At 38.1% G+C, this 288,358-nt stretch overlaps 1 protein-coding gene across 6 annotated transcripts; it reads right to left on the bottom strand.

Moving 5' to 3' along the window:
- Nucleotides 1-88,834: 88,834 nt before the first annotated feature.
- SNCA (synuclein alpha) lies at nucleotides 88,835-236,102 on the bottom strand. 6 transcript variants are annotated; one of them, XM_027544073.1, is made up of 6 exons: nucleotides 236,017-236,102; nucleotides 234,110-234,255; nucleotides 226,158-226,199; nucleotides 219,374-219,516; nucleotides 91,628-91,711; nucleotides 88,835-89,433 (listed from the first exon to the last, which is right to left on the bottom strand). In XM_027544073.1, exons 2-6 carry the CDS (start codon nucleotides 234,228-234,230, stop codon nucleotides 89,401-89,403), a joined length of 423 nt encoding a protein of 140 aa, XP_027399874.1. In that variant the 5' UTR covers nucleotides 234,231-234,255; nucleotides 236,017-236,102; the 3' UTR covers nucleotides 88,835-89,400. The 6 variants fall into 6 exon arrangements, with proteins under 6 accessions (XP_027399874.1, XP_027399870.1, XP_027399872.1 ...); XM_027544069.1 differs by lacking the exon at nucleotides 236,017-236,102 and adding an exon at nucleotides 235,382-235,770; XM_027544071.1 differs by lacking the exon at nucleotides 236,017-236,102 and adding an exon at nucleotides 235,601-235,751.
- Nucleotides 236,103-288,358: the final 52,256 nt, after the last annotated feature.

Genomic DNA, 288,358 nt, shown 5'->3' with positions numbered 1-288,358 from the left:
TGTTTCCCCATCTATTTCCCATGAATTGATGGGACCAGATGCCGTGATCTTCATTTTCTGAATGTTGAGCTTTAAGCCAACTTTTTCACTCTCCACTTTCACTTTCATCAATAGGCTTTTTAGTTCCTCTTCACTTTCTGCCATAAGGGTGGTGTCGTCTGCATATCTGAGGTTACTGATATTTCTCCCGGCAATCTTGATTCCAGCTTGTGCTTCTTCTGGCCCAGCATTTCTCATGATGTACTCTTCATATAAGTTAAATAAGCAGGGTGACAGTATAGAGCCGTGACGTACTCCTTTTCCTATTTGGAACCAGTCTGTTGTTCCATGTCCAGTTCTAACTGTTGCTTCCTGACCTGAGATATCTTTAAGGTCCTTGCTTATTCCAACACAATCATAAAATCATTCAGAATGAACAGGAATAATAAGACAATGGGAAGAAAAGATCCAAAAGTAAATGAAAAAAGATTACCTAAAGGGATATCTGAAAATTAATTGTTATATCAGAAAGATGTTCATTATCACTAGAGTCTGTTCTAGAACTGATCTTTCTCCCATCCTACCCCTCCCCCCAAAAAAGCACAACAGCTCTTATATTCCAGTTACTGTTTTTCGTTTTTAGCTGTGAATGTATGACCATTCAGTTCAGTTCAGTTCAGTGTGATTATTGATTTTCCTTTTTATGCCCTGCTGTAATAATTGCAGTATTTTTGCCTGGAGAATCCCCATGGACAGAGGAGCCAGATGGCTACAGTCCATGCAGTTGCAAAGAGTTGGACATGACTTGGTGACTAAACACAGCACAGTGATAGAATAAGTAATTAATAGCTTAATAGAATTAAACAGATCCCAGAAATGAATTCAAGAAAATAATATGTAATTTGAAATAAAATATTTTTCAATATTTTTTAAAGCCTATCATTATATATTTACAAAATACTTGTGAGACAACTTTTTTTCAAATGGCAGTTTTGACACAAGAATGACTACATATTCAAAAATAAAGTGATTAGCCAATTAAGAGATTAAATATTCTTTCAGAAATATAACTGGTTCATATTTGGGATTTCAACTTATATTGTTAAAAACAAACAGTTGGATGTATTTCTGGTAAGATGTCATCATGTAAAACATTAAAACTAATAGGTATCATACCTCTGCACTTGAACCCATTAATGGGTTCAAGGTAAAGTTGCTAAAGTTGCTAAAGTAAGCTCTGATAAACCACACAAATTTGGATATGGTGTGGGCAAAATTTGCTCCTGAGACATAATAGAACAATGAAGAGGCCGCAAGTTCTGGGAAAAGTCTAAATGTGTAGATTTCCAATTCTTTGAAATACTAAGTTTATAACCTTGGATGACTTGTTCTTATATTTTTTACATGGGAGTATAGTTCCCTTACAATGTTGTGTTAGTTTCTGTTGAGCAGCAAAGTGAATCAGCTATGTGTATATATACATACCCTCTTTTTTGGATTTCCTTCCCATTTAGGTCACCATACAGCACTAAGCAGAGTTCCCTATGCTACAGATTTGGTTCTCATTAGTTGTCTGCTTTATACATTCGTTTACAGGTATCAATCTCAATCTCCTAAGCCATCCCACCTCCCCCTTCCCTCTTGGTATCCATATGTTCGTTCTCTATGTCTGTGTCTCTATTTCTGCTTTGCAAAGAAGTTCATCTATACTGTTTTTCTAGATTCCACATATATAGGTTAATGTATATTTGGTTTTCTTGTTCTTACATTTAAATAGACATGTAATGACAGCTCAGAATTAGATTAAAATATATCATGAATAAACCTAGAATGATATATGGTTACAAAAATGTTTTGCATACTCATTTAGACATCCAAGTACTAAGTACATGTTGGGGGTGGGGAGAGTTAATGTGACAATTATTAAGTACTCTATCATCAGTTCAATTCAGTCACTCAATCGTGTCCGACTCTTGGTGACCCCATAGACTGCAGCACACCAGGCTTCCCTGTCCTTTAGTAACTCCTGGACCTTGCTCAAGGTCATGTCCATTGAGTCAGTGATGTCATCCAACCATCTCATCCTCTGTCGTCCCCTTCTCCTGCCATCGTCAATCTTTCCCAGCATCAGGGTCTTTTCCAATGAGTTGGTTCTTCACATCAGGTGGCCAAAGTATTGGAGTTTTGGCTTCAGGATCAGTCCTTCCAATGAATATTCAGGACTGATTTCCTTTAGGATGGACTGGTTGGGTCTCCTTGCAGTCCAAGGGACTCTCAAGAGTCTTCTCCAATACCACAGTTCAAAAGCATCAATTCTTCAGGGCTCAGCTTTCTTTATAATCCAGCTCTCACATCCATATATACTGCTGCTGCTAAGTCCCTTCAGTCGTGTCCGACTCTGTGCAACCCTATAGACGGCAGCCCACCAGGCTCCCCCACCCCTGAGATTTTCCAGGCAAGAGTACTGGAGTGGGGTGCCATTGCCTTCTCCGATCCATACACGACTAGTGCAAAAACCATAGCCTTGACTAGACAGACCTTTGTTGGGAAAGTAATGTCTCTGCTTTTTAATATACTGCTTAGGTTGGTCATAACTTTCCTTCCAAGGAGTAAGTATCTTTTAATTTCATGGCTGCAGTCACCATCTGAAGTCATTTTGGAGCCCCCCCCCCAAAAAAAAAGTCTGCCACTGTTTCCCCATCTATTTGCCATGAAGTGATGGGACCAGATGCCATGATCTTAGTTTTCTGAATGTTAAGCTTTAAGCCAATTTTTCCACTCTCCTCTTTAACTTTCATCACTTTCATTTTAGTTCTTTACTCTCTGCTATAAGGGTGATATCATCTGCCTATTTGAGGTTATTGATATTTCTCCCAGCAATCTTGATTCCAGCTTGTGCTTCCAGCCAGCGTTTCTCATGATGTACTCTGCATATAATTTAAATAAGCAGGGTGACAGTATACAGCCTTGACATACTCCTTTCCCTATTTGGAACCAGTCTGTTGTTCCATGTCCAGTTCTAACTGTTGCTTCCTGACCTGCATACAGATTTCTCAAGAGGCAGGTTAGGTGGTCTGGTATTCCCTCTCTTTTAGAATTTTCCACAGTTTGTTGTGATCCACACAGTCAAAGGCTTTGGCATAGTCAATAAAGCAGAAGTAGATGTTTTTCTGGAACTCTGTTGCTTTTTCGATGATCCAGCGGATGATGGCAATTTGATCCCTCATTCCTCTGCCTTTTCTAAAACCAGCTTGAACATCTGGAATTTCATGGTTCACGCATTGGTGAAGCCTGGCTTGGAGAATTTTGAGCATTACTTTACTAGTGTGTGAGATGAATGCAATTGTGCGGTAGTTTGAGCATTCTTTGGCATTGCCTTTATTTGGGATTGGAATGAAAACTGACCTTTTCCAGTCCTGTGGCTGCTGCTGACTTTTCCAAATTTGCTGGCATATTGAGTGCAGCACTTTCACAGCATCATCTTTTAGGATTTGAAACAGCTCAACTGAAATTCCATCACCTCCATTAGCTTTGTTCGTAGTGATGCTTCCTAAGGCCCAGTTGACTTCACATTCCAGGATGTCTGGCTCTAGGTGAGTGATCACACCATTGTGATCATCTGGGTCATGAAGCTCTTTTTTGTACAGTTCTTCTGTGTATTCTTGCCCACCTCTTCTTAGTATCTTCTTCTTCTGTTAGGTCCATGCCATTTCTGTCCTTTATTGAGCCCATCTTTGCATAAAATGTTCCCTTGGTATCTCTAATTTTCTTGAAGGGATCTCTAGTCTTTCCCATTCTATTGTTTTCCTCTATTTCTTTGCACTGATTGCTGAGGAGGGCTTTCTTATCTCTCCTTGCTATTCTTTGGAACTCTGCATCATACTGACAATAATAATGATAACAATAACAATAAAGATGATGGAAAAAGGAGAAGGAACGGGAATGGGGAAGGAAGAATAGAAGGAGGAAGAGGAAAGAGTAAGAGTAAGCAGAAATATTCAGATAGTCACTTATTTGAATAGTTTTTAATTTCTCTTGATTTTCATTGAATACTTTAACTTTTGTAATATTTAGGCATAATTGTATTAACATGGGTTCTGAACGTTGTGTTAATTTGATTGGGCTGCTGTGGCAATATACCAACATTTAAATGGCTTACCCAACAGACAATTTTTTGTTTATTTTCTCAAACATTGGGAACTGAAAGTATAAGACTGGAGTACCTGCAGTATTGCTTCCTGAAGAGACAGACCTCTCATTCTGGCTTCCAGACCACCGCCTTCTGTCTACCGTTACATGGCCTTTCCTTGGTGCACATACGGGGAAAAAGAGAGAATGAGCTCTGATGTCTCTTCTTCTGTAAGGAAGTCAGTCCTGTTGGATTAGCCCTACCCTTGGGACCTCATTTAACCTCAATTATCTTGAAGTTCAATGTCAAAATATAGTCAGATTGAGGGGGTTAGGGCTTCAATATACAAGTTTTGGGGACACACAATTCAATCCAGAATGGAGGTGGAGAACAGAAAGGGGGTTGTGAGTTACAGTGAGTATTTAGTTGCTCCTGAATCAAGGAAACTAGTTAGAAACCAAAAGAATACAGTTTCTCTAATTCACAGTATCATTTGCCAACTCCCCATTCTGATTCTGACAATAATATTATTTAAAGGCTTGTCCCATGTTATTTTGTCTCATTTGTATCATTTTGCAAACACTGAACCCTTAAATACAATTTTATTTTTAATTTTACATGTTGAAGGAAATTGTAATGTCATCAAGTAAGGGTTTCTTACTGACTTCCACAGTGGACATGAATATTTACATGTACTACTTGAGAAAAGGCATTTTTGTCTCCCGATTTACAATTTTAATTAGTGTTTATGACTGTTCCATTTATCTCCAAAAGCTGTCGTGCTACTACCCTGTCAGCCAACACTCTCATCACCATACGGAGAATGTTTGATATTAATGAAAAACCTGGAAAATCATTATGCTGATTGATTTGCTTGACTCCTGACATCAGCAGCTCTGTACACTTGAATTAATGTTTTTTGGACCAACTTTTAATTCCAAGCTGTCTGTGGGGGCTCCTTAGCCCAGGTAGCAAATATCTGTGCATGAATTGTGAACTTCAGCCAAATGGGTCCCCTTGTGATACTCAGTGTTGACAGCCTGGCTCAGTCTCTACTCCTCGGATGAAAAAAATGAATCTAATGGTTCTGACCCTCAGTTTCTATTCCTCCAGGCAACTAATAACATTTTTCTTTAATATTTAATGAAGATATAGTTATTAGTACTCTTTAATTTTATAATTAGATGTAGTTATTCTTAAAGTATTTCTCCTGTTGTTTATTCTTGTTTGCCTCATATTTTACTCAACTTTAACAATACAGCAAACTGGGCTTTATCATCATCTTAAATCCAAAATTATGAAATAATTTTCTTCTTAAATATAAGTCTATGCATTTAATGGATGTTAAGTGATCAGAATCATCAAAGGTTCAGCTCCGAATGCAGCTGACATTTTTACTGTTTTATTTACCACATAGATATATGATTCTCAGCCCTAATTATTATGGATTAAGGGAAGAGCTTTTGAGTTCATATTTAAAATTAATACATAATTTTGTTGCCTTAAATAATTTAAAAAATAAAGTTAGGATTTGCATTAAAAGAAAGTTGATATTTAAAACATCTCCCTTAAAAGTCACATTCATCTTCAAGATTCCTTAATCTTAGATGTGTTTGATTATTGTTAATCAGTCTTACAGTTATGGTTCTAGGTAGCCGTAGTTAATTATATCTGCAGCTTGTGATGAGGGATATATTGCCTAGGAATCATATTATTGATGAACTGAAATATTAAGGTCTCCTATAATCTGATGGTTCAGTGAACAATGAAAGTGCCTTTAGGGCCTGTGGTCCCAAGGAAGGCAATTATTAAGGGGTGAGATTTGGGGCAGCTGACTGAAATCAAATCCAGAGACATAAAGATCCTGTCTTGTGGATAGATACTTACTGACTTGAGTTTTATAGGAAAAATAGTATTCTAAAGCTCTAATACATTTACTTATAAACTGAACTTTTATTTGGGATATGTCATTGCCATAAAATTTAGTGTTGTTTTTGCATTAGTATGTATCAGTTCATGGTTTGAGCCATGCTACCTGCTGCCTTCTTCTCAATACTGAGCCTCAAGTGACAAAGATGCCAGGAAGCTGCAATGCCAGACTTCTGGAAGAGGCAGGTCATTATTGGTGGATGTCCTAAACATGCGGGTCATTCTCCTGCTGCCTTATTCCAGAGGCTAAAATATTTCTTCTTATGTTACAGTGATTCTGAAAACTACTCAGTGCCATCAATTTATTACGTTGCAATATAAAATTTTTCCGGTGAAGGAAATAATTTTTTAAAAAATTAGAAAATGCTAATGTGCTATGAATAAATTCTTTTTTATCAACTTGAATATGGCTGGTTCTAAGACCCTGTGTTCTTGGTCGCTCACAAAGATGGTACCGTTATTAAATTGAAACAGCTGTATGTTTTAGATCAAGGTTCTACTTCTAGCTCTTCACTGAGCCATTATATATGGTTCAGAGTAGAGAATCAGTTTAGATGTAAAGTGAGTTTTCCCACCAAGTCTTTTTACTCAATTCTGTCTCTTTATAACAAAGATTCAACCAGCAGATGGCACTATTTATTTCAGTGAGACATTTGCTGCAGAAATAAGCAATTAACTGCTAAAAGGGAAAATGAGTGGAATCCTCCACATTTTATTGTGAGTCTCCCCTTCAGTTTATTTGTATTCAAATACCATGAAAAGATGAAAATCAACACAGATTTCCTTGTTTAAGGATGGAGAGATACTTGTTTCTGGGAATTTGTGTTTTTCAAATAATGATATAAGGAAAGACATGATAAATTTAAAAATATTAATTTGAGGACTTTGCTATCAGCCTTTAAAATGTAAAATGCATATATATATATATAGACATATAAATTTATAAAATTTAAAATATAATTCAGTCATATGATACAATGTGAAAATTGTTTCCTCAATGCTTTGATCAAACACAGTAAGTGTACATTCTGAAGATCTCTTCTCCCAACATAGCAGTAGATTTAACATAAAAAGTAAAAGTTATAAAGATTTAGCTACATTTAGAAACAAGACAGTGTTCATTGTGGACCATAAATGGAACCGAAACACAAAATGATAAATGAGGTAGAACCTACAGCCCTGCCAGGCTTTGGGGCCTGAAACAAGCTGACACTGCCAGGAAGCTTTGATCCTTTTGGTTAATGGAAACCAAATGTACCTCTTGTGGGATAAGCACAGAACCCTGTTCTCTTCCTGAAACCGAAGACTCCTATTCAAGTGGAAAAGAGCTCAAAAAAAAAAAAAAAAAAAGCAAGCTGTGACTTGCCCCTGCAGCTATGGTCTGAGGAATAAGAAGGAAAAAGCCGCTTAGTCAATATCTGAGGCCACCTGTCTACGGGCTGAGTGATTGGTCTAAGATATTGTCAACATCACTGTGCACATGAGTTCAGAATCACCAATATTGTACTGGTTGCCAGGTAGAGGTAATTTTAATACCTCCAGGCTGGAAGGTTGTGGTTAAAATGGAAACTTTAGTCAACATTAGCCTGAAAATCAGTGTTCTTGATGATGTCAGGAGAAATTGTGAAAGAAAGCCAACACACTCAACAATGTAAAATAATGAAACATTCTATTTTAGTTTTGGAAGAAAAGTAGGGATCAAAATTTTATAATTGTTTCCAAATTTTAATAAAATGAGCCTTAATCTTGGCAATTAACTTTGAGGGCTAATCAGGATAACTAAAAGTATATCCACAGGGAAACACAGCCTAGAGAAATATCAGAATGTCAAAAATAAGGGAAAAAACCTTGAAATCTACCAAAGAAGACAGATCCCCATGAAAGAAGAACAGTTATACTTCATAAGAGCAACAAAGATGCCAGAAGACAATGATAATTGACCTTTAAAGTACTGAGAAAAGCTAATTGTCCACCTAGGATATATTGAATGGAGAATAAATGTATTTTCACACAGACAGAATGTAAAATTTACTATCCATATTTTTCTAGAAGGAATTACTCAAATGTATACTGTAGCAAGAAGATTAAATTCAAAGAAAAAGAATAGGATGTTTGAAAACAACAGCAATCCTGAAAATTGGTAAAATACATTAGCAAATTCAACTGTTAATCATGAAACAGAAGAATAGCCAATCTAAGAGCTAAAAAAAAGATGAAACTAAAATACTTGTCAATAATAACAGATTGGTTGGGTGGGAGACAGAAGGTAAAGCCGAGATCCTTGTTTGATTTAGGAGGAAGATAAGAAATAATTTTGTATATCAAAGGAAAAATACTTACAGTCAGGAAATAAAGAAAAACCAGAACACAGGAAGTGAACAAAGGGCTTCAAGTTATATCTTAACCTTTTACACATTAAAAGACAAAATATATGAATTAAATATGCTAGAATATTAATATTTATTAAATGTGGGTGGTAGGTACCTAGGTACAGTATTCTTTATATTATTCTCTGTACTTTTCTGAATGACAGAAATATTGCAAAATGTAAAATACCAAGGGAAAATAGAAAGAAGGAAATGTTTCATTACACCATAAATTCATTAATTCTTCCCCTTCTCAGACCCAGCTACTGAAGATTGAGAAATGAAGAATTTTCCTAATGCTAATATATTAGAGATCCCTGGAAAATAAGTTTCCGGAAAGAAATCAAGAAAAAGAAATAAAAATGAAAGACAAAATCTGCTCAGTTTATGTAGTATACTGTCTGCTTCTTTTCAGTTTTGAAATCCTTAGTCTTCTGTTCATTTTGCATTTGTTTTAATTGATTTCTGCTAATTAAGCAGATCATCATTGGGACACTTTGTGTCACACATAAAATTATCTGCCTGCATAAGTGCAAATTAATAATCTTTTTCTAAGCACTAAATTTGCCTTAGGAAATAATACTGCAAGTATTATAACTGTGCATTGTGTGTGTGTGTGTGTGTATGTATGTGTGTGCGTATTTGTGTGTTTTCCTATGAACCAGAAAATCTTGACTACTGTGGCATTTTGAAAACATCTAAATCGGCAGTTTTATTATAAGCCTTCTCCCAAATTTAGGGGCTTACATGGATACATATGACTAGTTTGGAACATAAATACATTTAAACCTGGGCATACTAAAGGTTATTTAAGGATTATTCTTGGTAGGGGGTATTATCCAATACCATACAACCTCTATTTCTAATATAAATGAGATTATTAAAATTTCAGCTTGTGTAAAACAAATTAATTATTTTCTTATAGAGGGAAAAATATTTTTGGAGGCAGTCACAAATTATGCTTGGATCCTAGACAAAGTAAAAAAGTAAAAAGAAAACTACAGAAAAGCTTGGAATACCAATATGGTTTGAAGGCCTGATGGGAAAATACATATCTGGGTAAATAAATAGATTAAAAACTGTCAATGACTTGACTCAAAATGATAGACTGAGCACACTTACTCCCCATCCTACTGACAAATCTATTCATGCAACAAAAAGGAAATAAACTTATGAAATGTAAACCTGTAAAACAAGAATGGATTTTGATACTAGGCCATAAGTTGTGAAAGAAACTTAGAAGACAGGAAACCAGTGGAATCAGCTGTTAGAACAAGGACAGAGAAAATGATGACCATAACATATGCAAATATGTAGTTTTGGATGGGAAAACGCAGTTTATCCCACAGGCTCAGAGAAATTCCATGTTCAAAGTAAACACAAACACAAAACAAAGGACCTCTAGAACAGTAGTCAGAATCATTCAGTAAAGGCTGTGTTCAAACAGATTCTGCAAGCAGGCCTTTTTTCTGCTTATGAATGTGGCGTGACTAACAGTCAGTGCAGTCAGGATAGTTTCCCTTCATGAGACAGTGTGTTCCAGAAGGAGAGAACATAGAGAGTGGAGGGAAGACATTGAAGATCAACATTTTCAGAAGAAAAGATCTCTTTAGATGTACATTCAGATGGGTATATCTTTCCTTTTCTCTGCTGCCTTTCACTTCTCTTCTTTTCTCAGCTATTTATAGGATCTACCTAGTGTTAAATAGGATCAATAAAAGAAGTCATAAATATACATAACATAGAGAAATTTACAGAGAAGGCAATGGCACTCCACTCCAGTACTCTTGCCTGGAAAATCCCATGGGTGGAGGAGCCTGGTAGGCTGCAGTCCATGGGGTTGCTAAGAGTTGGACACTACTGAGCGACTTTACTTTCACTTTTCACTTTGATGCATTGGAGAAGGAAATGGCAACCCACTCCAGTGTTCTTGCCTGGAGAATCCCAGGGACAGGGGAGCCTGGTGGGCTGCCATCTATGGGGTCACACAGAATCGGACATGACTGAAGCGACTTAGCAGCAGCAGCAGCAGAGAAATTTTAGAACCATGATGTATCAGCTTCCTAAGGCTTTCATAACAAAGAACAGTGAGTCTTAAAGCAGTGTGTCTTTTTTTTTTCTAGATTAACAATTCTTTATTAGGAGTCAGGTTCCGAACAAGGTAGAAAACAGCAGCAAGAGGAGTCCAGGTAGGGGGACGAAGAGGGGGACAGCAGGCCTGGCTAGTTGGACCACTGCCAGGGGTCAAATAGGAGCCCTGGGATGGAATGGATCTGGAGAAGGGGGCTGGGGTCAGTCTACAGGAGAGGCCACGGATCAGCAGATGGTGTATTGTACATAGGGAACCTCAACATCCTCACTGCTCTCATCCTTATGGCACAGCTCAAGTACCAGTGCTGTGGTACACATGGCGGCCAAGCTTTCGTTTCCACACACAGCTTACAATCTGGGTCATCAGCTGATCCAATCATTCCTGGAGGCTGGTGACTGGCATGAAGACAGAGAAGAGCATAGACACGCCCTGGGACAGCTTAGTGCTCTGGAGCTTATGCTCTATCTTGAAGTAGTCAAGGACTGTTTGAGGGTCATCTCCTCGCCGTTAGGCTGCAAACCCTGTACCTCTAAGCGATCCCACAGTGTCCACTCTTGGTTATAGTAACAAGTCTATTCTCTCACAGATTTGAAGGCTGGAAGTCTTAAATAAGTTTGACCAGGCCATGTTCTGTTTGAAGGCTCTAGAAGAGAATTTTTCCTTATTTCTGCTGGTTGCTTGGTTGCTGTCAATGCTTGGTGTTCCTTAGTTGTAGATACATCACTCCAATCTCTGCCCCTATTACCATATGGCATTCTTCATATGTGTGTTTTGCTTAAATTTCTTCTTATAAATAAATCAGTCATCAAACTAATACTCACCCTAGACTAGTATGACCTTATTTTAACTTGGTAAGATATGCAGAGACCCTATTTCCAAAGATGGTCACATTCACAAATACCAGGGGTTAAGAACTGAATACATCTTTTGGGGGAACACAATTCAACCCATAACACATCAAAATAATTTTTTAAAAGAAAGAAAATCCTCCAGAATTATCATTATCACCAAGAAAAAGAGAGGTTACTTATACAGGAATAAAAATAAAATTTACAATGATCTACATCATCAACTATACTGCATGGGAGAATAAAATGAAGTAATATCTTCAAAATACTGAAGATATATAGTTTGTACTTAGAATACTATATCCCCAAGAAATATCTTCCAAGTTGAGGACAAAATAAAGAGTTTTTCAGTCATGTAAGCCTTCTAAAATTTAGCCCCTTGGCAAATTGCTGTTTATTGGACCCAACTACCATTCCCATCCTCATTTCCCATAGCCTTGTCACAGCCAAGGTTGCCCACATTATATATTTCTGACCAATAATAAGTAAAATCGTTTCATGGAGTACCTGGGAAAGTTTTTTTTTCCTTAATACAGATTCTACTCTCTTGTTTTCCTCATCTTTCCTACTATAAGGCTTGCATGAGACCTGTATCAGTAGCTATCTGTAACTATGAAGAAAGGAAAAATTGCAGAAATGTTGACCTAATATTATGTATATCTGAACCAACATCTTGTAGTTACAAGACACAAATAACTCTCTATTTGTCTAAACTACTATTATATGGGTGTTTTACTTGCAGACAGGGCATTCCCAATTAATACATTACCATTAGATCCTTTGAAATAATTATTTGAAAATTTAATCTAGCAAAAGAAAAAGAGTCTAAGAGGGAATATGATGCAAGAGGAAAACAGTGATGATCAAAAGAATTATTAAATTTATAGTTAAATATATACAAATGTTGGTGGAATTATGAACAAATTAGTAACATTTAAAAATTTAAATCCAAGAAGATTTCAGGTGATACTTTGGGAGAGTAGTAAAGGAGAGTGCAAATGGGATAATGCTTTTGATATATTTGGAGAATCAATATTAACTGTACACATGTAGAATTAAACATAGAATTAAGATGGTCACAAGAAGAATAAAAAGTCAATTTTTAAACTTCTAAACCAACAAACACCCAATCAATGAAACAGACAACAATACTTTGCCTAAGGTTTGTGTTGCTTGTGGTCACCTGGGTGGAGATGAAGCAATGCTGTATTTAAAGAAACTTTGTCATGTTCAGCTGTGAGTGTAAGCAACTCTGCCTTGAATAAGACTTGATTATAAAGGCAGTATTTTAAAGACTTGATTATAAAATAAATAAATAAATAAAGACTTGATTATAAAGGCCACTGCTTGAGAACAGTATATTAAGTATTATGGGATGGTCAGGGTGATCTAAAGAGGGACTTCCTATAGGGCAGAGAAGGGGAGACCCCTGTAGAGGAAGCAGGGGACAGAATGAGAAGTGCTGGCAGGACAGGTCTGTGGGGTTTCCCTCTCCCTATGTACCTTGGTACATCAGCAGATCACTTGGTCAGAAATAAAAGTTGCTTGGAACATCACTGAATTTAAGCGGAAGGCCTATATGCAAAAGAGGGATTCTTGCCTCTAGTAAAACTGGAGTCTTCATCTAAAAGTATGTCTGCTCTGAGATCAGATTTGAAATACTAATAAATCCGTTTCTCCTGAGATCCTTATATCTCTGTTATGTAACCTAATTTTTAGATAGTTTTCTTCTTTCAGACAAAAGCCAGCTACAGTGGTGAGATGGGAAAACTTTGGTTTGGGCTCCTCTTCCTCAATTCATGTAACTTTCTTTCTCAGCCCCATTCCTCCAGGTGCATAGAACACTCATGCTGTCACTCCCAAGTTTGCTTTGCCTCCTGCCATCACAATTGCTTGTCCTTTGTTCATTCTCTTACGAATCCCACTGGAAGAAACCCTAACCTGTGCTGGAAGATGATAAAGGTGAATGTATGCTATCTAGAAGGGATGCTTGTGTTTTTAACTAAAGATACCTAAATGCCTGAGATCCTTGTGATGTGCCAATAAATATTTAATAAGGGAATTTCAGGTACCCAGGTAGGCTATGGCAAGGAGATTTGTAAAGTTGATTTTGTGTGTGTGTGTGATTTTTTTTAATCTACAAAAACTGAGAGAAATAGACCAAAATTTCTTTATAGTTCCTGTGGGAACTAACACTTTTGATCTGCATGATCCACAATGCATTCCCTCTAGATACACCCCTAATTCTAATGCAAAGGAGCAGGACAAAGCTGCACACCTCACCTTACATAAAGCAAGCTCTAGCTACTGCTATCAGATACATGATGCAAATAGTGCCAACAGCTAAGTTTACTACCTTTTTATCTACAGGTCAAAGAAGCCACATGAACTGCCATTACAGTTTTCAGGAGACACATGAGAATACGATTCAACAGAATGCATAGCTTTCCTGCGTTACATTGGAATAGCTTTTCTTTATTTTGGGAGGGAGTCCAGAAAGGTGATAGCTGTGACAGCTCACCTGAAAAAATAGCCATCTGTTTAAAAAAAAAAAAAAAAAAACAGTTTTCAAAGGATCAGGTAGAAACATGACAAGCATGGTTAGGATTGGTATTTTTAGTAATTGTCATTCTTCTTGGAATAACTCCTTTCTGTCATTCTTCAAAGCACAGTGGATTCCATTCTTTTTATATATATAAGCACATACATTCTTATTGGGCTTTTTATAAACCATGACACATTTCTATCCAACTGCCTCCTTTTCCCATTTTCAGACTAACCTTTGATGACTTCATGATTGCTAGCAATTTAAAGTAATTCCCTGATTGACATTCTCCCTACCAAAATGGTAATTTCTCAATGACAGATGGTATCTAGCCTAAGCTCAATTATTAATTGGGGAATTCTTTTTCTTGTAACAAAAATTTGGCCCAGTCAACTGGTTATTGAGCTTCTACCATGTGTTCACATTTGGATGACAAAATAGAAAAGACTCTAATCATTCCTGAGTGTCTACTATGGCTTCAGAACTTAAAAATTAATGACTTTGCTTAAAATTCAGAGAAATGTAGCCAGCTTCCCAGTTCTAGAGATATATAGTTTTGAAGTAATGGATTCAAGGTCAGCTTCAAATCTATATAATTTGAAGACTGAGAAAAGACACAACAACACATGCTACCTGCAGGCATAGAGAGACCCAGGTACAGAAAGCCAGGGGTGAGACTACAGAACAAAGAGAATGCCTGGCAATCCAAAAGACATCGGAAACGCAGGCAAGAGGACGAGGGTATCCCAACTGCCGGTAATTCTGTGACAGAAAATGTGGTGTACCCGGCTTTTCTAGAAGCACAGAGAAGAAAAAGGGACTTCATGGAGATTTAGATCCTGGGGCTGGAAGTAGGAGTTTATGGCTGGAAGAATGGTTTCATTGTTGGGTATGAGGTGCTCTGGACATCAAAGAAAAGCCAGGACTGAACAATACTGTCACTGAGTCTCTGGGATGCCCTCTCTCAATCTCCTCATCCCATGATAACAACCCTAGGCTCAGATTGTGTATTAACTTCCCAGCATCACAGAGTGAGCAGTGAGATTGAGTCTTTGGAGGCTAGAAAAGCAGTGTTCTCTCCCTTAGGCTGTAGGAGAGGGATGTTTCTGAAAGTTTAATTTCTTCTTTCCTAATTTGAATATCTTTTCTTTTTTTCTGTCCTCCTCTCCCCAACCAACCCCACACCTCCCCTCCCCTTTCCTTGTCATATTGCCTTAACCAGTATATTCAGTAACATGTTAGAAAGCAGTGGTAAGAGGGGACATTTCAGCTTTATCCCCGGTCTTTGTGGGAAAGCTTCAAATTTTTCACCATTAAGTGTGTGCATGTGCTCAGTTGTGTCTGACTCTTTACAGTCCCATGGACTGTAGCCCTCCAGGGTCCTTTGTTCATGGGATTTTTGCAGGCAAGAATACTAGAGCAGGTTGCCATTTCCTACTCCAAGGGATCTTCCAGACCCAGGGATCAAACCTGCTTCTCCAGCATTGACAGACTGATTCTTTACCACTGTGCCAACTGGGAAATCCAAACTCACTCTTTGGAAACCCCATGGGCTGTAGCCCACCAGGCTTCTCTGTCCATGAGATTTCCCATGTAAGAATACTAGAGTGGGTCTCAAATTTTTCACCATTAAGTGTAATGTTAGCTATTGGGGTTTTTGATAGATACTCCTTTTCAAATTGAGGATGCTTTCTTCTGTTCTTTTATTGAGGTTTCTTAAAATCATGAATGGGTGTTGATATTGTCAAATATTTTTCCACATCTATAAATCCTCTGGAGAAGGAAACTACAACTCTAATCTTTTTGCCTGAGAAATCCCATGGACAGAGGAGCCTGGCAGGCTATAGTCGATGGGATCCCAAAAGAATCAGACTGTACTTAGCCACTGAAAAACAACAACAGTTGATACGATAATTTGGTTTTTCTTTTTGGCTCATTGATATAATTTGTTCAGTTGCTAAGGCATGTCCAGTTCTTTGCAACCCCATGGACTACAGCACGCTAGGCTTCCCTGTCCTTCACTCTCTCCCGGAGTTTGCTCAAACTCATGTCCATTGAGTCGGTGATGCTATCTAACCATCTTATCCTCTGTATCCCCCTTCTCCTTTTGCCTCAAATCTTTGCAGGGTCTTTTCCAATAAGTGGGCTCTTTGCATCAGCTGGCCAAAGTATTGGAGTTTTGGCTTTAGCATCAGTCCTTCCAATAAATACTGAGAGTTGATCTTCTTTAGGATGGACCGGTTGGATCTCCTTGCTGTCCAAGGGACTTTGTACAGTCTTTTCCAGCACCACAATTCAAAAGCATCAATTCTTCAGCACTCAGTCTTCTTTATGGTCCACTCTCACATCTGTACATGCCTACTGGAAAAACCATAGCTTTAACTATATGTACCTTTGTCAGCAAAGTAATATAGCTGCCTTTTAATATGCTGTCTAGATTTGTCATAGCTTTTCTTCCAAGGAGCAACTGTCTTTTAATTTCGTAGCTGCAGTCACTGTCCACAGTGATTCTGGAGCCCAAGAAAATAAAATCTCTCACTACTTCCACTTATTTCCCCTTCTATTTGTCATGAAGTGATGGGACCAGATGCCATGATCTTAGTTTTTTTGAATATTGTTTCAAGCCAGCTTTTTTACTCTCCTCTTTCACCTGCATCAAGAGGCTTTTTAGTTCCTCATTGCTTTATGCTATTAGAGTAGTGTTGTCTGCATATCTGAGATTCTTGATATTTCTCCTGGCAATCTTGATTCCAGTTTGTGAGTCATTCAGCTTGGCATCTTGATGTACTCCTTATAAGTTAAATAAGCAGGGTGACAGCATACAGCCTTTTCATATTCCTGTCGCAACTTTGAACCAATTCATTGTTCCATATCCCATTTTAACTGTTGCTTCTTGATTGGTATACAGGTTTCTCAGGAGACAGGTAAGGTGGCCTGGCATTCCCATCTCTTTAAGAATTTGCCAGTTTGTTGTGATCCACACATTCAAAGGTCACATAGCCAATTAGGCAGAAGTAGATGTTTTTCTGGAATTCCCTTGCTTTCTCTATGATCCAATGGATTTTGGCAATCTGATCTCTGGTTCTTCTGCCTTTTTTAATGCAGCTTGTACATCTGAAAGTTCTCAGTTCAAATACTGCTGAAGGCTGCCTTGAAGGATTTTGAGTGTTACCTTGCTAGCATGTGAAATGAGCACAATTATACAGTAATTTGAACATTCTTTGGCATTGAAATGAAAACTGACCTGAGGAATTTGTCTGAGGAAGCTTTACAAATAGCTGAGAAGAGAAGTGAAAGACAAGGGAGAAAGGTAAAGATGTACCCTACTCAATGCAGAGTTCCAGAGAATAGTAAGGAAATATAAGAGGGCCTTCTTAAGTGAACAAAGCAAAGAAATAGAGGAAAACAGTAGAATAGGAAAAATTAGAGATCTCTTGAAGAAAATTAGATATATCAAGGGGACATTTCATGCAAGGATGTGCACAATAAAGGACAGAAATGGTATGGACCTAACAGAAGCAGGAGATATTAAGAAGAGGTGGCAAGAATACATAGAAGAACTATACCAAAAAAAAAAAAAAAAGATCTTAATGAGCCAGATAACCACGATGCTGTGATCACTCACCTAGACCCAGACATCCTGGAGTATGAAATCAAGTGGGCCTTAGGAAGCATCAGGCTTTCCTCGTGGCTCAGCTGGTAAAGAATCTGCCTGCAATGTGAGAGACCTGGGTTTGATCCCTGGGTTGGGAAGATCCTCTGGAGAAGGGAACGGCTACCTACTCCAGTATTCTGGCCTGGAGAATTCCATGGACTGTATAGTCCATGGGGTCACTAAGAGTTGGACAGGACTGAATGACTTTCACTTACGAAGCATCATTATGAGCAAAGCTAGTGGAGGTGATTGAATCTCAGCTGAGCTATTTAAAATCCATTAATATAATGAATTATATTAGTTGATTTTTAAATTACTTTTTCTTAGAGTAAAGTTCCAATGTTGTGTTTGTTTCTACTGTACAGCAAAATAAAACAGCCATATGTATATACATGTATCCCCTCCCTTTTGGACTTCCTTCCCATTCAAGTCAGCACAGTTCATTATGTAGAGTTCCCGGTGCTATGGAGTATGCTATAGAGTATGCTCTCGTGCATGTGTTTGGTTGTGTCCTGACTTCTTGCTACCCCATGGACTATAGCCTGCCAGGCTCTTCTGTACATGAAATTTTCCAGGCAAGAATATCAGAATGGGTTGCCATTTCCCACTCCAGGGGATCTTCCTGAACCAGGGATCAAACCTATGTCTCTTGCCTCTTTTGCATTGGCTGGTGGATTCTTTACCACTTAGCCCCTGGAAAGGCCCCGTGTTCTCTTTAGTTATCTATATTATGCATATTATCAGTAGTGTATAAGTGTCAGTCCCCCAACTCCTCCTACCCCCAATTCCCCTTTGTGTCCATATATTTGACGTCTGTGTCTCTAGTTCTGCCTTGCAAATAAGATCATCTGTACTGTTTCTCTATTTTCCACTTATACACGGCTGAGTAATTTTCCAACACACACACCATCTTCTTTACGGATTCCTCTGTTGATGGACATTTAGGTGGCTTCCATGTCCTGGCTATTGTAAATAGTGCTACAGTGAACGTTGGAGTACAGGTACCTTTTTGAATTATGGTTTTCTTTGGGTACATTTAGGTTATTTCCATGTTTTGGCTATTGTAAACAGTTGCTGTGAATATAGGGGTGAATGTTTCTTTCTGAATTATGGTTTGGTCTGGATATATGCCCAGGAGTGGCATTGCTGTGTCATATGGTAGTTCCATGTTTATTTTTTTAAGGAACCTCCATAGTGTTTTCCATAGTGGCTCTTTCAATTTGCACTCCCACCAACAGTACATGAGGGTTCCCTTTACTCCACATCATCTCCAGTATGTATGATTTGTAGATTTGGGGGATCACTTTCAAATGTTGAACCAGACGTATATACCTGAAATAAATTCCACTTGGTCATGATGTATACATTTTTGTCTATATTGTTGGACCCAATCTGCTAATATTTTGTTGAGGACTTTTGCTTGTATTAGTCTGTAGTTTTCCTTTTCTTGTAATCTCTCTGTCTGTTTTTGGTATTAGGGTAATACTGGTTTCATAGAATGAGTTAAAAAGTACTCCGTTTTATTCGCTTCTATTTTCTGAAAGAGATTGTAGAGAATTGATTAGATTTATTCCTTAAATGTTTGGTAGTATTCACCAGTGAATTCTGGGCCTGGTGCTTTCTGTTTCATCATTTATGGTTGATTTAATTTCTTTAATAGATATAGGTCTATTCATATTGTCTTGTCTTGTGTGTGTAAGCTGGTCAGATTGTGTCTTTCAAGAAACTGGTCCATTTCCTCTAGGTTATCAAATGTTGTGTATAGAATTGTTCGTTATATTTTTTAACTTTTAATGTCCATGGGATCTGTAGTGAAGTCCCCTTTTTCATTTCTGATATTAGTAATTCGTATTCTTTCTCTCTTTTTTCCTAATTAGCTCAGTTAGAAGTTTATTAGTATTATTGATCTTTTCTAAGAACCCGCGTTTGATTTAATTAAATTTCTCCTTGATTTCCTATTTTCAATTTTGTTGATTTCTGCTCTAATTTTTATTATTTCCTTTTTGATGTTTACTTTGGATTAAATTTGTTATTTTCTCCTAAGGTAGAAGCTTATGGTTGATTTTAGGTCTTTTTTTTTTTTTCCTTAACATTTTCATTCAATGCTATGAATATTTTCTTTCTGTGTACACTTTCTTTCTGTGACTACTTTTGCTTCATCCCACAAAATTTGATGTTATGTTATTTTCATTTAGTTTAAGACAATTTTTAATTTCTCTTCAAAGTTCTCTTTGCCTCATGTGTTATTTAGAAGTGTGTTCTTAATATGTAGGTATTTGGTGATTTCCCAGCTATATTTCTGTTAATATTTTGTAGTTGAATTCCATTGTGATTTGAGAAAAGACTTTTTATGACTTCTATAATTTACATTTGTTAACATTGTTTTTGGAGGAGGGAATGGCAACCCATTCCAGTATTCTTGCCCAGAGAATTCCATGGACAGAGGAGCCTGGCAGACTACAGTCCATGGGGTCACAAAGCATTGGAGACAACCGAGGGACTAACACTAACCTTGTTTTATCACATAGAATGCTTTTCTGCCTTCTGCACCTGTCCATTTCTAATAGGGGAATGCTGCACTTGTCAACTATAATAGTTGATTTATGTATTTCTCCTTGCAGTTATATCAGGTTTTGCCTCATGTGTTTTGAAGCTCTATTGTTGAATGTGTACATATTAAGAATTGTAATGTTTTCTTGAGAATTGGCCTCTTTTTATCCCTGACAACTTGTTAATAAGTCTTAGCATGGTTTATTTTTGTATGTAGTGTGAAAAATGTTCTACCTTCATTCTTTTGCATGTAGCTGCTAGTGTTCCCAGTATCACTTATTGAACAGACTATCTTTGTCCATTGTATATTCTTGTCTTCTTTATTGTAGATTGAAGTGAAAGTCATTTAGTTGTATCTGACTCTTTGTGACCCTATGGACTATACAGTCCATGGAATTCTCCAGGCCTGAATACTGGAGTGGATAGCCATTCCCTTCTCCAGGGTATTTTCCCAACCCAGGGATCAAACCCAGGTCTCCTGCACTGCAGGTGGATTCTTTACCAGCTGAGCCACCAGGGAAGCCCAAGAATACTGGATTGGGTAGCCTATTCCTTCTCCAGTGGATCTTCCTGGCCCAGGAATCTAACTAGGGTCTCCTACATTGCAGGCAGATTCTTTACCACTTGGGCTACTAGGGAAGCCCTTATTGTAAATTAATCGACCGGAAGTTCATGGGTTTCTCTGGGCTCTCTGTTATGTTCCATTGATCTACATGTTCTACATGATCCACCAGAACCATGTTCTTCTTATTATTGTAGCTTTATAGTATAGTCTGAATACAGATAGAATAACAACTTCGTATTTGTTTTATAGGAAAGGAAAAATTCCACTCTTAGTTTTTGCAGAAAAATCAGCTGTTAGACCCATGGGTGTTCCCTCCTAATGAACACTTTATTTTCTCTTGCTCTCTTTAGAATCTTCTCTGTAACTTTTGCCATTTTAATATCTCTGTTCTCCCTATACGTGGATATCTGTTTCCTTCTTAAGGTTTGGAAATTTTTCAGCTTTAATTTAATTGGATGCATTTTTCACAGCTTTTCCCCTCTCTTTTCTTTCTGGGATCCCTATAATGTGAATGATGGTACACCTGATACTATTTCAGACATCCCTTTAACTGTTCTCATTTCTAATATTTGTTTTTCTTTTTGCTTCTTATTTTGCTTAACTTTCTCTTTCTCTATGAGATTACATGAAACAGTTACCTATTCTGGTCTTGAAAGGCTGACCTTATGGGGAGCATCTCTGCATTTCATGTGTGCCCAGTATCTTCTGTGGAAGAGTTGGATTGAAGTGAGCATGAGCCATGTCTTCCCCGTGTGTGTGATGGGAGCTATCATCATGGTAGGAGGTGGGGCTGGAGGAGGAGAGTTAGAGCCAGAGCCTTGGAGAGCTGGGGCTTTTGCTCTGCTCACTGGCCAACACTTCCTTATTGATTTGGGATCTGATCCCACATTTCCAGAGCAGAAGCCCTGATGTTTGGGACCTAGCTGGCTCCATTCCCTCCAACTGTGTGCTCTCCTCTGTCTCATCCCTGCCACATTTAACTCATAGAGGAGTACAGTTAGAGCAAGAAGAATTGAATGGATACTCAGCGTGGGTCAGCGCATGGACTGAGTTGGACTTGGTCCCAGTCAGTGTTCCAAGCCTCTCCCAGTGTGTTGCCTCCAGAACAGCCAGCAATGGCTGCCCTTGCTGAGTTCAGATTCTGTTTTGAGTCTGAGCTGGCTCCATCCATATGTACTGTGTAGTCTCCTCAGTTGCTGCAGCTGTCACCCTAGTGTGGAAGTATGACATGGAGCAGGAGAGGCTGGAATGAGTGTGCCTCTCAACTTAGGTTGCACACATGGATGGTCACAGGTTCAGGTCAGTTCAGTCACTCAGTCGTGTCCGACTCTTTGCAACCACATGAATCACAGCACGCCAGGCATCCCTATCCATCACCAAGTCCTGCAGTTCACTCAGACTCAAGTCCATTGAGTCAGTGATGCCATCCAGCCATCTCTTCCTCTGTCGTCCCCTTCTCCTCCTGCCCCCAATCCCTCCCAGCATCAGAGTCTGTTCCAATGAGTCAACTCTTCACATGAGGTGGCCAAAGTACTGGAGTTTCAGCTTTAGCATCATTCCTTATGAAGAAATCCCAGGGCTGATCTCCTTCAGAATGGACTGGTTGGATCTCCTTGCAGTCCAAGGGACTCTCAAGAGTCTTCTCCAACACCACAGTTCAAAAGCATCAATTCTTCAGCACTCAGCTTTCTTCACAGTCCAACTCTCACATCCATACATGACCACTGGAAAAACTATAGCCTTGACTAGACAGACCTTTGTTGGCAAAGTAATGTCTCTGCTTTTCAGTATGCTATCTAGATTGGTCATAACTTTTCTTCCAAGGAGTAAGCGTCTTTTAATTTCATGGCTGCAGTCACCATCTGCAGTGATTTTGGAGCCCCCAGAAATAAAGTCTGACACTGTTTCCACTGTTTCCCCATCTATTTCCCATGAAGTGATGGGACCAGATGCCATGATCTTCGTCTTCTGAATGTTGAGCTTAGAGCCAACTTTTTCACTCTCCTCTTTCACTTTCATCAAGAGGCTTTTTAGGTCCTCTTCACCGTCTGCCATATCTGAGGTTATTGATATTTCTCCTGGGAGTCTTGATTCCAGCTTGTGCTTCTTGCAGCCCAGTGTTTCTCATGATGTACTCTGCATATAAGTTAAATAAGCAGGGTGACAATATACAGCCTTGACGTACTCCTTTTCCTATTTGGAACCAGTCTGTTGTTCCATGTCCAGTTTGAACTGTTGCTTCCTGACCTGCATACAAATTTCTCAAGAGGCAGGTCAGGTGGTCTGGTATTCCCATCTCTTTCAGAATTTTCCGCAGTTTATTGTGATCCACACAGTCAAAGGCTTTGGCATAGTCAAGAAAGCAGAAATAGATGTTTTTCTGGAACTCTCTTGCTTTTTCCATGATCCAGTGGATATTGGCAATTTGATCTCTGGTTCCTCTGCCTTTGCTAAAACCAGCTTGAACATTTGGAAGTTCATGGTTCACGTATTGCTAAAGCCTGGCTTGCAGAATTTTGAGCATTACTTTACTAGTGTGTGAGATGAGTGCAATTGTGTGGTAGTTTGAGCATTCTTTGGCATTGCCTTTCTTTGGGATTGGAATGAAAACTGACATTTTCCACTCCTGTGGCCACTGCTGGGTTGTCCAAATTTGCTGGCATATTGAGTGCAGCACTTTCACAGCATCATTTTTCAGGATTTGAAATAGCTCAACTGGAATTCCATCACCTCCACTAGCTTTGTTCATAGTGATGCTTTCTAAGGCCCACTTGACTTCACATTTCAGGATGTCTGGCTCTAGGTGAATGATCACACAATCATGATTATCTTGGTTGTGAAGATCTTTTCTGTACAGTTCTTCTGTGTATTCTTGCCACCACTTCTTAATGTCTTCTGCTTCTGTTAGGTCCATACCATTTCTGTCCTTTGTCGAACCCATCTTTGCATGAAATGTTCCCTTGGTATCTCTAATTTTCTTGAAGAGATCTCTAGTCTTTCCTATTCTGTTGTTTTCCTCTATTTCTTTGCATTGATCGCTGAGGAAGGCTTTCTTATCTCTCCTTGCTATTCTTTGGAACTCTGCATTCAGATGGTTATATCTTTCCTTTTCTCCTTTCCTTTTCACCTCTCTTCTTTTCACAGCTATTTATAAGGCCTCCTCAGACAGCCATTTTGCTTTTTTGCATTTCTTTTCCATGGGGATGGTCTTGATCCCTGTCTCCTATACAATGTCACAAACCTCTGTCCATAGTTCATCAGGCACTCTATCTATCAGATCTAGGCCCTTAAATCTATTTCCCTTAAATCTATTTCTCACTTCCACTGTGTAATCATAAGGGATTTGATTTAGGTCATACCTGAATGGTCTAGTGGTTTTCCCTACTTTCTTCAATTTCAGTCTGAATTTGGCAATAAGGAGTTCATGATCTGAGCCACAGTCAGCTCCTGGTCTTGTTTTTGCTTACTGTATAGAGCTTCTCCATCTTTGGCTGCAAAGAATATAATCAATCTGATTTCAGTGTTGACCATCCAGTGATGTCCGTGTGTAGAGTCTTCTCTTGTGTTGTTGGAAGAGGGTGTTTGCTATGACCAGTGTATTTTCTCAGCAAAACTCTGTTAGTCTTTGGGCCTAGAGGAGCTATTCCATGTTCAAGGTCAGGAGGGGAGGCGGTGAGGAGCTACCCCTCATCCAAGGTAAGGAGCAGTGGCTGTGCTTTGCTGGAGCAGCCATGAAGAGATAACCCACGTCCAAGGTAAGAGAAACCCAAGTAAGATGGTAGGTGTTGCAAGACGGCATCAGAGGGAAGACACACTGAAATCATAATCACAGAAAACCAGTCAATCTAATCACACTAGGACCACAGCCTTGTCTAACTCAATGAAACTAAGCCATGCCTGTGGGGCCACCCAAGACGGGCGGGTCATGGTGGAGAGGTCTGACAGAATGTGGTCCACTGGAGAAGGGAATGGCAAACCACTTCAGTATTCTTGCCTTGAGAACCCCATGAAGAGTATGAAAAGGCAAAATGATAGGATACTGAAAGAGGAACTCCCCAGGTCAGTAGGTCCCCAATATGCTACTGGAGATCAGTGGAGAAATAACTCCAGAAAGAATGAAGGGATGGAGCCAAAGCAAAAACAATACCCAATTGTGGATGTGACTGGTGATAGAAGCAAAGTCTGATGCTGTAAAGAGCAATATTGCATAGGAACCTGGAATGTCAGGTCCATGAATCAAGGCAAATTGGAAGTAATCAAACAGGAGATGGCAAGAGTAAATGTCGACATTCTAGGAATCAGAGAACTAAAATGGACTGGAATGGGTGAATTTAACTGAGATGACCATTATATCTACTACTGCAGGAAGGAATCCCTTAGAAGAAATGGAGTAGCCATCATGGTCAACAAAAGAGTCTGAAATGCAGTACTTGGATGCAATCTCAAAAACGACAGAATGATCTCTGTTCATTTCCAAGGCAAACCATTCAAAATCACAGTAATCCAAGTCTATGCCCCAATCAGTAATGCTGAAGAAGCTGAAGTTGAACAGTTCTATGAAGACCTCCAAGACGTTTTAGAACTAACACCCAAAAAAGATGTCCTTTTCATTACAGGGGACTGGAATGCAAAAGTAGGAAGTCAAGAAACACCTGGAGTGACAGGCAAATTTGGTCACAAGTTAGGCCCTGATAAAACCCCAGCAGTTTAAGCTCTGTTTAAACAGTGTCTCCTGAGGGTAGACCATGTTAAGGAGATCAGAATGCTCTGGTATATTTCAGGTTAAATCCTTGTTTCTCTTACTTCTGGAAGCATGAGGATAATTTTTTTTTCTTTGATATTTACTATGAGAACCTAGTAGAGCTCTAAGAGGTAAAAACTCATGAAAGTGTGGACACATTTCTCCCATCCACCAATGACTTGGTCTCCTTGGAGGTTTTATTTCTCAGACTTATTCACACTGAGACTCCAACAGTTCATAATTACAGTTCAGAATTTCCTGTCTAGTCTTGGTACTGGTTCCCAAGGAGGATGCTGCTCATGGGTTTCTGTTCCAGCAAGTTCTAATTCTTTGTATTTGCCTGTCAGTCTCTCCAATTTGGCAGTTGTTTTACCTGTGTTCTCAGTTCTGTTACAGTTCTAAGTTGTTGACTTTTCAGTTTATTCGGCTTTTATCCTTACTAGGTTAAAAATTAAGGAGTGTTGTTAGGAAGGAGTGGTGCCATCCAAGCTTCTTACCTGTTGGACTGGAAATTGGAGCTCTACAATTGCCTTTGAAATGTGTTTTTCTGTTCCTTCCAATGTTAATTTTTTGCTAAGCTTTTCAAAATTTAAATATTTGGTTTCAATTTGTCATTTGAATACTTTTGGATACTCAAATATCTTTGGATGCATTTGGAGATTTTTTGCAGTTAGCCCTATTTTTCTGTTTTACAAAATTCTGCTGACATCTTTTCCAGGCTTCTATCAATAGCCACATGTTGGGAATCCTCACTAAAGCTTCCCTGCTTCTGTTTTAGTTTTGGACATTTCATAAAACCCAAACAATAAACATTTACGCTTATCAAGAGTTATTCATAACTTAAGTCTCTCAGATCACATAGATATTTCTCTTCCTCTGATTTGACATTAATATAATTCATTTGGTGACTGCTGCTTTGTTACTATTCACAAATATTTATTTAATATTTGTCATTTAACATTGTATATGCCAATGGTACTAATATTCCAAGTATATTTCAAAATTATTACTAAAAAGAATTGGCCTAATACCATTCAGTAAACATTTTTAGAGACTTTAAAAATGATTATATTTTGTTTTACATTTATTTATTTTAAAATTAATCTATAGTTTATAAATATTTAAAATTATTTGTTCTATTTTTATTCCTTATAATGGATTAAAATTTATAATAGATGTGTAATTTTTAAGTTGTTCACCTTTAACAATGTGCACACCACCCAAAACAAGAAATAGAACATTTATTTCCCACAGAAAGTTCTCTTGTGTTCTTTCCAGTCAAATGTTTTTCTTCCCAAAGCAACCACTTTAAGATTTCTGTGTTAAGAACTATAAAAAGTCTGTGATTTTACTCTTCTTGAAACCTAGTAAGTCATCCTGCCAATCTTACAGATTCTTGCAGAAGACATGATTTATAATATTAGTGAAACCATTTTGGATTCTAAGCAAAGAAGCTGTGAAAAATGATTATAGCCTTTAAAGCAAGGTTGAGGATGAAAACTCATAAGAGACAGTGAACAATAATAGAAGCCTTAAGTGAAATGTCATGGATTTTATTATAGACAAAATATCTGTGTACTCCTCTCTCCCAAATTCATTTCTTGAAATCCTAAGCCCTCAATGTGATGATGCTAGGAGACTGGGGCCTCAGGAGGTAATTGGGTCATGAGGGTAGAGTCCTCATGAATAAGATTAGTGCCCTTATAAATGAGACTCAAGAGCTTGCTCGAGTTCTCCGGTTTCTGCCCTGTGAGGAAGAAAAAGCAGGTCAACAGGTTGCAACCCACGAAAAGGAATCCATCATGCTCAACCGTGCTGATCTCAGACCTCAAGCCAATACATATTGGATCCTAGGCTTCATTCTATACATTCAATACTTCTAAGATCCTAGGCTTCATTCTTTGATTCTAATTCTTATTTTGAGCTACATTATTTGAAAGGCAAGTGTCCAATTTAGCATATTACAAAATGAGAAAGACATATGTGAGATGATATTATGGGTTTATATGGAAAGTTTTTCCCTTTTTCACATTAGTGTAAAAGTGGTCTCTAAGTGCCTAAGGTTGACAACTGATGATGAAATCTAAGCTGAGGTGATTGTCATCTTAGAAGAACTAGTAGAGCTTGAGATTAAAGTGATCCAATTGAGTGAATCTATAATTATACTTTGCAAAAGTGCATCTCTTTCTTGACAATTGGCTTTGCAATAAATTTTCTCTAAATTTGGATTATTTTCTTTTAACCATGTTTTTAAAAAAGTAAATGTGATGTACAGAATGATACATTACAAAGCCAAGGATAAGTCTATTTCTGGAAATTGAACATAATTTTTGAATAAAAATACTTTAAGACAGCGTGAAAGAGCTAGCCTCCAAATTTTTATTGCTTTAATTCTACTCAGCACATTTTTGACCATTGAGGCAAGGGAAATGTTCTGTGTCTTTCTTATTAAGCTCAAGGCCTTTTTTAGTTTGTTTGGTAACTGTTGATCAGCATAAAGGATACTAAACACTGAGAACTTAGAGGATGGATAATTTTTACCCTAAAAATAGAGAATGTTAGGTAGGAAGAGGGCATCTGGGCAGCTCTAAAGCAATGGAGAGATGAATAGGCCACATTTGTGGTGGTTAGGTTTGTACAGCTGATTAAGAGATTGTTTTAAAATTATACTATTTTAAATATGACATACCATGTTCATGAATGTAATTACTTTCCTCTCCTAGAAAAATTTTTTTCAAGAAACCAATCATATTTCTAGTCAATTCCTGTCAGTTTGATATTTTTTGATCACAGAGAGACTACAGGGTGCCCAAATTTGATGGAGAAGAGCTATACACACATATTTGTATTTATTTGCTCATTTATTTTATTTTTCTGTAGTTTAATGATCAATTTTGCTGTCTTCATAGTACAAAATGGGTTTCTACCACTTTGGTAAAGAATTTCAATTGTCTTTTAAGCTAAGAGTAGTCAGGTGACACAGCTCTGACCAATGATACACAAGTGGAAGTCAGTGGATGGGGCTTTCAGGAAGCTTTTTAAAGGGATATGATTTAACTGGTTTGTTCAAATGAAATAGTTATCAGAGAAATAATTTTACCATCAGAAATTCATTACCAAAGGCCAGAGGCTCTTCTTAAGAAAAAAATCAGCATTTTAAATAAAAAATCTAACAGCAAATTGGAAAGAAGAATGAAAGAGACCGGGTTGGGGTAGGGGTGGAATATCAAGTAATGGTACATACTAAGGCAGAGGATAATCCATCAGGCTTGAGGAAGTTTATGGCAAAAATGTTCTTCACTCAGAAATTCTTTCAGATAAAGAATTTTTTTTTTTATCTGAAAGATAAAAGTCTTTTTTTAAGTCTTTTTTTTTTTAAATCTTACTCCATTATTAATTTTTCTGTGATTTATACTGTCTTTTCCTACTGTGGTTGGAATTTGCATAGTTCAGTTGTTTTCAGAATGTATCAAAAGAATATCCTACCCTTCCCAAAGTTGTAACCACAGTAACAATTATATTCTAGTCTGAGACTCTGTTGAATAAATGTATCTCCTTATTCAATATTGCCAAAATAGCTGAGTCCTAGCTCCAGTGTTTGATTTATGAGTTCTTTCTTCAGTTTGCATGGTCATCTGGAGAAATTTAGCCTCCTTATTCACAAAAGAGGTTATTCAATTAAGTGAAAGTTAGACATTTGTGTGACAATGATTAAATTTGGAGTTTTCCCACTGGAATACCTTTGACAGAGCCAGTTCTGCTCTAACAGCAACTGTACACTAAGGGGAATGACTCCCTGTGCTGCCACTTGGTCCTTCCATGCCAGCCACCTGCATCTAGAGTTACAGTCTGTGAGGAGATGCTGGCGGAAGCAAGCAAGTCATTTCTTTTCTCTAATCTGTAAATACTGAAAGAGAACTGCTGCTTCTTCCGGTGAGTATCCAACCTGTAATTTAAGATGAGATCAGGAACTTCTTTTTTTTTTTTTAATTAAATTTTTTTTTCATTTGCTGCTTTTTTTTTTTTTTTTCATTTGTTCATTCAAACCACAACTCTTTATTTAACTCATCTATCTCCAAATTAGTGATTTGGTCTGTGCTCAGCTGAGTGGCTTTTCTGGGCTTATCCTGTGTGAGTGATCTGCTACTGGGTTGGTTGTGGGCTGGTTGATCCAGGGTTGCCGGAGCTGAGATAGCCCCTCTCTTCATCTGAGATTCTCTCATTTCTCATATCTCCAGAAGACCAGCCTATCCTTGTCCACATAGTGGCAGGAGTCTGAAAGACAGGGTTACATGCAGGACCTCTTGAGATCTAGGCTTAAAAATGGGACACTGTCATTCCATCAAATTCTCTTCACCAGGCCATCCCAGATTTAGAGATGAGGAAAAAGCCTCCACCTTTTGTTGAGAGGAGCTAAAAATTATATTGAAAAGGACATGGATACAGAAAGTAGTGGGGATTTTATGTCACTTTTGCAAACTACCCAACTTGCCATTGGCCAAGAAGATGGTTTTCAGATCAATACTGAAAAAATTGATCTTAGTTGAAGGCAGCAACTTAGCTGACATCACATTCAAGTAAGAGATTGCTTACATGGTGTGGGGTGTAAGCACAGAGGCAGAGAAGTGCCTACATATTGATTTCTGCTTTGTCAATGGACTTTACTTTAAGTCATGTTATTTTGTTGTTACTCTTTTATTAAGAGAAACTAAGAAATACCTTTAAAATGTGGCACATGCAACTCTATGGTTCAATCAGTTTAATTCAGTAAAAGAATTTCCTTGAAACAAGGTAAAAAACAAGAGAGAGATTCATAGACAATCAAGATTGTTTTACTACATTAGCTTCTTCGTGTTGAAAATCTGTCAAGTCTATGATTTGTTCAGATAACACTTGTTTTTGGTATAATAATGAAATTGTTGCCTTAGCCTACTGTATTCTCCTCTGTATATTATTTTGTTCAAGCAGGAGACTGTGTTGAACTGAACCATGAAATGAATTGTATTGAACATCAACAGCAAAATTGTCCTGGATGTCATCTGAATTTTCATTTCTGTTTGTTCACTTCTTTTTAGAGTTATAGCTTTGATAAGAATATAATGTTTTTCATTAGATATTAACTCATAGAGAAGACAACAAAGCTGAGTTAAATTGGCATAGTTTAATATAATAAAGGAATCATCAGCATCAGTAAAGTTATTCAGCACTAAACACAGATCTCCCAGTTCCATTCTTTCACAATGCAATATTTGTTAACTGTTCTCCTCACATTGTTATGATGCCCAAGAGTTATTCTTTAGCCCCAAAACATTTGAGCATGTCTGAAGTGGGTAAAGGATTTGGCCAAGAGAATACCAGGGGAAGAAATTTCCAGCAGCTGGAAAGATAGAATTAGGCAAGTTCTTTGTGTTCTCTAGGAACAACAAGCTGATCACTATAGCTGGAGAAAATTGAGCTGGGAAAAAAAGAGAGGATATTAGATCAAAGAGGCAAAGTGGGGGCAAATCATGTAAGTTTAATGAGTTTGACTTTTACTCTGAGATATGGGAAGACAGTAGGATTTTGAGCAGAATCCTGGAGTGATTTGTTGTTTTTTTTCCCAGTTTATTTTTATTGAAGTATAGTTGATTTATAATATATTAATTTCTGCTAAATAGAGTGATTCTGTTACACATATACATATATTCTTTTTCATGATAATTTATCACTTAATATTGAGTATCCCCTGTGCTGTAGGATCTTGGATCTTGTTGTTTATCCATTCTGTATGTCTTTATTTATAAAATGATCACTTTGCCTACTCTGTCAGAATAGAACATGTGTGTGTTGAGGACTGGTAGTGGATAGACAGTTATATAATAGAAGCTGGGGACACATCAAGAAGTATGTTCTCTTCTCTTAAATCCATTCTGTTTCCTTCTTCTCATCAGATCAATATATTAGAGGTATAATCTTTGCAAAGTACAATTCCAAGCCTTCTTTGCTAAAAGGTTTCAAGCTGAATTTGATCAAAAATAAACACTGTCATGAATTTAAAGGCAGGAAGAAGGGAGAACCAACCTCCCTCTTTCTGTTTGCTTTGAGTTTCGAGTGGCTGCCCCACATGTTCTGTGGTTAGTCCATGCTGGACAGACCACTCTGGTTGCTACTTGGGTTGGGTGATCTTAGCTCTTGGGTTCTAGTAACACTACCTCGAAGGTTAGGGTAGCAACTGCTTGTAGTAAGTAATGGCCAGATTGTTTTAACTCTTCTGCTTGTTTCTTCAGATATTCTAACTTTTAAAAATAATTACCTGATTTCTATTAATTCCCCAAAGTAGTTTCTGTTATTCCGTTGGATCTTGACTAATAGAGTGGGCTATTATAATAGGCTGAAGATAATGGTGGCTCAGAAATTGGCAGTGGAAATGATGAGAAGGCATTAGAGCAAATATATATTTTGTAGGTTGATTCAGCAAGATTTCTGATAGGTTCTATGAGTTTTATAGGAGAAATGAAGAATTAAAAATAACTCTAGTGGGTTTGTCTAAGACATTAAAAATAGCATTTCTGCTTTACGCTTTCCATCCCGAACAAAAGAACTGCCATCTGTAAATATTTCCATGTCAGGATTGTCTAATGGGGTATCCTTTAGATCCTCCCGAGCTGCATAGTTCAAAGTTAGGAATTGAGAACAATCGTGATCAGGTGTTTCATTTTCCTTCTCAGGAAGGAAAGTGGCAGGATTTAAATTTCCACAAACTTTAAGCTTAGTTACTGGTCCTTCTAACAACAATGACTGATACTTAAGAAGCCTACTGTCTGTCATCCAAATATTAACCTTAGAATTTAAGATTCCACTCACATCATGAGAAGTCAGTACAGTAAGGTTTCTTCCATTAATTATTTCTAAAGCTTCAGGTGCTAATAAAGCCGCTGCCCCAATTACTCTTAGGCAGTGGGGCAGGTTATGCTGTGGTGACTGCTGAACAGGTTTTGGAAGCAAAATCTCTCCCCCAGGGAACCAGTGCTCAGTTAGTGGAGCTTGTGGCTCTGACCCGAGCTCTAGAGTTAAGCAAAGGGCAGCGGATGGGCCTGATAATCTATGTGAGTCTACTTCTGCTGACTCCAAAAATCCTGAGTCTGCCGTTGGATCCTCAAGACAATGTCTTCCTGTCCTGGGCTCACTCCTATGCTACATTCCACAATCGGTCTAACTGCTGGGTCTGCGGAGCTCTCCCCTCTTCATCAGTGGAAGGCTTCCCATGGTGGACATCCCCACTTCAAGGAAAATACTTTCTCCAAGTCTGTGAATACCTTCGACAACAATCACATGCGATGCCTCTTCTTCATCTGATGATATCTACCAACCCTAAAATGGACTGGTGCAACACTTTGTACTTTAACTATGGACATAATGTGACTTTTAATTTCGATTTTAACTTGTTTTAATGACTATGTTGCCTGCATCTGTAATTGTATAACTGGATTTGTTTCTAGCCGCAGAAAGCTTTTAAGTTACAAATGGTTGCTCAAACTCCTGCTACTGCTGTAGCTTCCTCCAACAACTATTTGGGGCCCCTGGATCAGATATCCTCAATATGAGGATTAGGGGAATATGTTGCCTCACCAATTTAGGGACAATGCCCCTTGTCAGCTCAGAAGCAGTTATGGAATGAGAACGACGCCCCTTTTCCCTAGGCAACATAATTCCCCTAAAAGAAAAGGGGGGAATGAGAGAGTCAGTTCCTAGGCAGATTGATAGGGAGTCTAGGGGTCCCCAAGGAGAGAGGGGTCTGGAATTCTCAAGGAGGAAGAAAGGACAAACTTTTTTTCTTTCTCCACATTCCTTAGGATTATATAACAATAATGTATCCTGCCTAAGGACAGACTTTGGATTCAACCTTCTGTTATCTTAAAATGTAAATTAAGGGAGTAGGTCTAATGAGGTCTTTACAACCTCCAGACATTCTTTGGATTATATATCCTCATTGTTAACACTCGCAAGCGGGTACTCTTTCTGCCCCCTTCTGATGCCTATGTCAGAAGCTTTCTCTATCTCCTTTATACTTTAATAAAACTTTATTACACAAAAGCTCTGAGCGATCAAGCCTCGTCTCTGGCCCCGGATTGAATTCTTCTCCTCCGGGGGCCAAGAATCCCGGTGTATTCGCGTGATTCAACAACAACCTTTCAAAAGGAGAAGAAAGAAAATGGTCTTTGTTCAGATGCTATGATTATATTCTGAGAAAATTCAAAAAAAATTTTTTTTTTTTAGATACCCTTTAACAGGTTTGGGCTTCTCTGGTGGCTCAGAGGGTAAAGAATCTGCCTGCAATGCAGGAGGCACAGGTTCAATCCCTAGGTTGGGAAGATCCCCTGGGGAAGGCAATGGCTACCCACTCCAGTATTCTTGCCTGGAGAATCCCATGGACAGAGGAGCGTGGCAGGCTAGAGTCCATGGGGTCACAAAGAGTTGGACACGATTGAGCGACTAATTTTTCTTTTTAAAAACAGGTTAGAGATGTTTTCTTCTATTCCTGATTTCCTAATACCATTGTGAAATAAAATTAATATTTTATGACAAGACAAGAAAAATTTAAACATGAAAAATTCTTGTCTGCCCTTTGGCCCCCTCTTCCCACATACTGTGCATTGTGTATCTGTGTTATACACGGACCAGCCTTCCCCTTCATGGAATACCACTTCAACCATAAACAGCAGCATTCTCCCAGCACCAACAAGATAACTCCTTAAAAGATAACATTCTTTCTTGATCTTGTATAGGGCCACATGACCTGCCATGATGACACTTAGATCTGGTTACCATGTAAATTGTCAATAATATGTCCTTGATGAACATCCCTCTGTCTCAAAAAATTTATATAACTCTTTCTTGACTTCTAACAGTTCTCAGAGTTTTCTGAGATGCTCTTCCTGGGCTATAATCCTCAAATTGACTTGAATAAAGTTTTTCATTTCTTTCTCAGGTCAATTGATTTATTCTTTGTCAACATCATCAATGTGTAGTGAATTTTATTAACTGGCTTTTTTTTTCTGCATCCCTTAAGGTGATTATGTGGTTTTTCTTCTTTAATCTTTTAAAGCAGTAAATGCCATTAACTTTCTAAAAAAATAAAAATAAAAAAAAATAAAAAAATAAAAATAGCATTTCTATTAACTGAGATGAGAAATAAAAAGTAAGAGTAAAATGGGGGAAATCAGGAATTTAGTTTTGGACAGGCTATGTTTGAGATGTCTATTACACACCTCATAGGCAATGTCAAATTTTCAGTTGGACACACATACACATACATATATGTGTATATGTATATGCTTCTGGTGTTCAAAAGAGGGGACCAAACTGGAGATATAAATTTAAAAATCAACAGCTTTTATAATTACATATGCAAAATTATGAGATTAGAAGAGATCATCCAAAAATGAGCATATATAAAGAAAAGAAGACTGTGAAAAGTGAATGAGAGCTACATTTACCACACCTTCAATTATTTTAAAATCTTATATATTCAGTTCAGTCACACAGTCATGTCTGACTCTGACAAAAGATGGTCCACTGAAGAAGAGAGTGGCAAGCTGCTTCTGTATTCTTGCCTTGGGAACCCCATAAACAGTGTGAAAAGGCAAAAAGACACTGAAAGATGAACTCCCCAGGTCAGTAGGTGCCCAGTATGCTACTGGAGAAGAGTGGAGAAATAACTCCAGAAAGAATGAAGAGATGGAGCCAAAGTGAAAACAGTGCCCGGTTGTGGATGTGGCTGGTAATAAAATATTTAGGAATATATCTACCTAAAGAAACTAAAGACCTATATATAGAAAACTATAAAACACTGGTGAAAGAAATCAAAGAGGACACTAATGGAGAAATATACCATGTTCATGGACTGGAAGAATCTATATAGTGAAAATGAGTATACTACCCAAAGCAATTTATAGATTCAATGCAATCCCCATCAAGCTACCAACGGTATTCTTCACAGAGCTAGAACAAATAATTTCACAATTTGTATGGAAATACAAAAAACCCCGAATAGCCAAAGCTATCTTGAGAAAGAAGAATGGAACTGGAGGAATCAACCTACCTGATTTCAGGCTCTATTACAAAGCCACAGTTATCAAGACAGTATGGTACTGGCACAAAGACAGAAATATTGATCAATGGAACAAAATAGAAAGCCCAGAGATAAATCCACGCACATATGGACACCTTATCTTTGACAAAGGAGGCAAGAATATACAATGGATTAAAGACAATCTCTTTAACACGTGGTGCTGGGAAAACTGGTCAACCGCTTGTAAAAGAATGAAACTAGAACACTTTCTAACACCATACACAAAAATAAACTCAAAATGGATTAAAGATCTAAACGTAAGACCAGAAACTATAAAACTCCTAGAGGAGAACATAGGCAAAACACTCTCCGACATACATCACAGCAGGATCCTCTATGACCCACCTCCCAGAATATTGGAAATAAAAGCAAAAATAAACAAATGGGACCTAATTAAACTTAAAAGCTTCTGCACAACAAAGGAAACTATTAGCAAGGTGAAAAGGCAGCCTTCAGAATGGGAGAAAATAATAGCAAATGAAGCAACTGACAAACAACTAATCTCAAAAATATACAAGCAACTCCTACAGCTCAACTCCAGAAAAACAAATGACCCAATCAAAAAATGGGCCAAAGAACTAAATAGTCATTTCTCCAAAGAAGATATACAGATGGCTAACAAACACATGAAAAGATGCTCAACATCACTCATTATCAGAGAAATGCAAATCAAAACCACTATGAGGTACCATTTCACGCCAGTCAGAATGGCTGCGATCCAAAAGTCTACAAGCCATAAATGCTGGAGAGGGTGTGGAGAAAAGGGAAGCCTCTTACACTGTTGGTGGGAATGCAAACTAGTACAGCCACTATGGAGAACAGTGTGGAGATTCCTTAAAAAACTGGAAATAGAACTGCCTTATGATCCAGCAATCCCACTGCTGGGCATACACACTGAGGAAACCAGAAGGGAAAGAGACACGTGTACCCTAATGTTCATCGCAGCACTGTTTATAATAGCCAGGACATGGAAGCAACCTAGATGCCCATCAGCAGACGAATGGATAAGAAAGCTGTGGTACATATACACAATGGAGTATTACTCTGCCATTAAAAAAAATACATTGGAATTAGTTCTAATGAGATGGATGAAACTGGAGCCTATTATACAGAGTGAAGTAAGCCAGAAAGAAAAACACCAATACAGTATACTAACACATATATATGGAATTTAGAAAGATGGTAACAATAACCCTGTGTACGAGACAGCAAAAGAGACACTGATGTATAGATCAGTCTTATGGACTCTGTGGGAGAGGGAGAGGGTGGGGAGATTTGGGAGAATGGCATTGAAACATGTATAATATCATGTATGAAATGAGTCACCAGTCCTAGTTTGATGCACTATACTGGATGCTTGGGGCTGGTGCACTGGGACGACCCAGAGGGAGGGTATGGGGAGGGAGGAGGGAGGAGGGTTCAGGATGGGGAACACAGGTATACCTGTGGCGGATTCATTTCAATGTTTGGCAAAACTAATACAATATTGTAAAGTTTAAAAGTAAAATAAAATTAAAAAAAAAAAAAACAAAAAACAATATTGGACAGGAACCTGGAATGTTGGGTCCATGAATTAAGGTAAATTGGAAGTGGTCAAACAGGAAATGGCAAGAGTCAACATCAACATTTTAGAAATCAGTGAACTAAAATGGACTAGAATGGGTGAATTTAATTCAGATGACCATTACATCTACTACTGTGGGCAAGAATCCCTTAGAAGAAATGGAGTAGCCCTCACAGTCAACAAAAGAGTCCAAAATGTAATACTTCAGTAAAATATCAAAAATGACAGAATGATCTCTGTTCATTTCCAAGGCAAACCATTCGATATCACAGTAATCCAAGTCTATGCCCCAACCACCAATGCCAAAGAAGCTGAAGCTGAACTGTTCTATGAAGATCTACAAGACCTTCTAGAACTAACACCAAAAAAAGATGTCCTTTTCATCATAGGAGACTGGAACACAAAAGTAGGAAGTCACGAGATACCTGGATTAACAGGCAAGTTTGGTCTTGGAATACAAAATGAAGCAGGGCAAAGGCTAATGGAGTTTTGTCAAGAGAGTGCACTGGTCATAGAAAATATCCTCTTCCAACAATACAAGAAACGACTCTACACATGGACATCACCAGATGGTCTTACATATTAGTACTTCCCAGTATAATTTCCTACAATGATGTTAGAAATACTGTACATCTGCACTGATATCTGATATAGTAGCCGTATTAGTTATATATTTCTAGCATAACAAGTTATCCTACACTTGGTGTTTTAAACACTATAAAACATCCTGCAGTTTCATAGGTCAATAGTCCAAAATGGTGTCAGTGGTCAAAAATCGAAGTGTTGGCAGAGTTACATTCCTTTCTGGAGGCTCTAATGGAGAATCTACCTGTTTTGGCTTCAATGAAGCACCTGCATCCCTGGACTCAGTTCCTCCTTGCAACTTTAAAGGCAGTATGGCTTGCTGAATACTTCTCATATCATACTACTATAATCTTTTCTTCTGCCTCCTGCTTATACTTTTAAGGACCCTTGTGACTACAATAAGCCTACCTAGATATTTCAGGCTAATATCCCTATCTCAATGTCTTTAACCTTAATTACATCTGCAAAGCCCCATTCACCTTGTAAGGTAACATATTCACAGATTCTGGGGATTAGGATGTGGACATAGCTTTGGGGGCGAGTATTCATCCTAGCAGTGTGACCACTATTTTTATGGTGATTAGGCACTTGAAGTAAGACTAGTGCTTCTGAGAACAAGATATTTTTAAATTAAAATTTAAAGACCTAAATATGGTTAGTAGCTGTCTTTTTGGATAGCACAGATCAAGAGGACTCAGAGAGTGACTAGAATAGGGAAATGTATTGTGATCACAGATGAGAATTGAGAGCCACATATGGTTCATAGTCATTAATTTTAAATAAGACTTTAGCATGGCTGTGCATATTTCTACAACCCTTGTTTAGTGATGGCACCCTTACACTTGACTTGAGGAAACAGTATCAGAAAAATAACTATAAACCAATGAAGAGGAAAGTTTTGGATTCAAGAAGCAGTGATGAACAAAGGTGCCAGAAAAATGTTCATTTACCTAATAATTATTGAGGCTTCCACTCCAAATTTTAATATAATTCTTAAATGAGGATTCACAAAACTTACCTAAACAATTTCTCAAATAAATAATTATAATAATTTATCAAAATTCAAAGGGTTAATTCTTGACATTGATGGAAAAATGGATTGAAATATTTTGCTCCACATTTAAGGATAACTAATAGAATAACCAAAGAATGCTCAAACTACTGCACAATTGCACTCATCTCACATGCTAGTAAAGTAATGCTCAAAATTCTCCAAGCCAGGCTTCAGCAATACGTGAACCGTGAACGCCCTGATGTTCAAGCTGGTTTTAGAAAAGGCAGAGGAACCAGAGATCAAGTTGCCAACATCCGCTGGATCATGGAAAAATGAAGAGAGTTCCAGGAAAACATCTATTTCTGCTTTATTGACTATGCCAAAGCCTTTGATTGTGTGGATCACAATAAACTGTAGAAAATTCTGAAAGAGATGGGAATACCAGACCACCTGACCTGTCTCTTGAGAAATCTGTATGCAGGTCAGGAAGCCACAGTTAGAACTGGACGTGGAACAACAGACTGGTTCCAAATAGGAAAAGGAGTACATCAAGGCTGTAAATTGTCACCCTGCTTATTTAACTTATGTGCAGAGTACATCATGAGAAACGCTAGACTGGAAGAAACACAAGCTGGATTCAAGATTGCCGCGAGAAATATCAATAACCTCAGATATGCAGATGACACCACCCTTATGGCAGAAAGTGAAGAGGAACTAAAAAGCCTCTTGATGAAAGTGAAAGTGGAGAGTGAAAAAGCTGGCTTAAAGCTCAACATTCAGAAAATGAAGATCATAGCATCCAGTCCCATCACTTCATGGGAAATAGATGGGGAAACAGTGTCAGACTTTATTTTTGGCGGGTCCAAAATCACTGCAGACGGTGACTGCAGCCATGAAATTAAAAGACGCTTACTCCTTGGAAGGAAAGTTATGACCAACCGAGACAGCATATTAAAAAGCAGAGATATTACTTTGCCAACAAAGGTCCGTCTAGTCAAGGCTATGGTTTTTCCTATGGTCATGTATGGATGTAAGTGTTGGACTGTGAAGAAGGCTGAGCGCCGAAGAATTGATGCTTTTGAACTGTGGTGTTGGAGAAGACTCTTGAGAGTCCCTTGGACTGCAAGGAGATCCAACCAGTCCATTCTGAAGGAGATCAGCCCTGGGATTTCTTTGGAAGGAATGATGCTAAAGCTGAAACTCCAGTACTTTGGCCACCTCATGCGAAGAGTTGACTCATTGGAAAAGACTCTGATGCTGGGAGGGAATTGGGGCAGGAGGAGAAGGGGACGACAGAGGATGAGATGGCTGGATGGTATCGCTGACTCGATGGATGTAAGTCTGAGTGAACTCCGGGAGTTGGTGATGGACAGGGAGGCCTGGTGTGCTGCATTTCATGGGGTCGCAAAGAGTTGGACTTTTGCGACTGAACTGAACTGCATAGAATAACCCTTTGTGACCCTATGGACTATAGTCTCCCAGGCTTCTCTGTCCATGAAATTTTCAAAGCAAAAATACTGGAGTGGGTCGCCATGCCCTCTTCCAGGGGATCTTCATGATCCAGGGATCGAACCTGTTTCTGTCTGCTGCATTGGCAGGCAAATTCTTTGCCACTAGCACCACCTGGGAAGCCGAATAGAATAATAGAAATAAGACATAGCATTTGTAATTCATTAAGAAGAACTGGGTCAGGGATACCCACTGGAGAAGGGATAAGGTGCCACTCCAGTATTCTTGGACTTCCCTGGTGGCTCAGCTGGTAAAGAATCCATCTGCAATGTGGGAGACCTGGGTTTGATCCCTGGGTTGGGAAGATCCCCTGGTGAAGGGAACAGCTAACCACTCTAGTATTCTGGCCTGGAGAATTCCAAGGACTGTACAGTCCAGGGGGTCACAAAGAGTCAGACACGACTGAGGGACTTTCACTCAGTCAAGGAGAAAGAAGTAGCATAGTTAGATTAAATACAAATAATAATAATAATAATTTTTAAATGACAGTAAAAACATACATGGAAAATATAACACAAGATGGCAACAAAAAGTTTAAACATATTAATTAGATAAATTCCTCATTAAAGACAAAGAACATAGTTGTTTTTAAGAGCCACATTTAAAGGACACACATTGATAAAAACTAGGTGGAGGAGTTAGAAGCCAGGCAATAGATGGAGATTTCAACAGATGTGGGAGACATTCTTCCCAGTACAGGTTTGAATTCACAACGCCTTTGGGACTCTTAACAGCCCAAATACAGGTTTAATTTAAATCACCAATTAGTAGTTCCCTGAAGGCAATGGCACCCCACTCCAGTACTCTTGCCTGGAAAATCCCATGGACAGAGGAGCCTGGTAGGCTGCAGTCCATAGAGTTGCTAGAGTCAGATACGACTGAGCGACTACACTTTCACTTTTCACTTTCATGCATTGGAGAAGGAAATGGCAACCCACTCCAGTGTTCTTGCCTGGAGAATCCCAGGGACAGGGGAGCCTGGTGGGCTGCCGTCTATGGGGTCACACAGAGTCAGACACGACTGAGAAACTTCACTTTCACTTTTCACTTTCATGCATTGGAGAAGGAAATGGCAACCCACTCCAGTATTCTTGCCTGGAGAATCCCAGGGACGGCAGGGCCTGGTGGGCTGCCGTCTATGGGGTCGCACAGAGTTGGACACGACTGAAGCGACTTAGCAGCAGCAGTAGTAGCAAGATGGCAAAAGCAAAATAAACAAATCAATATTTTTGAGGTGGGGGACAGTGTTCCTAGCTGCTACCTGCCCATGAGTCTTCTAAAACAAAGCTTAAAAATTGATATGCCTTTCTATGAACCCAGATATTGCTTTTTTTTCTTTCAAGACAGAAAATACTTTGAGAAACAAATATACATAAAGATAATAGAACCCTGTGCCAGTGCCAATATTAATCAAATTAGTTTTCCCTTTCCCTTTTTTTTTTTTTTAATTTAATTTTATTGATTGATTTTTGGTTGTGCTGGGTCTTCTTTCCTGCACAGGCTTTTTCTCTAGTTGCAGTGCAAGGTCCCTTATGTACAATACGCCATCTGCTGATCCGTGTCCTCTCCTGTAGACTGACCCCAGCTCCTCTCTCCAGATCCCTTCCATCCCAGGGCTCCTATTTGACCTCTGATGGTGGCCCAACTAGCCAGGCCTGGTGTCCCCCTCTTCATGGTGGCTTCTTGTTACAGAGCACAGGCTTAGGCTCGTGGACTTCAGTAGTTGCAACGCATGGGCTCAGTAGTTGTGACCCCTGGGTTCTAGAGCACAGGCTTAGCAGTTGTGGTGCTAGGGCTTAGTTGCTCCTCGGCATGCAGGAGTGTCCCATCTTCCCAGACCAGGGATTGAACCCATGTCTATCGCATTGGCAGGCAGACTGTCTACTACGGAGTCACCAGGGAGGCCCAGTTTCCCCTTTCTAATGAAGAGAAAAAATGACTGTCAGGCATTTGCACAAAATCAGTAGGATTAACAATTTTAGACATTATCACTTCCTACCTTTGAAAGATCAGAATTTGCTCACACTCCTGTCTCTTCTTGCCTTTGTCATTTTTACGCTTGATATTTTTAACTCTCTGTGGTTGCCTTAGTTACTTTAAATAATATTCCTTTGCTGATCTTTCTTATGACAATAACTTTAGACAAGGATCTGAACTACTTTCCATGTTACAAGAAGACATTATTGAACCTACCATTTAATTTTCTTCTCATCTCAAGCTCTCATGTAGACACCTTCATTATTTTAATTTCAAAGGACAATAACATTACAGTTAATATATCTGCACTTAGTCAAAATTTCAGCAAAACATCCAAATTCAACAAGCTGTGATTTCATTATTATGTCTTTGTTCACTCCTGAGTCAAGTAGTATACTAGAATTTACCTTTCCTTCTCAATAGGTCTGATGCCATAATCCCTGTGACTCTAAAAACATCAAGCTCAAATGAATTTTTGATTCTCATGTTCCTTTGACAAGCCAAAATCAGGCCATATTTTACACTCTGCTTATTATCAGGACCATGTCTAGCTTCTTCTTATCAGCATCCCCACCAAATAGGTACGTCTATTACAATTGATGAACCTACATTGACACATCATAGTCATCCTAAGGCCATGGTTTACCATCATTGTTCATTCTTCGTGTTGTACTTTCTATGGGTTTGAACAACTGTATAATGACATATATATCACTGTAGTATCTTATAGAGTATTTTTACTTCCCTAAAAATCCTTTGTGTTCCTCCTGTTCATCCCTTCTTTTCCGCAGCCTCTGGCAACCCTGATGATCCTCTTGCCTCCACAGTCTTGTCTTTTCTAGAATGTCATGTAGTTAAGAGTCCAAAATCTGTAGCCTTTTCAGATTGGCCTCTTTCACTTAGAAATATGCATTTCAGATGTCCTTTTGTGGCTCAATAGCTCATTTCTTTTTAGTACCAAATGGCATTCCATTGTCTGGATGTAACATAGTTTATCCATTTGCCTCCTAAAGGACATTTTGGTTGCTTCCAGGTTTTGGCAGTTGTGAATAAAGTGGCAGGTTCTTGTGAGAAAATAAATTTTCAACTCTTTGAGTAAATACCAAAGAGCAGGATTGCTGGATTGCATAGTACAAGTATGTTTAGTTTTGTAAGAAATGGCCAAACTATCTTCCAAAGTGGCTGTATTATTTTGCATGCCTGCCAGAAGTGAATGAGAATTCCTGTTGCTTCACATCTTTTCAGCATTTGATGTTGTCCATGTTCCATATGCAGATTTTGGCCATTCTAATAGGTATATAGTGGTATCTTGTCTTAATTTGCATTTCCTTTATGATATATAATGTGGAACATCTTTTCATGTGCTTATTTGCCATCTGTATATCATCTTTGATGAAGTGTCTGTTAAGGTTTTTGGCCTATTTTTAAATCAGATTTCTGTTTCTTTATTGTTGAGTTTTAAGTATTCTTTGTATATTGTGGATTTAAGTCCTTTTTCAGATGTCTTTTTCAAATACTTTTTCAGTCTGTGGCTTATCTTCTCATTCTTTTGACATTATCTTTCACAGAGCAAAAATTTTAAATTTTAATCAATTCTAGTTTTATCAATGATTTCTATCAAGGATCAATGCTTCGATGTTACATCTAAATGCCATTACCATACCCCAAATCATCAAGATTTTCTCCTATATTATCTTTTAGAAATGTTAGAGTTTTGTATTTTACATTTAGGTCCATGATCCCTTTTAAGTTAATTTTTATAAAGCATGTGAGGTCTGTGTCTAGATTTATTTTTATGTAGATGCCCAGCTGTTGCCATTAATGTTTTCCCTTGGCATTTTATTTTTTTAATATAAAGGATGTCAATTATACATTCTTTGGTCCAGTTCAGTCACTCAGTTGTGTCCAACTCTGCAACCCCATGGACTTCAGCACCCCAGGCTTCCCTGTCCATCACCAACTCTTGGAATTTGCTCAAACTCAGGTACATAGAGTTGGTGATACCATCCAACCATCTCATCCTCTGTTGTCCCCTTCTCCTCCACCTTCAATCTTTGCCAGCATCAGGGTCTTTTCCAATGAGTCAGATCTTCATATCAGGTGGCCAGAGTATTGGAGTTTCAGCTTCACCATCAGTCCTTCCAGTGAATATTCAGGACTGATTTCCTTTGACTGTACAAACAAAGCCTTTGACTGTGTGGATCACAATAAACTGTGGAAAATTCTGAAAGAGATGGGAATACCAGACCACCTGACCTGCCTCTTGAGAAACCTATATGCAGGTCAGGAAGCAACAGTTAGACCTGAACATGGAACAACATACTGCTTCCAAATAGGAAAAGGAGTACATCAAGCCTGTATATTGTCACTCTGCTTATTTAACTTCTGTGCAGAGTACATCATGAGAAATGCTGGGCTGGAAGAAGCACAAGCTGGAATCAAGATTGCTGGGAGAAATATCAATAACCTCAGATATGCAGATGACACCACCCTTATGGCAGAGGGTGAAGAGGACCTAAAAAGCCTCTTGATGAAAGTGAAAGATGAGAGTGAAAGAGTTGGCTTAAAGCTCAACATTCACAAAACTAAGATCATGGCATCTGGTCCCATCACTTCATGGGAAATAGATGGGGAAACAGTGGAAACAGTCTCAGACTTTATTTTGGGGGGCCTCAAAAATCACTGCAGATGGTGATTGCAGCCATGAAATTAAAAGATGCTTACTCTTTGGAAGGAAAGTTATGACCAACCTAGATAGCATATTCAAAAGCAGAAATACTACTTTGCCAACAAAGGTCCATCTAGTCAAGGCTATGGTTTTTCCAGTGGTCATGTATGGGTGTGAGAGTTGGACTGTGAAGAAAGCTGAGCACTGAAGAATTTATGTTTTTGAACTGTAGTGTTGGAGAAGACTCTTGAGAGTCCCTTGGACTTCAAGGAGAGCCAACCAGTCCATTCTAAAGGAGATCAGCCCTGGGTGTTCTTTGGAAGGAATGATGCTGAAACTGAAACTCCAATACTTTGGCCACCTTGTGCGAAGAGTTGACTCATTGAAAAAGACTCTGATGCTGGGAGGGATTGGGGGCAGGAGAAGAAGGGGATGACAGAGGATGAGATGGCTGGATGGCATCACCGACTTGATGGACATGAGTTTGAGTGAACTCCAGGAGTTGGTGTTGTACAGGGAGGCCTTGTGTGCTGCGATTCATGGGGTCGCAAAGAGTTGGACATGACTGAGCAACCGAACGGAACAGAACGGATTTCCTTTAGGATGGACTGGTTGAACCTCCTTGCAGTCCAAGAGACTCTCAAGAGTCTTCTCCAACACCACAATTCAAAAACATCAATTCTTCAGTGTTCAGCTTTCTTCACAGTCCAACTCTCACATACATACATGACTACTGGAAAAACCGTAGCTTTGACTAGATGGGCCTTTGTTGCCAAAGTAATGTCTCTGCTTTTTAATATGCTGTCTAGGTTGGTCATAGCTTTTCTCTCAAGGATCAAGTGTCTTTTAATTTCATGGCTGCAGTCACCATTTGCAGTGATTTTGGAGCCCCAAAACATAAAGTCTCTCACTGTTTCCATTGTTTCCCCATCTATTGCCATGAAGTGGTGGGACCAGATGCCATGATCTTTGTTTTCTGATTGTTGAGTTCTAAGCCAACTTTTTCACTCTCCTCTTTCACTTTCACCAAGAGGCTCTTTAGTTCTTTTTCACTTTCTGCCATAAAGGTGATGTCATCTGCATATCTGAGGTTATTAATATTTCTCCTGGCAGTCTTGATTTCCAGCTTGTGCTTCAGCCAGCCTAGCATTTATCATGATGTCCTCTGCATATAAGTTAAATAAGCAGGATGACAATATATAGCCTTGACGTACTCCTTTCCCGATTTGGAATCAGTTTGTTTTTCCATGTCCAGTTCTAACTATTGCTCTTGACCTGCATATACATTTCTCAGGAGGCAGGTTAGGTGGTCCTGTATTCCCATCTCTTTAATAATTTTCCACAGTTTGCTGTGATCCACACAGTCAAAGGCTTTGGTGTAATCAATAAAGCAGAAGTAGATGTTTTTCTGAAGGTCTCTTATTGTATATTGCTAGATATATTTTCGTAATCATCTATAATTATTTTAAAATGAAAGAAAGAGAGAGAAGCACCTACAGAATAGTGGAGTTAAGAGGAGACACTAGCAAAACTGTCAAAATCGGCCTTTTTAGAACTCTGGAAACAACTGTGCTGCTGCTGCTAAGTCACCTCAGTAGTGTCCGACCCTGTGCTAACAACAATCAGAAAAAAATTTATTTTAGAAAAATCACTGAATCTTGGCAAGAACTGTGAGCTTTATGGTGTTTCAGATGCCTCATTCCCATTTATTTTCATCTAACAAGCTCTGTGGTAGCCTTGCAAAGCAACAGATTCACAACTACAGTCATCGTAGCTGTGAAAACCACCAGCATACAAGCCGGCAGATCAGGAAGAGAAGGCTTGGAACTTCCCCCAAATCTCATCCCATTTTGTTGTCATCATTTGATCTTTATGGAAGTTATCTGAAAAGCTAACTCTCAGGACTAATTTTTTTTTTAATTAAATGCTACATCTCTAATCTCCAGTTAAGTCAGTAAGCCTTACTGCTTCTCTTAGTGAGAGTCCTCCTAGAACTCTGTTTTTATCATGTATCCTTTACTTGATTAAGAATCTTATGCAGTCTTGGACATTGTTTCTTTTCTATATCTTCTCTCTTTCCTTTTGTTACTTTTTATTTTTTTAATTGAAGCATAGTTGATTTGCAAAGTAGTGTTAATTACTGCTGTAAAGCAAAATTATTCAGTTACACATACATTCATTTTTATATTCTTTTCCATTATGGTTTATCTCAGGATATTATATATAGTTCTCTGTGCTATACAGTAGGACCTTGTTGTTTATCCATTCTGTCTAAAATATTTTGCACCTGGGGCTTATCTTTATTTGGCCTGATTTAGAATTTGCGCTATGAGAATAATCATATCCCCAGGATATGTGTCTAAAACAATCATGGACAGTTGTTTAAAATCATAGCCGCCTGAGGTGAAAATACCACTTGGGGTTAATAAAAAGCTGGTAAAGAAATTTAAAAGGAAAACGAGAACAAGAGGACTTTAGAGGACTTTTTAAAGCTCCTTGTGTTCCTAGTTATCTAAAAGGCCACAAGTGTGAGCATGTCTACCAAATGCATGCCTAGGAAGCACGTGAAAAGGACTGAATCTCCACAGTGTCCACAACAGGAATTGAAGGTTAAGAGAGTTATAAAATGTATACTTCATGATAGTACCTAGTGGGTAAAATATCTATGAATAAATAAGAGCCTGGAACAAAATATTTGCAGTCTATATGATGTAGTAGTTGTTAATAAACATCCTATAGAAATAAACATATGAGAGAAATATTACTTATAAATCAATAAGATGAAGACATATAATACAATAGAAAAATGGCAAAGCTTGCAAACAAAATTTAGCAGCTAAAATGACAAACTAGAAGCATAAAAAAGGATCAACTTTGTGAATAAACAGGAAAAGACAAATTAAACCAGATCCTATTCTGTGTATCACTGTGCTATTCAATATGGTAGACACCAGTCACGTTGATGCTGCTGCTAAGTCGCTTCAGTCGTATCCGACTCTGTGCGACCCCAGAGACGGCAGCCCACCAGGCTCCCCGTCCCTGGGATTCTCCAGGCAAGAACACTGGAGTGGGTTACTATTTCCTTCTCCAATGCATGAAAGTGAAAAGTGAAAGTGAAGTTGCTCAGTCGTGTCCGACTCTTCGAGACCCCATGGACTGCAGCCTACCAGGTCCCTCCATCCATGGATTTTCCAGGCAAGAGTACTGGAGTAGGTTGCCATTGCCTTCTCCCCAGTCATGTATAGCTACTTAAATTTAAAATAATTTAAATTAAAATTTAAGATTTGATGCCTTAATTGTGCTAGCTAGATTTTAAGTGTTAGATAGCATGGAGATATTTCAGCAATTGCAGAAAATTCTACTGGGAAGAACTAGAATGTGAAATGTAAAATGAGGTGGTGGGAAAGGGGTCATGCTTTACTGCTGGGGAGAGTATGAATGTGTCTAGTCTTTTGGGATAGAGATGTGTCAATACTTATCAAAATAAAAAATGCATTAAGTACATTATTTTACCATTATGTTTATAATATCAAATAATTAGAAATACCTGAAATATCACTGATAAAAACTTAATTTATATAACACATTAGGTGTAGAAAACAAGTCATAAAAAAATACATGATATAATACAGTGTGTGTGCTTCTATGTTCCTGTCTGTAAAAGATCTCTAGGTATTTGTAACTGGATAGAAATTGGCTTTTGAGGATACAGAGTGAACTTTTATAATGATACAATGAGCTTCCCAGGTGGTACTAGTAGTAAAGAACCCACCTGCCAATGCAGGAGACATAAGAGATGCAGGTTCGATCCCTGAGTCAGGAAGATCCCCTGGAGAAGGGCATGGCAACCAACTCCAGTACTCTTGCCTAGAGAATCCCATGGACAGAGAAGCCCGGCAGGCTATGTCCATAGGGTCACAGACAGTCTGACATGACTGAAGCAACTTAGAAAGCATGCAATAGTCAGCCTGAAATCAAGTTAAAGTTTCAAAGAGATTATCGCATTTGGCTGTTTTTCTGAAGTGTTTTTTTTCTTTCTTTTATGATTTAAAGAAAAGATGGTGTAAAGAAGCAAGGTAGTGGTGGAAACAATGTCCCAAGTATTTTTTCCACTATTGTAGAAATTTCATTCATATCAGGAGAACAGTGTTTGGTAAACGTTGCCATGTATGCTAAGAAATTATGAGTGTCATGTATCCATTGTCCAAAAACATTATTGTATTTAGGTGTGGAATTCTCAGTAATAAAGAATTGCACATACGTGAGAAAAAGCATCAAAGAACGCTTTCATATTTTCTAATGCAGTTCTAAGCACAGTGAATTTGAATAGAATTCAATCAGTGGCTTGATTGTAGCTATACCAAAATAGCCACAGAATGAACTGCTATGCAGTTCATCTCTAACTGCTGTGTCATGCTGTTAGCGTCAAGCCTCATTCATTTCTTGAGGGCTCAGGGTGACATATCCACTTATGCAAAGCTATCCTTGTACACAACTGAAAGAATGGAAGAGAAATTTGAATAATTGTTTTTGTAGAAGTGACGAATATACATAAATTATTCTAGCGGGATCTTTTAGTCTACTAGTGGAAGAAGAGGTTTTACTTTAACATCAGAACTTACAGTTAAGGCATTGTAAATATGTCCAGTTCTCCTTTACTATATGCAAATGATTTCTGGTGGGAAAACGTTTATATCTTATACCTCCTCATCATTTGCATGTTAATTTTAAAAATTTTAGTATGTTTTTGAGGAGTCATACTTAACATTTGTCAAGACATTTATTTTCTTATATGCATGATACTTTTAAAATAATTTTTATTGGGGTACAGTTGAATTACAGTGTTGCATTTCAGATGTATAGCAAAGTGAATCTGTTATACCGATACATATATCCACTTTTTATAGATTCTTTTCCCATATAGGCCATTACAGAGGACTGAGTAGAGTTCCCTGTGCTATATAGTAGGTTCTTACCAGTTATCTATTCTGTATATGGTAGTGTGTGCTTTTACATTTCTTAATTAAATTCCCTTTGATACTCTTTAGGAAAATACTGTGTGCATATTTTTAATACTATTATGTTAGTGATAAATACTTACCTTGAATAAAACAATCAAATAGTAGAATGTATTTCTAAATCATCCTTCTCTTAAACCCTTTTAGTATTTCTCTCCCAATTTTGATGAACTGCTTCCCCCACGTACATACCCTTCACTCAGATATGCTGCTGCATTAAGGTTCCCATCACCTCAGCCCATGAAGACCAGCCCTTCCTTATTAGGGTTTAATGTTTCTTCCAATAAAATTTAATTATCTTATGTCTTATATCCCCAAGATGTTAGTTTCAGCAGGTTTTCTGTTGGAAAGGAATGTAAAACATTGGTACTAACAACAACTGAGATGCAACATTTCTGAGATGCTGCTATCTAAGATGTAACCAATAAGAAAAGAGAAAGCAATTGCAACCCACTCCAGTACTCTTGCCTGGAAAATCCATGGATGGAGGGACCTGGTAGGCTGCAGTCCATGGGGTCTCTGGGAGTCAGACACGACTGAGCAACTTCACTTTCACTTTTCACTTTCATGCATTGGAGAAGGAAATGGCAACCCACTCCAGTGTTCGTGCCTGGAGAATCCCAGGGACAGGGGAGCCTGGTGGGCTGCCGTCTCTGTGGTCGCAGAGTTGGACACGACTGAAGCGACTTAGCAGCAGCAGCAGCAGAGTTACAGATAGAGAAGCAGTAACAGATATAGAGGCCTTTGAGAGGGGGATCTCTGGTGTTCTCTAAGACATATTACACAAAAGCCCTTGTTGGCCCTGAATGATGTTTCAATAAAGTATTAAAGTTAATGCATCCAATTTGTTTTATTTGTAAATGTTAAATGTTTCTCATTTATCATATTCCAACAGAAGAAGGGATGGATATTCCTAGCCACAGCATCGTTTTTGTTGTTTCCAAGTTATGTCTGACTCTTTGTGACCCCTTGGACTGCAGCACCAGGCCTCCCTGTCCCTCACCATCTCCTGGAGTTTGCCCAGGTTCATGTCCATCGCATTGGTGACGCCGTCCAGCCATCTCATCCTCTGATGCCCTCTTCTCCTTCTGCCCTCAGTCTCTCCCAGCTTCAGTGTCTTTTCCAGTGAATTGGCTTTTCACATCAGGTGACTAAATACTGGAGCTTCAACTTCAGCATTTCCAATGAATATCCAGGGTTGATTTCCTTTAGGATTGAATGGTTGGATCACCTTGCTGTCTAAGGGACTCTCAAGAGTCTTCTCCAGCACCACAATTCAAAAGCATCAGTTCTTCAGCACTCAGCCTTCTTAATGGTCCTACTTTATGGTCTTTCACATCTGTACGTGACTACTCAAAAAAACATAGCTTCGACTGTATAGACCTTTGTCGACAAAGTGATGTCTCTGATTTTTTAGTACACTGTCTAGGTTTGTCATAGCTTTTCTTCCAAGGAGCAAGCGTCTTTTAATTTCATGGCTCCAGTCACCATCTGCAGTGATTTTGGAGCCCAAGAAAATAAAATTGATCACTCTTGACACTTTGTTACCATCTATTTGCCATGAAGTGATGGGACCGAATGCCATGCTCTTAGTTTTTTGAATGTTTTTTAAGCCAGTTTTTTTCACTCTCCTCTTTCACCATCATCAAGAAGCTATTTAGTTCCTCTTCAATTTCTGCCATTAGGATGCTATCATGTGCGTATCTGAGGTTGTTGATATTTCTCCCAGCAATCTTGATTCCATCTTGTGCTTCATCCAGCCCTGCATTTTCATTATGTACTCTACATATAAGTTAAATAAGCAGGATGACAATGTACAGCCTTGACGTACTCCTTTCCCAGTTTGGAACCAGTCCATTGTTCCATGTCTGGTTCTAACTGTTGCTTCTTGACTTGCATACAGGTTTCTCAGGAGGCAGGTAACTGCTGCTGCTAAGTCGCTTCAGTTGTGTCTGACTCTGTGTGACCCCAGAGACGGCAGCCCACCAGGCTCCCCTGTCCCTGGGATTCTACAGGCAAGAACACTGGAGTGGGTTGCCATTTCCTTCTCCAATGCATGAAAGTGAAAAGTGAAAGGGAAGTCGCTCAGTCGTGTCTGACTCCCAGTGACCCCATGGACTGCAGCCTACCAGGCTTCTCCGTCCATGGGATTTTCCAGGCAAGAGTACTGGAGTGGGGTGCCATTGCCTTCTCTGGGAGGCAAGTAAGGTGATATGTAACTCCCATCTCTTTAAGAATTTTCCACAGTTTGTTGTGATCCACACCGTCAAAGGCGTTAGTGTAGTCAATGAAGCAGATATAGATTTGGGGGAGATTTTCCTTGCTTTCTCTGATCCAGTGGATGTTGATAATTTGATCTCTTGTTCCTCTGCCTTTTCTAAATCCATCTTGAATGTCTGGAAGTTCTTAGGTCACCTACTAATGAAGCCTAGCTCAAAAGATTTTGATCATGACCTTGATAGCATGTGAAATGAGTGCAGTTGTGCAGTAGTTAGAGCATTTTTTGGGACTGGAATGAAAACTGACCTTTTCCAGTCCTGTGACTGGAACTGCTGAGTTTTCCAAATTTGCTGGCATGTTGAGTGCAGCACTTCAACAGCATATTCTTTTAGGATCTGCAATAGCTCACCTGGAATTCTATTACCTCCACTAGCTTTGTGGAGCTTTCTAATGCCCACATAGAAACGGTTCCTAAGGCCCACCTGACCTCACTCTCTAGAATGTCTGGCTCTAGGTGAGTGATCACACCATCATGGTTATCTGGTCATTATGACCTTTTTTGTACAGTTCACCTGTGTATTCTTGCCACCTCTTCTTTTTTTTTAATTAATTCATTTATTTTAATCAGAGGCTAATAACTTTATAATATTGTAGTGTTTTTTGCCATACATTGACATGAATCAGCCATGGGTGTACATGTGTTCCCCATCCTGATCCCTCCTCTCACCTCCCTCCCTATCCCACCCCTCAGGGTCATCCCAGTGAACCAGCCCCGAGCACCCTGTCTCATGCATCAAACCTGGACTGGCGGTCTATTTCATATATGATAATATACATGATTCAATGCTATTCTCTCAAATCATCCCACCCTTGCTGTCTCCCACAGAGTCCAAAAGTCTGTTCTTTACATCTGTGTCTCTTTTGCTGTCTTGCATATAGGGTCATCATTACCATCTTTCTAAATTTCATATATATGTTAATATACTGTATTCATGTTTTTTTTTTCTGACTTACTTCACTCTGTATAATAGGCTCCAGTTTCATCCACCTCATTAGAACTGATTCAAATGCATTCTTTTTAATAGCTGAGTAATATTCCATTTTGTAAATGTACTACAGCTTTCTTATCCATTCGTCTGCTGATGGACATCTAGGTTGCTTCCGTGCCCTGGCTATTATGAACAGTGCTGCAATGAACGTTGGGGTACACGTGTCTCTTTCAATTCTGGTTTCCTCAGTGTGTATGCCCAGCAGTGGGATTGCTGGGTCGTAGGGCAGTTCTATTTCCAGTTTTTTAAGGAATCTCCACACTGTTCTCCATAGAGCTTGCCATCTCTTCTTAATACCTTCTGATTCTTTTAGGTCCTTGCCGATTCTGTCCTTTATTGAGCCCATCTTTGCATGAAATGTTCCCTTGGAATCTCCAATTTTGCTGAAGGGATCTTTAGTCTTTGTCATTTTATTGTTTTCCTCTATTTATCTGCATTGTTCATTGAAGAAAGCCTTCTTATTTCTTCTTGCTATTCTTTGGAACTCTGCATTCAGTTCAGTATATCTTTCCTTTTCTCCTTTGCCTTTCACTTCTCTTCATTTCTCAGCTATTTGTAAGGCCTCCTCACACAACCACTTTGCATTCTTAAATTTCTTTTTCTTGGGGATGATTTTGGTTACCACCTCCTGTACATTGTTAGGGATCTCCGTCCATAGTTCTTCAGGCACTCTGTCTATCAGATCTAATCCCTTGAATCTATTCATCATTTCCACTGTATAATCATAAGGGATTTGATTTAGGTCATACCTGAGTGGCCTAGTAGCTTTACCTACTCTCTTCACTGATTCCTAAGAAGTCAATATTCACTCTTGCCATCTCCTGCTTGACTGCATCCAATTTGCCTTGATTCATGGACAAAATTCCAGGTTCTTAGGCAATATTGCTCCTTACAGCATTGGGCTTTAAAAGTAACATCTTGTAAACATATAGTACAATACTACCACCAGAATCCTTACATTGATTCAAGTAAAATATAGAACAGCTCATCATAACTTTGATTCCTTAATATTTATTGAGTAAATGGATTAAAATTAGTGAGAGTTTACTATGCAGTGTGTTTTATATTCTTTCTTTTATTAATTCTAAGCATAGGGCTGCCCTATGGCTCAGCTTGTAAGGAATCTGCCTGCAGTGCAGAAGATCTGGGTTTGATCCCTGGGATGGGAAGATCCCCCTGGAGAAGGGAAAGGCTACCCACTGCAGTATTCTGGCCTGGAGAATTCCAGGAAATGTACAGCCCATGGGGTCACAGATTCAGACACAACTGAGTGACTTTCCCTAAGTATAGGCCACTTTTGATGAGGCCAGTTGAAAGTAGAAGAGTAAGGTTCAAGGTCTAGCTGACATTACAGCAGTCATTCTTTCTGATATAGCATGCTGCCCCTGAAAAAAAATCTCCGCAGTGTGTCTCTGCTTTGTATGCCATCAAGTTGCATTGCACATATAACTGGGAATATATGGGCATCTGTTTCCATTAGGAAAACTTTGCTTATGCAGCTTTGTGGAGCCTCAGATATAGGAAGATTTAAAACATGTCCAGGTCACCCAGCCCATCAATTGTTGAGTCAGGATTAAATTTGCAGTGTTTGTCTTCTGGATGTCCTCCTTTCTGTTTCACCTTTTGTATCACAGTCTCATCCGCTGAATGATCAATGTTAGAGCAATGCAGAGAAAGAAGCAAGGACGTTATCGAAGGAGTCATTTGTATGTTCCAAAGGAAGAAAAGTATTTTTATAGTAAAATCTGTGCAGATGAGTTATTTATGTTAAAACACATGCAGTTTATTACAAAATAATAAATGCAAAACTGAAAACTAGGTTATTTCAACAGTCTTCTACCATCACGCTTCCAGTCTTTTGGGGTGTCAAAAACCAACGTCTTTCTGAGCCTCTAGGAACTCAGACCCTTACCAGTACAAGGCTGCAGTAACAATTAATTTATAGAGCAAATATGCATTGAATATCTACTAAATGTCAGACTTAGAATACTGGGGACAAAAGCCCCTAATACCTTTCTAAAGGGGGGGCACAGAATTTTAATGAATATGAAACAGGTGGATACATTTCATATGCTTTGTGGAGGGAATCAATAAGGCTTTCAGTTCAGTTCAGTCGCTCAGTCATGTCCGACTCTTTGCGACCCCATGAACCGCAGCTCGCCAGGCCTCCCTGTCCATTACCAACTCCCGGAGTTCACCCAAACCCATGTCCATTGAGTCAGTGATGCCATCCAACCATCTTATCCTTTCTCCTCCCCTTCTCCTCCTGCCCCCAATCCCTCCCAGCATTAGGGTCTTTTCCAGTGAGTCAGCTCTTCGCATCAGGTGGCCAAAGTACTGGAATTTCAGCTTCAACATCAGTCCTTCCAATGAACACCCAGGATTGGTCTCCTTTAGGATGGACTGATTGGATCTCCTTGCAGTCCAAGGGACTCTCAAGAGTCTTCTCCAACACCACAGTTCAAAAGCATCAATTCTTCAGTGCTCAGCTTTCTTCATAGTCCAACTCTCGCATCCATACATGAACACTTGAAAAACCATAGCCTTGACTAGATGGACCTTTGTTGGCAAAGCAGTGTCTCTGCTTATGAATATGCTATCTAGGTTGGTCATAACTTTCCTTCCAAGGAGTAAGCATCTTTTAATTTCCTGGCTGCAATCACCATCTGCAGTGATTTTGGAGCCCCCAAAAATAAGGTCTGACACTGTTTCCCATCTATTTCCCATCACTTCATGGGAAACCAGATGCCATGATTCTAGTTTTCTGAATGTTGAGCCTTAAGCCAACTTTTTCACTCTCCTCTTTCACTTTCATCAAGAGGCTCTTTAGTTCCTCTTTGCTTTCTGCCATAAGGGTGGTGTCATCTGCATATCTGAGGTTATTGATGTTTCTCCCAGCAATGATTCCAGCTTGTGCTTCTTCCAGCCCAGTGTTTTTCATGATGTACTCTGCATATAAGTTAAATAAGCGGGGTGACAATTTACAGCCTTGACATATTCCTTTTCCTATTTGGAACCAGTCTGTTGTTCCATGTCCAGTTCTAACTTACTTCCTGACCTGCATATAGGTTTCTCAAGAGGCAGGTCAGGTGGTCTGGTATTCCCATCTTTTTCAGAATTTTCCACAGTTGATTGTGATCCACACAGTCAAAGGCTTTGGCATAGTCAATAAAGCAGAAATAGATGTTTTTCTGGAACTCTCTTGCTTTTTCAATGATCCAACAGATGTTGGCAATTTGATCTCTGGTTCCTCTGCCTTTTCTAAAACCAGCTTAAACATCTGAAAGTTCACGGTTCACATATTGCTGAAGCCTGGCTTGGAGAATTTTAAGTATCACTTTACTAGCATGTGAGATGAGTGCAATTGTGCAGTAGTTTGAGCATTCTTTGGCATTGCCTTTCTTTGGGATTGGAATGAAAACTGACCTTTTCCAGTCCTTTGGCCACTGCTGAGTTTTCCAGATTTGCTGGCATTATGATGATGCATAAAAGAGCAATTTCATCAAATGTGAGAGCTCAGAGAAAACTCTTTAAGGAAGTAACATTTAATATGAGGATACAATGTTGAAAAGATAGGTTCTTTTTGCTCAGAAAGAAGTCTTGTGGCCCAGGAACTAGTTTTGTCTAAGTGCTTGCCTATTCATTTACCAGTCAATTCTGCTGTCCACTGAGTCCTAATTGGAATTATCAGTGGCAACACTTACATATGGCCTCTCCTTGTGCCCTAAGCTTCTTCACAACATGGTGGCTGAATTTCAAGGATCAGGAAGAAGAGGGAGAGGGAGCTAAAGCATGATAAAATTTTTAGTAAATGTATCCCTTATTTAGGTAATTCTGAGAGATATTTATGATTGATAGTTGATACACAGTTAAATGATCAAATAGACATTAATACATCTAAAATTAAATGTGTGATAAATATTCAATTTTTTACTAAAGAAAAAGTCTGAAATTAAAATTTATATCTATGGTACCAAAATAGACTTGCAACTTTTTACAGGTTGGCTAAAAGGGTTAAGGTGGCAGCTAAACCATACTGTATATTGTAGGTTTGAACCATAATAGTTAATATTCCTCCACTGTCTGCTCCTTTGAACAAAAAATTACTTGCTTTCTAAGTGAATTTCCTCCAATCACATTAACCCATGTCCACTTCTTTCTCTTTAGCTACCTCTATCCTGCCATTTTATTTATTCCTGGGTGAGCAAACCTAATGTTCTGACTTCAACAAATAGCTGCAGCTGTGTGTGCTAACAGAGAGATTCTCAAGGGAAAAATGGGACTAAGCAGAGAGAAAGGAGAAACACAGACCAGTGTTGTTAGTGCTTAAGTGCACAGGCTTTCAATTCTGAGTTTGAAATTCCACAGTTTACCATTTGTGTGACTTGTTTACTTAACGTCTTTGTACAATGGTTTTCTTTCTATGACATAAGGTTTAAAATATAGTGCATGTTTAGTTGGTCAGTAGTGTCTGATCTTTGCAATCCTTTGGACTGTAGCCTGCCAGACTCCTCTGTCCATGGGATTTTTTTCAGGCAAGAATACTGGAATGCGTTGCCATTTCCTACTCTAGGGGATCTTCCCAAGCCAGGTATCAAACCTGTGCCTCCTGTGTCTCCTGCATTGTCGGTGGATTCTTCCCCCCATGAGCCATCAGTGGAGCTCTTAGAAATAGTACCAGAGAGAATGGCCATAGTAAAAAAAAAAAAATCCAAAAATAACAACTGCTGGAGGAGGTTTGAAGAAAAGGGAACCCTCCTACTCTGCTGGTGGGAATGTAAATTGATACAGCCACCATGGAGGACAATATGGAGATTCCTTAAAAAATTAGGAATAAAACCACCATCTGACCCAGCCATACCACTTGTAGGCATATTCCCTGAAGAAACCAAAACTGAAAAAGACACACGTACCCCTATGTTCATTGCAGCACTATTTACAATAGGCAAGACATGGGAGCAACCTAGATGTCCATCAACAGATGAATGGATAAAGAGCTGTGGTACATATACACAAGGGAATCCTACTCAGCCGTAAAAAGGAATGTATTTGAGTCAGTTCTAATGAGGTGGATGAACCTAGAGCCTATTATACCGAGTGAAGTAAGTCAGAAAGAGAAAAGCAAATACCGTATAATAACACATATATATGGAATCTAGAAGGATGGTACTGAAAAATCTATTTGCAGAGCAGCAGTGGAGACACAGACATAGAGAACAGACTTACGGATAAGGGTAGGGAGAAGAGGGAGCGGGTGAGATGAATGGAGAGAGTAGCACGGGTGCATATACACTAACATACGGGGAGAAGAGGGAGCGGGTGAGGTGAATGGAGAGAGTAGCACGGATGCATATACACTAACATACGGGGAGAAGAGGGAGCGGGTGAGATGAATGGAGAGAGTAGCACGGGTGCATATACACTAACATACGGGGAGAAGAGGGAGCGGGTGAGGTGAATGGAGAGAGTAGCACGGATGCATATACACTAACATACGGGGAGAAGAGGGAGCGGGTGAGATGAATGGAGAGAGTAGCACGGATGCATATACACTAACATACGGGGAGAAGAGGGAGCGGGTGAGATGAATGGAGAGAGTAGCACGGATGCATATACACTAACATACGTAAATAGGTGCCCAATGGGAATTTGCTGTGTGACTCAGGGAACCCAAATGGGGGCTCTGTAATAACCTAGAGGGGTGGGAAAGGGCAGGTGGTGGGAGGGAGATTCAAGAAGAACGGGACATATGTACACCTATGGTAAATTCATGTTGATGTATGACAGAAATCAAACCACTCTTGTAAACCAATCATCAATCAATTAAAAATAAATATTTAAAAAATAGTAGCAATCAAGTTGTTTAAGTATAAAGCAATATAAAGTTTATGAAGCACAGCTCAGTACTTAGCATATTTTAAGTCCTCAGGAAATGTGAACTCTTAGGCCATAATTTTTTTTTATTAATAAGAAGAATGGCACCAGTGAGGATGAGCACATGGAGAATTAGGGTGATGTGAGTGTCTACCATGGCATACCCTCCAGGGTCTAGTCTTGCAGTCCAGTAGACTGCAGGGAGACCCAGGAGAGTAGCTTAGTATCACCGCGAGCTAGCATGAGTGCAAGTAACACTGGCTTCTCTGTGTATCTGGACCTCTCATGCATCCTCAGCAATCTGAGTATGTTAGCTCCATTATCATCCACAATGGCTCTTGCATTTTCACCTAGACATAGTTTCTTTAGCTCTGTAGGTCAAATCAGGTGAGGTTTGTTTGCTTCTCTCACTGGGGCTCACAACAGGTTTATTTGTGCTTAAAAGGGAAATATGGGCCAGGCAGATTCTAGAGTTTGATAAATTCTCTCTGAAAATAGGCATGCTTGGACAAAAAAAAAAAAACAAACACACAGCGGAGTTCCTATCCATCCCAGATAGATGAGGAATTCCTCTCTCTGATGCTTTTGTCATGTTGCATATCATGTTGTCGCATGATGTTGCTGTCATTACGGGCCGTTTAAAGTTGCCCCCACTCTCTTGTGTAGTGGCAGTTACTTAGCTTTCCATCCTGATGACAGTTAAGTCCCAAGTTGACTGTGTTACTCAGGGCTTTGCAAAGAAACAGAAGCAATAGGATATATAGAGATAATAAAAGAGGAGATATATTATAGAAACTTGGCTCATTTGTTTATGGAGGGTGGAAATCCCATAGTCTGTCATCTGTAAGCTGGAGGACCAGAAAAGCCAGTGGTATAATTCAGTCTGAACCCAAAGACCTGAGAATCAGGAGACCAATGGTGTAATTCCCAGGCCAGAGGCCTGAGAGCCAGGGGGCACTGGTATAAAGAGTCCCAGATTCTGAAGGCCCAAGAACCAGAAGCTCCAGTGTCTGGGGCAGGAAAAGATAGACATCCTAGGTGAAAAAGAGAAAGCAAGAATTCACCTTTCCGTTGCCTTTTTTTTTTTTTCCATTTGGGCCCTCAAAAGATTGAATGATGCCGGCTCACTTTTGTGAGAGTGGATCTTCTTTACTCAGTCTATTGATTTAAATGCTAATCTCTTCTGGAAAGACTCTGTCACAACCAGGAGTAATGTTTTCCTAGTGTTTGGGCATTCTTAGGTCAGTCAAGAGGACACAAAACCACCCATCATGTTGACCAATTGGCTGTCATTCACCTTCATGGTCTTATCATTAGGACCCAAGGTCAACCTGTTCCATGTCCTTATTTTTTTCACCTGTTACCCAAACACAGACTCCTGGGATTAAGTAGTGCTTTGACTTACTCTCGTGTCAGTACAACTTTATGTTTCTGTTTCCTGACCCCATCCTCTCCTCGGTTCTCCCTAAACTACTTTCCTAGGTCTACTACTCCATTGTTAATAAACTTCAGAGATCCTAAAACTCTTTTTTTTTTTTATTTTATTTTATTTTTAAACTTTACATAATTGTATTAGTTTTGCCAAACATCAAAATGAATCCATCACAGGTATACATGTGCTCCCCATCCTGAACCCTCCTCCCTCCTCCCTCCCCATACCATCCCTCCAGGTCGTCCCAGTGCACCAGCCCCAAGCATCCAATATCGTGCATCGAACCTGGACTGGCATCTCGTTTCATACATGATATTTTACATGTTTCAATGCCATTCTCCCAAATCTTCCCACCCTCTCCCTCTCCCACAGAGTCCATAAGACTGTTCCATACATCAGCGTCACTTATGAAACTAGAACACTTTCTAACACCATACACAAAAATAAACTCAAAATGGATTAAAGATCTAAACGTAAGACCAGAAACTATAAAACTCCTAGAGGAGAACATAGGCAAAACACTCTCTGACATACATAACAGCAGGATCTTCTATGACCCACCTCCCAGAATATCGGAAATAAAAGCAAAAATAAACAAATGGGACCTAATTAACCTTAAAAGCTTCTGCACATCAAAGGAAACTATCAGCAAGGTGAAAAGACAGCCTTCAGAATGGGAGAAAATAATAGCAAATGAAGCAACTGACAAACAACTAATCTCAAAAATATACAAGCAACTCCTACAGCTCAACTCCAGAAAAATAAATGACCCAATCAAAAAATGGGCCAAAGAACTAAATAGACATTTCTCCAAAGAAGACATACAGATGGCTAACAAACACATGAAAAGATGCTCAACATCACTCATTATCAGAGAAATGCAAATCAAGACCACTGTGAGGTACCATTTCACACCAGTCAGAATGGCTGCGATCCAAAAGTCTACAAATAATAAATGTTGGATAGGGTGTGGAGGAAAGGGAACCCTCTTACACTGTTGGTGGGAATGCAAACTAGTACAGCCACTATGGAGAACAGTGTGGAGATTCCTTAAAAAACTGGAAATAGAACTGCCTTATGATCCAGCAATCCCACTGCTGGGCATACACACTGAAGAAACCAGAAGGGAAAGAGACACGTGTACCCCAATGTTCATCGCAGCACTGTTTATAATAGCCAGGACATGGAAGCAACCTAGATGTCCATCAGCAGATGAATGGATAAGAAAGCAGTGGTACATATACACAATGGAGTATTACTCAGCCATTAAAAAGAATACATTTGAATCAGTTCTAATGAGGTGGATGAAACTGGAGCCTATTATACAGAGTGAAGTAAGCCAGAAGGAAAAACACCAATACAGTATACTAAAACTCTTCACTAAATATTTTGCCCTTGGTGTTAGATGGAATCTCGTTTTTCCTAGAAGACCTTGACTAACCTTTTCTTCTTCCCAGCAAATCTGCATATCCTCTCTCTTGTCTCTCAGAGCACAGGAACAGCATCTGAGCATCTTTGCACACCACTGTCACTGAGCACACACACACTCCTTGGCCTTCTTAAAAAAACTGCATGCTCTTTCATGGTTCATGCCAATCACCCATACGACCTCCATCTCTCTTAGGTCTAAAGAGCAACCCATAAGCTGTTTTTTTTTTTTTTTTAATGGTGTTTAATTCTCTGCTGTAGATGACACCATCTACCTGCAAAATCCTTGGTTTTTATGCTGTGAAATTCCTACTAGGGCTTTCAAATGTCCATACAACATGGGTTTTTTTTCCACCTCAAGTGATAGTTCACATTTTTAAGTTTGAAAGTGTAAAAGACACGAGACATTATTCCACCTACAAGTTAATGAATTAGCTGGCCTTTCTTCTTCTATCTACCTACCTACCTCAGTTCAGTTCAGTTCAGTCACTCAGTCGTGTCCGACTCTTTGCGACCCCATGAATCACAGCATGCTAGGCTTCCCTGTCCATTACCAACTCCTGGAGTTCACTCAAACTCGTGTCCATCAAGTCAGTGATGCCATCCAGCTGTCTCATCCTCTGTCGTCCCCTTCTTCTCCTGCCCCGAATCCCTCCCAGCATCAGAGTCTTTTCCAATGAGTCAACTCTTCTCATGAGGTGGCCAAAGTACTGGAGTTTCAGCTTCAGCATCAGTCCTTCCAATGAACACCCAGGACTGATCTCCTTTAGGATGGACTGGATGGATCTCCTTGCAGTCCAAGGGACTCTCAAGAGTCTTCTCTAACACCATAGTTCAAAAGCATCAATTCCTTAGCGCTCAGCTTTCTTCACAGTCCAACTCTCACATCCATACATGACCACTGGAAAAACCATAGCCTTGAATAGACGGACCTTTGTTGGCAAAGTAATGTCTCTGCTTTTGAATATGCTATCTAGGTTGGTCATAACTTTCCTTCCAAGGAGTAGATGTCTTTTAATTTCATAGCTGCAATCACCATCTGCAGTGATTTTGGAGCCCCCCCCAAAATAAAGTCTCTCACTGTTTCCACTGTTTCCCCATCTATTTCCCATGAAGTGATGGGACCAGATGCCATGATCTTTGTTTTCTGACTGTTGAGCTTTAAGCCAACTTTTTCACTCTCGTCTTTCACTTTGATAAAGAGGCTCTTTAGTTCCTCTTCAATTTCTGCCATTAGGATGCTGTCATCTGCATATCTGAGGTTATTGATGTTTCTCCCAGCAATCTTGATTCCAGCTTGTGCTTTCTCCAGCCCAGCATTTCTCATAATGTACTCTGCATATAAGTTAAATAAACAGGGTGACAATATACAGCCTTGACGTACTCCTTTTCTTATTTGGAAGCAGTCTGTTGTTCCATGTCCAGTTCTAACTGTTGCTTCCTGACCTGCATATAGGTTTCTCAAGAGGCAGGTCACCAACCATCTATTTATCTACTAACAGAGACCGCAAACTAATGTATGAGAAAACAGATGGCTTACCTACAGAGCATTTCAGCAGTGCCCTAACTCCTCTTGGGCGAGCACAGTGAGGGCCAGGTATCAGTTCTGCATGCAGAGGTTGCACTGTAGAATAGGAACCCTGAAATTAGGATAACTAGAATTTATAGGGCAGCTGGCACATCTGCCTGCCTCCTCTCCAGAGAGAGACTTTTGCTCCAAAATATAAACAAATTTTCTCCAGGGAGGAGAAGAAAGCATTTCTAGCTTTTATGCAGCACTTTGGTATATAAACACATGGCCTCAGGGGAGATCTATATTTGGGGTTGCTGTTCAGCCATCCTTTTTTTTTTTTTTTTTCGAAAAGCCAGGACCATCCAGGAACATGAAGACAATAGTAGTTTCACAGGACTCTGGGCCAAGTGGTCAAACTGCTTTCACAGCAGCCCAGACCCACTGCAGGTCCCTTTCCTGCCCTGGATCCCACTCACACATGGCAGTCTTCCATGGCATCCACTGCAAGTCAGAGTACTATTCTTACCAATGCAGTGTTCTGCTGTGGACCCAAAGATACTTCTTTCTTAGCTTTCTACATACTAAAGTCCTTTTAGGTGTAATGTGCATTTATTTGTAGGGGACATACCGTCATGGCCTAGGCCATTGGGCTCCTCAAAACTTTACCAATATAGTTGGTCCTGATTAATTCTTCATAGGGTTTATCTCCTAGTTTCCAGAGTTCATGCATTTAACCAAAACCTCTAACATATTTGCAACTTTTTGCTCAGCTGGTTCTATCAATGTGATGTTATCCATAGAGCATACTAATGTGGTATTCTGTAAATGTTCAGATGGCCCACAAGTCTTCTAAGTATGTTACGAAAGATGGCAGGAGAGCTAATGTAGCCCTAAAGTAAGACCATAAAAGTATACTGCTGTCTGTTCCAAATAACCACAACATTTTCTTAAACCTTCCTTCGTAATAGGAACAGAAATGAAAACATTTGTTTGATCAGTGGCCATGCACCATGTATCTGAGCCCATATCCACATCCTACACAGCAAACAGAATTTATATGTTTGATTAGAAACTAATTTGGGATATAGTAATAATCCAAATAATTTGCATTCTCTGAGAATTTAATTTCTGCCATTCTCTCTAAGATACATTACTGTTTTTGATTTGCTAACTTGGCCAGTGGGAGTAGGATGGGATGATGACAGTTCAGATGTTTCCAAGTGGCCTTTGCCACTACAGTATAATCTATTATTGCATCTTCCCCTACACAGAAAAGCACTAAATGCATTAACTTTAGATTCTTGGCTTTCTTTAACAGTAATCTTTTGATAGTCTGACTACCTGGTTTATGTTTCATAAGCTCCTATGAATCCTCATTCCTCTCTTACCTCTTTGGAGTAGTCCCTCAGACAATTTGAAGCTGTCTTCTAGGCTTAAGTCCTCAGAAAATCCACCAAATAAAATATATTTCTCAACTTTTAGGTTGCCCATTTTTTTTTTCAGTTGGCACAGTTTCTTTAGATAGATTATACTGTCTATCAATCAGGAAAAGAAACTGTGCCAACTGAAAAAAAAAAATGGGCAACCTAAAAGTTGAGAAATATATTTTATTTGGTGGATTTTCTGAGGACTTAAGCCTAGAAGACAGCTTCAAATTGTCTGAGGGACTACTCCAAAGAGGTAAGAGAGGAATGAGGATTCATAGGAGCTTATGAAACATAAACCAGGTAGTCAGACTATCAAAAGATTACTGTTAAAGAAAGCCAAGAATCTAAAGTTAATGCATTTAGTGCTTTTCTGTGTAGGGGAAGATGCAATAGTCTGGGCTCACTGAAATCACTTCTTTGATATACACCATAAGTGTCTAGGGTCAACTTTCCTGTTTTTATTCTCTTGGATCCCCTTAGGGTGCATAGTTGGGAGTGGCTGCTGGCTTGATGACTGCAACATCCTTTGTTTACTGATATGGCAAGAAACATTTTTCACCCACAAAACTTATTTTGTTGTTGTTGTCTCTTAATCGTGTCCAACTCCTTGTGACCCCATGAATGCCAGCACGCTGGGCTTCCCTGTCCTTCACTATCTCCCAGGTTTTGTTCAAATCCATGTCCATTGAGTCAGTGATGCCATCCAACCATCTCATCCTCTGTCGTCCCCTCCTCCTGCCCTCAATCTTTCCCAGCATCAGGGTCTTTTCCATTGAGTTGCTTCTTTGCATCAAGTGGCCAAAGTATTCAGCTTCAGTATTAGTCCTTCCAATGAATATTCAAGGTTGACTTCCTTTTGGATTGACTGGTTGGATCTCCTTGCAGTCCAAGGCACTCTCAAGAGTCTTCTCCAGAAGCACGGTTCAAAAGCATCAATTCTTCACTGCTAAGCCTTCTTAATGGTCCAACTCTCACATCTGTACATGACAGAATTCTAAAGACAACCAAGAATATCTATACCAATGGTACTATTTAGGACCAGGTACTGGAGAAATGCCCATTGAGTGCTTCTGGGGACCCAGGAAACTCCCCGTGACCCAACCTGCAACAATATTGTACTTATAAGTTTCACATTCTTGAACATCAAGTTAGCTCAGGATCAGTGTCTAACTTTCTTGGAAATATTTCATACCCCCATCCTGTGAGTATGTGGTTACTTGAGTGAATGGCTGTAAATCTCTTTGAGGAAAGACTGGGAATCATTTTTCTACATGCTTGGCCACTTGCATGGTTTTGTGGGGTCTTTCCTCCTGAAGACTTTAGTCAATATGTTTCAGATCCGCAAAAGGCTCAGGTCAAGAAACTGGGCAAGAATTGGAAATATTTTGTCGGCAGAGGCCCTCAGCCTTCTTTATTAAATTCTTTTGATTTTATGGATTGAGTGGTGCCCTTGTTGGTTACCACCTCGGTGTGTGCAGGGCAGCTGTATTTTACTAATCATTTCCATGGTGCCCCTTGCTTCAAGTCCCCATCTGCCACTCCAAGCTTGCAGCTCATTGACTTCATTGCAACTTCTGATGGTTAAGTGCCATTTCCTAGCTTGTATTATTTTGAAATTCTGACATTCCTAATTCTGTTTTTTGAACCCACTTGTAATAGAATCTCCTTCTGTTCTCCCTTGCTTACAGATGAGAAGTCATTAGGTGTCTTAATGATGCTAGTGGCACTCTCACTGGAGTATAATTTATTAATTTCATAGATAAAAGTATCCTCTAACTCGATGCATAGAACATGGTCAACTGGTAGATTTTCTAACTTTATGTTGATGTCCATCTAGATGCCTACTTCTACTACCTGCAGTTATTCCATTTCTGTCTCATTTACTCTGGGCCAATGGTCTCTCCAAACTTCTAAATGTCATCCAAATTAGAACTATCTGATTAGCATATTAGCACCATCTTCTGGCGTCCTTGCAGATTATTAGATTTTGTATTATGGAAGAATACACTTATGTTAATAGACTTTCCAATATCCAGCCTTCTGTTCATCTACATGCTCCTTGTCCAACTTCACAGGATAGCACTCTCAGCATCCAGTTCCTTATATCATGTCCAGGCTCCTGCTGGGACATGTTGGCTAAATCATGCAGTTTTTCAGGATATAGTCCATTTCCTTTCTTTCAGTTACAGCCCTTCACTGGCCATGCTTTGTTGCAGCTTGATGCTACTTTTTGGTCTGGGGGCTAGGAAAGAATGCAGGGCTAGGTTCTTATGATTGGGTAGGAGTATGATCTAGAGGCTGCTGCCTTATCTTCAAGCAAGAGAAAACTGGGACCTTCTGATTCCCCCTGTAACAGGGAGGTGTGGAAACTTCCTGTAGATCCAGAGGGCTCAAGGGGATCTGAAGCTTAATTATTCTCTATCAACATGGCCTCACCTCATGTCTCAGAGTCTCACTACTTTTTAGCTGGAGCTTTGGCTTGATGGCATCACGAACTCAATGGACATGAGTTTGAGTAAACTCCAGGAGTTGGTGATGAATAGGGAGGCCTGGCATGCTGCAGTCCACGTAGACTTTTTGTTAAAAAGTCAGACATGACTGAGCGAATAAACTGAACTAAGACTTCAGTATTCTTTAGATATGAGCTACTGGCCCAGACCCTTTGCTTTATCTGTCTTAGACTGTAGAAAACATGCTAAAGAGTTACTTTATATGTGGCCTAGGAGGACCTCTAACTTTCACATTTTGCTTTTAATTTGTGAAAGTACCCTTGACTTTTCAGTGTCTTTCTCCATATATCAGTTACACTTAGCAAGAGCAATCAGATTCCATTGTCCTTATAATTAGTGCTTCTACTGAACCTTCCAAAAGCCTGATGTGTTGAGCCAGCCCGTGCAGTTCCCTTTTTTGGTGTTTCATCCATTTCATCTGGGGAAAATGTAATAATGATCAGTTGCATCAAACTTCATTCTATTTTGCTTGATACCTTTCTTTTCCATTAAAAATTCAAACTGAGTTGCAAGCCCCTACTTCAGTGTTGGGCACAACATAATTGTTTATTAAGTATGTAAATATTAGATTTCTTTTAGGGACTGTGTGATGATTTTCACTAATTCCAATAATTTATTCCTTTTTAATATAGTACAACTAGAACCATCTAATTTTCATAGCTTACATACTGGAATTGGATTCTTTCTATTGGAAACAGATTGCAGTGGTTATCACTGATCAAAAATCTGCCTGATCAGGCCAGTGTGATGTGTTAGGGTCTGATCAGATGGCTCCAGGCCATAGCTTTTGCTCAAGCTTTTTGGAAGCAGACATTATTATTCTTGACAGAAGCCTCTCTGCATGTAGTGAAATAAGCTTCAGTTATGGTTCTAGATTAAAATTAGAACCAATTGTGTCAACATTAGTTGCATCAACCATATTACTTACATGGAGAAGTCATCACCTTTATATACATATATACACATTTCCTATATAAAATTTTAAAACTGAATTATAACTCACTATGGATACCAACAAAATTCTGGTAATGTTGCCTTAACCTGTGGAACATAATGGATCAGTTTTCATAGCCTCGTTTGTCTATACTCACAGAAACCTCTGCCTTTCCTTCCTAGTTCAAGGGAGAATAGCATGCTCTCATAGAGGGGGTGCCATTTTGGCTAGTTTTTGTCCTTGAGGGTGGAGAGGGTCCAAGAGGAGCAGGAGAAGGGGATGACAGAGGATGAGACGGTTGGTTGGCATCACTGACTCGGTGGACATGAGTTTGAGCAAGCTCCTGCAATTGGTGATGGACAGGGAAGCCTGGCTTGCTGCAGTCCATGGGGTTGCAAAGAGACATGACTGAGTGACTGAACTGAACTGAGGGTGAAGGTCAAGATATTCAAGTGTAACTGATTTCCCTCTCCCAAAGAGAGAGAGGATGAGAAGGATGGAGCTTTGTGGAAAATTCCTGGTGTTTGCCTGGATGTCATTTGCCAGTGTGCGAAACAGCAAGGCTTTCATCTCCTCACAGACATCCATGCTTGGCTCTTGCCACCTGTGCACTGCTGGTATCTGGCCCTGAATCTAACACACCACTGAATGTACAAAGGGATCTGTTTTTTTTTTTTTTTTTGTAATTTCTGTTCTTGCTTGAGCCCCACTGATGTTGCTCCAGCTAGGCAGTCAGCTGCTCAGACAATGAGAGCCTGTCTCTTCATCTTGCAATTTCCTGCTTCCCATTCTCCACTCCTATGATCCAACAAAAGGAATTCATTAAAGGAGTTAAGTGCTTGGTTATTATCAGAGGAGGGAAAACAGATTGAGCTATTTTTGCCCACAGAGGTCTTTCACAACAGCCACTGAAGTCAGCTCTTTCCTCACTTACAATAATCATAAAGAATCAGCAACAGTTTCTACCGATCACTGCTTATGCCAATATAGAATAGGCAGAAAAGTAACTGATTTGTGTTGCTAAAAAACAAGTACAAACTATGCAATTATTTAAAGAACTCATCATTTTCTTTTGTTCTTTGCTTATTTATGTGCCTCTTGTATCATCGCTGTATTTATTGATAAGTTCTGAATGTAAAGCAAGTAAGACTGATACATGATTATTAATTTTCCTGAAGAGCAAATAAAAAACCTTCTTTACTGACTCCAAAAGCAGTCAGTAAACAGAGTAAAACTCTTTAAAAGTCAGAGTCTCTAATATCTTGTAAGGTATTTACAAAAAGAACTGCTAGCTTATTTCTAAAAAGAAATAATCCATTTAATTTTGATATATACATTATTATATAAAAAAGTTGTTATTCTTTTATCATACCACTGTTTTCCAATTTCTATAAAATTTAATAGAGTTGAATGATTGCACTTCACATTCAAAAAGCAAAGAGAAAAAAATGAACATTAAGGTCTATTGAGCTGAGTCTTTTGGTTATTCAAGTATGCCTGTGTGCATGTCAAGTTGCTTCGATCACGTCCGACTCTTTGTGACCCCATGAACTGTAGCCCGTCAGGCTCCTCTGTCTGTGGGATTCTATAGGCAAGAATACTGGAGTGTGTTGCCATGCCCTCCTCCTGGGGATCTTCCTGACCCAGGGATCAAATCCACATCTCTTATGTATCTTGCATCGGCTGGCAGGTTCTTTACCACTAGCATCACCAAGGAAGCCGTGTGTGCTAAGTTGTGGCCAACCTTGTGACCCCATGGACTGTAGACTGCCAGGCTCCTCTGTCCATGGGATCTTCCAGGCAGAATACTGGAGTGTGTTGCCATTTCCTTTTCCAGGGGATCTTCCAGACCCAGGGATTGAACCCATGTCCCTTACATCTCCTGCATTGGCAGGCGGCTTCTTTACCATGAGCACCACCTGGGAAGCCCTATTTAAGTATTTACTTATATTAAATAATTTGGATGTATTTTGTCACGCTTCTCTCTGTTTTACAAAGGAAGGCTGAGCACATGTTTTAGTTGTATCACCTAAATGGGAAATAACCTGCTCATAACTGGTGAACAAATATTTTTAAATGTACAATCATCAACTTTGATAATCATTAAAATTTAACTAGGTCAGTGATCACTCTCTTTTTCTCTTTGGCTGTAGGAAATAGCTTTTTGGTTAGTATCTAGCTGGCAACCATTCTCCTCCTTTGGAAACTGTCCCTGATACAGAAGGGATGGGTCTCCACCAGTTCTGGCTGTGCTGTGTGACCTGCTTCATCTGCTGTGGCTGACTGGGTCAGAGGTGGACACCTCACCAGTGGCCATTACATGATCCCAGGAATTTAGAAAGGTAAACTGAGAGACACAGAGGTTGGGAGCTTCTGGTAGTTGAGTTTTATTAGTGGCAGTTCCCCAGAGCCCTGTGAACCCCAGCGGCTGGTACCTGCTCTGATATTTACCTGAGATCCAGTTATTCAGCTCTAGCTGAGCTTCTGTGAGATGTGCCAGTATCTTCCAAAGACTGTGTTTACCTGTTTAGATCCACTTGTCATCTGTTACTTGCAACCAGATGCAATTCAACCATATATTGTCCTTATCACACATATATATTTGTTTTCACATTGTAAGTATTAATCCCATTTTACATTTCTCCTGCCTATTAACAAATGTATGATAAACATTTTTCTCTGAAAATCTGTACTCAAGTTAGAACATTTGCATTAACCATAATGAAACAAAATTTCAAGGATATATATTAGAAAATCTATCTTTAATATTGTAGTTCTCTGAATATTGTTGAAAAAAGTCCTTAATCTAAATATGCAGAAGGTAATCAGTCAAAATTGATTAATTTTTAAAAATTCAGTTATTGTATTTTTGGATAACTATGTTCCTAGAGAGCATATTTCTAGTGCTCAGTACATTGCCTTAATTTTTTGATAATTCAGTATTCTAATGATAGCAGTGTAAAGGGTAGTTTTAAAGGACACAGTGTAATAAAAATTATCTTAGCATTTTAAATAATGTTACAGGTCTAACAGAGCATTTTTTAGTAACACAGATTCTCTAAAAATATTTGTAATTCTTTTTAAAATGTGCACTTCTTGCCATTTTACAAATAAGTAATATCAGCATCCAAAGCAACCTTTTTGTAATATCAGAATGTCATTCCCTAATGAGGAATCAAATAAGTGATCCCCTATCTCATTTACTACACACACACACAAAAGCCACTTATCAAAAATTCAGCTTATTCTTGGCAGATAAAGTAGCAACTATTTTTGTCCTTTGTTCCCTTGTGTGATTATCAGCGTCTCTCAATTGTGAAACACGTCTTCCCAAATGCATATATTCGGTCTCATGCTCATCATGGATGCTCCATCAATATTATTGAGTGAAGATATACCTCTCTGGGAAGCTAATGAAGAACAGAGGCAGGGAAAGCCAAGATGGTGCACCTAGAGGAGAACCCAGAAGCTATGAAACAGTAGTGCGAACAGAGGGAATGAAAGAAAAATACCAGTTGTCAGCTTAAATGGAGACAGTGGAGATAATTGAACAGCTGATATAGTAGATAGGAAGGGAGAGGATGACCCACAGCATTATTTTCTTTCTTTAGGCCACAGCTGTGATTCTGGTGCAAATAAAATGTGTTTCTGATTCACTCATAAGGAACATCAATCCATATGGTCTCTGCAACAGGAGAAGCAGATACAAAGAATGAGGCTTAGGAAGTATGACAACTAGATTCACTGCTGCTGTTGCTGCTAAGTCACTTCAGTCATGTCTGACTCTGTGCGACCCTATAGACGACAGCCCACCAGGCTCCCCCGTCCCTGGGATTCTCCAGGCAAGAACACTGGAGTGGGTTGCCATTTCCTTCTCCAATGCAATGAAAGTGAAAAGTGAAAGTGAAAGTGAAGTTGCTCAGTCGTGTCCGACTCTTAGAGACCCCATGGACTGCAGCCTACCAGGCTCCTCCGCCCATGGGATTCTCCTATACTCGTTTAATTGTGGGAATGTTTGATTCTTTCTTTTTGGTTTTTATTAGTTTGTTTTGACATAGATTTATAATGAATTCTATTTCAAATCCTGGTAATCATACAAATAAAATATTGTTCTTCGCTTTACTTTATACATTTTACAGAATTTCACCAGTGACTATAATTCCATGAGCTTTAGCTAAGACATTTTCTCTTTTTTTCTTTTCTTCCCTGTCTTTTATGGTTCTTATGTTTTTGTTTGTTTTTTCAATATACCTGCTGACTAGCTAGAGAGGAAGTAGTAAGGATCCTGGGGCAGCAGAGCCCGGCATTACATTTTTTGAAGATAATTTGCCCACATGATTGAAGAATATGCAAAGAATTATTCATCCAGTTGAGACCTACCAGTAAACTTACCCAGTTGTGCATAACTCTTGTTATTATTCACTAGAGAGTAGTGAAGCCCATGTAACTGACTAAAATTAGTTGATTTGAATTAAATTCTAACATCCTCACTTGGGTATCTATCACTGAATATTTGGTCAGGAAGTGAGCTCTTAAATCATCATTCCCCCAAGTGTTTTCCTTAAAACAGTGGAGCTGGAAATGCTTCCACTAGAAGTTTCACTGAGTTTTGGAAACACTGCCTATAATGTTACACTCATAGAAATGAAAAAAAAAATAATATTGATAAATTGAAAATATTAGATAAAATGCTAAAATTTTAATGACTCTGAAAAGTACTGCTGTAGAGAAGTTTATCTATCACATTTTTTTATATCTATTTAACTTACTAGAAACTAGTCTTTCCTGGAATACATTTGATGGAAATAAGATTTTTGTGAGTTTGAGATGTCTAGTAATTATAGAGTATTATTCTTTAGTTTATTTAACCTCTTCTGAGTCATACTCAGTTTAGAAATGGATGAAGGCTATAAATGTTTTTAGCCAAAGAAAGATATATAGACATATGGACATTAAATTTTACATAATGTTCAAAATTTTGCATATTATTTAAGGGTGATTGCTAAAAGTCACCACTGGGACCATGTTAAGGAAATGTGAACCTTCTGCTTCACTCACAAATTAAGCTCCTCTTTGGGTACTGCTACCATGAAGAGGGCATGGCAACCCACTCCAGTGTTCCTGCCTGGAGAATCTCACGGACAGAGGAGCCTGGTGGACTACGGTCCATAGAGTCACAAGGAGCTGAACACGACTGAAAAGACTTTGCGCTCACACATGCACCATGAAGCATTCTTCATGGTATGTGTTCAAAACTTTTACTACTGACATTTACTCAGTGCGATATGTGCCTTTTGTCCTTGTCATGACCCTCTTAAATCACCTTCAAGAGGAAAGATATAGACATTATCAGAGAACCTGGAGCAAGGAAGTCAAGGTTGATATTTTTGTCCCCTTTTTATATATTCTGAAATACAGCATTTACAATATAAAATTGTAAATGCTTTCCTTTAGTGGATTAAGTTCAGAGATACAATTTCCTTACTCCATTTGTATTATGCATATTCAGAAGCATAATATTCAGAAGTTCAAGTCTGTAAAACATTCTGAGCTTTATTATAGTCCGAGTACACAATGCATAATGTATTTGGTTAGTGTGAAGTCTATGCCAGATATATTTTTAATAATTTTTTCTATTATTTTCTTTTTTTTCTATGCAAGTTAGGATTGTGTAGGTAAATAAGTAGATTTTCATTTGCAATTTAAGTTTCTTTGCTTATGTATATTTTTATTAAATCAGAAGCCTTTTTGGAATTTTCAGATCTCCAAAATACAAGAAGTTATTTTTTTAAAAATATATTTATTTTTTAATTGAAGAATAATTGCTTTACAGAAGTTTGTTGTTTTCTGTCAAACATAAACAGGAAAAGTTATTTCTTTATTAATAAACTCGAAAACTTTATTTCAGATGTTTTTCCTTTGGTTTATTTTGTCCTAAGTTTTTATGGGTCAAGGTTTTGTTTGCTTGTTTGCTTTTTTTTTCCTCCTCTTTTTATAGTATTCCTCATAGTAGAATAAGGAATTACTACATTTAATCCCAAATGTATATTTATTGGATTGTATATTTATTCAAATAATATTTATATTGTTTTAATTCTATTACACCTTACTCCTAAAAACTTGACTTTTTCTTACAACATTGAAGAGAAGAAATGAAGAAATACTATATGTAATAAAGAGTGATTTAGTTAGAGTTCATTTGATCTTTTTAATGAAGTATACTAAATACCATTATTTCTAATTTACATCTAATTTTCAGAGATACAAAGCTATTTCCTAGGGTCACATAGCTAGAAAGTGGTTGACCTGAAACTTTAAACTGACAGATTCTGATTTCAAAAGTCAGTATGTTTTTATTCAGGATTGGGAACACGTGTATACCCGTGGCGGATGCATGTTGATGTATGGCAAAACCAATACAATATTGTAAAGTAAAAAAAAAAAAATAATAATAATAATAATAAATAAATAAATTTAAAAAACATAAACTGATGGAATCTTTGACCATTAAAAAAAATAAAAATAATTTCAAAGAAACTGGCAAAACAAGTTTTTGGGTTGAGGTTGTTGAAATAAAAAAGAATTTGCCTTTAGAGAAGCATATTGCTATGGCTAAAAGCACAATAAATATTGCGTTAGTTGTACAATAGACAGAGATACCTTTCTTCTTTATGTTTTTGTGTCTCTTACCTTTGTTTTCCCTTGTTTTTTTCCCTGTTTTAGGATTTATATCTATGGCATGTCATATAGAAAAACACTCATAATTTTTAATGCATTACACATACACACACAATTTTGTATTTTTTCTGAAGTATATCCATTCCCTAACCCCGAATGTGAAAGGCCTTAAGTAGCTGGCCTAGTTTGGAATCTTGTCTCTGGTGTATTTGCTGAGTTCACACCTGCTGCTTCTCCATCTGCTACAAATTTAGATCTGTATAGGACCTTCTTGAAATATGTGGAAAATGTCAAACATACTCCCAAAAAAGCACTGTCTTTTTTTAAAGCTGATTGTGTCCTTAGATGACTGAGGTTTTTCTTTCCCTAAAGATTCAGTTCAGTTCAGTTGCTCAGTCATGTCCAACTCTTTGCAACACTATGGACTGCAACATGCCAGGCTTCCTGTCCGTCACCAACTCCCAGAACTGGCTCACACTCATGTCCATCAAGTTGGTGATGCTGTCCAACCATCTCATCCTCTGTTGTCCCCTTCTCCTCCTGCCCTCAGTCTTTATCAGGATCTTTTCCAATGAGTCAGTTCTTCACATCAGGTGGCTAAAGTATTGGAGCTTCAGCATCAGTCCTTGCAATGAATATTCAGGATTGATTTCCTTTAGGATGAACTGGCTTGATCTCCTTGTTGTCCAAGAGACGCTTGACTCTTCTTCAACACCACAGTTCAGAAGCATCAATTCTTCAGTGCTCAGCTTTCTTTATGGTCCAACTCTCACATCCCTGCATGACTACTGGAAAAACCATAGCTTTGATTATATGGACCTTTGTCAGCAAAGTAACATCTCTGCGTTTTAATATGCTATCTAGGTTGGTCATAGCTTTTTTCCAAGGAGCAAGTGTCTTTTAATTTCATGGCTGCAGTCACCATCTGCAGTGATTTTGGAGCCCAAGAAAATAAAGTCTGTCATTGTTTCCATTGTTTCCTCATCTATTTGCCATGAAGTTATGGGATCAGATTCCATGATCTTCATTTTTTGAATGTTGCGTTTTAACAGCTTTTCCACTCTTCCTCTTCCACGTTCATCAAGAGGCTCTTTTTAGTTCCTCTTCACTTTCTGCCATAAGGGTGGTGTCATCTGCATATCCGAGGTTATTGATATTTCTCCTGGCAAACTTGATTCCAAATTGCGCTACATCCAGTCCAGCATTTAACATGATGTGCTCTGCATATAAGTTAAATAAACAGGGTAACAATATATAGCCTTGAAGTACTCTTTTCCCAACTTGGAACCAGTCCATTGTTCCATGTCTAATTCTAACTGTTGCTTCCTGACCTACATAGAGATGTTTCTCAGGAGGCAGGTAAGATGGTCTGGTATTCCCATCTCTTTAAGAATTTTCCACAGTTTGTTGTGATCTGCACAGTCAAAGGGGCTTCACTTGTGGCTCAGCTGGTAAAGAATCTGCCTGCAATGTGGGAGACCTGGGTTTGATCCCTGGGTTGAGAAGATCCCCTGGAGAGGGAAAAGGCTACCCACTCCAGTATTCTGGCCTGGAGAATTTCATGGACTGTATAGTACATGGGGTCGCAAACAGTTGGACACGACTGAGCAACTTTCACCCATCACTCACATAGTCAAAGCTTTAGCGTAGTCAGTGAAGCAGACTAGATTTTTTCTGGAATTCTCTTGCTTTTTCTATGATCCAATGGATGTTGACAATTTGATCTCTGGTTCCTCTGCCTTTGCTAAATCCAGCTTATACATCTGGAAGTTCTTGGTTCATGTACTGTTGAAGCCTAGCTTGGAGAATTTTGAGCATTGCTTTGCTAGTGTGTGAGATTAGTGTAATTGTGCGGTAGTTTGAGCATTCTTTGGCATTGCCTTTCTTTGGTATGGAATGAAAACTGACCTTTTCCAGTCGTGATGCCACTGCTGAGTTTTCCAAATTTGCTGGCATATTGAGTGCAGCACTTTCACAGCAGCATCTTTTAGGATCTGAAATGGTTTGGCTGGAATTCCATCACCTCCACTACCTTTATCCCTAGTGATGCTTCCTAAGGCCCACTTGACTTCACACTCCAGGATGTCTGGCTCTATGGAGTGATCACACAATCGTGGTTATCTAGGTTATTAAGATCTTTTTTGTATAGTTCTTCTGTATTCTTACCACTTCTTCTTAATAACTTCTGCTTCTGTTAGGTCCATACCATTTATGTCCTTTATTGTGCCCATCTTTGCAACAAATGTTCCCTTGGTATCTCTAATTTTCTTGAAGAGATCCCTAATCTTTCTCATTCTATTGCTTTCCTCTATTTCTTTGCATTGATCACTTAGGAAGGCTTTCTTATCTCTCCTTGCTTGTCTTTGGAACCCTGCATTCAGATGGATTTATCTTTCCTTTTCTCTTTTGCCTTTCACTTCTCTTCTTTTGTCAGCTGTTTGTAATGCCTCATTAGACAAACATTCTAACTTTTTGCATCACTTCTTCTTGGGGATGGTTTTGATCATTGTCTCTTGTACAGTGCTATGAACCTCCGTCCATAGTTCTGCAAGCACTCTGTCGATCAAATCTAATCCCTTGAATCTGTTTGTCACTTTCACTGTGTAATCTTAAGGGATTTGATTGAGATCATATCTTAATGGTCTAGTGATTTTCCCTACTTTCTTCACCTTAAGTCTGAATTTGGCAATGAAGAGTTTATGATCTGAGCCACAGTCAGTTCCTGATCTTTTTGCTGGCTGTATAGAGCTTCTGTATCTTCGGCTGCAAAGAATATAATCAATATGATTTTGGTATTGGCCATCTGGTGGTATCCATGTGTAGAGTAGTCTCTTGTGTTTGGAAGAGGTGTTTGCTATGACCAGTGCATTCTCTCAGCAAAACTCTGTTAGCCTTTGACCTATTTCGTTTTGTACTCCAAGGCCAAACTTGCCTGTTACTCCAGGTATCTCTTGACTTCCTACTTTTGCATCTCAGTCCGCTATGATGAAAAGGACATCTTTTTTTTTTTTTTTTTTTGGTGTTAGTTCTGAAAGGTCTTGTAGGTCTTCATAGAGCCATTGAACTTCAGCTTCTTTGGCATTAGTGTTTGGGGCATAGACTTGGATTACTGTGATATTGAATGGTTTGCCTTGGAAATGAACAGAGATGTTTCTGTCGTTTTTTGAGACTGCACCCAAGTACTGCATTTTGGACTCTTTTGTTGATGATGAGGGCTAATTCTTCTAAGGGATTCTTGCCCACAGTAGTAGACATAATGGTCATCTGAATTAAATTCTCCCATTCCGGTCCATTTTAGTTCACTCATTCATAAAATGTTGATGTTCACTCTTGCCATCTCCTGTTTGACCTCTTCCAATTTACCTTGATCATAGACCTAACATTCCAGGTTCATGTGCAATATTGTAATGTTGTTCTTTACAGCATCAGACTTTACTTCCATCACCAGTCACATACACACTTGGGCATTGTTTTCACTTTGGCTCAGCCTCTTCATTCTTTCTAGAGCTATTTCTCCACTCTTCTCCAGTAGCATATTGGGCATATCCAGTAGCATATTCCCTAAAGATTAGCACTCCCTCCTTTGTTTTCAGTGGTTTAGAGTTTATTTAAAGGATGAAGTCAACTTGATTGTGGTTTAAAGAACACAGAATTATCATTTCAAAAATAAATGTCACTTACTTGATGGTAGGCACTTAAAAGATGTTATCTATGCTATACTTATATTAGTTATACACCTGAAGGGATTCCCTGGTGGCTCAGTGGTTAAGAATCAACCTGCAGTGCAGGAGTGGCAGGGGATGCAGGTTTGATCCCTGGGTCAGGAAGACCCCCTGGAGGAGGAAATGGCAACCCACTCCAGTATTCTTGCCTGGAGAATTCCATGGAATGAGGAGCCTGGTGGGTTATGGTCCATAGGTTTGCAAAGAGTCAGACATGACTGAAGCAACTGAGCACGCACACATACACCTGAATTGTATAACAAGTTCTAGTCATGAGTTTATTTTTAGCAATTGTACAAATGAGTTTCTTTCCATCTTACTCTTAATACATCCAGTGAAAGATATTTGATATTTAGAAATGACATCTAATAGATTGAGTTATTCATTCAAATATTTACTCTGAGCAAGTTTCTACCTGAAACTGTACTATGAAAGTTCAAGAACGTGTTCAGTAAGGAACTTTATTAAATTATATTTGTGTGGGTATATGGGTCATTCTTAAATACTAAGTTCCTATTTTTTGTGCTTAAAATTTAGACATTTAATTTTGTGTTTTATTTTCTTGGACACTTGTATGTAAATTTATTATACTTAAATTAATTACTTAAGAATTATATATTCATTTGCCAACAAGCAATAAAGAAGTTATTAGGTTAAGAGTGGATATAGTGGTTTGGAGAAAGATAATGAATCCTAAGTCTGTTGTATATGAGAACTTTCAAGGATTGGAAGCATGATTATGCTTCCAGGCTATGTTGGATTTTACTGTTAATAACTTTTATCCCTTCTAGAGACATATACTAGAATATTGCCATGAGTTCAGGTGAATTTGCTTGGAATAGTTTTTGCAGCAATTAAGTGTTATTGGTTGAAAGTCTATTTTAATCTAGCCAAGATGACAAGATCATACAATCTTAGGTGTTTGCTTATTTATAAAATGAAGGCATTGGACAATTATAAAGTGATGGTCTAATGCTCAGAAAGTTCTAGGCTATCAGGCAGCTTTTTTCTGTTAGTTTACCCCTGGGAAGGGTTGACTGGGGAGGATCACTCCCCAGGATCACTCTTTTGTAAGAGCTGTGGCCACGAATTTGTTTTCTAGACTCTGATATACAGAACTGCTAAGGTTGTTTAGTCTTCCTACATTTGCATCAGATCCTAAATCTTGACTTTGCCTCACTCCTATTTTTTTTTTTCCTACCTTTTCGCAATCTAGACTGTCTTGAATTATTATTGCTTTACTTGGGGGGGAAATTCACTATAGCAATCCCACTCTCAGCTTCTGTCTGAACTTAACAGAATGAAAGCATCCACCAAAAAGAAAACTTAACTAGATAACCACAGGCAACATAAATTCAGTCAAGAATACACCTAGGAAATTTGGCCTTTTACAAATGTGTGCTTTGAGGATTTTCCTAAAGCATGATGTCAATCAATCAGATTCTTGGAATTCATATGTTAGGAGGCTTTTTTTTCCCTGAAATAAAACAGTGAACTTCTACAAGGTGAATATTGTATCTCAGAGATTGTGAGGCCCAAATACATGAAAATACACCTTTTTTATATTTTTGTTTCACCTCTGCCCAAGATATGTATGAAATCACTTGGTTTAGAACAAAATTCTCAGCATAATCTTTCTTTAAAATTCTAAATTTCTTGAAGTGTCAAGATTACAATAAAAGCTTGATTATTTTGCCAAATGCCATGAGTTAAAGTAGACATTTTGGGCTACCCAATGGATATAGTGATAAGGCATTTTAAGTGGTTTATTTTTATTCTCTTCAGTACTCACCTTTTTGGTCTGGAGCCTGACCTTGGTCTTGCCAACTCACAGGGGACTCCAGAATCTCAATGGTAACCCCTGGCTTTGATGGAAACCACGTTGCTGTGCTGTCAGGATTCCCTGATGCTGCCTGGATGAAGAGTACTGGTTCCTCTGTCCCTAGAGCCACATCTCACCCACATGCCCCTGGCCATTTCTTTCTGGACTGTTAGTGGGTTATCATTTCGGGGATTTTTTCCCCTATTACCTGTATATCTAAAGTTTACCCCAGTATTTCCTTCTTCCCACAGATGAGTAAATTTCAGAGTATTTTTTATCCCAATATGTTCTGTACTACAAAGCATCCAAGCCTCCCTAACTAAATGTTGTGAGGTACCTTCACAATTTGTGCCAATCACTCCATCGTGTCTTTTCCTTAAGGAAAAGAAATGCTTTTAATTCTATTGCTCGGTGGACAGCAACTGGGACTTCTGGTTAGAGCTTCTAGACACCTAGAAGAAGCGGCAAGTCAGAACATCCATCTCCATCTATTCTGGACATAATGTGGGCCTGCAATAAGGAGGAAGTCAGTGCAATTTGCCCAGCCACCCATCCTTAGGATGGTCTGGGACTTCTTTCTTTCTTAAGAAAGAACCTGATTATGAATGGCCTTGACTATGGGGAGTTATGATTTAGAAGGATTCCATTTGACTGTGTTATGTTTTTAAAAGAGCTGTTTGGTCATACGTTTCTACTAGACATAAAAATAGAAGAAAAATGGTTCTTCTGCCTCTCTGCAAAATTATAACAATGAAAATAACCAGAAACAACAGCAATAACAAAGTATCTTCTTCCTGAAGACATTGAAAATTATACAGTCTGTGTTTCCCGTTCAGATTTTGGTTATTAAGAAACTTAGATTTCTAGGGTTTAAATGTATTGTTCCACACCATATTCTGAAGACATTTTTCTCCACTCTCTATAAATGAGGTCTCACATTTTAAAACATTTCAGATTTATTTTACAGTGCAGAGTGGTTTTTTGGCTTGTTCATTATTACTGTAAATCAGGTCTGAATATTTCTTATGTAGATTGGATAAGAACAAAAAATGCATTCAGAAATCAGAAACATTATACAGATATTAAGTGGTAAAGATTAAAATGTGAACAACTTCATGCTGAATGCATTCCATAGTTAAATATGCAAGATTACAAGATTGGTTTATTTTAAGCTAGTGATGGGTGTGTGTGGCAATAGGGATGGATAGGTTTATCTGTAAAGAAATTGCTCTAAGAATTCAAGTCAATTACAGACTGTCAATATGAATTATCATCTATAGGAAGGTGACTATTAGTGGAAATTATTGTTACTCCAAAAAGAATTACTTTGAGCAACCTGTTCCTAGTGCATCCAGGAATTTTTGGCATGAAAACAATGACTAAAAGCTGTGTCTAATGGCCTGGAACTACATAGGACAGTGACAAAACAGTGAGAGCAAAACTCCTCGATATTGATTTGCAGAGCTGTTCTTAAACATGACTGACATAGCTTTGAGTTGGACTAGAATCTTTTTCAGAATGACATCAATGTTCAACAATATTTCATCTCCAAACATTGCTCTCATATTCAGAACTCAGTATCGGTTATTAACCATATATAATATACAAATGTTTTAAAACATGCTTTTATTTTTGGTTTAGAGGACATGAAGAAAATTGTGAAAAAGGTTTTTGTCTTAGTTTTACCCTTTTGCTCACCATTCTCTGGCAGATGGCCTAACTAAAAGCGTAGTACAGGTTGCTAGGCGAGCTCACAGCTGATTGCTGGGGAAGCATGTCAAGAAGGCATGCCAGATTTCTCATCATTCAACATGGCAGTCCATTTTCAACAGCAGGAGTGTGTCCTGCAGAACTCCAATTGCTTAGCAGCTTCTCAAGACTTGCCTTGATCATTGCTATAAAGATCTGGGTGAGGCCTTATATGACAAATAATATGTGCTAGATGTTCATCTATCTGGATTTAGTCTTTGGTTATTTTTACCCCAAGAATTGATCACTGTCAAAAACTGTAGTATTGGATGATAATTTTCTGCCACTCTAACTTAGTTCCCAGAATAATCTGTTTCAGATAGTTCATGTAGCACAGGATCCTGGCAAGCATCTTACCAGCTCACTTGCTTTTTTGGCAGTGATCCTAGGGACTCACTAAAGAGGAAACAATATTTTCCTTTGTGACTACTGGCATTTCTGTTGCATTTTGTGTAATGCAAACAGTTTTGTGTAAAATGTTGCCTCCTTTGGGGTAAAAAATGAGAGTAGTATTGGGAAAGATAATGGGAAATGAATGAGATTTGTGAAATGAATGGAAATTCAAGTGCCTGTTTTTCTCCTTTCACTTTGTGGTTAGTACAAAATCTATTTTAGACCATATATATATATATATATATATATATATATATATATATATATATTTATACATAAAGAAGTGAAGTGAAACTTGCTCAGTTGTGTCCAACTCTTTGTGAACCCACGGACTATACAGTCCATGGAATTCTCCAGGCCAGAATACTGGAGTAGGTAGCTTTTGCCTTCTCCAGGGGATCTTCCCACCCAGGGATCAAACCCAGGTCTCCTACATTGCAGGCAGATTCTTTACCAGCTGAGCTATAAGGGAAGCCCAAGAATACTGGAGTGGGTAGGCTATCACTTCTCCAGTGGATCTTTTCTACCCAGGAATTGAACTGGGGTCTCCTACATTTCAGGTGGTTCTTTACCAACTGAGATATCAGGGAACCCTATATATATATATATGGAACTCTCTCTCTCTATATATACACACACACACACACACACACACATACATACATATACTTGTCTTTTTTTTCCTGTGACCAGAACCAAAATTACTGAATATATGATTATACATATACATATAAAAAACATATCACTTGAATTTGAAGATGTATGACTTGATGAGTATAGCTGTGTCTAAAGACTGATGTGTTCCATGAATGCAATGTTTGGATTTGGTACATATTTATGTCTTAGTAAGTTATGATTTCTCAACTTTCTTTGATGCTAAGTGATATTCTACAAATATCCATACTGGTTATTCAACCATTAAAATCCTCCTGTAACTCTTAGTAAATAGTCTCTGCTCAAGTCTCCAGATGGCTCTGTGTCCAGCCATGACTCTACCATCATCCTAATCTTGATCACTGTTTTATTTATTGAGATATAATTGACACATAGCATTACATTATTTTCAGGTGTACAATATAAGGATAAATATTTGTGTATGTTTTGAAATGATCATAATAAGTCTTAACATCCATTACCACCATATTTTTTGTTGTGATGAGAACTTATGTTTTAATACTCCTTATTTTATTTGGTTGTGTTGGGTCTTAGTTGCAACATACAGGATCTTCACTGCAGTGCATAGACTCTTTAGTTATGGCACACGGGCTTGGTTGCTTTGCAGCATTTAGGATCTTAATTCCCTGACCAGGGATCAAACCTGTGTCCTCTGTATTGCAAGGTGAATTTCGAACCACTGGACCACCAGGGAAGTCTCAACCTCTTGTCTTTTTGACAATAGCCATTCCAAGTGTGAGGTGATATCCTGGTGATTTTGATGTACATTTCCCTGATTATTAGTGATGATTCACCTTTTCATAACCATGTTGGCCATCTTTATGTCTTCTTTGGAAAAATGCCTGTTCGGATTTCCTGCCGATTTTTTATTTGAATTATTTGCTATTGAGCTCTGTGTGTCTTTGTATATTTTGGACCATATTAACCTCTTAACAGATATATGATTTGCAAATGTTTTCTCCAGTTCAGTAGGTTGCTTTTTCATTTAGTTGATGATTTCCTTTGCTTGCAGCTTTTTATTTTGATATGGTCCCACTTTTTTTTTCCTTGCTTTTATTACTTTTATTATTTTCTTTCAAATCCAAAATATAATTGCCAAGACTGATGTCAAGACCTTACTGCTCATGCTTTTTATTCTAGGAATTTTATGGTTTCAGGTCTCACATTCAAGTCTTTCAACCATTTTGAGTTAGTTTTGGTTTACAGTGTAAGATTGTAGTCCAGTTTCATTCTTCTCCATGTGTCTGTCCAGTTTTTCCAACATCATTAATTGAAGAGACTGTCCTTTCACCATTGTACATTCCTGGCTTCTTTGTTGTAGATTAACTGACCTTATATGCAGAGATTTATTTTAGGGATCTCTATTCTATTTCATTGAGCTATCTGTTTTTATACCAGTACCATATTGTTCTGACCATTACAGTCAAGGAGTATGGTGCCTCCAGCTTATTTTCAAGTTATTTCAAGTTCTTTTTCAAGATTGTGTTGGCTATTATAACTTTTATATTAGGATATATATTAGGAATATAGCTAAACATTTAAAAATATTTATTTCTTATTTACCTTTAAAAATAGTGTCCCCTACTACTACCACCACCACTCCACCACCACCACTTGTACTACTACTACGAGTAGCATCACTGATTCGTTGATCACTTATCATAGGTAAGTCATGGTCCTCAGCATTCTACTTATATCAACTCATGTAATCCACACAACACTGCTTTGAGGTACTATTACTGTCTTCTGCATTTTTACAGACAATAAAACAGAAACATCAAGAGCTACGTAACTTGTGCAAAGTAACACAGGTAGTAAATAACATACCTGGGAGTTAAACCTGCATAGTCTAGTTTTCGAATCCAGCATCCTCACCACTACTGCTCCCAAGCTAATTAAGCAAGCACTCCTGATTATTTTCGGTAAAGAATATTGTATTCTTTTCTAAATTAAACACACAGACTTGCCACTATATTTGTTTAGGTTTGACTTTACTGGAGCCCAGCTTTGCTTTGACATTTACAGATGGTCTAGCTTTCATCTCACTGCAAGACATAAAGCAACCTGGTATTTAGTTCACCTGCAAAAGGCAGTTAGGAAACCCTAGAGGAACCTAATTAAAATGCAGCACATTTCCAAGGCACCATATCTTGCTGTGTTGCCATAGAAACAGTGGGGATTTTTGGTCACTGACCTTTAAGGGAATCTGAGGATACATTTTCATAAGGTTCATAAAAAGAGCTACTCAAGAATATTAACTGTATTTGCAGGATCAACTTTCAAAATCCCTATGCAATCCTATCTGATTTTAGAAGTATATTCTATCAGCAAAACCTACTAGAGGCTCAAACTAGACTTTTTGAAGGAATGTTTTTTAACTGCTTCCAATATGCCATCTGTGCCACTGGCTTTAAAATAATCAAAGGCAGTAGAAAAGAAACATAAAAGAAAATCTTAGATAATTAAATGGGAGACACTGAAGCTAAAATAAAATTTAGAAATAGTTTTGGTATTATAGCTATTCTATTGCATTTTGATTTTTGAAAGTTATCTTACTCAAAGAATAAAATATAGCATTACTATATCACAAAATACACTTAGAAAATCAAGGCTTATATAATTTGAAAATATGTTATTAATTCACGTACTTTCATTTGTTCATTTATAAATTCATCCATTAATAAATATGTATAATTGAAAACATTTTATTTATACTTTATATATGTACTTTAGCCATTTGATAGAAGCTAAGTACCCATGATGCAATAGGAAGATGAAAAAACCTGCCTTACTATAATCTACTGTTACTATGTTAATATTTTTCTCTTCTACTGAAAATAAATAACTTAGTTTTAATGACATGATCTGCATAATTTAGTTATAAGGAAAGATTGATCAGGGTATTAGGAGCTAATTTTCCTAGAATTAGAAATAAATCTCCATATGTATGAGTATCACTTATTTTAGACATAGACACCTGAAGAAGACTAGCAATATAGTAATAATTATATGTAGAAAAGCAAGGCTACTACCCCATTCTCTGGACTTCAGTGAGATACTGACATACTTGTGTGTCCTCACTCTGAGAAACGGTGTGGCACTGGCCCCATATTGATTGGACTTCTGCTTTGGCCATTTCCCAGCTCTGTGGCTATGAGAACGTTACTTAGCCTGCAGGTACTCCTGTTTGCTCATATATAGTGAGGACAGGAATGGAACTTAGAGCTGTTTTGAGAATAAATCAAGTTACTATTGATCAATCACATCTATATTTGATATATGGTAATTAAACAAGTATCTCCAATTCAAATTCCAGGGACAGAGCAAACAGGGAGGTACCAGCCTGGTTGTACTCTTTCCCAAGACAGAACACAGTAGGATGAATTCATGCCAGATAAAAAGACATGCAGTAGACAAGGAGTCTGTCAAGTTTTCAGTTCGAATTTTTCTTCCTCAATATGGATGTGGGAAGCACTATGATTGTCCTTGAAGTGTGTGTATGTGTCTGTGTATGCATGCCATGAGTGCTGATCCAATAGTTACCCACTGGATGAGCCAGGATAGGGAATATTAATATCTCATGCTGGTGGGGAGCTTTTGAAAAAGATCTGACTTGGAATGTTCAAACCACATATTCGATTGTTGTACTGCCAATTGTGGCCAAAGCCCATCCTAACCTGTTTTGCTAAAGTGCATGGAGCATATGAGGCTAAATAACTCAAATTTGGGGGCATGAGTTCTGCAAAATAAACCTGAAAGCAAGCTAACCATCAGGCCACTTGTCAGGCAGTTGTCTCAGGAGTGGCTATGAGACAAGATTCCTGACAAGGCTTATGTGCCTTGCACTACTTTTTAAGTGCTTTGTTCAAAATAACCACTTCTGGTGTATGTCTTCCCATGGTATTTTCTAGGCACATATTAGTGCTAGAATAGAAGGCTTCTTGTACAAAAAGATCTCATTTTCCATGTGGTTTCTTCATTAATGTATCTAATAAAACAAGAGTTACCACTTTTTTCCAGTTACAGCAGTTTAACATTCTCTCTAGTCTGTTTCCAGTTATGCAAAAAGGAAAGTTTCTGTGGTGATCAGGCTTATAATCATTATATTCATCCTAACTTGCTTCCTTGCCAATGCCTAATATACATCAAATTACTCATGATTGCATATAAGCTGCCTAGCACTTCTAGAATTGTTCCTTAAAATTCTATTTTCTACTGGTGACTTTTTAAAAGGACTATGCTATTTTTCTCCTGAATAATTAAAAAGATAAATCAAAAGATTGATTTGTATAGGTCTTTTGACATGCAAATTTATTGTCAGTACTCATGTGGAGTTAACAGATCTTCCCTAATTAAAAAAAAATAAGGAAATAAACTTTTTTAGAGATATATCCTGGAATTCATATGTTTAGCAGAATTCAAAGGCATGCAGGAAATTTTCATAAATCTAGAGATCTTAAGGCAATTCTTTGGTAGTTCCCAGAGATGTTTAAAAGGTATTTCCTAAAAGGAAAAGCATTTTTTTTTTTTTTTAAAGAAAATGCTAGGTTAAAGTTAAGTTCTCTCAGAGCCTTTAATGTGCTAATATGCCTTATGAGTATCCAAAGAAGACATCATCAAAATTATCTTATACTTCACTATTCTATAGAACTCAGTTTTTGTTTTTATTTATTTATTGAAGTATATAGTTGATTTACAATATGTTGGTTTCTGCTGTACAGCAAAGTGATTCAGGTGTGTGTGTGTGTATTCTTTTCCATTATGGTTTATCCTGGGACACTGAATATAGTTCCCTGTGCTATACAGTAGGATATTGTTTATCCATTCTATAAATACTAGCTTGTATCTGATAACCCCAGACTCCCGATCCTACCCTCCCCCTGGCAACCATAAGACTGTTCTCTACATATGAACACGTTAGTCTGTTGCATAGATAACAGTAGTTTCCTTTGTGTCATATTTTAGATTCCACATATGGCTGATATCATACCGCATTTGTCTTTCTCTGACTTACTTCACTTAGTATGATAATCTCTAGGTCCATCTATGTTGTTGCAAATGGCATTATTTCATTCTTTTTTTGGCTGAGTAGTATTTCATTATGCATATGTGCCACATCCTCATCTCTCGTCAATGAACATTTAGGCTGTTTCCATGTTTTGGCTATTGTGAACGGTTGCTATGAATATAGGGGTGTATGTATCTTTTAGAATTATAGTTTGGTCTGGATATATGTCCAGGAGTGCAATTGCTGGCTTATATGATAATTCTATTTTTGTTTTTCTGAAGAATCTCCATACTGTTTTCCATAGTGGCTGCACCAGCTTACATCCCCACCAACAGTGTAGGAGGGGAACCCACTTTTTTAGTATAGCCTCTTAAGGTACTAGTGCATATCAAAACAAACTTTGGACAGTGTTGCTTCAGGAAATTTCCTCAGTAAAGGGTTAATATTTCACCTCTTCTTTTTTAAACACCTCTAAAATTCCTCCTCCTTCACATGACTGTTAAGAACTTTTAGTTGCGTTACTTCTCGTTTCATGTTGTTTATAAGCATGGTTTTATCATTAAAGTGAGAGGGGATGAAATTTTTGTAATGAGATACATTTTATTTTAATTTTCACCATTTATATACAAACACAAGTTAATAAAACATACCACAAAACAGTAAAATTTTATAGTTAATATTTATAGGTGCATAGTTTCATGCTCACATATTTATTATATATATTAACAAATTTCACAATACATCATTATTCTTTAGAATCATTAAAAGACACCATAGAATCTTATAATCTATGATAGTAAATCACTCACAATTTTTCAACAGCAACAAAAAAATAGTGAAGATTTAGAAATAAGTGGTAGTCACTTAGGTGTTTTTAATTTGTTTTAACATTTTATATTTGAAGCCACAATATCCACAGCACACAAAGACCCTGCTACCATTTATTCAGTGAGAGGGAAGCACTGAAATGCTGAGTTGGTGGGGCAGGTACAGATAATCCAATCACTGCTGATGGAAGACTTCAAAACACACTGTGAAAACTTTGAGAAAAATGTCATGACTGGGCATGTTGGAACCGAGCACTTATACAGGGTGGAACATCTGTCAGCAGGTCTCAGGAAATTGGGAGCAAAGATTTCTCTTAGGCTTCGGGTTCGTAGTCCTGATACCCTTCCTAGTATAAGGAAAATCAGAAAGGCAACATGAAGTTGAGTATAAGTGACCAGTAACCAAGGGCTTCAGGGAAAATGGGACAGGACATGGCTTGCCATTTTGAAAAAAGGATATAGTCCTACAGTTCTAGAACTATTCTCCTACATCCAGTACAATTTTCTTTTTAATAGTTTCATCTGCCTGTCAAATAAAAAAGTGAATTAATTAGGGTGGTAGTCAGATATCCGAATTCTACTTCCAGATGTGCTGTTTAACAATCTGTGACCTGCTCCTGTAGGACAAAGTAGCTAGTCTGTCTTAATCTGACTCTCATTTTCTTCAATTAAAGTGTGAGAACCAAATCAGGTAATTTTTCAGAAAGAAATTAAGACACTTAAAGACAAGTCACATTTTCCCTCCTTTTACTTTCCCAATTGAAAATTTCATCTTCATCTGCAGCTTTAATTATTCCTATTTCAAAGCTCCTCCTTTCCCCTCCAATATTTGAATAACATGTACAATAAAAATACTAGTGGTCTTAACCAAAGAGGCCAAATTAGTCCTCCTAAAGAACAACTCTAATAATATCAGAATCCTGCTTAAAAACAAACATGTTTTCAATACTCAAGCTGCTTTCTGAATAAAGTACAAACTTAAGTGGCTAGGTTCTTCTAGTAGTTCCCAAGTCATCTTGGACCAATCTCTGCAGCCTTCATCTGTCACTATTCTCAGAGCTTGAATCACATTTAATTACTCACTTTGCCTCAGACATATCCACCTGGATTCCACCTGGATTCCCAGGCATGTGTGCCTTGGAGATTTTCCTGTGCTAGAATGTCCTTCCTTCATTTTGACCTGTCACATCCCCCACCCCTTCCCACCCACCTCTTCTATAAAACTTACCCTGATTGAGCTAAAAAAAAATCTTGTAAAATACTAACTTTGTGCATGGTGTATATTTTTGCCCCTGTGATACCTCGTGCATAAAAGGCAGTAATGTTTGTCAAGGGTACCATGATAAATAAATGAAGGGATACATTTGTATTTTTTTTTTTTTATCAAACATACTAAAGTGTAAACTCCTTGTGTTCTTATACTAGCAAATACTCTCTTATTCTCTATAGTGTTTAGCACTGTGCCATGCATTGGGAGCCCAAAAAGTTTGTTTGGGATTTTCCATAAGATCATACAGAAAAATCCCAAATGAACTTTTTGGCCAATCCAGTATTAAAAAAAACCCAGAATATTGGTAAAATTAGGAAAATAAACAATTTAGTCTGTTTCTACAGGTGAGAGATTATCAATATACTTTAAAAAATGCCATGAAGAAGAACAACCCTACTATAACACACTTTAACTCAGGTTTTAATGGTGATGTCTCATTTTGATATCAAGGTAATATTGTTCTCACAGAATTAGTGCTGCCTCTTCTACTTTTTTGATAAGTTAATTGACATTAATTGTAATTAGTTGATATTTTTTTAAATGTTTGGCAAAATTTACCAGTGAAGCCATCTATCTAGTCCTGGAATTCTCTTCATGGCTAGGTTTTTATTTTTTTAATCATTCAATATTTTTGTTAGAAATCTATTCAGATTTTCTATTTATTCCTGAGTCAGTCATTCATCTAAAGGTATTTTCTAATTTCCCTTCTGAAACATTTTCTATTGAAGAAACTTTATGCTGTTTAGAATGATAGACTGAAATATATCCATTATTAAAAACCATGCATTTATCATATTTCTACTCTATAATTTTGATTTACTTTTATTATGCACACATCCAGCTGGAAATGTATGGTCAATAATAATTACGTTCTCTTGGTATTTAGTTGATTTCTCTAACTTCCCATTTTGGGATTTGTTTTAGAAGGTAACGTTTCTAGTAAAATAATTCTTTAATGTAGGGATCAGCAAACTCTTTCTGTAAAGGGCCAGGCTGAAAATATTTTAGGCTATGTGGTGCACATATGGTCTCTGTCACTGCTTCTGCCTTTTTTAAAAATAACTCTTTACAAATGTAAAAACGATTCACAGCTTGCAAGTTGTCCACACGCTAGACGTCCTGGATCTGGCCAACTTGTGCATCTAGAGAGTAAGTCATTCTCTTTAAGAACAAAGGTAAGGGAGATCTGAAGGTACTTGGGGTACTGATTATTAGACCCAATTTGAACTTCTAAGCTTTCTGTTTGGAGTTTTATGTGTATAAATTCTTACCTCAGAAGGCATTTCATAAGCCTCATTGTCAGGATCCACAGGCATATCTTCCAGAATTCCTTCCTGGGAGGCTCCTTCTTCACCCTAATATTTAAATGAAAAGCAAACAAAGATTATGAAGAGGTACTGTTATTTACTTCTAAAAATCACAATCATATTTTGAAAAAAATCTTATACACAGTATGGCAGGGATGTGGTAAAAAATGACACTCTTTAATATTACTGTTAATATTCTAAATTATACAGTGCCTTTGGTAAAACATTGAGGCTACATGTGTTATTTACCCTAAAAATGTATGAATTTTTTTTTTTTGCCAAGTAATTTACCATTCAGAAAACAGTCCAAAGCTAGAAAACAAAGGTGTTCTTAATAGGATCAGTGACAGAATAAAAAATTATTAACCTAAATATTCTAATAGATGATGAAAAGATAGAAAAATTATCATTCAGCCATTCAATAGATAATTATGAAAGCATCTATACTATGACATCAGTTATATGAAAATAACCTCTTTTATGATGTTTAGCAGTATGTAAAGTATTGTATATATTATAGATATAATAGGTAGAATTCAGATACAAAGGTGAAACAGACTGGAGGAAGGCACAACAAAATATTAAGGGTACTATTTGTTGGGCAGTTATGCATATATTTTTGTAAGCTTTTAACTTATGTATACTTTTATATTATAAATGGTTATATATTTTATACTTTATGTCTAAATATGGCAAAGAAACAAAAAAACTGAAATTCCAAGATTGAAACTGTACATATTTGGAGGAACAAAAATCAAATATTTGGTCAGAAAAGGGATATCACAAATTCAACCTGAAATGGCCATGGTTTTATTATTGTTCTTCATTAAGTACCTTTTGTTGCTTTGCATTTATTCCAGAAAAGGAATTATATAAAGGAGTCATTGAAATTGAAAAATCAAGGAAGCAACATGAGCCTATATAGAATTACTCAAACATATCAAATAGTCCTTCAGTCAATGTGGCTTCTATTTAAAACTATGCTTGATGTGGGGCGCTTCCCAGGTGGTACTAAAGAACCTGCCTGCCAATGCAGGAGCATAAGAGATGCAGGTTCGATCCCTAGGTCAAGAAGATCCTCTGGAGGAGGTCATGGCAATCCAATTGAGTATTCTTGCCTAGAGAATCCCATGAACAGAGGAGCCTGGCAGGCTACAGTCCATAGGGTCACACAGGGTCAGACATGACTGAAGCAGTTTTGCATGCACACGTCTGATGTAAATAACATCTCCCCATGTCTTCATCATGTGAATGACTGATAGGTAGGGAGAGGGATAAGGAAATGTCTGACTGCAAGAAAAGGTCAAATTAAAGCCCATTCTTAAATTAGCTGGGCAGAGAATTTTATAGGTCATCCTCCTCTGCCCAACTCCTGTTTAATTGATCTACAAAGTCCTAGTTGTTTACAAATGAAATAAGGTAATATAAACCTTCCCTAAAATACTTCTAAACATGGAGTAAAAGTGGTGTTTTCAGTGTTTTGCCTTAGGTAATGTCAAGAATACAAGTTCTGCTGATTGGTGGTTAGATATAAGGACTGTAATATCACACTTGAGTTCAAATCCTAGCTGCTAAAGATTCCAGACCTTTCGTGATATTGGGCATGTTTCTTAAGCTTTCTCTAAGCACCAAATAGCCTTGGTGATAAAATGGGGCAACAATTCCATTTTTTCATTGGGAAGAGCCAGTGACATCATTAGCCCTCTCAGAAGTATTTAGATTAACTTTTAGTGATAGTCAAGTATGAAAATAGTAAGGTAAATTTCCTGTTACTGTCATTTTAAGCTCTTAGAGCTTTATTTCTCTAACCTAATTTGTTTAAAGATTCTGATACAGACTGGACAAGTCAATATGCAGAACTGACTTGCTTTCTATCACAAATAAGGTGTTAACTGTACAACTAAGACTGGTGAATGTTATTGGATATGTGTGTCTATGTGTACTTGGGTGTGTCTTTTGCACCTTTCAAAGTTCATCCAAGTAATGAATTCTTTGGCTAGACTGATCATGTATTGGGTTCAAGCAAAAACTACCTCTATTAATTTTAATGATTTACTTAGGTTGCAAGTATTTAATAATCGCTTATTTTTAAAAGTACATGCTTTTCTGACCATGTATTTACCTAATCCTTAAAATTACACTTCAAATATCCAGTTTTTGAAGTAAAATATGTCACCTGTGGGTCAGGGCTTGAGAAACCATAGATATACTATTAAAGAGGCCAAGTGATGAGGCAGAAATGAAGATACTTAGATAAATGGGGAAAAGTGGAAACAAGTGAAACAAATACCATGATGGTCAGTAAGTATTAACATGGCATAAGAGGCCTATATTTTCAGATGATCGTTATTCTCTAAAGGAATATATGTTGATTTCACAAGTCTGACTGCTGACTTTAAATGTTGTTCTTTAGAGAATAAGACTATTGATTTCATTAAAATAAAAACACATTAATATTAATAAGCTATCATTAAGATATTTACCTGTATTATATTACATGAAGTAGAAATAGCTCATAGACCTCCCATGAGGCAGAATATCCTTAACCACATCTTCCCAAGAAAATTTGGATTTAAAGAGGTTTAGTAATTTGTTCAAACTAGCACAGGTGACTCTAGACTCTGTGCCCTTAACAACTATCCTGAACTACTTCCCCAAAAGAATTTTGGGATTCAAAATGTTTTATCTACAGATTGTAGAAACACCAATAGGAAATTCTGTCATATCCCTGACTATGCCTTGACTGTTTATTTAGGACCCAGTTAACAGTGTATTTCTTGTAAACAAAATTGTCTTATAACTTGATTGCTGAAATCCATCAAAGAAGTTTATTCACAAGCATTATATGTTCTCTGGGCCTGTTGTACCCTTCATACTATAAAAGTTTACCCAGAAGGAAAAAAAGAACAAAAAGTATTAGTCAAAACACAACTGAGAATTGCCTTTATCAAAACACTGATAAATTCTCTAGTGTGTTAAAAAAAAAAAAAGAGAGAGAAACTAGTGAGGGTTAAGGAAATAGTGGGGATGAAGTGGCAGTATAAAAGATAATTACTCAAAATTCTTTAAAAATAGGGGTTATGATGCTCAATTGCCTATTTTCTGTCCAGTCTTGTGCTGCAGTATACTTTCACCATCCTACCATATCCTTCACACATAGCCTATTGGCTCTAAATATTCATTAAAGTGCTACCCAGGGGTCAGAATAGGATGGGGCAGTATGAGGAAAGCACAGCAGAGGTAGGAGATGGACTGCAGAATTGGAAGCAAGGAATTGGAATCAGCATTGACCAGGAAAAATGTGTCACAGGAAAATCATCAAACATGTATCTTGCCTTTCCGGTAAAAACTGTACCCCAGGGTAAACAAATAGTTGGCCACAGGTTTTCTTTATACAGATACAGTCTTTTCTTCTATGAAAGGATCATTAACGGCTTGCCAATGTGACATGAAGAGAGAGAACCGCATACATGTGCCCTGATGGCAGACATATCAACACCTATAAAAATATCTTTGCCAAACATTAGAATTTCACTGAAACCTAAATATCACTAGAACTGACAGTTTACAGCAAATATAAGAGACTGAAAAACAAGTTCACATCATTGGATGCAATCAGCAAATTTTGGACTGTGGGAAACGATACAGGACAAATAATTAAGTAAATTTTGCAAGAAAAACAAGTTTTGGGAAACCTATAAACTGGACTTGAGAGAGCATTAGAAAATTACAATTTAAGAATCTTATTTCAGTCTTATTTGGAATCCTAGTTTAAGAAAATGAGAAACAACCATGAGGGGAGAATTTCAACATTGCTTTGGATATTTAATTAAGGAGTTACTGTTTATTTTTAAAATGTAATATTGGGGTTTTACTTAAAGAAATTCCTTAAATTAAAAAAATAATCAAAAGTTTTTAGATCAAAGAAGATATCTGGGTATTTGCTTGGAAATTATGTGGTGTGGATGGACAGAAATGAGTAGGCTGTATGAGACACAGGAGTCTATGTGGTGGTGATTGGCTGCATTTGAAGGGAAGCAGGATATATACACTAAAATGTGACACTTTGGCAGGTGGATTACTTGAAGTGAAGGCAATCAAGGCCCAGCAGACTCTGGAGTAGCTTTTTACCTCCTCCATAACTGCCAAAAAGAGCATGGATTAGAGGCCTGTACCAGAAAGAGCTCTTACCAGAGATAACTTTATTATTATTTTTTTAATCTGAAAGCTTCATCTGCATGGCAGGGCAAACATCTGATTACCAGACATCTGTTCTTCTCATCTTCCTGTGAATTGCCCTCCTCCCCTTTGAAACTCAGGCCCCTATCCTATTCTTTAGCTCAGGGTAGTATATAAGCCTCAATTGCCTGACTGCCTTTGAGTTTCATGTCTTTGTGGGGCTCCATATGTATAAAATCAAATTTGTATTTCTCCTGTTAATCTGTCTTATGTCAAAATTTAGTTACGAGACCAACCAAAGAACCTATAATGAATGAAAGGAAAATTTGTCCTCCCCAATAGTCTGGCACCCAATGTGGGGCTCTCCTTTGGCCGGACATATTTTGTTCCATGGCTGCTATAGCTGAGAGATCCTGGAAGCTCTGGTAGAAGGTAAGAGTTCTTACCACATCAGTTTCCTGGGTCTCTGCCTGCAGGATGTGGTGGAAACAAGAGTAGGGAGAGTTCTTTCTTTTTCTACATTTAGATTAGCAGGAGAAAATATTTGTGTGAACCACTGTCTTTGGTATAGTGACTCTGGTAAAGATTTGTTATGAATATTCTTATTTTCTTTTGTCTTTTGTGTGGTTTGCCATAAACAGGAAAATAATAGGGTTGAATATAGGCACAGATTTCATAAGCTTGTTGTTTAAACTGGTCTCACAGACTGGTGAATTCATTGTTCTCACCAGGCTGGTGTCTCTTTAGACAAGTTTTGCTGTGTTTCCCCTATATTAAAAAACAACAACAAATGAAGTATTCTTTTTGTCTTGCTCAGCCACATCTGCCTGTTTCAATTTCCCTTTCCTATTAAGATTTGCAGAGAATAACTCTGTCCAGATCACTAGGCCCAGAGTACAAAGAATACTTGTATAAATCTTGAAAGTCAAGAAGTGAATTTAGCACAATCACTTGGGCTGGCTTCACTGCTCCTTACAACAACTCCTACTTTTTCCAGGGGCCTGTAATTGGGTTGGGTTCTGCTGGCTTCAGGCTTTCCTATGCAATGCAAATATATTCTGGTCCCCCAAGGTAAAGGGGGACCATACTCTGGTAGTTCGAGTAAATTACCAAGTCCTTTTACCTCCACTTTCACAGATTTAGAGAGGCATTAAAAAGATTAGTTGCACACTCTCAGTCCCACTTACAGGGACTCTGATTTGCTGCTAAGGTGTATTCTCCCGACCATAAACATTATTTTGGATATAATGTAGTTAACAGAGAAAACAGAAAGTTCCCTGTGGGGAGAAGGGGCATTCTTAAAGAAGAAACAGATGGCCCAGGCCCTCCTAAATAATCAGGGAAAGGATCAGGTTGAGGCCAGTATCCAGGGGCTAAGAGAAGCAATAGTAGGTTTTTCCTCCTGAGGTGAGTTGGTTGAAGATTGAATTGTACAGTCAGGGGAAAAAAAAAGAAAAACATTAAAAACTTTATCCAGAAGTTTAAAACACATATAGCGTTAAACCCTGAACTCCAGAACATAGAAATCTTTTGATGTCCATCTTCTTTGGAAATCTCCTTGATATAAGGGGGCAAATTAAGATAATGTATTTGAATGGGTGAACCAGCCATTTGATATCACTCAGACTGCAACCCAACTCTTTGAGGAATTAAAATCAACAGTCCTTGTCTAATAAACCTTCACAAAACCAGAAATGCACCTCTAGAAAACAATGCAAAATACACCTATCTTTTACCAACCTCCAAACTTCCCCTTTTGATCTCAAAGTGCTTGCACACACTGTAAAAGATCAAGACGTTGAGACAAGTGTTCTAAAAAGAAGGAAAGTAGTAATTATTCTAGACCTTGGATAATAAACACACTCCAAAACTCCTTGGAGACATCATGCATTCTTTGTCCCTTGAAAAAGTAAATCTTCCATATCTTTCAAATGTAAACACCCCAGGGAGGTAACTAATACACAGCCCACAATCATCTGAGACAGAAGTAAACAAGGGGGCATGGAGAAAAGGTTTTTGAAAATACAAACTGCTATAAGTTTTCCCTCCCTCAAAATTTAATCCACAGCTCCCATAAGATTAAAGTCTTCTCCACAAAAATTAGTAAAATGCTTTAGCCATTTGAGTAGGTGAACTTCACTTGTTCCACCTTCCAGACACACAATTTGGATTCAGCTGTTACTTATGAACTAGTGAGCTCTGTTCTGTTGTATCTGATTCTTGGCTACAATTTTGGGACGGAAGCTATATGTTGACTACAAATTGGCACTTGCCATCTACCTCTACAAGGATTAAATCACATGCTGCAGCAGCTGCTGATTTTCAACACACCCTGAAAGGAGTTCAGGGTGGAGAGCTGAGATGAGGCATCTGTGCTCTGGGAAAACTCGCAGGACAGGTCTTTAGATATTTTCAGGAGCCGATTTTTATTAAGCCCAATTCTTGTATCTCCTTATGCCTAGAAAAAGCACTAAAATATTTCATGGTGATGACTGTTCCTTGTGACTAGCAGAAAGCTTCTGAAAAATATGTGTCTGATTGTATGTCTCTCTCCCTTTACCAAAATCACATATATACTGACCATTCCCCTGCTTCTTTACAGCAGTTTCTCAAAGCTATCTGAGGTGCTGTCTCTCAGACTTGCAGGACTCATTCTGCCCCCAAATAAAACTTAACTCGCAGCTCAGATTGTACATTTTTTAGAAGCTGACATATAGGATCTCTGGCTGTGTATTTATATACATCTATAGATGTATGTTGGGAGAAGGCGATGGCACCCCACTCCAGTACTGTTCCCGGAAAATCCCATGGGTGGAAGAGCCTGGTAGGCTGCAGTCCATGGGGTTGCTAAGAGTCAGACAGGACTGAGTGACTTCACTTTCACTTTCCACTTTCATGCATTGGAGAAGGAAATGGCAACCCACTCCAGTGGTCTTGCCTGGAGAATCCCATGGACGGAGAAGCCTGGTAGGCTGCAGTCCATGGGGTCGCACAGGGTCGGACACGACTGAAGCGACTTAGCAGCAGCAGCAGCAGCATAGATGTATGTTATGCATATGTGATATTTTTCTACCTCTGGAAGGTATAGCCACAATTACTTTGTTAAAAAACAAAACAAAACTGACTTTAACTGGCTTAAAGAAAAATATGCACTTATTAATTTATATATTTTTAAACCCTCAGAAATAAGACACTAATCCAAATGCTTTCCAAGTTCATGTGGTCTGTGGTAATCTTTGATAAATAAAACTAGTTAAAAAAAAACTAGTTTAAATTTGTTAGTTTAATTAAAATATCTTCAGAGCTTTCTACCTAGGTTTACTAAAAGTCAAATAAGCTCATATTATCTCTGTTACAGAATTTGTCAGAAGGAAAAATAACCTAAGATGATGGCTTGCTGCTTTAATGTCTCATTTTATGAGTATTCTAAACATGGTTATTAAAAACAAGTGAAATAAATAATTGTAACAGAGATACAAATTTTAAGTGAACTTTTCAAAAATAATTATGTTTTACTGTATGTCCTAAATCTCTTTGGTAATTTAGAGTTTTGCTATATTGAGTTAAATGATGGAAATTCATTGAGGTCATTTCCAAATAAGATAAAAGACAGAAAGATCAATTATTGGTTTTCACTTCTTCTTATAGAGAAATTGAAGATATCTGCACCTGTAAGTAACATGTCTTGTGCCATATTAAAAAAAAATTGTACTATGAGAAAGTGTACGCTTCTAGAAATTATGCAATATACTCCTAAAACCGCTAATCTATGGAATATTAGTCTGACAGTTCACAATTTCTTACTTAGTTTTCATTAGATATTAAGATTTCCAAGACTTAAGAATTATAATTAATGTATGTAATTAAAACTCTGCAAGAAGGTAAGATGTGTTTGAGAAAAGGTATAAAGTATAGAGATATGATTTATTAAGGGAAAAAGACTAATTTTGTCCTAAAGTAACAATTATTTCTCTTATTTTCTGCTTTTTCATTTTGAAACTAAATGGATGTACAAAGTTGAGGAGGAAAATGGGGATGGAAGAAGAAAAGAGAATATTGCCTTGTGTAGTTAAGTTGGGTAAAATTGAATAAATTTATAAATCTTTTCAAGAATAAGCTTTAATAATAGTTAGTATATTCATATTTGTATAAAATTTTCTTTCATCTGTTAAAACAACAAGATTTCCTTAGCCTCCTGGTGTGCCCTCTGTAAGACTGTGAAAGGATCTCATCACCCTTTGAAGTAATCCAACTAGAACAAAGATTCCATATTTTATCAAAATCATTTCTTGTGCTTCATGTTATATTTACAAGTATTTGATTACTTAAGAAAACTGAGTCTTATATATTAAAAGAGCTATTTTTTTTAACAACTATATAACTTTCTGTGTCTGCCTGCAAAGTATTTTGTTGTCACTTTGGTTATGTGGCTAACTAAATATATCACAATGACCTATGATCCTATTTGAATTCCCCATATCATACTCTAAATGAAATATTTTTGCCCTTGAAATAATTGGCATTTTCAAGAGTGTCCCTGAAACAGCTCTAAAGATTTATTCTCTCATATATATATATATAAAGGATGTAAAACATTGTTTATTTGATGTTAAATTACATGGTAAGCATTGTCAGGCAGGAAGTAATACTAAATCTTTAAGTTATATTTCTCTAGATATATGTTATTAATGTGTACTACAGAAATTGTGTACAATTCCTAAAAACATTATATGTAACATTTTCAGTCATAATTCCAGTTATTACCTAAAAATGTCACAAAAAATAATCAAATTTCCTTATCAACTGCATTCTAATGAATTCGCATCAAATCTTTAACTATGACTTTTTTCTCTTTTGTGATTAACAAACACCTTGTGTTTTACTCTAGTGCTTTGGGAAAAGTGTACCTGCAAAAGTGCTTCACCTTTAAGAGGACTCCTGGAAAGAAATATAACAAGTACTGATCTCTGATACTTTCCAATCATACCATGCAACAGACACAAGACTTCGAAAATAAACTATGGTACCAATGGGAAAAGGTGGGAGGGAAGGGATAAACTGGGAGTTTGGATTACCATGTACATATCACTATCGATAAAATAATCAACAAAGACCTACTGTATAGCCCAGGGAATTATACTCAATATTCTGTAATAACCTATATGGGAAAAGCATCTGAAAAAGAATAGATACATGTATAACTAAACAAGTTTGCAGTATACCTGAAACTAACACAATATTGTAAATCTACTATACTGCAGTATAAAACTGGACATGGAACAACAGACTGGTTCCCAATAGGGAAAGAAGTACATCAAGGCTGTATATTGTCACCCTGCTTATTTAACTTATATGCAGAGTACATCATGAGAAATGCTGGGCTGGAGGAAGCCCAACCTGGAATCAAGATTGCCAGGAGAAATATCAATAACCTCAGCTATGCAGATGACACCACCCTTATGGCAGAAACTGAAGAACTAAAGAGCCTCTTAATAAAACTGAAAGAGGAGAGTGAAAAGTTGGCTTAAAACTCAACATTTAGAAAACGAAGATCATGGCATCTGGTCCCATCACTTCATGGCAAATAAATGAAGAAACAGTGGGGGGCGGGGAAAAAGGATTTAGATAGGGCCTTGTACCAGAAAGACAGCTTTAACCAGAGGTAACTTTCAGATAAATTTTATTTTATCTGAGAGGCAAAGCAAACATCTGATTATCAAACATCTGCTCTTTGCCTCTTTCAGTGAATCTCTTCCTCCCCTTTGAAGCTATAGTCCCTATTCTTTAGCTTAGGATGGTGTATGAATTTCAATTTCCTGGCTGCCTTTGAATCCTGTATCTTTGTGGAGATCCCACATGTACAAAATTAAATGTCTTTCTCCTGGCAATATGTTTTATGTCAATTTATTTATTAGACCAGCCAAAGAATCTAGAGGGGAAGAAGGAAAAATTTTTCTGCCCATTTTCCATCTTTAATTTTTGTAAGTTTTTAAAAGTATGTGTTCATTTCAATAGCTTTTATGTTTTCTGAATATGATTATTCTAAATTTCTCAACTCCATAGTATTAATATATATTTAAACATAGTGAAATATTTGGTAACTATTCCAAGAAAATATAACAAGAAACATTTCAGAGAGTCACTAGTTATAACTTTACCCAGATACCTGTATATTTACTGTTGTATAAACCTACCTCTAAAAAACTGAGTGTTATTTAGAAAGATCTCAACATAGTTCAACTCATTTAGAACTGTACCTAAGTATGCATTGAATGCTATAAAAGGAACCTTGAAATTTTGTATTTTATGGATATTAAAGACTTGTTTTTAAAACAATCATATTTGATGATGTGAAATGCAGCTTCTATTCATTTTTACCACAAAAGAAAAAAAATAACAATATAACAAATGTTGAACATCTTTGAAAAAACATTCTGTTCCCATTTTTACATTAATGATGTATAAACTCAGAACATGTTAGGGTAATAAAATACAGGATAAAAATATATGGATTATGATATATGCCTGCATGTTTAGGAAGAGAATCTGTGTTCTATAGGTTCTATAGGGTAGTATATATAGATGTGGTAAAATAATACCTTTATTCTCTCTAATAATACCATTTCCAGAATATCTCTGGCCTCCTTTTAAAAATGGGATTGCTTTAAGGATGCCAACATATTGTACATGTAGTATCTCACCTCTGCCCACAAACCCTGGAAATAAAAATGGTTATCAACAATATTACAGTGGTACAGCCCTCCATTGCTAATGAGCAAAGACACAGACTTACGAGAAGCTGCATGGAGCAGAAATGGTTGTGACTGACCTTTCCCACTATAGGACACAAACTCATGTTATTTTTAAAATGGAGCTCTTCTGTCAAATAGCTGATATATAACCAATTACCAACTGATATCTGTCTAGCTGAATTCTCTATAAAACAAGTCATAAAATGAGACTTAACTCATAATACTTTATAGGAAACCAGCCAAGGAAGACAGAAAGCATATCAGCTTAGAGAAACAAGACACAGCAGATCACTCAGACCATTCAACTAGTCTATTCCTTTCAACTCAGTTACATACAGAGAGGGCTAAGAACTGCATTATTTGTGCAGTGAGTTAGATGTAAGAGAGAATGAGTAAGTGGAAGGGCAAGGCATTGACAAGAATTAAAGAGTGATAGACCTGGTATAGTCATAAAGACAAAGCTACAATTACAGCATTTTGAATGTTTTTGCCCTGTTATTTCAATAGAGCAGTATTTTTTTTCTTTTTTTAAAATTTTATTTTATTTTTAAACTTTACAATATTGTATTAGTTTTGCCAAATATGGAAATGAATCCGCCACAGGTATACCTGTGTTCCCCATCCTGAACCCTCCTCCCTCCTCCCTCCCCATACCCTCCCTCTGGGTCGTCCCAGTGCACCAGCCCCAAGCATCCAGTATAGTGCATCGAACTAGGACTGGTGACTCGTTTCATACATGATATTATACATGTTTCAATGCCATTCTCCCAAATCTCCCCACCCTCTCCCTCTCCCACAGAGTCCGTAAGACTGATCTATACATCAGTGTCTCTTTTGCTGTCTCGTACACAGGGTTATTGTTACCATCTTTCTAAATTCCATATATATGCGTTAGTATACTGTATTGGTGTTTTTCTTTCTGGCTTACTTCACTCTGTATAATAGGTTCCAGTATTTTAGATTTTGTTGAACTTTTCGAGAAGAAAACTATTTCAAGTTTTTATAACATACTGCCATGTTATGCTTTAGATCTCCTAGTCCATAATCTTTCCATGAGCATTTACTACTAATTCGTATAAGATATGGTCTAAGATAAAAGAAAGCACACACACACACACACACACACGCACGCACAACTCTAGATCACTGATTATCTCTGGGGTTATCTCCTGAGACCATCTTAAATCTCCTAATTAAAAAGTGTAGCTGCAGCACATCATTTTCATCACAAATTGCACATGTTACCAACAAGCAAAATTAGCAACAGGCTGAGTGAAGATGAGGCTTCTGGTCATCTGTTAGGCTTTCTTATTAGCAAAATGACCTACACCCCTCATTAGCTGTGTTAGATACCTATTGAAGATTGTCTCAGCAAATTTACAAATTACTGCATTGCTTGGGGTTAGTCAAACTGATGACCACCATTAAATCATGTAGTAAGCACAATATATTATATACACCTACAAAGAAAATTCACACCTACAAAGAAATGTTTTCAGATTAAAAATGTAATTCTAACTCTCCACAGAAAAACTACTAGAACTGATAAATGAATTTGGCAAGGTAGCCACATACAAGATTAACATACAGAAATTGGTTACATTTCTTTACCCTAACAATGAAATAGCAGAAAGGAAATGTAAAAAAAAAACCTATAAAAACTGCACCCCCCTCAAAAAAAAAAAAATACTTAGAATAAACCTGACCAAGGAACTGAAGGAACAAAGGAAATCAAAGATTATTCAAAGAAATGGGAAGATATCCCATGCTCTTCAATAGGAAGAATTAATATTGTTAAAATAGTAATATTACCCAAAGCAATCTATAGATTTAGTGCAAATCCTATCAAATTATCCATGGCATTTTTCACAGACCTAGAATAATCCTAAAACTCATATGGAACCATAAAAGACCCAGAATCTAAGAAATCCTGAGGAAAAAAGGAAAAGCAGGAGGTATAACTCTCTCAGACTTCAGACAATACTACAGAGATACAATAATCAAAGCAGCATGCTATTGGCACAGAAACAGACATATGGATCAATGGAACAGAATAGAGAGCCCAGAAATAAACCTACACTCCCACAGTCAATTAAAATTAGATAAAAGAGGCAAGAATATAAAATGGGAAAAAGACATTCTCTTCAAGTGGTGCTGGCTAAGTTAGACAGCTGTATGTAAATCAGTGAAGTTAGTACCCACTGTCACACATGCACAGAAATAAACTCAAAGTGACTTAGACTTAAATATGAGACAAGACACGATAAAACTCCTAGAAGAGATCACAGGCAAAACATTCTCTAACATAAACTGAACCAATATTTTCTTGGGTCAATCTCCCAAGAAAACAGAAATAATAACAAAAACAAATGGGACCTGATCAGACTTAAAGTTTTTGCGTAGCAGAGGAAATCATAAAAAAATGAAAAGGCAACCTGCAGAATGGGAGAAAATATTTGCAAATGATGTGACAAACAGGGCTTAATTTCCAAAACACACAAACAGCTCATACAACTCAACAACAACAAAAACCCAATTAAAAAAATGGGCAGAAGTCCTAAATAGACATTTCTCCAAAGAACTAGTACAGCTTACCAACAGGAACATGAAAAGATGCTCAACACAGCTAATTATTAGAGAAATGCAAATCAAAACTACAACAAGGTGCCTCACACCGGTCAGAATGGCCATCATTAAAAAGTCTCCAAATAACAAATCCTACAGAGGATGCAGAGGAAAGGGAACCCTCTCAGCATTATTGGTGAGAATGGAAGTTGGTGTAGCCACTATGGAAAACAGTAAGGAGGTTCCTCAGAAAATTAAAAACAGAATATATGATCCAGCAATCCCACTCCAGGGCATATATCCAGACACAAATATAATTCAAAAAGATATATGTGCCCCTATGTTCATAGAGAACTATTCACAACAGCTAACACACGGAAACAGCCTAAATGTCCATCAACAGATGAATGGATAAAGAAGATGTGGTTCATGTACATAATGGAATACTACTGAGCTATAAAAAGAATGAAATAATGCCATTTGCAGCAACATGGATGCAACTAGAGATTATCATATCAACTGAATTAAGGCAGAAGGAGAAATACAAATGCCACATGATATCACTTATATATGGAATCTGAAACATGGCCCAAATGAAGCTATTGATGAAACAGAAACAGACTCACAGACATAGAGAAAGGACTTGTGGGTGCCAAGGGAAGGTGGGGAGGGATGGACCGTGATTTGGGGGTTGGTGGATGCAAACTGTTATGTATAGAATAGATAAACAACAAGGTCCTATTGTATAGCACAGAAAACTATATTCAGTATTCTAGGATAAACCATAATGGAAAATAAAATTTTAAAAAGTATATATGTATGTAACTGAATCACTTTGCTGTACAGAAGAAATTAACACAACATAGTAAATCAGTAATACTTCAATTGAAAAATAAAATGAAAAATGCAAATCTATTATAAATAATAGTTTTAGAGAAACCAATCTGATTTTGAAATAAGTACTTAAAAATTGGTCATGCTCTATTTTGGATTATATATTATCATATTACTCATTTTCTTGTCTTTTGCTTTTCTAATTCTTTCTTTAGTCTTGGCACTCCTTTCACAAAGAAAGAGAAAGGGAACAGATGAAATGAAAACTAGTTTGTTTTTAAAAGGTTTGGGAGAGAGGAGAGAGTAAAGCTAACATATTAAATCTATTTTAGTGCTATTCTTTGGGTGTTCTTTATCAGTAATCCTGAATCCAGCTTTAAATATATTCAGCCATAAACTATAAAATAATTAGTCTGTTAATTGGTCTATAAATCAGGAATCAGTGTGAAACCATTTTTGAGAAGAAATTTTCTTTCTATAGCAAAGAGGTAGTATTCTATCTTAAATCTTCATCCTTGGTAAGCATAACAAGTAGCTTAGTAAAACTGCCATATTTATGAAAGTGGCATGTAATTAGCTGACTCACCTAATACGACTTCACAGCAGAGCAACAATTGCCAGCTTTTCTCATGTTATGTGGATATAGAGCTAGCTGCAAATACTAATACACAATAGAGAGTCTGGGAATAATGTAGTTTCAGTTTTCAGGTCCAAAGATTAATCCTCGTCTTCCATTAATAAAATATTTTATGTCTAAATATATATTTATATTTGCTTATTACTTAAATCTGCATGGATAGAGTTCTTGAAGAGCTTCCACTTGGGAAGTGCTTGAATAAGACATCAACATGAAAGTGGGTCAGCCTTAGGAAGATCAACTCCTCTACTTAGCTAAGAAAGAACCAGTCCTTTCACCTTTGAAAATGCATTGATATTTGGCAGCAAGTCTTAAAACTAGTGGGAAGATCCCCTGGAGAAGGAAACAGCAACACACTCCAGTCTTCTTGCCTAGAAAATTACATGGAAAGAGAAGCCTGGTGGGCTACAGTCCATAGGGTCGCAAAGAGTTGGACACGACTGAGCAGCATATATTCATGCACTTAAAACTAGAAACTAGAAGAGGAATCAGTGGAGAGGGTAGATTTTGGCCTTAAGAAGCCTCACTACAAACAAAGCTAGTGGAGGTGATGGAATTCCAGCTGAGCTATTTCAAATCCTAAAAGATGATGCTGTGAAAGTGCTGCACTAAATATGCCAGCAAATTTGGAAAACTCAGCAGTGGCCACAGGACTGGAAAAGGTCAGTTTTCATTCCAATCCCAAAGAAAGGCAATGCCAAATGTTTAAACAGCCGCACGATTGCACTCATCTCACGTGCTAGCAAAGTCATGCTCAAAATTCTTCAAGATAGGCTTCAATAGTACTTCATCTGAGAGCTTCCAGATGATCGAGCTGGATTTAGAAAAGGCAAAGGAACCAGAGATCAAATGGCCAACATCCATTGGATCATAGAAAAAAGCAAGAGAATTCCAGAAAAACATCTACTGCTTTACTGACTATGCCAATGCCTTTGGCTGTGTGGATCACAGCAAACTGTGGAAAATTCTTCAAGTGATGGAAATATCAGACCACCTTACCACTCTTGAGAAACCTCTCCATGCAGGTCAAGAAGCAACAGTTAGAACTGGACATGGAACAACAGAGTGGTTCCAAATTGGGAAAGGAGTATGTCAAGGCTGTATATTGTCACCCTGCTTATTTATCTTACATGCAAAGTACATCATGTGAAATGCTGGACCTGGATGAAGTACAAGCTGGAATCAAGATTGCCGGGAGAAATATCAATAACCTCAGATATGCAGATGACAGCATCCTTATGGTAGAAAGCAAAGAGGAACTAAAGAGGCTCTTGATGAAAGTGAAAGAGGATATTGAAAAAGCTGGCTGAAAACTCAACGTTCAAAAAATTAAGATCATTGCATCTGGCCCCATCACTTCATGGCAAATAGATGAGGAAACAATGGAGACAAAGACAGACTTTACTTTCTTGGGCTCCAAAATCACTGCAGATGATGAGTGCAGCCAAGAAATTAATATATGCTTGTTCCTTGGAAGAAAAGCTATGACCAAACTAGAAAGCATATTAAAAATCAGAAACATTACTTTACCGACAAACAGCCATATAGTCAAAGCTATGGTCTTTCCAGTAGTCATGTATGGATGTGAGAGTTGGACCAAAAAGAAAGCTGAGCACCGAAGAATTGATGCTTTTGAACTATGGTGTTGGAGAAGACTCTTGAGAGTCCCTTGGTCTGCAATGAGATCAAACCAGTCCATCCTAAACGAAATTAGTCCTGAATATTCATTGGAAAGTGAAAGTGAAAGTTACTCAGTCATGTCTGACTGTTTGCAACCCCATGGATTTAGTCCATGGAATTCTCCAGGCCAGAATACTGGAGTGGGTAGCCTTTCCCTTCTCCAGAGGATCTTCCCAACCCAGGAATCGAACAGGGGTCTCCTGCCTTGCAGGTGGATTCTTCACCAACTGAGCTATGAGGGACTGATGCTAAAGCTGAAGCTCCAGCTCTTTGGCCACCTGATGCAAAGAACTGACTCTTTGGAAATGACCCTGATGTTTGAAAAGATTGAAAGCAGGAGTAGAGGGGGATGACAGAGAATGAGATAGTTGGATGGCATCACCAACTCAATGCACATGAGTTTGAGCAAGCTTCGGGAGTTGGTGATGGACAGGGAAGCCTGGCATACTGCAGTCCATGGGGTCGCAAAGAGTCAGACATGACTGAGTGACTGAACTGAACTGAACTGAGATTCGGAGTGTGCTTTTGTATCTTAGGGATCCTAGGGAATGCTGAAAGGCCCCTCAGAAAGAGGGAATTTCTATCAAAAACCAAGGCTCAAGTGTTTGCTTTCAAAAACAAGTGGAAAACTCGTCTTAATACCTGAAGGGGAGAAAATACTTCAGGCAAAACAAACTGCTCAGACACATAAGGGTGCATAGGACCTCTAAGGCTCTGAGGCAGAAAGAAAAGCCAAGATCTTCAAGATCAGGGCATGTGAAACCCAGGAAGAGAATCTTAAAGAATGAGTAAACATCTGTCTTCTTCATCTAAGAGAGAAGACACTAGGAAAAGATGTAAAATAAATGGCTGAGCAGGAATGCAATACAGCCATGTGCAGGTGACAGCCTGAGGTTTCACGATTCTCCATGATGCTGGGAAGAGATCGCTGTCAGATGTGAAGGGTTTTCAAGATCTGGAAGGAAAATTCTTCAAGAGAACCTCAGCTTTCAAGTTGGAATATTTTTGTCTAGCATATAAGACAGGGGATGTGGAGGGAACAAATCCCACAAAACACAGTGGTCAATTGCAGTAGGTACTGAAGTTACTCTACTGTGTAAATTCTACCCTTGTTAAGATTTGTCATATCAGGTGTGGTTGTTTCTTTTGGATACTGAGAAAAACCTTCCTCTATCCATGTCTCAACAAATATGAGATAAAACAGAAGATTATCAAGACTTAGAAGACTTGGAAGATTATCAATAAAGATAATGGGTTGTGTACATCCTCAGTTCAGTTGCTCAGTCATGTCTGACTCTTTGCAACCCCGTGAATCCCAGCACGCCAGGCCACCCTGTCCATCACCAACTCCGGGAGTTTACCCAAACTAATGTCCATTGAGTTGGTGATGCCATCCAGCCATCTCATCCTCTGTCATCCCCTTCTCGTCCTGCATCAGAGTCTTTTCTAATGAGTCAGCTCTTCGCATCAGGTGGCCAAAGTATTTGAGTTTCAGCTTCTGCATCAGTCCTTCCAATGAACACCCAGGACTGATCTCCTTTAGGATGGACTGGGTAGATCTCCTTGCAGTCCAAGGGACTCTCAAGAGTCTTCTCTAACACCACAGTTCAAAAGCATCAATTCTTCAATGCTCAGCTTTCTTCACAGTCTAAGTCTCACATCCATACATGACCACAGGAAAAACCATAGCCTTGACTAGACAGACCTTTGTTGGCAAAGTAATGTCTCTGCTTTTAAATATGTTAGCTAGGTTGGTCATAACTTTCCTTCCAAGGAGTAAGCGTCTTTTAATTTCATGGCTGCAGTCACCATCTGCTGTGATTTTGGAGCCCAGAAAAATAAAGTCTGACACTGTTTCCACTGTTTCCCCATCTATTTCCCATGAAGTGATGGGACCGGATGCCATGATCTTAGTTTTCTGAATGTTGAGCTTTAAGCCAACTTTTTCACTCTCCTCTTTCACTTTCATCAGGAGGCTTTTTAGTTCCTCTTCACTTTTTGCCATAAAGGTGGTGTCATCTGCATATCTGACGTTATTGATATTTCTCCTGGCAATCTTGATTCTAGCTTGTGCTTCTTCCAGCCCAGCGTTTCTCATGATGTACTCTGCATATAAGTTAAATAAGCAGGGTGACAATGTACAGCCTTGATGTACTCCTTTTCCTATTTGGAACCAGTCTGTTGTTCCATGTCCAGTTCTCACTGTTGCTTCCTGACCTGCATATAGGTTTCTCAAGAGGCAGGTCCGGTGGTCTGGTATTCCCATCTCTTTCAGAATTTTCCACAGTTGATTGTGATCCACACAGTCAAAGGCTTTGGCATAGTCAATAAAGCAGAAATAGATGTTTTGAAGGTCATTCAAATGAAGTATCCTTAAATGCTTAATTATCCATTGTACTCTTACATGAAATAACAGCTAAGGTGTATTTAGTGTTTACTCTATATTAGTTGTGTTTCAAGTGTTTCACATGCATTATTTCATTTTAAAAACCAACTCCAGGTGGTTACTACAATTATTTATTTTTTCAGTGAATGAACAGAGACTCGTAATGTAGCTCCAAGCCCCAAGCTCAGCTACAAGGCAATTTCTTGACAAAAGCATCTTACTAAAACATTAAGTTAGGCAGAATGTTAAACAAAAGATAAGTTAAACAGAAGATAAAATTCAGTTTAAAAAAATTAATACTCTCAAGATGCAGTGTAAAATATGCTATGAACAAATATCTGAGCTATCTCTATTGCTTAAACATTTGTCACTATTAGGAAAAAAAGTTTAGAGGCTCAAAGAACTGTTGATATATATCTGAGTGGTATATTTACACAGACAAAAATCAGAACAGCATTTTAATCACAGGGTTGTTAAATCTGCAAACACTAAGTTGATTAACTTTCTGTTACAGGGTAAAATAGCTTATTATGAATTCAATACATAACATTTTTCAAGTTTAGTCCTTTTCATTACACTGGTTCTTATAGACTATATCATCAGAAAAAAACTGTTCATTTTTTCCCCTAAATATGTGGCACAGAAATTACAGTTTTCAAAATGGTTTGAAACATCACCTGAGTTTCTTTCTTCACTCCTTTGACCAACAATAAAGCTTTTGCCTGGGTCACAGAGCTTCTCCTCCTTAGTTCTGCACTGGAAATGGTCATCTCTACCAATAGCAGCAACATAATTTATCATTCTCATAATAAAAAGTAATGATCCAATAAGTCCCTGGGCAGATGTTACACTTAGTCATGATGTTAATTGATTGATTGATTCTGTATTATTCCAAAGAGAATTGAGAAAATTAAGATTTATTCATCACAGCCAATGAATAACCTTTATTTTGTCTAATATTATCTTTTTTCTACCTTTAATTAAGCACTAAATGCTTATTTGTGTTCTTTTAATTACTTTTAAAGCATCTTTTATTTCTGGATAACATTACTGAACTCTCAGTAACTCAATAGAGTTCTATATTTTTTTTCAAACATTCTTGCTCAATTTGGTTCATTTATATCTCCCTTTTGTTTTGGGTTTTTTTTTTTTTTTTTTTAGTAGAAACTCACGATTAGTATATATCAGAGGGAGGAAAAAACAAAGAACATGCAGAATATTCTGTATTTAAGGTACTGCAACTGTTTCGATGGCCTTAAGGAGTAGGTGGGGTGGGTAGAAGCATGTGTGTGAGTGTTGCAAAGACTATCTACTGAGGATGATTCCTAATTCTAATTAATTGCTGAGAAACAGAAACTGTATATACTATTTGTAATGTGGAAGCACAAGAAAGAAAATATGCGTTAAAGAGCACCGGATGTGGTGGCAGACTGACCTAGTGGCAAATTCTATCTGTGAGATTTTGAGCAATGTAGATGTCTCAACTAGAAGATGGTAACATAACAACTTTCTCTCAGAGGACAAGATGGTGGAGGAGTAGGTGGATGTGGAGTACGTCTCTCTCCACGGATACATCAGGAATACACCTCAGACACAGAAGTACAGGCAGAACATCAGCTGAGAGTGGACAGGAGAAAAGAATATATAGACCCATGCAAAACTCGAGATGAAGCCCTGAGCCTTTGTAGTGGGAGCACTGACTCCAAGACCCTAGACTACCAGAGAACTAACCCTAGTGGGTATCGAATAGTGAGAACTCACACAAAGGAAACCACTGGATTACAAGACCCAGTATCACCCAACCACCAGTAGCACCCTGTGCAGGACGCCTCGTCTAAACAATAAACAAAACAAAAATAGAAACCCAATCATCAGCAGACAGGATTACCACCTCACTAGGCCTTGCCAATAAGAGAAAAAACAAACAAACAAAAACTCAGCACAAATCTCACCCTATAAAAAGCTTACACGAACCAGTGGACCAAACTTAAGAGGATGGAAACCAAAAGGAAGAAAGAATTCCTTGAAGCCTGGGAAAAGGAGACCTCAAATACAGTTTAAAAAAAAAAAAAAAAGAAAGAAAAGAAAAGGCAGAGAAATACTACACAAATGAAGGAACAAACTAGAAACACAGAAGTCCAAATAAATGAAGAGGAAATAGGCAAACTACTTGAAAAAGAATTCAGAATAATGACAGTAAAGATGATAAAAAACCTTGAAAACAAAGTGGAGAAAATGCAAGAATCAATTAACAAAGACCTAGAAGAATTAAAGAATAAACATGCAGAGAAAAACAGCACAATTACTGAAATTAAAAATATTCTAGAAGGAATCAATAGCAGAATATCTGAAGCAGAAGAATGAATCAGTGAGGTGGAAATAACTTCTGAAGAGCAGAATAAAGTAAAAAGAATGAAAAGAACTGAGGATAGTCTTAAAGACTTCTGGGACAATATCAAACACATTGACATTTGAATTATAGGGGTCCCAGAAAAAAAGAGAAAAAGAAAGGGTATGAGAAAATTTTTGAAGAGATTATAGTTGAAAATTTCCCCAACATGGAAAAAGAAATAATCAAGTCCAAGAGGCACAAAGAGTCCCATACAGAATAAACCCAAGGAGAAACACACCAAGACACAAACTAATCAAACTAACAAAGACTAAACACAAATCAAGAATATTAAAAACAGCAAGGGAGAAGCAACAAGTAACATATTGGGAAACCTCATACGCTTAACAGCTGATCTTTCAGCAGAAACTCTGCAGGCCAGAAGGGAATGGCAGGATATATTTAAAGTACTGAAAGAGAAAAATCTGCAACCAAGATTACTGTATCTGGCAAGGATCTCATTCAAAATTGATGGAGAAATAAAAAGCTTTTCAGACAAGCAAAAGTTAAGAGAAACCAGAACCACCAAATCAGCCTTACAACAAATGTTAAACAGCCTTCTTATATTTTGAAGAAATACAAAAGAAGAAAAAAGATCTACAAAATCAACCCCAAACATAAGAAAATGGCAATAGGAACATATATATCAATAATTACTTTAAATGTAAATGGATTAAATGCTATAGCCAAAAGACACAGACTGGCTGAATGGGTGTGAAAACAAAACCCATATATATATATATGCTGTTTTCAAGAAACCCAATTCAGACCTCAAGACACATATAGACAAAGTGAGAGGATGGAAAAATATATTCCATGCAAATGGGAAGCAAAAGAAAGCTGGAGTAGCAATCCTCATATCAGACGAAATAGACCTTAAAGATTACAAGAGGTAGGAAGGACACTACATAATGATCAAGGGATCAATCCAAGAGGAAGACATAACAATTGTAAATACCTATTCATCCAACATAGGAGCACCTCAATACAAAAGACAAACACTAACAGACTTAAAAGAAGAAATTGACAGTAACACAATAATAATAGGAGACTTTAACACCCCACTCACACCAATGGACAGATCATCAAAACAGAAAATAAGGAAACACAAGTCTTAAATGATATGTTGGATGAGATGGATCTCACTGATTGAAAGATAAAAAGCACATGATAATCTCAATAGATGCAGAAAAAGCCTTTGACAAAATTCAGCACCCATTTATGATTAAAACTCTTCAAAAAATGGGCATAGAAAGAACCTACCTCAACATAGTAAAGGCCATATATGATAAGCCTACAGTAAACATTATTTTCAATGGTGAATAACTGAAAGCATTCCCCCTAAGATCAGGAACAAGACAAGGGTGTCCACTTTCCCTACTATTATCCAACATAGTTCTGGAAGTCCTAACTACAGCAATCAGAGAAGAAAAGGAATAAAAGGAATCCAGATCAGAAAAGAAGTAAAGCTCTCACTATCTGCAGATGACATAATACTATACACAGAAAACCCTAAAGATAGTATCAGAAAATTACTAGAGCTAATCAGTGAATTTCACAAAGTTTCAGGATACAAAATCAGTACACAGAAATCACTTGCATTTCTATATACTAACAATGAAAAATCAGAAAGGGAAATAAAGGAATCAATCCCATTCACCATGGCAACAAAAAGAATTAAATATCTAGGAATAAACTTACCTAAGGAGATGAAAGAACTGTACACAGAAAATTATAAGACACTGATGAAAGAAATCAAAGATAAAACAAACAGATGGAGAGATATTCCATGTTCCTGGGTAGGAAGAATCAATATTGTGAAAATGACTATACTACCAAATGCAATCTACAGACTCAATGCAATCCCTATCAAATTACCAGTGGCATTTTCCACAGAACTAGAACAAAAAATTTCACAATTCATATGGAAACACAAAAGACCCTAAATAACCAAAACAGTCTTGAGAAAGATGAATGGAGCTGGAGGAATCAACCTTCCTGACTTCAGATTATACTACAAAGCTACTGTCATCAAGACAGTATGGTACTGGCACAAAAACAGAAATATAGAGCAATGCAACAAGACAGAAAGCCCAGAAATAAACCCATGCACCTACGGGTATCTTATTTTTGACAAAGGAGGCAAGAATATACAATGGGGCAAAGACAGCCTCTTTAATAAATATATCCTCTTTTACATGGAGAGCTTCATGTAAAAGAATGAAATTAGAACACTTCCTAACACCATACACAAAGATAAACTCAAAATGGATTAAAGATCTAAATGTAAGACCAGAAACTATAAAACTCTTAGAGGAAAACATAGGCAGAACACCCAATGACATAAATCAAAGCAAGATCCTCTATGACCCAGCTCCTAGAGTAACAGAAATAAAAATAAAAGTAAACAAGTAGAACCTGATTAAACTTAAAAGCTTTTGCACAGCAAAGGAAACTATAAGCAAGGTGAAAAGACAACCCTCAGAATGGGAGAAAATAATAACAAATGAAACAACTGACAAAGGATTAATTTCCAAAATATACAAGCAGCTCAAACAACTCAATGCTAGAAAAACAAACAACCCAATCAAAAAGTGGGAAAAAGACCTAAAGAGACATTTCTCCAAAGAAGACATACAGATGGCTAACAAACACATGAAAAGATGCTAAACACTGCTCATTATTAGAGCAATGCAAATCAAAACCACAATGAAATATCACCTCACACAGGTTAGAATGGCCCTCATCAAAAAGTCTACAAACAATAAATGCTGGAGAGGGTGTGGAGAAAAGGTTACACTCTTGCACTGCTGGTGGGAATGTAAATTGATACAGCCACTATGGCAGACAGTGGAGATTCCATAAAAAACTGGGAATAAAACCACCATATGACCCAGCAATCCCACTCCTATCCACAGACCCTGAGGAAACAAAACTGAAAAAGATGCATGTATCCCATTGTTCATTGCAGCACTATTTACAATAGCTAGAACATGGAAGCAACCTAGATGTCCATTGACAGATGAATGGATAAAGAATATGTGGTACATATATACAAAGGAATTATCTTATCCATAAAAAGGAATGTATCTGAGTCAGTTCTAATGATGTAGATGAACCTAGAACCTATTATACAGACTGAAGTAAGTCTGAAAGAGAAAAACAAATATCATATATTAACACATATGTATGGAATCCAAGATAGTATTGATGAACCTATCTGCAGGGCTGCAATGGATATGCAGTTATAGAGCACAAACTTGTGGACACAGTGGGGGAAGGAGACGATGGGAAGAATTGACAGAGTAACATGGAAACTTATATATTACCATATGTGAAATAGATGGCCAGAAGAAATTTGCTGTATGACGCAGGAAGCTCAAACTGGTGCTCTGGGACCACCTAGAGGGGTGGGATGGGGTGGGAGGTTCACAAGAGAGGGGACATGCGTATACCTATGGCTGATTCATATTGATGTATGGCAGAACAAAACACTCTAAAGCAATTATCCTCCAATTAAAAAAAATGACAGCTTTTGCCTTATCTTACTGACTAGTTGGCTTTGACTCTCCAATGAACTGCAGTGTTTTATTTGCTCAAACTGGTGCACAGGGTCTCCTCTTTGTTTTCCTTTTGGCTGCCTATGATACAGCTGAAAGCTTTTGTACTAAATGATAGATAGACCTGTTACATCATGGGTACATCTTAGAACTTAGATGAGAAGCAAAACTACAGAGCTATCAGTGTAGATGCTACAAATACAATGTTCTAATTGTTTTTAACTGAAGACTTTTAAGCAGAAGCAGTGTTATATTTAGACAATATCAAGGATGAGAAATTCACAGAACTTGTACTTGAAGATAAATATACTTTTCTTGATATTTATAACGTTGTTAAAGAAGCACCTCTTATCGTTGCAATAATTAGCTTTTCATAATTGAAGCAGAACACATTATATTTTAAAAGCCCTGACTTTTCCTTTGCAGACTCTTGGGTCAACCTCACAAAAGGGGCAGTACTGTACTTGTGAAACTCTAAAGTGCTAGATCAGTCAATTATAACCTCATCATAAGAACACAACACAGGAGGAAATACACAGCACTGAGATCTTAGAAATGGAAAATACCAATAGTGTAACATGACTACAGATCTTCCTTGACTTAAAATGTATTTACATCCCAATACCCTATGTAAGTTGAAAACCTAAGTTTAAAATGCATTTAATACAAGTAACCTACCTAACATCATAACTTAGCGTCAGTTCAGTTCAGTTCAGTCGCTCAGTCATGTCCGATTCTTTGCGATTATATGAATTGCAGCATGACAGGCCTCCCTGTCCATCACCAACTCCCAGAATTCACTCAAACTAACATCCATCAAGTCAGTGATGCCATCCAGCCATCTCATCCTCTGTCGACCCCTTCTCCTCCTGCCCCCAATCCCTCCCAGCATCAGAGTCTGTTACAATGAGTCAACTCTTCACATGAGGTGGCCAAAGTACTGGAGTTTCAGCTTTAGCATCATTCCTTCCAAAGAAATCCCAGGGCTGATCTCCTTCAGAATGGACTGGTTGGATCTCCTTGCAGTCCAAGGGACTCTCAAGAGTCTTCTCCAACACCACAGTTCAAAAGCATCAATTCTTCGGCGCTCAGCTTTCTTCACAGTCCAAGTCTCACATCCATACATGACCACTGGAAAAACCATAGACTTGACTAGACAGACCTTTGTTGGCAAAGTAATGTCTCTGCTTTTCAATATGCCATCTAGGTTGGTCATAACTTTCCTTCTAAGGAGTAAGCGTCTTTTAATTTCATGGCTGCAATCACTATCTGCAGTGATTTTGGAGCCCAAAACAATAAAGTCTGACACTGTTTCCACTGTTTCCCCATCTATTTCCCATGAAGTGATGGGACCCGATGTCATGATCTTCATTTTCTGAATGTTGAGTTTAAGCCAACTTTTTCACTCTTCTCTTTCACTTTCAACAAGAGGCTTTTTAGTTCCTCTTCACTTTCTGCCATAAGGGTGGTGTCATCTGCATATTTGAGGTTAATGATATTTCGCCTGGCAATCTTGATTCCAGCCTGTGCTTCTTCCAGACCAGCGTTTCTCATGATGTACTCTGCATGTAAGTTAAATCAGCAGGGTGACAATATACAGCCTTGACGTACTCCTTTTCCAATTTGGAACCAGTCTGTTGTTCCATGTCCAGTTCTAACTCTTGCTTCCTGACCTGCATATAGGTTTCTCAAGAGGCAGGTCAGGTGGTCTGGTATTCCCATCTCTTTCAGAATTGTCCACAGTTTATTGTGATCCACACAGTCAAAGGCTTTGGCATAGTCAAGAAAGCAGAAATAGATGTTTTTCTGGAACTCTCCTGCTTTTTTGATGATCCACCGGACGTTGGCAATTTGATCTCTGGTTCCTCTGCCTTTTCTAAAACCAGCTTGAACATCTGGAAGTTCACGGTTCATGTATTGCTGAAGCCTGGCTTGGAGATTTTTGAGCATTACTTTACTAGTGTGTGAGATGAGTGCAACTGTGCGGTAGTTTGAGCATTCTTTGGCATTGCCTTTCTTTGGGATTGGAATGAAAACTGACCTTTTCCAGTCCTGTGGCCACTGCTGAGTTTTCCAAATTTGCTGGCATATTGAGTGCAGCACTTTAACAGCATCATCTTTCAGGATTTGAAATAGCTCAACTGGAATTCTATCACCTCCACTAGCTTTGTTCGTAGTGATGCTTTCTAAGGCCCACTTGACTTCACATTCCAGGATGTCTGGCTCTAGGTAAGTGATCATACCATTGTGATTATCTTGGTTGTGAAGATCTTTTCTGTACAGTTCTTCTGTGTATTCTAGCCAGCTCTTCTTAATATCTTCTGCTTCTGTTAGATCCATACCATTTCTTTCCTTTATCAAGCCCATCTTTGCATGAAATGTTCCCTTGGTATCTCTAATTTTCTTGAAGAGATCTCTAGTCTTTCCCATTCTGTTGTTTTCCTCTATTTCTTTGCATTGATTGCTGAGGAAGGCTTTCTTATCTTTCCTTGCTATTCTTTGGAACTCTGCATTCAGATGCTTATATGTGCTCAGACCAATTACTTTAGCCTATAGCTAAATCAGCCTATAGCCTATGGCAAAATCATCTAACACAAAGCCTATTTTATAATAAAGTATAGAATATCTCATGTAATTTATTGATGTTCTCATGAAAGTAAGAAGCTGAATGGGTGTATGGCTATAGAGTGGTGGTGGATTGTTTGTTCACCCTCCTGACTGCATGGCTGACTGACAACTGTCACTGCCCAGTATCATGAGGGTGTATTGTACCACATATTGTTAGTCTTAGAAAACATTAAAATTCAAAGTATGGTTTTTACTGAATGAGTATCACTGTCACACCATCAGAGAGTCAAAACAATCCTAAGCTGAATCCTCACAAGTCAGGGACTGTATTTATGACAGTCCCTGTATAATCACAATGACTTGGGAACAGTGTGACTTGCTTCCAAAAATGTGCCATACATTTTTAAAATGTCTAACATTTTGGAAGGCAAGTTTAGAATTAAACTTGTTCTGTATTGAGATCTGACCTAATAATGATGATTTTTATCTTATTATTTATCAATGAGCACCTCCAAATTTGATAAAAACTATGATACAGAAAATGTTTCTCTACAGCTTAATTCAGATAGAAGTTCTATGTTTTGTGTTATATTACCAAATATCAAACATGCAATCATATTGCCAATATTAACCTATTCAATTAATCAAAAGGAAATAATTAGCAGTATAAATCTAATAAACATAATTTTGCATAGTACATATATCAGGAATCATAGAATGTACAATGGTTTACCTCAAGCAACCTCAAGTCTAGATAAATAACTAAAAGATACATAAAAGCTGGTAAAACACAAGGTAGTAAATGTGATAAAAGGGCAGAAGAAAGGTAACAATGAAATGTTCAGAATGAGTTGTGATGACTTCTGGTTAAATGAAACATCATTAGAACTGGATCTGAATGTTTTTGTCAGACTAGCAACTTCAGGAAGAGGACACATCACGGAAAAAACACAGTGACAGAGAAGTGGTTTTGGCTGCCTGGAGCACGGGTATGGAGGTGGAGGAGTACTATGATGGTTACTCATGGGGTTTAAACAGAGAAGAATACTTCTGTGTGGACTTTCCTGGTGCTCCAGTGGTAAAGAATCTGCCTGCCAATGCAGGCAACATGGGTTCAATCCCTGGTCCAGGGAGATTCCACATGCTGTGGGACAACTAAGCCCGAGCAACACAACTATTGAGCCCACCACCCAGCTACCTGCACCCTAAAGCCTGTGCTCCACAAGAGAAGCCACCACAGTGAGAAGCCTGCTGACCACAATGAACAGTAGCCCCGACTTGTGGGAACCAGAGAAAGCTCACAAGCAGCAACAAAGACCCAGGACAGCAAATAAATAAATAAATGAATATCTACTAAAAACAAACATAGAAAAAGCCCGAAGAACTGTTCTGTGTATCACCTAGAAAAGTTGTATGGTATGCATTTTGTTTGAGGAGAAATGTACTGGCAATGATGCACAGAACAGTTTGGAAGGAAGGGGACCAGAAATGGATGGATCATTTGTAGGGGAGCACTCACAGCAATAATCCAGAGGAGGGGATGATATGACTAGCAGAAGGGAGTGAAAACAGAGCAAAGGGATTGCTGTTGTGAGCTACTGTAGAAGTTGATTGGACATAATTTAGCAATTGTTATTTACTAACTGTGATAACTCATTTTATCCTACCTGCAAGCCAACAAGTTATCCTGCCATAGCTCTATGAATGCTGGCCAAAGACACAAGAGTCCTGAGTCAGAGACAAATGACTTCATTCCTCATAATAAAAGCAGTAGCCAGAGAAACATCATTTTCTTCTAAACAAACTTTTATTGTTTTGCTTACCCTCATCCTAGATTCCTGTAGACTTTGATTAATTTGATAGCTCTGAATTATAAGTCTAGGGAACTATTTCTCTTTCACTCTAACCTTTTAAAGTGCTGGGAGTCTTTTTTGATGTGACTCTTCTATCCCTTTTTTTCACATCTCAAACCTAATCTGGTGTAGAGTACCATGCATCCCATCCCTGTGGAAACCAAGACAGGCAGTACAAAGATGGTTTTATCGGAAAGTCCACTGCAGCAGAAGAGCCAGTGCCCACAGTTTACTTTCCTAACAGACTCAGCAAATCTTCCCTGGAAAAGAATATCTGCCTCTTTTGAATTTTTTCCTAGGCAAAAGGAATATTTGAAAGCCATTGGATGTTCCAAATAAAACAAAAGTAGACCTGTATTGGTGTTGTCATGTGCTTATGCTCAGAAAACAGCAGGTTGGAGCTCCTCTGAGACTAATGGTTATCACAGCAGAAAAATTCCTGCCCAGAACTGACAATCTAATCATTTTAAACCTTTTTATCATCATCATATAGTAATTACTATAAAGTATAAAATAACTATTTTTATAAAAAAAAAAACTTTAAAAAGGTCTCTGCGTAAACAGATAAAAGTGGCTCCTGCCCACCATTCCCACTGCCCTTGGGACAGGGGACATAGGCACATCAAAGGAATTGACAGAAATCCTTGAAGCAGGTGTGAAAACCAGAAGGATCAACTATTGACACATCAATGTTTCTCACAAAAGATAGATACAAGCATTTTACTTCAGGGAAAATACAGACTGATATAATACAATTGTCACTAGTTAAGAAACTTCTCGAAGCCATTTTCAATGTACAGCTGATAAGGTATTTTGACAGATTATCTAATCTGTATTTCACCTGCACACCTGTAAAATAAGACCTCCAAAACCCACATACCCACTAGTTACACAGAAGTGATATAAAACAAGTTTTTACCAAGTATCTAAACGTGAAAGCTTAGTCCTTCAATTTTACGTTCTTCATGGCCAAGCACAATACGTACTGAATGGATTAATTATCAGTCCAGAGTGACGTGGGTTACTTTGAATGACGTTCAGAACAGAAATTATTTCCATAAATTATTTAACGATGAACCTGTATATGCATTACCCCTAAATCGCTCCATAACTAACATCCCACTTTTACTCTCAGCTATTCAACCTCAGGTGTTAAGTACACCTCTCTCCTCTGGGCCTCTTTTTAATTTCACAGCTATTTCTGGCAGGTGAGACAACCGCCTTGGTGCCTGTGAACACACAACACCATGGAGTGCAAGGCATCTGGAAAAAAAAAGGATCTCACAACAGGGAAATAATTCAGGGAACAAAGACATGTTGGAAATATAGCATCTATGCACTTTTCTACTTATAATCTAATTTATATCTCAGTCATTTTAAAAAGAACAGAAGGTGTTAGAAAATTCAGTGCTGCCTGCCTGTGCTTCATACTGTGGCCACTTAATACAAAGCAGTGTCCTTGGCTGGTATCACAAAGGACAATTTAGAATTGAGAGCTCAATCTCTAAGGACAGTTTATACACTCTATCTTGAGGCAAACCAAGGAGAGAGAGTTTATCATTTTCAGAAAACACTGTCATTATTCAAGTTAGAGAGAGGACTGATGAGAGATTTTTTTTAAGATTTAGAAAGATCATGAAGGCAAACTGGCTTTTAACAAGAAATAATTTTATGCATTTCCTGGCTGACTGAAATTATAAAGTCCAGAAACTCAACTGATGGCTTAAGTTTTTTTTTTTTTTTTTTAATTACAATGGAGGAAAACTGAGTATTATTTGGACTATCAGTTGTGAAATTAAGCAAAAGGGAAGTGTGGCTAATGGGTTGTTTTAATATTCATGAATGTGATGGTTCAGCATTTTCTCCAGTGTTTCCTCCAGCAAGACCACTAATTAACGATCATCTTTACAAATGGAACATATCATTGTCTGAGACTATTTTTTTCTTTGCCAGGAGTTAATACTTCTTATTTTGAATATATTTTATTATGCTACTCCATATTTCTCTGTTTATTTCTACTTAAAAATGTCTTGATTTTTTTTCATTCAGTCCTCTTACTCTCACTATAGGATTTTTAAAAGGCTGGTTTACTATATCGAAATCCTCCAACTGTGAAGTCAGCAACATTTTGATTTCCTAGGATCCATCTGACATTAGGCTGACTTTGTGAAGCTTAGACATCAGCATAAAAGAAAATATTATTTTTAAATAAAATGTATGAATCAAAATGAGAGGTCAAATTTTTACAGAATGTTTTGTGTCTTTAAAATCTCCCTGCTGTAATTACCTGAAGTTCTTGGCTAGATAATTATTAAGGGACTCTTGTGATTGTCCCTTTTCTCTACATAGATCCCCACATTAATTAAGAGAGTATCACTGGAGACACATTGCTGTTCGGTACCTTTAAGTATTTTGAGTTCTTCATTATCAAAAGAGAAAAAAAAATGTATTGAGAAACACGTTACTTCTCAGCCAAATTTTCCGATATACAGATATACTCAAAAAGGTCTCCAGAATGGGCTTAATCTTATTTCTGCACTTTTTTATAAGAGGTCATTATGAATTTTACACCTATTTCATAACCGGTAATGCACTTTTCTGATTTCAGCTGAGCTAGTAAAGAAATAGGAATCAGTTGCTTGTTGCAATCAAAATGTTAAAGTTATATTTACACTGTATCACTCTCTAAGGTGTGAAAGCTTAGGGAGACAAGATGCAAACTGATAACTGATCAGTCACCAAGGGATTCAAATCTACCTAGAGGGGCTTTCCTCACTTAGTGCAGTGATGCAAGATCCTGGCTGCTGGCTATAGGGATGCAAAGCAGAGCATAACCATTCCTACACTTTGGAGAATGTCTTATTACATTGTGCTGCATTAAAATAAAAACACAAGCAAAAGCATGCAAATTGAGTGTTAAAAACTGCTTCACTTTCCTCACCAATTTTCTTAATTTTTTCAAAGGCCAGGTCACATGCCCACCAGAAGAGAAGGGATCTGAGAGAAGTAACCTATAAGTATTCCTTATACATCCCGGAACAGTCTAGGCACCCAGTACTTGCTTTGTAAGTATTCATCGAATGAGCAATCATACCTCTTATATGAATTCTTCCATGATATCCTCTCTCAGAGCTAATCTCTCTCCTGTGTGTACCCCTAAACATTTTCCCCACAGAGGTAGCTCAGTAGAGACTGCCTGTTTCAAAATTATTGGTATAGGCTGATGTCCTCTGTTGGGCTGTAGGTTTCCGAGAGGAGGCATAACATTATACTCAACGTTACCTTCTACAGTTGCCAGGTGGCGATAAAGGTAAAGAACCCACCTGCCAATGCAGGAGATGCAGGAGACCAGGGTTTGATCCTAGGTCGGGAAGATCCCTGGGAGGAGGGCATGGCAACCCACTCCACTATTCTTGCCTGGAGAATTCCATGGACAGAGGAGCCTGGCGGGCTACCGTCCATGGGGTCACAAAGAGTCGGACACAACTGAAGTGACTCAGCACACACGCATGCACCTTATACAGTTAGTTCTTTGCCCAGTGCCCAGCAAATAATGCCAAGTCAGTTTTAAAATAAAGAATAAATTAATGTGTATAAAACACCAGCAGAGGAAACAGAAAATCTGAGTTACTGAAAAATTAACTCAATTTAATTGTTTTAAAATAGGAATCCCTCGGGGATTTGTAACAGAAATTAGGATTCAGATCCAAGTAAGAAGAGATACAACCACCCCAAAAAGATAACATAATTTGTTATATGTTAAATACATACTGTGTGACATTATGGTTTTACACATTTTTATTTACCTTTTATGTACAGCTAGATATAGAACATTAACATCACTACAAATGGGCAACATTTGAAGTCCTTATTATAAATACAGAGCCCCAGGCTTTGTCCTTTAACTACTGAATCAGAATTTTTGAGGAAGAACCAACAGAAATTTGAATTTAAAAAATAAGCTCTTCAGGTAATATGCAGAGATTAAGACTAACATTTTCTTAATCCATTGTTGCAAAATTTTACCTATGCATTGTCTGGTAAGACTCCTTTGAGAAAGGAATTTTTTCCTCGGGAGAAGGAAAAAGGATTTTCCCAAAGCATACACTTCTAGAAAAGCCTTAATCCTTGGTACTCCATATCCCAAGGCAGTGAGAACCACCTCACTCCTTAGCCTTACTCCTTGCTGAAGAAGCTCCCAAATCTCATTACAGATGGTGCATTTTATATTCCTGGTGTTATCTATGGGACTCTCACAGCAGTTTAGTGTTCTGGATAAAGAAAGAAACTACCTACCCATCTTAAAGTACATAATAATACAGTGGCCTTTCAGAATTACAAAACATAAAGGAGTATAAACAAAGTTTAAACCAAGAGTGTCTTGACAATAGAATGAAATTGTAGACTAGGTATTAATAGTAGCTAATATATATTTCTAAAGATTTGTTGTTGTTCAGCCATTCAGTCGTGTCTGACTCTTTGCAACCACATGGACTGCAGCATGACTGGTTAACCACTTGCTAATACTTATTAGGGACTTTACTATACGAGGTAGGTGCTAGGATGAAGTCCACTCTACAGACGTAACAAACGTATCCCAATTCTCTCAATGTGTAGAGTGTGGAACCAGGAAGCTTAGCTCCAGAAACTGTGCTCTGAAGTAACAGGCCACACTGCCCCGCAAAGCAAGCCTGGAAGTGTGCGGATGCACATTTAAGCATACTGCATACTAGGGAGTTATTTGTGTTAAAACTCTCAGCCAGTGCTTACTTTCATGGTTGGAATTCAAGCAAATGGAAAAATATTTGTACCTTCTAAACCATTAAAACTTTAGCAGAATTCATAAACAGTTTTATCCCTGTGTATCTCAGCAGAACATTGAAGACAGAACAGTTGGGTAGGAACTTACAGAACTATAATTCAAATACAAGTTCAAGAAATGTTGAAGGGAAAAAAAAAACAAAAAACAAACCTCTCTATTACTGGCTACTCCTAAGTCTCTCCTTCCCTCTGGATTTAACTTTAAATCCTGCCACATTTCTCAGAAACTAATATCTTCTAACAGACTTCTACAAAGGTGTTTGCAAAAAGAAAAAACACTGAACACAAAGCATAGTGTTTACTTCTCCTATTAACTCCTTTTAAAGCATACCATATCAAGAAGCAGTGACAAGAACACACAGAAGAATCATACAAAAAAGATCTTAATGACCCTGAAAACCATATGGTGTGATCACTCACCTAGAGCCAGACATCCTGGAATGTGAAGTCAAATGGGCCTTAGGAAGCATCACTACGAACAAAGCTAGTGGAGGTGATGGAATTCCAGCTGAGCTATTTCAAATCCTAAAAGATAATCCTGTGAAAATGCTTCACTCAATATGCCAGCAAATTTGGAAAACTCAGCAGTGGCCACAGGACTGGAAAAGGTCAATTTTCATTCCAATCCCAAATAAAGGCAATGTCAAAGAATATTCAAATTACCACACAATTGCATTCATCTCACACACTAGCAAAATAACGCTCAAAATTCTTCAAGCTAGGCTACAACAGTACATGAACTGAGAACTTCCAAATGTTCAAGCTAGATTTAGAAAAGGCAGCAGAACCAGAGATCAAATTGCCAGTGTTCATTGGATCATAGAAAAGCAAGAGAATTCTAGAAAAAAACATCTATTTCTGCTTCATTGACTATGCTAAAGCCCTTGACTGTGTGGATCACAACAAACTGTGGAAAATTCTGAAAGAGATGGGAATACCAGACCACCTTACCTGCCACATGAGAAACCTGTAAGCAGACCAAGAAGCAAAAGTTAGAAACAGACATAGAACAAAGGACTGGTTCCAAACTGGGAAAAGAGTACTTCGAGGCTGTATATTGTCACCCTGCTTATTTAATGTATATGCAGAGGACATCATGCAAAATGCCAAGCTGGATGAAGCACAAGCTGGAATCAAGACTGCTGGAGAAATATCAATAACCTCAGATATTGCAGATGACACCACACTTATGACAGAAAACAAAGAGGAATTAAGAGCCTCTTGATGAAAATGAAAGAGGAGAGTGAAAAAGTTGGCTTAAAATTCAAAATTTGATAAACAAAGATCATGGCATCTAGTCCCATCACTTCATGGCAAATATATGGAGAAACAATGTTGAGAGGCCCTTGGACTGCCAGAAGATCAAGCCAGTCAATCCTAAAGGAAATCAATCCTGAATATTCACTGGAAGAACTGATGCTGAAGTTCCAATACTTAGGCCACCTGATGCAAAGGGCTGACTTATTAGAAAAGACCCTGATGGTTGGAAAGATTGATGGCAGGAGGTGAAGGGGATGACAGAGGACAAGATGGTTAGATGGTATCACTGATTCAATGGACATGACTTTGAGCCAGCTCCAGGATATGGTGAAGGACAGGGAAGCCTTGTGTGCTGCAGCCCATGGGATTGCAAAGAGTCAGACATGACTGAGCACCTGAACAAACCGACAAGAGCATACCACCTGCTATAAAATTAATTACAGTTTCTTATCATGTTTAGTTTTGTTAATATAAGCTAAGCTAAGTCACTTTAGTCGTGTCTGACTCTGTGCGACCCCATAGATGGCAGCCCACCAGGCTCCCCCGTCCCTGGGATTCTCCAGGCAGGAACACTGGAGTGGGTTGCCATTTCCTTCTCCAGTGCATGAAAGTGAAGTCGCTCAGTCACGACTGACTCCTAGCGACCCCATGGACTGCAGTCCACCAGGCTCCTCTGCCCATGGGATTCTCCAGGCAAGAGTACTGGAGTGGGGTGCCATTACACAAATACATGTGTAAACACACACACACACAAGCAAGCATGTATACATATCGTAGACTAGAATGCTTTTTTTTTCCATAAATTTTATAAATAGAACCCTTTCTTAGAGCATTTCTTGACCTAAATGATGTCAATTGTTAAGTTTTAATAGTACTTGCACACATGAGAAAATTAAAAACAGGAATAAAGAAAGGATTATTACTATGTGTCCTTTAAATGTTATTTTTAACAAGCTCACCAATGATTACTAAAATATCTAAAAGAAAATATCTGTATTAGATTGGGATGAACTATTTGATTCAAGCTCAAATAACTTGAGTTGTAAAATGTAGATTTTTGTACTGTAGAAAACATAATCTAAAAGAAAGGCAATGTCAAAGAATGTTCAAACTACCATACAATTGCACTCATTTCACATGCTAGCAAGGTAATGCTCAAAATCCTTCAAGCTAGACTTCAACAGTACATGAACTGAGAACTTCCAGATGTACAAGCTGTATTTAGAAAACCAGAGGAACCAGAGATCAAATTGCCGACATCCATTGGATCATAGAAAAAGCAAGAGAATTCCAGAAAAATATCTACTTCTGCTTCAGTGACTATGCTAAAGCGTTCAACTAGGTGGATCACAACAAACTGTGGAAAATTCTTCAAGAGATAGGAATACCGGACTACCTTACGTGCCTGCTGAGAAACCTATATGCAGGTCAAGAATCAACAGTTAGAAGCGGACATGGAACAATGAACTGGTTCAAAACTGGGAAAGCAGTACGTCAAGGTTGTATATTGTCACCCTGCTTATACATAATGTGAAATGCCAGGTTGGATGAATCACAAACTGGAATCAAGATTGCTAGGAGAAATATCAACCTAAGATATGCATATGATACCACCCTAATGGCAGAAAGCAAAGAGTAACTAAAGAGCCTCTTAATGAAGCTGACAGAGGAGAGTGAAAAAGCTGGCTTAAAGCTCAACATTCAAAAAACTAAGATCAAGACATCTGGCCCCATTAGTTTATAGCAAATGAATGGGGAAAAAATGGAAACAGTGACACTTTATTTTCTTGGGTTCTAAAATCACTGTGGATTGCAACTGCAGTCATGAAATTAAAAGATGCTTGCTCCTTGGAAGAAAAGCTATGACAAACCTAGACAACGTATTAAAAAGCAGAAGACATCACTTTTCTGTCAAAGGACCATATAGTCATGGTCATATAGTCCAGCAGTCATGTTCAGATGTGAGAGCTGGACAGAGAGAAGGCCGAGAGCCAAATTGATGCTTTTGAACTGTGGTGCTGGAGAAGACTCTTGAGAGTCCCTTTGACAGCAAGGAGGTCAACCAGTCAATCCTAAAGGAAATCACCCCTGAATATTCATTGGAAGGACTGATGCTGAAGCTCCAATACTTTGGCTACCTGATGCACAGATTCAACTCATTTGAAAAGATCCTGATGCTGGGAAAGACTGAGGGCAGGAGGCGAAGCGGGCAACAGAGGATAAGATGGTTGGATGACATCTCCAACTCAATGGACATGAGTCTGAGCAAACTCCAAGATAGTAAGGGACAGAGAAGCCTGGCATGTTGCAGTCCATGGGGTCACAAAGAGTCGGACACAACTTAGCCACTGAACAACAAAGAAAACATAATTCCAAAGGTTACAGTTTCTTGACTAGTAAAATATTAACTGGTTTTGTGTCTATTAGCCAATTCATTTCATTAGTCCTATGACTTCTATATATTCAGAAGTCCTGAGACTTCTAACAGTCCTGTGACTGTTTCTATAAATCTTTATCCCTCAAATTCTCCTTTGAACCAGTCTTACCAGCTTAGTGATTCTCATTTTTATGATATTATTAATAATAATAATAAAACCTTCAACATATATTTATTTTGGTGAAACATATTTTTTTATTTTCATATTTTTTTTTTACTTTTTGAAAACTATAGCTTATCACACTGTATAAAGACAAAATGGTATATTTACCTATGCTTAGTCACTCAGTCATGTCCAACTCTTTGCGACCCTGTGGACTGTAGCCCATCAGGCTCCTGTGTCCATAGGGATTCTCCAGGCAAGAATATTGGAGTGGGTTGCCATGCCCTTCTGCAGATATTTACCTGGGGCATTGCTAAACAATTTTTCCTCTTTAAGTGTTAACATTCTGTATAATTCCATGTTATTTAAAAACTCACAAAATGTTTTGTGATAATATTTATAGTCTTCCTAAGTAGTATAATCTACTATCTAAATGACATAAGTAAACTTCCTTAGAACCTTTCATTCTTTAAAGGTAAAAAAAACACAAAAAACTATGTTCCAAATCTCAAGGCCATACTCAACATACTGACTCCTTAATTAGGATCTAAGCAAGAAAGTGGATTTTTAAAAAACATACATCCTATGCGTGTTTCTGTAAATTATTTTTATAAGTTATATTGTCTCATTCATTTCCCTTTTTATTTGGAATGTATAACATACTCTCATGGTTTCAGAGAAAGCATGTGTCTCCTTCCAAGCATCTTTTCTGGAGAGTATATGTATGACAAAATCTGAACAAGAACAATGGCTACTCAACTCATCAAGTGGCCTTGGCAGGACAAAACCCAGATGATCTAAAGCCATGAAGGGGTCTGACTATTGAGAAAGCCCCAGCGAAGTGGCCGCTCCATTTCCTCTTTGAAAGGTTTTCATATAGAGCATCTATCTGCTCTCCTACAGAGATGAGGGTAACTCCCTAGACAATGACTCCTCCTTCCCTCCATGTTCCTCAGTTTACATATACACCCAAGGAGATTAATTAACACTTGTTCCAGGAAGAAACACAGACAATAGCATCCGATACTGATATAGTCCTTAGTGAATAAGCATAAAACTTACCGATGGAGAGGGAGATATTTTGAGAGAGGAAACAAGCACTGGATTTTATTGTTTTAAAAAATTGGTATTTGTGGTAAAGGTATGAACAAAACATACTTTTTTTCCTGAAAAAACAGATTTTTTGAAAAACACAACACTGAAATTCTGCACCAAGTATCTGATGCTTTTGTGACAACAGTCTGTCGCTTTAAGAGGCTTACATAAAATGAGCCATTGGACCTAAAAGATCTATTATTATAGCATGTTCTGAAGATCTGACAACCTTCAACAAATGGATGGTTGTGATCCTACAGGTGGATACATAATTATAAAAGCACAAGTAGAATGCTATCCCTTTTAGGTATAAATCAGTTTATATAATATAAATACAGATTGTTTTTCCAAAACAAAGGCAGTCAGTTTTTAAATATCTCTACTCTGAAATGGACACTTCATCATTAAAATTCAAGAGTCCTTGTTTTTTGAAGGAAACTATGGAACTAAATGCTTTTGAGAACTTGGCTACATCTGAGTCATTTCAATAATTAAATTCCAAATTCACTTTTGAGTGATGACTTTGGAAGCTGTCAGAACCAACCAGTCATAATTTTTCTATTTATAAGAGTTACTTTCTTCAAAGAAACTTAAGTGTTTTATGTATACTACCTAACAATTTCTTTTCATAGCATTTCAGGAGGATAAAAAATGTGCATGCATTAACTCTGAGGTGAGGTGATACTGAGGTGTTTCTCAGCTGTTTAATTTAATGCAATAAATCCCATGTTTACACAATAATGCTTAATATTTACAAGCATATCCAAATTTATATTAGAAGATTTTTACATTTTGGAAATGGATATATAGCATTTTGTGACCAAAAGCATTACCACAGTTCCATTGCTGTTATTTCTTCTTTTGGTTTATTTCTTGCATATTTTTAGCTCATAAATCAGAGACTACATAAATAGGGTAATGAGAGAGGAATAAAACTTCAATGCCTTCCCATAATCTATGCATAAATCCAAACTTTTTCATTGAAAAATCTGAAATAGCTACAGCCTCTGTATCTTCCTTCTTCTCTCATATCCCCTATGTTCTATCTATGCAGGTCATTTCATGACTTAAAAACCCCCAGATTCTCCCATCCACAGGGCCTTCACAGGTCAGCTCATTCTGCCTTGGATTTTTCTGACCCACATTCTAATTACCCCACCCTAAGCATTCTCTGATCACACGGCTGGCCCCTTCTCACCTTTCTGATCTCAATCTAAATGTGACCTTCCTGTATGAACTTTTCATAAACTGAACTGGCTGAATCCAAATGGGTTTCCATTCTCATCCCTCTGTGCATCTATTTTATAATGGTTTGTTTGTGGGGAGAAAAAATGAGAGGGAAATGGTCTCAGGAGAGCAGAAGTACTGATGCAGAGGTGTAAAAGGGGAAACAGTATCTGTTCCCTGAATGGCTCTAGGGATCTTAAGGAGGGGAAGAGAGAGAGAGAAAAAAAACACTACAGCAAACCCTGAAGGTGCCTGTTCTGATTGACGTAATTGAAGTACTCAGGGCACCAGAAGCAAGGTCATCACTAAGGGTGGCAGCGGCATGATTCCTCCCTTAGTAACTCGAAGACAGTAGATTCCAAAAAGGAAAGGAAGGCAGATGAAAGCAAGCAGATTTGTTCTTGAGCACATGTGAGATACCCTTGGGGATGGCAATAAATCACTGGGAGACTGCGAGGGGTGGCTGAAGCCCTGCAGATGGAGGGGATTGTAGGGGAATAATGTTTATCCTCAGGCTGTCAGGTCCAAAGATACTTGGGTCAAGTAAATGACCCCTGGGATGATAACAGTCAGTGATTATCTGCAGTTACAGATCTGTCTCTGTACGAAACCAGATAACACCATCCTGAAATTATCAAAAGCCACAAATCAATCCCAGTGCCTTGTCATGCACTCACATAGTGTTTTCCCTTTTCCTCCTTGCCACCTAATGGATACTGGCAAGCTGTCAAATAAACACAGAAGTGAGAACAAATGATGCTCTCTAAATATATAAGGTGAGTCATCAGTCAGACTTGGTATGGTCAGGGAATTGAGCTGTTTTCTGACTAGCTTTATTTTAGTACAGCCATAAATCTAGCTGTAATTAATCTCTAACTTCAATGACTCAATACATTTAAGCATTTCATTTGACTCTCAACCGTGAAAAATTGCAACTGATTTGACAGTAGAAATGTGCTCTCACTTGCATGCATATGATACTGCCAGTTCAACATATGCTTTCAGTTTTTTTCCTTGTGATATTGATGGATATTATGAAACATCTTCTATCTCTCCTAGTTCCCTCTGGCCTAATATGATGATGCATTTTAGGGGCAAGGGAACATCATAGAACTTGTGGCCAATGGTTAGATTTTTCTCCCAATATGAAATAAGTCAACTTGTACAGAAACTCAACAAAGCATGGAAATAACTTTTTATTATTTTTTAATAAATTTACCTGAGGCAGATTCATTTTGATATTTGGCAAGACTAATACAATTATGTAAAGTTTAAAAATAAAATAAAATTAGGAAAAAAAAATAAATTTACCTACTTTAAATATCATTCCGGTCAATGAAGAAACTCTGTCTTCTATAACTGATAGTAAAGATTATTTTTAACTGAGATATGGCAGGAAAAATTGCTGTTTTAATCACTGGGGTCACCATTTAAAATAGATAAGCATTTACTTTTTAATCTGAAAACGAGTTAAAGCAAATAGTATTTTATATCTAAATCACATTTAACATGTTTTAAAATTGACAGTAATTGTTTTTAAATTTTAAAAATGTATTTGAACATAGAAGCACCTCAATACATAAGACAAACACTAATAGACATAAAAGGAGAAACTAACAATAACACAATGATAGTAGGAGACTTTAACAGCCCAATCACACCAATGGACAGATCATCAAAACAGAATATTAATAAGGAAACACAAGTCAAATGATACATTAGATGAGATGGATCTCATTGGTATCTTCAGAACATTCCATCCAAATGCAGAAGAATACGCCTTCAAGTGCACATGGAATATGGAGAAGGCAATGGCACCCCACTCCAGTACTCTTGCCTGGGAAATCCCATGGACGCAGGAGCTTGGTAGGCTATAGTCCACGGGGTCACAAAGAGTTGGATACGACTGAGCGCCTTCACTTTCACTTTTCACTTTCATGCATTGGAGAAGGAAATGGCAACCCACTCCAGTGTTCTTGCCTGGAGAATCCCAGGGACGGGGAAGCCTGGTGGGCTGCCATCTATGGGGTCACACAGAGTCGGACATGACTGACGTGACTTAGTAGTAGCAGCACATGGAATATTCTCCAGGATAGACCACATCTTGGGCCACAAATCAAACTTCAGTAAATTTAAGAAAACTGAAGTCATATCATGTATCTTCCCCAACCACAATGCTATCAGACTAGATATCAATTACAAGAAAAAAAACTGAAAGAAACACAAACACATGGAGATTAAACAACACATTTCTAAAAAACCAACAGGGTACTGGAGAAATCAAAAGAGAAATAAAAAAATTTCTAGAAACAAATGACAATGAAAACAAAATAACTCAAAACCTATGGGAGGTAGCAAAAGCAGTTCTAAGAGGGAAGTTTACTGCAATGCAATCCTACCTCAAGAAACAAGAAAAACATCAAATAGACAACATAATTTACACCTAAAGCAACTGGAAAAAGAAGAACAAAACCCCCAAAAAATTAGAAGGAAAGAAATCATAAATATCTCAGCAGAAATAAATGAAAAAGAAATGAAAGAAACAATAGTAAGGTTTAATAAAACTAAAAGCTGGTTCTTTGAGAAGATAAACAAAATAGGCAAACCCTTAGCTAGCCTCATCAAGAAAAAAAGAGAGAAGAATCAAATCAACATAATTAGAAATGAAAAAGGAGAGGTTACAACAGACAATGCAGAAATGCAAAGGATTAAAAGAGACTATTACGAACAACTATATGGCAATAAAATAGGTAACCTGGAAGAAATGGATAGATTCTTAGAAAAGTTCAATCTTCCAAGACTGAACCAGAAAGAAATAGAAATTATGAAGAACCCAATAACAAGCACTGATATTGGAGCTGTGATCAAAAATCTCCCAAAAAACAAAAGCTGATGGCTTCACAGGAGAATTTTATCAAACATTTAGAAAGGAGCTAATGCCTGTCCTTTTAAAACTCTTTCAAAAAATTGCAGAGGAAGGAAGACTTCCAAATTCATTCTACAAGGCCACCATCACCCTGGTACCAAAACCAGACAAAGACAACACAAAAAAAGAAAACTACAGGCCAATATCACTGATAAGCATAGATGTAAAATCCTCAACAAAATTTTAGCAAACAGCATTCAGCGACACATCGAAAAGCTCTTACACTGTGAGCAAGTTGGGTTTATTCCAGGGATGCAAGGATTCTTCAATATATGGAAATCAATCAATGTGATACACCATATTAACAAATTTAAAGATTAAAAACCATATGATCATCTCAATAGATGCAGAAAAAGCCTTTGATAAAATCCAGCACCCATTTATAATTAAAACTCTTCATGGGCATAGCAGGAACCTACCACAACATAGTAAAGGCCATATATGACAAACCTACAGCAAACATTATTCTCAATGGTAAAAAACTGAAAGCATTCCCCCTAAGATCAGGAACAAGACAAGAGTTTCCACTTTTGCCACTATTATTCACATAGTTTTGGAAGTCCTAGCTACAGCAATTAGAGAAGAAAAGGAAATAAAAGGAATCCAAATCAGAAAAGAAGAATTAAAGCTCTCAGTGTTTGCAGATGACACGATACTATACACAGAAAACCCTAAAGATAGTATCAGAAAATTACTAGAGCTCATCAGTGAATTTCACAAAAGTTTCAGGATACAAAATCAATACACAGAAATAATTTGCATTTCTATATACTAAGAATGAAAAATCAGAGCAATTAAGGAATCAATCCCATTAACCATGGCAACAAAAAGAATTAAGTATCTAGGAATAAACTCACATACAGAAAATTATAAGACACTAATGAAACAAATCAAAGATGACATAAACAGATGGAGAGATATTCTATGTTCCTGGGTAGGAAGAATCAATATTGTGAAAATGACTATACTACCAAATGCAATCTACAGATTCAATGTGATCCCTATCAAATTACCAAAGGCATTATTCACAGAACTAGAACAAAAAATTTCACAATTCATATGGAAACACAAAAGACCCCAAATAGCCAAAACAGTCTTGAGAAAGATGAATGCAGCTGGAGGAATCAACCTTCCTGACTTCAGATTATACAAAGCTAAAGTCATTAAGACAATATGGTACTGGCACAAAAACAGAAATACAGATCAGTGCAACAAGATAGAAAGCCCTGAAATAAAACCATGCACCTATAGGTATCTTATTTTTGACAAAGGAGGCAAGAATATACAATGGGGCAAAGACAGCCTCTTCAATAAATGGTGCTGGGAAAAGTGGACAGCTTCATGTAAAAGAATGAAATTAGAACACTTCCTGACACCATACACAAAGATAAAATAAAAAAGGATTAAAGACCTGAATGTAAGACCAGAAACTATAAAACTCTCAGAGGAAAACATAGGCAGAACACCCAATGACATAAATCAAAGCAAGATCCTCTATGACCCAGCTCCTAGAGTAACAGAAATAAAAACAAAAGTAAACAAGTGGGACCTGACCAAACTTAAAAGCTTTTGCACATCAAAGGAAACTATAAGCAGGTAAAAAGACAACCCTCAGAATGGGAGAAAATAATAACAAATGAAACAACTGACAAAGGATTAATTTCCAAAATATACAAGCAGCTCATACAACTCAATGCTAGAAAAACAAACAACCCAATCAAAAAGTGGGAAAAAGACCTAAAGAGACATTTCTCCAAAGAAGACATACAGATGGCTAACAAACACATGAAAAGATGCTAAACACTGCTCATTATTAGAGCAATGCAAATCAAAACCACAATGAAATATCACCTCACACAGGTCAGAATGGCCCTCATCAAAAAGTCTACAAACAATAAATGCTGGAGAGGGCGTGGAGAAAAGGTTACACTCTTGCACTGCTGGTGGAAATGTAAATTGATACAGCCACTATGGAAGACAGTATGGAGATTCCATAAAAAACTAGGAATAAAACCACCACATGACCCAGCAATCCCACTCCTCAGCATATACTCTGAGGAAACCAAAATTGAAAGAGACACATGTATCCCATTGTTCATTGCAGCACTATTTACAATAGCTAGAACATGGAAGCAACCTAGATGTCCATCTACAGAGGAAAGGACATAGAAGTTGGGGTATATATACAGAATGGAATAGTACTCAGTCATAAAAAGGAACACATTTGAGTCAGGTCTCATGAGATGGATGAACCTAGAATCTATTATACAGAGTGAAGTGAGTCAGAAAGAGAAAGATAAATACCGTATTCTAACACATATATACGGAATGTAGAAAAGTGATACTGAAGTATTTACTTACAGGGCAACAATGGAGAAATAGACATAGAGAATAGACTTACGGACATGGGGAGAGGGGAGGAGAGGGTGAGATGTATGGAAAGAGTAACATGGAAACTTACATTACCATATGTAAAATAGATAGCCAAGGGGAATTTGCTGTATGGCTCAGGAAACTCAAACAGGGGCTGTGTATCAAACTAGAGGGGTGGGATGCGGAGGGAGATGGAAGGGAGTTTCAAAGGGAGGGTATATATGTATACTTATGGCTGATTTTTGTTGAGGTTTGACAGAGAACAGCAAAATTCTGTAAAGCAATTATCCTTCAATAAAAAATAATTTAAAAATATATTTGATATGTGTGGTTATTCCTGCACCTTTATCAAGATTTTAATTTCTCCAAGGATTTTTATTCATCCACAGAATCATAATAGCAAGGCTATGTAAAATCTCATCAAGCGCTAATTTAACACCTAAGTTTTTATTAATTGATTTGTAAAGAAGACAAGATTCAAATGAAGAGGGATCATCTGTGGACAACTCCATTTCCAGATTCCAAGAAAACTATTAAAACATTTATAGTACTGAGCATGAGTCAGACGGTTGTGTGCTTGCCTGTATGGCCATATTGCACAGCAGTGGGGGGTTTAGTGTAAGAAGGTTCAGCCATTCATTTAGTCTCCAATTGGAGCTCAGGCAACTGTAATTTGTGGTTATAATGATAAAGTTCCACAAAATGATGCACTATTTGTAGACCTATGTTAAAAATTATTCAGTGGAAAGAAAAAATTACCTATTTTGAAGATAAAAATGCACAAATGCAGCAAGAGAAACTGGAAGATTTAAAAGGTTTGTTTTAAATAGAATTATCACAAAATTTGCAGATGGTGACTGTATCCATGAAATTAAAAGACGCTTGCTCCTTGGAAGGAAAACTGTGGCAAACCTAGACAGCATATTAAAAAGCAGAGACATTACTTTGTCAACAAAGGTCTGGCTAGTCAAAGCTATGGTTTTTCCAGTAGTCATGTAGGGATGTGAGAGTTGGACCATAAAGAAGGCTGAGCGCCAGAGTGGATGCTTTTGAACTGTGGTGTTGGAGAAGACTCTTGAGAGTCCTCGGACTGCAAGGAGATCAAACCAGTCAATCCTAAAGGAAATCAACCCTGAATATTCATTGTAAGGACTGATGCTGAAGCTGAAGCTCCAATACTTAGGCCACCTGATGCGAAGAGCTGACTCATTAAAAAAGACCCTGATGCTCGGAAAGATTGAAGGCAGGAGGAGAAGGGGATGACAGAGGATGAGACGGTTGGATGGTATTACTGATTTCATGGACATGAGTTTAAGCAAGCTCCAGGTGATGGTGAAGGACAGAGAAGCCTGGCATGCTGTAGTCCATGGGGTCACAAAGAGCTGGACACAACTGAGTGACTGAACAACAACAACTCAGCATATGTTTGTTAATATACTATTTTCATTTCATTGGTTCAGATATATGACTTGTCTGTATACAAAAAAAAAAAAAAATCTCACACTCAGTATACTCTATATGACCATAAACCACAAAGTAAAACTTTTTATGATTATTAGCATAAGAAAGGTGTAAACAGCTAGATACCTTTCACAAAGGTGTTCTGGGATGACCCAGAGGGATGGTATGGGGAGGGAGGTGGGAGGGGGGTTCAGGATTGGGAACACGTGTACACCCATGGCGGATTCATGTTGATATATGGCAAAACCAATAAATATTGTAAAGTAATTAACCTCTAATTAAAATAAATTTAAATTTAAAAAAATAAATTATTAAATATATTTAACAGAAAGAATTATTTCACCAATGACTTGAAATCTTAAATACATATGTGATTTCAAAACACACAATGTTAATTTGTCCTGAAAGTAACAGCTCTAAAAGAATTTAAGCAGAAATATTCTCCTAAATGCTTTGTGATACTTAAGATAAAGCACAGTCCCTCAGAACTCTTGACAAAACGCAACAGAAAGCAGCAAAGATTTCAGAGAAAGTTGAAAGAGTTCAGGCAAAGTCGAAAAATGGCCTGGCCTGTTTCACCTATTCCTTACATTTTTAAACAGTAAATGGTAGATAGTTTTCTAGAGAGCCTACAAAATTGTTAAAGTTCATTGTTTGGACATAAATGAGGAATGCAGTTAGCTACCCTATTTTTATTTTAGTATTTTCAAAGGCAAATTTTAAGCAACACTATATACTTTTAAAGTACTCAAATATATACTTTTAAAGTATTATATATACAATATATTTACAAATAATGCTTTATTTTAAATGTAATTGACTAAAATTTTCTATACTCTCCCTCCTTTGGCCTAGGATTTTTAACATTCAGCAAATGGACAAGCAAAAAATTCAGTGGAATAACTGGAAAGAACCAGAAAGTAAATCAATATCTGATAGCAGTAATGTGAAGAATTTTATGCATTATTTGGGCCTATAAATTATCTAATGTCCTAATAATAAACATAATGGTTTATCCAACTAATTGTAGCTGTCATCCTTAGAGGCTACTAGCAACTCAACATAGTGAATTACACCCTAATAAAGAGGTCCTTTGTATAGAAATTTGCTGTTATTCTAGTCTCCAAATACTTTTTATTCTCCAAATTCTTTTTAGGCTCTAACTACAAAGATGGCCAGAAACAAAAATTCTTCGTATACAATAAAGGAAGTCAGGTATTCATTTATTCTCTTCTTGCCTTCAATCTTTCCCAGCATCAGGGTTTTTTCCAATGAGTTGGCTTTTTGCATCAGGTGGCCAACTTATTGCCGCATCAGCTTTAGCATTAGTCCTTCCAATGAATATTCAGAGTTGATATCCTTTAAGTTTGACTGGTTTGATCTCCTTGCTGTCCAAGGGACTCTCAAGAGTCTTCTTCAGCACCACAGCTCGAAAGCATTAATTCTTTGGCACAACATCACTGTAATCCAAGTTTATACCCCAACCACTAATGCCAAAGAAGCTGAAGTTGAACAGTTCTGTGAAGGCCTACAAGATCTTTGAGAACCAACACCAAAAACAGATGTCCTTTTCATCACAGGGGATTGGAATGCAAAAGTAGGAAGTTAAGAGATACCTGGAGTAACAGGCAAGTTTGGCCTTGGAGTACATAATTAAGTAGGGCAAAGGCTAACAGAGTTAGGTAATAAAAAGACTACAACAAAACTTATTTCAGAAAACTGCTATTTTCCTAATATATGCACAGTTTTCAGTGTCTTTGAAACTGTAAACTCTGCCAGTGTGATGAACAGATGATGAGCAGGTGGCTGTGTGGTATGATCAATTAGAGTCAGAAATTAAAGTTTTTCTGTTTTACTTTATAAGCTGTTTGGGGGTGGGGTAGGGGGGAGAGAGAGTAATGTGTATAATGGGTGCAGGAGGAGATTAAATGGTAAGCCATTATCTGATGCTGAAACCAACATTTATTAAGTCATCCATGACGAGACAGTTCGATAAGAGTTGAGCACTCATATAAATCTTCAAGGGCCAGAATCTCTGAAGTATGACAGAACACTCAACTGCAAGCACTCCTAATTTAAAATACCACATTAGGCAAATGTCTCTGGTGCTTTGAGCTCTACTCAGTGACAGGTTTGATTTCAATATGATTAACATTATCTGAGGACAATAAAATGATCTCAAATTAAAACCCCTTTAAAATTCTCTACGCAAGTCCCACATAGAACATCCCATGAGTATTATTTTTCAGAATGGTCTTTAACATTAAAGATAATTATAGATTTATTGGAAGCTAAAAAAAAATAGCCATCATTCAATGCTGGTCTGTGCACCACTTGGAATATTATTATGAGAGGACAAAAATTTATTCCAGAGAAAGGATATTATTATCTAGCCACCAAAATCCAACTGGATTCAGTATAAGTGAGCAATGCATTAAACAGACTTGTGGTTTAAAACAGTGATGGTCAAGTGCATGGTCTAAGGTTCTCACACAAACACTTTCATTATCTAATTTTTGGACACTTAATCTTTTCATAATATTGTGTATGGGAAAAAGTCCTTATTACAGAATTCTAGATGCACATTACCACTTCTCTAACTGTGCTTGTATAATCACAGACAAGTGGGTAAACCCCTTGCTGGACTACATCATCATCTCTGCCTACACTGCCACACTGATTTTGTGAATTTGGGAGTTATTTATATTGGGAATGCTTCCCCATATAAGGCCTTTGGGAATAAATGGTGCTGAATTAACTGAGACACTTTTCATATACTTGTGGAATAAGAAAATGTAACCAGTAATCCTTCTATTGAGACATTCATACAGAAATGCTTATAGAAAAAAATTATGTTGTTTTCCTTGGCATTCTTTCATGAGAGGAAAAATAAAGGTTATATCCACACAGATGGAACAGTCTAACTCACAGACACATTTATTCATGTTTCAGGCCTGTGACTGAACTCATTTTAAAAATATTTTCATTTATAATACAGACCTTCTCTTCTATAACTGGATATTTTTATACAAGTACACCATTGTCATTCTCTTATTTATAGTTATATCATCCATTTAATTTAACCCTTTAATCGTATTTATTTGCTGATGCTTTGATATATTATATTTAATAAAACATATAAATGTAATGTACCAGCATTAGTCAGGAACTATTTAGCAACTCCAAACTCTTTTATGTCAAGAAAGATAGTAGTTTTCCAAGAAACAAGCTTTTTAAACTTAGCATTGATCTGTGCCAGCTGCAGCCTCAGGAGAGGGCTGTGTGAAGTGCAGAGAGGGCAAATGAATGGGTCAGTCAAACGCCTGGTGGGCTATTATTATAGTAATCTTTCCTATGGTACTTTACCAAGAATTCTTGCCTTTCCTCATAAAACCATGTGTGTGCTCAGTCACTCAGTCATATCTGCTCTTTTGTGACCTCATGGACCGTAGCTCGCCAAGTACCTCTGTCCACGGAATTTCCAGGCTAGAATACCAGAGTCATTGTCATTTCCTTCTCCAAGGGATGTTCCCAATCCAGGGATCAAACCCCCATCTCTTGCATTTCCTACATTGGCAGGCAGATTCTTTACCACTGAGCTGAAGCCCCATAAAATCATAATGATAGACAAACAGCATTAATCTGGGTAGGCACAGCCATCACTACTCTAAAGTCTAGCTGGTACGTGTCATATGAACAGAGAACTAGAAGTGTTATCTGAATAGCAAGTATGGCCACAGTGGATAGAAATGACAGTGGACTGGATATGTATCTAGATATGGCTTGGAGCCAAAGGACGTTCCTAAAATGGCATCTACTATTTAGAAACTGGGTCGAGAAGGCCTATAATTACATATCTACTCTATCTACGCAGCACTCATTCATCAGAGAGCTCTTCCAAGAAAACAGAGGACAATGCATAAAATATAAATTTCATTTCTTTCTCAACCCCAATGTACATAAAACTAGGCATGAGATATTTTCTAGCTAAAAAAGCAGTCATATGTTCTAGCATCAGCTTTATGTCTCCCACATCCATTTTCTGCAACAATAAATGGATGAAGCCATTTATATTTTATGCACATTTGTTCCATCTAATTCTTTGTTTTTCATTTAGACAAATAGGCCTTTATACCCTAGGTACTACAGGAAATCCCAAAGCTCAGAAAATCGGTAATGAGAATGGAAGGAATTAACCATCATGAAAGCTGAGCACGCAGCTACTATGCAATACTGCTCAGAGTTCATTTAACAGTGTCACCAGTGGAACAGCTGTTCAATCAGCTTTATTGGAACTCAAGTCTCACGTCCTAAATCTGAAATATCTCATTTTAATAAAGATGGTAACTTTATGCCTTGCAAAACAAGCAAACAAACAAGAAAGAAAAGTCCTCAAACTGTTTTTTTTTAATGAATTAACCCTTTGTCTTTTCTCAGATCCTTTCTCTTCGTCTTCAGATCTTTGATAATACTTCAAGGACAAGCCTATGTAACAGTATAAACTCTAGATTAGGTACAAAATCTTATACATTCAGATCAGATCAGATCAGTCGCTCATTCATGTCCGACTATTTGTGACCCCATGAATCGCAGCACGCCAGGCCTCCCTGTCCATCACCAACTCCCGGAGTTCACTGAGACTCACGTCCATCGAGTCAGTAATGCCATCCAGCCATCTCATCCTCTGTTGTCCCCTTCTCCTCTTGCCCCCAATCCCTCCCAGCATCAGAGTCTTTTCCAATGAGTCAACTCTTCGCATGAGGTGGCCAAAGTACTAGAGTTTCAGCTTTAGCATCATTCCTTCCAAAGAAATACCAGGGCTGATCTCCTTTAGAATGGACTGGCTGGATCTCCTTGCAGTCCAAGGGACTCTCAAGAGTCTTCTCTAACACCACAGTTCAAAAGCATCAATTCTTCGGCACTCAGCCTTCTTCACAGTCCAACTCTCACATCCATACATGACCACAGGAAAAACCATAGCCTTGACTAGATGAACCTTTGTTGGCAAAGTAATGTCTCTGCTTTTCAATATGCTATCTAGGTTGGTCATAACTTTCCTTCCAAGGAGTAAGCGTCTTTTAATTTCATGGCTGCAGTCACCATCTTTAGTAATTTTGGAGCCCAGAAAAATAAAGTCTGACACTGTTTCCTCTGTTTCCCCATCTACTTCCGATGAAGTGATGGGACCAGATGCCATGATCTTCGTTTTCTGAATGTTGAGCTTTAAGCCAACTTTTTCACTCTCCACTTTCACTTTCATCAAGAGGCTTTTTAGTTCCTCTTCACTTTCTGCCATAAGGGTGGTGTCATCTGCATATCTGAGGTTATTGATATTTCTCCCGGCAATCTTGATTCCAGCTTGTATTTCTTCCAGTCCAGCGCTTCTCATGATGTACTCTGCATATAAGTTAAATAAACAGGGTGACAATATACAGCCTTGATGTACTCCTTTTCCTATTTGGAACCAGTCTGTTGTTCCATGTCCAGGTCTAACTGTTGCTTCCTGACCTGCATACAAATTTCTCAAGAGGTAGATCAGGTGGTCTGGTATTCCCATCTCTTTCAGAATTTTCCACAGTTTATTGTGATCCACACAGTCAAAGGCTTTGGCATAGTCAATAAAGCAGAAATAGATGCTTTTCTGGAACTCTCTTGCTTTTTCCATGATCCAGCGGATGTTGGCAATTTAAGAACTCAAATACTTTTTCAATAAATGAATAAGTGAAGTCTGAACAGGAAATTACTGTAAATTGTAAACCGACTTTAAAATAGGTGTAGAGTTAATGTCTGCTGCTGCTAAGTCACTTCAGTCGTGTCCAACTCTGTGCGACCCCATAGACGGCAGCCCACAGGCTCCCCCGTCCCTGGGATTCTCCAGGAAAGAACACTGGAGTGGGTTGCCATTTCCTTCTCCAATGCATGAAAGTGAAAAGTGAAAGTGAAAGTGAAGTCGTGTCCTACTCTTTGTGACCCCATGGAATGCAGCCCACCAGGCTCCTCCATCCATGGGATTTTCCAGGCAAGAATACAAGTTAATGTCTAAATTAGCTAAATTACATAGTGTTAAGTCACTAATTTTTCACCACTAAATTTCACTTTATTCATTAAGGAAAGATGGATGGATTATCTACAGATTCTAATATATCCAGAGGACATGAGTTTTCCTAATATGTAACTGTTAAAATATAAATTCAGAACATTTAAAGAAAAATATAAAGTCAGAACTTAAGTCTTTTAATTAACTTCAGATCACTGTTTGCTTTCCATAAGGAAAAGACTATTAATATGAACAACAGAAAATTTACAAATTATATGTACTATTGCAAGAAGTCTGAAGAGTGAAATTATGACCATAAAAATCAGCAGACCCAAACAAATGAACACATTTTTCAATAAAGCTTATAGGTACCAAAGGATATTCAACTTTAAAAATTCTACCTTGGAAAATAAAATGGGAAATGACAAAAGGATTAAAGCTATAATTAGTGATATAATTGCTGTCATCTACAAACTAATTTCTTTTAATATCTATACTGGAACCAACAAGTTATCTTTTTTTAACCTTAAAGAATATTTATATGACCTTGCTATGCAGAGCTATCTTAAGCAAGATCATACTCTTGAAGAAAAAGGAAATGAGGAGATATGAAAGTTCTCATTTTCTAATCCCAACAGATATAATTTCACTGATACTCCATTTCATTACAAATTTACGTGTGTGTGTGTGTGTGTGTGTGTGTGTGACTAAGTCATGTCTGACTCTGCGACCCCATGGACTGTAGACCACCAGGTTCCTCTGTAGTGTGTCTCCAGGAAAGAATTCTGGAGTGGGTTGCCACTTCTTCCTCCAGGGATCTTCCAGACCCAGGGGCCGAAATTGTGTCTCCTGAGTCTCCTGCATTGGCAGGCGGATTTCTTACCACTGAGCCACGTGGGAAGCCCCTATAAATTAGAGCATGAATATTTCTTGTAGACCAATTTTACTGACAATCAAATTGCACAAATAATTTTAGGACTATGTGGTATTCAGAGATATTGTACTGCTAATTGGCATCAATAAGTAACATTCTGAAATTAGTACAACTAGTTGAAGGTTTGTTTGGATATTGATAAATCATGTGCTTGATTTCTAAAAAGATGGAATTCATATTTTAATAGGCTTTATCCTTATGTTATCTGTCACAAATTTGGAACCCATTTCTTTTAATTTGCAATTTATATTAGAAAATTAAAATATAACTTTAATAATTAAGAGATGACTTTGAAATTTAATGCTCCCCATCGCATATCTTCTGGGATTCTTACACTTCCTTTTGCTTCCCTGGAGTCGCAGTGGTAAAGAATCTGCCTGCCAGCACAGGAGATGTAAGTTTGATCTCCAGGTTGGTAATATCCCCTGGAGAAGGAAATGGGAACCCGCTCCAGTGTTCTTGCCTGAAAAATCCCATAGACAGAGGAGCATGGTGGGCTACAGTTCATGAGGTCGCAAAAGAGTCAGACACAACTTAGCAACTAAACAAAAACAGATTCTTTTTAGGGGTAAGAATTCTGTGGAAACCAAATTCTGTGACTGCCCTAACTTTTAAATCCCAAATTTCTAATTTGCATTTTGGCAAAGAGGCCAAAACCCTATGAATAGTCTTTTTTATCTGTCTTTCCCTTCTCCCAGATCCTGCAAAACCTAGGGCTTCTCTTTACCATCATCTTTTATTCTTTCATCACTGCCTTTAATCATCCTATAGCCAATTCTTTCCAGGCCATTCTCTAACCTCTATTTTATAGCGATACCTCTCTATCAGAACGCTTTTAAACATGGATATAAATACACTTCCCTTTAGAGTAATAACCACCACTCACTTTGCAACTGCTATCCTACAAACTTATCTGGGACTCAGCAAGTATACTGTGTCAAACACTTAAGTCCTATGAAGTAGAGGTATTTTTATCCTTACCTCACATGTAAAGAAACTGTCGCACATAAAGATTAAGGCATCTTGCCCAAAATCTCATAGCTGGAAAATGGTCTGACTATAAAAATGCAGCTTTCAATCATTGTATTGTAAAACTTCCTATGTATCACTATAAACCTTTCATTGCATGGTCTTTACATTTAGGATCTTCAGTTTTAAATATATTCATCACACACTCATCACACTAGGTTTTCACTGACATTGGAAGTCAATTGCAAAAAAAAGTTAGTCTGCTGAGAAAATAAAGGTAGGCCTAGAGTACGTGACTGTGTTAACAAAAAGTCTGAACTTTATTTTGCATGGGGTAGAATGTCACTGAGGGATTCTACTGGGGATGTGCAGAATCGCACTGTGAAGAGCTCTAACTGAGGTCACAATGGGAGAGGAGAGAAGGCTCTAAACTATGTTAATATTGATAAATTTGGGAGGAGGGAGAGAATCAGAAAATACTTGAAAAGTGACATTTCCAGGCCCCTGTGAATGGCTGGATGAAGGGTTAGAGGGAGGTTGGCTGCTACATCTCAAACACTGAGGACTATCGTGACCACAGCATTAAAAAAGTGGTATGTTTTCTGCCCTGCTCTCAGTACCACTCTCAGCCTAGACTGAGCAACCCCCTCCCACCCCACCCCGTGGCTGCTTCCCCATGCAATCAAATTTCCCAGACCCAATGGATCTGGATCATAGAAACAGGAAAGATCACGATAAAGCCTGAGGCAGCTGGGCTGTGAGTGATCAGGTAGTTTGGCTCTGTATTTGCTTATATATCTTAGTCTCTGACAGACTTGTTTTGAATAATGTTTTTTTTGTTTTTCTTAAACAACAAAAATCTAGTCAAAAACAGGATTTAAGTGGTTCCTTATATCTGGAGGTAAAACTCCTCTTTGCACCAAAGCAGTATTCAGAACACCATGGATGCTGACCAAATTTAGATAACTAATTCTCATAGTCATGCTTCTATAACTTAAGGGGATCCATAAATTATACACACACAAATATTATATAATTAAAGTCATGTGACTTGCAAGACACTTGCCCAGTTGCAAAAGTAAAACAGGTGTCATACTTCTCTACCTCTACTACTTCAGCAGAAAAGCTGACCTTAAAATGAATTTTTCTTAGCTCTACTTGTGAAAGAGCCATGCTTCATACCAGATAGGTCAGCACAGCTTAGGAGTCCAAAGTCACGTAAGGTAATGCTTAACTAGCTCAAGAAAGTATCAAGAGATAAAATAAGGGGCTTCCCTGGCAGTCCAGTGGTTAAGAATCTGCCTTCCAGCACAAGCGAAGCAAGTCTGATTACTGGTGGGGGAAGTACGATCTCACATGCGTGGGGCAACTAAGCCTTGTGCTGCCACTGGAAAGAGCCTGCATGCTGCAATGAAGACTCAGCATAAGTCTATATACATAAATATATTTGTCCATGTGCACACACAGAAAAATCTCTAAAATGGTACACCCCAAATTTATGGTAGTAGTTTTATTAGAATAATGTATGTATTGTGAGTGAAAATATAGCTGATGGCACCCCACTCCAGTACTCTTGCCTGGAAAATCCCATGGATGGAGGAGCCTGGAAGGCTGCAGTCCATGGGGTCCCTGAGGGTTGGACACGACTGAGCGACTTCACTTTCACTTTTCACTTTCAAGCATTGGGGAAGGAAATGGCACCCACTCCAGTGTTCTTGCTTGGAGAATCCCAGGGACGGGGGAGCCTGGTGGGCTGCTGTCTATGGGGTTGCACAGAGTCGGACACGACTGAAGTGACTTAGCAGTAGCATAGCTGTATTAAAAAATGGCTCACTTCATAAGTTCATAGTTTAGGGAGTATGGAGAGCAGATGATGACAATATAAGAAAAAGCACATCAAGGCAGGGATGAGCACAGAATAGGTGCTTCATGAATAGCTGGAGAGTGACAGTCATGGTGGCAGCAATTAGGACTTTAATGCAATTGACATATAAGTTCATTTGGCAAGATGCTGCATCTAAGCAGTGGCTTTCACTATGGTGCTGACTTTGAATATTCCCAAGAGGTGCAGGTCTGAGTAATAAAAACCTACTGCACATTGGATTCCTTGGACTTAATTCTCTCCAAGTGATAAGAATTTAGACTGCTTAGAGGGGAAAATGGCTTTCACTTAGCTAGGGCTGGATCCACTGACTCTAAAAGCTGGGGCTAGAGGGTGTCTATAAATACATCCTTCAAGAAACTCTTTGCAGCCAAAGACTCTACCTCTTTTCCATCATGTTTCTTTATCTCAAGATGGAGGCAAGAAGCCTGAACCCAGAAATCAAAAAACTCAGAGATGCTCTCTCATTTGAAGCTGGAGTGAAACTGTCCTGTCCTGAAAGCATCTGCCAAGACCAGAAATGCTCTCTTAACCAGATTGGGAAGTTTTCCATTTCTGTCACTTATGAGAGTTTTAGGGATATAATGCTGATAATTCAACTCTTTTATCTCCAGAGAGTTGAGAAAAATCCAGCCTTAATGAGTGCTCACTACCTGCCAGGTGCTTTTCTAAACACTTCATGTTATAGCTTGTTTATATGGAATATTCCTATTGTTCTGTCCTTGGGAGATTTGGGAGAGAAGCAAACTGACTTGCCCCGGATGGCAGGGTCTTTAAATGGGAAAGCAGAACTCTTAACGCCAGTAATGCAACTCAGAGACCACCGTCAACATTTCTACTGTAAGCCTCCTAAGAAGTCAGGGCAAATTAAAAGTATGCCGTATCCTATTAACTTAGGCAGAAAAAAATCTAAGAAAAAATCTTATATTCAACAGAAATATTTTAAGTATAAAAAACATAGTTTGTTTAAACAAAGTGGTCTTTTATGAACTTTGCGTGAAAAATTTATGTTTTGGTTGTTTTTTGTAATCTTTGACTGAGTGGCCTTTGTTCACAGGGATACTTCACATGCTTTCTCCCTCTGTTTTAGGAGAATTTATTTCTACTTAGACACCACAGGCCTATGGGTATCTGCAAATTGATTCATTTATTTTTCTCATTGCATTTCACCACTGTGAAAAAGCACAGGAAATACACCTATCTGTGATCATGCCCATCTACATCTATAAATAAGATTTTGTTATATAACATAAAAATATGAAAGACCACCATACTCGTTAATCTATAAGATAAAACCACTATTTGAAAATAAAGCTTAGTAAGTAGATATATGGGTAACACTAAGCTTATGACTTTCCTTTTTAATGTGTGGATTGTAAGTAAATTTGGGAGCTAATGGAGGAAGTATAACAGTCAAAATCATGGGCTTTGAGCTGGACATGTCTGTGAATTCTAAACACTGGGTCTGAGCAAATACAAGTGTTTTTAACTTCTCAAAATGCCTACATCCTAGGCTACTGTGAAGATTAAATGAAAGAATACATGTAAAGGCCATAATTCAGTGGCTGGTATATATTAAATGCTCAATAAGTCAATGATAATAATGATTTGCCACCAAGTCATACCAAACTGAGCAGCTTAAAATATGGTGTTCCTCTGGTTCAATGACATAGTTATCTATATTTTTTTCTTTTGGTTACTGATATTGGGATACATTTTTAAAATTAATGTTATAGTCCCCTGTCTGTCTCCTTAAACTCTTACAGTATTATTAAGTTCATAGCATATGTTATTAGACTCAAGAACATATAGAATTAGTATTATGCTGTATGTTTGGTTCAACGGCATAAGTCTAAGAGCAATTAACCAAGACAAAAAGAGATATTCTTGGTCACTCTGAAGATTTACTCTTCAAAGATACTATATACTGATATTCTGTTAAATTGCTCCCAAGAAAGCTAATTCTGTTCCTTGTACATATTTTCACTCAACTCTTTAGCAAGCATCTGCTCTGTTACCAACACAGCAAAGGGGTTGGAAATTCCAGGAAGAATAAGATGCTACCCCTGGCCTTCAGGATCTCAAAGTCAGTAGAGGAAACACATGCACAAGACAGTCTTACAACAAAGTCCCTGTCTGCAGCAATAGATGGATATCCAAAGGATAAAATTATTTGGAGAAGTAAGGGGTTTCATTAGGAATTCTCACTACATGTTTGAGTAAAAAGTGCCTACCCATTGGTAGATGACAAATTTATGATTTTGGAAGTCCTGTGATCCCCTTAGTCTTAAAAGATATTGAGGGTTTTTCTCATTGAAATGTGGTGATATAGTTAATCCTTATATGAAAGGAACACTGCTCCCAATCAGAAATTTCCTGCCTCCTAGAATCTCTTTGTAGAGAAGGCAATGGCACCCCACTCCAGTACTCTTGCCTGGAAAATCCCATGGACGGAGGACCCTGGAAGGCTGAAGTCCATGAGGTCACTAAGAGTCAGACACGACTGAGCGACTTCACTTTGACTTTTCACTTTCATGCATTGGAGAAGGAAATGGCAACCCACTCCAGTATTCTTGCTTGGAGAATCCCAGGGACGGGGGAGCCTGGTGGGCTGCTGTCTATGGGGTCGCACAGAGTCGGACACGACTGAAGTGACTTAGCAGCAGCAGAATCTCTTTGAGCCTCAGATGAGCATGTGGAGGGAAGGACCTGCTGAACTAAGAATACCTTCAGTGTCAGATAGGTGAGCATAGACCAAGAGGTGAAATCTTGATGTTTGAAATGTTCACAGAACTAAATTTCTTGCTGCATATTCCTCCCACAAAATCTGGGGAATAGAACAATGAGTGTGGAAAGTGAAATCTCTCAGTCGTGTCCGACTCCTTGCGACCCCATGGACTGTAGCCTACCAGGCGCCTCCATCCATAGAGTTTTCCAGGCAAGAGAATTGGAGTGGGTTGCCATTTCCTTCTCCAGAGGATCTTCCTGACCCAGGGATCGAACCAGGGTTTCCCAAATTGCAGGCAGACGCTTTACCATCTGAGCTACCAGGGAGTTATGTTTAAAAGTGATGAGAATTCACTGCAATTCATTTAATTCTTTGTAACTATCCTCTTTTAAGTCATCATTGCTTCTGTATTAATTATCCATAGGGTTCTTTATCCAAGGCTATTAATTATCCATAGGCTTACAACTGATTAAGCAAGAGCAGATTTGAAAATACAGAACAAAAGAAGTAGTTTTCATTTCAGAATTACATTCTTCTCCTCCATGAACAACTGGCATCTTTTTCTTTCAGCTTAGGCTGAAACCACATTTTTCTCATTTGATTTCACAAGCATTTTAATGTTTGCTAAAACATTTAAACAAAAATATTGGGCAGTGAAATTGAGAAACAAAGTAAATAGCTGACTACAAAAAAGACCTTATAAGTTTCTAAATCTACTGAAAATATACCTAATATTTAAATAGAGAAGCAATTGCTTTATAAAGTTATCTAAATTTAGAATATGAATGTATATCTATGCATGCACAATCACTTTAGTCATGTCCTGCCAGGCTCCCTGTCCATGGGATTCTCCAGGCAAGAATTCTGGAGTGGGTTGCCATACTGTCCTCCAGGGGATCTTTCCAACCCAGGGATCAAACCTATGTCTCCTGCATTGCATGTGGATTCTTTACCCAGTGAGTCACCTGGGAAGCCCATAAATGTATAGCTATAAATTGGTTAAAAAAAAAAACAAAAACAAGTTTAGCTATGCTTAATGCTTATCTTGTTCTATATAGGTATTATGTATATATTATACATAAATGGACCTTAGGAAGCATCACAACAAACAAAGTTAGTTGAGGTGATGGAAATCCAGCAGAGCTATTTCAAATCCTAAAAGATACTGTGGCTAAAATCAATATGCTAGCAAATTTGGAAAACTCAGCAATGGCCACAGGACTGGAAAAGGTAAATTTTCATTCCAATCCCAAAGAAAGGCAATGTCACACAATGTTCAAACTACTGCACAATTGCAATCATCTCACACACTAGCAAAGTAATGCTCAAAATCCTCCAAGCAAGACTTCAACCATACCTTAATCAAGAACTTCCAGATGTTCAAGCTGCATTCAGAAAAGGCAGAGGAACCAGAGATCAAATTGTCAACATCTGATGGATCATAGAAAAAAAGCAAGAGAATTCCAGAAAATCATCTACTTTTGCTTCATTGATTACACTAAAGCCTTTGACTGTGTGGATCACAACAAACTATGGGAAATTCTTAAAAAGACTGGAATACCAGACTACCTTACTGGCCTCATAAGAAACCTGTATGAAGGTCAAGAAGCAACAGTTAGAACTGGACATGGAAAAATGGACTGGTTCCAAATTGGGAAAAGAGTACATCAAGGCTGTAAATTGTCACCCTGCTTGTTTAACTTATATGCAGAGTACATCATGCAAAATGCTGGGCTGGATGAAGCACAAACCAGAATCAAAATTTCTGAGAGAAATATAAATAACCTCAGATATGCAGATGACACCACCCTAATGGCAGAAAGCAAAAAGGAACTAAGGAGCCTCTTGACGAAAGTGAAGGGGAAGAGTAAAAATGCTGCCTTAAAACTCAACATTCAGAAAATGAAAATCATGGCATCTGGTTCCATCACTTTGTGGCAAATAGATGGAGAAACAATGGAAACAGTGATAGACTTCATTTTCTTGGGCTCCAAAATCACTGCAGATAGTGACTGCAGCCATAAAATTAAAAGATGTCTGTTCCTTGGAAGAAAAGCTATGACAAACCTAGACAGAATATTAAAAAGCAGAGACATTACTTTGCTGACAAAGGTCCACATAGTCAAAGCTATGGTTTTTCCAGTAGTCATGTAAAGATGTGACAGTTGGACCATAAAGAAGGTTGAGCACCAAAGAGTTGATCCTTTTGAACTGTGGTATTGGAGAAGACTCTTGAGAGTCCCTTGGACTGCAAGGACATCAAACCACTCAATCCTAAAGAAAATCAGTCCTGAATATTCATTGGAAGGACTGATGCTGAAGCTCCAATACTTTGACCACCTGATGCGAAGAGCTGGTTCATTAGAAAAGACCCTGATGCTGGGAAAGATTGAAGGCAGGAGGAGAAGGGGACGACAGAGGATGAGATGGTTGGATGGCATCACTGACTCAATGGACATGAGTTTGAGCAAGCTCCAGCAGACAGTGAAGTACAGGGAAGCCTGGTGTGCTGCAGTCCATGGGGTCGCAAAGAGTCGGACACAACTGAGTGACTGAACAACAACCACCACCATTACAACCCTTATCTTGTTCTATATATAGGTATTATGCATATATTATATGCTTCTGTTTTCAAATCTGCTCTTGCTTAATCAATTATAAACATCATGAATCTATACTCAGAGGCATAGAAACGTATCTTTTTATTTTTCAGACTTGAGGTTTATTCTTGAGTTGCATGAGGTCTGTAGGCAACAAAACCAAAAGGATTATCTTCTTCAGCTACAAAACAATTCATTAAAATTCAACATTTATATTCATATTAAGCCCCCTAGCAAATTAGGAAATGGGCCAAACATTCACCAGATAAAAGGAATACATAAAAACATTTAAGCACATCATATTTACGAGGTTGACAATGAAAGGATTTTCTTTCAAATCAGGATGCCTGCTCTCACCACTGTACAATTCAATATTCCACTGGACGTCTTAACTAGTTCAGTGGATAAGAACCCTCTGTCCATTCTCTAAAAGTGCTCAAAAAGAAAGCCTAATAATTTAAAAAAAAGCAAAGGTGAACATATTTCTAAAAAGAAAAGGTGGAGGAATTGACCATACTAAAAATGAAGGCCTTAAGAAAAATCTATAATTATTAAAACACTATGGAATAGACATAGAGATAAGTAAACCAAAAGTGATGGAGTTAAATGGAAAGCTCAGAAAAAAGAGCCATGCATAGTGGGAACTTGATCTATATCAGAGCTGTCACAGCAATCAGTGGGGTAAAGAATGACCATTAAGTAAAATGATTGCTTCCATTCACAAGAATATACCCTAAAATCAGCATATCTTTCAGATTCAAAATTTATGTTTATCTGGGTAGAGTAACAGAGTTGCCTTAGGTAAAGCTGCTGCTGCTAAGTCGCTTCAATCGTGTCCGACTCTGTATGACCCGATAGACGGCAGCCCACCAGGCTCCTCTGTCCCTGGGATTCTCCAGGCAAGAATACTGGAGTGGCTTGCCATTTCCTTCTCCAATGCATGCATGCATGCAAAGTCACTTCAGCTGTGTCCGACTTTGTGCGACCCTATGGACAGCAGCCCTCCAGGCTCCTCTGTCCAAGGATTCTCCAGGCAAGAGTACTGGAGTGGGTTGCCATTTCCTTCTCCCTAGGTAAAGCTACTTTCATCATATAGAGAGTCAACAATGAAAAATTTTTTAAATGAAGATGCCAAAGTAGGGCAGTGTAGGCAAAGAATGATTTAAGGTCCCTTTTCCTTACATCCATTTGACATTACGAAAAAAAAAGAAAATTGTAATGTTTAAAATATATACTTACATTAAGTCCTCTACATATGAACAAGCATGTTCGTAAGTTCAACTTGTCTGTAAATAGCCTAGGCACCCAACTAACACAGTCAGCTATATAGTACTATATTATAATAGGTTTATAAAGTTTTCACACAAATAATCCATAAAAAACATACACAAAAAATAAAGGAAATGTTTTTAATATTACAGTACAGTATCTTGAAAAGTACAATAGCACAGTACAATAGCTGGTATACAGGGGCTGGCATCATGTGAACAAGCAAGAAGAGACGCTGACTGAAGGAGGGAGAGGAGGTGGGGGATTGTAGAGTTGAAGGATCATCCTCAATAGGAGATGGAGGACAAGCTGCAATTTCACCCACATGTGACACTGATGGTCCATGTTCTGGTCCCTTGTTGGATTCAATTATATCTACCCTTTTGAGAAAATGATCCAGTAATGTCCAGGTGCATGCATGCTCAATTAATACTAAGTTGTGTCTGACGCTTTGTGACCCTATAGACTGCAGCCGGCCAAGCTCCCTTCCCGTGGGATTTCCCAGGCAAGAATCCTGGAGTGAGTTACCATTTCCTTCTCCAGGGACTTTCCTGACCAAGAAATCAAACCCAGGTTTCCTGCACTGGCGGGCAGACTCCTTTACCACTAAGCCTCCAGGGAAGCCCCAATGTCGGGGTGGTAGCTCTTTTTTTTCCTGTCAAAGATGACACGGTAGCACTGGATTGCATTCTGAACAGCTGATGCAACCTTTCTGCACCATTCTATGTTTGGGTCTTATGCCTCAAAAACTAATAGTGCTTCCTCAAATAAAGAAAATCCCCTTGCCATTTTCTGCAATATGAATCTCTTAGGCTCTTCAGTTACTTTTTCCTCCTCTGGTCTCTATTCCTTCTTTCTCTGGGCACGTTTGAAATTTTGAAAGTTTGCAACTTGAAGTTCTGGATGAAGCACAAGCTGGAATCAAGAGAAATATCAATAATCTCAGATATGCAGATGACACCACCCTAATGGCAGAAAGCAAAGAGAACTAAAGAGCCTCTTGATGAAGGTGAAAGAGGAGAGTGAAAAAGCTGGCTTGAAACTCAACATTCAAAAAATGAAGATAATGGCATCCAGTCCCTCACTTCATGGCAAATAGACAGGGAAACAATGGGAATAGCAACAGACTTATTTTCTTGGGCTCCAAAATCACTGTGGACAGTAACTGCAGCCAAGAAATTAAAAGATGCTTGCTCCTTGGAAGGAAAGCTATGAAAAATGTATGCAGCATATTGAAAAGCAGAGACATTACTTTGCCAACAAAGGTCCCTATACCCAAAGGTATGGTTTTTCCAATAACCATGTATGATGTGAGAGCTGGACCATAAAGAAGGCTGAGTGCCAAAGAATTGATGATTTCAAACTGTGGTGTTAGAGAAGACTCTTGACAGTCCCTTGGACAGCAAGGAGATCAAACCAGTCAATCTTAAAAGAAATCTACCCTGACTATTCATTGGAAGGACTGGTGCTGAAGCTCCAAAACTTTGGCCGCCTGATGTGAAGAGCTGACTCACTGGAAAAGACCCTGATGCTGGGAAAGATTGAGGGCAGGAGGAGAAGGGGGAAACACAAGATGAGATGGTTGGATGGTATCATGGACTCAATGGATGTGAGTCTGGGCAAACTCCAGGAGATAGTGAAGGTCAGGGAAGCCTGGCATGCTGCAGTCCATGGGGTCATAAAGAGTCAGCCACAACTGAATGGCTGAACAACAAAACTTAAAGGTCACAAGAATGGCAAAATGTTTCAGTAAAGTAATCTCCTTGAAACTAAGACATGTAAAAAAAAAATGAAAAAAATAGAATGGTATATGACCAAAAAAAGCAAAGGATCCTTAATCTGAAAAACAGGAGGGGCCATGGAGAATCACGATACTGCTTCGTACTTTCTATCACTGGTGAATATTAATAGAACTCTGTAGCCAGAACCAGAACAGTTATGGCGTTTGCTCTAGAATCATTTTGAAGGGGAAGCCTTGAGCCGTGATACTAAGCTCAGACAATTTGGCATTTGGCTCCAAAAATATGCTCAGTTTGTTTCATCTTCCCTCAGCAACAGGCTCTCAGCCAAATAATTTTTAACCAAATCTCAGGGCCCAATTTTGCTTCAACTACTGAGATTCTATTTCAAGTTGCTGTCAAGATAAGAAGAGAGTGAAATACTAACACTTGTGAGATCCCAAGACTAAAGCCATCCAATTCTTGTTTCTGCATGAAAAATAAAAAGATATTGAGGAAAGAAAGTGTGATATTACTCATCCACTTAATTGGTTTCCTCCACCTTAAAGTCCAAGTGGGTAAATTTTTGTGGTTTCTTGGTTTTCTAAATCTAGATTTGGTAGAAGACAAAGTATAGACTTTTTAAACAAAATATTACACTTCCAGAATAATGAGTCATTTAATATCTAAGTCTTAGACTTTCCTTAGACTGAGTCTTCAGTTTATTTTTACAAAAAGTAAAATATGAATTTGATTTCTGAAAGGTGCAGAAATGAATAAAAACACTTTACCTGTTTCATACTTCGATATTCAATTCTTTTAACACTATATAAAATTTCTGCTTTTTCTTTCCAAATGACAATACAATGAAGCATTTTCTTTTAACATACTGATATAATTGATAAAATTTAGAATTACAAGGTATCTTTCACCTCCTGGTATAACTGTGAAGCTGAATTTAAGCTTTTTTTCCCTTCAAATATGAAATAATTGTTACACATCATAGCTATGTCTTAAGTTAGAAGTCAAGATCTAGCACCAACTTTTATCTCTCCTAAAATTTTAAATATAATAAATATGGCTTGATGTTCCAAACATGTCACATTTGCTGGCTGATAACATTTGTATTGTTTCCATTGAATAAAACATATTTTTTCCTTAATGTTTTTGCTTTTTAATCATATCTCATAACCCACCTCTGAATTCATGAATATAAGAATAGATAGATAACATAAGGTCCATTACAAAGACTTTCAGTGTAGTGTATGCTCTTTCTGTTTCTTTCTCAATGGCATTAACTTAGATTTTAAAATTGTTATAATTCATTCTGCTTTTCACAATTCATCAAATAATAGTCTATCTACAAAATGAAAAGGGATCTTTACATCATTCAAAGGACTACATTTTAGAAGTAATAACAGATATTAAATTCCTATTTTGGTAACAAAACTCTTATGATCATTTCTAAATTCTTTTGGCATTATGCCCACTTAATTTTCCTTCATGATCTTTAGTTAATTATAGTTTTTCATTGCTGCTACAACAAAATACCAAATATGTAGTGGCGAAGACAATATAAAGGTATATCTTACAGTTCTAGATGTCAGAAGTCTGAAATGGCTCTCCCTGGGTTAATGTGGAGGTGTCAATAGGACTGTGCTTGTAGAGGTTTTAGAGCAGAAACCATTTCATGTGTGTTTCAGCTTCCTGAGTGTCCCCATTCCCCTTGGCATGTACTTCTTTTGGCATATGGCTTTTCTTGGAAAACCAGAAACAGTTGTTCAAGCCTTTCTCAAGCATGATCTCTCTAACACTGACTCTTCTGTATCCCTCTCTCGTTTTCAAGAATCCCAATGATTAAACTGTGTGGCTCAGTGGTAGAGAACCCACCAGCCAATGCAGGAGACACAGGAGACTCGGGTTCAATCACTGGGTGGGGACGATCCCTTGGAGGAGGAAATGGCAACCACTCCAGTAATCTTGCCTAGAGACTTTCATGACAGAGGAGCCTGGCAGGGTCAGAGAGAATCAGACATGACAGCACACATGCATGTCATTAAACTGGCCCCATTGGATAAACCTGGTACCCTCCCCATCGCCAGGTTAGCTGACTAGCAAAGGTAATTCCATCTGCAACCTTATTTCCCTTTTTCTGGACATAATACTTTTACAGGCTCTAAGGATTAGGACATGGACAACTTTAGAAGTTGGAGGAGGAAACATTAGTCTGCCCACAACACAAACATTAACAGAGGATAAGATGGTTGGATGGCATCACTGACACAACGGACATGAGTCTGAGTAGGCTCCGGGAGTTGGTGATGGAGGGTGTGCTGCAGTCCATGGGGTCGCAAAGAGTCGGACACAACTGAGCGACCAAACTGAACTGAACATTAACCTATCATTCTTAAAGGGAAGACAAAGTTTGTTTTGTAAATAATATTTTTCCTCAGTATTATGCCTTCCTTTCATTCAGGAATTTAGTTAGAAATAAGATGTATAAATATGAATTAAATACTAAAATGTACCAGTACTACCAATAAGACATATAAACTAATCCTAGTATTTCAATAATACTCAATAATGGTACTTGTGTTGCATCTGACACTAATTTACTATAGTTCTTACCTATCAGAAGATGATTTATATCTGGTTATATTTCCTTAATTCCAGGTCTTTCCCATAAGTATAGAAAAGACTCTACTGTGACACAAATTAAAAGGCTATCATCTCAGCATTTCTCTGTATTCCTTTCTCTTCAACGGGCTCCATGATTAGAACTATTATACTAACTAAAAAAATCACTGGGCCACCTTCTTTTAGAATCCTTTAGGCAATTACTTTTTGTTTTTAATTAATATATAGTATACATTTATTTTTTTTTCATATCTCCAAGTGACCAGTATTCTACATAAAGTGGTTAGGGATTTATTTATCCTCCAAATTATAAGTGTTCCAAGATTTCATCAAAGACTAATCACTGGAGACAGAAGTCTGTCTGTGTTTCCTCTCTCTTACATTCTGCTACGACAAACACACACACATCCACACACAAGGTTCCACTAATGATTATTTCTTTGGTTCCACATCAGCTCCCAATCCTAAATCACTGTATCCACGCGGATCTCATTTGCCTGCCAGTCCCTCCTCAAGTTCCCTCCATCAGAAGTACCTCCATTTAGGATGCCCTGCCTTTCTGATACATGGCAACAGATGAGGTGCTGAGACTAAGGAGAGAAAGGGCATAACTCTCATCTTCCTAGAGCAAACGACCAGCAAACTGTCCCCTATTTAAGGGAAAGTGGCTTCACTTCAATATATTTTCAAGATATTTGAAAACTGGAACAGATCCTTTTCAGTTACTTTGCTTTCATCCATTACAGAAAAGACCAATTTTTAGACTGAGGCAATGAAAACTGAGAAATTTTTACTAGGATGGCCTTCGTGTTGAAGAGCTGACTGCAGCTTCAACTACACTTCAGCTAGAACTCTTCCTCTGTATTCATTTAGGGAACTTTGATTCCAAGACACATCAACAGTTGTGCTTCTCCTGAGCTACCACTGCATTTATAGGTGGATAAATCAGAGATTATTTCCATAAATTTGATCACATTTTCTTCTTTGTGCCACTACACACTGGGACTGAAGACAGCATGTTTCAAACGTTTTTTTTTTTTTTTAATTGTCACAGAGAATTATTGGATCAATCACTGATTTCTGATTGCAGAAAAGTAAATAGTAAAGCATGCAACAACAGTAACACTAATTTGAAAGAGAAACCATTTCCAACAAGCAGCATTTGAGTCTAGATATAGAGATCATGGACAAAATTCACAAAGAACACTGCCAGCAAAGAATTGAATCAAGTCTTTCCCTCCCAAAGAAATTTGCTTAATACTTTTAAAAAATGTTTACTCCCAATATTTACACTTGTTTATATACTTTCAAATATATAAAAGTTTATTTGTTTCATCTAAGAGACAAGTTTGGGGAGCACACAGAATTTTTTGATTTAAGTGTTTAAAAAGTTCATCCGGGTGGGGGCCTGGCGGAGTGGAGGGGTAACAAGATGGCGACTGAGACGGTGGAGCTTCATAAGCTGAAGCTTGCTGAACTAAAGCAGGAGTGTCTTGCTTGTGGTTTGGAGACCAAGGGTTTTTATTATGATTAAAAAAATAAATAAATAAAAAATAAAAAGTTCATCCACACTCGGAGGGGCTGAGTAAAAAAAAAAAAAAGAATAAACAATAAATGACTTATTTTTTTCTCCCTCTCACTTCATATCAAACCTGTTACATTCTCTTGATTACTCATCATAAACATCATACATTGGTTGAAGATGACATTTTTATCACAACTACATCATGGCAAATAGACGGGGAAAGTGCAAAAAGTGTCAGATGTTATTTTCTTGGCCCCCTGAAGCAAAGAGCTGACTCATTAGAAAAGACCCTGATGCTGGGAAAGATTGAAGGCAGGAGGAGAAGGGGACAACAGAGGATGAGATGGTTGTATGGCATCAACAACTCAATGGACATGAGTTTGAGAAAGCTCCAGGAGATGGTAAGGACAGGGAAGCCTGGCATGCTGCAGTCCATGGGTCCAAATATTCGGACATGACTGAGCAATTGAACAACAACAATTATTTTCCTGGGTTCCAAAATTACTGTAGACTCCGACTACAGTCATAAAGTTAAAAGACCCTTGCTCCTTGGAAGAAAAGCTTTGACAAACCTAGACAGCATATTAAAAAACAGAGACATCACTTTGCTGACAAAGGTCCACATAGTTAAAGCTCTGATTTTTCCAGCAGTCATGTATGGATGTGAGAGTTGGACCATAAAGAAGGCTGAGTGCCAAAGAACTGATGCTTTGAACTGTGGTGTTGGAAAAGACTCTTGAGAATCCCTTGGACTGCAAAGAGATCAAACCAATCAATCCTAAAGGAGATCAATCCTGAATATTCATTGCAAAGACTGATGCTAAAGCTGAAGCCCCAGTAGTTTGGCCACCTGATGCAAAGAGCCAACGCATTGGAAAGGACCCTAATGCTGGGAAAGATTGCAGGCAGGAGGAGAAGGGGGTGACAGAGGATGAGATGGTTGGATGGCATCACTGACTCAATGGACGTGACTTTCAGCAAACTCTGGGAGATAGTGGCCAAGGAAGCTTGGCATCTTATAGTCCTTTGAGTCACAAAGAATTGGACACGATTTAGTGACTGAGCAACAACAAAATCATTACTCATCAAAATGGCCCTTCTGATTTTAGTTTTGCTGCCTTCAAGTCAGACCTCAACATTGGTGAGAAGTCATTCTAAAACACTAATCTTAAGGTCCTCCAGGAGCTTCTCACCATCTGTGGAATAAAGTCAACTCTCTCTAGCAAGAGATCTAGCCCCACCTAACTTTCTTATCTCAACTCCTGCCTCTCTTCCACATGCCTCCCTGTTCCGACTGACTCACAGTCAGTAAAGACACAATATGTCTTGCCTTTTCCTGAATTTAATTTGTGCTCTTTGCTGCCTATGTTTTTGCATGTTAATCCATTGGTCCAGTATGCCTTTACTAACCTGTATACAGGGGGAACTGTGGTTCAGAATAAAAGGAACATCAAAAATGCCACCCCTCATAGTCCCTTCCCAATCTTCTGATGTCAGCCGCTGCTGGTTGCACAATTTCTTATGGGCTTTGATTTTGTGCCATGATTGCCTTAAGTATGCTGTGCCTTCTTGCTTTCTGCCTAGCATTTTCTCCAGTGCCAGAGATAAGATGGAACCCTGGCAGAATTGCAGAGCTAATATTCTGGTGGCAGCTGTCAAACAATGGAGCACAGGAGCTAATGGGTAAATGTTTCTTCTTCTTGTCCTTCAGGCAGATAATTCAGGGAAGCTGTCTACATGGTTCTCAAGAGGCTGCAGAGACTTAAAGGCTCCGTTGCATCCAAAAGCATGCCTTTGTATTGGCTTTTTCTCCATACCTGCCACACTCTTTCTTGTTCCTTGGGATTACCATCAAAGTCAACTACTTGCATTCTCCACTGTGTATCAGACTCTGCTTTGGACGACTCTGACAAAGCTAAGACGAGGCCCACAACACAACCTGTTTCTGTGCTCCCAGGTCCCTGAACCTACTTCTATTACAGAACTTAGCGCAGAAATTTCTTTTTTTTTAATTTAATTTTATTTTTTAACTTTACAATATTGTATTGGTTTTGCCATATATCGAAATGGATCTGCCACAGGTTTACATGTGTTCCCCATCCTGAACCCTCCTCCCTCCTCCCTCCTCATACCATCCCTCTGGGTTGTCCAAGTGCACCAGCCCCAAGCATCCAGTATCGTAGTGTGAGGTTTTCTTTATTTATCCTGAAACTCTAGTTTAATACAGTCCCTGACAAACTACAGATGTTCAGTCAATGATGTTTAAATAAATAAATAGTTCTCATTTATGGACTTTTTGTTAAACTGCAAATTTTAGGAAACAGACCTGTAAAACACACCTATAAGTGTTATAGAACCTAGTACTGAATGTCAGCTCAAAAATGTGTGTGGAATGAAATAAAATGAAGGAAGCTGATTCACCAAAAGAAGAGACATTGGCCAAAGTCTGGAAATTAGATATACTGCCCCAGTGTAACTTCTGATAAGTTGTGAGAGAGAAAGAAAAACAAGACAGGTAAATTTTCTCAGCATTCACATCTACAGATATTAACCTAGGGAGAGGAAAAATGTGTAGTCTGAAGAAAAAAGGGAAGCAAGTGTGACTTTCACCTCCCTCAGACAGAGTCAGCCTTGCTGCGAAGCAGGCTCAAGACAGCCCTGCCTGGACATATCACTAGCACTCTAACCACTGACACCTTTATTTTTCAAGATCCATCAGTTCAGGTCAGTCGCTCGTTTGTGTCCGACTCTTTGCGACGCCATGAACCGCAGCACGCCAGGCCTCCCTGTCCATCACCAACTGCAGGAGTCTACCCAAACCCATGTCCATTGAGTCGGTGATGCCATCCAACCATCTCATCCTCTGACATCCCCTTCTCCTGTCCTCAATCAAGATCCATAGCTATAAATAAATGGTGCTTCCCAAGTTTTCTTCTCTTTTAAAGTTTTAAGAAAACATTACAGGAGAGCACAGATACTGATGTTTTGCTGGGTCATGCATTTCCTTTGACCCTCTGACTGCGACAGCTAGTGTGATGGTCACTCATGGTCTCCTTGTACAATATTCACCAATCCACCAATGAAAGGTTATGAGATTTGCAATAATCAGCCCAGAGTCTCCTGACCATCCCTCTACTGGCATTCTGAAGGTCTGAAAGTGAATTCTGTTTGTGTGATTACATATAAAACACAAGAAAACTTTTTATTTGAAGGTAAAACTCATGCATATTCTTACAGTTATGTCAGCAATATCTTTAAGCTAATATTGCTTTTCAGATGTAAATGTTGATTCCAGTATCGTGGTTAGTGTGCACAGAAGTATACCTTATCAAGGTTTGGAGAAAATATTACTAGTAATTGTATAAAAATGTGAAATTATGTGAACAGCATCATTACAAACATAGAAGACAAAGTTGAAGTATTTTTATAATCATGTTATACTTCAAATGACCTGAAATATTGTGTATAATATTTCAAAATTATTTAATTAGTTAATTCCCAAAATATTTATTGTAGCATTTCTTTTTTTTAGGGAAAAATAATTTATCCAGTTGTAAATTTGTCAGGGGGCTTCCCTGATGGCTCAGTGGTCAAGAATCCACCTGCCCATGCATGAGATGTGGGTTGGACCCCTGGTCTGTGGCGTCCCCCTGGAAAAGGAAATGGCAACCCACTCTAGTATTCTTGCCTGGGAACTCTCATGGACAGAGGAGCCTGGAGGGCTACAGTCCACGGGGTCACAAAGAATCAGACACGAGTGAGTGACTGAAAAACAAATTTTTCAGGTTAGGGAAATAATTTATTTACCTTAAATATTTATGAAGATAAATGGTTATGATAAAAATTATTAAGATACAAAGCAAAAGCTCTACCCACACTTAATACACATGACTAGAGAAAAAGGACAATAAACATTTCATCTAGAATTCTGGGAGTAAGTAGAACTCTCTTGATTTCCTGCCCTAGGTTTTCAATGGAGTTTAGAGGCAAGGGAAAAGGCTAGACTCTTTTGTCAAACTGGGTCTACGAAAAAGGTTGTGAAGATTTATATTTCTTAAAGTCCTTGGCTGAAATGATAAATCGCTAACATTTTTTCATCGAAAAGCAAGTATTAGCCCTTATTAGCTCAAATACTCAAATTTCCATTCACTCCTAAGAAACGGTTCCACACTTAGTCATTCTTCACACACACACCCTCTTTCTCTCAACCTTCTCACACCGAAATTGTTAACTTTTTTCTCTATTATTACATTTGCAATCTGGTTCAGGCCTTCAGTGATCTCTCACCTACACTTGTGCTTAAATTTCTTAATTGGAATTCCCATCTCTAATCTATTTCCATATGTGTCATGAGAGTTTTCTTACTAAAATCAAATGTGATTTCACCACACCTCTGTTGAAAAATGGTCAATATGTCCATATTGCTACCAAGCAGAGTTCAAATTCACATCATACAAAGAGTCATCCACCACATGGTGCATGCCACTTCCCAGCTTCACTTCTTAGTATCTATCCCTTGCTGGTTTCTCAGCAAGGTGCTAAAGACACAAAAGTGACTGCAATAGCCATTGCTCTCACAGTCTGATTGGGGAGATGGACAATCAGATCACTATAAAAACAGCCTGGCTAGGGCAAGGCCAGGAATGTACACATGGGAGCAGAGAGAAAGGATATCTAATAAGCCAGAATGGGAGGAGGAGAGGGTTCAGGAGGACTTCCTGGAGGAGGCAGTGCCTGTGTGAAATAGTGAAGCAAAGAGAAGACTAGGTAAGGGGAGAAAAAGACACAGGAGCAGCACAACGGCACCAAGGCAGGAAAAACCTGGTTACACACAGTTTGGTGCTGCTGATGTTCGAATAACCCTTCTCTGAAGCTTTTCACTATCTTCTCATTCAGAGTTCAATCCTTGACTCCCAGTGTTTTCACTTCACTTTATACTAACATCCATTGCTGTGTCTATCACATTCTTTCTAATACTTCGACTGACGTGCCATGACCATTGTTTGTCTTTGTCTCTCAAACCCACAGTGTGACCCACACAAGTTTTCTGTGCATATAGAGGCTGCATAAGACTGGGTGGTTTGGTGGGGCTGGAAATATAAAATCTCCTATTGTGGACTTGCAGAGAAACTGGGAGAAAAAGTCCCTGTTGTTAAGAAGGGACTCATGCTCATAAATTATCCCTTTTGAATATTATGTTAAATCTTGAAAATTTTAGAAATTAGAGCCTAAAAAAGACTAAATTCAAGAAACATATACCCAAGAACTTAATATTTGGGGTCTCAAACTATTGTGAGATTGGTTATAATAAAAAAACAGATGACCCTTCCCTATTTTTTTGAAACTGCTGTAATTTCTGAACCCACTGATTTCCCAGGAGGTTCATCTATGTCTCAGTTTCCAGAGCCAGCCTGACTTAAAGCTCTAGACACTTAAGCAACTTCAAATGCCTATCTACATCTCTATAATGGACTTCTGACCTATTTCCATGTCCATAACGTGTCCTTAATTCCCTTCTCTTTGGAGTCAGACCTGAAAAACATTAGACACCACGTCACCTTCCTGTGAGGCTCATCATGGAAGTGCTTGGGAACTATCACTAGGTATCTACCTTTTGATCTAAGTCTCCCATAAGATTTGTCTGTTAACGAGCTGATGGTATCCATCTGGCTCAGAGAATCATCTCCCTGTCTTATGTGCTCCAAAGTACACATATAAACCGATAACCCCCTGCATGACATATATGGCTCTGTCCCAAGAGGGTGCTTTCAAGCCTATATTCCAGAGATGCAGTTTCCCTGCCTGAGGTGCCTCAACTTGTATACCTAGGATCCTGCCTTGAATTCTGCTTCTTGGTGCCAAGTACCTGTGCCCGCTCATTAGGTTGGGCCCTATCATGTTCCTGTGGAAACAGAAACCCACTCCTTAATGGTCACCCAGGATGCCTGTCAGTACTATCATGGCCCTCTCTCCCTGGCTCACCCACACACTCCCTGTGTGTGGTGGAGGTGGTGGTGGTTTCCACTGGGTTCCTGAGGAAAATCTCTCATGGATCTCATCTACCTGGTTACCTGCCTTTTGGTAAAACCCCAGTGTAGACCTCTGGTGCCACTGAGCTTTTTCACCAGTGCTACACATCTTAGATTTCTTTTTCCTGCCTGTTAAGAGATGTATATCCTTAGCCCATATCTGAATACAAAGATAGTGAATAAGGAGTGAAAGTCGCTCAGTCGTGTCTGACTCTGCTACCCTATGGACTGTAGCCTGCCAGCCTCCTCTACCAGTGGAATTCTTCAGGCAAGAATGCTGGAGTGGGTAGCTGTTCCCTTCTCCAAGGGATTTTCCTGACCCAAGAATTGAACTGGAGTCTCCTGCATTGCAGGAAGATTCAAAGATCACAAAGGTTAAATATGACACAAACTCTAAAGAGTTTTTAGAAAACATGTGATGTACAGAATATATATGGTCATGACCTCAACCCATAAGCAAAAATTTCACTTATATTTATAATGAGGACCTTAAGAAACACTACATCAGCTTATCATTTTATAAAAGTCTATCAATAAGTGACATGCAAATCATTTTTCAGAAGTCTACATCCATATTAGAAAATAGGAAAAATAATTTTCAAAAATTATTATAATGGGCCATTGTTAGCAATCTTTTTATCTTAAAGAAACTATCTTTTAAGCATTTGACGGCCAGTTAGAAATATAAATAAGCACTCCAAAATCTTGAGATTCCAGATGACTCTATTAGGGCTTTCAAATTATCATTCCTACCTGTAACTTCTCCCTTCAGTACATTCTGTGCCTTGCCATGAGTTTTATTATTTGAAAGCTTCAATTTTATCATGTTATTTCTTTCATCAAAAGTTTTCAAGGACTTCCCTGGTGGTACAGTGGATAAGAAACCCCCTGCCAATGCAGGGAACATGGGTTAGATCCCAGGTCTGGGAAGATTCCACATGCTGCAGAGCAATGAAGCCTATGTGTCACGACTACTGAGCCCACATGCCTAAAGCCTTTGTCCTAAAACAAGAGAAACCACTGCAGTGAGAAGCCTGTGCACCACAATGAACAGCAGCCCTCCCACACGCCAACTAGAGAAAGTCTGTGTGCAGCAACCAAGACCCAGTGCAGCCAAAAATAAATAAATACATTATTTAAAAAATTTCAAGGATCTGATTAAATTTCCCTATTGTATGTAGATCCCAGACAATCAACTCCTAGCTGTAACTATTTCTTCTTCTCCAGAATAATTGTTTATAATACTCATACAACTCTTTATTTATGAGTTTTACTCATAATATTTTTACATAATAGTTTTACTATTAGTCATAGTAAGTGATTTTAAAAATTCATTCATTTACCTCTCCTTATCAATTAGTCTATAAACTGAAGGGCTGTTGAGTAGAGGCCCAAATGACTGCAGAATTCAATTATATTTCTTTATATAGAGCCTCACATAGAGGGCCTCTTTTATGCACTTATATGTCAAACAAAATCAATAGCAAATCAGTTGATTGCCTCAACTGGCTAAAATTTGTAACAAGACCTGCGTGAACAATATATTGTAAGAAAAAGTGTGAAATATGTTTCACTAACTTGAAAAAAGGCAACTGAAAGTCATGAAGTTCCCTAGTTTATACTCTCCTCATAAAGTCAAAGCCTGTTTAGACTCATAGCTTCATACCAGGTATCGCTCTTTGACACAAGGGGAGAGCATCTCTAAGCCCGACTGGCTGCATTGCCACACAAACTGTAGTCACAAGAGAGGCAGACATCTCAGTACCATTCAGCATCATTCATTAAAAAGCAAGTTGTGTCCCAGTGAGTGCAGAATCCTCTTTATAGCTCACATTTAATGTTAAACAAGAGGCCAGCTTCTTTTACTCTTAGTTAAATGGCTCTACAGTAAGATAATAGGGGCTTCTCTGGTGACTCAGTGTTAAAGAGAACCCACCTGCCAATGCTGAGACTGGGTTTGACCCCTGGGTCAGGAAGATCCCCTGGAGAAGGAAGGGGCAACCTACTCCAGTATTCTTGCCTGGGAAATTCCACGAACAGAGATGCCTGATAGGCTCACAGTCTATGGGATTCCAGAGTTAGACATGAATTAGTGACTAAACAACAAAATAGTAAGAAGATGGTGCAGCATTTTACCTAATGCTGTTAGCATCCCACTTTCTTTTACAATTATACACTGGCCTTAGATTTTTTTTTTAAATCCTTCATACTTTGTTGCTAAACAAGCCCATAAAAGGGAAAAAAAATTCCTAACATTTATTTTATAAACTTAATTCTCAAAGGCGAGATAGCCAAATACCTAACTTTTGCTAGCTTTCTTTCAGATACACGTCTTTTACAAACACTGAGAACTAGTCAACTTGAGTAGTAAAAATGTTATTTGGTTCCTTTCTCAATCTCAGAGGGAGTATTTAATTTGAAATTTGTCATTAAAAAATAATGATGTGGAAGGTATTACCTTTACAGTTTTCTTTAAATATGGTGAAATTATTTAAGTAATGTGAGAATGAGTACAATCTAGAAAAAAAAGTCTTTAGATTTGAGACTAGATGGTTAATAATCATGACAGCAAAAAACATCTCCAAGGTGAATGACCTATATGCTGAACTTGTTTTAATTTTTAAAAGCCACTACCAATTGAAAATATTCTGCTTTAGTTGAATCTGTTTTAGCTGAACCAACAGAAGCCTGTTTAAAACATTTCTTTAAATCTTTAAAAAGTACCCTCGCTGCTGGCCTCTCTGGAACAAGAGCAGGATTCTGTGTGGCTGGTCCTTTGTGAATACAAGGTGCATGCATATGGCCATAGTGGTTTCTGCATGCTAGGAAGACATGTTCTGACATACTAACATCTTAAGTACAAAGTTTTCTAGAATTATTTCATTTCTTAGAACTCCAAGCCTAATTCCAATCACCCTTGGACGAACTGGTCCCTCCAGCAATGGTTAAATTATTATTTATCTGCTAACCAAAGGCCACATTAAGGTCCATTCATATGATATTGGAAGACTCAGGTAAGACAAAAAATTAAGCTTATTCCAGTTGTCAACAGAACGATAAGAAAGATTTTTAAGAATAAAAATAGTAGTTCCAGGTTTCAGTTATTTGATAAATTTCACGAGGGAACAGGAAAGAAAAAAAGACTGTATCTACAATGTAATTTAAAGGTCTGCTGCTGCTGCTGCTAAGTCGCTTCAGTCGTGTCCGACTCTGTGCGACCCCATAGATGCCAGCGCACCAGGCTCCCCCGTCCCTGGGATTCTCCAGGCAAGAACACTGGAGTGGGTTGCCATTTCCTTCTCCAATGCATGAAGTGAAAAGTGTCTACTCTCCTACTTATATATATATTTTTTCCATGATGCCTTGAGAAAATATACATTTCCTCCTGATCTTTATGTACATACTTTCAGTGTATCAAACACTTTTACTTGAGATATGCAATCTCATATCACTACCTGCAGCTATTGTTCTTATGATCAAGTGAATGGGCCACTGGCAATAGAACCAAAAAAATCTGTTTCATATCCAGTTTTAGGATCTATAAGTATGGCTTCTGAATGGAATAAAAGATATCTTCTTGAGTCTACATTTAAGCATAGTTAAAGTTACATTATGAGAAAAGCTTATTATTTTTCATTCACATATGGTACAAAAATAAGGTTTAAACATTTTGTTATCTCTAGCTTTAATATCTACCTTTACAAAAATTTTAAAATATTTGTTTTGAAGACGAATTATATATTTGCATTCAAATTTAAAAGTCTAATAAGTAAATGGAAGTTTAGGAAACATACTTTTAACTGTGGGTTTATAAACTATATGAAGAGATCTTTATTTATAATGATAGGCTTTTTTCCAGGATAAATGTCTTAACATAGCTTTCCCCCCTTTTTTTTTAATGTTAACTTTCAGTATGAGGTTGGGATAATAAAAACTAATTTATATGAGGTTTGTATTTTTCAATGTTTGTGTTTGAAACACTTTGTAAATTTGACATAGACAGTACTATAGTTTATGGTCTATGTTCTTTTATAATCTTTCAGGTCAGAGTTACTTTCATAAGTGAAGAAACAAAATTCCCAAGAGAATAATTTGTGGTAGAGAAATAACTTTAAACCATAAGCAATTTGAAGTGCAACAAAGAGACCAGGGTCAAGGCTAGATAAGATAGAGGAAAATATACTGAAAAAGGAAGAAAAAGAAAAGAATATGTGATGGCTTCACTCTAAATTCCTTCATGACTCAATGATAAAACTAAATCTAAGGGCAACTTAATAGTAGTCAGTAATTATAAGCTGAAATAACAAATGAATAGGTGAGAGATGGATGGATGTCTGGTGACCCTTGGCCATCTTGCATGAGTAGTCCAAACCTGTTAGACAAATTCCATGTGATATACTTCTTCCACCTGTGAATAAATGGACTCAATCATAGGCATTAGGAGAACACAGGATGGAAAACTTAGATTGCTATAATAAGGGGAGGGAAAGGCTTGAAAGTTCTTGTTGATGAAAAATTTTGTACACTTGACAATGTGTAACATTTCTAACAATCAACATAGAAGTCCTGCCTTGGAGAGAAACATTTACATTGGATGTTGTCACTATCAATCATCTTTCAGTAAAAGGAGAGAAAAAGTGAAAGTGAAGTTGCTCAGTCATGTCTGACTCTTTGCAAACCCATGGAATGTAGCCTGCAAGGCTCCTCTATCCATGGAATTCTCCAGGTAAGAATACTGGAATGGGTAGCCATTCCCTTCTCCAGGAAATCTTTCCAACCCAGGGATCAAACCCAGGTCTCCTAGACTGCAGGCAGATTCTTTACTGTCTGAGCCACCAAGGAAGCCCATAAAAGGAGAGAGGATGATGATAATTTTTTTAAAGTTCTTTCTAAGATGTGTTGGAAATGGGGAACAGAGGAATTGTATCTCCACTGCTTGAAAACATGAAACATCAAGGAAAGGACATCAACAGCAAGAAGGGTCTTCGTAACTTTTGAAACAAAGAAGCCTTAGTAATAAAACTATAGCACTAGGGAAAGCAATAGTAATTTAGTGCCCATTCTACTACCTTCCATTTTTATGACCTTGGCCAAGTCACTTGATTAGACTGGGTCTAAAAATGAATCTGAAGATGAGGGCCTATAATGGTCCATTCCAATGCTAAATCTGGTGATCCTGAGTCCACAGTTACATCTCAAAATTTCCCTGGCATTTCAGAAGCTTCCCAAGGCTATCAAATTTAGTATATGTTTATAAAATATTCATGGTAGTAGTTTTTAAACATAACACTACCACATGTGTAAAGAGATGTTTTCATTAAAATTTCTCTTACGTGGTTCCTTCCCAAGGTAGTGGGCTGCCCCGGTGGCTCAGTAGTAAAGAATCCACCTGACTAAAAAGGAGACACAGTTTGATCCCTGGGTCAGGAAGATCCCCTGGAGAAGGGAATGCAACCCACTCCAGTATTCTTGCCTGGAGAATCCCATGGACAGAGGAGCTTGGCAGGCTACAGTCTTCAGGGTCGCAGAGTCAGACACAACTATACAACTAACTGCTCCCAAGGTAATGGAATCTGAAAAAATCTTAGAAACTCATTTAGAATTGTTGATCATTCTACCTGACTACTAAATTTAAGAATCCAACAATTTTCCTTTTAAAATAACAAAATATTTTACTTTAAATATCTGAAGTATTAAATCATTTTCATCTACATGCATAAATTCACCTTAAAGTAACTCTTTTTTTAAGAAATACAGAATTAACCAATATTTATCAAGCAATGTTTACTCTTCTAAGAGTGTGGGAAGAGAATGTGAAGGTCTAGCAACATGAAAGAGATTGATCGCACATATTATGTAATACAGATTTGGAAGACAGGGTGGCACAATTTTATTATTACAGAAACAAGCTGTTCTTTAGGAGCAAGAACATTGAATTTTCTGGTTTTCTCCTTCCAGTCCCACTATGCCTCTGGCATCACATAACTTCTGCCAATCAATTTTATCCAGAAGGTGGGATAAAATGCCAAATTATATTTTTGGCAATATTTCAGGGATTCTGATTTTTTTCCCCTCTTTAAAACTGTATCACATGAGCTAGATTTATTTTGAAATCTCCATGAAAAACAAGTCAGGTTTTATGAAATTGGCCCCTTTTAGAGTTAAATGTTTTTGAAGATGCTTCATATAATTCAATTTGTTCATTTTATTATTTTTAATCTTGTGTATAAATCTGTACTCTAAAAAGAGCTTCAAAATTTCACCATGCTCTGACATTACTATAGAATATTATATTTATTGAAAGATAGAGGTTAATATATTAATTAAATGTCTTATTAATCATAAGAAATGTTAGAGAAAAAATATAACCTAAAATTGATATTAAAGATCACTCAATGAAGTTGACCATTTTATTTATCAAAAGTGAATGATAATAAAAATATATAGCATTTTACCACTTGTTAAATACATAAGCATAAACACATATGTTTTCATTTATTCTCACAACTACTGTTATAGACAAGTAATATTATCCTCCTATAAAACATAAAATTTAGGGATGATAAATGACACAAATTAAGTCAGAGAGCTCTCAAACTATGTGATGATTATCATTCCTGAATTATTTCTAGAGGATCAGCTACTTCAATTGATATCGAAAGATATATTCAGTTATATAACTATGTAAAGTTCTAATTCTTTAGTGATTTCATATGCGTTTGTTCAGGAAATCACTGCAAAACCAACATGAATACATTAAAAATAAAAATGTTTATTAAATATAACACAATTATTGTACATCAGAGATTTTCAATAGTTTTAGCAGCACATATGCATCTTCAACATTTACTTCTCCAATCCTTCCTAAGGAATTGGTGACAATATAAACAAAAGTTTAAACTTAAGGATATTCATCATAACATTATTTATAATACATAAAATTAAACTAAATTGTGTTATTTTATTCACAAATAAGTTGAGACATGTGATTTGCCCAGAGACATAGACGTAGTTAGGGACCAATTTGGGACTCAGCTGCATGTTAACTATCTCTTGATACAGAACTCTAACAGGACATTATACTGCAGAATCTATGGTTTTCCTAGTTGTTTGTTGGATATGGGTATGGATTTATGTATAATTGTTATTAAAATTATTAGTCTTTTAAAAGAAAGGGGAGGAAAAATAGATTATAGCTAGTAAGTTATTATGCTGCCACATGTATCAAATGCTAGATAATACACTTCATATTAAATATATTGTCAAGGTAGAAAAAAAAAATACGTAACACAATCAAGCTTATATACGACAAGCCTACAGCTAACATCATACTCAGTGGTGAAAAGCTGAGGCTTTTCCACTAAGGTTGGGAGAAAGACATGTATGCTCATTCTCATCACTTCTATTCAACACAGTATAGAAATCCTAGCCAGAGTGAGAATAGCATATGTATTTGTTATAAAAGGTGATGACCTAGCTGAAAGGGTGTCTGACCTCCAAAATACATCCAGTAATAAAAATATAAGGAGCATTATAATAAGAGTGTATAAGGCTATCTGAGAGTGGAAAAGGACTGACTCATTGGAAAAGATCCTGAAGCTGGCAAAGATTGAAGGCAGGAGGAGAAGGGGACAACAGAGGATAAGATGGTTGGATAGGATCACCAACTCGATCGGCATGAGTTTGAGCAAGCTCTGGGAGTTTGGGAGGGACAGGGAAGCCTGGTGTGCTGCAGTCCGTGGAGTTGCAAAGAGTCGGACACAATAGAGAGACTAGACTGAACTGAACTGAAGCATATCTACAACACAGATGGGTTCATGGCATTTTGCCCACATCTGCACTCCTAGCTGGATTAATCTTAATAGTCATTACAGTTCAAAATGGTCAACATGATTAGTTGATTGCATAAAATGTAGAACTCGTGTTACTAACATGTTCTATTCTGGTCATGGCTATAAAAAACAGTCTCTACTCCCTGAATGGTAGCATGTATAAACATGTTTAAATATAGAATTTTGAGACTAAAAAAATTAAGAACTGATATTTACTATAATTATTAACTCCCAAATCCAAAACATCATCTGCCTCTTCTTGACATAATATTCAGGATGACTTTTAACCATCCAATAGAAATTAATTATTAAAATGGTACTCATGAATATTAATTTTTATTAAGTGACACAAGCCCTATGTATGATATTGCACATATTCATCCTTTGTGAGCTCGTTGACACAAATGATTATGTCCCTTCAAAAATTTATAAATCTTCATTACTTAGATCAGTTTCAACCAAAGAGAAGGTGTACAATATATGTTTGTTGAAGTGAAAAGAAATCTCCTTCTAGTTAGCATGTATCTACAAACAATGCTTAAAAATAGGTTATATCAGAGTTTTCTAGCTATCCACCAAAATCTGTTTTCTCTCGTTGTCAGCACAGGTGGACTATATTCCATTGATACATTTTCCAGTCTACCTTGAATTAGTAGTGGTCAGCATCCAGTTAAGGGAGAGGGGAAATAATGCATGCTAATTCAAACTGGGAATGGATATGTCCCTTAGACAATGATGAGACTGCAAAATGGGAGGAGTCTGAATCCCTTAATCACTCTTTGGAGGAAACTCATTTAGCAGCCCAAAATATCCATGTGAAAGACAAATAGCCATTTATTATCTTTGAGTAATTTTATAGAAATGCAGTCTGTGGTATTAAATACATATATGTTTAGTTGATATTTACTGAATAAATTAATTCATTTTTGCAGTTTGATTTTTTAAAAACAACTCAAAATACACTCAAACAAATCAATCCAAGTCTGTGTCCCAACCACTAATGCCAAAGAAGCTGAAGTTGAACCGTTCTTTGAAGACCTACAAGACCTTCTAGAACTAACACCCAAAAAAGATGTCCTTTTCATCATAGGGGACTGGAATGCAAAAGTAGGAAGTCAACAGATAACTGGAGTAACAAGCAAATTTGGCCTTGTAGTACAAAATGAAGAAAGCACTCGTCATGGCAAACACCCTCTTCCAATAACACAAGAGAAGACTCTACACATGGACATCACCAGATGATCAATACTGAAATCAGACTGATTATATTCTTTGCAGCTGAAGATGGAGAAACTCTATACAGTCAGCAAAAACAACACTGGGAGCTGACTGTGGCTCAGATCATGAACTTATTACCAAATTCAGACTTAAACTGAAGAAAGTAGGGAAAACCACTACACCATTCAGGTATGACTTAAATCAAATCCCTTACAATTATACAGTGGAAGTGAGAAATAGATTCAAGGGACTAGATCTGATAGAGTACCTAAAAAACTATGGACGGAGGTTCATAACATTGTACAGGAGGCAGTGATCAAAACCATCCCCAAGAAAAAGAAATGGAAAAAGGCAAAATGGTTATCTGAGGAGGCCTTACAAATAGCTGAGAAAAGAAGAGAAGGAAAAGGTAAACGACAAAAGGAAAGATATATCCATCTGAATGCAGAGTTCCAGAGAATAGCAGGAGAGGTAAGAAACCCTTCCTAACTGAGCAATGCAAAGAAATAGAGGAAAACAATAGAATGAGAAAGACTAGAGATCTCTTCAAGAAAATTACAGATACCAAGGGATTGCAAAGATGGGCACAATAAAGGACAGAAATGGTATGGACCTAGCAGAAGACATTACTTCTCCAGGGGAACTGTCCAACCCAGGAATTGAACCCAGGTCTCCCACATTGCAGGCAGATGCTTCACCAACTGAGCTATGTGGGAAGCTCCAAGAATACACAGAAGTATACAGAAAAGATCTTCACAACCCAGATAACCACGATGGTGTGATTGCTCACCTAGAGCCAGACATCCAGAAGTTAAGTCCAGTGGGCATTAGGAAGCATCACTATGAACAAAATTAGTGGAGGTGATGGAATTCCAGCTGAGCTACTTCAAATTCTAAAAGATGATGCTGTTAAAGTGTTGTACTCAATATGCCACCAAGATTAGAAAACACAGCAGCGGCCATAGGATTGGAAAAGGTCACTTTCATTCCAATCATGAAGAATGGCAATACTAAAGAATGTTCAAACTACCACACAATTGCACTCATTTCACATGCTAGCAAAGCAATGCTCAAAATCCTCCAAGCTGGGCTTCAACAGTATGTGAGCCCAGAACTTTCAGATAGACAAGCTGGATTCAGAAAAGGCAGACGAACCAGAGATCAAATTGTCATAAACTACTGGATCATGGAAAAAACAGGAGAATTCCAAAAAAAAATCTACCTCTGCTTCACTGAGTATGATAAAGTCTTTGACTGTATAGATCACAGTTAAAGAGATGGGAATACCAGACCACCTTACCTTCCTCCTATGAAATGTATATACAGGTCAAGAAGCAACAGGTAGACCTAGTCATGGAACAACAGACTGGTTCCAAACTGGGAAAGGAATATGTCAAGACTGTATATTGTCACCCTGCTTATTTATCTTATATGCAGAGTACATCATGTGAAATGCCAGGCTGGATGAAGCACAAGCTGGAATCAAGATTGCCAGGAGAAATACAATAACCTCAGATATACAGATGACACCACCCTTGTGGAAGAAAATGAAGAGGAACTAACAATTCTCTTGATGAAGGTTCACTTTCATTAGAGGAGAGTGAAAGAGCTCACTTAAAACTCAACATTCAAAAAACAAATATCATGGCGTCTGGTTTCATCATTTCATGGCATCCAGTTCCATCACTTCATGGCATATAGATGGGGAAACAATGGAAACAGTGACAGAGTTTATTTTCTGGTGGACAGTGTCCAAAATCAGTGGATGGTGACTGCAGCCATGAAATTAAAACATGCTTGCTCCTTCGAAGAAAAGCAATGACAAACCTAGATAGCATATTAAAAATGCAGAGACATTATTTTGCTGACAAAGGTCCATATTGTCAAAGCTATGGTTTTTCCAGTAGTCCTATATGGATGTGTGAGCTGGACAATAAAAAAGGTTGATCTCCAAAGAATAGATGCCTTCAAACTGTGGTGTTGGAGAAGACTCTTGAGAGTCCCTTGGACAGCAAGATCAAATTTGTCAATTCTAAAGGAAATCAACCCTAAATATTCATTGGAAGGACTGATGCTGAAGCTCCAATATGTTGGCCACCTGACGCAAAGAGCTGACTCATTAGAAAAGACCCTGACAAAGATTGAGGGCAGGAGGAGAAGGGGACAATACAAGATGAGATGGTTTGATGTCATCAATGATTCAATGGAGATGAGTTTGAGCAAGCTCCAGGAGATGGTGAAGGACTTGGAAGCCTGGCGTGCTGCAGTCCATGGGGTTGCAAAGAGTTGTACAGGACTGAGTGACTGAACTGACTGAAACCTACAGAAAAGTGTTAATAACTGTACTAGAAATCCCAATACCCCTATTATCCAGAACCCCTAATTACTAGCATTTTGCCCTCAGTTGCTCTCTCTGCCCACATGTTTGAGTGTGTGTAATTTTTTCCCTGGCCTGGCGGTACATTAACCTTAACAATACTCCAATGTGTACCTCCCCAAAACAAAATGATTCTCCTATACTGACACAATACAATTCAGAATCAGGAAGTTAACTGTGATATGACACTAACAACCAAAGCAAAATACATGAATTTATTATATATTTATTGTCCATTCAATCATTTGTTCAGTATGAGAAATATAATCATTCTGGCTACGTGTTTCACCCACCATCTTAGGACCTGTCTGTTCCTCTCCCACTTTCTTTGTGGGCACATTGCATTTAACCTCTGTTGGGCAACCCCTTCCCACAGACTTGCTCAGACATCTGGCACCAAAGTTAGCATGTCTCCATGCCAAAAGGGAAGGGAATTGAGGAAAGAAAAGACAAATGAGAAGAGCAAGAAAAAAATGTCTAATTAAAGCTACCTGAAAGGAAATGTTAGCAAATGACATTTTTGAAAGTCAGTAGCAAAAATTTCTGGGGACTGCTTAATGTGGACATTTATATTTCTCTTGAAACTCTATCTGAATTGAAAGGAAGAGTTGAAAGGGCTGAGAAATCAGAGTTGGCTGCCTGGACTTATAATTCTCTTTAATGAACAGCATCTTTTTGCTGCCTCTCTAAATAACAGGGTTTGGCAAACAAAGATGAACGTTTCACTCAGCTTGAAATCTCAATCTTTCTTCTCTTGTTTCCTTAATTGTGAAATATCTTTCTGGGCATGAGACAGTTTAAAAGCAGCATGAGAACACTGAACATTCTATTCAATGGTCCAGTAGCATAACTCGGATGACCAACGAGACCCTAATTACATGGGCCCAATTTTTTTTACCTTTTCATTGTCTTTATTACAAATCAGAATGCTATTTACCTTTAAAATCTATGTGTAAGCCAGCATGATTTTTTTAGTCAAAACAAAACTCTTTTCTGAAATCTAGCTACAGAACAAAAGAGGTTTATAGGAGGTGTATAGTTCACATTCAGAAACATTTTGCCTCATAGATGTTTTAGTAAATGCTTCATTTCTGTGTAGGATGTATAAGATTCATGCTAAAAATACACTCCCTTCCTTGATTATTCACAATAGATGCAAAAAAATTCCCACAAATGAAAAAAGACAGAGGTGACAGGGCAGTATCTTATTCAAGATGCAACAATAATTTCGATTCTATATAATAATTTCATATGTATTCGTTATACTGAATAATCCTGTAAAAATCTCCTAATATGCTACATTTAGAATTTTATCAAGTACTTTGACACAGTAACAAAAAAGCAAAAGTTGTCTTCAGTATCTGTAATATTATTGCCAAACTGGGCTTAAAAGAATCCATGTATGTAAGGATAAATAAGTCATAAAACAAATTATGACTTAACGATTTCAACAGGAAAAGAACACTGTTACCCAGGGCACTATCTCCTCAATTATGAATGTGTTTCTTCCAAAAATGTGTTTGCAAATTATTTTCTGGAGCAAAGACCTTATTTCCAACACCGGAATCACATGAAGGGTGTTTTAGTTCCCAAGGCAAATCCAAAACAGTGTCTCTTATTCATGATGTCATGAGACTATAAAACAGTATTATTGGTACTACTATGTAACCAAGAAAACCAAAAGTTTATTTTCAAGGCCCATGTTTCTCTGTTAGCTCCAGTTGTTCTAGTTCTCAGTAGTAAGTTTTTCTAGTTTTCAAAAGTAAGAGAAATCCCAACATTCCAGGCAGTAGTGGAGTCTAAGCAGCAGAGGGTAAAAGAAGAGATGCTGCAGAAAGGGACTGAGTCTGCATGAGCAACCATTATCAGTACCTGTGATCTAGTTCTTTGCTGCCTAAATCTCTGTGCCCTAGGTCTTCAGCAGCAACTAGCAGAGAGAGGCAGGCCCACATTTTTGGTAACAAGTGATGGTCAAAGAAAAGTGAGAAGAAGCACAGGCAATGAATAAGGTCACTGAAAAGGTGGAAGGATAATGCCAGCAGTAGCCTCTGTGGGTAACTGAATCCCCACCTCAGGAAAATCACCCCATTCATGAATACATGAACACACACACACATATAAATACACAATCAGCAGGTATCAATTTAATATCCTAAATGGAACCCTGCAAGCTAGTTCAAAATACTAGTTACTATTCAATATTTTTAACTGCCCTAATTCAGCATTTTCTGCCATGCTCTCTGCTATTAGTGAGAATGACTTACATTCTACATATTTAATTGATGTGTTGGTATATAACCCCAATTAAAGACTTTGTGCTAAGAAATATTTGTGGTCTTGTCTCACCTTTCTCAGGGGACATACAGACATAATTGAGACAGCTCAGTAAGTCATATGGAAAAATCTCTTAGAAAATAAAGGTCAAAGATTAAGCAGGATAGTCATTGAATTAATTTGTCTTCCTAACAGGAGTTACTCCACAGGTCAACACTAAAGTCATTGATGGATAGGTTTCTCGTTCTGTTCTCCGTGTGTGAGAAGAACAAGTTGCTGATTTCCTCTGGTGGCCATTTTCTTGTCTCAGAAGAATATATTCATAAATTCTGCACAGCTGTGATTTAGTAGTATGACAAAAATGAAGAATGTGTTTCCCTTTCCACAAAGAAACCAAAGTACAAATCTTATCCTTTGATCACCCTCCCCCATCATCATCACTCAGCCAGGTGAAGGGTTTTTTATAACCCAACAATTTGCAAAGGTAATGACATATTGCTGCCTCAAAGTCATGCTGACTAAAATTTTCAAGCTTTGTGTAAACATACCTACTACTGAACTGCTGGCTTTTTTGTTATATGGCAATGATTCCTACAGATAAAAGTGTCTTGCAAACAAGTAATTTTGACCTGCATGCTAAGTGCTCTTTGATCGTAACCGACTCTTTGCAACCCTGAGGACTGTCATCCGCCAGGCTCCTCTCTCCATGGAATTCTCCAGGCAAGAATATCAGAGTGGGTTGCCATGCCCTCTTCCAGGAGATCTTCCCGACCGACCCAGGGATCAAATCTGTGTCTCTTACATCTCCTGTATTGGCAGGTGGGTTCTTTACCACTAGCACCACCTGGGAGCCCAAATTTTGACCTATCCTCAGATATAAATAATGATCCCTCCAAATTGTTTTAGAGAATTAAAAAGAGCTCAAAATAGAAAAGGGCTTTCCAACTTAAGGAAATCAAATCTTTCAACTTGTACTAATATCACAAAAATTTTTCATCTTTGGATGGTTTGTATTGTATTGTTGACACATTTTGAAGAGAAATAAAGAAACAGAATCTAATCATTATGTTTTACTTATAGAATGCTTTTTTTAAAAAATGTTTTTTAAATGAGTACTTCTGATCCCATCCATTTAGAGTATTTTAATATAACAGCAAATTTCCACTGTGGAAACAAGGAAGAGTTAAACAATTTTATAGCTAGAAAGAATCTTAGAGATCCTACAACACATATCCTCACACTTACAAATGAAACAGGGTATGTGTGTCTGAGAGACCTGCCTAAGCCATAAGTTAGTGGTGGAACTGGCTTATTAGGCCTATTGTGCTCAATTTCTCCCTAGGGAAACACAGCGATGCAGGTCATACCAAATTCCTTCACAACAGCCCAACATCTGGCCAGAGAATCATTCTGTGGACACCATTCAATATTAACACCATTATTTATTCATTCCCATTGCTAATTTCCTGGTAAAGACTGTCACCAGTATATAAAGTATGTCAACTTATTCTCTTGACATTTTCATCATCTCATTATTCTTAAACACAGACTAATCAGAGTCTACTCTATCCTTTAGCTTGCATTTTTCCTCTTAAAAGCCTACCATGGAGCTTGCATTGCCTTGTAAATTAGATTTAACCTGACAAAACATACAGTTTTCCCTAATTTGATAGCTGTTATCTATCCTTATATCCTCTATTCCAACCTCTACCTCAGCAAGGGTATCTTTTTTATACCTCTTTATGTGCATGTCATTTGTCTTAGTGCCTAAATTTTGATAATCATGATAATATTAAAGCACCTATTACTTATGTCAGATTCTGTTCTCAGTGCTTTAAATCCATTTATTTCTTTAGCATTTACAATAATTCCACAGCTATAATTTGTCACATTCACATTTTATTGTTCCATGATTTAAGTGTTTTGATACAGTTTTTTTTTTAATTTTATTTTATTTTTAAATTATTCTACTGTGGCTGCAATGAATTATCATACATTCAGAGGCTTAAAACCACACACTTATTAGCTTAGTATCTTGTACAAACCTGACAGGGGTCTCATTGAGTTAAAATTTAAGTGGTGATAGGGTTTGTTCTGGGGGTCTTAGGGGAGAATCTTCTTCTTTGGCTTTTCTACCTGCTTAATTAGCTCTTAATTCATTCTTAGCTCTTATCATGATCCAGTATCCTGTATATCATACTTGTGTGTGTGTGTGTTTGCTTAACCACTGTGAAAACGTAATTGCCCTGATGGCAAGACTTTTCATTTTCTATTTTTTGTAGTTATGTGCTAGTGTCTTAGAACAATGCCTGATACATCATGGGCACTCAGTCCAGTTACGAATGAATGAGTCAAAATTTTGCTCTGCCACTTAATAACATGCTATTTGGGAAAGGATAGACTTTTAAAGCCTAATTTTTTCATACGTAAACTGGCATTATTAATACCAAGAGATTGTTTTTAAGGAGACATTGAGGTTATATCTGGGAATACCAGAGCACAAGACCTGGCATGTGGTATGAACAAATAGTATTATTATTAATTAAAATAGAACTCTGTTCTATTTTCTTCACAGAACCTATCCAAATTACCCTATTTCTTTACTCATATATTAATTGTCCCATGAAATTAAAATCTTATATACTTTGCCTCTGTATCTCTAGTACCCAGCCTAGGAACTGGTACAAAGTAGGAACTGAAGAATGTTTGCTGAATTAACGCTACTTGTACAGGTAAGAACTTTAGGGGCCTTTTATTCTACCACATGGAACAACAGACTGGTTCCAAATAGGAAAAGGAGTACATCAAGGCTGTATATTGTCACCCTGTTTATTTAACTTATATGCAGAGTACATCATGAGAAACGCTGGGATGGAAGAAACACAAGCTGGAATCAAGATTGCCGGGAGAAATATCAATCACCTCAGATATGCAGATGACACCACCCTTATGGCAGAAAGTGAAGAGGAACTAAAAAGCCTCTTGAGGAAAGTGAAAGAGGAGAGTGAAAAAGTTGGCTTAAAGCTCAACATTCAGAAAACAAAGATCATGGCATCTGGTCCCATCACTTCAGGCAAATAGATGGGGAAACAGTGGAAACAGTGTCACACTTTATTCTTTGGGGCTCCAAAATCACTAAAGATGGTGACTGCAGCCATGATATTAAAAGACGCTTATTCCTTGGAAGGAAAGTTATGACCAACCTAGACAGCATATTAAAAAGCAGAGACATTACTTTGCCAACAAAAGTCCATCTAGTCAAGGTTATGGCTTTTCCAGTATTCATGTATGGATATGAGAGTTGGACTATAAAGTAATTAGCCTCCAATTAAAATAAATAAATTAATTTTTTAAAAAAGCTGAGTGCCGAAAAATTGATGCTTTTGAACTATGGTGTTGGAGAAGATTCTTGAGAGTCCCTTGGACTACAAGGAAATCCAATCAGTCCATCCTAAAGGAGATCAGTCCTGAGTGTTCATTGGAAGGACTAATGTTGAAGCTGAAACTCTGATACTTTGACCACCTGATGCGAAGAGCTGACTCACTTGAGAAGACCCTGATGCTGGGAAAGATTGAAGGTGGGAGGAGAAGGGGATGGCAGAGGATGAGATGGTTGGATGGCATCACCAACTCAATGGACATGAGTTTGGGTAAACCCCGGGAGATGGTGATGGACAGGGGCCCTGGCATGCTGCAGTCCATGGGGTCACAAAGAGTTGGACAAAACCGAGTGACTGAACTGAACTGAATATACCACTTAAAGCTGTGCCCACTATTACGATGACTTTGTTGTGTGTTTTTATGGATTCAGTTTCAAAACTCAAAGTGGGATGCAGAGTAGTGTCTGAGTAACGAGGAGGGGAGAAGCTTTGAATTCTCCTTATTGTAAAAGTTCTTTACATTTTATGTGTTATTTAACTCTATTAGAATCTGATGAAAGCCAAGAACACTCCCCTCAAATTTCACATCCCTACCACAGCACAGTATTTTAGGTCCTAAAGACCATTTGATCAAACCTGTTCACAAGCCTCAAATAAAGAACCTTAAAATCTACCTAGAGGTTATGGTATATGATTAAATACGACACAGTATGTTAATATAGCAGGAATAGGCTATGGCGACAGAAAGCAGGCACCAAGTTATTATTATAGGCCAGGTGAGGTACTATTTTGAAGATGTGAATTAACACTGTTGTGGTGGAGCTGGAGAAAACACACTTAAGCAAAGCCAAGTCTATTATCTGAGTGTTTTGGAAAGTGTTGGAGAAGAAGTCATCCCTGACTCTAATATCGCCATCCTTGGTAGACCTGTACTTTGTATGTTTTTTACTTAAAAATAGCTATATTGGCTATGTGAAGAACTTGTGAAGAAAGAAATAAAAGTTCAGAAGCACTTTAATGAACTTTTCCTCTATTTACTTCCCACATAATAAACTTAAAGGTGTTTTAGCTCTCATCACATTACAATCCAGACCTCATCCACCAGATGATTATTCTTGGGGGATTCTTTGGCCTATAAAGAGAGGACTTCACAACCATTAAAACACATTAAAACACATTAAAACACACTCTCACAGAACTGCTTCAATTGTCACCACAATACAGTGTTATAACTAGAAATAGTACCAAGTCATGCAACGAACATAATATTCCTACTTCTACTCTCAGGGTGTCAGGAAGGACCCTGAGCTACTTGATCATCAGATATTAAAAAGCAGCTGTTTCATGTCACATGAAGTGACCACTACTGCTTACAAGTCAGGATAAGTAAATCCTGCCCAATCTTGATGGGGGATTGACACTTAAAATTGGCTCTAATATATACTGGCCAGAATAGACTGTAAAAAAATTTTTTTTAATTTCTCTTCTTTAATATTCCAAGAAGAAATAACTCCTCACCACAGACAAAAAAAAAAAAAAAAGGAGTCCAATTTGGAAGACTTCAATGAAACTAATTTATACTACAATAGAAAAATCTAGCTTGATATCTGCCTCTATTAAAGGTGGTGAATTCAAAACACTCCTGAGTCTTATTTGTCAAAATATCACTCACAAAGATACTGAAACGCTTATTTTTTTTTTCTCTTATGGAAAACTATTTTTTCTCTTATGGAAAACTAGGATGATTAGAGAAAGAAGCTGAAGAAGGAAATGGCAACCCACTCCAGTATTCTTGCTTGGAAAATCCCATGGACAGAGGAGCCTGGAAGGCTACAGTCCATGGGTCACAAAGAGTCGGGAACGACTTAGTGACTAAGCAAACAACAATAACATAGAAAGAATACTTTTAGAAAGTAGTATCTCCAGGTTCCCTAAAATTTATGTCAATCTCAGTATTATTTACTTTACAAAATAAAAAGATCATGACAATTTTTATTAAAAAATATACAAAGCAAAAGAGAAATAACTCACTAAATAACGATTGATTTATTTCATTTGGGGAACCTCTCTGTTTAAGACTTGATAGAAAGCTGTGAATTTTTTAAAAATGAGAAAGGTACAACTCTTGCCCTCCGGAAGTTCCTTGCCAAATATTGGAAATAAATTATTTAACAAAGTCACTGTTCATCAAAAGCCATAATATTTATTAAAAGATATTCAGATCACACCCAGAGAGCCCCAAGCATCCAGAAGTGAAAACATGGGGCAACAGAAGCAAGAGATGATGTGGAAAGCCTAAACTGGAAGCAGAGGGGCTTGCAGAGGCAGGTCAATGCCTGGGAGAGCATACTGAACGTGGCGGGTGTTAACCCGCCAATGGGGGTTGAGTAGGTGACAACTTTGACAATTGTGAAGCATAGATTTGGAGGCAGGAAAAGAAAAAAAAAAGAGATAATTTGGAGATACTGCAATTGCCCACCTAAGAGATTTTGAAGTCTTGAGGTGAATTCTAGAAATATGGTATCTAGAAAGCAAAATCATAGAACTCTATGACTGACAACAATGAGGCAAGTGAGTGAGGGAGAGGAAGAGCGGAGGATGACTGGAACAACTGACTCTGTCTGGGAGGAAGACAGGGGACAGTTGGGGGAGGAAGGTCAGGTCCTCATAGGGCCAGTGACAGAAAATGACCCCTGCATCAATTCCATTCCATGTGAACGTTCTGAAAGTTCAATACCTCATCCAGCAAAGAGACCTGCTCTATTTTACCTCTGGACAAATCAACTAACCCCTTCATAGATCCAATATTTTATACTGGGAAAATACTGTAACTCTTTCAAAATGTATGTTATTAGTAGAACATTTTTAAGTTTGTTAATTTAGAACAAGGTACATCATCCCCTCCCTTGCTAAATGTCTTATGTTTCAATCATCTTCAAGTTAACTACTACTATGCTGATCACAAGGCACCTAATTTGGGGGGAGGAGGGTGGTCTCAAATTGTTCTTACTATAAACCAGAGTCTGTAACTTTAGAATTCAACTATATTGAGGTATAATTTGGAGATCAAACCAGTCAATCCTAAAGGAAATCAACCTTGAATATTCCTTGAAAGGACTGATGCTGAAGCTAAAGCACTAATATTTTGGCTACCTGATGCGAAGAGCTGACTCACTGGAAAGGACCCTGATGCTGGGAAAGATTGAAGGCAGGAGGAGAAGGGGATGACAGAGGATGAGATGGTTGGATGGCATAATAGACTCAATGGACATGGGTTTGAGCAAACTCTGGGGAGATAGTGAAGGACAGGGAAGCCTGGCATGCTGCAGTCCATGGGGTCCCAAAGAGTCGGACACGACTGAACAACATAATTTGCCTAAAATAATATACACATATTTAAATGTACATTTCTAGAGTTTCAATGTATTAATGATCTCATATAACAACCACCACAATCAAGAAATCATATATTTCTATTACCTCCCCAAATTTTGCTATGTCTTTTTCTAGCTAATTCCCTCTCCCTGACCGTCCAGTGTGGTAACCATGAAGGTCAGTCTCTATTCAAAAGTTAATTTAGGGAAAGATGTGTTATCAGTCTCCCACTGCAGCAGCCACAAGATCCACTGCAGTGTAAGAACTAAGGTCAGGCTCCAGCCAATGACTGAGAACAGCAGAAACTAGGACCTGGACATTTCTGCCCAGAGTATGACTCCTCAACCAGCAATCTTTGTACCAGAGCTCTCTGTTGGAAGCTCAGACATCCCCTGAGCTGCACTGCAGCCTGAGGCTCTTCCTGCCCAATTCTCCCTTCAACCTCTTCTTAAATGGATCACAAACCTGCATGGTGGTCTCAAAGCTTTCTGAGCCTCCTTTTGCTCCCATTCTCCCTTCACAGGTTATTACCCTCAATAAATTTCTTGTAATTCTTACTCCATTTGGTATCTGCTTCCTGGATGACTCCCTGATGCTTCCTGAATTGATACTCTGCTTCCAACAACAGCTGATCTACTTTTTGTCAGCGGAGATAAGACTTGTGTTTTCTATGATTATAGTATGTATTCATTTGTGCATGGCTTCTTTCACTCAGCATGACAATTTGAGGACTTATTGATTTTGCTGAAGTTGTCAGGAGCTAATTGCATTTTTATTGCTAAGCAGTATTCTATCAGAACTGTTGACTGGCAACTGAGTTGTTACCAGTTGGAGCTAGTAATAGTGAAGCTGCCATGAATGGCTCTGTGTAATTCTCTGTATGGACATATCTTTTCATTGATCTTAAATATGTAGCAGTGAAACTACTGGTCATGAATTAGGTATGTTTTCAATTTTATAGGAAACTGCTTTTCTAAAGTTACTATAGCATTTTAAAATCTCATTGAAAGTATATAAAAATTCTAGTTGTTCCACATCTTATACCACCTTGCTATTAATAATAATGTTTTTTTCATTCCATGTATTACAATGGATATGTACTGATATCTCACTGTGGCTTTATTTTACATCTCCCTATTGACCAATGAAGCTGAGTGTTATATATCTTATTTTGCCCATTATTTTTTTTTATTGAGTTGGAGAGTCATTTAAATATTCTGCATACAAGTATTTTACCATGACATACTCGGTAATTTTCTATTGTTTATCTGAAAGCTTTATCCAAAATATTAACTTTAGCTTTATTGATAGAAAAGAAGTTTAAGATTTTTAAAGGACCAGGATACCAAGAGCAGTACCTAACATGTTTTGATGTAATACCACAGCATTTTTACTATGTACTATTTATATTCTACATCCTTAATCTCATTGAATCCTCAGAGCAACACTGTGGAATTTATCATTATTATCACTTTTCAGATGAAGAACCAGAAGCACTGCATGTATGTAACACTGCACCAGCAGGCGACACAGGCTTTCTGGCTCTAGATCCAAACTCGGCGCTGAATCGCTCCTTATGGAAGGCACCTATTTTTATTGAGCCATTTAGAGATTTCATAATGTTTCATGTTATCATTTAGGCTAAAAACAGTAAAAACTGGGACACAAACTCAAACACCCCAGGGATTTGAACAATTAGAAGAATAATGAGCACTTGACACGTGCAATCAAACTGTCAACATGCAACATACAACCCACATGTTCCCAGAAATCTCAGTGTCATGAAAAGGCAATTCTTGAGTTAAGTATTCAGGTAACTTGGGTCCTTCCCTGTAGCCTTACAAGTTAGTCTAAAGATGAAAACCTGTAATTAACCTGCACTTAAACACCTACACATAAAGGAAAACTTTAAAAATAATGCAGCATCAAGCAATATTAATATTTTATCTAATCATATTGCTTGCACACACATTAAATACTCATTAATGAGTATGAATACTTCCAAAACAAATTTTTGGCAGTACTGTCCAAAACGAATTTTTTTGTGAGTCACATATGTAATTTAAAATCTAATTGCCACATTAAAATCTAAAAGGAAACAAATGAGTTTTATATTTTATTTAAGATATCATTCAAAATATTACAGCTTTAACATGTAATTTACATAAACACTCGAGAAGTTTTATTAATTTTTTCCATAATAAGTCTTTGACATCAAGTGTGCATTTTACACTTGCATCTCAATTTAGGCTGGCTACATTTCAAGTGCTTAATAGCAGCATGAGTTTAGGGTCTACCATAATGGATGATGCAGGTGTAGAAACCAACCTGAAACATTTATTAAGTACCTATCATACATAAAAATTGTATTACCTACTAAGTAAACCAACAGGAAAAAAATCACAGTGCACCTCTAAGGTAATTACAATGAATTTGTGAAAAAAGATTTTCTACTGAGAAGACAATTGACAGCATGCAGCCATCTCTGAGAAGTTCAGTAGTGTTTGTAAGAGCAGGTTTGTAGAGCAAGTTTTGTAAGAATTTATGTCAGGGATTTCTGAGATATTGAGCAAAAGTATGTGTCTTAAGTATGTGAGATTTAGGAAGAGGATTTAGGTATAAAATATATACATATATAGAGAGGTAGAAAAAGCTTGATACATTCCAGTGACAATAGATGAGCCAGCATTACAGACTTCATAAACTAGAAATTGAATTTGAAGAGTGTTCAAAGATTAGCCAGGTCTTAAGCATATGAATAAGCAAAGGAAGAGAGATATAACATTGGAACAAAAAAACGTAAACACTAAAATAACAGTCTAATGACATAAACATTCTTTTCTAATAAATGAGGTGCTAGTTAAATGTCTGAATGTTTGAATGGGATATGATGTGTCAAATGTATATATGGCAGCTAAAACTTTATTGGGAGGAAAAGAAAAGCCACAGGTTGATAAGCTGAGAGCCTAGTGTATTGATGAAGACCTAAGTTGATGAGAGTCTTATCCAAACCAAAATGGAAGCGATGGGAGAAATAATGGAAAAGATAAGGATCCTAGAATCATTTTATGACTAAATGTGGGAAGGATACACCAAAGGTTTACACTGTGGATCAAAGAGGAAACACTGGTATCAATGGTGATAAATGAATGGAGGGATTCATTCCTTGTTTGTAGGAAAGACTAAGTGCAACTATAGACTTAATGAAATCAAAGTGACTGTGATATCTAACTAAATATTTGCAGTGGACAAAGACATGAGAGTGCTTATAAGGAAAGAGATTCTGCTAGAAACATGCAAAGCAATAGTCATGAGACTATGTGACACTGCTGAGGGAAAAAGAACAAGAGTTAGGGAGAGTAAGTCAGAAATCTACAAGGCAGATTAAAATAAAGGCCTACATTGTGAAAATGTGAGAAAGTTTTTGTAGAGAATGCTCTAGAGAATAAACTAAAGAAGAATAAAAGACTCAAATATCAGCTAGGTAGAAAGGCCATATGTATTGGTATGTGCAAACATACAGCTGCATAAATGTCAAGTTTACTATCTTATATGACAGTATTTCTATGTACACGATAACCTTTAACAGTACAGAAATGTAAGCAAGAGAGGATTGCCTGTGTAGTCACAAAATCCTTTTTCTATTATACCCTTGTCCCTGTCTTGCATAACATCACTGCATGTAATCTTAGTATTGTGTGTTCTCTTTATTAATAAATCCTTGTATAAATCTAAAGACAAACATGGCCTGCCAAACCACACTCCAGGTTTAATTTTAATAAATTCCATAAAATGTTACCAAACATATTTTTGAGACCTTTATATTTTCACTGTTATTTCTTCCCATGCCTTCTATTTTTACTGATTTCTTTTGTGGATATACTGGTTTCTTTCTTTTACCTTTCAGAGACTCTCTCTACCCTACTCTTGTTTTGTGATAATAATGTGATACATTATTATAACTAAAGTCCAGAGTTTACCTTAGGGCTTACTCTTTGTTTTGTACAGTTCTGTGAATTCTAATAAATATATAATGCCATGTATCCATTACTTGGGCTCCAAAATCACTGCAGATAGTGACTGCAGCCAGGAAATTAAAACACACTTACTCCTTGGAAGAAAAGTTATGACCAACCTAGATAGCATATTCAAAAGCAGAGACATTACTTTGCCAACAAAGGTCCATCTAGTCAAGGCTATGGTTTTTCCAGTGGTCATGTATGGATGTGAGATTTGAACTGTGAAGAAAGCTGAGCACTGAAGAACTGATGCTTTTGAACTGTGGTATTGGAGAAGACTCTTGAGAGTCCCTTGGACTGCAAGGAGATCCAACCAGTCCATTCTAAAGGAGATCAGCCCTGGGTGTTCTATGGAAGGAATGATGTTAAAGCTGAAACTCCAGTACTTTGGCCACCTCATGCAAAGAGTTGACTCATTGGAAAAAACTCTGATGCTGGGAGGGGTTGGGGGCAAGAGGAGAAGGGGACGACAGAGGATGACATGGCTGGATGGCATCACTGACTCGATGGATGCGAGTCTCAGTGAACTCCAGGAGTTGGTGATGGACCAAGTTGGTGATGGAGGGAGGCCTGGCGTGCTGCGATTCATGGGGTCGCAAAGAGTTGGACACGACTGAGCGACTGAACTGAACTGAACTGATCCATCACTACAGTATCATTAAGAATAGTTCTACTGGCCTGAACATCCTCTCTTCTCTATCTATTCACTCATCCCTCTGTCCTTACACCAACCTCTGACAACCACCAATCTTTTTAGTGTTTCCTTAACTGTCTTTTCCAGAATGCCATGTAGTTTGAACTACATAGGATGTAGGCTTTTCAGACTGGCCCATTTCACTTTGAAATATGCATTTAAGGATCTGCCATGTGTTTTGTAGCCTGCTAGCTCATTTCTTTTTCTCACCACATAATCTTTCATTGTCTGAATGTACCAGAGTTTATTTATCCACTTACCTATTGAACGATGTTTTAGTTTTTCCCACATTTTGGCACTTGTCTATAAAACTTCTAGAAACATCTATGCTGAGGATTCCCCAGAGAATATATTTTCAACTGGGTAATTGTTGAGGATAAGATTGCTGGAACATATGAGACACATATATTTAACTTTGAAAGAAAGAGCCGAACTTTCTTCCCAAGTGGCTGCATCACATTGGATTCACACCAGTAACAACTGGTGGTTGTTACTGCTTCACATATTTACCAGCATTAGGTGCTATGAATGCTTTGGATTTCAGCCATTCTAATAGGTGTGTAGTAGGCTTCATAGTTTGATAGCTATTTTGTGTGTTGGTAAATGTCTAAGGCAATAACAGAGGACCAAAGGTTCTGCTTTTCTATTCCTGTTGTGATTCAGTCACTCAGTCATGTCTGACTCTGTGACCCCTTGGACGACAGCATGCCAGGCTTCCCTGTCCTTCACCATTTCCTAGAACTAGCTCCAAGGCAGGTCCATTGAATCAGTGATGCCATCCAATCACCTTACCCTCTGTCACCCCTTCTCCTCCTGCCTTCAATCTTTCCCAGCATCAGGGTCTTTTCCAATGGGTTGGCTCTTCACATCAGGTGGCCAAACTACTGGGGCTTCACCTTCAGCATCCTTCCAATGAATATTCAGGGTTGATTTCCTTTGGGACTGACTGGTTTGCTCTCCCTGCAGTCCAAAGGACTCTCAAGAGTCTTCTCCAATACCACAGTTCAAAAGCATCAATTATTTGACACTCAGTCTTCTTTATGGTTCCACTCTCACATTCGTACATGACTGATGGAAAAACCATAGCTTTGACTATACAGAACTTTGTTGGCAAAGTGATATCTACGCCTTTTAATATGCTGTCTATTTATGTCATAGGTTTTCTTCCAAGGAGCAAGCATCTTTTACTTTTATGGCTGCAGTCATTGTCTGCAGTGATTTTGGAGCCAAAGAAAATAAAGTCTGTCACTGTTTTCAGTGTTTCTCCATCTATTTACCATGAAGTGATGGGACCGGATGCCATGATCTTTGTCTTTTGAATGCTGAGTTTTAAGCCAGTCTTTTCACTCTCCTCTTTCACCTTCATTAAGAGACTCTTTAGCTCCTCTTTGCTTTCTGCCATTAGAGTGGTATAATCTGCATATATGAAGTTGTTGAAAGTTCTCCCGGCAATCTTGATTCCAGCTTGTGCATCATCCAGCCTGGCAATTCACATGAAGTACACTGCATGTAAGTTAAATAAACAGGATGACAATATACATCCTTGACGTACTCCTTTCCCAATTTGAACCAGTTCACTGTTCCATGTCTGGTACTAACTATTGCTTCTTGGACTTCCCTGGTGGCTCAGATGGTAAAGCGTCTGTCTACAATGTGGAGGACCTGGGTTTGATCTCTGGTCGGGAAGATTCCCTGGAGAAGGAAACGGCAACCCACTCCAGTACTCTTGCCTAGAAAATCCTATGGATGGAGGAGCCTGGTACAGGCTACTGTCCATGGGGTCACAAAGAGTCGGACACAACTGAGCGACTTCACTTTCACTTTATTGCTTCTTGACCTGCATACAGGTTTCTTAGGAGTCAGGTAAGGTGGTCTGGTATTCCCATTTCTAAGAATTTTCCACAGTTTGTTGTGATCCACACAGTCAAAGACTTTAAAGTAATCAATGAAGCAATAGATGTTTTTCTGGAATTCTCTTGATTTTTCTATGATCTGACAGTTATTGGCAATTTGATCTCTGGTTCATCTGCCTTTTCAGAATCCAGTTTGTATATTTGCAAGCTCTCGGTTCACATATTGCTGAAGCCTAGGTTGGAGGATTTTGAGCATTACCTTGCTAGCATGTGAAATGAGTGCAACTGTGTGGTAGTTTGAACGTTCTTTGGCACTGCCATTTTTGAAATTGGAATAAAAACTGACCTTTTCCAGTCCTGTGGCCACTGCTGAGTTTTCCCAAATTTGCTGGTGTACTGAATGCAGCACTTTAACAGAATCATCTTTTAGGATTTGAAATAGCTCACCTGGAATCCCATCAACTCCATTAGCTTTGTTCATAGTGATGCTTCCTAAGGCCCACTTGACTTCTCATTCCAGGATGTCTGGCTCTAGGTGAGTGATCACATCATCGTGATTATCTGGGTCATGAAGATGCTTTTTGTATAGTTCTTCTGTGTATTCTTGCCAGTTTTTAATATCTTCTGCTTCTGTAAGGTCCATACAATTTCTGTCCTTTATTGTGCCCATCTTTGCATGAAATGTTCCCTTGGTATCTCTAATTTTCTTAAACAGATCTCTAATCTTTCCCATTCTATTGTTTTCCTCTATTCCTTTGCATTGTTGACTTAGGAAGTGTTTCTTATGTCTCCCTACTATTCTTTGGTACTCTGCATTCAGATGGATATATCTTTCTTTTACTCCTTTGCCTTTTACTTCTCTTCTTTTCTCAGCTATTTTCAAGGGCTCCTCAAACAAGCATTTTGCCTTTTTCCATTTCTTTTTCTTGGGGATGATTTTGTTCACTGCCTCCTGTACAAAGTTATTCTGTCCCTAGTTCTTCAGGCACTCTATCAAATCTAATCCCTTGAATCTTCTTGTCTCTTCCACTGTATAATCATAAGGTACTTGATTTCTATTATAGTGATGAGGAAATGTATTGAAATTATAAAAAGGCTGGTTGCTAAATAAAAGAATTTTCTAACAGCCAAACTGTTCAACTAAGGAGTGAAGAAGGTTGACTTAACGACACACATAGGAAATAAACCTTTCCCTGTCTATTCTTGCACTGATATCAGTGTTCCATTTGGTAAAGATTTGAACACTACTGACTGTCTATACCTATTAATCGCTAGCAAGTTTGAGTAGCGGACACTTTTTCTGATACATACAAATTCACAAATGAGAATCATGTGACTCAAGATGCGAGACTCTCCTGGGACATGCAGTGATCTCTATAATGTGGGGCAAGCACTTAGCCTGGCATCACTGAGCTTCAGTTTGTTCCATCTGAGCCACTCAATAATTGTGTAAAGTTGGTTCACTTGATTTCTAAAAATTTCAAAACTGATTTTGTGAAATGGAAAATACATTCCTTTTCTCTAGCCATCTTATTGTGAAGCTGTTGTGATAAAAACAAGCACTTAATAATAACTATCTGTGTGTCTGATACCATGCGAACAATTTGAGAAAGATAAAGCACTACCTATAAGGTGGTACCCATGATGGTCTTTACCCCAAAGAGTTCACTGTGTGTCAGGAAAGCTCACAACTAAACATAGAACAAAATGATCTGTGCTGCAGACACACTACTACACGTGTCCTCTGGAACACTAAAGCAGGATGGGAGAGAACTATATAACTATGAAACTCTCTTGTGCCAGGCTCTGGGCCCACTCTTGTCTCAGGTGGTTACCACACTTCTGAGATATGAATTTTAGTATTCTTACTTTATACAGATCATGTGACTGAATAATGAAGCAACTTGTTCATGGATACATAGCTAATGAATTTAGTTTAATTCCACTTTTCATGGAGAATTCGAGAAGGCTACATCATATACCCTTAACTACAGTGGCCATTTCTAGAATTCAATCGATACTACATATAGTAGATTATTCTTGTTAACAGCAGGAAAATGTGGGAACACTTTACATGGGATCCTTAAAGGCAAGCTTCCTATTTATTCAATAATTATTTTATTTGGTTTCTTTAATAAATGATACTGGGAAAACTGAGCAGCTACGTGTAGAAAAAATGAAATTAGAAAATTTTTTAACACTATACACAAAAATAAACTCAAAATGGATTGTAACGGCTGTGTGCAAAGTCACTTCAGTCATGTTCAACTCTTTGTGACCCTATGGACTACAGTCTGCCAGCCTCCTCTGTCCATGAGATTTTCCAGGCAAGACTACTGCCTGGAGTGGGTTGCCATGCCCTCCTCCATGGGATTTTCCCAACTCAGGGATTGAACCCATGTCTCTTATGTCTCCTGCATTGGCAGGCGGGTACTTTACCACCAGTGCCACATGTGTTCTTGCCTGGAGAATCCCAGGGATGGGAGAGCCTTGTGGGCTGCCATCTATGGGGTCACGCAGAGTCGGACACGACTGACGCGACTTAGCAGCAGCAGCAGCAGCAGCAGCAGCAACCACATGGGAAGCCCCAGAATGGAGTAAAGACCTAAATATAAGACTGGATACTATAAAACTCTTAGAGAAAAACACAGGCAGAACACTCTTTGACATCAATCACAGAAACATCTTTCTTGATCCATCTCCTAGTATAATGGGAATAAAAACAAACAGATGGGACGTCAGTTCAGTTCAGTTCAGTTGCTCAGTGTTGTCCAACTCTTTGTGACCCCATGAATCGCAGCATGCCAGGCCTCCCTGTCCATCACCAACTCCCGGAGTTCACTCAGACTCATGTCCATCGAGTCAGTGATGCCATCCAGCCATTTCATCCTCTGTTGTCCCCTTCTCTTCCTGCTCCCAATCCCTCCCAGCATCAGAGTCTTTTCCAATGAGTCAACTCTTCGAATGAGGTAGCCAAAGTATTGGAGTTTCAGCTTCAGCATCATTCCCTCCAAAGAAATTCCAGGGCTGATCTCCTTCAGAATGGACTGGTTGGATCTCCTTGCAGTCCAAGGGACTCTCAAGAGTCTTCTCCAACACCATAGTTCAAAAGCATCAATTCTTCGGTGCTCAGCTTTCTTCACAGTCCAATTCTCACATCCATACATGACCACTGGAAAAACCATAGCCTTGACTAGAAAGACCTTTGTTGGCAAAGTAATATCTCTGCTTTTCAATACGCTATCTAGTTTGGTCATAACTTTCCTTCCAAGGAGTAAGCGTCTTTTAATTTCATGGCTGCAGTCACCATCTGCAGTGATTTTGGAGCCCCAAAAAATAAAGTCTGACACTGTTTCCCCATCTATTTCCCATGAAGTGATGGGACCAGATGCCATGATCTTCGTTTTCTGAATGTTGAGCTTTAAGCCAACTTTTTCACTCTCCACTTTCACTTTCATCAAGAGGCTTTTTAGTTCCTCTTCACTTTCTGCCATAAGGGTGGTGTCATCTGCACCCTTATGCAGATGAGGTCCTTATGGGACCTAATCGAAAACAAAAGATTTGCATAGCCAAGGAAACCATAAAACTAAAAAACTGGCAGAATGGGATAAAAATATTTGCAAACAATGAGAACAAGGGATTAGTCTCCAAAATTTACAAACAGCTCATGCAGTACAATATCAAAAAGAAAAAAGACCCCAATCAAAAATGGACAGAAAACCTAAGTAGATATTTCTCCATAGAAGATACTCAGATGGCTAGTAAGCACGTGAAAATATACTCAACTTCACTAATCATTACAGAAATGCAAATAGAAACTACAGAGAGGTATCACCTCATACCAGTCAGAATGGAGATCATCAAAAAGGCTACAAACAATAATGTTGGAAAGGGTGTGGAGAAAAGGAAACCCTCCTACACTACTGGTGGGAATGTAAATTGGTACAAACACTGTGGACAACAATATGGAAGTTCCTTAAGAAACTAAACACAGAAGTGCTATATGATCCAGCAATCCTACTCCTGGGCATATATCCAGAGAAAAACATGCTTTAAAAGGATACATACATCCCAATGTTCACTACAGAAATGCTTACAATAACTAAGATATGGAATCAGTCTAAATGTCCACTCACAGATGATGAATGCATAAAGAAGATATGGCACATGTATACAATGGAATATTACTTAGCCATTAAAAACAATAAAATAATGCCATTTCAGCAACATAGGTGGATCTGGAGATTGTCATATTAAGTGAAATAAGACCGAGAAAGACCAATATCATATGATATTGCTTATGTGATGTTGCTTATATAGAGTCTTAAAGATGACAACAATGAACTTACTTACAAAACAGAAACAGACTCTCAGACTTGGAGAATGAATTTACAGTTACCAGGGGGTGGGGAAGCATGAGGGGAGAGACAGACCAGGAGTTTGAGATTGACATGTACACACTACTATATTAAAACAAATAACCAACAAGCACAGGGAACTCTTCAGTACTCTGTAATAACTTAAATGGGAAAAGAATTTGAAATAGACATATGTACATGTATATGCATAAATGAATCACTTTGCTGTGTACTTGAAACTAACACAACATTGTTAATTAACTCCAACATAAGACAAAAATTTTTTAATTAGTTTTAGATATTGGCTCTGGGCTCATATTGCTATTTTATTTTTCCTCTTATCAACCAAGAAAGAAAAAAAAGAAAGGGAAAAAAAATCCACACAAAACAGCTACACTTTATTTGTGACCTTCAGTACCAATCAAGAGTGAATAGTATATCAAGATAAATTTGTGGCAGATGTAGTATCCTCTCTATCTCATTTTCATGGTTGCCCAGAAGTTAAGAGGCTTGGAATGATTCCAGCTTGATAAGGAGAAAAAGATATTGAACTAAGCGCCTAGAGTCTAAAATAGATCTGGGAAAACTATTCCTTTAGCTTTACTGAAATTTGTTGAAATAGCTGTTACACAGAGTTGGGTTGGATATTCTTTACTTTCCTAAGATCAAAGAACATTTTTATTCATTCTTGTATCCTAAAAGTTATCAGTGCATATAGCACTGGACATAAATTCATTAAATATTAATTGAATATCAGATGTGAAAAGAGGTAGGAATGTAAATAGGACCTCATATAATTTGTGGGAGCTATTTATGGTCTCTATTTGTCTATGAGGTTGCTCTTTAAACAGTTTTGCTATTAGAGTCATTACTGGTTGCTCTCTAAGGAATCCCCTTCAACCTTCACTGAAAATACAGTGTTTAAAAAGAACACGTGTACACCTGTGGTAGATCCATGTTGACATATGGCAAAACCAATACAATATTGTAAAGTAATTAGCCTCCAATTAAAATAAATTTATATTAAAAAAAAAAGAATGAAAACGAAGAATGCAAACTGTGTCTAACATAGATCACCTAAAGGATCTGAAATGAGCAGATAAAAGATGACAAGTTTTAATATCCAGACATAATTGGTTCTGAAAAGAACTGACTCTATCAAATAGTGTGAAATGTGCCTGAATGAAACCCAACAATGGTGTTCTCAGAAACAATGCACCTTAGAAAAGTTAATATCAGCCAAGTACATTATAACACACCACCCAACTTTTCTCCCAGTGAGATTTAGAGAAACAATGTATCTCCAACAGGAAAAACTCCAATGTTATATTAACTGAGAACTACACTTCAAATATTTTAAAACAGATTCCTAAAGTAGCAAAATGAACTCTAAAAACACTAATAAATCGTCTATCAATAATCCTAACAAGAACGTACAAAAAACAAATTAAGAAAGAAATATTTAGAATTGAGAGAGACGCTCATAGGTACTGCCATTAAAAGCAAGTTGTGAATCAATCTGAAAAATAATATTAGACATATAACCAAAGTAAAAAAAGAAGAAAATTCACAAAAATATTACACAGATAAACACTTTTAAAAGTCTATTTTACCAAATTTAAGAAATAAATTTTAAAAGAATTAACCTTGGGGGAAGTAAAATCCATCTCTTTCTATGTGGCTGATTTGAGTTCAAAGTTTGGGTAGGCAACCACTAAGTGAACATTTTAGACTGAAATAATTCCACAAAATGTTACAAACAATAAACAAAACAAAATTTGGCACCCTGATTCATATAACCAATTTTCCCAAAAATTTTAATTCAGTAGAGAGCATGAATTCCAAGCAAATATCCAAGACTTTTTTTTGTGTAGGCATAAAAAAGTACAGATGATCACCATCACTGTGGTTGGCTTTGGGAGTCAAGTGTGGAGAGGGATACAACCATCTGCTCTCGGGCCCCTCAAATTTTACTCTATCAATTAAAAGGGGTCCTAACACAGAAAGTGAAAAGGACTGTGGCCCTCAAGTTATCCTGCTCACACCACTGACCCAGGCATCTCAATCTGAGAAATATATTTTGGATCAAGAAAGAAAATATATGCTAAATTTGCCTTGATTGTGAAGCTAGTGGCCCTTAACACATAGTTTTCCTATAGGTAGGGTATCAATTAATTCCCTTCTACAAAGGAGGATATGTTAAACTAAAATGGTTTCAACCAGATCAGACATTACATTAGGCAGAATTTATCCCTTGTTTTTAATGAATTGTTTACTGTAAAGAAAATCTATCACACTCAAAGATACACCTTGCAGTTAGAATATTCTAGATAAACCAGTACAACCTATGAATAAGTTATCAAGTTTCACTTGATCAAAATTCAGAGATGACTACTGCATATCACAAAAATTATCTAGCTCTTAATGTTTTTCTCTGCTCCTAATGACATCTGTATTGCTGAAGTATTCCAGAAGAAATAAGTGAAGAAGCCTGTTGTCTCAGCCAGTACCACTCAGAGTTGCACATGGCTGATGAGTCCAGGTGGTGAGAAACGACACACTGTTCCTCAGCGGGCAGCCTTTCCCTCCCTCTCATCTTCTTGCAACTGAACACTGTCACATTCCTTGCAGAGGAAACACATTTCAGAGCTGTCATCCTTGCACAAAACGCAGAAGCAGCGGGGGGAGTTCCTTTTTCAATCTGCTTAAACATTTCATTTTATTATTTATATATCAATTACCATGTGAAAGTCTTAAGTTTGTGTTTGGATATAAAACACAGTAAGTTGTTTTGGAAGGCATTACTTTCAAAGGAAGACACACAGCAGCAAGTCAGGAGCAAGGGCTCATCCCTTTTCAAGAGCAATCGGAAGCTTTCTGCCTTGCTAGTCTCAATCTTCTTTCTGGCATCTTCTGCTCACCAACTGCTTAATATTGGATGCCTGCAGTTCGGCCCATCTGTCCAACAGTCATTCTAACTTATGTGGTTTACTAAGAAAATGTTTATTGCCATATGAATTATGTATAGTGATGAGAAGTTTTGAAAATCGCCAATATTTATCTTATGAATGACATGGTTGCTTTGTTCTTAAGGAGAAAGTTAATTTCTTGTATCCATGTACCATCAACCAGAGTTGTGATAAACGTGTGCAAAAGCAAGAACTTATGTGAAAGGAATGAAGGATAAATGTAATCTCATTAGAACAGGCTCATATTTCATAATATACCAAATTACTAACAGGCATCAAGATCACAGGGAAATCTGAAGGAGAGACTATCTTTGCCATTTTATACATTCTTGTGTTTGTTTTTTTTTTTTTTAATATCGGAAATTCTGAGTAGTCAGGTTTTGTTTTTTTAAAGACTATACCATTTGCACTTGCCTTCAAAAGAAGGAAACAGTCCACATTTAAATGCATAAAACTCATCTTATATGTATTTCTTGACTACTGGAAATGTGCTCGGCAGGTCTGAAGGACAGCAAAGAGTCCAGTGCAGCTGGAGGACAGTGCACCAGGGGAAACTGGGGGCAGGAAATGAAACAATGAAAAGCAGATGACGTGAGGCCTTAACCCCAACCCTTGAGAAAGGGCCTGGATTCATTCTCTGTGTGATAGGAGGCACTGGATGATGGAAAACAAGAGAGGGATGATTTGACCTGCTTCAGAAGAATTTCTCCTACTAGTGGAGAACAGACTATCTAGGTTGCATGAGTGGAAACAGGGAGATCATTTAAGAGGCAGGGGAAGGAATGCAGGTGAGAAATGATGAAGGCCTGGCCTAGGGTTCTGGCAGTGGAGAAGGGAGACGTGGTAAGATCAGACATATATTTTAAAATACAGGTAAACTAATTAGCTAAAGGACTGGACGGAGGATGTGAAAGGAAAAGATGGTTTTATCCTTAGCAACAAAATACATATGTGTATGGGTGTGTGCTTGGTTACTCAGTAATATCCAACTCTTGGCGACCCCATGGACTGTAGTCCATCAGGCCAGTCTATTCATGGGACTCTCCAGGCACGAATTCTGGAGCAGGTTGCTATTTCCTTCTCCAGGGGATCTTCCCGACCCAGGGATAGAATCTGTGGCTCCTGCATCCCCTGCACTCCAGATGGATTTTTTACCGCTGAGCCACAGGGAAGCCCCAAATATGTACCATAGGACATATCTGCAAATGCTAAGAGATCTAAGTGAGGTGAAATTATTATGCATTTCAGCAGTAAGGGAAAGTTTTTGGAGTTCTGAAGGCTTGAGCTGGGCTTTTCAGCCTGGATAAAATTCATATAGGAGTCATAAAGCCTTCTCAAAGTTATGGTAGAATGAACGAACTTACATACTGTTTTAAGTAACTGGAAGGTCTTTTGAAGACACTTGTCTGTCTCAACTGCAATTTTCTTGAGTAACTGTGGAACATATGGTTGAATAGGAAGGAAGGATCTTGAATAACAGGATTAGGTCTTGGGGTTTGATTCTATGGGTAGTGGACATGGTTAATGTTCAAATTTCCAGAATACTAAAGGAAGTACTGTCAAAGTCATTTCATGTATGCCAATGACAGAAATTTATGGAGATGCATTTATAAAAATTTTGAATTCTGAAAAGAGTAAATAGAGTTCTAAAGAAAATGCAACCATAAATTGCATTTTGCACACACACACTGCACATTCATATAAAACCATCAATGATAACATAAGCACTTCCCTCCAGTAAGTCTTTACAGTTTCTTTTTATAAAGGCATCAATTAGTTTCAAATAAGAACAAGAAATATGTGGAGGGAAGAAATTTCATTCTTTCTATAAAGAATGAAAACAATATCTAAAAAGAGGCACTTTGGGAATTTTTTCCCCTCTTAAAGCCTTTTTGTTTTAATCATAGTTGCCTATATTTTTAAGTGTGAAAAACTAATTTTTATTTGCAAATGTAACTAAATTCTACTTTCAAAAATATACAATATTGGTTCAATTCTTGTTATATTTCAATAAACTTTTAGGTCCAAAAATGTAATTTATATTGAAATTTGACCCTAGCAATTTGGGATGATCAGATTTGTTAGTTGCTATTAACCAAAGGCAGTACCTATTAATGAGATGATATTCAGATTATAGAGAGGCTAAAGAATGTAAGGTCCTCCTAGTCCAGGGACAAAGCTTTTGTTTCTTTATAAAATAAACTGAACACTGAAGATGGAGCTATCTTCTTCCAATAGAAATAAACTGACTATAGTAAAAAGTCTATCAAAAAGTGACACTTTTGCAACTTCCTGTGTATTATAAGAGAGGTTAACAAAAACATTGAGAGGTTATTAGTAATTCTGGGGATTTGGTCATGCTGTGGGCATGCTGGTACTTCACTGGTGGCTCAGATGGTAAAGAATTCACTTGCAATGCAGGAGACCTGGGTTCAATCCCTGGGTTGGGAAGATCCCCTGGAGAAGGGAATGGCAACCCACTCAAGTATTCTTGCCAGGAGAATCGACAAAGGAGCCCAGTGGGCTACAGTTCACGGGATCACAAAGAGTCAGACATAATTAAGTAACTAAGCATGTGTCCATATACTGAAATGAGAAAGGCAAAGTTTTGAGGATACGTGAGTATAAGAAGATGACCTCTTTCTCAGAACCCAAAATATTTATAATCACATTTTGTAAAAAGATTTGGCAAAGTCAAATTGTGAGTAAGGCCCTAAATGAGTAGATATACTTGCCAAAAAAGAGAGAATAAATAATTTAATTCAATTGGGAAGAACACTCCATTACTCTTCAAAAACCTTTGTTAAAATTTATCTTGAAATTTGGATTACCAATATTCCAAATATTTGGAAACAAATATTATTAGATAGCAAAATAGACTTTATTATTAGATAGCAAAATAGACTTGCTGAAATAGTTTTTTAATTTTGTTTGATAACTGTGATCAAGAGGAGTAAATGGAAAAAGTGTACCATAACCAGAATTTTTTGAGAAATAATACGAGACTATGAGTGGTATGACATCTCACTCAGAGACAGCCTTACTTCAAATCTGAAGGAAAGAGAAGCAGCTGGAGATGCAATCTTCAAACACAGGCAACACTATGAGTAGACAGACTCCTACATACTCTCACCGTGATTAACAGCTAGATGTCAATGCCTAAAGCAGAAGAAATTGGTCTCCTATATCCCCATATTTCTGATGATGCCTGGCACAGTATTTTACACATGGCATGATTTTAACAAATATGGATCAAAGAAATGGATGAATAGATAGGTGAGTGGCTGAACAGTAAATACTATACTTGTATTCTTCAGTACCTATAAAGCTAAGATGACTTTTGTTTTTCAATCAGTTGAACAAATATAAGCGGGAACTAGGGCACTAAGAAGGAAATTAGTCTCTTTAAGTTCTAATTACAGTTAAAGCAGAAGAATGCTTAGTCAAATAAATGTTGAATAGTGTATGATATTACAAATCCCATTTATTATTCTTTTGTTATGAATGCAATACATACTTATTAAAGGAAATTGAAGAAAGTGTAAGTAAACAAAGGAAGACAATAAAATGACTGTAATCTGTGACCTGGAAATAATCACTCAGTCGCAGTGTTTCCTCAAGGGGTTTTTCTGATTGGTACGATGCCTGGGGAGCACCACTGGCATTTAACAAGAAGGCCCAAGGCTGAGAAACATCCCACAGTGAATGAGAGAGTCCCCAAAGCAAAGAACTGCCCAGTTGGAAATGCAGAGTGCTGCATTGAGAACAATTGAGAGTCTGGCACATTCACTTCATGTCTTTGTACACATGCATCACACACACAGTTGTTTTTTTAATAAAGGTGGATTATACTATACAAACTGTCCATATTGTTTTATAATCTGCTCTTTTCACTTACTGCAGCAAGAGTATCCTTCCTCTCCATCAGTTATTCTTCCACACCAACATTTTGACGACTGTTCAGCGTAACCGCTCTAAGGATCAACCAGAATGCCTTAAACTAAGTCCCTACTGTCAAACTTCTAGCATATTTTAAAAACTTCATATGATAATCAATGCTGAAGTGATCATCCTTATACAATTTTTATGATCATTTAAGTTCTCTGAAGTGAAACTGCTGATTTGAAAAATATGCATAATATCAATGTTTTTAATATAGATTTCCAATATGACCTCAAGAATGATTTGAATCAATTTTTCTCCAATCCTTCTGTTGAAAGAACATCTCCAACATAGAGTGGCTGAAAATGTAGCACCAGCTGAAGGCACTGTGATCCAAAATAATAGCTGGTCCCTTTTCTATCCCACATCCAAGTAGGTACCGGGACTCATTGTTGAGACAATCAAACTAAATCATGAAAGTTCAAGTACCAGACTCTTTCATTATTCTTCCATCAATAAAATACAAAAAGAAAGAAGAAGAAGGGATTTTCAGGGGAACAGATATGAAGTAGAACACTAGGGTTAGTCTTTTCTCATGAACCCTCCTCTGTGGAGGCAGGTGGTACCTCATGAGGTTGCAGATGTCTGTCAGCAGAGAGACTGGCGTCTTATTCCCTGACAGGATGCAGCCTGAGAAGCAGGGCCTGCTGAGCTTTCCTGGTGCCAACAGAGTATGAGCCCACAACCTCTCGGACCTGGGGACTGACATACTGCATTGGAAAGTTCAGTTTCCATCGCCCGCACGTGCCCTGACTCCTAAGAGTTAAGGCTGATGTGGGAAGGCTCCTAGGTTTCCCATGGGTCCAGATAAGGCCTTGAAAAGAAGTGTTGGCAAGGGGTCGGCTAGCAAAGATGTGAAGACAATGACAGGGCAGCATGCCTGTCCCAGACCCCTGAGATGAGGCAGTGACCAGTCCAGCCAATTTAGGCCACGTTGGAGAGTCACCAGGATATCAGTGGCTGTGTGAAATGAGACCCACACCCCCTCAAGAGCAAAGATATTCCTACCCACATCTATCATCCCTTCCCCCTCTACAGACCTACCTTCCCATTTCAGCTGAACTTGGGGGAAAGGGAAATTTGAGCTCCTGGTAAGCTCTAGCAAAAAATAAATCTTGATTTGATTGAATGTTTATAAAATGAGTCTGTTTTACATTGGAAATAACTAAAATAAGTTTAAATACAAGGCCTTAAAGATGAAACTAAGCCTTAGTGCTTATCATGAAGTTGTTAAAGTCAGATGAGCTTGAGGTTGTTCCTCCTCTGGAAATGCTCTCATTCTAGAAATTGTTGGCATGGAAAGTTAGCTTGAGGAAGCCCTCTCTGGTCCCTTTCCTTTTGATGGACTTCCTTGCCTTTGAGTAAAATGGAAAAGGGCCAAGAAGATGCCTAAGCCAATTTTCACAATTGCAAACTACTTAGACTTGCCCCCATCTGGAAGCTCTATCGGAACTGGGTACCAAAGCTTCATAAGAACAGAGTCCTTTTCTTAGCCTTGCCCCAGGGAAAATGGGCTTCCCAGGTGGAGCAACTGGTAAAGAATCTGTCTGCCAATGCAGAAGATGCCTGTTCAATACCTCAGTCGGGAAGATCCCCTGGAGTAGGAAATGGCAACCCACTCTGGTATACTTGCCTAGGAAATTCCATGGACAGAGGAGCCTGAAAGACGTGGTCTCAAAAGAGTCAGATACAACTTAGTCACTGAACAACAACAAAGGATCTTCTAGAAAATGAGTATAAAAGAGGATTTGGATATGGGATGCTGAGTCCTCATAATCTCTCTAAACACCTCTAATCCAGAAGCAAAAAAGCAAGTCGTAAAAAGATGAGGCACTGAGTGAGTGGCAAAAGTTTCAGTTAGCCTGGGGCACCTCAAATCTGTGTTCCACAGAATACCCAGTACTACTCTCCATGGGTTTTACATCAAAAAACCACAAGGAAAGACAGCAACTATGCCACTAACACAATATATTAGGGCTCTAGAGTCTCCTCAGTTTAAAAGAAAGATTGCTAACTTTGTTTTCTCTAGCGTTTCCCAAAATTATTTCTTTCCAATTTTCAGTTCAGTTCAGGCACTCAGTCATGTCCGACTCTGTAACTGTGTGGACTGCAGCACACCAGGCCTCTCATCCATCACCAACTCTCGGAGTTTACTCAAACTCATGTCCATTGAGTCAGTGATGCTATCCAACCATCTCACCCTCTGTCGTCCCCTTCTCCTCCTGCCCTCAATCTTTCCCAGCATCAAGGTCCTTTCAAATCAGTCAGTTCTTTACATCAGGTGAACAAGTACTGGAGTTTCAGCTTCAACATCAGTCTTTCCAATGAACATTCAGGACTGATTTCCTTTAGGATGGACTGGTTGGATCTCCTTGCAGTCCAAGGGACTCTCAAGAGTCTTCTCCAACACCACAATTCAAAAGCATCAATTCTTCAACACTCAGTTTTCTTTATAGTCCAACTCTCACATCCATATATGATTACTGGAAAAACCATAGCCTTGACTAGATGGACCTTTGTTGCCAAGGTAATGTCTCTGTTTTTTAATATGCTGTCTAGGTTGGTCATAACTTTTCTTCCAAGGATAAGCATCTTTTTATTTCATGGCTGCAATCACCATCTGCAGTGATTTTGGAGCCTCCAAAAATAAAGTCTGACACTGCTTCCACTGTTTCTCCATCTATCTGCCATGAAGTGATGGGACCGAATCCCATGATATTCATTTTCTGAATGTTGAGCTTTAAGCCAACTTTTTCACTCTCCTCTTCCATTTCCATAAAGAAGCTCTTTAGTTCTTCTTCACTTTCTGCCATAAGGGTTCCAAATTTAACATGTAATAATCATTGGAACTGCACTGGGGAAATCGAATGCAAAATAATAGCAGTATGACTTTATTTTATTTATATAAATAGATTATTCAGACTTCCTTGGTGGCTCAAACGGTAAAGCATCTGCCTACAATACGGAAGAGATCCAGGTTCAGTCCCTGGGTTGGGAAGATCCCCTGGAGAAGGAAATAGCAATCCACTCCAGTACTCTTGCCTGGAAAATCCCATGGATGGAGGAGCCTGGTAGGCTTCAGTCCATGGGGTTGCAAAGAGTCAGACACCACTCAGCGACTTCACTTTCTTTCTTTTTTTGTGTTTGAAATTCACTTGTTAAACATCATCAAAATATAAACAAATATAGAAGAGACCTTCTACAATCACTAATCTAACACAACTCAGGGAAAATGTAGGCTCCTTCTTCACAAAACGTTTTAACTACAATGCATTACAGTTGGTTGTCTATTTCTTGTCCGCAATATCTCATCTCATTTATACTCTCACTTTGTGCAGTTACAGACAAGTAGGTTTGGTTCAGAAAGGTTAAATGAGTTGCCAGAGGTCTGGAAATGCATAATTGAACAAACTGGCCTAAAAGTCAAGCCATTAAACAGACTCAAAATATTCTGAACTCATTTAGTCCAACACGTTTATTTCACAGATGAGAAAATCCATGCTCAGAGGGATGAAATGACATCATCCAGAGAGACAGGAGCAACTCCATGTTCCCTGACTTAAAAGTGTATGCACTCTGCACTCAGCCATGCTTCTCCTAAATGTGACCAAATCCAATAGTGTGGATAAGCCAGGTGCTCAGTACGAAGACCGGAGAAGGCAATGGCAACCCACTCCAGTACTCTTGCCTGGAAAATCCCATGGACGGGGGAGCCTGGTGGGTTGCAGTCCATGGAATCGCTAAGAGTCGGACATGACTGAGCGACTTCACTTTCACTTTTCACTTCAATGCATTGGAGAAGGAAATAGCAACCCACTCCAGTGTTCTTGCCTGGAGAATCCCAGGGACAGGGGAGTCTGGTGGGCTGCTGTCTCTGGGGTCGCACAGAGTCGGGCACGACTGAAGCAACTTAGCAGCAGCAGCAGCAGTACAAATACAGAGACCAGTTAGCTATCATAGAAAGCAGTTTTAGTCAGAAGACTTGTGATCTGCCCTTGATTCAAACACCAATATTAGTTTCCTTTTTCAGGAAGAATACTATAGAATAAGGATTGTTATTATAAGCAGTTATTAATATTTAATGGAGATTATTTTTTAAAGTGCTTATTTTACATATATTGCAATGTTAGAAATTAAAGATGAAGTCTTTTTAGTAACATTATATGTTTTGTGTGATGATTATATTAAGCCCTAAACTCAGTGACACACACAGGAAGTACATGCTTTTCCCAATTTTGCTACAGATAGTAAATAATATATAACCCACTGCATAATAACTGAGGCCTTAAGGCAAATCTGTGTGTGCTCATTCAGGAAACACATATGGCATGAAATAATACAGTGTATGATGAAAGGGCAATTTTCTGCTTTTTTATAAAATGCATATACATGTGAATTGGAGAGGATATGCTAATAGGGCTTCTCGGACTTACATCATGCCCTTGTGAGCACAAACAGTTAAAATTCTATGTGATTTTCTTAAATTATAAATTCACATTATTCTCAGTCCCCAAAGCTGCAACTGAATTCATTCTTATGAACTGAGATCCAAATACATTCACCATATTGTGTAGGTGTGAAGAACACAAAAGAGAAATAAAATAGTTTCCATCTTTAATCAGGAAGATAAAATATATATATCCCTTTTTATGTTTGTATTTATTCAATTATTTATTTATCCAAACAGTGTCTCAGTGTTCTTTGTATTAATGTACACTACAACCTTAATAGGAATTAAATAATACTTTTGGAATTTTTAAAACATCTCTTAAGTGATACTAGAACTACCAGGTAAAGAAGAATATTTAAATTGCAACTTACATATACAAATGTTTGGTAAAGTTTTAATAAATTTTTTTAAATAAAAGAATTATCTCATATTTGAGTTGATAAATTACTAATTTTCCCCTCAGAGAAGAACAATTAGATTGATGAATCACCTAACTCTAGTTCTCATAATTGTGTATTTGCATGCAAAACACAATTGGCATCTCATTTGTTTTTATTCCTCTGAATTCAAATAAACAAATTTTGTTCTAGATTTGTATTTTGAATGTTTTGAGAACCTAGGATCTCTTTTTATATTGTACCTTGACAAAGTAAAAATCACCAAACACTTCCCGAAAATTAGAAAACTAAAAGCCTTTATCTGACGGGACAAAAAATCAAATTATTCTTACTTTTTAGGAACATGCAAGTTGATTATCACTGAAGTATGGAATAAGATTACTGTATGCCATAATCAATAAACACATCTTACTCATTTTATTCCTGCCACTTAAAATTATTAATGTTATTTTCCAGGCTTTTGATTAAATTACAAGGTGAAAATATGGCTCAGATGGTAATACAAGTTAAAAAAAAAACCTAAATTTAAAATAATCTGACATATAATAGTATCTGGTTAATGCATGTGTGTGGGCTCAGTCGTGTCCAACTTTTTGCAACCCCATGGACTGTGGCCTGCCAGGCTCCACTGTCCATGGAATTTTCCAAGCAAGAAAACTGGGGTGGGTTGCCACTATCAAGAATATTGTGAATTTTGCATGTGAAGGACTGGTAGCAGTAGATGTTAACCACAGGCACAATGAAAATTAATTCATAGAAGTATGAACATTGCTCTCACACAGCATTCGGCAGAATTTTAATCCATGTGGAAATGGCAACCCACTCCAGTATTCTTGCCTGGAGAATCCTATGGACGGAGGAGTCTGGTGGGCTACAGTACACAGGGTTGCAAAGAGTCAGACATGACTGAGCGACTTCACTTTCACTTTCAAGCATTTATGAAGGAATAAACCAAATGTACAAATATGATCTGAAGCTGTTCGATGGTGTGCCTTGGAGCAGTTCTATCACACTCTTCCTGTATTTCTCTAACAAACAAAACTATCATCACGATCAGTTCTCTGCAGACTACAATTGGATCTGCAGTCATGTATATTTTGCAGGGTTGTGATGCTTACAAATTATTAACCACTGGTGCCAGAACTCAGGTGCAAGTCTTTTTATGTTCCTGTGTCTCAACAACTAGAATATTGTGGCTCTTATCTCCATGTGCATGAGGTGATTCCATAGTATGCTGTCAAAAACAAAGGATAGTATTTATTGAGAGGATAAGTCTCTCTCATTTCAAACAAAGTGTTTTTCCTATGATGGATATATACGTGTTACAAAAACAAGTTCTCAAAGACCAAAGACGCTCCTTTTTCCCAGGGGTTAACAAATCAGTCACCTGCCTGGATTTTACATTCCTTGGGACCAGAGCCATTCACGTGGTATTCAACTTTGCATTCCCCATAGTGCCCAGCTGAGCAACCAGCACATACAAATACCTATTAAATGACTGAATGCTATTGAATTGTAATGAAAATGTAATCCTAATTCTATGTCCCTTATAATCTTGTATGTAATTAGAAGGTGCTTTCCTGCTTACAATTTTATAAGATTAAGAGTCATTAGGAAACATGGCTCAGCGGGTAAAGAATCCACCTGCAATACAAGAGACACAGGTTCAATCCCTGGATCATGAAGATCCCATGGAGAAGGAAATGGCCACCCACTCCAGTATTCTTGCCTGAAAAATCCCATGGACAGAGGAGCCTGGTGGTTTACAGTCCACGGGGTCACAAAGAATCTGACACAACTGAACAACTAAGCATAGGAATCATGATTCATCCATCAAGAATCTGATGAAATATTAGATAAGAGAAATCCCATCATAAGAGATGAGTTTCTAAATGGAGACAGTTTACACAGCATTAGTAGGCTTTCATAAAAGTATAGAATATTGACTTTTACATACTACATTGCAAAATATTATTGATTATAGTCATTTTGAAACAAAGCAATTGGGTAAATTAGGTTTCTCCCCTATTTACCACATTATGTTTTAATCAAAGATTACAATGATATTAATAGCATACACTTGTTTCCACCACAAACACAAATCAGGCAGTGCATTGTTCATCAAAGCTTTTAGTTTAGGTTTAAATACAATGAACAATTATGTTGGTTATGCTCAAGCACAAGGCAGGACTCAAACTAATTATTTGAGAAAATATATTATTTCAATTATTAAAAAACATTAAAGAAAAATGTTTACTGTAAATTAAAATATTTCACTAATCTTGACATCTATTACCACCTTATAAACAATAATAAAATTGTGTATATGGTATGTGTATACTTCAAAGAAATCTGAAAGGTCACCTTTGACCTTTGGCTTATTTGTGAAATCAGCCTTAAATGAATTAGCTGATGGCAACATTCATCATCTGATTAATCATTTAATTAAAAGGTCTGTGGTACTCCAGTGTTTCCATACAAATGTGTATCAAGCTAAACATGACAGCTCTGGTAAATCAAGGAAAATAAGGACACTTAAATGTTATAAATCATAATGTCAATCTGACATTTTTCATTTCAGCTTTGTCTTATTCACCTCATACATACTTGGTGAGCTATCCTCCTACAAATTAAGGCAGGATCACAGAGTATACGTGCTTCTACATATTTGACATCAACATTTTCTGGGATACTGTTTATTTATAATCTCAGCTAATTTTTCAAGATGGCACTGTTTAGGAACTTTATTCTGGCTCTGAAGGAAAAAAACAGATGAAACCTGAATGTTTCAAGTATCTGAGATTATAAATATTTCAAGTTTATTTCTTGCACAAAATCTATTCATCTCCATGTACATAGGTCAGTGCCTAAATGGGATGTGATAATGAAGTTGACTACTGTACTAATGGCAGAAAGCCAAGAGGAACTAAAGAGCCTCTTAATGAAGGTGAAAGAGGAGAGTAGAAAAGCTGGCTTAAGACTCAACATTCAAAAAAAGAAGATCATGGCATCTGGTCCCATCATTTCATGGTAAATAGATGAGGAAAAAATGGAAACAGTGACAGACTTAATTTTCTGGGCTCCAAAATCACTGCAGACAATGACTGCAGCCATGAAATTAATGCTTGCTCTTTGGAAGAAAAGCTATGACAAACCTAGACCACATATTAAAAAGCAGAGACATCACGTTGCCAACAAATATCCATATCATCAAAGCTATGGTTTTTCCAGTAATGATGTATGGATGTGAGACCTGGCCATAAAGAAGGCTGAGCACCAAAGAACTGACACTTCCAAATTGTGGTGCTGGGGAAGACTCTTGAGAATCCCCTGGACTGCAAGGAGATTAAACCAGTCAATCCTAAAGGAAACTAACCCTAAATATTCATTGGAAGGACTGATCCTGAAGCTGAAGCTCCAATACTTTGGCCACCAAATGAGAAGAACCAACTCGTTGGAAAAGGCCTTGATGCTGGGAGAGATTGAGGGCAGAAGGAGAAGGGGACAACAGAGGATGAGATGGTTGGATGGCATCATTGACTCAATGGACGTAAGTCTGAGCAAACTCCAGAAGATAGTGAAGGACAGGGAAGCCTGGTGTGCTGCAGTCCATGGGATCACAAAGAGTTGGACATGACTAAGCGACTGAACAACAAGCTGTACTACTTGTCAAGCAGTGGCCTTAATTAGTTTATTCAGAATTTTCAATTTCTACATGGGCAGAAAATTACAAAAATATAAACTTCAAGGACACTGAGGATCCAACTCTTTTAGGGCATTCCAGATAATATTAAAGAGATGTTTATTTGTTCATCAAGGATTTACTTGAGAAAAAACACATGCAGAGCACTATTGAGCGAATGGAATGGAGCAAACACTGCAGTGAATGGCTGTATATTGTAAACCTACATGCACTACATAATAACATTCAAGTGCCTTTCTTTTATAATATTCTTGGTACAAGAGGATCATCTGTTCTCAATAGAACTTACAAATTTTACTTGTATAACATCGCTGTTTGAACTTAAAACTTGAACACTTCTGCCAATGCATATTTAGACTATTATTACTATGCCAATCAAGTGAATGAGCCTCAAGTAATGAATTGTATGGCTCGCAACCTCTTGGTTGTACACAGGTAAAAATATAGATCAGTAAATGGATTATGCTGATGTATTAAAGAAGCTAATAATATCTGATTTTAAAAATTCTTAAAATCCATGATAGCTGATTTGTCCTTTAATCTAGTATCATAGAAATCATTACCAAGGGTGGCTTCATTCATATTGTCAAATTCATAAAAAACACTTAGGTATCTGTAATCATACATCTCTGTTAACATCAAAAGGAGATGAGTACACCAGAATAAATATTCTCAAAGGCATAAATTTAGAAAATAGAGAAAAACAAAAATGAGCTACTAGAACTGTTGGTTTAGAAAAACAAACAAAATGGAAATAAGAAAGAAAGGAGAAAGGAGGGAGGGAGGGAGGAAGATTTGTCCCTTCATCAGTCAGGGAATGATGGGCCAAGTACCCTCAAAGTGCATGAGGACTGAGCGCTAGTGCAGCCAGTCACTTTGCAGTAATCATGACATTCAAGGGAGGCATCAACCACCAAGACAATGGCGCAGCTGTTAACCCACTTCAACAAGCAACGCCCAGTAGCTCTGCTGGTCACATTCCTCTTCCACCAAGCCTTGTGAAATATATCTCTGAATCGCTTTGATATTACTTCCTGTGTAGTCTTTGAATTAAACCATTTCTTTCTTTTTCCCTCACCAACACCTTGGTATTCACAATCATCTCCTCTTTCCATCTCCTCTTTCCACAGTAGTCCACTAACTGGTTCTGATTTTCACTATTTCCCTTCTTTAACCTGTTTCCCACTCTACAGGCAGAGATATCTTTTCAACATGCAAACCTATAACCTGAAATCCAGATTAAGTGCTTCCAATACTTGAATAGGTCCCTTTATTTTTAGAATAAAGACCAATATTTTTACCATGGCTAGCTGAGATGTGGGCTACATCCTTATCTTCCCCGGCTCCAGCTGTCCTTTGATTTGCCATGGTCCCCTCCTACCACATTAGACTTTCTCATGCTGATGCTTTAGCCTGGAATGCTTTTCCTTTAACTCTCACTTCTGATAACTGCTAGTCATTTTTTGGATCTCAGTTCAGACATCACTTCCCCAAGGGCGCATCTGGCCTTACCCCTAACCCACAGTAACTGGGTCAAGCATTCAGTTAGATATTCTTGGCATTAGGCACACCATTGCATTTATCACAGTTTATAACTATACACTTATTATGGGTAATTAGGTGATTATTACTGATCTTTGTCACTAGACTATAAGCACAATGAAGAAAAAACAGTGTATGGTTTTCTCATAGTTTTAACCTCAATATCTAGCAAAATTTATGGCACACAGTGAACAAGTATTATTTCTTCAACGAATAATGTGTGTCAAAATGAGGTCATTAACAAGTGGTTAAAGCTACAACAAATTGCTTTATTTCCATTCACCAGAATCACTCTGATCAGAGTCTGAAGGGTGAAATTACTTCACATTTCATAATGAACAAATTCAATGATTTTGTTTAAACTCTAGAATTTTTAGCATCCCATAGATGTGGCCAAAATGAAAGTTCATTAGCATCTTTCATTAGTTATTACAGAAACAGAATTCTACTGCTAAATTGGCATTTTAAAATTTTCTATTATAGATCCCTCATTATATAAGAGTCTTAGGAGATCTTCAAAATGTCATTCAGCCTGTTGGTGACAGCATAGGGATGAAAATCAGCCATTTAAAATCCCAATTTTTTTTTTTTTTTTTTGCTACAACTATGCTGTAACTTTTAGGTTTATGACTTCATTTTCATTTTTGGACATTTGTAAGACACAACAAGTACCCATAAGAGAAATATCTCCAAATGGTTAACTTTGTCACATTATTTAGACTTCTGCTTTAAAACATTAAAATAAAGAGCAATATTTTTAGAAGTGTACGAAGCCTAATTTTGTAAGAAATTAAACATTTTCATGCCTTATTTGCAATTTACATTGTACACATTAAATGGGGGTGAGAAGAGGACAGTACAAGCTTTCCTGGTTTCTTAATATTCTGAGGCAAATAATTTTTCCAGTTAAAGTCTACTTGTCCATAATTCTATTTATGAAAACTCAAAAGGAAGGTAAATTTTGAGGAAGGGGTTGGGGATGTGACAACAGCAGATGGAAAAGCACTGCTGGAATCCAGTCTATTACAATTGGCTATGTGACCTTGGACTGAGTACTTCCCCTCTGTAAACTTCCTCATCTGTACAGTCAGGAAATTGGTCTAAATCACGAGCTCTATCTGTTGATGGGTTTCCATGATCCCATTAAGCCCTTTGGGGTGTGTATGTACATTTTTCTGGGAAGAGGATCCACAGTTTCTATTTTGTTGGCAAGGATCTGGGAAACAAAACATGTTAGTTGCCTCTGTCCTTCCTAGTTTTGAAAATGGAACAAAGCAACACATAGAATTATAATTTTAGATGGAAATCAGAAATAGTATAATTATTAGCGTGAGCAATAAGATTATTTGAAGAGTAGATTCTGCACAAAGGAATACTATCATCAACCACATATTTAAGTATTAGATGAAGAACTTCACTGGAAGGCCAGTTCAGATTTTCCATGAGTAGAATCAATTGTCGCAGACCAAGGTAATAACTACATATAACAAAATCTCAATATGTCACATATTTTCAGTCCTTCCTTTTTATCACTGTTTTAATGACCAATTCACGTAGGCCTGCTATATAGGATTACAAGGAGTGGAAGCAATTCAGGGAAGTTTGTCAGCAAATAAATACTTTCTTACACATTTCAGGATATCTATTCCAAAACATTTTGATGATAACTTTTGGATGGTTGAATATCCATGGTTGCTGTAGTACACACATATTTATTAAAGACAGAAATAAAAGTCACTCTGCATATCACTTATTTCCTTGTTCTATGTCTTAATGTAATAAATATTGCTTAGTTTTCTAGACACCTGTGAAATATCAGTGAACAAACTAATATCTTCTGTCCGCATAGTGCTTACATTTCAGAAGGGAAGAAATAAAATAAACAATATTCATAAAAATAATTAAGCCAGTTATTATTTTTAAAGGTGATAAATGCTTTGGCCAAAAATTTAAAAAGAGTAGAAAAATTAGGAACCAGAGGTAAGGAGAATGGTTCCAATTTTAAATATATCAGGGTAGGCTTCACTGAGAAGGTGTTATTTAGCAAAGACCTGAGGAGATAAGGGAGTGAGTCAGGGTTACTTATACACTGGAGAAGAGCTTTCTAGACAGTGGGAAGAGTCAAGGCAAGGATACACTTTATGGATTCAAAGAATAGCCATGAAGCCTTTGCGGCAGGGAAAAACCAAAAATCATTCTGCTGCTAATGATGTGACCGGCAAGAGCTTAATATCTAAAATATACAAACAGCTCATACAACTCAACAACAACAAGAAAGCAAACAACTCAATCAAAAAAATGAGAATACCATAATAGACATTTCTCCAAAGAAGACATACAGATGGCTAGGAGGCACATGAAAAGATGTTCAGCATAGCTAATTATTAGAGAAATGCAAATCAAAACTACAATGAGGTACCACCTCACATCTGTCAGAATGGTCATTGTTAAAATGTCTATAAACAATAAATGCTGGAGAGGGTGTGGAGAAAAGGGAACTCTCCTACACTATTGGTGGCAATATAAGTTGGGAAGCCACTATGGAAAACAGGATGATGGTTCCTCAGATAACTAAAAATAGAATCATCATATGATCCAGCAATCCCAGTTCTGGGCATATACCCAGACAAAACTATAATTCAAAAGAATCCATTACCCCTATGTTCGTAACAGCACTTTTCACAATAGCCAAAACTTGAAAATAACCTAAATGTCCATTGACAGATGAACAGATAAAGATGTGACATATGTACAATGGAGTACTACTCAGCCATAAGAAAGAACAAAATAATGGCATTTGAAGCAACATGGACGCAACCAGAGATTATCATACTAAGTGAAGTCAGAAAGAGCAAAATAAACACATGATACCATTTATATGTGAAATCTAAAGTATGATGCGAATGAACCTATCTGCAAAACAGAAATAGACTCTCAGACATAGGATCAGACTTGTGGTGGCCAAGATGGAGGAGAGGAGAGAGAAAGATGGACTGGGAGTTGGAAGTTGGTAGATGCAAGCCATTACATTTAGAATGGATAACAATAACCACCTACTGTGGTACAGGGAACTATATCCAATCACCTGGAATAAACCATAATGGAAAAATATATAAAAAAGAATATGTATATGACCATAACTGAGTCACTTTGTTGTACGGCAGAGATTGGCACAACATTATAAATCAACTATACTTCAATTAAAAAAAAAAAGCATCTGCTTATGGTCATGAATTTTGTAAAATGTTCATCTTCCAGTTGATACCTCATTTTCTGTTGCTTATTTGTTTAAAATCAAAGTCCTAACTCTTGAACAATTTTCCTAGAATCTCATATTTGTCAAGAAAGTAAAAGTGAAAATTCTGAGAATTTTAAAATCACCCCAAAACCATGATCATAGTTTAAGCCCCTCAGTTTCCACAAACATATATTTGGAAATGAATTGTTATATAATAAGCAAATATGCCATTTAATAAGAGATGATGTCACTATAAAGACATTAAGTAAAAGATTTTCATTTTGAACATTTAGAGATTGGGCACAAAGCATTTGCTATACTCCAACAAAGAAAAATTCCAAGATTCACAGCCAACATAAAAGCACCCATTCTTTCTGAAATGTCACAGCTCTTTTAGACATTTGTTACACTGTTCATTTCATTAACTTTTTTTTTTCCAGAAAAAAAAAATCACAATTATTGTGCAATTTCCACAGCATTTATCTGGGTGAATATCTCCAAAAAGAATACATATAAAGGTAGTACTTTTTTTTTAACAAGAGAAGCTCAGTCAGCTCTCCCGCAAGTAAGCATCTTATTCTTGCCTCTGTGCCTTGCTGAAAATGCATGGTGATCCACAAGCTTAGAAATGTAACAAGATGTACACAGTCCTACCTTGCCCATATGATCCTTTTTGCCAAAGCCAGTGGCAGCTGCAATGCTCCCTGCTCCTTCTACTGTCTTCTGTGCTACTGCAGTCACCCCTGTCACCACTGCCTCGCCAACGTTTGTCACTTGCTCTTTGGTCTTCTCAGCCACTGGGATGAATCAAAAACAATGACAGATTAAGGGATGGTGGGCCAGCAGCCACTAGGAATAATTTCACTTCCACTAACTATCAACTTCCAAAGACCTATATTCACACACACAGATAACTGGTGAGTCAGGAGAAGAAAAAGTTACTGAGATTGCTAAGTGAGCGTGGCTTAGCCAAACAACAGATTCTTTGCCAAGATAGTCTATGCAATCATGCAGATATTTAAAGGTGTTTCAAGCCTAATGATCACAAATTTAGGGCTATAAGCAATTTCGCTCTGATTTACATTTTATGAAAGAAAGTTTACAGAAAGCAAGGCTTGCAGGTGTAGTTGTATCAAACTCAGCATGAAATATTTCTTTATTGCAATTTCAATGCCAAGTCTTTGATCTCACTCAGCATGTTTTTTTCATCACACCTTCTGAGTCACAGAACACATACATGCTGTCACATGGTACCATCAGAAATAAAACAATAGAGTGAGGGATGACTATGCTGATCCTTTTATGAAACAACAGATAGTTGAAACAGAATGAGTTTTAGTGTTAAGATTTATTTTCAATCATTTTAATGGGAACAAAAGAGCTAGACTTAAAGTATGAAATGAAATGGTTTGTTGAGCACACTTAATTTCTTTTCATTAAAAATAAAATATGGAGATTCAGTAGGATTTTAAAAATAAGTTAAATTTTAAGATGATGGTATAAATAGTTTGGGATTAGATTTAGAAAGAGATTTGATCTCATATAAAAAATTATCCAAGACTATATATAACTGTTGAATTAATCTTTCTATATTAACTCCATACAAATATCAAATAAACAAAGCTTCAATAAAATGAAAGTTTGTTTCAATTAATCAAGAGTTTTATGAAAAAGGAGTAAAAGATGAGGTTCTACACTTTTAACAATTTCAAGGTCAAGGGAAACAAGACAACTCTCCACCCAAACCTTTTTCCAGTAGTCATGTATGGATGTGAGAGGTGGACTATAAAGAATTCATGTTTTTGAACTATGGTATTGGAGAAGACTCTTGAGAGTCCCTTGGACAGCAAGGAGATCAAACCAGTCAATCCTGAAGGAAATCAGTCATGAATATTCATTGGAAGGACTGATGCTGAAGCTCCAATAATTTGGCCATCTGATGCAAAGAACTGACTCATTGGAAAAGACCCTGATGCTGGGGAAAGATCAAAGGCAGGAGAAGGGGATGACAGAGGATGAGAATGGTTGGATGGCATCACCAACTCAATTGACATGAGTTTGAGCAAGCTCCGGGAGTTGGTGATGCACAGGGAAGCCTGGCATACTGCAGTCTATGGGGTCGCAAACAATCAGACACAGCTGAGCAACTAAACTGAACTAAAACCTTATAACACTTACACTCATAAAGCCTGGGTCTTGCATTCTTATCTATATGTAATGTTTGTCTTCTTTTCTGAGGAATTCAATGAGTTGTACTATGTGAGCTGTTAAGTGTTATATGCTAGTCACCTGATTATTGTACAGATTTCATTTCACCAGTTGGGAGGGGCCAGTCCCTGGGTCAGGAAGATTCCCCTGGAGAAGGAAATGACAACCCATTCCAGTATTCTTGCTTGGAGAATCCCATGGACAGTGGAGCCTGATGGGCTGCTATTCAAAGCACTGCAGACTCGGACACGACTAAACAGTAATAGTGTGGTCAGAACAATTGGGTTTTGAACACAATTGGGTATGTAGGGTCATGGAAGTTGAGGAGGTACATAAGGAAAAAAGGAAAACGAGTCTCACTCCTCAGTGTAGACAATAGGGGGAAATGAAAGTGGCCCCAAGAGTCTAAAAGCACCAAGAGTTCACAGCAGGTATTGCTTGCTATTTGCCTTTTGCTACTTCTGGGGATGTGGTGGATGCTTACCAACTAGTCATGGCTATACTCAATGCAAAGTTCAATTTAAATGCCAGTGAAAAACTGTACTGGAAATCTCATGTTTTTAAACATTTCCAGAATGTTGATGCTTTAAAAATAGTGAATTATGGGCTTCAAGTTCTCTTTTTTTTCTTTTCTAAGAACACAAGTAGAAAATTTTACTTGAAAACGAACATTTCTTGTTATAAAATCTCAAAGACAAAAATAAATTTTGATCTTTTTAGAGATTCATAATTTTTCTTCTGCCAGCCATGAAAGTTTATTTTTATAATTCTAGATTTATATACATACTTTTTTAATGCACATAAACTGCACAGTAAAATGCACTTTGTAGTTTATTATAATTTATTAGATTTTACCACTGTAAGAATAAGTAAATTATTTACATTACAAAATGGCAGAATTTACATGTAGCAGTGGTTAACCTTTTACTTTCTTAATTTATTTTTATTTTTTGGCTGTGCCATGCAGCATGTGGGATCTTTCCCAACCAGGGGTCGAACCCAGGCAGGTCCCTGCATTGGAAGCATTTAATTTTGACCACTGTACCACAAGGGAAGTCCCTGATAGACACATTTTAAGATTTCTGTAGGAACTGATTTACCCAGCAGATAATTTACTGACCTTAAACCCCTTTGTTAAAACCCACCTCAAAAGTTAAATTCCATGTTAATAACCTCTTTTCCCAACAACTGTCCTTCTTCCTCCTCCTGTGTGCTCATAAAATTTTAAGTATATCTTTACTACTGAACTTTTTATTTGCACCATAATTACTGATTTCCCAGTATGTCTATCCACCTCCACTAGTATATTTTGAGTTGATCAAAATCAGAGATCATATTATCTTTATATTATTTCATTGTAATACTCATTAAATAATTTTGAGTACATTAAAAGAAATTTTGTGTATATGTCTAATTTATACATTAATTTCAACAATTGTTGACTCTAATTAACAATAAAATTCCACAAAGGAAATGTGGCACCAACTTTTAGAACAGTAAATCTAACCTATAACATTAAAAAAAATTAAAAAATTAAGATCTAGTTTTGAATTAGTATACAAATTACAGATATGAGGACAAGAAATGTATATTTTAAAGCAGTTTAACAGGGAAATTTAAAATGTAACATGTTGAAAATTAACTGTGTTCATTATTGTATAACAAATTTCTGTGTGTAAGAATCAAAGCCTGCAGAAGATCTCCAACAATAGGAATTTCTTTATATCATACTTTAATGAGGGAAAAAATGAGAATGAGTCAGCTTATATCAAATCATTTTTTTAATACCTTCAAAGGCATGTCATTCAATAAGCCCAGATTAAGTGCACTCTCATATTTTCCTATAATGTGATGTACTGACAACTGAAATAATAATGTCCTGAGATCAAAAAGCCAGGGATTAACGTAGAGTTTTCTGGATTTTATCTTCAGATTATCTAACTGGGAGGATTAATTTTCCCTGGATGTTGTAGGTAGAAAACGCCCAGCCTAAGTTTACTGAAGTCTGTATTTCTACAAAATAGTTAATGAAATGAATCTTGTGGAAATTTTTCTTTTAACATTAGCTGATAATGTTATGCACTTTATAACAGTTTCTCAATTCCCTGCTTTAAAAGTAATAACAAAATTAATAATAATTATTTAGTATTTATTATGTACCATGATAAACATTTTAGGTCATATATAAAAAGCAACCAATTCTCTCTCTGATTAACTACTGAGGTTATTACCTTAAACATTTATTTTCCCTTATAATATGAATTTAGAATTTTACATGAAATAACTTTACTCAACAAATTAATTTATCTGATATGAGAGAGGAATGGCCCTTATTGCAACTGGTTTATCCTACTGCAATTTTCATGGCCAGATTACTTATAACTACATTTTTGGTATTTTACTACTGCCAGGGTGATTGGTGCTGTGCTAAGTCACTTCAGTCATGTCTGCCTCTTTGCAACCTGCAGGGACAGGCTTTTCTGTCCATGGGGATTCTCCAGGCAAGAATACTGGAGTGGGTTGCCATGCCCTCTTCCAGGGGAGCTTTCCAACCCAGGGATCGAACCCAGGTCTCCCATATTGCAGGCAGATTCTTTATCATCTGAGCCACCAGGGAAGTCTTTGGTGCAATGATGTAAATACATTTTACGTCACTGGTGCAATGGTGTAAATACTGCCCATACCAAAATCATCATGGTCTCCCTGCTTAGAAGGATTTTCCATAGTGTTCTGGGGAACACTCACTGAATTGAACTCTAGTAACTATCGAAAAGGCTTCCCTTGTGGCTCAGCTGGTAAAGAATCCGCCTGCAATGCGGGAGACCTGGGTTTGATCCCTGGGTTGGGAAGAGCCCCTGGAGAAGGAAACAGCTACCCACTCCAGTATTCAGCCCTGGAGAATTCCATGGGCTGTGTAGTCCATGGGGATCACAAGAGTGGGACACTACTGAATGACTTTCACTTTTTTCAACTATTGAAAGAAAGTCAAATGAGTTTTGGAAATCCTGGGTTAAACTAAATTATGTAAATTTATTTACTATAGAACAGCTCAGTTTCTTTAATATGCTAAAAGGAAGACAGGATATGCAAAGTTTCCAAACACTTTAAAACCATGGAAACATTAGCTGGCAGGCTACTGTTTTTCAGAAACAATTTGCAAAATATTGTCTTATAGTACAAAACTTCAGTCACTTGTACCAGGCCAAGTGTGTACGCATGCATGCGCACAAACACCTCAAAAACTCATGTTTACATTCTATCATTCTAAAAAAAACTCAAAAATTCTGACTTTGTCAATAGTTATCCTTGCAGCCCATCTGCATAGCCTCCATTGGATGGTAGTATTAGTTTATTCTCTAATTTTTACCACAGGCTCTAAACTTTGCAATATGCTTATCCTCTTTTTCATCCATATGGATTCTCCTTCAGTTATTACAATGAAAAGCTGTTAATCCAAGTAGATTACCTTCATATAGCATAGTCTACAACTGTCTGATAACTAGTTTTTACAAAAGTCATACTTTATAACATGCCATTTATAGAAGGTCCCTACATGGCAGTTTATATATACTGAATCCAACAGAGCAAATGTATGTTGCGCACTTTAACTTAGCTTCTAGAAGAATTAGTTTCAAAGGGTTGTTTTTTATTTATTTACTTTCAGCTGCACTATGTGGCTTACGGGATCTTAGTTCCCTGAACAGGGGTTGAACCCAGGACACGGCAGTGAAAACCCATAATCCTCACCACAAGGCCACCACAGAACTCCCTGTTTTGATTTTATACTCTAACTTTTTTAGTCAAAAGTATGTATAAAAGGGCTTCCCTGAGAGCTCAGTTGGTAAAGAATCTGCCTGCAATGTAGAATACTCTGGTTTGATTCCTGGGGCAGGAAGATCTGCTGGAGAAGGGATAGGCTACCCACTCCAGTATTCTTGGATTTCCCTTGTGGCTCAGCTGGTAAAGAATCGGCCTGCAGTGCGGGAGACCTGGCTTTGATCCCTAGGTTGGGAAGATCCCCAGAGAAGGGAAAAGCCACCCACTCCAGTATTCTGGCCTGGAGAATTCCATGGACTATATAGTATGTATAAAGGTATATATAAAAGTCATATAAATATCTTTCTCCACTAGCTACCAAAATGTAGCTCAAGGTAGATTTCACTACAAAATGATAGTAAAACCTAGGTAATACATACCATTTGCCTTTAGTATTCTAGGTATTTATATATATTCTCATTCACTGAATTCTTTTATAGATGAGGAAACTGAATCACAGAGAGGTAATGAATCTTGCAGAATAGTCACACAGCTAGTAAGGGGTAAGCAGAAATTTGGACTAAAGACTTCGGGCTTCAGTGTTTGTGGCCTTAACCAAAACATTGTATTAATATTCCCATTTGATTTTCTCAAAATCTATTTTATAACTTAGCAATAGAAGCATGTTATTTTGCTGAGGCCCTGCCATATTTACTGTTTTCTCATCATATGAGTTATATTTTATATCTGATCGTATGATTATATCTTATCATGCCTGTCAGAGCTTGGAGTACATAAAACATAAAACTCAATCACAGCAAGTCCATATATTAAAGTTGCTAAATTGTGATTTTTCTATTTCTATCATTATCCTCCTGCTCTTCCTCATCATCACCACCATAATTTTCATCATTTTTGCTATTCACTTATTGTAATCTTGTTACAGACCTAATTTCAAAATTTGGGTGAAATTAGGCCAAACAGAGATAAATACAATAAATAATTCACTGATCATCCCAAGGGTATTTCCTAAAATGTCTTCTGAATCAAGGAAGTATTATAATTTGTATATTTTAGTGTCAGAATATTTCATTGTACTCTATAGAAAATTTTCATTCAACTCTTTAAAAATGGCAGTCCTTTTATGATATTCCACTATCATTTGCCAGAACATTAAGTTGACCAGAATACTTAAATGTTATACTACTATAAGTTAAACAATGAAACTAGTCAATTCAGTCATCATTCTTGACAATTACAAACACTTTTACTTATTTATAACAAATACTTAACATACTTAAAATATTTAATATTTAATAAAGAATCAAGATTAAACAAAGCTGATGTTTTCTAGAATGCTCCTCTATGGGCAGAGTGGTTATTTATATTTACATTCTGAACGATATGTGCTGGGCTATCCTGCTTACTAGATATTTTCAATATCATCCTTGAATATAAGTTCCACAAAGCTTACCTGTTGTCACACCATGAACTACCCCTTCCTTGGTTTTGGATCCTACAAAAACAAACAAATTCAAACCATAAGCTTCAAAGTCACCTTTACTGCTAATGAGCTACTTTTAAATACATCTAGTGGAAAAACAGTATCTCACTCTTCAAAAACCCATATGTAAAGATATCCTCAGGGAGCAAAAAATTTTAAACAAAAAAAGTCAGTAACCATTACAACAAATACAACAAAGCAAAGCTAACAGGATACGCCCCAATTAAGATTTTAGCACACAGTAACAGCTTTTCAACCCCTTGTGTCCCACTTCACATATCAACTTACAGAAAGTTAAAAAGAAAAGGTGAGAAAACACAGGGTCTGGCTGGGAAGGTGATTTTGGATTCAGAACTGCAGAAGCTCTACTAAAATGCAATACAGAGAAAGATTCCTTAACCCATGGAACACAAATGGATGGGGGAAGGAGAGAAGGAATTCATAGTTGTTGAACATCTATTATGAAAAAGGCATTTTTCATCTCATTTAATGTTTGTGATAACCCCCCATTTCAAATCATGCCCATTTTATTCCACATGAAGCAATTACAAATTAAAGTTAAATGATTTGTCTGAAGTCACCAGCTATAAGCATGTTCAAATTAAGGGCTCTGTGACCCTAAGCCCATATTGTTTCTATGAAACCAGGCAAGCCTTCAGAAGGAATACAGTATTTGATCACTGAAGTATGACTAGCTTCAAGAAGGGGCAAGATAGGAATTTTCCCCAAATCTTGACCATTACCAAACCTTTACACAAAGAGTTTATGAATATGTATTGCTAAAATTAAGTTTGTGAATAATTTTATTCATCAGCTCTCTAATATTGGATTTTTAGTGTAATTCATACAGCTTTTTAATGATCTTGGAGAAAATAACAACAAAAAGAAAATTCATTTGAAAACTACCCTGTAAGCTAAATAAAGTAATTCTATCAGAGAAGAATGTAAGGAAATTAGGACCAAAAAACTGGGAAATGAATATTTATCATACACTACCTGCCACTCCTTCAACCCCTTATTTTTAAAAACAACTAGTAAAAATATATTTTAACAGTTGGCCTATAGTCTATTCTCTCTGCCTCAGTTATACCTGATAATTTAATCTTTGGCTAAATCATGGGATGTATCCTGAACCAAATATACAAGAAAGACTTAATGAGGTTGCTTTGTATCAAACCAATCACCTTTTTTTGGCTGTCATAATTGTTTAGTAGTATATGTTACTGATGATTAACTTTTAATTGATAAGTAATCTGTAATGAAAAGATAAAGCTACAAAATACGTGCCAAGTGGTATGTCACCAGTAATGTGATAGACAGATAGACCTTATAGATAATTAGATCTCATAACAGATAACAGGTGAAGGGACCCTAGATCTGATGGCATCCCTAAGCTGATGTAGCCCACATCCATTCCCTTCTTCTCTGTTATGACTTCACAAAGCTGCAGAGTAGAGATCAGAAATAATGCCTGGGCACTGCCAAGGACTCAATTATGCTGTTGTGCATGTCATGTTGACTATCTCAGTATGTTGGAGGTGAAGCAAATTGTGACTTGGGAGTTTGATATCAATCTACAGTCCAGACCACTGCTACTTATTGAGCAGAATTTCACTGGAAGAGTTTTGAAGGTCATTTTCTTTCCTTTACTGTTACAATACTTAGCATAGAACTACATTTTTTTTTTTTGCTTTTGAATTTCACTCTCAACTTATAATTTCTAAACCATTTGATTGAGAAATTTTTGGTCCATTAAATTGAAGTAGGTTGATTGAAAATTTGTATACAAAGATATCACAAAAGGAGAAAAAAACATAAAAATAATACTGATCCTTATGGTGGTTCATCAATTAGCATTAAAAGCTACTCTCTCATGAGGCTTAAGAAAACCATGTGCTAAACTTGTTCAGCCATAAGTGAAACAGGAAAATTTTCCCTAGTTACTTCTAATCTTTCAAGCTAGTTATTGATAATAGTTCTTATAATGAAGGATAAAATTATAGAAAGAAAATACATGGACAAAGAAATTATTCTGTTGCAGAGTTTGTGTGCATGAGTTAATCGTTCAGTCCTGTCAGACTCTTTGCAACCCCGTGGACGGTAGCCCACCAAGCTACTCTGTCCATGGGATTCTCCAGGCAAGAATACTGGAGTGGGTTGCCATTCCCTTCTCCAGGGGATCTTTCCGACCCAGGGATCAAACCCAGGCCTCCTGCGTGGCACAGGTTCTTTACCATTGGAGCCACCAAGCAGCGTTTATTTGACAATAATAACCATGGCTCCTACATATAAAAGTACACTAACAAAAATTCTCAATGAAATGTTAATGAATCAAACACAACAATGCATGAAGAGAATTATACATCACAATCAGGTGGCATTTATCATAGGTATGTAAGGCTGGTTCAATGTTTGAAAGTCAATTAAGTAATTCTTCACATCAGCAGGACCAAAAAGACAAATGTCATGATCATATTAATAGATGCAGAAAGAGCATTTGCAAAACCGAACACCTGCTGCAGCTGCTAAGTCGCTTCAGTCGTGTCCGACTCTGTGCGACCCCATAGATGGCAGCCAACCAGGCTCCCCTATCCCTGGGATTCTCACTTGTGATAAAAAACCCTCCCAGTAAACTAGAAATAGAGAAGTTTCTCAACCTGATAGAAAATATCTACCAAAAAGTCTACAGCTAACAACATATTTCATTGTGAGACACTAGTAACTTTATTACCAGGAACAAGGCAATAATATCCCCTTTCACCATTCCTTCAACATCTTACAGGAAGCCCTAGCTATTGCAATAAGACGAGGAAATAAAAGATATCTGGGAAAGATGAAACAAAACTGTCAAGAATGAATAAAAAATATTCTGGTGCTAATAAGTTATTATAGAAAGATTGCAGGATGCAAGGTTAAAAAGTCAATCACCTTCCTATATACCAGTAATGAATGGAGCAGAATTTGAAATTAAAAACACAGTATCATTTACATTAGCATAAAAAATAAATAAAATACCTAGGCATAAATTTAATGCAATATACAAGATCTATATGGGAAAAATTATGAAGCTTTGATAACAAAATCAAAGAACTACATAAATGGAGAGAGATTCCACATTCATGGATAGAAGACAGAATATTAACAACATGTTGCTGCTGCTGCTGCTAAGTCGCTTCAGTCGTGTCCGACTCTGTGCGACCCCACAGACAGCAGCTCACCAGGCTCCCCCATCCCTGGGATTCTCCAGGCAAGAACACGGAGTGGGTCGCCATTTCCTTCTCCAATGCATGAAAGTGAAAAGAGAAAGTGAAGTCGCTCAGTCGTGTCCAACTCTTCGCGACCCCGTAGACTGCAGCCTACCAGGCTCCTCTGTCCATGGGATTTTCCAGGCAAGAGTACTGGAGTGGGGTGCCATTGCCATGTAGGCTCTTCCCAACTTGATTTTACAATTCCATGTTCATGTATGTATACACACACACACACACACACACACGCACACACACACACATATATATATATAGAGAGAGAGAGAGAGAGAGAGAGAGAACCACCAACTCAATGGACATGAATTTGAGCAAATTTCGGGAGATAGTGGAGGACAGAGGAGCCTGTTGTGCCACGGTCTATAGAGTCACAGAGTTGGACACGACTTAGCGACTGAGCAACAACAATCTCAAGCAAAACCCCAGTTATTTTGTGGATGTTAACAAACTGATTCTAAAGTTTATGTGGAGAGGCAAAGATCAAAAGTAGCCAAAATGGTATTGAAGAAGCAAATTTCAAGACTTCTTACAGAGCTGTCATAATCAACACAATGTGATATTGGTGAAAGAATAAACAAATAGATCAAGGGACTAGAAAAGAGAGCCCAGAAATACACAAACATAAATGTAATCAACTGATTTTTGACAAAGAAAAAAGGCAATAAAACGGAACAAAGATAGTCTAAACAAATGGTGTTAGAACAACTGGACATCTACATGAAAAAAAATAATTTCAACTTTATACCCTTCGCAAGCAAATAATCCAAAATGAATCATAGCCTTAAGTGTAAAATGTGAAACTATAAAACTTCTAGGAGATCACATTGAAGAACATCTACATAATCTCAAGTATGGCAATGACTGTTAAGCTATACTACCAAAGACACATCCCATTAAATCATTAATAAGTGAGAATTCATTTAAATTAAAAACTTCTATGAAAGACAATTTCAAAAGAATAAGAAAACAATCTACAGACAGGAAAATATTTATGAAATATCTGAAAAGAAGACAGAGAACTCTTAAAAATCAAAACTAAGAAAACAAATAACCTGATTAAAAAATAGGCCAAAGATCTTAATAGATACTTCATCAAAGAAGATGTGGAGATGGCAGATAAGCATTTGAGAAGATGCTCCACATCCTATGTCACCAGTTTTAAAATACAAATTAAAATAACAGTGCAATGCCACTATATATGTATTAGTATGACCAAAGTCCAGAACACTGACAGCACCAAATTTTGTCAAGGAAGTAGAGTAACAAAAACTGTCATTAATTGCTGGTGGGAATGCAAAATGGTGTAGTCCCTGTGGAAGATAGTTTGATGGTTTCTTTTAAAACTAAACATATTTTATCATATGACCCAGCAATTGTTGTGCTCTTTGATATTTACCCAAAGGAGCTGAAATCTTATATACACACAAAAACCTGCACACAGATGTTTATAGCAGCTTTATTCATAACTGCCAACTCTCTGAAGCAAGTAAGATGTCCTCCAAGTACCAAGATGTAGGAGGTGAATGATAAACCTGAGACAACAGAATATTATTTGGCACTAAAAAGAAATGAGCCATTCAAAGACATGAAAGAATTTAAATGCGTATTATTAATTGAAAGAAGCCAATCTCAACAGGCTAAACAATATGTGATTCCATTGATATGACATTTTGGAAAAGGCAAAACTATGGAGAGAAAAAGATCAGTGATAGCCAGGGGTTGGGAGAAGGCCATGAATAAGTAGCGCACAGAGGATTTTTAGGACACTGAAAATACTCTATATATTATAATGATGAATGTGTGTGTATGTTAGTCACTTAGTCGTGTCCGACTCTTTGTGACCCCATGGACTGTAGCCTACCAGGCTCCTCTGTCCATGGGATTCTCCAGGCAAAAATACTGGAGTAAATTGCCATTTCCACATTTGTCCGAACTCACAGAATGTATTGCAGCAAGAGTGATCCTTAATGGAAGCTATGGAGTTTGGATGATTATGATGTGTCAATGTAGGTTCATCAGTTGTAACAAATGTACCATCTGGCAAAGGATGTTGGTAATTCGAGAGGTTATGCATGTGTGGGGGTTGGGGTACATGGGAAACCTCTATATATCAATTTTTCTGTTAATTTAAAACTGTTATAAAAATTAAGTCTTAAATTTTTTTAAGGGATGCCTTTTTACTTATAGGTTCTGCTTTATTATGATATTCTCACAAGAACTCTGCAAGATACTCGCATTTATTCAAATTGTATTTTTACAAATGAGTAAAGTGATGCTTAGATATGTTAAGTACCTTCCCCATTATCCTAGAGGTAAAATGTGGTATAGTCTGGACTGGAATTTTTTTTTTTTTTTTCATTTTAATATTTTTTTTTTGGAATTTAAGTTTAACATCAAATCTACATTTTTTCCTACTTTATCAGGAGTCAGTAAACTATAGCCTATGAGCCAAATAAACTCTCCAGCTGTTTTGGTAAGTAAAGTTTTATAGGAACATAGTCACCCTAATTATTGTTTATGGCTGCCTTCACTTCAAGAGAGCAAAGTTGATCAGTTGAAACAGATATCATACCCTAAAATTATTCAGTACCCCTTTACGGAAAAAGCTTGCCAAAACCTGGTAGTACTATAACTTCACAAGATCATACTTCATCCTGAATTATGTATTTGTGTTCAACTTTTAATTGACTTTAAAATATTAACTGATAAATAGTATATAGAATGTACTCTGCTAAATACCATAATAAACACTGAAGATTATTTTTTAAAATATGTGCACATAAATCGAAATTTCATATAATAATCTCAGAGAAAATAACAAAATTAATCTCTAAAAAATTAAGTCATTTTATTTGCCCAAACTCATGGTTGAAAATGAAAACAAGTACAATGTTTTCCAGATGATAATCCTGCTTATTACATGGAAAATAGCAACATGTTAATGTAATAGTCAGTGGTTCTTGGACTCATTCAAAACTAATAAATCAATATTATCCAACTAAAAAAAATCTTAAAAGTAACTAAGTTATAAAGTAACTGAAATCAAGGAATGGTTACAAAGCATGCACTTGCACAACTTGGAACACTGAGGACAAATATAAAAATACTGATTATCTAAATGTCACTGATTCAGTATTCCAAATTCCACCTAAAAAGGTACAATCCACATTTCACAAGAAAAAAACTGAGATTAACTCTTTGAATTTTCCCTCTTGTAACATCTTTTAATTCAATGACTTTCTGAAAATATACTTTAAGATAAAGAGTAATTTAACTAGAGGTTTGTGGTAAGATTAAACCAAAATAAAGAGTCTATGAACAGTGAGAAAAATATGAGAAATATTCATAAAAATCATTCCAAGTATAACTTTTCTCCAGCCCATCTATATCAAAGAGACAATATAGCTTTCTTTCACCCCATAGACATAGACAGAGTATTCTACACAATCCATTATGCTCATCCTCCACTTTCTTACTCATCCTTTGGCTACTGTTGCTACACCTGCTATGAGAGAATGTGACCTAGCTCAGAGGAGGAAAAGAAGAGACAGAATGGGCAGTGGGTGAATGTATGTTTATGTGCCTGTTTGTATCCCAATAGATGAGTGTGTGTCTATGTGTATGCCTATTTCTTCACCCAAAGAATTCCAAGTGACTTGTGAAATAACACCTAACCTAACACAGTTTAAGATAAAAAAAAAGAGTAGGGCTTCCCTGATAGCTCGGTTGGTAAAGAACCTGCCTGTAATGCAGGAGACCCTGGTTTGATTCCTGGGTCAGGAAGAGCCTCTGGAAAAGGGATAGGCTACCCACTCCAGCATTTTTGGGCTTCCCTTGTGGCTCAGTGGGTAAAGAATCCAGTTGAAATGTGGGAGACCTGGGTTTGATCCCTGGGTTGGGAATATCCCCTGGAGAAGGAAAAGGTTATCCACTCCTGTATCTCCATGGACAGTCCATGGGATCACAAAGAGCCAGACAGGATGAAGCAACTTTCACTTCACTGCAAGAATACTCTGATGTGGGAATTTATAAACAAGGAAAAACAGTAAGCATCTAATTTATTGTATCATTTGATAAATGAACTATATAAATGTCTCAGAGATATTAGCAGCCTTCAAGCACTTTCTTGAGTTTAGTCCCCAACTTACCAAGTGGTCACAAGAAGCAACTCCAAAGACTTGTCTGTCCTTTCCTTTTTAGGGTCACAGTAGGTCTCTCTTTACATATCTCAAGATTGTATCAACATCTTACTTTTAAATTAGGATACACTGAAATTAGCCTACATTATTCATGAAGATAAATCAAAAGCTCATGAAGGAGTTTGATTTTAAGATACTATTGAATATTTTCTAAGACTGAGTTTTTAAAACTGTCCTCAGAGCTATAGTTACTTACACATAAAAACATTCATTTTAAAAAAGAAACAAAGTCCTAAATATTACTGCAAAATTAAATAGTCTGTAAAAACAAAATAGCCCCACTTTGTATATTAGCTCAAACACACACATTCACCTACTTACACACACCTCTGATTCAGCCCATCACTTTGAGTGGAGATGCAAAACTGAATCAAGTGAGAAATACCAGCATTTAAAGCAACAATCATCCTAACCCATCAATCCCAAATAAATATCAAAGTGACATTTAGGGCTTACCTACCTACATAGAGAACACCCTCTTTTGTCCTTCCTGCTGCTTCTGCCACACCCTGCTTGGTTTTTTCAGCAGCAGCCACGACTCCCTCCTTGGCCTTTGAAAGTCCTTTCATGAAAACATCCATGGCTAACGAATTCCTTTACACCACACTGGAGAACACAAAATACACTTTGAGAACTTCTGCGTAAAATACGAAATTAGAACCACTCAAAGTAAAAACTATTGAAAGATCAATAGAATCCTCATAAGAGTGAGATTCTTTTAAGTGTACCTCCATTTCAACCACTGGACAAAGGAGGCTTTTCTTAGCTTTTGCATTAAGAATGTAGCATCTCCCATCCATCTTGGCTGGATAAAGTCTAGCCGCCTAAACATGGATTAGGATGAATCACATGAGCTGTTCTTAACGCGTTTCCTAAGTGGAATTGCACGGAAAGATAGACTCCTCTTTTAACTTCCCAGGGTCCAAATGGTGACAGTGTAAGTTAGAAGTGCGTTTAGAAGACATCACAGGAAAAGGAAAGGGACCTGAAGGCAGGGGGTCAGGGACACGCTTAAATTCCAGAAGGCAGCTAACAGATCAACCACGAATAGGGGAGGGAAGGAACCACTCACTCTGGGTGTAGCTGAACCTCAGGCCAACTGCGAGCCCACCGCCCTCTCTCTAATTCACCCAACCACGCACCCGACCCTGGGCTATCAACCCAGAATGTGCAGGAGGGCGCGAGTTCACAACCGCGGAAGCCTCAGGAGGCGCCCCAGCCACCCGTGGGGGCGTTCTCAGTTCCTGGAACCCGCCCCCAACCCTGCGCCGCACCTGTTAACCCCTTATCACCTGTTGACTCGCCCTCTCAGCGCTCCCACTTAACCATTTGCCAAACACAGCTTGTTTACTTCACAGAGAGAACAGAGAGGGCGGACTAGGGAAGGGGGGCGGTTAAGGAAAGCGACAAACAAAAGTTGAATACTCATACTCCCTGGAGCATCCTCGCGTTTCCCAAAGGAAAAGCTTATCCCTGAGAATCCAGACCTCTCGGCCTCTGAGGACGAGAAGAGGGAAGTAATCGAAGCAGGAGGCAAACAGGTCAATTTTCTTTCCTCAAGCTCACCCTAGGGATAAGTACTCACCTCGGAGAGAGACGCGACTACAGCTGGTCCTCAGCAGCGCGCCCACCCCCACCCCGCGCGCGCCCCCGGGCGTCCGCAACGACTCTTCTCCCACCAGGTGTTCTCCATGACTTCCAAAGCTGCCCAGTTAGTTCCGCAAGCACTTACCAGATTTCCTCGGCTCCTCGGAACTCCAATTTCTCCCCCACCCCCACTTAAAAAAATTTAAAAACAATTCCCAAATGTTATTTAAGTGGGAAGAGAGAGGATAAAGAGCGCACAGGAAGAGTGGAGGCGGCACCAGAAGAGGGATGGTCCCCAGAGGAGGCGCCTGTCAGCACAAGCCTGCGCTGGGAGGCGGGGGGCGTGGGAGGCAAACCCACAAACCTGCCGTCGAATTGCCACTCCTCGTCCCCCGCACGCGAGGATTCGAGAGAAAACAGCAGAAGGTCGAAAGGGAAGGGTTGGGGGGGAGCGGGAAAGAGCGCCAAGGATGCTAAAGGCGCGGCTCGGTCCCTGGGTCCGCTCTAAAGCCAGCACACACCTCACCCGGCGTCGCCGCGCTCGGTCGCTCGCCCCCTCTCCTTCTAGTCTCCGTGGTCCTCCTCCCCTTCCTCTCACCGCCCCCGCGGCTGATTTGTCAGCTCCTCTCCCCGCCCCTCTCCCGGCGCTTGCTGCTTTCCCAGCCGCGTGCACTTCACTCTCTCCTCGGATGGGGATGGGGGCGGGGGAAGACGGAACCTCCAACTCCCGCCTCCCGCCTGGACCTAGGGTACTGGAAGATGGGGTGCTCTTCGGCTCACCTCGAGTTCAGGGTCACGGGAGCTCTCGTGGAGATCCCGAGTGTTAGGCTTGGGCTGAAGTCTCTCCCTCTTTCCCATCACCCCCCATCCTTGTCTCCGCCTTTCCCTCTGGTTCCTCGCGGGGACCCCCACGTCAGATCCAGCCTCGGGAAGCGGGGAGTGTGACAGGTCGACCACCAAAGACAGAGCCAGTCTCTCGAGGAGCTGCTGAAAGAGACGGGCAATCTAGGAAGCGTGCTCACATTAGCTCTGCCAAGAGCACGTTTCCCTCAAATCAATGTTAACGATGCTTTTGTTTAAATATCCCCCAGATTGGGGCCTATTCTTAACCTCTAGTGAGCCCGATATGGTCTCGCGGGCGGAGAGGAGACTAGTAACGAAGAGTTACAGGTTGAAGAGGCAGGAGGAGGCTAGTCAAATCCTCTCTCCACCCCACTATCACCATTTTCTTTTCCACCAATCAGCGGCTGCCAGACGCTGTTTTCTTTTCGCATCAGTGGAACAAGGAATAAACATTCCGCAGCCGTCGAAACCAAACGGCTGGACGATTTTTCATTCTCAGAATGGAATTTACTTTCCAGATGCAGGTGCCTAGATGGAAGAGACATATCCAGCGTGATTGATTCTCCTGAACCAGTATATCCAGTTTTTTCAGAGCCTTCTGAAAAGGGCGATTCTATCAACACATACCACTCACTTTCCTGACTTCGAATTCGCGTTGTCCTCGGTGCTGACACGCCAACCCCATCTCCACACACCGGCACATAGACAGACACACGCAAGGGGTTCGAGACAATTTTTGCACTGTTTAACACAGTTTCACCTTTAAAAGCTGGTGGGGAAACAGCTGGTCCTGGATCACACCGGAATGGAGAACGAAACTCCTCCCCCCAACGGACTCCCTCTGCTTTCTTTGCCTGGAAAGGAGGATGCTTTTAGACCTGTAACGGAAAACGCATCTTTGCTATATGTTTTTTGTTCCTTTGTATTGTGCTTATTTTTTGTAGGACGGAAAAAAGGCTTTCTCTGAACCTTGCACCTCTCTCTGATCCTTGCACTCACACTCTGAAATGTGAGTAAAAAGCAATTTAAATCTACAAAACAACCGTTTGAAACCAAAAGAGATGGGAAGCGAGTATATGCTACATAAGCAACTCTTTGCACTATTGGTCGGCTCATTTGAAAAGTGGCTTTCCAAAACACTCATATTTTGCTTCCTTGGGATCGGAGAAGGAAGTTGGGAGTTGGTTTGCTTTATGACTTTGAGAGTTTCAACAAGTCATGTCCTTCTGTTCATTGATCCCTCTCTTTTCAACTTTTTACTATGGGAAATGTTCAAACACATACAAAAGTGGAGAAAATAAAGGATTCACGGTGGAATAGCACCCAACTTCCACTATTTTCCAGTTCATGATTAATCATGTTTCATCTATATTCTCATCCACTCCCCGTTTTTTAATCACTACTCCCATTCCCCATTTTTAACTAAATCCCAAGAATTATGTATATCTTTTCATTTGTAAATAATTCAGCATACATCCATAAGATATCAGAACTATTTTAAAGTAAACACAATGATGTTTTGCTGGTCTTTTAAAAAACTTTAAAAGTAAAGTTTGCATGCAGTGATATGTTCCACTCTGTATTCCTTTAAATCCGTTTTGAAAAGTACATGCATTAATGTACCCCACACCATTTTGAAGAAATAAGACACTTTCATCCCCTAGAAATTTCCCTTGTGCCCTTTTCGGTTGTACAGCTTCTATGTATTTTATTTCATAAAAATAAAACCATACAATATGAACTTTAAAAAAAAATCTCTCTGGCTTCTTCACTCAGCCTAATACTTGGTCATTCATGTTTTTGCATAAACTAGTGGTATTTATTACTTTCAATTGTTTCTTTTTATTACTGCCAATAATAGTGTTTTGCACTGTGACGCATCACAACTAGTTACTTAATATATTTAGTACATATTAATATTCAATTATGATATATACATAGTTAACAGAGACCTTCTTGAGTAGTCAAAGGGATGAATAAAGTAACAGATATTTTAGACTCTGTACAGACCAATGAGGATTATTTTTAGGCCCTGTGAAGACCAATAAGAGAATTATTTTGGAGCAGTTGTTACATTTTTCTACTTCTTACAGCATTATATGATTCCACATCTTTATGTGTTATATTATGGTTGGCAAAAGACTATTGTATGATCATTTAATCATAACAAATGGATAAGTTAAGTTTTATTATGTAACTTTTATAGTCAGGGAATCTAAGGCTCAAAGAATTTTGGTAAAAGGCAGAAATTGCATAGCTTTAAAGTGGCAGAGCTGACATAAGCCAGTAGGAACTATTCCAAAAGGCCAGTTATCTCCTGAACTGGTAGTACTCTCTGGTACCTTACTCTCTGGGAATGGGATAGGGTGGGAGGTAAAAGGTGAGACCCAGTTCTGTTAGAAATAGCCTTTGAATTTGGATATGACCTTGGAAATCAAGGAGAGTTTCTGTTCCAAAACATTGCCTTCATATTTGAAATGTTGCCATTTCTATATTAGTAATTATAGGAGAAGTTGATTGCTCATCAACCACAAGAAAGAAAATTATAAAATTATAATTAAATCAAAATTATAAAATATTTGTTTGCCATTTAAAACTTTACGTTTTACTCCTCTTTTCATCCCTCAAAGTGCCTTGAATACAGTAAGCATTCAATGAACTTTTAGTTACTGGTGATATCAGTAGTGACTTTTCTTATGTTCTACCTGTATTCTCTGAGCTCAGTATTCCTAAGGAGGCAGAGCAACTCAAGCACAAAGAAGGGAACTGGAAGTTAATAAAGGGTTGTTGTTGTTTTTTTTTTTTTTCACTTTCATCATTCATTTACAACATAGCCTTGAGATAATTTTTAACTATTAGAATATAACTTTAAAGCTTAAGCTAAAAAAATTTAACTAATTGAATGACTTGAACCTCATAAGGAGTATGGAAGGATAATCAATTGGGAGGCATTACTGACTGTATGTTTTGTTAATGACTACACTCATGTTTGTTTTACTCTTTGATAAATGAAATCTAGATATTTTGCTTCTTTCTAATAGGAATGTTTGAGTTTAATTAAGTAATTTAGCTTAAGAGTAACATTCTATGAAATGCATGGTTAATCTAAACTCTCTGGCTTTAGCATAAAACAAGTGAATTTTTAGGTGTGCCATGTGGTAAGCTTGAACTACAAAGTGGAATGATGTGAAAAATAAGGAAGCTTCAGGGACTATAAACCAAAGGAAGTATAAGAATTGATTTAATGTGTGTCAGTAAGGGAAATGCAATCTTTACTATCTCTGAATGATTTTATTCTATATTGTTGTAAACACAAGGAACAATGTAATGTCGATTCTTGGGCCACTTGTTTCTTATTCTCTGTTTGCACCTTCCCCTCGTCTTCTGTAGATGTATGAAAAACAGGAGGTAGTGAGATCTTGGTATGCTTCTCTTCTATTTCACAGTGGGTACAGAAGAGAAAGCCTAATGCATCCAGTTGGGATGGCATTGTGTGTGGTACTGGAAAGGGTTGCACTTGAGACAAGGCAGTAGGGTTGCTCCAAAGAGATATAAAAAGGAATAAAAAAAGTGTATAAAGTCCAAAGAAGATTATCTAATTTGACCCTGTGTAAAACTTAATGTTGTTTCTACAATGTCATATACAGCAAAAAATAAACTAAAAAAACTAAATGCACTCACACTCAGTTGTGTCCAATTCTTTGTGGTCCCATGGACTATATCCCACCAGGCTCCTCTGTCCATGGGGTTTCCCAGGCAAGAATACTGGCATGGATTTCCATTTCCTACTCCGGAGGATTTTCCTGACCCAGAGACTGAACCTGCATCTCTTATGTCTTCTGCATTGGCAGGAAGGTTCTTAACCATCAGTGCCACCTGGGAAGCCCAAAAAACAATGGACATTTATTCTAGCACAATGTCATTTATCACATTTGTCAATATTGTAGTATATCCTCATTAATGTTTAGTGACCATAAATTGTAACCACAAAAAATGTCATATGAAATATGTAAAATTCAATTGGATATAATTTTAAATATCCTTGTCATTTTGGTGCTAAGAATATTAAGACATGCAAGATCCAAGATTAAAAATTTCAAAACTAGATATAAAAGATTGTTTAAATATTTGGGAATCTAAAAGTTCAAATGGATGGCCAGCAGACGCATGAAAAGATGCTCAGTATTATGAATTATTAGAGAAATACAAATCAAAACCACAATGAGGTATCATCTCTCACCAGTCAGAATGACCATCATCAAAAAGTCTATAAATAATAAATGCTGGGAAGGGTGTACAAAAAGGGAACTCTCCTATGCTGGTGGTGGGAATGTAATTTGGTGCAGCCACTATGCAGAACACTATGGAGATTTCATTAAAATATAGAATTACCATATGATCCAGTAATTCACTCCTAAAGCAAAAAGATAAGAAAACACTACTTTGAAAAGATACATGCATCTTAATGTTCATAGCAGCAATATTTACAATAGCTAAGACACCTCTGTGCCCATCCACATATATATGCAATGGGATACTACTCAGCCATAAAAATTAATGAAATAGTGCCATTTGCAACAACATGGATGGATCTAGAAATTATATTAAGTGAAATTAGACAAATATGATATCACTTATATGTGGCATCTAAAAATGATACAAATGAACTTATTTATGAAAGAAACAGACTCACAGACATAGAAAACAGACTTATGATTATCAAAGGGTGAAGATAGAGGGAGGGATAAATTGGGAATTTGAGATTAACATATACACACTACTACCTAGAAATAAACCTACCTAAGGAGACAAAAGATCTGTATACAGAAAACTATAAGACATTGATAAAAGAAATCAAAGGGAACATAAACAGACAGAGAGATATACCATGTTTTTGGATTGGAAGAATCAATACTGTGAAAATGACTATCCTACCCAAAGCATTCCCAATCAAATGCATTCCCTATCAAATTCAATTCATTTGAATTGGGATTCAATGCATTCCCCATCAAATTACTAAAGGCATTTTTCACAGAACTAGAACAAAAAACTTCCACAGTTCATATGAAAACACAAAAGATCCAAATAGCCAAGGCAATCTTTGGAAAGAAAAATGGAACCAGAAGAATCAACCTTCCTGACTTTAGACCATACTACTAAGCTACAGTCATCAAGACAGTACTGTACTGGCACAAAACAGAAATATAGGCCAATAGAACAAGACAGAAACCCCATAGATAAACCCACACACCTATGGGCACCTTATCTTTGACAAAGGAGACAAGAATACACAATGGAGATAAGATAGTCTCTCAATAAGTAGTGCTGGGGAAACTGGACAGCTACTTGTAAAAGAACGAAACACTTCCTAACACCACACACAAAGATAAAATGGGTTAAAGACCTAAATCTAAGACCAGAAACTATAAAACTCTTAGAGGAAAACATAGGCAGAACACTCCTTGACATAAATCAAATCAAGATCCTGTTTGACTGGCCTCCTAGAGTAATGGTAATAAAAATAAAAAATAAGGAAATGGGACCTAATTAAATGTAAAGGCTTTTGCACAGCAAAGGAAACCATAACCAGATGAAAAGATAACCCTAAGAATGGGGAAAAAAATAGTTTCAAATTAAGCAATTGAGAAAGGATTAATCTCCAAAACACACGAGCAGCAAAATATACAAACTCAGTATCATAAAAACAAACAACCCAGTCAAAAAAAATGAGCAGCAATCCCACTGCTGGTCATACACACTGAGGAAACCAGAAGGGAAAGAGACACGTGTACCCCAATGTTCATCGCAGCACTGTTTATAATAGCCAGGACATGGAAGCAACCTAGATGTCCATCAGCAGATGAATGGATAAGAAAGCTATGGTACATATACACAATGGAGTATTACTCAGACATTAAAAAGAATACATTTGAATCAGTTCTAATGAGGTGGATGAAACTGGAGCCTATTATACAGAGTGAAGTAAGCCAGAAGGAAAAACACCAATACAGTATACTAACGCATATATACGGAATTTAGAAAGATGGTAACAATAACCCTGTGTACGAGACAGCAAAAGAGACACTGATGTACAGATCAGTCTTATGGACTCTATGGGAGAGGGAGAGGGTGGGAAGATTTGGGAGAATGGCATTGAAACATGTAAAATATCATGTATGAAACGAGATGCCAGTCCAGGTTCGACGCACGATACTGGATGCCTGGGGCTAGAGCACTGGGATGACCCAGAGGGATGGTATGGGGAGGGAGGAGGGAGGAGGGTTCAGGATGGGGAACACATGTATACTGGTGGCGGATTCATTTTGATATTTGGCAAAACTAATACAATTATGTAAAGTTTAAAAATAAAATAAAATTAAAAAAAAAAATGAGCAGAGGACGTAAATAGACATTTCTCCAGAGAAGACACAGTTGGCTAATAAACACATGAGAAGGTGCTCAACATCACTTATAATTAGAGATATGCAAATCAAAACTACAATGAGGTATTACCTCACACTGGTCAGAATGGCCATCATCAAATTTCTACATACAATAAAATCTGGAGAGAATACGGAAAAGAGCCCCTTTGCATGGTTGCTGCTGCTGCTAAGTCGCTTCAGTCATGTCCAACTCTGTGCGACCCCATAGACAGCAGCCCACCAGGCTCCCCTGTCCCTGGAGTTCTCCAGGCAAGAACACTGGAGTGGGTTGGGGGAATGTAAATCAATACAGCCACTATGGAGAATAATATAGAGATTTCTTTTTAAAAAAACTAGGAATAAAACTCCCATATGACCCAGCAATCCCACTACTGGGCATATACCCTGAGAAATCCACAATTCTGAAAAACACATGTACCCCAATGTTCACTGCAGCACCATTCACAATAGCCAGGACATAGAAGCAACCTAGATGTCCATTGACTGATGAATGGATAAAGAAGCTGTGGTACATATATACAATGGAATATTACTCAGCCATAAAAAGGAATGAATTTGAGTCAGTTCTGGTGAGGTGGATGAAACTAGAGCCTGTTATAGAGATTGAAGTAAGTCAGAAAGAGAAAAACAAACATCATGCATTAAAGCATGTAAATGTAATTTAGAAAAAGGTACTGATGAACCTGCTTGCAGGAGAACAGTAGAGACACAGACATAGAGAACAGACTTGAACACAGACCATGGAAGGAAAGGGTGGGACGAATTGAGAGAGTAACTCTGAAACATACACATTACCATACACTTTACACAAACATTCACATTACAGATGGCCAGTGGGAATTTGCTGTATGACACAGGGGGGCTCAAATCTGCTCTTTGACAACCTAGAGAGGTGGGAGGAAGTTTCAAGTGGGAGGGAACTTATGTATACCTATGGCTGATTCATGTTTAGGTATGGCAGAAACCAACACAACATTGTAAAGCAATTATCCTCCAATTAAAAATAAATTTAAAAACTTACACACATATCTGTATCTACTGTATAGCACAAAGAACTATATTCAATTTCATGTAATAATCTATAAAGAAAAAAGAATGTATATATTCTGAATCACTTTGTTGTACACTTGAAACACTGTAAATCAATTATAGTCAAAAAATGTTTTAATTATAAATGACACAAACTAAAAATAAAATGCTTTAGTACTAAAAGGGAAAATATATTTATGAACTCAAAACATGCATAAGCATGGTAGACTTCAGAAAGTAGAGGTACTGGGTACAAGTTAAATGCAGGGACTAATCTAGGCTCTTCTACTTTGTAGCCTGACTGAAAGCAAATGTCCATACTCTCTAACTTCTAATTTTTGTTTATCTGTAAAATGGGGATTATATCTTATGACTATTGTAAGGAATAAATAATACACGTAGCAAAGAACCAAGCACAGTGAAATCTCTCTATACAAGTAGCCATTATTATTATCTGGCCACTATGTTTCCGAGTGCCCTAGGAAACACTTTTTTTCATTGCAGTAGTTTTCAATATCATTTCCAGCCCTCTGCAACTTCCCCTGCCCCACAAAACAGCTGAGGTATCTGATGCCTCCCCACCAATAATATTGATTTATTATGGCAGGTAAAATACTTCCAGCCTGGAACAAAAGCTGTGGAGGGATTAAAGACATTGTTAGTGGTCATTAGATGAAAATCTGCCAGTATCTTTTGTCTCTCGTTAATGCATAGATTACAATAACAACATCACTCATGGCAATTTGTTTCAAGAGACTGAATAAATACAGTAATAGAAATATTTTGCTCTCTTTATTGACAGTATTACATTCTTGGAATCTGGTTTCTTTAAAGGGGTGGTGGCTGAGTTCTATATGAATTATGTTAATTTTCCAAGGGAGAAAAATAAAATGAAACAACAAATGGAGTTCCAAGTTTGACAGACTCATTGTGACAGCACCTCTGAAACACTTCAGAATGAATATCCAGTTCAGAGATAAACTGAGCCTCTAATGTTCCAGGTGAGTGAAGAATGGACAGTCTGATGAGACAGTGACAGATTGACTTATACTTTTCAACAGCATCTGTGTGCAGAAAGGCAGAAAATAAATGGATGAAAAAGCATTTCATGGGAATTTATAATTTGTGTGTGTGTGTGTGTGCGTGGTGTTTTAAATTGAAGTTATAATGCCCTTGTAAGCAGAGAAATCATAACAAATTAGAAAAATGAGTACATTTCTTATAATATTGTAATTATCTGGGCATCTGATATATTTTCCTCTGAAGACAATTTGACAGTATGAAATGGCATTTAAGAAATTTTCTTCAACACTATAAAAAACACATCACTAATATTTTGAAAGCTTGTTATCCCACCTAAAATTGGGAATTTGTAAGAGGGTAAGATAAGAAAATGAGAATAAATTATTTCTTAATGGTTACATTCACATCAAAACATATTCACATAAATACATACAGATTTGTTACATTGTTTTGCCTGAACTATTATAATGTATCATGTATTTAATCAGTTGTCTATTTTTAACTTTTTATTTTTTATTTTTATAAGCATAACTTGACAATTTTTCTAGTATCTTCACAAAAGTAGGATAAAAACTTATCTATATATTCAGTCTAATAATTTTTCATATACAAAGTATTATGAATGAGTTTCTTTTAAATCAACTTCTCTATAGTAAAATATGATTGTTCTGTAAGTCATAGATTCTTTTCTGAGTCTATTTGTATTTAAGTTTCTCTTAACTTTCCTCCTTAATATATTGTACTAAATGTTTTTTGTTTCTGTTTTCAGGTTAGGCTAAGAAGAAACATGTAGTAAATTCCAGGGTACCACAAAGAATGAATTTTTAAATAGAACTCAGATAATTTGAAAATGGTTAAAAAATAAAGTTGTGTATTTTTATTTTTAAATTACCAAAAGTTAAAGTGCATAAACCTGCTTAAATATATAAATCTCCAATTTCCACAGGATATCTGACTAGATGTTTCACATGTCACATGACTACATACTCAAATCACAAGTATAAGAGAGAAAAAATAGCATTCAACATCTTCACATAGTGCAACCATCAATAAAAAAACTGATTCATATAAAAATCTAATTGATAGTAATTACTTAAGAGTGTGCAGCTCATTTTCAGATAAGGAAGTAGTGCATACCTACCAGATCATCAACATGTTGACAAAATAATTTTGTTGTTTAGTCTCTTAGTCATGTCCAACTCTTTTGTAACCCCACGGACTGTAGCCCATCAGTTTCCTCCATCCATGGGATTTCTGAGGCAAGATTTCTGGAGTGGGTTTCCGTTTTCTGCTTCAGATCAGATCAGTCGCTCAGTCGTGTCCGACTCTTTGCGACCCCATGAATCGCAGCACGCCAGGCCTCCCTGTCCATCACCAACTCCCGGAGTTCACTCAGACTCACATCCATTGAGTCAGTGATGCCATCCAGCCATCTCATCCTCTGGTGTCCCCTTCTCCTTCTGCCCCCAATCCCTCCCAGCATCAGAGTCTTTTCCAATGAGTCAACTCTTTGCATGAGGTGGCCAAAGTACTGGAGTTTCAGCTTTAGCATCATTCCTTCCAAAGAAATCCCAGGGCTGATCTTCAGAATGGACTGGTTGGATCTCCTTGCAGTCTTAGGGACTCTCAAGAGTCTTCTCCAACACCACTGTTCAAAAGCATCAATTCTTCAGCATTCAGCCTTCTTCACAGTCCAACTCTCACATCCATACATGACCACTGGAAAAACCATAGACTTGACTAGACGAACCTTTGTTGGCAAAGTAATGTCTCTGCTTTTGAATATGCTATCTAGGTTGGTCATAACTTTCCTTCCAAGGAGTTAGCGTCTTTTAATTTCATGGCTGCAGTCACCATCTGCAGTGATTTTGGAGCCCAGAAAAATAAAGTCTGACACTGTTTCCACTGTTTCCCCATCTACTTCCCATGAAGTGATGGGACCAGATGCCATGATCTTTGTTTTCTGAATGTTGAGCTTTAAGCCAACTTTTTCACTCTCCACTTTCACCTTCATCAAGAGGCTTTTGAGTTCCTCTTCACTTTCTGCCATAAGGGTGGTGTCATCTGCATATCTGAGGTGATTGATATTTCTCCCGGCAATCTTGATTCCAACTTGTGTTTCTTCTAGTCCAGCATTTCTCATGATGTACTCTGCATATAAGTTAAATAAGCAGGGTGACAATATACAGCCTTGACTTACTCCTTTTCCTATTTGGAACCAGTCTGTTGTTCCATGTCCAGTTCTAACTGTTGCTTCCTGACCTGCATACAAATTTCTCAAGAGGCAGATCAGGTGGTCTGGTATTCCCATCTCTTTCAGAATTTTCCCCAGTTGATTGTGATCCACACAGTCAAATAAAGCAGAAATAGATGCTTTTCTGGAACTCTCTTGCTTTTTCCATGATACAGCGGATGTTGGCAATTTGATCTCTGGTTCCTCTGCCTTTTCTAAAACCAGCTTGAACATCAGGAAGTTCATGGTTCACATCTTGCTGAAGCCTGGCTTGGAGATCTTCTTACTCGGGGATCAAACCCACATCTCCTGCTTGTGGCGGATTTTTTACTGCTGAGCCACCAGGTAGGTCAGCCCTTCTTAAACTATAGGGAACATTGAAATAATTGAAATCACTCCCACTCTAAGTCAATTCAATTGTGTCTGACTCTTTGGGACCCCATGGAGTATAGCCTACCAGGCTTCTCTGTCCATGGGATTCTCCCAAGATATATTAAAAATCAATCATAATGGGACAGACTGATGATAGTCTATAAACATAATAATTACTTGAAATAGCAGAAGAGCTTTCAACATTGCTGTATATATGTAATATTTAGTTAATAATCATGCTGCTGCTGCTAAGTCGCTTCAGTCGTGTTCGACTCTGTGCAACCCCATGGACAGCAGCCCATGAGGCTCCTCCATCCCTGGGATTCTCCAGGCAAGAACACTGGAGTGGGTTGCCATTTCCTTCTCCAATGCAGGAAAGTGAAAAGTGAAAGTGAAGTCGCTCAGTCGTATCCAACTCTTCACGACCCCATGGACTGCAGCCTACCAGGCTCCTCTGTCCATGGGATTTTCCAGGCAAGAGTACTGGAGTGGGGTGCCATTGCCTTCTCTGATAATCACATATATATATATATATATATATATATATATATATATATATATATATATATATATCTGTGTGTAATGAAAAGAGTTGTTTAGCAAAAGTGTATTTAAAATAGTACACTGCTTTTCTTTAGGAAGTTTAGAACCTTGACTAAGGATAGTGCCAATGGTGAGGGTCCCCTATCTTTATTACAGAGTTTCGGGATGCATCTTGCAATGCGACACAGAGAGTTATCTGGAGATGAGCAGAGGTTCACAAGCATCTAGTATTATAATGGCTAAACAGATGGTGACTGCAGCCATGAAATTAAAAGATGCTTGCTCTTTGGAAGAAAAGTTATGACCAATCTAGACAGCATATTAAAAAGCAGAGACATTACTTTGTCAACAAAGGTCCGTCTACTCAAAGCTATGGTTTTTCCAGTAGTCATGTATGGATGTGAGAGTTGGACTATAAAGAAAGCTGAACACTGAAGAATTGATGCTTTTGAACTGTGGTGTTGGAGAAGACTCTTGATAGTCCCTTGGACTGCAAGGAGATCCAACCAGTCCATCCTAAAAGAAATCAGTCCTGAATATTCATTGGAAGGACTGATGCCAAAGCTGAAGCTCTGACACCTGATGGGCATCTGATGCAAAGAACTGACTCATTTGAAAAGACCCTAATGCTGAGAAAGATTGAAGGTGGGAGGAGAAGGGGACCACAGAGGATGAGATGATTGGATGGCATCATTGACTCAATAGACATGAATTTGAGCAATCTCTGGGAGTTAGTGATGGAGAGGGAAGCCAGGCGTGCTGCAGTCCATGGGGTCGCAAAGAGTTGGACACGACTGAGCAACTGAGCTGAACTGAAACAGGACCTGGCAGAGTAGCAGAGGAGAGCAGTAGTGAAGCAAGGCAAGTGCTTTTCTTCACTGTGAAGAGGGTCAGCATCTCAGAGACTGCTCCTCAAGGGAAAACATCTAGAGAGAGTTACTTGTCCCTTTCAGAGAGAGACGCAGGCTCTCTAATTCCCATGCAAACCAGAGGACACTGCAGAACATACGTACTATTGATTCCTGCTTTACTAACCAGTTGGAAATATCCATGGAATTCTTTTTACAAGATATTCTTCTCTATTAAAGCATTGGGTTTTTCTTTATTAAAGCATTTGGCCTGGATGATTTATAGCCTCATGATCACTTTAATTCTACTTCTCAAAATTTCTTTCACATTTTTCTTCTCCCCATGGAAAAAAGCATGAATTAACACCTTTCAGAGTAGAGCTTAATTGCATAGAAAGAATGTTATACCTTTTAGAGTGCTAATTAGAGACAATAATAATATGACAAGTCTCATCTAAAATCCTTCAGTGTTGGAATGTTGTTGAGTGTCTGCATGCTTGCCAAATGTGCAAATTTATTTTTTCTGTGATTTAGAGACAGTATCATGAGGAAATTTCCCATATGTGAACTGTGTATTCTGATCAGCATATTGAGACCTTTTATGAAGGTAAAGAGAAATACAGAAAACTCTGTGATTACATAGAAGATAGGATGCAGAAGCCTTACATAATTAGGGGGCCTATCATCTAGTCAAGATTTTTCTTTCCCTCTTCTCACCCTAACCTTTCTCTCTTTTAGTTTTGTCTTTTGATTTCTCATGCCTTTCTCTAATACTGGTCTTCCTTTACCAAGGAACTAACAGCTAGTAGAATTAATATCTCACGTGTTATGGGCTGAATCATGTCCCTTCCAAACACATATGTTAAAGTCCTAACCTGTAGGATTTCAGAATATGACTGACATTCGAAAGATCATCTTGAAAGTAGTAGTTAAGTGAAGTCATTGAGTTGGGCTTGATTCAGTATAACTGGTGGCCTGATTAAAAGAGGAGTTTAGGATAAAAATACGCACTCAGAGAAGACAGTGTGATGATGCCAGGGGAAGACAGTCAGCTACAACGAAGGAGAGAGACCTTCGATGGAAGCAACCCTGCTGACACATTGATCTCAAGCTTCTAGCCCCAGAATAACAAAAAATAAATTTGTTACTTAAGACATCCAGTCTGTGACACTTTGTTACGGTAGTTTTAGAAAACGTATGCTTCACAATGCTAGTTATGCTGCTGTGGTTAAGTCGCTTCAGTCGTGTCCGACTCTGTGCGACCCCATAGACGGCAGCCCACCAGGCTCCCCCATACCTGGGATTCTCCAGGCAAGAACGCTGGAGTGGGTTGCCATTTCCTTCTCCAATGCATGAAAGTGAAAAGTAAAGGGAAGTCATTCAGTAGTGTCCAACTCTTAGCGACCCCATGGACTGCAGCCTACCAGGCTCCTCTGTCCATGGGATTTTCCAGGCAAGAGTACTGGAGTGGGGTGCCATTGTCTTCTCCAAGAATGCTAGTTATAGTTTCAAATAAAACTGTGTAGCTACACAATGAGCCTTGTCATCATATTTTCCTGAGGAAATCTGAAATTTGTAGAAGCTATATGACTGGCTCGGGATTAACCAACCAGCATCACTCCAGTGGATGATGGGGAGGCTATAATTTTCCTGCAGATACTAATCCCTTTGTCTATTCTCTCATAATTAAATATGCCAGGGAATAAAATATGTACAATTAACACCAACCCATCTCCTCCTTCGTAAGTGCTTGTCTTGTACTTTATAGGCTTCAGATAGTGGAGGACAAAATCTGGGGGTGGAGAACAAAAGTTGGCACTGTGAATATTTTTAAATAAATATGCACAACCAAAAGTAACATTCTGAAGCTTGAATTTAAGGCTCTAAATCCATTCTAACCAATATCATATGACTTCCTATCTCATCTCTGATTATTAAAAAAGGTGTGGTAAACAGGTTAACCTAAAAATTATTGATGTATTAAACAGTTTGGAACTGAGAATTTGAAGACCTGAATTATAATCAGGTTATAAGGAATGTCTGAATTCACCACCCTTATAACCAGCTGGAATATCAAAAGCATCCATTTACTCTTAAACTTCCTACCCTATAGCATTTTCATTTCCAAACTGCCCAGACAACTCAATAGAAGGTGGAGATGTTGACTACTAAATAGGGCACAGAAGATAGACAGCATCATTTATATTCTAAGGGATTCATCTTTTAGATGTATCTTTCTTGGCCTTGAAATTCTGAATGTGAACCTATGTGTTACTAAATATTCAGTACATACAATTGCTATTTATTGAACAAATGGGAGCCATTCTTTTTCTATATTTGGTGCCTAGCATGTGTCCAGGGGAAGGACCCAGGAGGTTCCCAAGCACTTCCTCACCACTTGATCTCTAGTTTACAGGACTCAGTCTCTCCTTGAATTCCATTGTTTACTTTTGCAGGAAACTATTTACTTACCCAAGGGATCCTGTGAGGACTAGGGTTCTGCTTTAATTTTGACAGTACTTATTTGAAAACCTGGCAATTTGCTCCAAAATCTTCCGAAAGGCAGACTGCTGCATTAATGAGAAGATATAAATGGTATTTTGATTTTGATTCAAAATGTTATTCCAAAAATTATTACAAAAATGAAAATCAAAACAACAATGAGATATTACTTCACACATGTCAGAATGGTTATAATCAAAATATCTTCAAATGTTGAAGAGGATGTGGAGAAAAGGGAACCCTTGTACACTCTTGGTGGGAATGCCAATTATCACAGCCACTATGGAAAAGACGGAGTTTCCTGAAAAAATTAAAAATAGAACTTCCATATGAGTTAGCAGTTCTAATCCAGGGTATATATCTGGAAAAACAAAAAACACTAATTTGAAATAATCATGCCTCCACGCAAGATGGGGCTTCCCTGCAGGCTCAGACAGTAAAGAATCTGCCTGCAATGTGGGAGACCTGGGCATGATCCTTGGATCAGGAAGATCCCTGGAGAAGGGAATGGCTACCCACTCCAGTATTCTTGCCTAGAGGATTACGTGAACAGAATGTCTGGTGGGGTCCAGCCCATGGGATTGCATAGAGTGGGACATGACTGATCGTCTATCACTTTCACTTTCAATGTTCATAGCAGCACTATTTGCAAACGTCAAGCTATGGAAACAATTCAGATGCTCATCAACAGACAAATAGAGCCAGTGGAGGTGATGGAATTCCAGTTGAGCTATTTCAAATCCTGGAAGATGATGCTGTGAAAGTGCTGCACTCAATATGCCAACAAATTTGGAAAACTCAACAGTGGCCACAGGATTGGAAAAGGTCGGTTTTCATTCCAATCCCAAAGAAAGACAATGCCAAAGAATGCTCAAACTACCACACAATTGCACTCATCTCACATGCTAGTAAAGTAATGCTCAAAATTCTCCAAGCCAGGCTTCAGCAATACATGAACCATGAACTTCCAGACATTCAAGCTGGTTTTAGAAAAGGCAGAGGAACCAGAGATCAAATTGCCAACATCTGTTGGATCATGGAAAAAGCAAGAGAGTTCCAGAAAAACATCTATTTCTGCTTTATTGACTATGCCAAAGCCTTTGACTGTGTGGATCACAATCAACTGTGGAAAATTCTTCAAGAGTTGGGAATACCAGACCACCTGATCTGCCTCTTGAGAAATTTGTATGCAGGTCAGGAAGCAACAGTTAGAACTGGACATGGAACAACAGACTGGTTCCAAATAGGAAAAGGAGTATGTCAAGGCTGTATACTGTCACCCTGCTTATTTAACTTATATGCAGAGTACATCATGAGAAATGCTGGGCTGGAAGAAGCACAAGCTGGAATCAAGATGGCAGGGAGAAATATCAATCACCTCAGATATGCAGATGACACCACCCTTATGGCAGAAAGTGAAGAGGAACTCAAAAGCCTCTTGATGAAGGTGAAAGTGGAGAGTGAAAAAGTTGGCTTAAAGCTCAACATTCAGAAAACGAAGATCATGACATCCGGTCCCATCACTTCATGGGAAATAGATGGGGAAACATTGGAAACAAGGTCAGACTTTATTTTGCTACTGCTGCTGCTAAGTTGCTTCAGTCGTCTCCGACTCTTAGCGACCCTAAGGACTGCAGCCCACCAGGCTCCTCCAACCATGGGATTTTCCAGGCAAGAGTACTGGAGTGGGGTGCCATTGCCTTCTCCGTAGACTTTATTTTGGGGGGCTCCAAAATCACTGCAGATGGTAATTGCAGCCATGAAATTAAAAGATGCTTACTCCTTGGAAGGAAAGTTATGACCAACCTAGATAACATATTCAAAAGCAGAGACATTACTTTGCCAACAAAGGTCCATCTAGTCAAGGCTATGGTTTTTCCAGTAGTCATGTATGGATGTGAAAGTTGGACAGTGAAGAAAGCTGAGCGCCGAAGAGTTGATGCTTTTGAACTGCAGTGTTGGAGACAACTCTTGAGAGTCCCTTGGACTGCAAGGAGATCCAACCAGTCCATTCGAAAGGAGATCAGTCCTGAGTGTTCTCTGGAAGGACTGATGCTAAAGCTGAAACTCCAATACTTTGGTCACCTCATGCGAGGAGTTGACTCATTGGAAAAGACCCTGATGCTGGGAGGGATTGGGGGCAGGAGGAGAAGGGGATGACAGAGGATGAGATGGCTGGATGGCATCACTGACTCGATGGACGTGAGTTTGAGTGAACTCCAGGAGTTGGTGATGGACAGGGAGGCCTGGCGTGCTGCGATTCATGGGGTCGTAAAGAGTCGGACATGACTGAGCGACTGAACTGAGTGATACTTCAATAAAAATATTGTATCATTCTAGTTTGGTTATTTAATATTTTTATTAGAATAAGATTTGTTGAGTCATTTAAATTCTTTCCCTTTCCTTATTCAGGTTTCTATTTTTTTTGTTTTTATTATTCTTATTCTCCTATTAATAAAACAAATTTATTCAGATGATAAAATTATCTATTTTTGTAGGATGAAGAAACTTGTCAGAATAGGAAAGAACAACTGTAAAGAACTCATATATCTTTGTTTGTTCTTTTTACCTAGATGTTGGATTATTTCCCAGACTCAGTTCTATATCCATCAATCCTAGCAAAAACACTTTTCAATGACAGAATTATTGGAAACTTTGAAAAGAAAATGAAAACGTGAGAGCTGTCATGCAGTAGCATGTAGATTCATGGAACCTTTGGGAAAAATTATAATAGTCTGCTTATTGTGTTAATTTTAGACTATATTCCTCAAATTTCCATCCTTCCAACTATGGTAGATTGTGCTTTGTGTTCTGCTGTGTATTTTCAGCAACAAAACTGTGATTCAAGTGAAACTTTGAAATGCAGCCTCATAGGTGCTGAAAGAGGCACCAGGAACAGAGATGATTATGGAATCAGGGAAAATTATGGCAACATGAAGGGCTAGTGTTTTTATATACTAAACTATATATTTATATGCCTAATAAAATCACTATTATATTTTCCATTATTGGATACAGTAAACAGAGGAGCTTGATTTTAACATTGGGCAGATTCATCATATAGGATTCTGCTGTATAAATAAATCACTAAAGTGGAGTATATGTGCAGTAGATAAATAATAATAGTTTATAATAATTTTTGTCATTTTACAGAGTCATAAAAGGAGATATATCTTATTAATCAATATTTAGAGTTTTGATAAAAAGTAACAATTTATCAGAATTAATGCTAACTTTATCACTAGACCCTCATATTTGGGTAATCAATTGAACAAATGATGATACTTCAACAGTTCTCAGATTGTATTTACATCAAGATATTTAACATTGAATTGAAAATTATATGACAATATGCATTTACTTTCCACTAGGAGAAGGCAATGGCATCCCACTCCAGTACTCTTGCCTGGAAAATCCCATGGACGGAGGAGCCTTGTGGGCTGCAGTCCATGGGGTCGCACAGAGTCGGACACGACTGAGCAACTTCACTTTCACTTTTCACTTTCATGCATTGGAGAAGGAAATGGCAACCCACTCCAGTGTCCTTGCCTGGAGAATCCCAAGGACGGGGGAGCCTGGTGGGCTGCCATCTATGGGGTCGCACAGACTCGGACACGACTGAAGCGACTTAGCAGCAGCAGCAACAACAGATATTCAATTCTTTGTTGGTGGAGAAAAGTACACATTAATACCTGGGTATTTGCTAAACAACAGTGATAGTGAGAAAGATTTATCTAAACTTTTGAAATGTCACTCTGCCAGTTACAAAGATACTGCTGTTAAGTCCAAGTTTATTTTTCCTTTCTTTTTTATCTGGTACTGGGGCTTGGCTCCAGAAATCATGTTCCTTTGCTTGCTGACTGTTTGGATTCTGCCAAATGAGGACCTTAGAGGTACAGTAGAAAGAGGGGGAAGGGATTTAATCCTTCTTACCTGATGACTGTGATCACTGACATCCAATTCCAGCCATCTTCCCATTCCAGCAGCAGCAATCGGTCCTCATCACTAGCTTCGTTCTTGCTTTCTAGAACCAATCTCATTACTCCCCTCAGGGTTTCCAAAACCAGGAGGGCAGCACCCTCTCCTTGGATATCTGAGGTCCTACTAGGGACTCTTCTCCTGGACTTGTGAGTTATCAGCACCAGCTGTCTAAGCAGTGCTCCTTTCTCTGGATTTGATTTCCTCATCAGATCCTTCCTGTGGGTCTGACTGCAGCTCTGAGCTCCTGCCACGCCAGCACAAGCCTGGAAGCACCCTTCCTCAGGAGCATGAAAGCCAGTTCTACAGGAGGCCTGCTTCCAGACTTTAGGTTTCCATAATAACCCCAACCTTTGACCTCCATTGCCCTAGTCTCAGCAGCAACATCCACTTTTGTACTTAGTAATCTTTGTGTTATCCTATTATGTCCTTTTCAGTCCCTCAATACTATTTAAACAGTTCTTATATTAAATTTCCTCCTTTGAAAATCAACTATTGTTCCAGTTTTCACTAAAACTTATTGACTGAGTGATTTAGGTAAATAAAACATAGTTAAGACTATTCTGATCTAGTGAAAATAAAATTTTAGAATAGTTCACAAAAAGATTATCTTGGAACATAGATTTAATAAACCAAGTTTTTTAGGTTATTGTTCTTATTTAATACCCAAAATACTTAATATTAAATGTATTAATTATTCAAATACACAATAATAATTTAGTATTTTTAATATCATTTTTGTAGTTCTTTCAGTAAGGCAAGAAAAAGTAAACCTTAGTCTCTGTCTCAGTAACTAATTTAAAAATTTGAATTAGGATATGGATGAAAAGTTTAATTCTTTTAGAATTTCACAGTGGCAATTCTGTAAACATATCAATGTATAGAATTCTGTTTTACTATTCCTAAACAAAAGTCTAAAACCTAGCAGTCTCGCTATCTAATATGTGTGTGTGTATTAGTCACTCAATCGTGTCCAACTCTTTGCAACCCCCTGGACCATATGTAGTCCGCCAGGCTCCTCTGTCCATAGAATTCTCTGAGCAAGAACACTGCAGTGGGTAGCCATTCCCTTCTCCAGGGGACCTTCCAGACCCAGGGATTGAACCCAGGTCTCCTGCATTGCAGGCAGATTCTTTATTGTCTGAGACACCAGAGAAGCCCCACAATCTAGTATAGCACAAGGACAATTTGACTGAAAACATATTTTCTTCAAATCGCAGATTTAAAAGAAGTACTCAAAGTAGTTTCTTGCCTTTACCTACCTGGATATAAAACAAATAAGAAAATGTACAGATTAAGGACTTGTCTCCTCTCATAAGGAGAAAGGGAAGGAATAATATTACTTGAACACTCACGGCAGGGACATTCTCATTGCTTCATTATAGCATTTAATCCTCACATTAAGTTTTGAGGTATTAATCATTAGTCACTTTCTTTCTTTTAGTTGGAACATGGAAACTGAGGAAACCAAGTCCTTAGAGAGCTTTAAGAGTCAGTCCTGGATTTGAACCAGATCTCCTGCCTCTAATCCCAGTGCTTTTTCTATTTAATGCATTTCTAGCCTACTTGGTGCATTACACGAAACAGTGGGTCCAATTTCTAGTTGCCAGTATGAGTCACTTCTCTATTACATAACGTTTTCAGAATGCACCGAGTTATCAAACTATCCCAGGGGCACTTCCCATCGCCCTCCTACTTCCTCTTCTTCTCCCTTCTTGCTTCTCCTCTCTTTTCACTTCTCAAATGTTTATATTTAGAATCTGTGAAAAGCTTAAGAGTTGCTTTCCTACTAATGCATTGTTATGATTTTTTTTTAAATCTTGTAACATATAGCTTTGAAATATATCTATATATTTGGACATATAAAGATACATGCATGTCTAAAAATATATGTATTTATGGTGATCAGTAGGAATTCATAACTGCCATAATTTCCTCAGCCACACATGCATGCTTAGTTGTGCTTGTGGAAACTCTTTGACTCTTTGAGACTCCATAGACTGGGGAAGCCCTTTCTCAGGTACATTAGTTTCTAAAATGGCCAATCTCACAGTAGATCCATTTGTCTTTCTTTTGGCATACAGTCTAAATTAAAGTACATGATTATCATTAAGAATGCAAAATTAAATCCTCATTTATGTCTGAAAATTTTGTCTAATACCAATTCTTGTGAAAATTTTTAATTCATATTCTTTTCAGAAACAGTCAAGCATGTTAATATATAGGTCTTATATTTCTTTAAACTGATTTTAGTAATTTAATAGATCCATTGCTCGAATGCTTCAGTAGTATCACATGCTTATTATTGTTCTTCTTTAAAATGACAAATTACTTTTTATTATTTACAGATAAAACACTTGAGCTTTTAACATTCTTGAACTATGTCTTCAATTCTTTGAGATTCAAATTTTAAAAACATTGCAGTGTTTTTCACCTGATTTAACATTTTAACTTTCAGAGCTAGCAGGTGTTAAAAATCTCAAAGTGGCAAGAGGAGATTTGAAATGCATTAACACTCAATGTTTACTTCAAATATGAACAACTCCCACAGGACAGACAGTGCCAGACAGTTTTCATCCTGGGAGTATGCTGAATTCAGAAGAACCAGCAGTAAAATATTGAATTCATAATGCCAGACTTAAAGCTAGACCTTAAGTGATCAAAATGACAAATGGCCACTTTCAGCAACTTTCTCAGTAAACCTGAAATGTTCACAAGAATGCATAACATTTCAAGTGGTTAAAGTAGGGGGTTTGTTTTCCCCAAAGTAATAACTCCATATAAGACTATGGCTCAAGACCTTTCACAATGGTGTCATCACCAGGATAAGCAAGTATTTCTTCTCTTATCTACAAACACCTTCTTCCCCAAGCCTCATATCCAGTTGATACTGACCATCAGTAGATTATGCTGCTAGAATTAGGAGCAGTCCAGACCAGTTTATCAACCAACCTTAAAAATGCACACACTGTTGGAAAGCTATATGCTTTAAGAAATATAAACATGCACATGTTTAGAACTGTTAAACTGTTGCCACTCTGGTAAAATTTAATAGATATTATTACCAACTGTAATGGCCAGAAAATTCTTAAAGGACCTAAATTGATAGTATTTACAAACTTATGTTTCATTGCAGGAAAGTGATACAATATAGCAAGAAAATTAAAATAAGTATATTCATCAGACAAAGACTATCTTCCAATAAGGGGTTCTGGGAGGTCAAGTGAGGGCTTCTATCATCATTCCCTCTGTAAGGGCTGTCTACTGCCACTCTTGAATTAGGAACAACATACCTGGGCACAGAATTCCTCTGAACCAGGGAGTGTGATATGGAGTGTAGGCCAGGTTTCTTATATTCTGCTGGTCATGTAGGTTTATTCTTGTTATGTAACCATCAAGTCCCTTGGACAGCAAGGAGATCAAACCAGTCATTCCAAAAGGAAATCAACCCTGAATATTCATTGGAAGGATTGATGCTGAAGCTCCAATCCTTTGGCCACCTGATGTGAAGAAACTACTCATTGGAAAAGACCCTGATTCTGGGGAAGATTGAAGGCAATAGGGGAAGGGGGCAACAGAGGATAAAATGGTTGGATGGCATCACCAATACAATGGACATGAGTTTGTGTAAACTGTGGGAGATCGTGAAGGACGGGGAAGCCTGGCATGTTGCAGTTCATGGGGTCGCAAAGAGTTGGACATGACTTAGCGACTGAACAACTATCTCCAATGACATAATTCTCTAAGGGTCTCACTGAGGCTAGGTGGAAATCACTGAACTCCTAGTTATTAACAAACAATACTGACAAGCTGATACAAACCCTCTGGAAACTTATCTCATCCTCAGGATTATAGAACAATGCTACTTATCACCACATGTCATGCCTTACGTAGGTGTCAGGGACAGGGAGGTAGATCTTTTACTCTCGCTCAACAACTAAGGCCAGTTCCAAGGCCATTGGAATCAGCTATTATGGGACAAAGTTTTTATAAGAAATTAGGTTCGATGCACGATACTGGATGCTTGGGGCTAGTGCACTGGGACAGCCCAGAGGGAGGGTATGGGGAGGGAGGAGGGAGGAGGGTTCAGGATGGGGAGCACGGGTATACCTGTGGCGGATTCATTTTGATGTTGGGCAAAACTAATACAATATTGTAAAGTTTAAAAATAAAATAAAATTAAAAAAAAAAAAGAAAGAAATTAGTGAGGCTTAGTGACTCACGTGCTCCCTCGCTGGTTCAAAAGGAGAAGGACAAGAGCCCACAGCTGACCTCTCTGGACTCCTTGTCAGGAGATAGTAATTGGCTCTGATGCTTTACTTACTTTAATGTTGTCATCATATTGTATCACTTTCCTGAAATAAAACATAAATTTTTAAACATTATTCTTTTGGTCCTCTAAGTTTTCTTCTTAAGCATGGAGGCTGCGTGGTGCTGGAGTGGTGCTAGAGCAGTGGCTGTAGCCGCTGGAGCAGCGGCTCTGCTGGAGTGGCCATGAAGAGATACCCCACGTCCAAGGTCAGGAGCAGCATCTGCGCTTCACAGGAGTGGCCATGAGCAGATATCCCACATCCAAGGTCAGAGAAACCCCAGCAAGATGGTAGGCACTGGAGTGGTGGCTGGACGGCACTGGACAAGCTGTGAGGAGATACCCCATGCCCAAGGGCAAAGGAGAAGCCCCAGCAAGATGGTAGGAGGGTTGAATTCCTGTTTAGAATCAAACCCCATTCCCACCAAAGATACTCAGGGGGCTCAAACAAACCTTGTGCCCACCAGGACCCAGGAAGCCCAAAGAGACTGAGACAGAACTCTGTTTGAGCATCTCCTGTGAAGGTCTGGGTGAGCAGTGGACTGCCACTGGGACAGGGGCTCTGGGTGCAGCAGACTTGGGTATTGCATAAGCCCTCTTGGAGGAGATTGCCATTAAACCCACCATAAAGCTGCCAGAACTTACACAGGACTAGGAAATAGACTCTTGGAGGGTATAAACAGAAACTTGTGTGGACCAAGACCCAGGAGAAAGGAGCAGTGACCCCACAAGAGACTGACCCAGACTTGCTGGGAGTGTCCAGGACTCTCCTGTGGAGGCGTGAGTCCAGGGTGGCCTGCTGTAGGGCTGGGGGCAGTGATTGTAGTGATGTGTGCATGGGATCTTTTGAAGGAGGTACCTTTATCTTCATTACCTCCATCATAGTTTCAAGGTGAAGTCGCTCAGCTGTGTCCAACTCTTTGTGACCCCGTTGCCTGTAGCCTATCAGTCTTCTCAGTCCATGGGATTTTCCAGGCAAGAATAATGGAGTGGGTTACCATTTCCTTCTCCAGGAGGTCTTCCTGACCCAGGGATTGAACCTGGGTCTCCCACATTGTAGGCAGACTCTTTCCCATCTGAGCCACTTTAGTCCCAGGTAAATAGAGGGACTGAACACACTTGAAGAAAGTAGGGAAAACCACTAGACCATTCAGGTATGACCTAAATCAAATTCCTTATGATTATACAGTGGAAGTGAGAAATAGATTTAGGGGCCTAGATCTGATAGATAGAGTGCCTGATGAACTATGGAATGAGGTTCGTGACATTGTACAGGAGACAGGGATCAAGACCATCCCCATGGAAAAGAAATGCAAAAAAGCAAAATGGCTGTATGGGGAGGCCTTACAAATAGCTGTGAAAAGAAGAGAAGCAGAAAGCAAAGGAGAAAAGGAAAGATATAAGCATCTGAATGCAGAGTTCCAAAGAATACCAAGAAGAGATAAGAAAGCCTTCTTCAGTGATCAATGCAAAGAAATAGAGGAAAACAACAGAATGGGAAAGACTAGAGATCTCTTCAAGAAAATTAGAGATACCAAGGGAACATTTTATGCAAAAATTGGCTCGATAAAGGACAGAAATAGTATGGACCTAACAGAAGCAGACAATATTAAGAAGAGATGGCAAGAATACACAGAACTATGCAAAAAAGATCTTCACGACCCAGATAATCACGATGGTGTGATCACTCACCTAGAGCCAGACATCCTGGAATGTGAAGCCAAGTGGGCCTTAGAAAGCATCACTATGAATAAAGCTAGTGGAGGTGATGGAATTCCAGTTGAGCTATTTCAAATCCTGAAAGATGATGCTGTGAAAGTGCTGCACTCAATATGTCAACAAATTTGGAAAACTCAGCAGTGGCCACAGGACTGGAAAAGGTCAGTTTTCATTCCAACCCCAAAGAAAGGCAATGCCAAAGAATGCTCAAACTACCGCACAACTGCACTCATCTCACACGCTAGTAAATAATGCTCAAAACTCTCCAAGCCAGGCTTCAGCAATATGTGAACCGTGAACTTCCTGATGTTCAAGCTGGTTTTAGAAAAGGCAGAGGAACCAGAGATCAAATTGCCAACATCTGTTGGATCATCGAAAAAGCAAGAGAGTTCCAGAAAAACATCTATTTCTGCTTTATTGACTATGCCAAAGCCTTTGACTGTGTGGATCACAATAAACTGTGGAAAATTCTGAAAGAGATGGGAATACCAGGCCACCTGATCTGCCTCTTGAGAAATTTGTATGCAGGTCAGGAAGCAACAGTTAGAACTGGACATGGAACAACAGACTGGTTCCAAATAGGAAAAGGAGTACGTCAAGGCTGTATATTGTACCCTGCTTATTTAACTTATATGCAGAGTACATCATGAGAAACGCTGGGCTGGAAGAAACACAAGCTGGAATCAAGATTACCGGGAGAAATATCAATCACCTCAGATATGCAGATGACACCACCCTTATGGCAGAAAGTGAAGAGGAACTAAAAAGCCTCTTGATGAAAGTGAAAGAGGAGAGTGAAAAAGTTGGCTTAAAGCTCAACATTCAGAAAACAAAGATCATGGCATCCCGTCCTATCACTTCATGACAAACAGATGGGGAAACAGTGGAAACAGTGTCAGACTTTATTTTTCTGGGCTCCAAAATCACTGCAGATGGTGACTGCAGCCATGAAATTAAAAGACGCTAACTCCTTGGAAGGAAAGTTATGATCAACCTAGATAGCATATTGAAAAGCAGAGACATTACTTTGCCAACAAAGGTCCGTCTAGTCCAGGCTATGGTTTTTCCAGTGGTCATGTATGGATGTGAGAGTTGGACTGTAAAGAAGGCTGAGCACTGAAGAATTGATGCTTTTGAACTGTGGTGTTGGAGAAGACTCTTGAGAGTCCCTTGGACGGCAAGGAGATCCAGTCCATTCTGAAGGAGATCAGGCCTGGGATTTCTTTGGAAAGAATGATGCTAAAGCTGAAACTCCAATACTTTGGTCACCTCATGTGAAGAGTTGACTCATTGGAGAAGACTCTGATGCTGGGAAGGATTGGGGGCAGGAGGAGAAGGGAATGACAGAGGATGAGATGGCTGGATGGCATCACTGACTCGATGGACGTGAGTCTGGGTGAACTCTGGGAGTTGGTGATGGACAGGGAGTCCTGGTGTGCTGCGATTCATGGGGTCGCAAAGAGTCGGATACGACTGAGCAACTGAACTGAACTGAACTGAACACAGCTCCACCCATCAACAGATAACTGGATTAAAGATTCACTGAGCATGGCCCCACCCAACAGAACAAGACCCAGTTTTCCTCTTAGTCAGTCTCTCCCACCAATAACCTTCCATAAGCCTCTTATCCTTCCCCATCAAAGGGCAGACAGACTGAAAACAGCAATCACAAAAAGCTAACCAATCTGATCACATGGGCCACAGCCTTGTCTAACTCAATGAAACTGTGAGCCATGCCATGTAGGGCCACCAAAGATGGATGGATGGGCCATGGTGAGAGTTCTGACAACTCTCACCTTGAGAACCCCATGAACAGACTGAAAAGGCAAAAAGATAGGACACTGAAAGATGAACTCCCCAGGTCCATAGGTGCCCAATGTACTACTGAAGATCAGTGGAGGAATAACTCCAGACAGAAAGAAGGGACAGAGCCAAAGAAAAACAACACCCAGCTGTGGATGTGCCTGGTGATAGAAGCAAAGCCCAATGCTACAAAGAGCAATAGTTCATAGGAACCTGGAATGTTAGGTCCATGAATCAAGGCAAATTGGAAGTGGTCAAATGGAAGATGGCAAGAGTGAACATTGACATTTTAGGAATCAGCGAACTAAAATGGACTGGAATGGGTGATTTAACTCAGATGACCATTATATCTACCAGTGTGGGCAAGAATCCCTTAGAAAAAATGGAATAGCCATCATAGTCAACAAAAGAGTCTGAAATGCAGTACTTGGATGCATCCCAAAATGACAGAATGATTTCTGTTCATTCCAAGGCAAGCCATTCAATATCACAGTAATCCAAGTCCATGCCCTGACCAGTAATGCTGAAGAAGCTGAAATTGAATGGTTCTATGAAGACCTACAAGACCTTCTAGAACTAACACCCAAAAAAGATGTTCTTTCCATTGTAGGGGACTAGAATGCAAAGGTAGAAAGACAAGAAACACCTGGGGCAACAGGCAAATTTGGCCTTGGAGTACAGATTGAAACTGGGCAAAGGCTAATAGAGTTTTGCCAACAGAATATACTGGTCATAGTAAACAACATCTTCCAACAACACAAGAGAAGACTCTACACATAGACATCACCAGATGGTCAATACCAAAATCAGACTGATTATATTCTTTACAGCCAAAGATGGAGAAGCTCTATACAGTCAGCAAAAACAAGACTGGGAGCTGACTGTGGCTCAGATCATAACTCCTTATGCCAAATTCAGACTTAAATTGAAGAAAGTAGGGAAAACCACTAGACCATTCAGGTATGACCTAAATCAAACCCCTTATGATTATACAGTAGAAGTGACAAATAGATTCAAGGGATTAGATCTGACAGACAAAGTGCCTGATGAACTATGGACAGGGGTTCATGACATTGTACAGGAGACAGGGATCAAGACTATCTTCAAGAAAAAGAAACACAAAAAAGGCAAAATGCCTGTCTGAGGAGGCCTTACAAATAGCAGTGTATAGAAGAAAAGGGAAAGGTAAAAGAGAAAAGGAAAGATACACCCATTTGAATGCAGAGTCCCAAAGAATAGCAAGGGGAGATAAGAAAGCCTTCTTCAGTGATCAGTGCAAAGAAATAGAGGAAAACAATAGAATGGAAAAGGCTAGAGATATCTTCAAGAAAATTAGAGATACCAAGGGAACTTTTCATGCAAAGATGGACTCAAGAAAAGACAGAAATGATATGGACCTAACAGAAGAAGATATTATGAAGAGGTGGCAAGAATACACAGAAGAACTGAACAAAAAAGATCTTCATGATCCAGATAATCTCGATGATGTGATCACTCACCTAGAGCCAGACATCCTGAAGTGCGAAGTCTAGTGGGCCTTAGTAAGCATCACTATGAAGAAAGCTAGTGGAGGTGATGGAATTCCAGTTGAGCTACTTCTAATACTGAAAGATGATGCTGTGAAAGTGTGGCCCTCAATATGCCTGCAAATTTGAAAAACTCACCAGTGACTGCAGGACTGGAAAAAGTCAGTTTTTATTCCAATCTCAAAGAAAGGCAATGCCAAAGAATGCTCAAACTATCGCACAATTGCACTCATCTCACATGCTAGTAAAGTAATGCTCAAAATTCTCCAAGCCAGGCTTCAACAGTATGTGAACAATGAAATTCCAAATGTTCAAGCTGGTTTTAGAAAAGGCAGAGGAACCAGAGATCAAATTGCCAACATCTGTTAGATTATCAAAAAAGCAAAAGAGTTCCAGAAAACATCTATTTCTGTTTTATTGACTATGCCAAAGCCTTTGACTTGTGTGGATCATCACAAACTGTGGAAAATTCTCAAAGAGATGGGAATACCAGACCATCTGACCTGCCTCTTGAGAAATCTGTATGCAGGTCAGGAAGCAACAGTTAGAACTGGACATGGAACAACAGACTGGTTCCAAACAGGGAAAGGAGTGCATCAAGGCTGCATATTGTCACCCTGCTTATTTAACTTATGTGCATTGTAAGTACATCATGATAAACACTGGGCTGGATGAAGCACAACCTGGAATCAAGATTGCCGTGAGAAATATCAATCACCTCAGATATGCAGATGACACCACCCTTATGGCATAAAGCGAAGAAGAACTAAAGAGCCTTTGATTGAAAGTGAAAGAGGAGAGTGAAAAGGTTGGCTTAAAGTTCAACATTCAGAAAACTAAGATCATGGCATCTGGCCCCATCACTTCATGACAAACAGATAGGGAAACTGTGGAAATAGTGACAGACTTTTGGGGGGAGGACTCCAAAATACCACAGATGGTGACCGTAGCCATGAAATGAAAAGACACATACTTCTTGGAAGAAAAACTATGGCCAACCTAGACAGCATATTAAGAAGCAGAGGCATTACTTTGCCAACAAAGGTCCGTTTAGTCAAGGCTATGGTTTTTCCAGCAGTCATGTATGAATGTGAGATTTGGACTATAAAGAAAGCTGAGCGCTGAAGAATTGATGCTTTTGAACACTGAAGAATTGATGTGGTGTTGGAGAAGACTCTTAAGAGTCTCTTTGATGGTAAGAAGGTCCAGTCAGTCCATCCTAAAGCAAATCAGTTCTTAATTTTCATTGTAAGGACTGATGTTGAAGCTGAAACTCCAATATTTTGGCCACCTGATGTGAAGAATGGACTCATTGGAAAAGACCCTAATGCTGGGAAAGATTGAAGGCAGGAGAAGGGTCTGACAGAAGCTGAGATGTTTGCATGGCATCACTGACTCAACGGACAGGAGTTTGAGTAAACTCCAGGAGTTGGTGATGGACAGGGAGGCCTGGTTTGCTGCAGTCCATGGGGTCACAAAGAGTCAAACACAACTGAGAGACTGAATTGAAGTTTTATTTAGCAATTAAACTCTAACTGCCACCATTAATGCATTCTCAAATTTACTCTATAGATAGCTCCTCATTCTGCCTATTAATAGATTCAGTTCTTATTACATCATAAATAAAATAAGCATAATTTAAAAAATGAAAAACAACTTTAGAGCAGAACCTCATGCCTTTTTCTTTTTTTTTTTTAGGTTAACTTTCTTTCTTTCTTTTTTGTTTTTTTAATTTTATTTTATTTTTAAACTTTACATAATTGTATTAGTTTTGCCAAATATCAAAATGAATCCGCCACAATACTGGATGCTTGGGGCTAGTACACTGGGACGACCCAGAGGGATGGTATGGGGAGGGAGGAGGGAGGAGGGTTCAGGATGGGGAACACTTGTATGCCTTTTTCTTACTTCATGTCCACCATCCAAACAATCAATGTTACAAAGATTTAAAAAGACAGTAACTTGATTCCTAAGTTACTGGGAAACATATCTGGCCATTTCCTTTCTATGCATTTCTCCTAGTACAAACTTTTCTTTGTCCACAGCCTCCTCACATGAACCACTTTATGCCTGTTTCTAGTCACACCTTGGCCTTATGTAATTGGATTAGAAGTGGATTCATGACATCTGTCCAGGTTCTCAGCATTTTTCTTCAGGGAATTTTAGAGACGACTGGTTAGACAGCTGCCCTTGGGGAACTGAACTGGAAGGTCAGTCTCATTTTCCTGTTGAGGTAACTGATTAGCCATGGCCAAGCAGGTTGGATGAGCCAAGAAGTCAATTTACAGAGAGAGAAGTGAAAAACCAAAGAAAAAGTCATTTGGTCCTAGAGAGGGGATGAGTGATAGAGCATAGTTCCCAGTGACTTTCTCAAATTCATGGGCCTGCTTATGACTCATATTAAGCTATACAAAATTATCCTACATATCTAAATTCTACTTTATAGAGGGTATCCAGATGGATTATTAAAATAATATTCTTAGCAGAAACACCAGAATCTCTTTAATGAATTCCTACTCATTCTTGAAAAGCCAACTCCAACTTGACTTTTGTTGGGAAGCTTATTCTGATTTGCATACTTTCCTTCCTATTGTTTTCCCTGTTTTTAATTATGGCCTCCTCTGTATTATTCTCTATAGTTTGTATGTGCTCATACTTTTCATACATTGTTGCATAGAACATGGTATTTTATAATTATTTATTTAATAGGTTGTTGTCTGTGACTTTCCCTTATTCCCAAATTTTGGCAAAGACCCCAAACTGAGGAATGAACAGTAAAGAATCCACATTCTAGAAGAGATTCACCAACAACTGGGGTTAGATATTTTTCTTTGGAATTCACTTAAAGACAAAACTATTTAATTCTATACTATGAAGATAAAGAGAGGTCTGGATAGCTAAGTTGGATCTGGTTCTAAGAAAATTACTCACAGAGTTAAGGTGTCCAGCACAAGAGACTGTGTCTGTTGCTTTGGTTGGATGGTTGCTGAGCTACAGGATATATAAAAGTTTTGGTGTGGTCACAAAATTGACATGGATCCATTTGTTAAAAGGGGGATGTAGACATTGTTAGTGTTAATCAATCAGTCGCGTCTGACTCTTTACAACCCCTGAACTGTAGCCCTCCAGGCTTCTCTGTCCATGGATTCTCCAACTAAGAATACTGGAATGGGTAGTCATTTCCTTCTCCAGGATATCTTCCTGACCCAGGGATCAAAGCCAAGCCTTGTGCATCGCAAGCAGACTCTTAACCATCTGAATCACCCACACACAGTGACTAGGGCAAGTTTCTGATTTAGAGATTTCTGATGATGGAAGCCACATGGCACCTAAAGTCCTTGAAAGGACAGAGATGGTGTGTGCCTGAGAAGACTTGGATAAGTGTCTCTCCACTACAGTCCCCTGCAGCCCTGGAGCAAGGAGATCACACCCAGTACTTCCTATACCTCCAGTGAAGGAGGACAGAGCTTGGAGGAGAGAGGTGTAGAGCTCCTGGGAGACTCAGTACTGAAGCACATGGAGTAGGGCTATGTGAGAGATGACACCTCTGCTCCATAAGGAACAAGAGACCAGGAGAAAGTGATACTGCCCACACACCATGCACAGAGCCACATATTGGCAAAGTGAAGTGAAGTGAAAGTCACTCAGTCATGTCCAGCTCTTTGTGACCCTGTGGATAGGCCAGAAAAGTGGAGTGAGTAGACTTTTCCTTCTCCAGGGGATCTTCCCAATGCAGGGATTGAACCCAGGTCTCCCACATTGCAGGCAGATGCTTTACCCCATCTGAGGTACCTAATATATCCTAGACTGAATTTAATAATTGAAATACGTCAGAAAGTTCTGATCTGGTACCAAAAAGAGAAAATAAACATAGTAAGGTTAAAGGCAATAAAGAATACTGTAAAGCTTCACATTTCTATGCAATCAAGGTGAGGTTGAATTTGCTTTTCTCTCTGGAGCCAAGATTCCTTGAGCAGAGCGTGGCCCATTCAGGTCAGTATTTACAGTTCCTTGCCTACAACTCAAAATTTAGAAGAACTATCTCCAATAAATGTGGAGTTGCCGTTGTTTAGTCACTCAGTTACATACAACTCTGTGACCCCATGGACTGCAGCATGCTAGGCTTCCCTGTCCTTCACCATCTCCCAGAACTTACTCAAATTCATGTCCACTGAATCAGTGATGCCATCCAACATCTTATCCTCTGTCGTCCCCTTTTCCTCCTGCCTTCAATCTTTCCCAGCGTCCGGGTCCTTTCCAATGAGTCCATTCTTCACATCATGTGGCCAAAGTATTGGAGCTTCAGCTTTAAGTATCAGTCCTTCCAATGAACATTCAGGATTGATTTCCTTTAGGATTGATTGGTTTGATCTCCTTTTAGTCCAAAGGACTCTCAAGAGTCTTCTCCAACACCACAGATCAAAACCATTAATTCTGCTTTCAGCGTTCTTTATAGCCCAACTCTCACATCCATACATGACTACTGGAAAAACCAAAGCTTCGACTAGACAGATCTTTGTCTCCCACATTGCAAGCAGATTCTTTATGGGCAAGATAGTCTCCCCCAAATTGTCCCTCAGAGAAACAATGGCACATCTTCCAGGATTCAGTTAAATTGTCCTTTCTTTCATGAAGCTATTCTTTTCTCTGTGCACCCTGATGTTTGATCACATTGTCTTTTGTGCCCTTACTGTACCTCGAATCTAATTATAGCATCTTCTTGTAACACTTGTGCCCTTATTTGGTTACACCGCTGTTTTGTTACATTTTTTTTTTCCAGTTTATCTGGCTCCAAGTATTACCAGGGCATTGCTCAACTGATACAGAGTAGGTGGCCAATAATAGTTTGTTGTTAGAGTAAATTAACATACTTAAAAGAAGATCAAAAACCATATGGCTATACCCAGTAATCAGAGGATAATACACTTGGACTGTCCCTTGGACTGAAAGGAGATTAAACCAGTCAATCCAAAAGCAAATCAATCCTGAATACTCATTGTAAGGATTGAAGCTGAAGCTCCAATACTTCGGCCACCTGATACAAAGAGCTGCCTCACTGGAAAAGATCTTAATGCTGGGAAAGATTGAGGGCAAAAGAAGTGGGCAGCAGAGGATGAGATGGTTGGATGGCATCACTGATTCAATCACAAATTTGAGCAAATTCCAGGAGACAGTGAAGGACAGGGAAGCCTGGCGTGCTGCAGTCCATGTCTTGCAAAGACTGAGATGCGACTTAATGACTGAACAACAATCACTGATAACAAAACTTTAGTTGTAGATATAACTATTCAAAATTTGATAATCATCATTAAATGCCTATTCACTGCCAAACATGGTGTTGAAAATTAGGTGGGCAAAAATGTTTAAGACACAGTCCATGATTTTGATGCACTCAGATTTTACAACAGACAAATCAGAGTATGAGGTCAATCTTATTTCTCTTAATAGAAAGATTCATATTGTGAGTGAAGTCTTTGCATATACAAAATACAGAATTCAAACTAAATAATGAAGGCAATGAAAAGAGCAATTAGATAATTTGTTATTCAAACCAGACACTTATAAGAGCAAAAGGAACACTACAAATAATCACACTAGGACAATGGATTGTAAAACTGGACTGCATTTGGATCAACATTTTGGGATACATAATTATTTTACAGATAGAGATAATGATAAAGAGTTCAAACAAAGGAGAAATGTAATCAGTGTAATCTGATTCATTTTGCTTAAAGAGCATACTCTGATGTTATCCTGTAGATGTTTAGAAGGGATGAAAACAACATTCAGAAAAATCAGTTAGGAAGTTGTAATTGTTTAGAAAGAAATTATGAGAGTTAAAGAGAAGGTACTGACAGTGAGAATGTATAGGGAGAAAATAGATTTAAGAAATTCAGGAGATCCCATGGATATGACTTAAGGATAGCTTGGATGTGAGAGCTGAAGGAGAGGGAGAAGTCAAATGACTTTCTGATTTCTGTGTCGAAAGGATAGAAGGATGTTAAGAGACTTCAATAAGAAGATGTCTCCAAGATATATTTGATATGCTCTTAAGTTAATGAACTCTTTATTTAAAAGAAAGATTAAATGAGGCAAATCTATTTTGCTACTGAAAGTGTGATTTGAACTAATCTGAATAAAGCACGCTATTTATAATAGTTATACAAAATATAAATGTTTGCCTCTGGAAAACATATTTATCAGTTTCAAAATAAATGTGAATTTTATAATTTCTTCTTAAAAACCTTTCCTGATCTGTGAAATTGGCCTTAGTATTCACAAGCCACTGTGCATACTGTTGTTACTATGTCTATGACCATTGGGGTGCACATTCTTAGAATGCAGGGATATTAGCCTGTTAGTCTTCCTACCCAATGCTTTGTCAAATACCCAGAAGGCATTAGGCACTCAATAAATATTTGTGTCTTGAAGTAAGTATTGTGTATATACTAATTTTTGTAGAAAAAAGGCATTTCAAAGTTTTAAATTAGAATGCTCATTTCATTGTGTGTCTATTATTTGCTACATACTGGTTTGGAGCAAAGATCTGTTTAGAATCTAAGGTCAAAGGCAGTCAATTAAGAATTATGTAATATAAGGGGTAGAAGTAATTAATTTTAAAATAAATAAAGCAGAAGAATGGATTGGAGAGTTCTTGGAGGGAGACGAGTGGCCATTTTTGATGAGTGGTCATAGAAAGACTACCAAGAAATGATATCTAAGAAAAAGATCTTCAGAAGAGACAGTGTGAAGATGTAAAAATATGAATACCATTCTAGGCAGAAGGAATAGTGTGAACAGCGCGGAGACGGAGACTCTTACACAGACATTGTCTTTGGCACTTGGAGCTTCTCTGGGTTCTCTGGTAGTGCTGGAGGCTCCAGCTGTTTGAATGGGAAGTAGAAGAGGCCTGCGTTGGTGAGTACATTTGGATGCACATATAAAACAGAGCAGGCTGAGGGCTGTGGAGAAAAAAATTCTGTGACAGAAAGGAGACTAGGGTCCAGGGGACACAGGGGTGAGAAGAGAGACCGATGGGAGAAAACAGGCTGATGCTGGGTGTACATTAGAGTTCAGGGATGAGCACCTCCCTAAATACAGAACACAACAGAGGAAATACCTTGTGAAAAAAATGTTCAACTTTATTTTTAAACATATAGTTTGATCTGATTTCTATAAGCAGAAACATCTGAAAATGAGGAAAGTATCAATATCAGATTTCTCTTTTCCCCCTACATGATGCTAAGTACAGTGCTTTGGTTGGTTTTCCTCTAATCACACTAAAACAGTGGTTTTCAGTCAGCCCCAGAGCGAGGCCCAAGAATGTGCGTTTCTAGCTCCTTCCTCAGGTGATGCTAATGCTGCTGGCCCAGGAAGGATACATGGAGAATCACAGAACTAAGCTGGCTGAAACGTCCAAAGGGCTGAGTCAAGGAAACACAAATTATTGAAAATTTTACTATTTTAAGTTCAATTTCTTTTAGCAACTTAGACTACAAAAATGAATTTTTCTTTATATTAATTCTGTGGGTGTACATGCATGTTCAGTTTGCGACCCCATGGTAGCCTGCCAAGCTACTCTGTCCATGGGATTTCCCGGGAAAGAATACAGGAGTGGGTTGCCATTTCCTTCTTCAGGGGATCTTCCCAACCCAGGGATCAAAACTGAGTCTCCTGCATCTCCTGTATTAGCTGACAGATTCTTTAACACTGCTATCTGGAAAGCCCATCTTGTGGATAAGTAAGTTATAAACATATCACTATGATTGCCTCACTCAAATGAAAGTAAAGATAGCTAACACCAATATGACTTAGACAGTGACCTAAGTGCTTTAAATTAACTTCATTCAGTCCTCTGTATTGGGTATTAATAATAATAATATTTGCTTTGCAGATAAGGAAACAGAGTAACAAAGGCATAGTTTAGTGCAATGGACCCTGTGGGTGGATCCAGAGTTTTGTTCTTGTGCATGCACTCTTTTCTGCTGCTTTAGGCAAAGAAGCTGACAACATTTTTACAAAGAGGTCGTTGACATAACCTGGAGCAACTCTTCCTCTTTTTCCAGTGTGAATGTCCCCAGCTTTGAAATATCAGGGGGTTTTGGCAGTATCACAGTGTAAAAGCATGTTGTTAATCCAATAAAAAACACATTGAGCTGCTGTGCATATTTATACATTTAGACAGCACTGAGTATTTTACTTTTTTGGCCCACAATTTGTTCTGTGGACAATAATAGAGCCTCGTGTAATTGCATGTTTATAGGGTCTGTGGAAGGATCCCAAATAGGGAAGTGGGGAGCTGTATTTCAGGAATGCAGGCATGACAATGCTCCAAATACCAGTTTGAAGGCTAAATCCTCTCATGGGACAGGGGAGTTTTGTGGCTGAAATCAATCATAAAACAGAGGTTATCTGAAGCAGAGAAGAAGTAATATTGAGATTTTTCGGAGTGGTTTTTAATTAGGAACCTTTTCACATGCAGCACTCTCAAATGACACAGGAAGTGAATGTGTACAAATGAGGTATTTGTACACATTCAGTTTCCCCCTCAGTTAGTCTCTACGATCAGGAACCTTCCATAAGCCTCTTATCCTTCTCCATCAGAGGGCAGACAGACTGAAAACCACAATCACAGAAAACTAATCAGTCTTATCACGTGGACCACAGCCTTATCTAACTCAATGAAAATATGAGCCATGTCATTAAGGCCACACAAGATGCACGGGTCATGGTGGAGAGTCCTGACAAAAAATGGTCCACTGGAGAAGGGAATGGCAAACCACTTCAGTGTTCTTGCCTTGAGAACCCCATGAACAGTATGAAAGGGCAAAAAGATAGGACACTGAAAGATGAACTCCCCAGGTCCGTAGGTGCCCAATATGTTACTGAAGATCAGTGGAGAAATAACTCCAGAAAGAATGAAGCGACAGAGCCAAAGCAAAAGCAACACCCAGTTGTGGATGTGCCTGGTGATAGAAGCAAAGTCCAATGCTGTAAAGAGCAATATTGCATAGGAACCTGGAATGTTAGGTTCATGAATCAAGGCAAGTCGGAAGTGGTGAAACAGGAGATGGCAAGAGTGAACATTGACATATTAGGAATTAGCAAACTAAAATGGACTGGAATGGATGATTTAAGTCAGATGACCATTATATCTACTACTGTGGGCAAGAATCTCTTAGAAGAAATGGAGTAGCCATAATAGTCAACAGAAAAGTCTGAAATGTAGTACTTGGATGCAATCTCAAAATGACAGAATGATTTCTGTTTATTTCCAAGGCAAACCATTCAATATTATAAAAATCCAAGTCTATGCCCTAACCAATAATGCTGAAGAAGCTGAAGCTGAACAATTCTATGAAGACCTGTAAGACCTTCTAGAACTAACACACAAAAAAGATGTCTTTTTCATTATAGGGGACTGGAATGCAAAAGTAGGAAGTCAAGAAATACCTGGAGTAATGGGCAAACTTGGCCTTGGAGTACAGAATGAAGCAGGGCAAAGGCTAATAGAGTTTTGCCAATAGAGTTTTGCTATGACCAGAGAATGCAGAGTCATAGCAAACACCCTCTTCCAACAACACAAGAGAAGACTCTACACGTGGACATCACCAGATGGTCAATACCAAAACCAGATTTATTAAATTCTTTACACCCAAAGATGGAGAAGCTCTATACAGTCAGCAAAAACAAGACTGGGAGCTGACTGTGGCTCAGATAATGAACTCCTTATTGCCAAATTCAGACTTAAATTGAAGAAAGTAGGGAAAACCATTAGATCATTCAGATATGACTTAAATCAAGTCCCTTACAATTATACAGTGAAAGTGAGAAATAGATTCCAGGGATTAGATCTGATAGACAGAGTGCCTGATGAACTATGAAATAAAGTTGGTGACATTTTACAGAGGCAGAGATCAAAACCATCCCCAAGAAAAGTAATGCAAAAGGGAAAAATGGCTGTCTGAGGAAGCCTGACAAACAGCTATGAAAAGAAGAGAAGCGAAAGGCAAAGGAGAAAAGGAAAGATATACCCACTTGAATGCAGAGTTCCAAAGAATAGCAAGGAGAGATAAGAAAGCCTTCCTCAGTGATCAATGCAAAGAAATAGAGGAAAACAATAGAATGGGAAAGACTAGAGATCTCTTCAAGAAAATTAGAGATACTAAGGGAACATTTCATGCAAAGATGGACTCAATAAAGGACAGAAATGGTATGGGCCTTATAGAAGCAGAAGATATTATGAAGAAATGGCAAGAATACACAGAAGAACTATGCAAAAAAGATCTTCATGACCCAGATATTCTCGATGATGTGATCACTCACCTAGAGCCAGACATCCTGGAATGTGAAGTCCAGTGGGCCTTAGGAAGCATTACTATGAACAAGGCTAGTGGAGGTGATGGAATTCCAGTTGAGTTACTTCTAATCCTAAAAGATATTGCTGTGAAAGTGCTGCCCTCAATATGCCAGCAAATTTGGAAAACTCAGCAGTGGACACAGGACTGGAAAAGGTCAGTTCTCATTCCAATCCCAAAGAAAGGCAATGCCAAAGAATGCTCAAACTACAGCACAATTGCACTCATCTCACACGCTAGGAAAGTAATGCTCAAAATTCTCCAAGTCAGGCTTCAGCAATACATGAACCATGAAATTCCAAATGTTCAAGCTGGCTTTAGAAAAGGCAAAGGAACCAAAGATCAAATTGCCAACATCTGCTGGATCATGGAAAAAGCAAGAGAGTTCCAGAAAAACATCTACTTCTGCTTTATTGACTATGCCAAAGCCTTTGACTGTGTGGATCACAACAAACTATGGAAAATTCTTAAAGAGATGGGAATACCAGACCACCTGACCTACCTCTTGAGAAATTTGTATGCAGGTCAGGAAGCAACAGTTAGAACTGGACATGGAACAACAGACTGGTTCCAAATAGGGAAAGGAGTACATCAAGGCTGTATATTGTCACCCTGCTTACTACCTTATACGAAGAGTACATCATGAGAAACGCTGGGCTGGATGAAGCACAACCTAGAATCAGGATGCCAGGAGAAATATCAATAACCTCAGATATGCAGATGATATCATCCTAATGGCAGAAAGGAAAGAGGAACTAAAGAGCCTCTTAACAAAGTGAAAGAGGAGAGTGAAAAATTTGGCTTAAAGCTCAACATTCAGAAAACTAAGATCATGGCATCTGGTCCCATCATTTCATGGCAAATAGATGGGGAAACAGTGGAAACTTTGACAGACTTTTTTGTGGAGGGCTCCAAAATCACTGCAGATGGTGACTGCAGCCATGAAATTAAAAGACACTTGCTCATTGGAAGAAAAGTTATGATCAACCTAGACAGCATATAAAAAAGCAGAGACATTACTTTGCCAACAAAGGTCTATCTAGACAAAGCTATGCTTTTTCTGGTAGTTATGTATGCATGTGAGTGTTGGACTATAAAGAAAGCTGAGTGCCAAAGAATTGATGCTTTTGAACTGTGTTGTTGGAGAAGACTCTTGAGAGTCCCTTGGACTGCAAGGAGATCCAACCAGTCCATCCTAAAGAAAATCAGTCCTGAATATTCATTGGAAGGATTAATGTTGAAGCTGAAGCTCCAATACCTGTTGCCCATCTGATGCAAATAACTGATTCATTTGAAAAGACCCTGATGCTGGGAAAGATTGAAGGCAGGAGGAGAAGGGGATGATAGAGGATGAAATGTTTAGATGGCATCACTGACTCAATGGACATGAGTTTTAGCAAACTCTGGAAGTTGGTGATGGACTGGGAGGCCTGGTGTGCTGCAGTCCATGGTGTCTCAAAGAGTCAGACAGGACTGAGTGACTGAATTGAACTGAACTCAGGTATTTGAACCTTCAGATAGGTAATAAAGGAGTTAAAAATTATGATGTAAGTGAGCCAACTTTAAGCATTATTCATAAGGTTATCAGAAGAGAACATGGATTGGAAAGTCTGAGGATGAAAGAAACACTCTTCATCACATAGATACTGCTATGAGAGTCAATTTGGATAACTGGGACCAAGGTGTAGTAGGCAGGTGCAAGGACAAGCAAATGAACTTTTTTTTTTTTTTTGCAAATGAACTTTCTAAATTTCATTTCGATGGCTGAAGGAAAAGGTAGCCATTTCTATTATTAGGGTCTGTTTTCCCACATTTCTTGAATTTCCATGAAGAGAGATGTCCCCTAAATTCTCCTGAATTTTTTGCCTAACACCTTACTCTGCTCTAGGGCATTAAGGTAATTTAAACACTGGGCAAAACTGGGAAAGATACATTTTTAACTTCTTCCTATTACCACTTGGGAGAAAGGGATTTTTTAAAACTTTCTGCATGATGGAACTCTACATTTAACCCTGCTGATTTTTGGAGTGAATGCCTTCTTCAAAACTCTCTAAGTCCTTCTCCCTCTAGAGCTGGGACCTGCCAAGTCAGCAAAACTTTCCAGAAGGGACAATCCAGAACCTGGAAAAGGATTCCCATTAGCATCCCTTCTCCCTACTTCCCAGTCCTGTTCCTTATGGAGTGGGCCACATGCCCCTAAGAATCCCAGGGCTCATGTTTATATTATTAGCTTTGTTTGGGGACTCTATGATGAGGACAGGCTTAGGAGGACACCGTGCATCACTTCCTGCTGGCTGGAGAAATATTTCTTTAATGAGACTATGCACAAAGGGACAGTCAGAATCTATCTTGCCAACACACTGTATTTACGTGACCTGCTCGTGCTGAACACAGTACCAGTTCAAGGCTCTGGGCTAGGAGGCTACTACAGCTGGCTGAGGGGGCTTGAGCTCTGTGTCTGAGCTCCTGCAAGGACTCTTACCTGTTCACATTTCCTTCAGGGTGCCACCTCTGAAATATAGCACTATGCGTGCATGTGTGCATGCTAAGTTGCTCAGTCATGTCTGACACTTCGTGACCCTATGTACTGTAGCCCACCAGGCTCGTCTACCCATGGGATTATCCAGGCAAGAACACTGAAGTGGGTTGCCGTGCTCTGCTCCAGGGGATCTTCCCAACACAGGGTTTGAACCCGCGTCTCTTATGTCTCCTGCATTGAGAGGCGAGTTCTTTACCACTAGCACCACCTGGGAATCCTCCAAAATATAGCACTAGGATAGGCCAAAGTGCTGGAAGGCATCTTCTGTCCTGTGTGCCCTCCAGCCATTATGCCACTCATTCTGCAGGCTCCATTCCACCCATTAGATATATCTCCAGGTGCCAGGGTAGCCACACCTATCTGTTCAGAGGGCTTCTAAGACATTGCTCTACATCACCTATGGGTCTTTCTGATACATGTCCTCTCTTTCTTCTCCTCCATGTGATGAGGTCGTTTACTTGTGAACAGATCTTCAGCCAAGCTGGGGGTGGAATGGACGCTTGTGCACAAATGTGACAGCTGTTTTTGCTCTATCCATGTCCCATCCCCAGTCCTCCTGTTGGTAGTGATGTGTAAGAGGCAGGTGAGGACAACATCAAAGGAGATCACACTCTGAAAGCTTAGTGCTTATTTCCTAAAGAGTTAAAGAGAAGACATAACAGGAATATGGATTAAGTCTACAACATAAAATTACAAACAGTAAATGTAACTGTTCACTGTGAAGGCAGGAAATAGCTGTGGTTGACACTTCTGCTACACTTAAAGACTTGCAAGAGTGATCCTCATCAACAAAATGCACAAAGAATCTTGGAGTCTTTGGAAGCCATTATTCACAGGCAACACCACAAGTTATTCTCTAAGGAGCATTAAATAAATTATATTAGGGAACTGTAATGGCAAGTCTCTTGTGTCTTGAAACTTCATAGGTGTGCAGTTAATTGTGTAAAAAAGTTTGCTTTAAAAGAAAATGGGGAGATCATTTGTTGCTGTATGGTTTAGGGAAAAATTCACAACAGAGATCCTTTGGTTCCATCTGCATGGATCATTGTAAAGAAAATGATTGGGAAAGGGGAGACATTTTAAGTGAAGGGAAAAGAGCTGTGGAGAGCAGATCTAGGAAATCCCCAGTCCATTCAGATTAAAATAGACCAAATTTGGACAATACAAAAATATATATATAATGTTAGATTACCAATGCCCCACTGTTTTTGTAAGTTCAGACATTTGGTCTTAATTTTCTGTGAATAAAAGTGTTTAGTTTAGCTGCTGCTGCTGTCACTTCAGTGGTGTCTGTCCCTGTGCGACCCCATAGACGGCAGCCCACCAGGCTCCCCTGTCCCTGGGATTTTCCAGGCAAGAACACTGGAGTGGGTTGCCATTTCCTTCTCCAATGCTTGAAAGTGAAAAGTGAAAGTGAAGTCGCTCAGTCGTGTCCAACTCTTAGCGATCCCATGAACTGCAGCCTACCATGGGATTTTCCAGGCAAGAGTACTGGAGTGGGTTGCCATTGCCTCCTCCTTTAGTTTAGAGCCTATAGTGAAATGTTTTTGATTTGTTGAACTGAGTAGAACTGGAGTTCAGTGTTAGGTGTTAAAACTCCTTAAATATGTTTGTATGTATGTGGGGTGAGGCGGCATGCTTCAGGGAAGGTCCAGAGATATTGACTTGCACTAGGAAACACTGAATGTGCTGCATGGAATGAATCATGTGAGCAAACAACAAAAGGTAGAGACTACTCGGGAGCTGACGCTGAACAGTTCAGATCAAGCTGAACTGCAGGGCTCGATGGAGAAGAGGGTTGAGTGTAAACAAGGCTGTATCTCTGTTATAAAATCATACATTTCTGAGTTAGTTTTTCTCTTGGGAACCTGGGAGAATGGTTTTAGCTTCAGTTGTGAATAAGAAGGTAGGAAAATAATTGAGCTAAAAGGAAAGTTGAATTAATTTTTCTTTATTTCAACATTTTAATGAATCATTGTATTAAATACTTCCACACTTGCCTTTTGAAGCTATAGATCACTGCTCGTGAGTGTAAGCTGTGCTTTCTCTAAGACACTTGGAGCTGGTGACAAAAGGTTAAGGGACTTTATCATTTCCTGACACATACTGAATCATTGATATCTCAATGCTCCTGATATTTGATTTAAATTCTGAGTATAACCATGTATCTAAGTCAGGGAGATGTTATACTCCAACCTGAGGTAAAGTTGGTAAGGCTGAATGTGAATGACCTAATAGCCATATTCAGACTGTTTTCCTTGTCTTTCTGTATGTAACATTATTGACATATTAGCCATAACATCAATAAAACTCTGAATAAGTGTTTCTAGTGTATTTAAGACCTGCCATTTAAAAAATTTTTAAGTAATATAAAATTTACAAAAGAGTTGTAAAGCTCTGATAGTCCCTGTGTATCTCTCACTCAGTCTCCCCTCATGTTACCATCTTATATAACCATGATGCATTTATCAAAAATACTAAATATTTTAAATTTTAGTTTTTGAAAACATAAAGTTTCTTTCTTTTTTTTTGTTTACAAGAATTGATTTTATTTATTATTATTTTTTAATTTTATTTTATTTTTAAACTTTACAATATTGTATTAGTTTTGCCAAATATCGAAATGAATCCGCCACAGGTATACCTGTGTTCCCCATCCTGAACCCTCCTCCCTCCTCCCTCCCCATACCCTCCCTCTGGGTCGTCCCAGTGCACCAGCCCCAAGCATCCAGTATTGTGCATCGAACCTGGACTGGCGACTTGTTTCATACATGATATTATACATGTTTCAATGCCATTCTCCCAAATCTCCCCACCCTCTCCCTCTCCCACAGAGTCCATAAGACTGATCTATACATCAGTGTCTCTTTTGCTGTCTCGTACACAGGGTTATTGTTACCATCTTTATAAATTCCATATATATGCGTTAGTATACTGTATTGGTGTTTTTCTTTCTGGCTTACTTCACTTTATATAATAGGTTCCAGTTTCATCCATCTCACTAGAACTGATTCAAATGTATTCTTTTTAATGGCTGAGTAATACTCCATTGTGTATATGTACCACAGCTTTCTTATCCATTCATCTGCTGATGGGCATCTAGGTTGCTTCCATGTCCTGGCTATTATAAACAGTGCTGCGATGAACACTGGGGTACACGCGTCTCTTTCAGTTCTGGTTTCCTCAGTGTGTATGCCCAGCAGTGGGATTGCTGGATCATAAAGCAGTTCTATTTCCAGTTTTTTAAGGAATCTCCACACTATTCTCCATATTATCCTCAATGGTGAAAAATTGAAAGCATTTCCTCTAAAGTCAGGAACAAGACAAGGGTGCCCACTTTCACCATTACTATTCAACATAGTTTTGGAAGTTTTGGTCACAGCAATCAGAGCAGAAAAAGAAATAAAAGGAATCCAAATTGGAAAAGAAGAAGCAAAACTCTCACTATTTGCAGATGACATGATCCTCTACATAGAAAAACCCTAAAGACTCCACCAGAAAATTACTAGAACTAATCAATGATTATAGTAAAGTTGCAGGATATAAAATCAACACACAGAAATCCCTTGCATTCCTATACACTAATAATGAGAAAACAGAAAGAGAAATTAAGGAAACAATTCCATTCACCATTGCAATGAAAGAATAAAATACTTAGGAATATATCTACCTAAAGAAACTAAAGACCTATATATAGAAAACTATAAAACACTGGTGAAAGAAATCAAAGAGGACACTAATAGATGGAGAAATATACCATGTTCATGGATTGGAAGAATCAATATAGTGAAAATGAGTATACTACCCAAAGCAATTTATAGATTCAACGCAATCCCTATCAAGCTACCAACAGTATTCTTCACAGAGCTAGAACAAGTAATTTCACAATTTGTATGGAAATACAAAAAACCTCGAATAGCCAAAGCTATCTTGAGAAAGAAGAATGGAACCGGAGGAATCAACCTACCTGACTTCAGACTCTATTACAAAGCCACAGTTATCAAGACAGTATGGTACTGGCACAAAGACAGAAATATAGATCAATGGAACAAAATAGAAAGTCTAGAGATAAATCCACGCACATATGGACACCTTATCTTTGACAAAGGCGGCAAGAATATACAATGGAGAAAAGACAATCTCTTTAACAAGTGGTGCTGGGAAAACTGGTCAACCACTTGTAAAAGAATGAAACTAGAACACTTTCTAACACCATACACAAAAATAAACTCAAAATGGATTAAAGATCTAAATGTAAGACCAGAAACTATAAAACTCCTAGAGGAGAACATAGGCAAAACACTCTCCGACATACATCACAGCAGGATCCTCTATGACCCACCTCCCAGAATATTGGAAATAAAAGCAAAAATAAACAAATGGGACCTAATTAAACTTAAAAGCTTCTGCACAACAAAGGAAACTATTAGCAAGGTGAAAAGGCAGTCTTCAGAATGGGAGAAAATAATAGCAAATGAAGCAACTGACAAACAACTAATCTGAAAACATAAAGTTTCAACCATGGTCAAAAGTTTAAAATTTGCCTTATCTTTCACAAGTTTTATACCCATTTATCCATATATGTGTATGTGTATATATATATATATATATATATATATATCTATATATCTTATATATGCACATATCATAAAGAAAATGTTTTTCTGAATATGTGGACTATAACATTTTGTGGACTATAAGAACATAACCTTAATCTGTAGGTTACTTTATTATTATTATTTGTTAACATTTTTTCTCTTTACCACACCTCACAGCTTATAGGACCCTCCCCAACCAGGGATCGAACCCAAGCCAACACAGTGAAAGCTCAGAATCCTAACCACTAGGCAACCAAGGAGGTCCTGTGCATGCTAAGTCACTTCAGTGGTGTCCCACTCTTTGTCCCATACAGACTTTATGGACTGTAGCCCACCAGACTCCTCTTCCATGGGATTCTCTAGGCAAGAATACTGGAGTGGGTTGCCATGCTCTCCTCCAGGGGACCTTCCCAACCCAGGGATTGAACCTGCGTTTCTTACGTCTCCTGCATTGGCAGGTGGGTTCTTTACCACTAACTTCACCTGGGAAGCCCAGGAAGTCCTGTAGGTTATTTTAAATCTCTAGTGGCTGCCGTCTATGGGGTCGCACAGAGTTGGACACGACTGAAGCGACTTTGCAGCAGCAGCAGCAGTGACTGTACAATTGATGATGTTCTCTTTGAGATGGCTCAGATCCAGTGAAATGACTTGTTTATCTGTTACTGAGTTGCAAAAATTATGTTGACCAACCAACACATTCAGGTTTAAATTTTTCCTGTTTAGGCCTTTAAATTTCATTTCAAGTTAGTCATTGTGAGGATAAGATGAAAATTAAATTAAATCAAATAAATTACAGAGCTGCTAAAATTTTGTCAAATCAGTCAAAACTGTGACTTTTGCCAACTGAGAAACAAATACTCCTTTATACTCTGGTTATTAAGCAAACACTGCAGCAAATTTTTAAAATATATGCTTAGAAGTATATCTTTTATGCTGTGAAAATAATGCACATATTTCAACTATCTCAGTTACCATAACAACAGAGTATACTGCATCTTCCCTATTTTCAATTTCAATCAAACTCATTTGGATTTGATTGCCACAACCAATAATGAAAGAGGAAATTTGTACAGCAGTTGTACTTCCACTCTGGCTTTTTCATATTGATTACATAGTTTTCTGTGTTGAGAAATACTCTGGGATAATGTCCAGGCAGAGTGGGAAAAGATACATTTTCTATAATCTCTTGCAGTTTGGTGTGATATGAGATGAGGTTTTGGCCTATTAATTGTTAGCATGAGTGTTACAATGATAGCTTCTAGGACCTTCCTTAAAAGGAAACAGCTGGTGCACACCATTTGATCTCTTTTTCTTCTTCATAGATGTCTTCATGGTAATTCCTGAAACACAGATATGGTACTGTGGTTTTTACTGCTCTGTGTGTGTGTGTGTGTTTCTGTGCTGGGTCTTTGTTGTATACAAGCTTTCTCTAGCTGCAGCGAGCAGGGGCTACTCTTGGTCTCCATGTACTGGTTTCTCATTATGGTGGCTTCTCTTGTGGAGCGCAGGCTCTAGGGTTGTGGCCCTAGGGCTTAGTTCCTCCGCAGCGTGTGGGATCTTCCCAGACACAGGCTTCACTGACTGAAGCTTGCAGGCTCAGCGGTTGTGGCCCAAGGGCTTAGTTCCTCCGCAGCGTGTGGGATCTTCCCAGACCAGGGATTGAACCGGGGTTCCCTGAATTAGCAGGCAGATTCTTATCCAGTGTACCACCAGGGAAGTCCTTGCTTTGTGTTTTGATGCTCACTGACGTTTTGGACTCTGAGGACATTGGCCATATACTAGAGACGGCAGAGCTGTGGATTACATATAGCTTTGTCAACTTTCTGGAATACAGTTGCCATCCCAGCGCTTGACTGTCTGTGAATTTCTCCACAAGGGAGAAGTTATTCCCATCTTATATAAGCCACTGCTATTTTGCATTTTTCTACTGTTTGCAATTGAAGGGAATCCTAATGTGCCACGTCTGTATGAAGAATGGAAATCGGAAAGATGGCACTGGATAGCTACATTTTTCTAGAAAGACTGATCTTCCTCATTCGTGTATGAGCTTATCTGTCACCCGTGAGCACCTCCGCTTGCTCCCCCTGCTACTGCTCTTATTCTCTGGGTGGACTCCGGGTGGTGAACAAGATGTCAGCAGCCACGTTGGTGCTGTTGCCCCCTCCTTACCTGAGTCCCCCTCAGAGATTCCAATACATCTTAGATACTATTGAGTTTTGTCTTGGTGTTTTGGTTCATTTGCTTGTTTCTTTTTAAGAACATCACAACGTTCCACTATAATAATATCCTAGAATTCAGCACAACGGAGGAATGAGGTTTTTTGTTTTGTTTTAAATTCTGGGAAAATAGATTAAAGCAGTTAAATGTTACTCTTGATGTGATTAAATCAGTAGAGCAAATGTACATTGCTTATAGCACAGTCAAAATAACTGAAAAAGCCATTTGTATAAATCAGTAGAGATGTGAAAATAGTGAATGTAAAAACTACAGTGGAGGTCTCTTTTAAGCTACCCATGCAGTGATATTTTCATACAGAAAAGAGAAAATAGAAAAAAAAATACATTAAAGGGTATTAAAATGGTTTAGTTATATTCAAAATCTATCTTGTCAAGCATAGTAAGGATTTGAAAAGAATGAGGTAGGAAGCATGGAAAAGGATAAATTATTAATACTTAGCTAAGTCACGAGAACAGAGACATTTGATAACTCAACTTTTGAGTGGTAAAGAAAATAGGAAAAACGTTTTTAATGGAAAAGGGTATAAACAAGGCAAATGGGATAACTATAATCATTCAAGAGAATAGCTTAGGCTAAATTTCCAAAATGTTGTTCTAAGAAAAGCATCTGGTACAGCAGCATGGTGTGTCACTGAGGATATGGAAAGTAGAACCTAACAGCACACTTAAACAGATACGCACCTCAGATTGCAACTCTACCTCCGGCACTACCTGGCAGCCCCGGGATGGACCAGAAGAGGAAAGCCAACAGGTTGGAGCTGCTGACTCTAAACTCTCCTGCTGATAACTCATGTTCGTGGCAAAATTCTTTATAAATGAATCTGTTCTTCCTACACCAGACTGGACTGTCTCTGTATTGTGAGAACAAACTTTTTTTTTTTTTCCCCCATCTTTCTTCCTTCTCCTCATCTCTTTTCCCACATCTCTACCCTAGACTATAGTTCTTGAATGGAAAACAAAAAGGCAATTTGGCAAAATTTTATATTTTATTTTGGCTTTGCTGGTGGCTCAGTGGTAAATAGTCCACCTCCCAGTGCAGGACACTTGGATTTGAACTTTGGGTCAGAAAGATCATCTGGAGAAGGAAATGGCAACCCACTTCAATATTCTTGCCTGGGAAATCCCATGGACAGAGGAGCCTGACAGGCTACAGTCCATGGGGATACGACTTAGCAACTGTTGCTGTTACTGTTAGGAGAAGGCAATGGCAACCCACTCCGGTACTCTTGCCTGGAAAATCCCATTGGCAGGGGAGCCTGGTAGGCTGCAGTCCATGGGGTTGCGAAGGGTCAGACATGACTGAGTGACTTTGCTTTCACTTTTCACTTTCATGCATTGGAGAAGGAAATGGCAACCCACTCCAGTGTTCTTGCCTGGAGAATCCCAGGGACGGGGGAGCCTGGTGGGCTGCCGTCTCTGGGGTCACACAGAGTTGGACACAATTAAACAGCAAATATTTTATTTTACCTTTTAAAATCTCTGTGTCTTGGCTTCCCAGTGGCTACTTAGTGTTACTCTATTTCAGTGCAGCACTTTCCCTCATCAGTTCAGTTCAGTTGCTCAGTCGTGTCCGACTCTTTGCGACCCATGAACCACATGCCAGGCCTCCCTGTCCATCACCAACTCCCAGAGTTCACCCAAACTCATGTCCATCGAGTCGGTGATGCCATCCAGCCATCTCATCCTCTGTCGTCCCCTTCTCCTCCTGCCCCTAATCCCTCCCAGCATCAGAGTCTTTTCTAATGAGTCAACTCTTCGCATGAGGTGGCCAAAGTACTGGAGTTTCAGCTTTAGCATCATTCCTTCCAAAGAAATCCCAGGGCTGATCTCCTTCAGAATGGACTGGTGGACCCTCCTAAAAGCTACTGATCCTCAGAGGAGATTATCCTGGTTTAACATTGGAGCATTCCAGACCTACTAGTGTAATCAATTAGACTATGAGTTTGACTTCATTTGTTTTGATGTTAAAGTCTCTGAAATTTGAGCAATCAGCTCTTCAACTACTGTCAGTCATTAATTCTGAAAGAACAGTATTTTGTTCAAGATTCTGCAAATATTTTTCTTCAAGACTGAATGTCAGTAAAACTGTATTTCTTGAATTAACACTGATTGTGTTTCTAATGCTAAGAAAGTCATCATGAGCTTAAAATAAAAAAGATTAAAAAAGGAAAACATAGAAAAAAATTATAAAGTGAATAGTGAATTTGATGCTGCCATCTGTTGTTTAAAAACAAAATAGCACATGCCTTAAACCTACAATTTCTTTCTTGCTAAATTTCAAGAAAAAATAGTTTAGGACCAGTTTATCAATCACCAAAAAGAGAAAAACATGGTCCTTTATTCACACTGTATTTCTGAATATGGATTCAAGTGCATGTGACATTTCTTTTATTAATATATTGTATAACATGTGTTATAGCTTTGAAATTGCTAAAAATATAAATATAAGCATTTAAAAGTTAACAACTATTTTAAAAGATAATTATTTCAATGAAAATGAACTAAAAATGAAAAGCAAAAAAGCAGATATAGGAGATAATAAAGATAGTTTTAAAAGATAATAAACCCTAATTTTTTTTGCAAATGTTAAAGAGAATGACGTTGTGTTCTGAACAATGAAGATAATCAATTTTGAATGATTCTTCAACTATGGCAATACATAATTATATTTTTTGATTTGGAAGAATAAGATTTATGTTTTAAATTATTTGGCTTGTTTCAGTTCAGTTCAGTCACTCAGTCGTGTCCAACTCTTTGCAACCCCATGAATTACAGCATGCCAGACCTCCCTGTCCATCACCAACTCCTGCAGTTCACCCAAACTCATGTCCATCGAGTTGGTGATGCCATCTAGCTATCTCATCCTCTGTCATCCCCTTCTCCTCCTGCCCCCAATCCCTCCCAGCATCATGATCTTTTATAATGAGTCAACTCTTCGCATGATGTGGCCACCATTGGAGTTTCAACTTTAGCATCAGTCCTTCTAATGAACACCCAGGACTGATCTCCTTTAGGATGGACTGGTTGGATCTCCTTGCAGTCCAAGGGACTCTCAAGAGTCTTCTCCAACACCACAGTTCAAAAGCATCAATTCTTTGGTGCTCCACTTTCTTCACAGTCCAACTCTCACATCCATACATGACCACTGGAAAAACCATAGCCTTGACTAGACAGACCTTTGTTGGCAAAGTAATGTCTCTGCTTTTCAATATGCTATCTAGGTTGGTCATAACTTTCCTTCCAAGGAGTAAGCATCTTTTTACTTCATGGCTGCAATCACCATCTGCAGTGATTTTCAAGCCCCAAAAAATAAAGTCTGACACTGTTTCCACTGTTTGCCCATCTATTTCCCATGAAGTGATGGGACCAGATGCCATGATCTTCGTTTTCTGAATGTTGAGCTTTAAGCCAACTTTTTCACTCTCCTCTTTCACTTTCATCAAGAGGCTTTTGAGTTCCTCTTCACTTTCTGCCATAAGGGTGGTGTCATCTGCATATCTGAGGTTATTGATTTTTCTCCCGGCAATCTTGACTCCAGCTTGTGCTTCTTCCAGCCCAGTGTTTCTCATGATGTACTCTCCATATAAATTAAATAAGCAGGGTGACAATATACAGTCTTGATGTACTCCTTTTCCTATTTGGAACCAGTCTGTTGTTCCATGTCCAGTTCTAACTGTTGCTTCCTGACCTGCATATATGTTTCTCAAGAGGCAGGTCAGGTGGTCTGGTATTCCCATCTCTTTCAGAATTTTCCACACTTTATTGTGATCCATGCAGTTAAAGGTTTTGGTATAGTCAATAAAGCAGAAGTAGATTTTTTTTGGAACTCTCTTGCTTTTTCTGCAATTTGATCTCTGGTTCCTCTGCATTTTCTAAAACCAGCTTGAACATCTGGAATTTCATGGTTCACATATTGCTGAAGCCTGGCTTGGAAAATTTAGCTTGGTTAGAAACATAAATTATATAATTACTCTTAGTTTAAAAAAAATCAAAAAATTTCAAATACTCTATGTAACTGACATTATAGAAGCAGATAAAAGTAAAAGAATGACTTTATTCATTCACCAAAATATTCATTTTTATATTCTTATATAAAATAATCTTTATAAATATATTTTAATTATTTTGATAATAGAAGAAAAATATTTTATGTGATTATATATTTAATTACTATAGTTTTTATTTTGCCAGAATATCTTAAGTACTGATAATAACAAAA

Source organism: Bos indicus x Bos taurus, chromosome 6 (assembly GCF_003369695.1).
Source record: "Bos indicus x Bos taurus breed Angus x Brahman F1 hybrid chromosome 6, Bos_hybrid_MaternalHap_v2.0, whole genome shotgun sequence".
Lineage (NCBI taxonomy): Eukaryota > Metazoa > Chordata > Mammalia > Artiodactyla > Bovidae > Bos > Bos indicus x Bos taurus.
Note: the sequence above shows the minus strand (reverse complement) of the source record. Positions and strands in the feature narration are given on the sequence as shown.

What these genes read in the sequence shown, in the direction of transcription:
- SNCA (XM_027544073.1), bottom strand. Translation starts at nt 234,230, where the DNA reads ATGGATGTTTTCATGAAAGGACTTTCAAAGGCCAAGGAGGGAGTCGTG. An exon ending in AGTTCATGGTGTGACAACAG is followed by an intron (nt 219,517 to 226,157) that starts GTAAGCTTTGTG and finishes GATTCATCCCAG; the next exon opens with TGGCTGAGAAGACCAAAGAG. An exon ending in CTTATGAAATGCCTTCTGAG is followed by an intron (nt 89,434 to 91,627) that starts GTAAGAATTTAT and finishes TCCTTATACTAG; the next exon opens with GAAGGGTATCAGGACTACGA.